This window comes from Marmota flaviventris, chromosome 2 (assembly GCF_047511675.1).
Source record: "Marmota flaviventris isolate mMarFla1 chromosome 2, mMarFla1.hap1, whole genome shotgun sequence".
NCBI lineage: Eukaryota > Metazoa > Chordata > Mammalia > Rodentia > Sciuridae > Marmota > Marmota flaviventris.
Genome location: NC_092499.1, coordinates 116,229,070 through 116,517,427, shown reverse-complemented (window position 1 = coordinate 116,517,427; position 288,358 = coordinate 116,229,070). Strand labels below are relative to the sequence as shown.

At 37.2% G+C, this 288,358-nt stretch overlaps 2 protein-coding genes and 1 pseudogene across 4 annotated transcripts; 1 reads left to right on the top strand and 2 right to left on the bottom strand.

The window, feature by feature from the left end:
- Positions 1-58,487: 58,487 nt before the first annotated feature.
- On the bottom strand, positions 58,488-230,056 carry Lrrc49 (leucine rich repeat containing 49). 2 transcript variants are annotated; one of them, XM_027926029.2, is made up of 17 exons: positions 229,942-230,056; positions 229,226-229,282; positions 226,897-226,984; positions 221,037-221,234; positions 220,611-220,713; positions 216,291-216,494; positions 209,402-209,468; positions 205,709-205,852; positions 177,294-177,355; positions 125,868-126,015; positions 113,006-113,089; positions 108,925-109,088; positions 90,067-90,304; positions 88,737-88,922; positions 85,414-85,523; positions 76,800-76,953; positions 58,488-59,061 (listed from the first exon to the last, which is right to left on the bottom strand). In XM_027926029.2, the coding sequence occupies exons 1-17, from the start codon at positions 229,987-229,989 to the stop codon at positions 58,858-58,860; spliced, it is 2,259 nt and encodes a 752-aa protein (XP_027781830.1). In that variant the 5' UTR covers positions 229,990-230,056; the 3' UTR covers positions 58,488-58,857. The 2 variants fall into 2 exon arrangements, with proteins under 2 accessions (XP_027781830.1, XP_027781833.1); XM_027926032.2 differs by lacking the exon at positions 221,037-221,234.
- Positions 129,640-132,035, bottom strand: LOC139704567 (52 kDa repressor of the inhibitor of the protein kinase-like; annotated as a pseudogene).
- A 37,427-nt stretch (positions 230,057-267,483) lies between the features above and the next one.
- On the top strand, positions 267,484-283,237 carry Larp6 (La ribonucleoprotein 6, translational regulator). Of its 2 annotated transcripts, none has more exons than XM_071607337.1 (3): positions 267,484-267,749; positions 278,217-278,424; positions 281,645-283,237. In XM_071607337.1, exons 1-3 carry the CDS (start codon positions 267,550-267,552, stop codon positions 282,710-282,712), a joined length of 1,476 nt encoding a protein of 491 aa, XP_071463438.1. In that variant the 5' UTR covers positions 267,484-267,549; the 3' UTR covers positions 282,713-283,237. The 2 variants fall into 2 exon arrangements, with proteins under 2 accessions (XP_071463438.1, XP_027781928.2); XM_027926127.3 differs by having other exon boundaries at positions 278,214-278,424.
- The last annotated feature ends 5,121 nt before the right edge of the window (positions 283,238-288,358 follow it).

Here is a 288,358-nt window from a genome sequence, read left to right as displayed (position 1 = left end):
ACACACTTTACAAAGCACCCGGCCTTCGCCTGAGGCACAGTAGGGGCTGGGAGAAAGAAGGAGGCCTAAGTGACAGGACCCACAGCCAGGCCCATACAGAGCCACTAATGCTGACTGGTGCAACTGCAGAAGCCAAGACCTTCTACTTCAAAGGACCTCTATGAACACGGACATGACTTCCTTCTATGGAACTCAGAAACCCCACCCCACGGCACCTCTTACATCTCTAGCTAAGAGGGAGGTGTTGAGTTCCTCCAACCTGAGCCTGAGGAGAGAACAGGAACTAAAAAGGAAAGGAGAGGGTTGGCTGACAGCAAACACCTGTTCTGTTTCTGATCTGCTCACACAGGCCTCCAGGTGCATGCTCTCTGTGAGCCCTTGAACATCTCTTACTTTTGACCTGGAGATCACATGGCCTTGAACTGAATTTCCAAAATGAAACATCATTTCAGAAATGGAAAAACAGCAGCAAATTGAACATTCGTGTTGATGGTACTAATTTTCAGGTTAGGGAAAAACTAGAAACCACCTAGATCCCTAACAGAGGGTGGGGAAGAGCTAAGGGAACCATGAAGGAGTGAATGATGGAGATCTTTATGCTTAAAAAATGAGTAGGTCAAAGGTGGGAAATGTTTACCCAAAAGCATATGAGGTTCAAAGATGAATGTGCACATGCTAAGTTAAAATATAAGCACATATCAAGGAGAAAACAACAATAGAGGCAGTTGGTGTATTATGCATATATGTAAGAGAGAGATTTTTTTGTTGTTGTTACTGAGGAACTCACTGATTTGTTAGGTGCTCCACAGTACCTGTTTTAGAGTCAGATGACAGAATTCAAACATTACTCTGATACCTACTTGCTATGTGAGCCTGTGCAAGCACCTTAATTCTCTGAGCCTAACTTTTCTGGGATATTGAATAGAAAATAATATCTTATTCACACAGACTGAAGAGAGGATTATATAAATTCCCACAGATAAATCCAAGCTCTTGGCATGGATCTCTGCAAATGGCAGCTCTTTCTCCCTTAGAAGACCCTTTGAAATTCAAGCAGAATAAAATATTGGTAAGTTAAGCAGGCTGAGGTGCTGGTTTGTTCCATGTAACGAGATTTCAAAGCAGGACACTGCTCTGCCCTCCCCCACCACCCCAGGCTCACGGATGACCAACAAGAAGCTCTCTACGTGATCTCAAAAGGGCTCATGTCCACTGTCAGGTTTGATCCTCCTACCAATCGCTAGTTGAGTGTTAACTCTTATCAGCTGTAATACAGGATGAAGAACCAGAATGCAGAGAATCCAGAAATGGGCAGAGCTGGGATCTGCTCCAGGCCAGACTCTCCATGGCTGCTAGTTTTGCAGTCTTTACCCTCAGCCACTTCACTTGGGGCTGCTGGGTCACAGCAAAGCTAGCATACTTAAGCTGGTGCAGAATCAGCATGTGCCACCAGAAGTCCAGGCAGATGTCACTACCCAGCCCACCCGCAGTCTGCCTATCTAGTGTGGAGGCCGGGCTGAGGGGCAGGGTGGTGTAATCAAAAGGGCAGCAGGAGGTCACCAAGCCTGCAGCTGGAGGAGGAGCCAGAATTCAAGGCATGTAGAGTCAGAGGTCAAACAAGTAAGATCAATCAGAGTTAAGCCTCAGAGCCCTGTAGGAGGAGCTGCTTTGCATCATTTGCAAAAGAAGATGATTCTGGGATTCAACCGGATAGGCAAGGAAAAGATAGCTAACATTCAAGTGGCCCTTGAACGTGCCTGAGACTGTTTTTAAGCATTTTTACATTCTCGTGAACCTCACCCAGGGTATGCATTATTTTTTACCCTCATTGAATGGATGGAAAAATTATAGCACATTAGTTAAGGAAATTGCTGGAACCTAGGCTTGAACTCAGGGAGCTGGCCAGGCAGGGCAGTCACATGAGCACTACTGAGCCCGGCCTGACCTGGGAGAGGAGGCAGACTCCACTGCAGGAGAGGATGTCCAGCCAGGGCCAGAGTCCTTCCTCCAGATGACAAGCAGTCTGAGGAGCTACACCTCAGGGGGAAAAGTACATTTGGCAACTACAAACTCGTAACTTGCTGATATGATCGGAAGTTTTCCAAGAAGGAAGCGAGGTAGGGCAGCCTCCCAGCAGGCCGTAGTTTATCCACTGTCACAGGAAATTAATCTTCTTCTCTCTCCTGACCATGCCTCTCAGAAAAATGGTTCACTCAAAGACATGGCTCGTGACCACACCCCCTCCGTAATCACATGGCTGCTTCCCCATCATATATCAAAGAAGATGCTCCCCTTTCATCAGATACCTGCAGATAATTCCCCCGCTGTTTCCCTGCTGGGGCTCAGAGGGCCATGGCCTAAAGGGTTAACATCTCATTTCCTCTCTTCTTTCAAGCCTTAATCCCCATCCTGAGCTGGGTACATTCCAAGCCCACCTGGAGCAGGTCAAGACGAGCTCCCAGCCCATGGCTGGCCCTTCATTTCCCCTGGCAGGAGATTAGATGAGGCGCCCATTAATCACTCACTACTTTGGTCCTCCCCGCTGGCCAGCCCTTGGGCAGCTGGCCAAGAAGCCCGGAGGGTGGGGCAGCCTACCCTCGGCCCACCCCATTGTAGGTTGCCTGATGCCACCCTTCCAGGACAAGACACAGAGGCACAAGTCTGTCTCACTGCCCCGCAGACCATGGAACCCGCCCAAGAAGACTGGGGCTCAGGATCAGAAAGGCCCACTGGAGAAGACCCCATGTGTGGGACCCTCGGCTGAAAGATGAAAAGAAGAGGCGATAAACAGAAAGAGACCCCTCTTCCAGGATGACTCCACATCAGCAAGGAAAACTGCTCTGCCTGTTTCTTAGTTCTTCCTTAGGGAATGTAAAGGGAAACTGGGGACAGGAGGGGGTGTTGGATGGATAGTCATTGATTCTGCACAGCTGGGAGTGTTTATTTGATGGGTTCAAATATAGGATTAAAAAATTCAGCCTTTCTGACACAATCCCCTGGACTGACAGTTGGCCAACTGCAAAGTACTGACCAATCATAGAGTAGACAAGAAGAATGGTATGAGAACTGACCCTGCACACCTACTAGGTGCCAGTGCAATGCTTCCCACCCAGCCCTCAAGGCTTTGGCTATCCCCTTGTTACATGTGGGGAGACTGAGGATGGGGTGGGAGGAGGACCTGTTGAATGAGAATCTATCAATGGCCAGACTCCACTCTGGGGAATGAGAGGGTAGCTAGCATGTCAAGTCCCATCCTATTTGGTAAATCCTGACCACCTTCTTATCCCCAGAAATTTGGGGCTCTCAAACCAAGGCAGCCTGATCTTTCTCCCTCAGCACTTGCTCAGGCCCCAAAAGAAATTCACAGTGAGTCCCATGGGGCTGAACTTAGATGCCTTCTAGTAGGATGAAGGGTGAAGGGGGTGTCTTTGCTTTCAGGACTGAACTGAATGCCCTTTGACCAAGCAAGAACAACCAAGTCTCCATTGCTCACTCCTTAGAGTCAAGGTCAAGGCCTCTGTAAAAAAGGAAGGTGCCATCTGCAATAAATAGCAGCACCTTAACTCCGTACCTATCACTAGAACCTCTCTTTTTAAAGACAGCCCAAGGCAACGGGTTTCAAACCCGAGTTCCCTGAAGAATTACCTGACGCAGCATTTAAAATCCCCATTCTCAGGCCCTGGCTCCAACCTAGAACCTGTTCATTTTTTTTCCACCAGATCCTAATTCTGATTCAGATATGGAAAAACGGGCTGGAAGATATTGCCTTGCAACATTTAGATTAGTAGAGGGCAATCTAAATTGCTCTCCAGGGTAACACTTTTATCCTGGTGAATTTCAGGGGTGCCTGGAGAGTAGACAGCAGATAAGATGGAGATAAAGAGAATGGGAAATGGAGTGAGGGGTTTCAGGCACAGAAGAGTTGGGCAGCTCTCATTTCAACAAAGTAGACTTGAGTTAGGAAACGTCTGAAAGGCCCAGATGAAGGCTGGCCTTGGTTCAACATTGTCCACACCAGCACGCACAGTTCTGGGTCTTTGTTTTGGCTCTTCCCACTGGTCAGCATACCCCACGCCTCCCAGTCTTCCCATCTCCTTGAACTCCTGCTTGGACTGCAAAACCCAATGGTAATTGACCTAGGTTCTCCCATGCAGAATCATTCTCTCCCTTATCTATCTCCTTGATGTTTTGCAAGACACACACACACACACACACACACACACACACACACACACATCCTTGATTGCTTTGTAGTTATTTCTTTGCTTCTCTTTCTCTCTCCAATGGTCATTTATCATCGAGGAGCCTGCCAACTCCTTGAGGGTAGTGGTGTGGTCTTGTTCATAATGGAAGCCCCAGCACATAGTGACAGTCCCTGGCACACAGTAGATGCTCTGAAATAGCTGCTGGAGAAAAATTCGACAGAAATGAATTCTGTGGAGCCATTGTGATGTCATGAGAGGAATGATGTGGTGAAATCAGAATTTTAGGAATATTAATCTGTCAACATAAAAGAAGATGGATTTAAATGAAGAAAGCAACTCGTGGTGAGGAGTCAAGAGGGGAGATTATTACTGTAATTTGGACAAAGCTTAAGGTGGGAGCAGGAAAATCATTCCTTGAGATATCACAAAAGAATGTAGAAGGGACTTTGTGGTGAATGAGTTAGCAACGTAGGGGACACTCCAACATCAAGACAATTTCTCTGCAACCAGAATAAAAGTGTTACCCTGGAGAGCAAAGTGGGGGATGGAGAGGGACAGGGCAATACCCAGCTTCTCTCTAGGACATTGACTGCATTATAACAAGCATTTTCAGGTAAAAACAAAAACTCCAAGTTAAAATCTTCAACCCTGATCTTATGTCCAAACTCTGGACTGAATTGTTCTTTCCCTGACAATCAGTTAAAAATACTTCTTCATAGCACAGGGTGCTAAAAAGAAGATAAGACCAAGTTGGTGCCCTGCCCAGGGCTGGGCACCAAGGGGATCTCCCATGCAGAATCATGGGCACATGAGTTCAACTGGCCAGCCCTCCCCACAGGAGGTCAGCATAATTGCTTATTCAGTAGTGGCTCCTCTGTTCTGATCACCCAAACTCATTTTCCAGGCCAGGACCTCTGGGAAACCCCTACTGCAGCACTGCAGAGGTTTATAGGAAAGTCCCAGGACTCCCATCTGCTTCCTTGCATTAATTTCAAGGGCTAGGATTTTGTTTTCTAAAGGAATTCAACTATGGTGCCAACAAAAATCTATAGGAATTGAGTAGGACTGTATTTAAATTACATTCATAAAATGTTTATTCTTTTGTATACTGAGACCAGTACACGAGACCCTATTTAGCCCAGCAGCAACTCCATCACTTCCAACTCAATCTAGTCCAAGTATATCAACGTAGCAGAAGACGCAGGTTTCAAAAACTGAGTGAGCTTTGAAAAACATCTTTAGACCCTGCCTGGGCGCCTTCAGCTGTGAGAGAGTTGGACAAACTGATTCCTTGGACCCCTCTCGGATAACTACTTATTCCAAATTCCAACAGGCATCCAATGATTGCTTCAGCTACCCAGGTCCAAGTCTTCAATTCACTTACTCCCAAAGAGGTCGAGCGCTGTGCCCTTGGGGGTGGCAAAGGCAGGAAAAGACAGATGCTCTTTTAGTAGACAGTAGTGGAGACTGGAGACAAGGTGCTGGGTGTGGACTGCTTAAAAACTCACTCGACCCATAAATTCCAGATGCTAAGTGGGCCTGAGAACGTCCTGAAATTCCCTTCCTAAGTCAGAGCTGATAGTATTTGAAAGAAAAATAAAAATTAACTTCCAGATCTCTAAAACTGCAAGGTGCAAATTGTGCAAAACTTCTGTACTGTGACAAGGGGCCACAGGTATTTGGGCTTCACTTGAGGAAAAGTCCAAAGCTGGTGTAAACAGCCCAAGCACTTAGGCTCCCAGAGGCGCAGGGTTGCAGCGGTTTAGTAGAGACTGAGACTGACATAGGGATCAGAGGCTTTCTAGAAAACAGCTTGGCCAAGGCCCCACGCTGAGGCTGGATGAGCCCCAGACGGGAGGAAAGGAGGTTGGTGTGGGGGACGCACCGGCAGCATGTGTATTTGCAGGTCCCCTTCCAACCCGACTTACGGAGCTTCATGCCCCACCCCGAGGACGCCAAGTTTGCCAGTCCCTAGACCTTCGGAGTCATGAGGGTGGAGGGGTGAGTGCTGGAGCCCAAGCCGAGCAAAACTCCCGGGAAAGGAAAAGAAGGATAGAAGCGGACGCAGCCGTCGGCACGGACCCGGCGCGCACTGGCTCCCCAACCCGGAGTGGGCGCAGTCCCAATGGACCCCAGACACACCCACTGCGCCCTGACGCCCACGCCAATCCCCCTGCAAGCCAGCGGGCACCGGGCTGGGGCAATTGCCCGGCCGAGCCGGGCCTCGCGGGCGGCGCGCAGGGAGCGCGGGGCGCGCGGCTCTGCTCACCTGGCGGTCCGTGTCCCGGAGCGGCCAGAGGCCGCCTAGCCTCACCTCGCCCCCGCGTGGTTCCCGGCGCCGGGCAGCCCCAAGCACCGGCGCATGGACGGCCACCCCCGCGCCGCCCCGCGCCCGCCCTCCACGGGCTCCCGCTATGCCCGGATTCCGTGTCCGGCTGCGCGGGCGGCCAGCGTCTGGGGCGCGCGCCGACAGCTCTGGCTCGGAGTTTGCGATCCGGAGAGCGGGATCCGCGCTCCCTCGATCCCTCCTCCCTCCCCCACTCGCGGCCTCCCGCTGTCATCTGGAGCCGCTCCTGCCGCCCCCTGGCGGCGGCCTCGGGAAGGACCGGCCCCCAATCCACCCCCGCGACCCCACTGGGGGGGTCCCCTTAGAACGTGATCCAGGTGGATCTGTGCGCAGCTGGAGAAGAGGCATCATCCGGTAGAGGGGAGGACCATAGACAGAAGTTATGAGGGCAGGACGGTGGCGATTGTGGGAAGGAGAGAGGTCCGAGCTGGCCAGGACAGTCTTAGGGAGGATAGGAAGAGGACAGTAGAGACCAGGAAGTAGGTTAGAGATTAAAGGTGGAAGGTTTGGATTCCCCCTTAATCTTATCCTGAGATTTGTGGGGAGCCATTGAAGAACGGAGGCACACAAGGGACAAGGGCATCCTTGAATTTTGGGACAGTCATTCCTTCTGCAAGAGGATGGGGTTAAAGCTGGACCAGAGCAGAGCAGAGGATAGTGAAGAATGACCCCGCTCCCCGACCCCCACCCCGCCCCGCCCCACACACACACACACACACACACACACACACACACACGATAAGACTGGGCTCCTTCTGAGGGCAAAAGGAAAGTTCAAGAACCTCTATATGAAACTAGGATTAACACATGAAAGATAAAAGCATACTCTTTCACATAAGGCAAAACAATTTGGCGTATAACTTCTTAGGGTATTCAAGGCAATAGCTTGCTGCAAAAAAAATTTAAAAATCTCAGTTCGATCTGTATTTCCAATCCCTTCTTTTTAATAATTGGGAAATACTGTTCCACAAAGGATATGACCAAAGTTACATAGCTAGTTAATGGCAAAAAAAGAAAAAGAAAAATTAGTAGGGCCCAGTTTCTTCTCTCCTAAGGCAGTGCTAAATTCTTCAAATTCAAATCAAGGTGTTTAGAGCTGGGAAAGTAGGAAATAGAGTGACTGTGAGAAAATGTCCCTCCTTTCCAAAAGGCGGACAGGAGTGACCCTAAACATTTGAAGAAGTATGGGCGTCTTCGTCCTCAAGATGACTCAGCCTGTTTGTTTATTACTACCATTAAAGCCTGCCCACAGGGGATGTTTGGAAAGTGCAGGTGTTACCTGTGCCATAATGAAGGTGGTGGCAAAATGCAGGCTCCTTGTCCCAGAGCCAGGCCACACCAAGCATGGGTGTGGTGGGCTTTGTAGGGGCAGAAGAGCAAGCAATGGGAAAGAGGGCCCCAGGAAGAAATTAACAAAAGGTAAAAGGGCAACCCGAGAGGTCAAGCCAAAGAAAGAGAACCAACTCCAAGGACCTGCAGCCTGGGCATGGCTCATGCTGAAAGATTCAGGCTGGCTCAAATGGGATGAAATCATTCCACACTTGATGGAACAGATTTTGATGTGAGGGACCTAGTGAGAGTGGGATTAAATGGATTCTGTAGGCCATGGGTCCCCCAGGTCCAGAGCCAGCGGATGGAATAGATCTTGTAAATTCTGACCAGTTTTTATCATTGAAAACCAGTAAAACACTCTACAATATTGGAATGGGTTTTCATCCCACTGAATTGTAGACTTAAAAATGGAAAATTTTATGGTATGTATATTTTTAAACCACCATTTAAAAAGAAGAAAGCAAAACTAATAAAAAAACTTGTTTACATTGAATTGATTTATTAATTCATTGAAGAGACATTAATTATAGAGCTTAGTGTGGCGTTGGTCCTAGGAGGAAATGTGAAATGGAGAAAGCAGTACAGTCTAAAAGGGGCTTAGGGAAAAGTGAGGTATAGCCAGAAAACCATATTAGTAATGGTAGGTATAAGTGGGGAATATGCAGGAACATCTGGGGACTCAGAGGAGCAATCCCTACATCAAGACAGAAAATCTGAGATGTTTGTGTGAGCTAAGCTGAATCTTAAAGGATGAGGGGAGGTCCTCAAATAGGTGTGACATGAACAGAGCTCAGGAGCATAAGATATGGATTTATTTATTTTTAATGAATTTTAGATTTTAAAGTTTCAAAAACATTTCAGAGAATTCCCTTATACCCTGACCATTTTCCCTTAATGTTAACATCTTGTATAACCAGAGTATAATTATTATTGATCAAACTTAATCCAACTGTCCTAGGCTGGCTGTTTAGAACTTATTCTGATCCACTTCAAGATTAGCCAAATTATTTTGACCATATTTTGCTTATATGTCACAGAACATTCTCTTTAATTAAAGTCAAGACTATACTTATTCTAAATAGAAATTTACATTACATAGGAGCATCAGTGAATATTTATGGTAAAATAATAAGTTTTTAATCTTTCAGTCCTGTGATGTATCTACTTTTACCCAAATGTATATGTATAGATGAATCAAATTTTGGGGAGGATTTGATCCTTGTGTATAAATGAAGCTACTATCCTCACCAAAAGGGAGGACAAAGAAGGGTCAGAGCTTCTGATCACAGAGGCCAGTCCAGGCCTGCCTGACATGTCAATGTCACTTCTATACAGAGTCTTGGGAGGAGAACCACCCTCACATATCTGCAGTGTCTACTCTCACCGGCCCTAAATGACAGACAAAACACAGAATCCCTCTGTTATTGGTCAGAACTGGATGTGTAGAAGAGTTGTGTTTACACCTGTTGTCCCAGAATCGAGGCATCCTCACTCCATCACCCCGGATGGGGTGGTAAATGATGTGCTTGCCCTGCAGAGGACTCCACCACCCCACCTCATGAAGCCTGCTCTCTGCAGACAGCCACATCCACAGAGTCTTCAGCCACTTCTCCTGTGGTTGCCAGGCCTAAAGCCTGGTGTCCAAATATGGTGAGAGCTCCCCAGAGTGTGAGGAAGCACTCACATACAGCCAGGTGCAACTGCCTGAGTTGTCAGAGCAAGCACAATTGAATGTGCACCCAGGCTGCAGGCAGGCAATGTGAAACCCATCCCCTCACTTCAGTAAGAAGCAGAGCTTGCCCATGAGAGGAGAGGCTATGCAGAGTTTCCCACATTTATTTGACTATGAATCCTTTTACCAGCAGAACATTTCTTGGGGCCAGAGTTTAAAAAATTGCTCTTGGAAAAACCCTGCTTTTGATAACCCTAGTATTTTCATCCAGATGGCACTTTAGGGGGTTCTGTCCTGGCAGGGAAGGAATCCACTATATCATTCCCTACTCTGCTAGCATTTGGAGGTAGAAAGAAAGTAGACATATGTTCAAACCCCCTAATTTCAGGCTCTAGTTGAGGTACTAGGATCCCTCCTAATGATTGTAAAATTGCTCCTTTCATTTTTTAGGTTGTAAACTTATGTACGCGGAAAAGCCAAGGCAAGCTTGTGCCCAATGAATGAGTAATAAGGAGACGAGAGGAGCATGATAAACAAAACCCAAAATGCTCTGAGAGCTGGGGAACTTGCTGCTGTTGTCAATTTAAACTGTTTCTAAGCATCTAGGGGCAAATTTCCTCCCTTGCTTCTTCCCTTAAGCCGGTTATTTTTCCCCCTCCTCCAGAGGACTGGGATGTTGTCCTACAGACTGAGTTCATGCTCCTGCCTACGCCTGGTCCCCTACTTGACCTATAACCCAAACTGAGGCCAGAGAATAAATAATGTGCAGCCACAAGCTCTAAGGACATCAGCAAACTGGTTTCTGGATGGAATGTCACAGATTCCCATGAGGCATCCCAGGGTCGTCAAACACATTTCAGGTTATCTACTTCTCTTTTCCTTTCTTGCTTCACTCTGATTCTCATCCTCTTCCTCTCCCCACATCCAGTCAGAGGAGATAGGAAAGTTCCTGTTACCTGGTACAACACAACTTTTGGAATTCCAAATATTTAGATTATTTTTCTCTTTCCCCTCTGCACTTACAGCCAAGAAGCATCCTCTGGATCTGAAGCCTCTCCTTTCCAAAAGTAGCAACATTGAGCAGAGAAGATAATAACACAGTGGCCACTGGACTCACAGTCCAGAACAATGGCCATCTAGGGAATAAATCCATCTGCAAGCATCTCCTCCTCTCAAATAGGACTCATCAGTCAGTCACCCATCCACCCATCCAACCTACATGTGCTGAAGGCAACTACACATGATTGAAGGAAGAATGAGAAATAACACCCAAAGTACAAAGGGGACATAATGGGAGTGAGACAGTTCTAGACAGAAGGAAGTGACTTGTACACATCCCGAGGGAAGCAGTAGCCCTGAGTGTCCAGGAGATGCCCAAGGGAGAAATAAGGGAGGTGAGGCAGAAGGGTCATGGGGGTCTATGTGCCCAGCCTTCTCACTTGACAACCACAGAGACATGGCTCTGACCCATCACAGCAGACACAGGCCACAGGCTAGAGCTCCCAAGCCCCTGTTGTCCTGGATGCTGAAGTTAAGGGAGCTCCACGGTTCCCAGAGCGGAAGAACGGGTGGTCCACTTGGGGTAGAGGCTGTCAGCCAGCAGATACAGAAGTGTACTGTTTTCTGACAATTGAGAAAGCTGCCCTGGGCAAATCCATTCCATGTCAGTGGTGCTGTGGCCATTTTTATGAGTTGTATCATTTTCAAATGAGCAAGAGGAAGCCTTGAAGGATTTTTAAACAGGGGTTGACATGATCAGATCTGTGTTTTCCCAAAAAGAGAGAGGGGAAAAAAATCGCCTTTGTTATTAAAAGGGAAGGGGGTAATGCAAAAACACCATTCCACTATTCTCTTGTAATGAAAAAAGTAAATGTAAAATAAAACAAATCCATCATTATAAAGGAATGCCCTCTGTTTGCCTTTCCCCTGCTTCCTGGGAGACTCTCCTAATAAGGTCTTGTCCTTCACCCACTGCACATGCTTCAGCCTGGTACCTCCTGTGACGGGTTTTGCAAATCTCCAAGACAGCCAGCAGGCTACAGGTCTCTGCCAGGAAGCAGTTTCTGTGTTTGAAGCTAATCAGCTTACAGTGTGTTTGAAATTGCTGTTACCTTGAACTCATTGGCAAGTTTTCCTCTTTAGCAAACTGGTTAACTTGTTCAATAAATTGATTTTTATAAAGTCTCAGAGATAAGGCATATCTAACCATCGTTGGCCAGACAGAACTTGCATATAAAATCAGGCTACTACGGAAGGGAGAGGCTCCAAGTTCTCTGGTTGACCTTGCTTTACTCACCTTCACGTTGCCTCTCCAGTAGGTGGAGTGCCTACTGAGTGTCGGTTGTGAAGTCTCACCAAGCTTGGTGGCCCAGGTTTCTGATTTTAACCCGTTAATGTTTCCTGTCTGTGGCTCTCTTCATAAAGGTGGAACTTTTGCTTGTGAGAAGCAGTTTGGTGTAGTAAAAAGAAGGCTGTCGGTCACCCAACCACTGTACCAGTATCACCCTCTGGCCATTCCATTATAGAAACCACCAACCCTGGAACTTTAGTCACCTCATCTATAAAATGGAAAGAACATAGTTTCACCTGTTGGCAGAAAGGGGACCAGCTCACACCATCTTTTGAAGCCCTTTCCAGCTCTCAGATCTATGAATCTCTCAGACACTCTGCAATAGGGAAATTAAATGACTCATTTTGGATCCATCTGGGAAAAGTTGACATACACAGAGAAGTATGTGATCCCTTAAAAAAATTTTTTTTTCAAAGTGATTTGAAATAGCTTCTTTCATTCCTGGTAATGTAGAGGATTACCATGCAACTATAGCACCATATCATGGCTTCTGAGAAAACTCCACATAGCCATTAAGACTGATTGATAGAGCTGTTGTGCTCACTGATTTGGGTAGGACCAAAGAGCACCGTGTAAATGACTCTGAATGGTTCCTGTATTTATCTCGAATGAGGTGCCATTCCAAAGCTAAAGGATCATGGTCTGTGGCCAGATTCTTCCTAAGCTCATCTTTCCCTACTGGAATGGAATTCTAGAGGTGAAGAGAACATTTTCTCCTATTCAGGTAAGGAAAAGAAGGCCCAGGAAAAAAAAAAATGAGCTGCTTACATTTGCACTATGTGGTTGATGGGAAACCAGAACCCAGCTGGTTGTCTTTGAGCTATTTCAGTGGGTCCCCTTCCCATGGTCCTGCCCCTCCTAAGTCCATGGGTGGAGAAAACCAGTTCTCATGCTGACAGAAGTAGGCATTAAAACCACTGAAAACATCTTAAATTTCAAATATGATGGACAGGAAAGCTGGGCATTTTAGCCTCACTTGAAACACATTTCATCTAATCGAGGTCTTAGGGTTGTTCCCCACCCCCACCCCACCCCTGCTTCTTTGCCCCATCTTCCTCGAAGCTTGTCCAGAGACTCAGCCCAGCAATATAGACTCAAGTTTCTACTGCTATCTTGTCTTCTCATAACTCATCCTTTCTCCAGGATTCTTCTTCTACAGACCATAGGTTTGCTCGGGAAGAGTTCTGAGGCCTGAGAAGTATTTCTTCTATGCATCGGAAGGGTCCCACGTCCAGCCCCCAGAAGCCTGAGCCCCCAGCCTGAGCCCCAGGGTTGCCTCCTCACCTCACCTCTCCATCACGATGAGCTGCGCCTGTTCCTGTCTCTGCCATCAAGCGAGCCACTGTGAAAGTGGAAGTCATCAGATGTCTTGATAGAGAGCTCTGGAGGAGACTTCCTTATCACCTGGTGTGTGTCAGGGCAGGCTTCCTAGCGCAGAAGGGTAGAAGGAAGACTGCAGAGTAGAATGGACAGAAAACGAAGCCACGATTCAGGAAAAAAAGAATAGCTGCTGGTTTTAATCTGGGTTCCAGCCAGGTGACCTTGAACAATCACCTACCTCGGTATCCTCTGTGGCAGAGCAGGCGCCCTCACTTACTACCCGCCTGGCTCAAGTGGAGAAAACGGTAGAGGTGCTCCTGTGCCCACCACCTTCCAGATCAGCATTCCAGTCTAGGAGAATTTGTCTGTAGGCTGGTTCATCCCTTCTGTCTGTCTAGCTACACTGCCACTTTTCTACCGTCTCGTGAATGTTCCAAAGGATGAATTAAGTGTATGGAACGAAGTAGAGAATAAACATGAACAAGAACAAGCATGTAGATTAAGATATAAGCTTCTCCTGACCTGGTCCCAGGAGTGGAAAATAACTCACTGGGGAAAACCCACATCAGTCTGATGCAATCAGATATTGTATGCAGGTCACAGGTGGCCAGAAGGACCTTTTCTTTTTATTTTCCTTTCTTTCCCTCCCTTTCCTCCCTGTCCTTACTTCCTGCCTCGCTCTCTCTCCCTCCCTCCCTCCTTTTCTCTCTCTCTCTCTCTCCCAACAGGTGTTGCCAAAGGAGAAAGGAAAGAAACACATTTTCACAAGATTAAGTTTAATTGGGAGGTCAAACTTTTTTCTTGTCAGCATCTGAAATTCCCTTGATGCTAATAAAAACTATCTTCTGGGTAATTGTTTCATGAAGAGGAGGCATTCAGGTCGTGGAAGGCACATGGGTTTTACAGTCAAGCGAGTGTGCACCTGGATCCTTCCTCTGCTAACTAACTGCATGACTCAGGAAGGGTGACTTTGAAGAATCTGAGCTTTTTTTTTTCTATTCTCAAATGGAGATAATGATCCTTGAGGTTTTGGCAGTTTCACCATTTCCTCCTCAGGGACAAGGGAGGATTTCACTTTTTTGTTCCCTTGAAGTTAAATGTGGCCATGTGCTTCACTTTGGCCAATGGAATGTGACTTATCTTTTTTAAAAAGATATCTTTTAAAAATTAAAAATTAACAAATAAAACTTAGCAAATTCTCTAAGATTCAGTGTGCAGATAATGATGTTCCCTTTTCACTGGAGCTGGGACTACTGGAAAAATTGGTTAGCCTGAGTCTCAGAGAACTCAGATGAGCAAGTCACCCTCATTCCTTGTTAAAACTTTTGTTGTATTAAACTGCTGAGACTTGAGTTTGTTTGTTACTGCAGCGAAACCTAGCACACTATGACTGATACAGTGGTTGTTACCATAAAATATGATGACATTTGTAAATGCGACTTGGCAATGCCAAAGTGCTTGGGAAACTTTGTTATTTCACTATGCAGAGGTTGCTGATTAGGACATCTGAGGTAAGGGGGTGAATTTTTGCATAGGTCAGGTCAGTCACAGAAAGCTGTGCTGAAAGAAGATTTCTGAGATGTCCTAAATTTCATTTTGAAGAGATAAGTTAATCAGTTAATAGTCATGATGAAAAACAACAAAAGACTGTTCCCCCTTCCTAAATGTATGAGGAAACCCTGACTTACAAACCCTGGTGGCCAACCCCGCAGGTGCCACTGCTTCCTGCTTACACATAAGTATTTTGAACTACTACCTCCAACCAATCCAGAAGCAACAAGTACTTTTTATGGATTGTCCAATTCTGAAACTGTCATTGTCCTGCATTATCCAACCTTTTACTGAAGCCAGTGCAAATTCAATGTAAACAATTTATGCTCTCCTTCTCCAAATTTGCCTTGTAAAACTACTTTCTGCTCTTACCAGACATTTTCTCAACTGCTATCTAGCTCTGATGATGGTGATTGCAGAATCTGCCCCAGGACTTGGTCCTTTTCTGGCTCACATCCATAACTGTTCAATAAACCCTTTATTTCAGAGGTCCCTTGGTCTCAAGAGCTTGGGTTTACTAGCTATAATTTTACTCCAGACTATTTGTCTCCACCAGGGGCCAGAATCAGGACAGTCCTGAAAAATCTCCAACAGTTCTGCCATGACACCTAAACACCACCTTTGCTTTTGAAGAAGTTCCAGGTAAAGGACCAACCTAGGGGAGGTTAGGGAGACTGGTCAGGCTCTGGGAAGTGGAGGAAACTCAGTAGGGGAGGCTAAAATAAACCCGATTACCACCTGGCTATAGGCCTGTGTATAATGTGAGTAGCTATCATTTGTCATTTTATGACCTCCAGTCTTCGGTTTAAAAAGAGACAAGAAAGTTGAGGATGTATGGTTCAAAGAGCAGAAGGAGCAAGACAGCCACCAAGGAACCCCAGAGAGTCAGAAACCAGGTAACATTCAGCAGAACCCTTGAACCATGTTCCAGACATCCTGGCAGGGATGGCTGGACTCCAGTCTTGGAGCCAGGTTGTCTTTTCTAAGAGCCTACAGGCTCCTTCTTCAGTTTCACTAAGAAGGATGTGTTGGATGTCCATCACTGTGTTTGATTTGTCTTAATAAAAACAGATTGTTACCTTAAAAAGAAGCCAGATGCTTAATCCCATAATAAGAACCATCATCAGAAACCATAGGGCATGGGATAGGAAGGAGACCAGCATGACAGGAAGTCAAAGGAAGATGCTGAAGACGGGGAGGGATTCCAACCCGCAGGACCAGGGAATGAGACCACCTCTGGTAGGCTGGCAAATTTGTAAGTGTGGCAGATGTTACGTGCAACTGTGCTTTGCGAGGAGGTAATCAAGAGTAAAAAGTCTTGGACACCTGTTGGTATGTTTGTGGTGGCCTCTGTGTGAACTTGTGGTCTGGCACAGTCTTCTCTGATAGTTATTATCAGGCAGTTACGCCTAAGGACCCTTCTTCCCTAACCTCCTGGCTCTATTTATTTTGTAGGGTTGGCACAAGTGACTCCATTTTGATTCTCACTAGGAGTCAGTGTCAAAACACTTTTGCCACATTTGATCAACAAAAAGGATTAGAATGAGTGGTTCTTAGGCTAAACTTACTTGGAGTCCATTGTTAAGTGTAATCCTATCTGACCTGAAAGTGATCTCTGGCATCTTAAACATTGGGCCAGAATATCTTGTTAGGAGTTATACTTCTGCAGAATGTTAAGAGGCAACAGTTACAAACTTATGTAATGAAAATAAAAGCAAAACTAACAAGAGTAAAACAAATTCAGTTTGTGTAACTCTATAGCTTCAGTCTTAAAAATTATTTTAATGTGTTTACAAGAAGATATTAAATTAGGCTGATCAAAACAAAATAACAACCTAAGCACATAAAACCCAATAGTGAATTTGCCAGAAAATATGCCATAAGATATTATCATAAGTTTGATTTAAAAAAAAAAGTGCAGGCTAAATATCTCTGCCAAAAAAAAAAAAAAAAAAGGAGCATCAGCAGGCACTCCTGCCAAAACTATGTATGTCTAGGCAGTTTATCTTGATGATTTTAAATTAAATTCTGCCTAATCTGTCTTTAGGACACATTCAGAGAGGGCTTTTCTGAAGGCTAGAACTAGAGTCAGTGCTCAAAAAATGTTTTGGGTCAGTAATGTGCTGTCAGTAATGGAGATTGCTTTCCAGAAAGTCAGCAATGGGTCAGATACCTGCCTTTTATGTGTCTGGGAAAATCCTAAATACCAATGGGTATAGGGCAAAGTATAGGTTGACCATTCCCACCCACGCAGATCCTGGATGAGCTATTAGAGTTCTTTCCAACCCGGAACAGGTTCTGTTCTTCTGATGTGGTTTCCTATGAGACTATTCATGTCAGGCCAGGCATGATGGTGCACACTTGTAATCCCACCCTTTGGGAGACTGGAGCAGGAAGATCATAAGTTTGAGGCTTGCCTGGGAAATTTTGCAAGACCCTGTCTCAAAATTTAAAAACTGAAAAGGGCTGAGGATGTAGCTTAATGATAAAGCACCCTAGATTCAATTCTCAGTAAATAAGACCTAGTCACCTAGAAGCTACCCAGAGTGAGCATTTGTCCCTTTTCTTCAGACTCTAGGGACCCTCATGTAAAATGATTTCTAATAGAACTGTTCTGCAGCCAGAAAATCAATCCCCTAGGTTCTATCAATCCAATTATCAAAAATATAGACTAACAACCAAATTAATACACAAAAGAGTGAATAAAATAATTACATTAAGTTTGGCGTGGTGATGCATGCCTATAATCTCAGTGTTCAGGAGGTTGAGGCAGGAGCATTGAAAGTTTGAGGCCAGAGTAAGTTACTGAGTGACTTAGCAAGAAAGAAAAGTTTATTTTGTGCTCAAAGTTTCAGAGGTTCCATCCCATGGTCAGCCAACTGCATTGCAATGAGTGGGCCTGAAGTGAAGCAGAACATTGGGGCAAAAGGTGTGGTGGAGGAAAGCTACCCAACTCATGGTCGTCAGGAAGCAGAAAAAGTGGGGGTGAAGAGCCAGGGACAATTTATAGTCCCTGAGGATATGCTCCAGTGACACCTCCTCCTGTAGCCGGACCCACCTGCCTATAGTTACCATACAACAGTCTACTCAAATTATTACTCTATCAAATAGACTAATTCATTGATGAGGTTACCATGAAGATCTTAGCTCACAAGGAAAAAGATAATCAAAAGATGCTAACACAGGAAAGATACAGATGTTAGAATTATCAATGATTTTTAAAGCAGCAATTATAATCATACTCCATGAAATAAAGGCAAACAGTCTTGAAACAAATGGGAATATAGAGTATTTCAGCAAAAACAACAATAAAAATGGAAGATACAAAAATAAACCAAATGTAAATTTTCAAAAATAAAACTAACTTGAATAAAATATTCATTAAGTATAAAGGAACTTAAAGATAGATCAGTAGAAATTATCTAATATGAACGACAGAAGAAAAAATGAGGGAAAAAAAACTATTGGAGCCTCTGAGACTCACAGGAAAATACCAAAAGTTTAATCTTTGTTTCACTAGACTTCCAGAAAGAAAAAAAAAAGTTTTTTTTTTAATATGAAGATTAGTTTTTTTAATTAATTAATTTATTTCTTACATAGATGACAATAGTGGAATGCATTACATTCATAATAGGAAAAAAGGTTTTGAGTGAGAAATTTTTTTAAAGCAATAATGGTGGGAAAACTGGACACATTTCCCAAAAAGAAAATGAACAAATAGATTAAAGAAAGTCAATGAATCCCCAAAAGAATAAAATCAAAGGAATTTATACATCATAATCAAACTTGTAAAAGCTAAAAACAAAGTAAAATTACTAAAAGCAACTAATGAGAAAGATTCATTTCATGTAGGCAAACATTGATTCAATGACATTTCCCATCAAAAGCCATGGAAACTGGAAGGAAGTAAAATAGCATTTTTTAATGTGCTGAAAGAAAGAATTGTCAATCCAGAATTCCATATCCAGTGAAAATGTCCCCCAGAAATGAAAAAGTAATAAAGATTTATTTATTTGTTATTTGTTTATTTATTTTGAGACAGAGTCTCGCTGGCCTCCAATTTGTGATCTATCTTTAAATTCATTTATACTCAATGAATATTTTATTCAAGTTAGTTTTATTTTTGAAAATTTACATTTGGTTTATTTTTGTATCTTCCACTTTTATTGTTGTTTTTGCTGAAATATCCTATATTCCTACTTGTTTCAAGACTGTTTGCCTTTATTTCATGGAGTATGATTATAATTGCTGCTTATTACCCTGGTCTCCCAAGTTACTGGAATTATAAGCTTGTGCTACTGTATCTGGCTAAGACATTTTCAAGTAGAGGGGAAATAGGAGAATTCATTGTCATCAGACCTTTTCTATAGGTAAATTCTTCATAGTAAAGGGAAATTATACCAGAGGAAAACTCATAACAGTATAATAAAGAAAGAGCAACTGATGTGGCAAATATCTGGGAAATGTAATAGAATTTAAATTCTTTAAGATACATGTGACCACTGAAAGCAAAAATTATAACAGTGATGATTGTCTAATGAAATTTTCAATGTATACAGATGCAATACGATGATGACTACACAAAGAAATGATGCCAAAGGTACCTACATGGTGGTAGGTTTCTACTCACTTGAAATTATAAAATAAAATTATTTATAGACCCTGAAAAATTAAGAATGTACACTATAATTCCTAAAGCGACTACTACAATGTTTGTTCAGAAATTTAGTAAATATATCAATTAAAAATTAATATGGAATACAAAAATCATTCCAGTCATTCAAAAGAAAATAAGCGGAAAATGAAAGCAGAAGGAAAAAAAACATAAAATAGATAATAAAATAGTGATCTAAGTGTAAGCATATCAATTCTTATGTTAAACTAAAATGGTAAAAACATATTAGTTATCTGTTGTAAATTACCACAAACTTAGCTTAAAACAACATACATTTCGTATCTCATGGTTTCTATGGGTCAGGAATCCCAGCAGGCCTTACTTCAATGCTCTGTCCCAGGGCCTCTCATGAAGTTACAACCAAGATGTTGGCTAAGGCTGAGGTCACGTTTAAGGATTTAGCTAAGGAAGGATCCAACTTTAAGCTTTGCTTATGTGGTGATTGAGATAATTCAGATTCTTTGGGAATGATGGACAGAGGGCCTGGGTTCTTAGGTGGTGTTGGCTGGAGGCCACCCTCAGTTCCTTGCCATCTGAGCTTCCCCAACATGGCAGCCAGCGGGGGAGTCTACTGAGAGAGTGTACTAGCAAGATGAAGTTACAACCTTAGGTAGCATAGCCAAGGAAATGACATCCCATCACTGTCACCATTTTCTATTGGTTAGAAGCAATTCACAGGATCTGTCCATACTTAAAGAGAAGTGATTAAACAAGGACAAAAATTCAAAAAATAAAGATCCATGGGGTCCATTTATCTGGCCACCCGACCTAAAAAGACAGAAATTAAAGAATGATTTTTTAAAAACCACTATTACCTAAAAGAAACTCACTTTAAATGCCATGATATATGTATGATCAAAATTAAAATATGACAAAGATAAACCATGTAAACATTAATCAAAAGAAAGCTTGATTGCTATACAATTATTAGACTTCAGGAAAAGGAAAATTACCAGTGATAAAAAGGAAGCATTGCATGATGATAAAACCAGTTAACTCACAAAGAAGACAGGGCAATCCTAAATGTTTGTGTACCAAACAACAAAATTCAATAATACAAAAACAAAAAGCTGACATAACCAAATGGAGAAATGACAAATCCACCAGTAATGTTGAAGACTTCAAAATTCCTCTTTTAATAATATAAACAGACAGAAAACCAGCAAAAATATAGATCACCCAACCAAATGAACCTAACTGACATTTATAGACCACCCCACCCAAAGCAGAATATACATTCCTTTCAAGTGTGTATGGAACATTTGGGTCTTCCAATGCACAAAATAACTTCCCCAGCCTGTTAGGAAGCAAGGCATGTGACCAGAGAAGTAGTGGGTAGTGAGGGTGGAGTTGGGGGCAGCATTTTCATACTTCATAATCCAGCCAAGGCCCACCCCTCCTAAAGGTCACTGTGGGACCATGAAAAGGCTGTTCTCATTTTAATCCAATTGCAACCAGTTTAAACAATTGGGAACAAATTTTATTTGCAGAGAATTGTTTGAGCACGTTTGATCTGATTAGACCTGGAGTGTAGGCTTGTAGGGTCTGGTTTTTAAACACAAAGTCCAATATTTTCTTTCTGTCTGGGAAATACACTTTTAAAAATGTGGTTCATATGAATCACCTTTCCACTTCAGTTTAACTACAAATTGCTTTGTAACTCATCTTTCCTTTAGCCTCTACTTTCTGCACTAGTTTTCTATTTATGTACTAGTGTGTCATTTGGTTAAGTAAATATGATTATGTATCAGACCAGGTGGTTCCTAGACAGTCAACATCATTCTGAATTCATTTCCATACTGTCCATCAACCAGAAAGTCTGCAACTACACAACTGATGAATTTCCCTATGCCAAATGATGATTTAGTTCAGAAAAATTTCAAGTTGAAAACAAAAGGTTTTTATTGAAAAGTTGTATTCACATCATATAAGGGCTGTTCAGCAGTTCATGTTGTCACATATTTACCATAAAGGCAGCACTGCCTTGGTGTTCCATGTCCTAGCAGATCAGGAGAAAGCCTTTCTCTTTGAAAATGGGTCTGGTTCCTTGTGAATTATTTTTGATGAAGTAATGCAAATGCATTGTCCCCAGGAAAAAAGAGGTTCCCCAAAAAATATCTTGGTGAGAAGTTCAATATGAAAACATGAAGTTCACTTCTACTCAGGGAAGCTCATCTCCAGATAACTGGGAGAAAAGTAGGTTTGGGCAAATAACCTGTCCTGAATTTGATTAAAACTTAGGACAGTATACAGTGTAAGGAATAATTTTAGTGCCAAAAGTAACCTATAGATCAATCAACATTATAAATTGTGTCCTGGATCAATAAAGAGCTTACTCTTGATCTTTTAAAAATATAGACAATAAGGGGCTGGGGTTATAGGTCAGTGGTAAGAACGCTCACCTGGCATGTGTGAGGCACTGGGTTCGATCCTTTGCACCACATATAACTAAAAATAAAGATATTGTGTCCACCTAAAACTAAAAAACATTTTTAAAAAAATATAGACAGTCAAAGCCAAGTGCAGTGATACACACCTATAATCCCAGCTACTTGGGAGGCTGAGGCAGGAGGATCACAAGTTCAAGGCCAGCCTAGGTAATTAGTTAGATCCTGCCTCAAGATAAAAAATAAAAAGGATTGGGGATGTAGCTCAGTGGTTGAGCATCCTTGGGATAAATCCCCATATTGAAAACACATACACAGAGTACCTTCATATCCACAGATTCTCATTTGTGGATTTAGCCAACTGTGGCTTGAAAAATTCTGGGAAAAAAATAATTGCATCTGTACTAAATATGTACAGACTTTTTCCCATGTTATTATTACATAAATGATACAGTATAACAACTATTTACATAGCATTTACATTGCATTAGGTATCATAAGTGATCAGGAGAGGATTTAAAGTACATGGGAGGATGTGCATAGGTTCTATGCAAACACTGCGTCATTTTGAGCATTCATGGATTTTGGTCTCCTTAGCACCAAAAAGAGATAAAATGTATAACAGCATCTATAATCCATCCATCTTTTTTTCTCATTATTAAATAGTTAATAATATATTTGTGAAGTCACCTGGCAATGCTACCAGATTGATCAAAACCGTTTGAGTTGGCTTTCTCCAATTCAGTTGGGAAAGGTTGGATTTGACTTGATTGGAAATCAATCAGTTGCTTCTTAGAGAACCAGTGGTTTCCTTTAGAAATCTGAGGTTCTGAGTGGCTGAGTACTTTTGGGCCTGCCCTGAACCACACTGACTCATATTGAACCACTTAGAACTCTTTCATCTGATCTGAAGCGCAAAAAAAAGTGGGTACTGCAGGAGCCCAGGTGACCTAGGATTACGAGTAAAGAGCATGACAAGATGGAGGTATTCTGCCTGTATGCCCTGGACACAGGCCAAAACAGAGACTCAGAGTCAAGATAGCATTTTTTGTCTATTTTGAAACATGGATGAAGATCCCAGAAGAGGTAGGAGGGTATAGAATGGAGGGACCAGGTGAGAAACAAAGGTATATTGCAATTAAGTTGGGAGATTACATGGATAGGGTCATGGTTAGTTTTAAAATCATATGAAAAAATATTTTATCATAGAACTATAACTTTAGTTAAATAATTTATGTAGTTGATTATATTTTTTTGACAATTCTATTGGATTTCCAATAGCTGGTCCCCCTCCCTGAAACATCTGGAGAACATGTGTACTTCTGTGTCTTGTCCTCCCCATCCCTCCCCTATCACCACAGAAGGATGACGATGGAGAAGGGAGGGACTCCTCTGCCAGCCAAGGGAAGGCAAGGGAGGCCCCAGGGAAAACACCGCCAAAGTGCCTCATGTTCAGGGCTGCATCCAGGGACTGCCCCTTTCCCATTTCCTGTTGTCATGTCATGTCAGTGTCAGGACTGTGGCTAAAGTCAGGCAGTCATCACCAGCCTCCTCAACAGACTGACCCTGCAGTTAGTGTGACCATGTGTCCCTGCGTGCCATGACAGTCCTGGTCTACAACTGATCCCAGTGTTATTATTAATAGTGGTTTCTGTTGCTCAGTTTGGCAGCAAATTATATGATCCACCCACTTAGTCCCTGGCTCCTTTGTCCTTCTACCCTCCTCTTTGTGCAACCACAGAGATTTTACCCATTTTTTATGATTGAAAAATTCCTTCCTTTGAAGATAACTTCAGGATTTTCATCTACTTTTCCTGAGCCCATAATTTCCATGTAGATATTAAAACAATGACCTCAGTGCTGGTAGACGTGACACAGACTGACCCTCCCCATCACCCGCTCTTGCACCTACAAAAGTGTCATCTGAGTATTTATTGAACCCAATCCCAAAACTAAAGAAAGATAGGAAATATTTGTTCTCTTGTTGGAAATTAAAAGTGTATTTGCACACGCTGCCAGGGTTCCTCTGGAAAGCATCCAGGGATCGTTCCCAAAATTCCATTTCCAGGTGTGTGCTTCTTTAAGGAAATATTGTGCGGCAGGGAAGGAACACGCTGTGCATGGTGTCATTGGTTGTAGGTGTTGCTATGGTAGATGGGCCTTATTAGCACATAGCAAAGGGAAGAGTCACAGGGGAAACACAACATGAGCGGGTGGCATGCACACTCCACCACCTGAAGAAGCCATAACAGGTAACAGACATTTCTAGAGTGTGGGCATTGAAGTCTGGCTCTCTAGGCTGCAGACCTGCAGCAAACCAGGCTGGTAGAGAAGAGGTGCTCTGTTCTGGGATTGGGGAACAAGTCCATATTTCTGCTGGGTCCTGGAGCTCCGCTACAGCCTGTTTTACTCCAATCTTAACCCTAGAGAGAACGGGGTTCCTGCTTCTTTTGGGAGCCTGAGAAGCTTGGCCATCTGGTAGTTGCAGTGTCAATGGGTACAAAGGAGACAAGCCAGAAGCTGTGGTTGACAGAGGCCGACAGGGCAGCCCCTGGAGATGGGCAGCTTGTTCAGAGTGAAAGCTTGGGCTGATTCATAAATTGCACCCGTGAGGAGAAGAGGGACCAAGTCCCGTGGGAATTTCTGTACCAGCGTGCACATATTCACCCAGCATGCACAATGCTAGATATTGTTCAGCTCAGATGGCAGAGCGGATTAGAAGAGGGAGTCTGTCTTGGGTCAGATGTCCCCAAACACAGACTCTGGGATGGAAATTCTGGAAGATATGATTTACTTAGGAGGCAATCTCAGAAAGCAAGCCCGGGAGCGGGCAGTTGAAATGGGGAAGGGAGATAGTTGTTAAAGGGTGTGCTAGGGAGTGGATTACTGCTGTGGGCAATGGAGGACCCTCTAGGAAATTCTGGAGCATGCCTCAACATTGCCTGTGAGGGGGTGGAGGAGGAGTTTTTATCCACCAACTCCTGCCCCTCCTGGCATAGGATGCCCCCTACATCCTAAATTTCTGGCATCCTGGCCTGAAAAACCCTTTCCAGGTGACCTCTGGGGTGGACCAGGAGTACAATTGGAGCAATAAGAGTGTCTCTGAAGAGAGTTCCAGTCTCCCTTCTGGAAGAGGAGAGAGAGAAGGCAGCAAGAGAAAAGTGAGGCTGGGAGTTTGGTCTAAATCAAAGTCCAGAAATATAGCCTGAGATGCATGTAGCTCAGCCATAGAGCCTAGCATGTGTGAGGCTCTGGGTTCACTCCTCAGTTCTGGGGGTGGGGGAGTCTAAACCTAGGTTTCCAGGGATGGGGTGCTTCCCCTTCCCTCCTCCTCCACTCATACACCTGCTCCCTCCTGCCCACCCACACTACACACCCAGTTATAGGGGTGGACAGGAAAACCAGAGGTAAAAAGCTTTTTTTCGATACTGATAGACACAGAAAAGACCATTTATGGTAGCCACATACAGAATTTTAGAAAGGGAATCCTAAAATAATTCCACTAGGGCTTCAACTTGTAGGCTGCTTTCATTGGGGGCAGTGTAATCCAGTGGCTAGAAGAAGGTCCAGTTCCTCCCTTGTGTTATAACTGTAAATTTAGACGAGTTGTTTCTTCTTCTTCTCCTTCTCCTTCTTGTTTTTTTTTTTTTTTTTTGTGTGTGGTACTGGGGATGGAACCCAGGTCTTGCATGCTAGGCAAGTGCTCTACCACTGAGGTATACCTCTGATCATCTTTTTATGTTGAAGTTTCCTTACCTAAAGGGTAAAACAATAGCAAACTTTCCTTTGGCTTGTGTGAGAATCAATGAGACAATGCGTTTACCATAGCATCTGGCACGCAATCAATACACAATACATTCTAGCTATTATTATTTCTCACTCGTTCAACAAATATTTATTCAGTCTCTTCCACATGCCAAGCCTTATTTCAGATACCAGTGTAAATCAGTGAACAATATAGATTTCATTATTGACATGTAATTTAGATTCTATTGTCTTAGAGATAGATAATGAAAAAACAAATTAGTAACTATTATAATTTCAAGTAACATATATGTAAAAAATATATGAAAAACTATATAATGAGAAAAAGTAAGAATGCAAAGATCCTGGGGAGAGCATTCTAGGCAGCAGGTACAGAAGACATAAAAGCCACCAGGCAAGAATAAAGCTAATGGGGTGAAAAACATAAGAAGGCCAGTGTAGTGAGAAAAAGGAAGGCACTGGAGAGAGGGTGACAGTGAGAGGCAGATGAAGTGGGGCCACCTGAGTCATTTAGATTTCATTCTAAGTTTTGAATAGTGTTGACAGGATTTGGTTGGCTTTTTAAAAATATCATTTGAGATTCAATGGCGAGAATAGACTCGGGGAGGGTTGGCAGAAGAAGCACAGGAAAATTAGTTGTGAGGCTATTGGATATACAGATAGGAAGTGACCAGTGGATGAGGCAAGATGGAGTTGCTGGCAACCTTGGAAATTTCTGCATTACTGTGGAGACTCAAGCCTGATTGATGTGGGTGAAGAGAGGAACAGGAGGAGAAGTAAAGAGGGCAGCAGTTGTTGAGAGGTGTTTCTCTATGAAGAGAGAAAAACAAAGTTCTAGGTGAAGGAGGGAGTAAGATGGTCAGGGAGAGAGTCATTCACTTCTTCATTAACTTTGTAATATAATAATGGATGCCACCCCATGTTGGTATGCCAATGGGGTGGAGCATTAGAAATGGGAAAATCGAAACAAGAAAGATGTCAAGTCCTTGAAAAGAGGGTCAAAACACCTGTGCATAGATGGCAGGTTGCCCTGCACTGAGGCAGCAACAGGTCATCTCTTACGACAGGAAGAGATACAGAGGATAGAAATACAGCTGCACAAAACACTTCTGGATGCTTAGGAAAATGGCTATTTCTCTCTAGAAAAATTCCAAACATTCAACTTAAGCATCTATTTAATGGTTCAGCTGGAGATTAAGGGTTTGTACTGCCTGTAAGTAATGATTTGGGGTTCACAGTCAACCCAGGAGGGTAAAAGTTGGGGTTGTGAGGTCAGAGGTGGTATTCTTTACAAACTATGTAGGTCTTCAGTAAAGGTTTGGTTGATATGGATCATAAGAAACTCAAATAGTTTGTTGACAATCTCCTTAAAAGACATATGCAGTTGATGCAGAAAACCATCATTCTAGGGGGTGCATACAGCATCACAGTCAGTATTTTAAGTTTTCTGAGAGGATCTGTCTGCAGATGGGAAACAGGTAAAGATGGAGCTGTCCACCACTGAGAGCTGGGATTGGTCACTAACGTGGCCTCTGTTCAGCAAGATGACCTCCTCTTAGCCCTGTACTCATCCCATTGGGTTAGACGACAGGTGACCTGAAGGAGGAGGTTGTGGCTTAGTCAGTACTCAGTGGCCTTACTCTACTGCTCCAGGCTCAGCCAATGTGCATCAGTGCCAACAGGGATGGGGCCTGCTCTCACAGTCCTCGGACATGGACAGCAGTTTCCCTAGATGATAAAGGAGCCCTTTGTACATCATGTTCTTGAATAGGCTTTTTACTGACACCTGAAGCCTGAACTCCTAAATACCTCTGATACAAAGACTTTTGGAGTTAACCATGAGGAAAAGCTTCCATATTAGATGTCTGAAGTTCCACTATATTCTACTAGTGATGTATATTCCCTTCCTGCAATAGTTAAGTGTAGGATTTTCAAGATTATGATGTTGGAAGGATGGGAAATAGCTTTTCTAAAAGTCCTAAATCAGTTTATCAATCATACAGAGGCAAAAGAACATGTTCAGTGTTTTTTGTTTTATTTTGTTTTGTTTTTACGTTGGACCTGAAGGCACTTATAACAACCTCTGATAATCCTCCATCCTAATACACAGTGGGGTAGAAAGATCTTGTTCACCTACCTTTCCCCTTCCCTGGTGCCTCCCTCACCATGGACATTCTCTCCTGTTTTCTCCTTGAGCTCTCTAGTCACCTGGATATTCCTGCTCCTCAAGTCAAAAGTCTATAAGATAATCAAATCTTCCAGACTTCCAAAAGTGTCTTTATGTGTGTGTGTGTGTGTGTGTGTGTGTTGCTGAGGATTGTATCCAGGACCTCACACGTACCAGGCAAGCACTCCACCACTGAGCCACATCCCCAGCCCAAGAATGTTCTCTTCTTAGCATGACTCCTGTGCTCATCTTCTTATGACTCCTGTCCTCCCTCTCATCTTCCCAGTGATGTCTGTAGAAGGGGTCAAGGGTGGAAAAATAGACCCTGTCTGTGGGGCAGCCTCCACATATGGGTAGCTGTCTGGGAACCCTGAACTTAGTACATGAAAAAATTTCTTATTACAATAAAACTTGTTTTTCTCTATGGGATGATTCAGAAAGGACATGCTTCAGAGCTACTCTGCATCCCAGGTGGTAAACACAGTTAGGGAAAGAGATCAGGAGTGAGGAGGATCCCCAAACTTTTATTAAGGTGCTCTTGGGGAGCAAAATCAACACATCAGGTTACAAACCTTACTTAGAAGCTCATAATAGGCCTCAGCAAGACTCTGTGTTAATTAATTAACTATTAATATATATAAAGAAGAAATGTGTGAAAACCAAGTTGAAGTAGGTGAACTTGGCATCTAGGAAGAGCACGGGCAACCTCGGCTTACTACTGTCACCTTTTGGCTGGCTCAGGAATTAAAGTGTATCTTTATCTGTTGAGTCCTGAGCATCAACCACTACTAGATCAAAACACTCCTCCTTTGCCTCTGCTTCCAAGACTGAGATTAGGGTGCACCCAGGAGTGAGGAGCCTGATACATGGAAGCAAACATTCATGAGATGGGGCGTGCATGAGACAGGAACACCAGACATGGGTCAACAGAGCTATCCACAATCAAAGAAACACCTTTCTTTAACCCCACATTTTACCAACTACAGTGAAGAGGGATCTGAACATTAAGGTTCGGGCCCTGTCCTATAGCTTGAGTGATTTAGTTGTGTCAGAGACCCCCAGGACCACCCCAGGTTCAGCCATTTGTCAAGCATATAGTCATAAGATTATTGTGAATGAGTACAAAGCAAAATCAGCAAAGGGAAAAGGCACATGGGGAGGGATCCAGAGGACAACAAGAGCAAGCTCCCATATGCTCTCCCAATGGAGTCACACATGGCAACATTATTCCTCCTACACATGTGAAAGCTTTCTACCAGGGGCACTCAACAGAGACTCAATGTTGGTGGTTGTACTGGGGATTAGTCACATAGGTACCCTTTGCCTAACAGATACCAAAATCTCAGACTCTCAGAAGGAAAGGTGCTCAGCACGAACCATACTGTTTATGCAAACAGCATAGGCACCATGAGCAACCCTTAGTATTGATGAAGGTTTTGTGACAGTTTTGAACTGTTTATTGACCAATTTCCCACAGACTAGCCAAAGGACAATTTTTCAAGTGGGTCTTTCTAGGCATGGCGTTTCAAGCAGCTGTGTGAACTCCCTTCTGCACAGATGCAAAAGGTTAACGTTATGTTATCATCTGTATAGTGACACTGTAAAGTTCTCATTCACAAGCACAGTTTCAATTATTAACAAATCCTTTGTTCTCTTCTTGATGTCTTAAGATAAAGCACTCCTCCAAATACTGATATGGATATGTTTTTTTTTTCTACCAAGAGGATCACATGTATGGCTACTATTTAAGATTCTAGGGCCCTGAGTTGGCAAAACAGATCATACCCCTACCCACCACCCACCTCCACCTTCTGCCACCACATTGCATCATTGCCTTTCCCTGAATTGGCCTTTGATTCAGCCTATTTGATATGGAGGGCTAAATATTACCCAATAAACAGTCCTTTTCTCACTTGCCCTTGCCTAAGCCAGAATGGACCAGCATAGACTCCCCAACCCCTAGTTCCCAAACCTGGAAGGGTTCACACCCATAAGCCTGGAGAATTATTTGAGGGGTCTTTTGGAGGCAGCACAGAGAGGAGCCCTCCCTTCTGAGTCATTGGGCACCTCCCCTTGCAACCTCCTCTCTCCTTGCCCCACTATCAACCTCCACCTCCTTCCACAGTTGGGACATGAGTGACTTACCTTTGCTTTTCAGAAGCAAACTCCCATCCTAGCTCAGGCTGGATCAAAGTGAAATGTTCTTCAGACATTTATTCAACCTTCCTGTGATACATGAACTTCACCACCCTGAAGTCAATTTTGAATCCATGCAAAGGTCATGACTCAGTTGCTCTTGAACCCAGGGAAATCCAAATCCTCAACTCTTTTTCACATAGTAATGACTTTGTCTAGTTTATTTGTCTTTTTTCAAAGGACAGAGTTTAGGGAAACTGTGAGGGGAAATTGTGTCTAAATAGTTCAATTGGTTCATTCACTGGAGCCAGATTTGGGTGTCCTTTTCACATCCAGAACATTACTCCAGTGGGAATTCCCCTTCTGGGATCTTTTCCCCTCCAAATTTAGAATCTGGGCTGTCTCTGTGTGGGGCTGGAGATATTTCAAGACAAATGACATCATGAAGACCCACAGAAACAGACGTTCAGACTTTCTGTGCCCCATGAATTCAGTTTCGTGCCATCTACTGGAATGGAAACTCTCCAGGCCAGCCATTTCTAAGATGAATGGGTGGGACTGCCTGCTTTCATTTCATTAAATGAGAAGGACCTGGGCTGTTACCAAAGCGATGTAGAAATGGGGATGGAGAGCTAGCTCTTGAACCCACAGCAGGTAAGGACTCCAGCTCCACTGAGATTTGTAAGTGAGATGCTGAAATTATTTTTCCACTCCATTCCCTCTCCTCTACCTCCAGAAAGGCATGAGATATTTTTAGCGGGAAAAATTAATGTCCCATAAAAAATGATCATAAAAATACCATGCTGGGGACAGGGCACCTTCCCATCAGTTTCCAAGAGATCCCTGGAGTGACCATTAAATAGAATCTGAAGTCAATATGGAGAACCCCATAGGCACAAGCCAACACTGGTCTGAAAAGAGCTGGGAAAAGGAATAGAAAGAAGAAACGGACCAAAAGAACGCCGTGTGTAATTAAGGGGAATGTGGGCTGGGTGCAGATTCACAAAGCACTTGCTCCACCTCTTCTGTAATCTCAGGACATGACCTCTCCAGGCACATCTTTCCTGACCTTTCTGTGGCATATGACACATTCTCCCTGCCCTTGGCCTCTGTGGAACTATCCTACCTTCATAGGACAGTTGTGCTACAAGCTGAGGCACTTTTATTCAGTGCCGCAGGCCCAAACCTGAGTCCCCTGTCCTCCGACTTCTCTCTCTTACACCCACATCCAGTCTGTCAGCAAAGCCTGTGGGCTCAGCTTCCCAAATTGCCTGGAACTCTGATGGCCTCCCCACCTGCACTGCCCCAGCCCCCCATGGCTCTCCTGGTTGTTGACTGAGCCTCCTGCCTCTTCCCTGGCTTTGCTCACACCATGGCTCTCCACACAGCACTTAAGACTGACTGATACTGTTAAAATGAAGGTGAAACGATGTCAGTCTCCGATTAAAGACTTCCAATGCTTTGTGGAAGGGAAACCAAAGTCCTCAGGAAGGTTTCCTCATTAACCACTGGTTTGTGGTTGAGACCTGCACAGGCTCCATGCTGGGTCTCACACTCACCAGCCCCACTCTTGTCTCCTGACCTTTGCCTTGCTGCTCCCTCCACCAGAAATGCACGTCCCTCAGATGCCCTCTCTTCGCCATTCACTCCTTCACTTTCTGCGGGTCTTTACCCGAATGCCATTTCCTTGGCCTCTCCAGCCAAAGCTGCACATTTTAAGTGACGGTGTTTTTCATTCCTCTCTTCATCTCTCTCCTAGCACCTGGCACCATCTAAACTACTACAGAGTAAACTCTCTTATCATTTATTTCCTACCTCCCCTCCAGAAGGTACGCTCGGTAAAGGTGTGGCTCTGTGGGGCGTGGCTCCCCATTCTTGCTTTTGCGCTGCACCTCCAGCAGAATCTGTTATTGAATAGAGACTGAATGAATGGCTAAAATCCACAAGGCTGCTGGCTTCCCTACTCTAAGCAGGGCGCCACTCAGTGTCACAGGTCCCAGCTCAGAGAGCTGTTTGACGCCTGCCTCACATCTAATCAAATATTCGGATGCTGTGCTTCTTCTTCCACCATGGATCTGACCTCTGGGAAACTCCATAGTAGGCCAATGTCACACAGTCTGCCCCGTCAGGAAAAACATGACAAACCTCTCAGACCCATTCAAGGCAAGTGGCTTTGACAAACTCTGAGACTCTGATTATGCTTTTGTAGAGTGGGCTCCATCAAACCGACTCCTCTTCAGTCCTTGTGAAAACCACGCAAGGTGATCTGTCAGCGACATTTTCCCAGGTGTTGATATTAGGGGTGCTCTGTGAACACACTTCCCTCCCCCACCGCATTTGTGCCTTCCCCCAGCCTCCAGTGGCTTCCTTCACTGAGCAGCCTACCTCCTCCACCGGTACATGATTTCTTCAGATTACACCCTGGTTCCAAATTCTTCACGCTCATTGTCAAAGTGGAACATTTCATCAAATGCAGCCACACAGAAACAATCACACTAAATGAAATCATAGCACTTGGTGGCCCAAGTCCCCAGGGAACATCTGGACTGAGCCTCTTGGAGACCTCCAGGCCCCACAGGCTCTTCCCTATCTCTGAGTCACGTGAAAGCTGACCCCAAGTCTTCACCTCTTCTCCCCTTCTCCCATCAAATAACAATGCATCCCTGAAGACCCTCACTGAAGGCAGGCCCTCCCCTGGAAAGCCCACTGTGACCCTCCCCAAGGTGGACTTAGCCACCACTGAGATCATACACACTATGGCACCAACTATGCTGACTTGTCCTTGGCTGCTTAGTCATCTGCCTCCCCACCTAGAATGTGAGCCGTGGTGGGCAGGAGCCATGACCTATTCATCTGGTGAACTCTATGCCTAACATGAATATTGGGCACACAGAGGTGCAGGATCAACTTTTGAATGAATGAGCAGGTAAAGTGGTGGAAGAGTGGATGAGTAGATACCTACATGAAGAAATGTAGCACTCCTCCAGCCCAAGTGGAGCTCTTAAGTGCCCGTGTGAGAGGTGAGGAAAGAAAGCATGCCTGTCAGGAACAGACCCACATGCCTCTGGCCTCTGTCTTGGGTCCTTTCCTCTTTTCCCTGCATACACTTGTTCTCTCTGAGCTGCCTCGCCCAGCCATTGGCTTCCATTCCCATCCAAGCGTCATTGATTCCCACAGCAATGATCCTGAATTCTGTGCCAAAATTTAAGACAAGCTTTTCCAAAAATATGTTTTTTGCCTGTGGCTTTTCCATTTGAATTTTTATAGCTACTGTTTCCTCCATGAGATGGCTTGTCTCTCTGGATTTTGGAAGTGTTTACCTTCCAGGAACAAGCAACTTTTCTCTATGCATAGAGTGTGTATGGGGTACCCTCCGAAACTCTTCCTCTGAGAGGCAACTCCTGCTGCATCCTGTTGTAAACAGACTGAGAGGCTGGGGATTGTAGCTCAGTGGTGTACAGAGCTTACCTAGCATGAACAAATTCAATCTCCAGTGCACCCTACACACACACCCACAAAGGAATTTGAAGGAAAATGTATCCCCTGTTGCCATAGAGACATGGTGTTTTACAGTGACAGAGGAAGAGAAGCAAAGTTATATTCACTTGCCTTGCAATATGGTAAAAAATGCAAATACTCAGCCTGGGCATGTAAGGCTGGTATGGGGAACTTCTGGCCTCTATCTCCTAGCTCAGTGTTCTCCCAACCTTTGGCAAATGTGACAAACTGTGATTGCATTAACGAAGAAAGATTTTTATCAGCCAGATATCACCCAGTCTGGAAATCACCCAGAGCCAGTTGGAAGGCACAAGGGTGGTGAGACATTTTACAAGCATGCTCTGGTTGTTCTACTCCATGAATCAGAATTCACTTGGGCTTCTTCCCTTTCAAATCAGCTCTTTCTGAAATGCCTGTCAATTCTCCAGAACCTGTGTTAAGTTTTCAAGGAAGTGTTTTGCTTTCCTCTCTTGTTTTATACTGTCAACTGAAGTCATAAAGTTATAAGACATGAGAGAGGGAAAGACCCTGAGAGATCATCTGGTCTAACCTCCTCGTTTTACAGGCAAGGAAACTGTCAGAGTGACTTTAATTTTGTATTTTATGAGGCCTATTTGTGTTGACATGATTGATTGCTCTGTTTGGAGACTGAAGATTTGCAAAGGGAAGCATAAAATTCTCAGTGCACTTCCTGATGAGAGGGCGAAGAGGTGGCAGCTCTCCTGTTCTAATTTCCTATGCCACACCCTCCACTGGATGTAAAGCAAGATCTTGCTACAAGTTTTAAGCCTTCCGGGTTGGAGTAGCTGCAGCTGTAGGACAATGCTACTCCTCTTAGGAGAGCATGGACTGATATGAGGTCACTTCCTGCCAACATTAAGTCCTGGAGACCACTGAAGCAATAACATTTTCAAGCAGTTAATAGCCTCCACTGTTTGCAGAGATAGTTTCTTGCAGGGGTTCTGGATGGTTGGGTTTCTTTAAATAGATCTCATCCTGCACACTGTAGCCTTGCAGTCTCCCTCCTATATTGAGTAGGTACTGAGTGTTAGCAAAAACTGTTCTTTGACCGCAAGACATGGTTTGGTATAGGAGTCGGGTACACCTTTGGCTCTTATGCAAGAAGCTGGTGGCCTGAAACTTGGAATCATTCTGGATAAGACACAAAATTCAGAGCTAAGAAAACAAAATTGAAAGCTGTTTGGAGAGCCAAAGGATAATATCAAGAATGGAAAATTGGTTTCACATCAGTCTGGGATTGCCTACCTAGAGTACTGTACTTAGAAGGGCCACAAGACTGTCAGTGGAAGGAATACTGTTATAGATTAGGGATGCCAGCATTAGGCCCAGGATGGGGAGGGGCGGGGCGGCAAGCATACTATTTCTTTTCTTTTTCTTTTCAATTTAACATCGTTTTACCCAAGAATGACATACACACAATTTTAAAAGTTGAATAGGGTTTCCAAGGTTTTTAATGCAAAACAGCAGGCCTGGTCCATAATCTTGCCAGCAGGCTCTCTCTCCTCATTGAAGAAACCATGTTAACAATAAACTTTGGTTAGAGAATGCTGTGGAAATATTAAAGTATGAAGATTATTCTGTGAAAAATTATGGGTGATTTGAGAGTAAAAGCAAGTAGCCATTGGCACCAGTTAGAATATATAGCAAATATAATATAAACCCCCTTTTGTAATCCATCCAGGATGGCATGGATTGAATAGATTGAAAAGGGTGAACTGAATGGTAAACACTATTCAACCACCAGAGCAAAGCCCTGTACTGAACCCCTATTATTGAGAGAATGGTGGGGGGGTGGGGGGTGGAGGTGTCAATCCCAGTAGCTGGGCAAGTAGGAATGAATAAAGTACCTGGCATCAGAAATCCTATTGTCACAGCTCAGGTAAAGAATCCAGTCGTTACAAAAAATGGTGATGTAAATGGATAATTATGATTGTAATGCCTTCCACTATTGTCCCATGTATGTAAGAAATTTGTTTTAAAGTTTAAAAAATAAAATTTACCTATTGATGCTCTCAAAAAAAAAAAAAATCCAGTGGCCTAAAATGGGGAATAAAACTTTGCTGAACCAGGTAGCAGGCAGGACCATCACAGAGAACAGATGTGAGATGTCCTGAAAAACACACTCTAATCTTATTCAAGAAAATAGAAAAAGAGCAAAAATTTCCTAGCTCATTTTAATATCCTAAGAGGACTTGGATGAAACTGATAAGAAAAATACATATAGACATGTATGTATATATTTATACTTACATATGTATTTATATTTATAGACGAAACTTGCCTTTATGTATGTTATGTTTAGTTATAAAAATGAAATAAAAAATACTCCATAAATAGTAGTTAGATAAATCCAACAGAATACTTTAAAAAAATACATCATGGATAGATGCTTGTTATCTCCTGCCATTTTGGTTTGTTTGCTACATTTAATTCAGTCTTGATGGTACAGCCAGCCCAGGTGCAGGAACCCAGAAGCAACCTGGGTGTTTGTGAGAGGGATGACTCTCACTGATTGTCACTTCCTTAACTATCCAGATTTCCCCACCCCCACTCCACCCGACCCCAATCCCTCTGTGGTATGTGTGGTGGCAGAGAGGACTGACCACAATATTCAGGATCATCTGGTTTTCCTTTTCTAGTCCTTAATATGGTGAATTATATCCTTTGATTTTTCAAATGTTATGCCAATCTTATATTCAGGGATGAAATCCCCATGGTCATGATGTATTATCTTTTTATATATCACTGGATTTGGTTCACTAAGATACTGTAAAGGATTTGTGTGTCTGTTCATGAGGGGTTTCAGAATGGGGTTTTCTTCCTTATATAGTTCCTGGTTTTGGTATCAGTCATGTTGAACTTAAGAATGAGTTGGGAAATAGTTCATCTTCAATTTTCTGGGAGAGTTTGTGAACAATTAATATTATTTATTTCTTAAATATTTGATAGTTAACTACTGATGCCATCCAAGCCTGGAGTTTTTCCTTGTGGGAAGGATTTTAAGTAAAAAGGTCAGTTCCTTTCATGGATATGGGAGTATTTGGCCAACCTATTTCTTCCTGAATGAGCTTTGGCACTTTGTGTGATTCAACGAACTCGTTCATTTCATCTAAGTTGCTTAATTTGTGTGAGTAGAGTTGTTCTTAATATTCCCTTGTTATCCTTTTAATGTATGTTGAAATTGTAATTATGTTACTTCCTGTTTATTGACACTGGAAAATTAAATATTCTATCGATTTTAACCAATCTGACTACAGATTAATCCATTTTATTAATTTTTTTAAAGCAACTGTTTGGGTTCTCATTGGTTTGAGGGGCCTATTGTACCACTGAGTCCTGAACTCCAAAACAAACCCCAAAGCTCTAAAAGAATGAAGCTTATTAACTAAATGAAAGTCAAGACTGAATTAAATGTAGCAAACAAACCAAAATGGCAGGAGAAAACAAGCATCTATCCATGATGTATTTTTTTTAAGTATTCTGTTGGATTTATCTAACTACTATTTATGGAGTATTTTTTAATTTCATTTTTATAACTAAACATAACATACATAAAGGCAAGTTTCGTCTATAAATATGAATACATATATACATATAAATATATACATACATATCTGTATGTATTTTTCTAATCAGTTTTATCCAAGTCCTCTTAGGATATTAAAATGAGCTAAGAGTTTTTGCTCTTTTTCTATTTTCTTGAGTAAGATTAGAGTGTATTTTTCAATCTTTTTAGTTTTTCATTATATCATCTTCCCCCTGGAGACTTTTAAAATATATTTTATTTCTAATTGCCTCAACATAAAATTTTAATATTATAGATATACTGTATATCTTGGAGGGTCACAGACTATTTTAATATCTGAGATTTTTTTGTTCCCTCCCACAAAGGGTAATTTAATCATTTAATCACTTAGTAATTTAATCATTTTGCATATTGCAACTCCTTTCAGTCTCATCAAGTTTGTACAGTGTTTATTATGTGCAGTATATATTTTGCTCTTTTGAGTGGAGCTCTCCGTTTCCTGATGTGACATCACCTGGAAAGCTTTCTGGGCTGCGATTTTTTGAAAAGGAAAGCTTTGATTGCCATTTCACCTTTTTAATACTTGCTGGTCTATTTGATATTTATACATACTTTTTTTTACCCACTGAACACTTAATTTTTATCCCAGCAATACAGAGCTCTCCTTCAGCCAGGACACATCAGTATGGCCTCCTGGCTCCTGGCAGTAGCCTTTCTGGTGTAGGTCAGATGTGCATCTTAATTAGTAACGCCTGAGCTCTACCTTTCCCTGAATCATTTAAATACTACCTTCTAGAATAAAATCGATCTATTCTAAGGTTGCAAATACATTAAAATACATTTATTAACAATATTCTTTTATTATTTTTAGATTTCTTATTCATCTGCCACTTACTTCCCTTTAATCATTTTGCATTTTATTTACATGTTCTCTCTTTTATCTAGACCAGTCTTTCCAGAAGACTATTTTGTTATCTTTTTCCAACTTTGAATTTTGCTGATCTACATTATCATTTGTTACTCTGATTATAAATTGTATTAAGAGATTTTTGTTGTTGTTGTTAAATTCTGTCCTTAATATGTTCTCCTTTCTAATTTGTTACTTTGTTCTAATTTCCCCCTTCATCTGGAATTAAACACTTAGTTCATTTGTTTTCAATCTTTTTTTTATTCCCGATAAATTTGATTACTGTTATAGTTTAGATATGAGGTGTCCCCCGGCCCCCCAACCAAAACTCCTATGTGGAAAATGCAAGAAAGTTTAGAGGCAAAATGATTAGGTTATGAGAACTTTAACCTAATCAATGTATTAATTCCCTGATGGGGATTACCTAGATAGCTGTGGGCCAGTTTGATGTGGCTGGAGGACATAGGTCCCTGGGGACATGCTCTTGGGGCATATATTTTGCCTGTGTTGAGTGGAGCTCTCTCTGTTTCCTGATGTGATGTCTTGAGCTGCTTCCCTCCACCACACTCTTGCAACATGATGATCAACCTCACCTTGAGCCCCAAGGAATGGAGTAGGCCATTTATGGACAGAGACCTCTAAAACCATGACCCCCAAATAAATTTTTCTTCCTCTAATTGTTCTTGTCAGGTCTTTTGGTCACAGCAATGAAAGAGCTGACTAAACCCCTTACATTTATAAACTTCCCTCTAAGTACTGTTTTGGTTGTGTCAATAAATTTTGGCTTAATATGCTTTCAGTTTATTCTGTTTTCTATAATATATTCATGAATTATTTTTTAATCTGAATATTATCTAATTGTATACTATTTCATATCCAGACTTTTGGGAGTTTAAAAAGTTATTATCAAGAGCTGTGAAGAGGAATGGATTTTGTCCTACTTGAAGGTTAACAAGTTAACCAGCCTCAATTTTGAAAAAAAAAAAATTGCAGAGAACTCCTTGAGACTCCTGGATCGGAGTCAAAGGAATTAGCCACTTCATTTTCTCGTTGGTTCCCTTCACCTCCCCAATCCCCGTGAGATGACATGAAAATAGAAGGGAGACTATTAGAGAAGAGGAAAGGGATAGGGGAAGGAAAGTGGGGAGAGGAGGGCAAGGGAGGGTAATGGGGTGTGGGTGTGATCTAATGCATCTATGGATACAGGAGAAGGCTGCAAGCAGGTGTCAGTCACAGCTGAGGGACCCTGAGCTTAGGCAACTCCAATTTATTCCAAGGAGGCTATGAGCCAACACACTCAACTCTTGCTCCAGAGGAAATGACATCTTCATTTTACTGGACAGCAAACAAACCTGATCTCTGCCACAGAGGGAGATACTATCTTTATTTTCTAAGGCTATTTCTGAAAAGAGTCCAGAACAAAACCCAACAGTGCCTCTACACATGACAATATACAAACACTGGAGACTCTTGGAGAATTGTCTCGTGACATTTATTCTTCTGTAATTTATTTCTACCACAAGTACACTGTAATCAGAGAATGTAATCTGTGTAATATCCATCTCTAGAACTATTTATGAAGCAGCTAAGGGAAGGTCTCCTGGAGTATAGGCACCACACCACAGAACCTCCAGACCCCCTCCATGCCCAGCCCCTTTGCCAGAATCTCTTTCATTCATACTCTTACCAAAATTCTTGGAAAGAAGCAGATTAGCTCCAAGAAGTAAGAAGTGATAACCTTCTTAGGTTGTAGTCTTCTTCACTAAAGGTGAAGAAAGAGAGGGACTGAGGAGCCACAGGCTTTAGGAAAGCTAGTCATACAGGTACTCGCAGCAGATTCTCATCTTCAGAGTGTTTACTCTCCTGATTCACTGATCCCCACCTTCCCAACCCTTCCATCCCCTGCCTGTCCCCAGAGCACACACATCTGGCATCTGCACTGCTGTTGCTAATTTCTGTTCTGCAGAAGTGATGGGGCAACAAAATATCCTGCCAAAGCAAATGTGGGACACAATTTACCCTTCATGGCTGCACCTAGTGCCCCACTGTGTCCCAATTCCAGACCCCAACTTACAACTCATAGCTCTCTCTTCTGGCCTTACCAAAGTTTTTTTTTTTTATATGTGAATTCCTCAGACTAAGGCTTCCCTCCCCATTTCATTTTCTCTATCCTAGCTGCACATTAGCAGGATTGGAGGAGAATTTTTAAAAAACAGTGCTTAGCTTTTCCATCTGAAAATACTTCTACAATGGGTCAAGGAGGACCTTTGATTATTAGTGAGTTTTAAAGCTCCCCCAGGTGATTCTAATGTGCCAGGAAAGGTTTCCATCACCGTCTCTAGCTTCATCTGGGTTGATTTGAGGGAATATCATAGCCTAGATATCTAAATTTTCTTATCAGGGACTGAAAATCTGTATATTGTTTAATTGCTCAAATTATTGAATTCATGTACTTAATAAATATATATGTTATACTGTAGAAATGTCTGCATACCTGTGTTTATTACAGCATAATTCACAATAGCCATGTTATGAAATCAGCCTAGGTGTCTATCATATATATATATATATGATAGACACCTATGTGTGTGTGTGTATATATATATATATATATATATATATATATATATATATATATATATACACACACACACACACACACATACAATAGAGTATTCTTCAGCTGTAAAGAAGAATGAAATCATGTCATGTGCAGGAACATGGATGGAACTGGGGATCATCATGTTAAGTGAAACAAGTCAGATTCAGAACAATGATACTGCATGTTTTCTTTCATATGCAGAATGGAGAGGGAGACAGCATGAAAGTAGAAGGGAGGCTATTAGAGAAGAGGAAGGGGATGGGGGAGGGAGAGATAATTTAGGAAAATGGGGGTGGAGGATATGATCAAAGTATGTTATATGCATATACAAATATGCCAAAACAAAACCCAATTTTCCAAATAATTAAAATGGACTAATAAAAAGTAAATATATATGTTAAAAATAATATATATGTTATCTTAATATTTAAGGTGATTTGATTAAATTTTTTTCAATCATTTAAAATGCAATTATAAATTCTCCATGGCTGATTTTTTGAACCCTTCAAAATCATAAAACTTGCAAAATGCAATGACTACAAAGCTTATTATTACACTTACACTTGAACCTCTTCTAAAGCCTTAGAACAATGGACTTATTCATTTCTTTGATAATTTATGTGCTTGTTTTATACCTTCCTGGGGGATATTAGTATACTTATTTTAATATCTTACTAGGGTTTCAGTAATATATTTTTATTTCTTCCCAGGGGTAGAATAATATTGCTAGACCCCAAAGTGCAAGTCCATGTGCTCAGCGCCTCAAGACTGCAGGGTCTGGATTTGTGGCAGATCCATTTTCAGTCTGGGCGCAGGACTCATCGTCAGGCGGAATTCACTTCCATTGTTACCACAATATGATTTTTAGGGTCACACCTTCACTTAGGTATTATTATTATTAATTTTTTTTACAACCTGGTGTCTTTCAGGAAATTATGTACTTTTAAAGTCTCACTTTGCCAAAGTTACAAAACCTGATGTTCTATCAATATGATGATTTGTGTGTGACCTTTTTAAAGAATTATGTATTCTGTATTGGTGTTTTATTAAAATGAATAGGATCATCTAATGTTTTCATTTCCTGTGAGATGAAGCATTGGGTCTGGGTAGTATACCCTTTCTGTCTGGCACTTTTGTCTAATTTATCTTTTTGGAAGAACCTTGCTATGGATTGAATGTTTATATTTCCCAAAATTCATACACTGATATCTGAATCCCCAAGGCAATGGTATTAGAAAGTAGAGCCTTTGGGATTGGGTCATGACCACTCTCATGAATGGGATCAGTGCCCATGTAAAAGAAACCCCAGAGAGCTCATTTGTCCCTTTCACCACAGAAGAACACAGCTAGGAGACAGGCATCTGTGAGGAATGGTCTCTCACTAGACTCCAAATCTGCTGGCATCTTGATCTTGGTCTTCCTAGTGTCCTAAACTATGAGAAATAAAGTGTTATTTCTATTATTCAGTTTATGGGACTTTGTTAAAACAGTCCAAATGCACAAAGAACTCTGTTGAAACTTTTTCTACTCTGTAATTTTGTGTGATCACTGATTCTGATTAAATATTGATATTTCTGTCCACTTAAATTATTACGTGTCATCTCACCACTAACCAAACTGGTCATCTCTTTTTGATGGAGTTCCTATTATTATCCTGGATTACTGGTTTATTTGGTTCCTTAATTTTATTTTTTCCTCAGAAACAAATATATACATATATATTTATATTTTCACAGAATAGTAATTTAATGGGAGAAACAAACTTGCCATATAGAAACAATGCCCACTTGTTAAAATCCATTAATAAGAAATATATCCATAATTGGTTACACATTTTTATCACAACCGTATTTTTCTACTAATGATGTTAATTTTTGTTTTTTGGGGTACAATTATGAATCCATGACCCTTCATATACTTACCCTGCTCCAAGTACCCATAAAAAAGATAATTTTTGCTCAAATGGCTACAGCTTAGTCAATGGAAACATTAAATTGAATTCTTTGTTTATTTTTTATATTGCCCTTTTTTTAAAAAAAATAAGGCTCTTACTTTCTGGTACCAACAGGATATTTCAAGCTCATTTTTCTTTTTTCTTTTCTTTCTTTCTTTCTTTTTACTTTTTTCATCTTTTCCCAGCACAAGGAGTCAACTGTCCTCTGAAAAGTCCTGTTTCTTTTATTTGACAATAGTATTCAACAACGGGCCTGACAGGATGCGACTAAAAGGAGATGGGCAAACCTTCTGCCAAGGCTGTTGAGACATTTGCATTGGAAAATGTAACTTTAAAAAAAAAATCATGGTTTCCAGTGATTTTTTTCAAATTTCAAGATGCTATATTGCTCTACCCTATTTTGTTAGTAACTTGTATCTCCTCGCACAGGCACTTTCTACCTAGTAACAACAGTCAGTTCAATAAACACTGAACTAATAAGGCCCAAGCCCGCCCCTGCCTTGAGAGCTTCAGGATGGTAGGAGATAAGCTGGACACAGCACACATCTCTATCTCCTGGCCTTATGGCATTGGCTGCTTTTTGTCTGAATACATAATAACACTGGGAATAATTTACAGAGATACAAATAAAACAGGGAATTTAAAAAATGTTCATGGAGGTCTTGGAAGACTGAGACATAAGATAAAAAGACTGAAAACTAGAGATGTTCAGACACAAAGGGATGAAAACAAATTCAATGATCAAAGTGAAGTCCAAGGCTAGCCCAGAGTTTAGCATGAAAAGCACTGGCAAAGGTCAAGAATAAACAGTGCAGAATAATACACATTTACAAACTCCATGCATTTGATATTTTCTTTGTTTCTTACAATAAATAACTTTTAGAGCCATGTTCTTCCTCTAAATCTAATACTTTCCTAGATCTCCATTTTGAGTGTTCTTTTCATGTGGGTTTTAGACTATTTGGCAGTTTTTTGAGAAAATAATGGGGGAAAAGGGAGATGTGGGGTTTTTTGTGATGAGAAGTGTGGGGGAGAGAAATCTCTGAGGGTATGGAGCAGGAAAGATAGCAAGAGGATTAGGGAAAGATTTGGGAACAAAAACAAGGAGAGAGAATACAGAGACAGAGACAATGATTGATGTTGAGAAAGGATTTGCAGCAAGATTTGAGAAGCAGTGAGCAATGTGAGGAGAGGAAAGGAGGACAGAAAAACAGAGGGAGATGTTCACAGTTTCTTTCCTAGATCATAAATGTAAGTCACAGATTTACAGACTGAAACAACCAGCAAATTTGGATAGTCTTAACTGAATTCAAATCCATTACATAGGATATAGATTAATTAGGATCACTGTCTATGGGATTAAGTACGTATTTCCAATCTCTGTTTTGTTGGATACTGTTGGTTATCAGTCATTGGGCTTCTCACGGTTGGCTGCAGCATCTTCATGGCCATTGTGGAGGGTTATACTTTGTTTACTACATCTAACTTCCTGTCAATCATGGTGCCAAGTATCTCTGCATTCTGACATATAGTGCTGGGATTAGCCGAAAGTCAAAGGTCTTTCTTGCTGGAGAAATGGTTGGTCAGTCGTCAGTCCTATCCTGTCACCATCTCTATCACCATCAGGGTGGAAGCCAGAAATATTATTCTTATAAATACTTAAAGCCTTCAATCTCTGCATTACAACTTTACAATATGCTCTGCTCTTGGCTATCTGTCCCTTCCTGTTGTCCAGTTTCATATTTAGCTGGATCACATGACCAGTGTTTCTTAGATCTCTATGGAAGAATGACTATACAAATCTGCTGCTCCACTTTCAGCTTGGGGAGAAAGGCATAGACTGTAGACATCTGAAAATGTGTAAAGTTAGCGTTGTCAAAGCCTATTGAAAAACCTTCCTTTTTGTTCTCTTGTTGCAAAACCATTTCTTCATGTTACAAGGGGCTTATAACATGTAGGGTGTGATTGGGTGATGAGGCTAACGTGGATTCTTCTTCAGATCACAGGGATAGGCCAAATGGCTCTTGGTTTCAATATTAGAATCATCCAAAGCACTGGCCCAAAACTCAATAGGGAGAAGAGCCATCTTGGAGCCTGTTAACATTGCTGGTACCCACCCACAGAGATTTGGTCTGAAGAAAGCCGAGGCTACATACCCTACTGTTACCATTATCAATGTAAGTTCTCAGGCTAGATACCTGATCTCTGTTAAACTTGACCTACCGAGATGACATAGATTTATTATGAGTTTCATACTTTACTTGGTGGTCCTATGTTCCTTATAAGCCTTCTAAGAAATCAAGAGTTCAACAGGAACAGTTATATATTATGGGGGTGGGAGAACTTTGATTCCCAGAGAGCTTAAAAAAAAGAAGACTAAACTCCATAGTAATGTCCTACCTTTCAGATTTCATCTTTGATGATATATTTCCACCATTTTGTACATGTTCTTTACATTTTTTATTTTCTTGTTCTTTATGACAATTTCATCATGTTTAATGGCTTCCATTTTTGACTCTATTATATACCTGTGAGGTATCACTTCTTATCACTAGTATCAGAATTTCATTACTCCTTTTCTATTTGCTTTGCTGTGCACACATGGTGATTCTTATAGGACTGAACAGTTGGCTGCCAGGGAAGGCCACTATGGGATAACTTAGAATGCTCTTGATAACTGACTAGCAAAGTCAGAACTTTGCATTTGGAAGGTGCATACGTGTGTCAATGCTGAGGGCTTAAAACTGGAGGATTTAGGTTGTTCAGAGACAGAGATGGAGTACTATCTCTGGAATGGGAATCAAATGTAAATAAAACTGGTTTGTATTACACAAAGCCCAAGGTAAAACTTTAGTACTCATCCAGATATTTTGCTAAATGCTGAAGATAGCAGTAAAGGGACAGACATTGCCAGGAAAGTTATAGGCTGAAGGAGGAGACAGACATGTAATTAGGAAATTACCAGGAAATCTTATGAAAGAAATCCAGGTTCTGTGTGCATGCTGATGAAGTCACCTCACAAAGACCAGGCTGAGTATGATTCAATGAGGTGACAAAGTAGAAAGAGATGTTACAAAACACCCAAGGCCATAGAAACAAGAGATAGCATAGTAGATATGACAAATGGTAGTTTTTAAGATGTCTACAATATTTACCATTTCACACACTCTTTTGACAATGAGACTTTGATACTCCATTTGGTTGAGAGCTGGGCTTATATGCTCTTGGATCTGAAGGGAATGTTATGTGACTTCTGAGGCTAGGTTGCAAAAGATATTAGAGTGTGGGATGCTTGCTCTTGGAACTCAGCCACCATGATATAATGAAGTCCCTGCAGGGGCATGTGTAGGTGTTCTGGGTGACAGCCCCAGCCTTGAAATTCCAGTCAGTAGCAAGCATCAACCACCAGAAATGTAAGTGATCAAATCTGATTATTCCGACCCTAGCTTTTGCATGTTCCTTGCTGAGGCTCCAGATCATGAAGCAGAGACTAAGTTTAGCAGTGAAGAGAACCTTGATCATGGTTTAGTTCCGGCTTCTCCTCCGTTTCTTTACAATTTCTTACCTCTCACCTTCTAGATGTGGCTGGTTTCTTTCATGGTATTAAAGGAGTTGCAGGGCCCCAGGATTCATATTTGTATACCTCACACTCACATTAAGAGAGGGAGAGAGTCATACAAACAAAACAAAACAAAAAACCCTAATGCTAGAGGAATTTCATATGCGGATTGGCTTAGGCCTGATTTGCTGTGCGATGATTGTAGCAATGGGGAGGCTAGGTCAATCAGCACGGGTCAATCAAGGCCTACCCCTAGAGCTAGGTAGTAAAGTTGACCCCGCCCAACCAAGTTTCTGCTACATTGGTAGAGGAGAGTATTAAAAACAAAAACATAGCTGGGTGCAGTGGTGTACACCTATAATCCCAGCAACTCAGAAGGCTGAAGCAAGAGGATCACAAGTTTGAGGCCAGTCTCAGCAAGAACCTGTCTCAAAATAAAAAAGTAAAAGGACTGGGGTGTGTATTCAGTGGTAAAACACCCTTGAGTTTGATCTCTAGTTACACCCACCCCCCCAAAAAAACCCCACCAAAAATAAAAAAACAAAAGCCCAAACAAAATCCAAAACATGAGCTTTTGTGTATGTTCCTGAAACCAATTTCTTCAGACCACTGGTGGACCCTAGCAGTCTAAATGAGTGGGCTGAAAGCAGTTTGGCCAAAACTACCTTTTACATTCCTTTTGCCTAGATCCCACAAATTTGGAATATAAATTAATTCTAATTTTCATTGAAGTATGGACATGCTCTTATTTTTACATTCTTTAAGTTTTTTGTTTTTTTTTTTACTCAGAAAGTCAAGAGTTGAAAGTTTTCTCTTATGTGAATGCTAGAGAGGAGTAAGGCATTAAAAAGTGGGGGATATCATGAAAATAAAAGGGTGAATAGTGAAGGAGAGGAAGGGAGGGAGGAGAAACGGGAAAGTCGAGGAACAGCAGAATGAAATTAATCAAACTGTCATTTGCAGGTATGAACATGTCACAATGAATTCCACTTTTATGCCTAACTATAATGCACCAATTAAAAAACTAAATCAATAAAATAATTTTTTCCATGTTCCAATTAGTTGTTTTCTGCTGAGAACAGTTAGTCTAGTTCCTCTGGGGGTAGTGTAGCTTCTCACCAGACACTCTACTGTCCACTTGACTATGACTTCTGTGAGGCTGCATCTAATTATGGCTCATTTTTATAACTCCAACCACAGCACAGAGCCTGGCAATGTATTAAGTACTTGATAAATATTTGTCAAATGAATGTTTCCCTAATTTACATGCTTCTTGTTCTGTTGTGTCATCATTCCCAATTCACAAAAATGGTTTGTTGAAGGTCAATTAATCCTAAAATGCAAATAATATAAACTTAAATAGTGAGCTTGTTCCAGTGCAAATACAGAATGAGAAAAGTAATGTGAAAATGTGAAAAGAATCTGCAAATATGATAATTTTGCACAAGAAGATGAAAACTGAAAGTGAAAATGGGACATGCAAGTATAGTTTATTTTCTGGAAAAATCTGAATTTCATTTAACTGGTTATCCTTTCACCCCCAAATCTCAGATTTTTATCTATTGTGGAACTATTAAATAGAGGTCCCAAAACACTGTAGGCTTTACGTAATTATCAAACAAAGCAACACTTTGGTAAATAAATTGAATTTTTACAGAACAAATGAAAAGTAGTGTTTTTCAATGTGAAATTGATAAGCTTTTCTACTAAAGGTGAAGCAGAGACTAAAACTGCTGAGCCATAGATGTTATATCTCAGAGTGAAACAGATAGGAGCCATATTGTTATCTAGAAATTATAAACTAGCCATAAAGTTAATGCCAAATATTTTGCTTGAACAGAAAGTTGGAATTCCTATATCGATTGTTATTGTTGGATGTTGCATAATATCACTGGCATACAATGTGGAGACCAATTACTCTCACGTGTACGTACAGGCAGATATTTATGGTTCTGTTAAAGCCAGGCAATGCAGTATGAATCAGAACTTGGCAATCCGTGTGGTATGTAAGAGGGAAGGATGCTCAGTGACACTTTTCTCAAGGGAAATTTCAAACTGAAGAACATTTTCTTTATTTGCCTAGTTACTATTTTGTGAACCATGCCATAAACCAAAAAGGAGGCATTCAGATTGTTGTGACTGATCGTCAGCTGTGTTTGCAGCAAGGAAAGTTGCCAGTATGTTCCAATAAGTTAATAAAGAGATCCACTGCTGCTCTATTCACAGAGAAAATATTGGTGGCTTATATTTTCTTTATGATAAAAATAAAAATAATTAAAATGAAGTCACTAGTTATATGACTTTCTATCATGCTAGGGGAAGGGACAGGTAACAACTTGGGAGGCATGAGGATGATTGGGTTGTGTCCCCTGGAAATAGGTGACACTCAATGGTTCTGACTGAGCACAAAGAAGGGAAAGTCCATCAATGAGGTTATCTCCTTAACTTAAGCTGATCTTGAGAACTAAGGTTCAGTATCAAATAAATAATATGAAGCCGGTGAGGTGGCACATGCCTATAACCCCAGAGGCTCAGGAGACTGAGACAGGAGGATTCAAAGTTTGAAGCCAGCCTCAGCAATTTAGTTAGGCTCTAAGCAACTTAGTGAGAAACTGTCTCAAAAAATAAAAGGGATGGGGATGTGGTTCAGTGCTGAAGTACTCCTAGGTTAAATCCCTAAGAGTGAAGTACTCCCAGGTTAAATCCCCTCTGTGATTAAAAACAATGGGCCAGACATGAGGAATACATCACCCAGTCCCCTAAGCACTAAAAGGGGATAAAAGGTCAAATCAACCAAAACAGATTGTAGCTTTCAGCATAGAAGGAAATGCTGAAGATGAGGATGATTGTTTTGTCAGGAAGAAAGCATGATTTTGAGGACCATTCATTAGCAGGCTCTTACTTTGCTCCAATTACCCCAGGTAGTTAATACTCAGTAATAATGCAAACTAGGGAGGACAGAGAAAAACTAGAGCTCTTATCAAACATTAGAAGCAGCTGGAATTTTTCTACATGCCATCATTACTTGATAAGCCAATTCAGCTAGTGAGGAAGGAAATGACATGTATAAACTTCACAGGGGACCACTGTTGCTTCCAACATCGTATATGCAACCCCATTACCAGACTTTGTTTCCATTCCAGAAAGTCAATAGTATAATACTTGGGCAACAGGATTGGAAAAGAGAGAAGGAATCTGAGATTCCCCAAGATGAACTATCAAGTGAAATTCCTCAAAGCAATCAACAGCTGTGGCAAAATGTGAAAGACAGAACTCATTTTGAACTTATGGTTGGGTCATGTCAGACTTTTTAGAATTTCCAAATCATGGAATCATCTTTACAGAGTCCAGATTCACATGATATTTGAGGAAAGTTTTAAAAGGCTAAGAAAATTTAAAAATAATACAAACCAAATAGCCTCTCTTTAAAACAGAGAGCTAAAAAAAAAAAAAAAAAAAAAAAAAATGCTGATTCATGACCCAACTGGAGGATACAATTTAAGAATTACATTCAGAAAACAAACAAAAACTCAGCTCTTGGAAGTAATATAATAGCAAAAATTTTAAATTCAATATGGAAACTTTCTGTTATTTGAATTAACTATCAACACTGGATAGAAATTTTGAACAGCTAGATAAAATACATCTGAATATTTTTAAAACATCAAAGACAAGATGAGACAATAAGGAATTTCAAGATCAAACAGAATGGAAAATCCAGAAAGGCGAAAGAGCACAAAAGCAACACAGACTGTGATAATACTTGCCAATCCTGAAAACTAGGACCTTTGTTATGATAAATCACAGAGGGGTGGGGATAGAAATGGAATTTCAAGCTCTGAACTTGGTGTAAGGTAATCCCAGACTAGCAGTGATCCCACTGGTCTACTTTGCTGTATGAATATTATATTTTAAGGAAACTTTCAAAAAAAATGAAGGTGAAATAAAGATATTTTCAGATTTTAAAAAATCTGAGGGAATTCTCTAGCAGAACAGCACTAAAAGTTCTTAAATGTTATAAACCAATATGCTTAAAAAATGTAGACATAAACACAAACAAATATTAGCAAATAAAATTCAGTAATATGTAAAAAGATAATATATGGTTATATTATCCTAGGAATACAAGGTTGATTTAACATTTGAAAATCAACCAATATAGTCAGTAACATTAACAGAATAAAGAAATGCTATATGATTATGTCAAAATATAAAGATTTTTCACATCAATTTCTTTCAAGATAAAACAAATTCTCTGTAAACTTGGAACAAAAAGCAACATCCTCAGTCTGATAAAACCTGTCTATAAAAAGTCTACAGATAAGTTTATAATGATGAGAAACCGAGCACTTTTAAGACTAGGAAAAGCGAAAAGAAGCACATTTACACTTCTTTTAGATAATAACATATAGTGTTAGTCTGTGAATAAAGCAAGAAGAAGAAACAAAAGGTATACAGACTGGAAAGGAAAATATAATACTGTCATTATTTGTAGAAAATGATTTCTAATGTGAAAAATCCCCCCCAAATCAATATATCATGATTATAGAATACAAAGTCAATATAGTAAATTATCATTTATGGTAGTTATCTTCTGTGAAGTTGCTGAAAACACTGTATTAGCAAATACTGAACATTTGCTTGCTCCTTCGGGAAATGCATAGTGATATTCTCTGAGGCAACATTTTTTTCCCCAACAATACACTATTCTGTTTTATAGGTGCTCCTGTTTGAAGATGTCTTTTAAAATGTATATTGTTAATGAACATCGAGTCCGTGAACAACAACACTGTAGCTCACATCTACACAAAGCTTACCTAATATGTGTATATTTTCTATAAGAAACATCATAACTTTCTTGCACTTCAAAATATTATATTTGAGCACCACTTCTATGGGAATTTTTAACAGCAAAGTCACAAAAAAAAAAAGAACAAAAATGCTATAAACATGACACTAAATAAAAATGAAAAGCACACTTGTTTACATTATGAGAACTGAAATAAGAAGGTAGAGTGTGTCTTACTTGGCCCCAGCTGGGAACACAACTCTGAAATTTCTTAAACTTTCCATAATTCTGGGCATGTCTACAAATAAAAGTGAAAGTTTCATGAGTATTGATTTTGGAGTTTCAAAAATTTTAGCTAGCAGGCAAATTCAAATACAGAATGGTAAATCAAAGGATCAACTGTACATAAAAATAAAGTATATTACTATATCATTGGAATTGAAATTTTAATATGCCTTCAATATATCCAAAATGTTGTGTTAGTCAACTTTCTATCTATGACAAAATACCTGAGAAATCAACTTAAAAGGAGGAAGCACAGATTTTGGCTCATGGTTTCAGAGGTTTTAGTCCATGGCCATTGGCCTTGTTGCTTTGAGCCCATGGTGACCCAGTACTTCATTTCAGGAGGGTGTGGGCAGAGAAACTGTTCGCCTCATGGCATCTGGGAAGCAAAGAGAGAGATCAAAGAGCCAGGGTCCCAATATTCCCATCAAGGACATGCCCCCAAATACTTAACTCCCTTCCACTTAGGCCCCATCTCCTAAAGATTCTACCACCTCCTAAGAGTGCTTCAGGCTGGCCCAAGTCTTTAGCATACCAGTCTCTGGAGGAAATTTAAGATTCAAACCATTAATAAATGGTAAGGAATAAATTTACTTCCAAATAAAATTGAAATTGAAACCTACAACCCTGAACAATCTCTTCTTTGCACAAAAGCCAACAAGTGTTCTCTCTCTCTCTCTCAGCAAATTGAAAAAAGGGAAAACTCTAGTCGTCAGAAAAAATAATTTTAAAAAATTTAGAGATATATCACATTTCATGACAATCAGAGTTTATTAAATATCTTCTCTATTCCTCTATAGATTCAACAGAATCAAAATAAAAATCCTAATAGTCTTTTTTTTAAAAGAGAGAGAGAAGGGAGGGAGGGAGGGAGGGAGAGAGAGAGAGAGAGAGAGAGAGAGAGAGAGAGAGAGAGAATTTTTAAAAAATATTTATTTTTCAGTTTTCAGTGGATACAACATCTTTATTTTATTTTTATGTGATGCTGAGGATGGAACCCAGTGCCCCGCGCATGCCAGGCAAGCGCATTACCGTTTGAGCCACATCCCCAGCCCTCTAATAGTCCTTTTAAAAAACATATTGGCAAGCTAATTTGTACAGAAATGCAAATATATAGATTACCTAAAACAATTTTTTAAAAGAACAACAAAGTTGAAGGAGTTATATTACTTGATTTCAAGACCTACATACAGCTACAGTAATCAAGACAGGGCAACATTTGTATAAAAATAGAAAAAGAAACAGAATAGAAAGTCTAGAGAAACCCACAAGTATATGGGTCAATTGACTTTTTTGAAAATATTGTCAAGGCCATTCAATGGGGGAGAAGAAACTCTTTGAACCAATTTATAATAGAAATTTGTACTAGAATAACTGGGTTTCCAAAGGTAAAAGAAGATGGAGTTTTACATCTACCTCACGCATTCACAAAAATGAACTCAAGAAGAACAGTTGTAACATGAAGCTTCTAGCAGAAAACAGAGAGTATCTTTGCAAATTTGGGGCAGAAAAACTATTTTGAGAAGATTATAACAAGCACTTGGCATAAAAAAATTAGATGAATTGGACTTTTGTAATTCAAAATGAAAGTATTGTGTTTAGAAAATAACCCATAAAGAAGTCATACAAATCAATAAAAAGACAAGTAAAAAAATAAAAAACAGACCTGAAAATTTATTTCAACAAAGAGGATGTAAAATGATCACACAAAAATGTGTTCATCATAATTAGAAATTAGGGAAAATAAGATTAAAGCAACAATGAGATGACTGAAAAAGCCATGAAGATAGCTACATTTTTTTCAATGCTTAGAACAACTAATGTTGGCAGATATTTACACTACCTCCAACAACTATACGTTGTGTAAAGTTGTCAAACCACTTCGAAAAGATGTATGGCCAAGTCTTATAAAGGTAAACTTACAACTATTCTCTGACCCAGCAGTTTCACTGCACAAAAGAACTTGCACAAAAATGTCTTTATTAATTAGAATCTCAAGTTGGAAACAATCCAGTGGAATGGATGAACAAACTGTGATATCTTTAAGCCAAGCAAGGAAAAAAAATGAATTATTTATACATACAACAATATGGTTGATTCTCAAAAACATTATGTCTGGTAAAAGAAGCCAGGCACAAATGAATGCATACTGTGTGGCTGCATTTGTAGGAAGTTCCAAAACAGACAAAGCAATGGAGACAGAAATTAGAACAATAATTGCTTGTAGGGGAGGGAAGGGGTGGACTAAAAGAGCTTTTCTGAAGTGATCAATATGTCTTATATCTTCACTGGGATGTTGATTATATTTTCAAAATTAATAAAATTGTACACTTGGTTGCATTTCATTGTATGTAAAATTCATCTTAAGGGGAAAAATAAAAACCCTGAAAAATCTCTTCTTTGCACAAAAGCCACCAAGTCCCCCCACCCACTTTCACATATCGAATTGCAAAAAAAGGGAAAACTAGCTTTTAGTGGGTATGTGAAACAACTGGAACTTGAATTCTCTGCTTGTCGGAGAATTTGCCACCAGTCATTTTAAAGAGCATTTGGACAACACTGAATACAGTTGAATGTGTGCACATGGCCCCAGCAATTGCACTGCCAATTGTGTACCCTGCAAACACACATGGGAACAGGAATAGTCAAAGCAGCAAATCTGTACTAGTTTTAAAGTAGAAAGCTTGTGATGCACACCAATAGGAAAACAATCAAATCAAGGACTGGCCATGCAACTGAATATCAAATAGCAGTGAAAATGAAAGATCTACTTTCATCAATGAGGACGATTCTCAAAATAAACACAGAGTTAAAGGAAGAAGGCATACTGCATCATGCCACTTATATAAATTTGGAAAATATAAAAGCTCAATTAAATAAACTCCCTATTCATTTATGCATAACAAGCATAGTATGAAAACATGAATGAATAATAAGTATGAAATTCAGTACCATGGTTACCTTTAGGGAGAAAAAGAGGGTGCACAGGGGCTCCATCTCTACTTGAAATGTGTTATTTTTAAAATCTGAAGCAAATGTGGAAAATATTAAGATCTGTTATGCTTGGTGGTAGATGCAGGGTATTTTATTTGAGATACTACTCTGCATACATTTCTGCATGTTGAAATATTTCAAGATAAACAAAGAGAAGTCAACTCTGTGACTACTGAGGCTTACAGGGACTGGTGAAGGAATTAATAGTTTCATTGTCTCTTGAAGAGAAATTGCAAACTATTTCACTCCCCAAGAAGTGGATTTCTTCTTTAGGAGTCATTTATTCTTTAGCTATTTGAATACACTTTAGCTCTTTCCATAAAAGATTTGAGGTAGCTAGAAAAAAAGAAGATACCTACAATGAGTAAGGAAAACATAAGGAGAAAATCAGGATCAAAGATAACAAATATTCCATCAATACCGGTGGACCACAGTTGCTGAGATCAAATTTCAAACTTGGCTCTGAAATTCTTGGCAATAGTAACCACATCATCTCTAGCTGACCCATAAAAGCAGGTTAGACAAACTAACCTTTGTTCTTTAAGGCTTAAACTTAATGTTTTCCTGAGCAGTCTCTATTCTATTTTGTATTTTGCCTTACTAACTAGCCAGGTCTCTCCTTCTCCTTCCACCCTTCCCTCTCTTGTTCCCTCCTTTCTTTTCTTTCCTTCCTTCTTTCCCTTTTCCCTTTCTTCTTTCTTCCCCACCCCTTCAAGAATATCTTATTAAACAATCTGGAACCTGAGAGAATCAAGCCCAGGTTTTGCCAAAGAAAAGATGACCCAGTCATGTTTTGATCTATCCACAGACTATTAATAGAAGCATGGCACCAAAATGTGGAAAGACATAGGTGAATTATTATTTATTCTATGGATAAGCTTAATCACAATGAAAGAAATCATAAAGAAAAACAATGAAAGATTTGACCACATGAAAAAACTTAGATAAAACTAAAAGGCACATAAACTATAAATATCATTTAACCAGTGACCATTTTGTTCTCTTAAAAATAATATAACAAGAACTCCAAATAATAATAATAATAATCACTGTTATTATTATCATCATTATTTGTGGTACTGGGAATGAAACCCAGGGCCTCACACATGCTAAGCAAGTGCTTTACCACCGAGCTATATCCTCAGTCTGATGACTCCAAATTTTATAATCTAGCCCAGCCCACACTTCTCAACTCTCAACTCCTATATCTACACCTGCTAAACACCTGTGCTTGGATATTTAATAACCATATTGAAATCAATAAGTACAAGACAGACTCCCTGATCTTCTTCCTCAAGGATACTCCATTCATGCTCCCATCTTACTTGATAATAACTCAATCTTTTTAGTTGTCTAAGCTCAAAACCAAAGCACTATTATTCACTCCTATCTCTTATATCCCACATCCAATCTATCAGGAAATCTTGTTGGTTCTGCCTCTAAAGTAAATCCCAGATCCCATCACCTCTTGACACTTCAGCTGCTACCACCTTGATCTGAGTCAACATATCTTTTGCCTATTATCAGTTTAATACCCTTCTCCCTGGCCTCCCTAATTTGATACTTGCTCTTACCCCTTCTTCATTTTGATATTTTCTCTCTCTCTCTCTCTCTCTATACACACACACACATATATAATACATATTTCCCTTCTCTGGAAATCCCAAGTAGAAAGGGCATGTTCCATGGATCACCCCTCACTCACAATTTAAGGCAGTCCTATAAGTCCTATAATATATATATATATATATATATATATATATATATATATATATATATATTTCCCAAATATATAGTGCTGTCCATCTATTTATATGCATTTTACAATTAACATTTATACTGTACTTTATGTTCTTCAATGTGCTGTACATGTAGGCACGTTTGTGAAATTCTCATCTTCCATTTGCTATCCTACAGTATAATAGCAAAACATGAAAACAGATTAGGAAAGACAATAGGTATCGTAATTTTCCCCCAATGTCAAATCCTGAAGACTAACAGAGAATGCAGTCTCTGTTCACTATTTATTGACTGAAATATCCTTGATGAGTTATTTAACACTCTGTCTCAGTTTTCTAATGCTCAAATAGGGGTAACTAGCATGCATATATTACAGTGTTAGGAGACTAAATGTGATGACGCACATAAGGAGCTTATAATAGTGTAAGACACTGCTCAACGAATCTTTGTTGTTATGGTTATTATTATTCAGCTTGGAGAATATGTATCCCAGTGTACTCTCTGCTCTGATCAGTAACAGATAAGGAGCATGGCAGGGCTGTACTGGCTCACATGCCAGGACTTCAGTGGAGTGAAGTGGGGAGCTGATACCATCCTCAGATTAAGTAGCACAGTTAACTAGCCATAGATCCAACAGTATTCTTGGTACCAGCCCAGATCCAGCACTTACTATCCAATTGCTGAACTAGAATGTGGGAATATTATATCCCTGACTGGGGGATACTAGATGCTTCTACTTTTGAGAAAGCCATAATACTCTGTTTCTGCTTGAGATCACTTTTGCAAACAAAGCAGAACTTCAGCACACCCTAGAACCTCTTCCCCTTCTCTGGAAATCCCAAGTAGAAAGGGCATGTTCCATGGATCATCACTCACTCACAATATAGTTCAGTCCCTTAATACCAGATCCAATAGACCCAGGTCCTCCTGCTCATTTCATCTGGGGATTTATCCTCACCTAGGAACTCCAACAAGCAAATTGAGTTTGGAGGATAGAACTGGATGGGAGGACACAGCCACTGGGAGTTTAGGACCAGACAAAATAAGGATTCAAGAGTAGAAATCAGTATGGAGAAGGGGGAGCAAAGAGTAAGAAACTTAGGTACAAACAAAGGAGAGACCAAAGTGAAGAATAGGGAGGCTTGGTTTCCCAAACAAGTCAGAAACCCTATTTCTAGGCCTGAAGCAGGTGTGCATGGAGCCAGCAGTGGTTGAGCAGGTTTACTACCAACTCAATCACTGCTGTGACCTTGGGTCCCTCAAGTTCTCAGAAGAACTGGTGAGGGCTGAGGAACAGATCAGGAATGGGAGGATTAGGCGAGGAGAGGAAAGAAGCTGGATAGGTTGTTTATTAAACAGCCAGGCTATCCACCTGCAAATCCCAGAGCTCCCCACATTCCTGAAGAGGCACAGGTTCTTTTTTCTTTCCTATGTAGTATAAGTACATGAAGAGGATATTCTTAGTTTTTTCTTTCCACATCACCTTCAAGCCGGTATCTCATTTCTATACCAAAGAAGATTTAAACCCTATGAGAGATCATGAGTCACCAGCCAGATGAGAAATGGTCCTTGTTCCAATTTGGAGAGGCTGAAGGATCACCAAGCAATGCTAACTAACAGCTCTTGCTGTTCTATGGCACAAAATTTATGGTTCAACTGGTGTCCAAACAGTTAAGAATAACAGCTCCATTTATTGGTTGTATGCTGAGTGCCAGGCATTGTGAGAAACGCTTTGCATGCACTATCTCCTGTGGTCCCCATGACAATCTTAAGAAGTAAGTACTATTATGATAAAACTGAGGATCAGATGGGTCATAAATTAGTAAGCTGATAGCTTAGTGCCAAAACGTTAACCCATGACAGTGTGACTTAAAGACAATGTTCAGAAAAATTGTTTCACCTACTAAACTTGAGCACTCCTTCGAGGAGAGGGGAACTTAGATATCTTAAGGATGTGGCTCCTTCTTGGGTCTGCAACAGCAATACACCCAGTGTTCTTCCAGGCATCTATGTATGATTTTGCTGTCTTGCATCTTCTAGTTTTCACACAGCCTTGTGGTCTGTTGACATGATGGCTGCTGGGCAAAATCTGAGCAAAGTGGAGAATTCCTATTTATTGACCTGTAAGATTATTTTTTTTTCTGAAATTGTATGTCCTATCTCCAGCTCTGGAAAAAGGCTGCAATCCCCTGTTCACTAGCATGAATGAGGCTCAAGCCCTGCTCACATCTTGATTATATATTTGATTTTCCAATGGAATTTTAAAAATTAGAAACTTTCACCCTTATATCCTTAATACCTCTAAGATACAGGTACACATACATGCCTATAAAAAGAGCCCCATGGCAGTCAATAAGAAGGAAACAACTCTCATCAAAGCAGACTACTGATTTGTGATTGCATTTTATATTCACTCAGGATCCTTTTAAGATCAAGCGTTTTTTTCTATCCCAGTATTAACTCATTTTAATATTCTCTGCCCATAGTGACTCCCAGGTCTCCCTGTTGTGCCCTGAAGATACATCCCTAGAAGAATGGGGCCTCCTCCCACGTAGGTGAACTGCAGGGATCCTACCCAACAAAAGCAGAACATAAAAATACATCAAATATGACAATACTGACTGGACTAAAGAGGCAAAATTTTTTTTTAACTAATGTATTAAGTTTATTCTTCACTCATAAAAAGAACATATTTTTGGCTTTGAAATCATGACATAAAATAAAAAGGCAAACAAATGAAAACCATCAGCTGAAAGTAGGTAGAAGCAACTCATGCTGACCCATCAGCAAATGCCATGTGCTTTGGGCTATAGCGGGGGCTCTGATCAGAGCAAGAACGGAAGATGCATTGCCAACCTAACATCCAAGCCATCTGGTCAACACATATATGAAATGAATCCTCCCTTCTTCCTGCTTTCCTTCTTAATCTTTAACTTTGAGAACAATAGTCAATAACATTTTGATGCTACTCTTCCTAGTCTGTAGGATAATGTTGTTTTAACATATTTAATCTGCATATTTTCAACCTTTAGAAAAAGTAAAACTGCCAAAATCAACGGTAACTAAAAGCCCTCTCTATTTTTGGTCAGTTATCTGCTGTAGGCAGAGCTTCATATAGGAATTTTTATTGCGGATTTCTATGACTGCATCCCTAACAAGCTCAATGAACATCTGCGGCCAAAGCTTCTGCAAAGCTTCATTTTTCATATTGATTTCTGTGGCTTCCTTCACAAGGTCTTCTATATACATCTTGCAGAATTTCTTTTTCTCCTTTATTTCCTGTTTTAAAAAGAAAAAATAATGTTTTAAATCATAACCAATCCAAAAGCCAAAGCAGTGATTAGCTGAACCAGAGAAACCTGAAATTAACTATTTTGATCCCTTAATCCCTTTTCCACACACAATCTCTCTCTCTCTCTCTCTCTCTCTCTCTCTCTCTCTCTCTCTCTCTCTCTCTCTCTCTCTCTCTCTCTCTCTCTCTCTCTCTCTCTCTCTCTCTCACACACACACACACACACACACACACATATATATATATATATATATTTAACTGTAATCACTAGATCATTACACTATTTCTCCTATCTCAGTTTGGAGGCTTAGCTCACACAAGTCAGCTGAATGCACACAGTCTCATGGCTTCCAGTGGCTAATGTGGCAGGGTACAGACACTGACAATTTTGTTGGTATTAATTTAGTTAATATCCATATATTTTAAATAGTCATACTCTTAATGTACTCTCTAGGTTAGGAAAGCATATAGTGGAATATTACACTGAAATAAGTGGCCTTGATCTTTGGATAAAGTTGGAGAAAAGTGTACAAAGAGAAAATATATATAAGCTCAGGACCTGAAGGTGGCCTTCTAAATAAATAGTGTTCCCTTCCCTTTCAACTTCTGAGTCTAGCAGTCTACAAATGAAAAACCTAGTTCAAACATGACAGGGGAATTTTTGGGCCAGAAGATATTTGGGAATTAGGCCCCAATTTCATTACAGAGTCTAAAAGAAAGCCATTTTATTAGGGCTAGAGGTATAACTTAGCAGTAGAGGGCTTGCTTAGCATACATGAGGCCCTGGGATCCACCCCCAGCAAAACCAAACACACACACACACACAGTTGAATTTAAGAATTCAACATTTATTATGACTATTAATACTGCTGGAGAGTGTCAAGGCTTGATCATGAAAAATGTCATAATATAGAAAAATCAATGTAATATCACATAATCAGAATTATAGAGAAGTAATTCATATCAATGAAGAAGGATGGAAATAACAGATGTTGATAATAGATTTAGGAAAAAGATACACTACTTAGAACCAACTTAAATCAGAATACCAAAATAATATCAAGGTTAATTAAAAAGCTAAATTTAGAATATTATAAATATTGTCATTAAAATCATGAAGATTTTTAATTTAAAAAATGCTTATATTATAATATTAAGTACAAAAAGAAAAACTGAAATTTTGATAGGGATTGGATTAAATGAGTATGTGCATTTGTCAAAATTCAACAATAGTACACCTAAGGTTTATATTTCAGTATATAAATTTCATTTCAAATTAAGAAACTATATCAAATATTGAACTCTAATCAATGATATGCAAGCTGAATTATTTAGAAAAAAGCATATGAATGTCTACAATTATTCTGAAATGATTTTTAGAAACAACATGAACAGATGGATGGATAGAGGGATGGGAGATTCATCAATGAAACAAGTAAACTAAACTGGATAGTACAATGTTAATGGTAAAACATAGGTTTGGGTGTATGAGTATTTACCATTAAATTCAACTTGGCTGTACATTTGAAATTTTTAGTAAAAAATTGGGAAATAATACATAGAAAAATATTGAAAAAAATGTACTGAAGTATCATGAGAGTCTTCAGGTATTTTTTCCTCTTTTTTTCTTATTTTTAAAAATTCTTACCATTTTTACAACAAAATGTTTTTTTAAAAAATTCTTCATTAATTAATATAAAATTAGTAGATCCAAATTGCACTTTCCTAGGAGAGGCAAATTGTGGAAATTTTCTTATGTTATGTAAGACATCTTAAAATAATTTCAGCATTGAGGGGTTAACATACTGATGTGATATTGTTCGTGGGCTAAAGCAACAGATCATGAACTGACCTATCCTAAAAACATGCACAAGATTTTGATAGATTATAAACAATAATGGGTCCAGCTGGCTGCTTCTTTGATGAGTCTAACTTAGCTCTGACTCTGAAACACAGTCTGGAACTCAGTCACCTGCACTAAGTTAGCTTGATGAAAACAGCATGAGCTGCTTCTTTTTAACACTCAGTGAACCTGAGCTACACAGAAACCAGCAGCATGAAGGCCAAGTGTGATTCACTAGAGATCAGTAACCAAAAGAGCGATATTTTATAACAAGCAATGCATTTACACAAGTAGAAGGTACAGAGCCTATTTAGTAAATGCTCTCATATACATTTCCAAATTTCTTATAATAGATTTTGAATTTAAAAAAATAAAGACAAAGTTCCATCATTAAGACTAGACAAAATTTTATAACAGTTTAGAGATAACAAAAATAAAAATTTTAAATGTTGCATTTTGTCACATCACTTACACATAATACAAATTAAAATTAACTTTTGGTAATTGACATAAGTACAATTTTTGGTGTTTTAAAATTTCCTGCTACAGTTGCTTCTATTGTTCCCCTACGACATGTTGAAACAGAATTATATTTGTTATAATAGCCCTTAATTTAGCAATTGTGTTTGAAAGAATTTTTATTTCTTCATTTCTTCTCTCCTCCAAGCCCGTTACTCTGTGTGACTGTGAAAGCTCATCAGGTATCTGCCAGGATAACTCACTCTGCCTGTCCAAATGATCCTGTGAAGAGCACATAATAGATAGCTCTCTTCCCTGACCCATCAAGGAGTTCTTACTCTTTGAATTAGTCTTTTCTTTCTCAAATGCACTGATATACTTATTTCTTTTTATGCCATAATATTCCTGGGGTTCATAAAGCAAGTATTTTGCAAGTTCAATCCTAATGAGATGAACTCTATACAATAAATATTATTTATACTATTTCATGGAAGTAGAAATGTGTTGTTACAAAGATGGTTGGGGAGGGCAGGGGATGTGGCTCAAGCAGTAGCGCCCTCACCTGGCATGCGCAGGATGCTGGGTTTGATCCTCAGCACCACATAAAAATAAAATAAAGATGTTGTGTCCACCACCGAAAACTAAAAAATAAATATTTTTTAAAAAAAGATGGTTGGGGAAAATGTCAATGGTAGGATTTGTTATACAGTAATTTTAACTATCATTTTAGTTGTATTATTTGTATTAGAATTTAATCTGTATCTCCATTTTACAAATGGGAAACAAGGTCAATGAAGGTCGAGACAATTTCTCAGGATTAGACATCATGTATTAAAACTTCCCTAGAGAAAGAATTGGCAGTCTAGTTGAGAGATGGCCTATATATATAAACAGCTAACTAAAATATAAAATAGTAATTTAAGTGCTGAATGAAATGATCATCCATTAAATATAATCAGTACTCTGAAAAAGAAAGCATTCTTTTTATTGGATGGTCAAGAAGTCACCACAATATATTGTAAAATAATCCATGATCAGAAAACAGAAGGTCTCAGTTCTAGAGGCAGATCAGTCAAATGTTCACCTGTGACCCTGAATAATTCACTTGTTTCCAGTTTTCCTTATCTAAGAACAGGGCCAGATTCTTTAAAGTCCTTTTCAGCATTCTAGGTCCATCTTGAATCTTTTGTAGGTGAGTCAAGAGAATGGATGGACAACTACCAAGTGACAGAACTTTGCCAGGAACAATGAAAGGGTCTACTTAACCTGTTTTGTGAGAAACTCACCTGAACTTATTTTCTCAACAAGTCAGTATGTACAGAGAAGAGAGACTGAGGACTTTGTGCTGTAGTGAGTTAAGTATTTTTCAAGATGTGGGGAGCGTGGTGTAAGTGAAGGAATGCTGGCCTGTGAGTTAAAAGAGAGTGATTAAGGGACTTGGGCAAGGTCTCTCAGGTAATAAGTGGTAATCAGGGGCTCAAGTCCAAGTCTCCTGACAGTAAGCCTAGTGTTCTTTTCAAAATACTATGTGGCTTCAGATTTCTTCTTTTCCCTTTGAATTTCCTCAAAATAGGAGTCAATATTCCCTGTCTTTACCTCTTCATTGCTTATTTATTGATCAAACCACTTTAATCAAGACTTTGCTTATATGACTCCACTGCAGTTATTTATATTTAAAAATAATCTCAATGACCTTGTCTGCTAAATTTATCAAACTTTTCCTTTACAGTTTGTGCACTTGGAGTATTAAAAAATCATAACCTATGCAACCAAGGTCATACAAATTGTCTCCTATTTTTAAAATAAGAACTTTAAAGTTTTGCTTTTTGTACTTGGGTTTTTATTTGATCTGGAGTTAATTTCTTGTAGTATAGTGTGAATGTGTTCAATATGTTTTTCTGATTGGAGATCCCATTTCTTCAGTAACACTTATAAACAGACTGTTGTCAGTAGTTTGTAATGCCTACTACCTGCATACATTTCCCTCACCAGCATGGCATACTCTGGCCCTCTGTTTTGTTCATGAGTCTATTTGTTTATCCCTATATTGTTTTAATTACCACCACTTTATAATAATGCTTGATGTCTGCTAAGGCAATTTATTCCTGCTTTCCTCTGGAGTATGATAGTTCCTTTGCTCTATCAGATAACTTTTAGGATCAGGTGGTAAAGTTCCACAAGAACCACATTCACACTTGAATTAGAACTGGCATATATTTATAAATGAATTTAGGAAGAATTAACATCTTTTTAATGTAGAACATTTCTGTACATTAACAAACTATTTAGTTTTTCCCTAGTGACTTTCAACTAGAAAGTCATAATTTCCCCAATAAAGGGCTTATATGTATTTTATTACCCACTCCTCAGTATTTGTTGTTATAGTTAATGGTATCTTATTTTAAATTTACTTTTGAATAGACAATACAACAATCATTAGGCTGTTGGCCCTTTATCTTTTTGATTTCTAAAAGCTCTTTATAATTTAGGGATATGAGTTGCAAACTATTTTTCCAGTTTGTCATTTGTCTTTACTTATTTGATCCTCATGAAGACCTTTCTCGTGGATTTTTCTAGAATTTTCATGCTTTCACTTTAAACTTTAAAATCTCTGACCAATTTGGAATTTCAATTGATATAAGATGGTATGTCTGAATCCAGTTTTTTTTTTCAGATAGTTCTTCAGTTATCCCCAAATCATTAGTAGATAGTCCCCTTGACTTATTTGAAATTGCTCCCTAATTGTATGGTGTAATCTTCTTTATTTGGAAATAAACCTGAATTTTTCTTTCTATTCCATTAGTCTATCTTTTCACAACCACTTTAGTTTAGTTGATAAGCCTTTAAAATATGCTTTAATATCTAATAGTGCTAGCCTTTTTCTCACTGTTCTTCTTTTTCAAAGTTTTGGCTATTAGTTATTATTTTTCCACATGCACCTTAGGATCAATGTATTTATAAAAAGCCTCAAAAAACATTTTTGATATTCTTATTTGGTTCATATTATACTTTTAAATTAACTTAAAGAAAATTGACATATTTTGCTTCAGAGCCTTTTTATTTAAAACATGGTAGGTTTTTCCATTTGTATAAATATTTTGTGTGCTTTGTTAATGCTTTAAAGTTTGCCTTATATTCATCTTGCATATTTACATTTGGTTTATTATATGTTTATTAGTGCATTTTACATTACTATAATGAAACATCCAAGGTAGGCTACTTTATAAAGCAATTGCTCACAGTTCAGGAAATTCAGCATTCAGGAGTACATCTGGTGATGGCATTCTTGGTGACAATGTCCTGAGGCAGTACAGGGAATTACATAGCAAGAGTCAGAGAATGCACATGTCTATCTTTTGGGGTCTTTCTCAACGTATAGTGCCACCAGTCAGTTAGTCATATGGATTCCACATGATGACTTTATCTAAACATTTCTCTAAATACCATGGTTGGATCAAGTTTTTACCATCTTAATATCTCACAATAGAGATTAAATTTCAACACATGAACCCTTGGTTGACAGTTCCATCATATCTAAACCACAGCATGAAGTATTTTACTTTTTTGCATTGCTACTATAAGAACTTTTCTTCCATTATATCTTCTTTCTGCTTATTATTTGTAATGTGGAAGCTGTTCATTTAAGTTCTGTTACTGAATTTTCTTACACCTTTTTATAGTTTCTCAATTAATTCTCTTGGAATTTTCAAATATTCAGTAATACCGTCTACTGTACTAGTAAGTTCCCATCTTTTGAAGTTACCATTGATTTCTTTCTTTTACCTAAATGTATTGTTTGTAGCAACAAATAATGATGATATTAGATGTTCTTGCTTGATATTGACTTCAATGGTGTATTAGGGTTCTATTTCTGTGTGACAAATTAACTCACACTTTGCAGTTTAAACAACATACATCTATCACCTCAGTTTCCATTTATCAAGAGTACAGGAATGGCTTTGCTGGGTGGTCGGCTAAAGCATTCACAAGGCTGTAGTGAAGGTGTTGAACAGTATGTGTTCCTTTCTGAAGCCCCTCTTCTAAGTTGAAGTAGTTGCTGGCAGAATTTAGCTTTATTTCCTTGCAGTGACAGGAATGAAGTACCCATTTTCTTGCTGGCTGTTGGCCCAAGGTTATGCACACCTCCTAAAAGTTCTTGTAGATCCTTGCCATGTGGCCTTCTCAAATCATGGCAGCTTTTCTCTTCAAGTCCAACAGGAGAATCTTTCAGGGAAAGCTTGAATACTCCTTTAAAGGACCTGCCAGATTAGGCTAGGCTCACTCAAGATAATACCTTTTTCCACTACTCAATTCCTTCTTATCTGTGGTTCTGCTTTCTGTGGTTTTAGTTAACTGTAGTCAACTGTGGTCTGAAAATATTAAATGGAAAATTCCAGAGAAACAATCCATAACTTTCAAATAACTTTCATTATAGTATATTATTGTAATTGTTCTATTTTTAATTATCATTGTCAATCTCTAGTTGCCTAATTTATAAATTACATAGTATATATATTTGCATAGGAAAAACATGACATATATAGGGTATAGTAGAATCCAATTTTTAGACACTCACTGGGGGTCTTGAAAATTATCCCTTGAGTATAAAGGCAGACCTACTGTATCTGCAAAGCCTGCATACTCTGCTACATTCCATTGGTTAATAGCAAGTCATAGAGTTTACACATCCTTAAGGGAGGGGATTATACAGGGATAATGTGGATACAAGGGGGCAAAAATCATGAGGCCAACTTAGAATTTTGCCTGCTAGTAATGCTAATGTTTCCAGAGTTTTCCCATTATTATGACAGTTACTATCCAATTTTTCTGGACTCTATTTAAATAGAGTTAAAGAAGTCAAGAATGAACGATAAATTGTATGAACTTTATTTTTGATGTACATAGAAATAATCATGATTTTCACTTTAGATTTATTAATTTTCTCATATTAAATCTTTCTTGCATTTCCAGAATGTACTATATGTGGCTATAAAGCTTGTTAGCCATTTAATGTTCTGCTGCAATCTACTTGATGACATTTTTAAAGGATTTTTGCAACTATATTCTTAAGTACCTGATCTGACTTTTCTTATGCAATCCTAGCAGGTTTTATAATAAATTTAATGATGTTTGTCTTGAAGAAATGGAAGTTTGCCTTCTTTTTAAATACTCTTTTTTAAAAATTTTTATTGTTGGTTGTTCAAAACATTACATAGTTCTTGATATATCATATTTCACACTTTGATTCAAGTGGGTTATGAACTCCCATTTTTACCCCATATACAGATTGCAGAATCACATCAGTTACACATCCATTGATTTACATATTGCCATACTAGTGTCTGTTGTATTCTGCTGCCTTTCCTATCCTCTACTATCCCCCCTCCCCTCCCCTCCCCTCCCCTCTTCTCTCTCTACCCCCTCTACTGTAATTCATTTCTCCCCCTTGTATTATTTTTCCCTTTCCCCTCACTTCCTCTTGTATGTACTTTTGTATAACCCTGAGGGTCTCCTTCCATTTCCATGCAATTTCCCTTCTCTCTCCCTTTCCCTCCCACCTCACATCCCTGTTTAATGTTAATCTTCTTCTCCTGCTCTTCGTCCCTACTCTGTTCTTAGTTACTCTCCTTATATCAAAGAAGACATTTGGCATTTGTTTTTTAGGGATTGGCTAGCTTCACTTAGCATAATCTGCTCTAATGCCATCCATTTCCCTGCAAATTCTATGATTTTGTCATTTTTTAATGCAGAGTAATACTCAATTGTGTATCAATGCCACATTTTTTTTTTATCCATTCGTCTATTGAAGGGCATCTAGGTTGGTTCCACAGTCTTGCTATTGTGAATTGTGCTGCTATGAACATCGATGTAGCAGTGTCCCTGTAGCATGCTCTTTTTAGGTCTTTAGGGAATAGACCGAGAAGGGGAATAGCTGGGTCAAATGGTGGTTCCATTCCCAGTTTTCCAAGAAATCTCCATACTGCTTTCCAAATTGGCTGCACCAATTTGCAGTCCCACCACCAATGTACAAGTGTACCCTTTTCCCCACATCCTCACCAGCACTTGTTGTTTGACTTCATAATGGCTGCCAATCTTACTGGAGTGAGATGGTATCTTAGGGTGGTTTTGATTTGCATTTCTCTGACTGCTAGAGATGGTGAGCATTTTTTCATGTACATGTTGATTGATTGTATGTCCTCCTCTGAGAAGTGTCTGTTCAGGTCCTTGGCCCATTTGTTGATTGGGTTATTTGTTATCTTATTGTCTAATTTTTTGAGTTCTTTGTATACTCTGGATATTAGGGCTCTATCTGAAGTGTGAGGAGTAAAGATTTGTTCCCAGGATGTAGGCTCCCTATTTACCTCTCTTATTGTTTCTTTTGCTGAGAAAAAACTTTTTAGTTTGAGTAAGTCCCATTTATTGATTCTAGTTATTAACTCTTGTGCTATGGGTGTCCTATTGAGGAATTTGGAGCCCGACCCCACAGTATGTAGATCGTAGCCAACTTTTTCTTCTATCAGATGCCGTATCTCTGATTTGATATCAAGCTCCTTGATCCATTTTGAGCTAACTTTTGTGCATGGCGAGAGAAAGGGATTCAGTTTCATTTTGTTGCATATGGATTTCCAGTTTTCCCAGCACCATTTGTTGAAGATGCTATCCTTCCTCCATTGCATGCTTTTAGCCCCTTTATCAAATATAAGATAGTTGTAGTTTTGTGGATTGGTTTCTGTGTCCTCTATTCTGTACCATTGGTCCACCCGCCTGTTTTGGTACCAGTACCATGCAGTTTTTGTTACTACTGCTCTGTAGTATAGTTTGAAGTCTGGTATCACTATACCACCTGATTCACACTTTCTGTTTAGCACTGTTTTTGCTATTCTGGGTCTTTTATTTTTCCATATGAATTTCATGATTGCTTTCTCTATTTCTACAAGAGATGTCGTTGGGATTTTGATTGGCATTGCATTAAACCTTTAGAGAACTTTTGGTAATATCGCCATTTTGATGATGTTAGTTCTGCCTATCCATGAACAGGGTATATTTTTCCATCTTCTAAGATCTTCTTCTATTTCTATCTTTAGGGTTCTGTAGTTTTCATTATATAAGTCTTTCACCTCTTGTGTTAGGTTGATTCCCAAGTATTTTATTTTTTTTGAGGATATTGTGAATGGAGTGGTTGTCCTCATTTCCATTTCAGAGGATTTGTCGCTGATATACAGGAATGCCTTTGATTTATGCGTGTTGATTTTATATCCTGCCACTTTGCTGAATTCATTTATTAGCTCTAATAGTTTCTTTGTAGACCCTTTTGGGTCTGCTAGGTATAGAATCATGTCAACTGCAAATAGTGATAATTTAAATTCTTCTTTTCCTATTTTTATGCCTTTAATTTCTTTCGTCTGTCTAATTGCTCTGGCCAGTGTTTCGAGAACTATGTTGAACAGAAGTGGTGAGAGAGGGCATCCCTGTCTTGTTCCAGATTTTAGAGGGAATGCCTTCAATTTTTCTCCATTCAGAATGATGCTAGCCTGAGGCTTAGCATAGATTGCTTTTACAATATTGAGGTATGTTCCTGTTATCCCTAGTTTTTCTAGAGTTCTGAACATAAAGGGATGCTGTACTTTGTCGAATGCTTTTTCCGCATCTATTGATATGGTTCTTATTTTTAAGTCTATTGATGTGGTGAATAACATTTATTGATTTCCTTATATTGAACCAGCCTTGCATCCCAGGGATGAATCCTACTTGATCATGGTGCACAATTTTTTTGATATGTTTTTGTATCCGATTCGCCAGAATTTTATTGAGGATTTTTGCATCTAGGTTCATTAGAGATATTGGTCTGTAGTTTTCTTTCTTTGAGGTGTCTTTGGTTTCAGAATCAGGGTGATGTTGGCCTCATAGAATGAATTTGGAAGAGCTCCCTCTTTTTCTATTTCCTGAAATAACTTGAAAAGTATTGGTATTAATTCTTCTTTAAAGTTTTTGTAAAAGTCTGCTGTATACCCATCCGATCCTGGGCTTTTCTTGGTTGGTAATCTTTTGATGGCTTCTTCTATTTCATCCGTTGATATTGGTCTGTTCAAATTGTGTGTATCCTCCTGAATCAGTCTGGGCAAATCATATGACTTAAGAAATTTATCGATGTCTTCACTATCTTCTATTTTATTGGAGTATAAGGATTCAAAATAATTTCTGATTATCTTCTGTATTTCTGAAGTGTCTGTTGTGATATTGCCTTTTTTCATCCCGTATGCTAGTAATTTGAGTTCTCTCTCTTCTTCTCTTCATTAGCATGGCTAAGGGTCTGTCGATTTTATTTATTTTTTCAAAGAACCAACTTTTAGTTTTGTCAATTTTTTTCAATTGTTTCTTTTGTTTCGATTTCATTAATTTCAGCTCTGATTTTAATTATTTCTTGCCTTCTACTTCTTTTGCTGTTGTTTTGCTCTTCTTTTTCTAGGATTTTGAGATGAAGTATGAGATCATTTATTTGTTGTTTTTTTCTTTTTTTAAGGAATGAACTCCAAGCAATGAATTTTCCTCTTAGAACTGCTTTCAATGTGTCCCATAGATTCCGATATGTTGTGTCTGTGTTTTCATTGATCTCTAAGAATTTTTTAATTTCCTCCTTGATGTCTTCTATAACGCATTGATCATTCAGTAACCTATTGTTCATTCTCCAAGTGATGCATGATTTTTCCTTTCTTCTTTTATCGTTGATTTTCAGTTTCATTCCATTATGATCAGATAAGATGCATAGTATTATCTCTACTCCTTTATATTGTCTAAGAGTTGCCCTGTGACATAATATATGATCTATTTTTGAGAAGGATCCATGTGCTGCTGAGAAAAAAGTGTAACTGCTTGATGTTGGGTGGTATATTCTATATATGTCAATTAAGTCTAGGTTATTAATTGTGTTATTGAGTTCTATAGTTTCCTTATTCAACTTTTGTTTAGAAGATCTGTCCAGTGGCGAGAGAGGTGTGTTGAAGTCTCCCATGATTATTGTATGGTGGTCTATTAGACTCTTGAACTTGAGAAGAGTTTGTTTGATGAACATAGCTGCACCATTGTTTGGGGCATATATATTTATGATTGTTATGTCTTGTTGGTAAATGGTTCCCTTGAGCAGTATGTAGTGTCCCTCTTTATCCCTTTTGATTAACTTTGGCTTGAAATCTATTTTATTTGATATGAGTATGGACACTCCTGCTTGTTTCCGAAGTCCATATGAGTGATATGATTTTTCCCAACCTTTCACCTTCAGTCTATGTATGTCTTCTCCTATCAAATGTGTCTCCTGTAGGCAGCATATTGTTGGGTCTTGTTTTGTGATCAATTCTACTAGCCTGTGTCTCTTTAATTGGTGAGTTTAAGCCATTAACATATAGGGTTATTATTGAGATATGGGTTGTTCTTCCAGCCATATTTGTTTATTTATGTTACTAAACATGGTTTGTTTTCCTCTTTGATTATTTTTCCCCCCTTTACTGTCCTACCTCCCACTGTTGGTTTTCATTGTTATTTTCCATTTCCTCTTCCTGTAATGTTTTGCCGAGGATGTTTTGAAGAAATGGTTTTCTAGCTGCAAATTCTTTTAACTTTTGTTTATCGTGGGAGGTTTTAATTTCATCTTCCATCCTGAAGCTTAATTTCGCTGGATACACAATTCTTGGTTGAAACCCATTTTCTTTCAGTGTTTGAAACATGTTATTCCAGGATCTTCTAGCTTTCAGAGTCTGTGTTGAAAGATCAGCTGTTATCCTGATTGGTTTACCCCTAAATGTAATCTGCTTCCTTTCTCTTGTAGCTTTTAAAATTCTCTCCTTATTCTGTATGTTGGGCATCTTCATTATAATGTGTCTAGGTGTGGATCTCTTATGATTTTGCACATTCGGCGTCCTGTAGGCTTCTAGGATTTGGGATTCTGTTTCATTCTTCAAGTCTGGGAAGTTTTCTCATATTATTTCATTGAATAGATTGCTCATTCCTTTGGTTTGGACCTCTATACCTTCCTGTATCCCAATGACTCTTACGTTTGGTCTCTTTATGTTATCCCATATTTCTTGGATGTTCTGCTCATGGTTTCTTAACAGTCTTGCTGAGCTGTCTATGTTATTTTCAAGTTGAAATACTTTGTCTTCATTGTCTGATGTTCTATCTCCTAAGTGTTCTACTCTGCTGGTAGTATTCTCAATTGAGTTTTTAAGTTGGTTTATTGCTTCCTGCATTTCTAGGATTTCTGTTTGTTTGTTTTTTATATCATCTATCTCCCTGTATAGTTGATCTTTTGCTTCTTGGATTTGTTTATGTAATTCATTGTTGAAGTGATCTTTCATTGTCTGATTTTGCTGTCTAATGTCTTCCTTGAGACTCCAGATCATCTGAAGCATGTATATCCTGAATTCTTTATCTGACATTCCATCTGCTGCAGCTATTACCTCTTCTAAAGTTGAGTTGACCTGCATTGCTTGTGGTCCTTTCTTTTTTTTTTTTTTTTTTTTTAGAATTTTAATATTTCATTTTTTTTTTAGTTATCGGCAGACACAACATCTTTGTTTGTATGTGGTGCTGAGGATCGAACCCGGGCCGCATGCATGTCAGGCGAGCACGCTACCGCTTGAGCCACACCCCAGCCCCGACTTGTGGTCCTTTCTTTCCTTGTCTTTTCATACTGCTCGTGTTTCTTTCTGCTTGATGAAACTGTTGTGTTTTCAAAATTTTCCCCCTATATATTTATATTGCTCTTGTATAGGTGAAAAGTCTCCCTTGCAGGGGCGGGCGGCGGCTTGCTCCTCCTCCAATTGGGCTGATCTGTCTACGACGCTGATGGGCCACTGGGCCTGTTCTGCCGGTCGGTTGCAGGTCTCCCTACCTTGCAGGCGCGGGCGGCGGCTCTGCTCTGTCCTTACTCCAATTAGGGTGACGTGTCTACCACACCGGCAGGTTGCTGGGCCTGTTCCGGGCATGGGCGGCGGCTCTGCTCTGCCCCTACTCCAATTGGGGTGACGTGTCTACCATGCTGGCAGGCCGCTGGGCCTGTCCCACCAGTCGGTCACAGGTCTGCTTATCTTGCGGGCACGGGCGGCGGCTCTGCTCTGCCCCTACTCCAAATGGGGTGACGTGTCTGCCGCGCCCGCAGGCTGCTGAGCCTGTTCTGCCGGTCGGTCGCAGGTCTGTGTACCTTGCGGGCGCGGGTGGTAGCTCTGCTCTGCCCCTACTCCAATTGGGGTGTCGTGACTACCACGCCGGCAGGTCGCTGGGCCTGTTCCAGGCGCGGGAAGCGGCTGTGCTCTGCCCCTACTCCAATTGGGGTGACGTGACTACCACGCCTGCGGGTCGCTGGGCCTGTTCCAGGCGCGGGCGAAGGCTCTGCTCTGCCCCTACTCCAATTGGGGTGACGTGTCTACCACGCCGGCAGGCCGCTGGGCCTGTTCCGGGCGCGGGCAGCGGCTCTGCTCTGCCCCTCTGGCTTGATGACAAAGTGAGAGAGACTCGGGTGTTTGTGACTCACTTTCTTTACCAGGAGACCAACTGTTTCTGTCGCCGCTGGTATCAATGAAGTTATCTCCTCCGCCGCTTTCTGATGACATCAGATCTCTGCCATGTTGGTATCCCATGCGAATGGCAGCATTTTGTTCCCTTTTCCAGGTGACCAAAGCAACGGGTGAGTCCTGACCAGCCCTCACAAGCCCCGTCTCAATCTTGTTGTCACTGCCTACGAAGGCTCGGTTGGTATTTACCTCCACAGTATTCAGGAGGACCCGGACCGAGAAGCAGTTTCCGCGGGTTCTTTAGCCCTGGGCCAGAGCAGTTCCAGGAGCCGGAATTCGGCCACTCTTGGCTCAGTGTATGTTCTGATAGGAGCAGGCTCCAAGAAGCAGTTTCCGTGGGTTCTTTAGCACTGAGCCTGAGTAATTTGTCTGCGAGCCGCAGGCGAATGGCAGCCTGAAATTACCTGTTCTATGGCTGAATGAGCTGCGATCAGTCGAAAACAGGGATGGTGACGTCAGCTCTCCAAGATGGTGGCCGCTGGCTTCCTCTGTGGTCTGACCAGTGTGGAGAACCAAGTTGGACCGCTTCCTTCCCCCATCTCAAACCCAGAATTCAGCACTGAGCACAGTGATTGCACAGCTGGCAGGAGCCCGCAGAATCCGCAGCGCTGTATCTTTGTGTTGCTATCTCGTCGTTTCCCAGCGCACGCCGCAGACTCTAGCCGCAGGGCGAGTTGCTGAATAAGCAGCGTGACCCTCCGTGCGGACAAATCGCTCGCGTTTGAGCCCCCGTAGCTGATTCTCGTGCGATGGAAATCCTTCCTCTAGGTTTTGGAGCACCCCAATTTTGCTGGAAATTCCTAACAAGATAGCTTTTAGCCGTTCTAACTCGTCATTCTCCCGCACAGTGACGCGGTACATGGGGGTGATGCTCTCACTTCGCCGCCATCTTCCAGAATCCTAAATACTCTTAAACTACTTAAAAATCACTGGAATTATCCGTTCCTTAAACACTGGGTAGGTTTCTCTATGAATTGTCCTTGTTTTATATGCAGCTCTTTGACATTTTAAAAAATCTCTATTATAAAAATTTGTACATTTAAATTATGTACACACATAACACACACACACACACTTATAATTTAATTCATAGAACCAACTGTATTTAGGAAGAAGGCTCATAATCCTGCCAGGTTGTCTTTTCCTCTTCTAGCAATATCAAGAAGCCTCTAATGGCCAACAAATTATGTTCATTCTCTTTGAGCATGATTCTCCCAGTACATTCCAGTTTCATCTTTTAACATGTCTTTCTCAACCTCTGTACTGCAACAATTAACTGCCTTGTAATTTCTGTCACTCTTTGTCTCTTTTTTATACTTTTGTGCCTTTTATTCACATCATTTTATTTGACAGAATTGCCTTGTATCTATATATCATCACATAGCTCTATTTTGTCCTTTTTAAATACTAGGGAACATCTTCTTTAGAATGGTTTCCTTGATTTGGGTTAGTTATCTCTCCTCTTCTCTTAGAATAATGATTTATAATAACCCCTATATAAATCTATCTCCTCCATTAGAATATGAGATCCCTGAGGGCAAAGACAGTATCTTTCTATAACCTAGTATATCACACAGTGTGTATGATAGTTGCTCAAAGATGATTTTTTGAATGAGTGAAAAGTACAAATGTCAAGAAGGCTGAAATGAGATAAGGTAGTTGACTTCAAGTATTTGAAGGGTTTCCACATGGAAGAGACTTGTTCTATTTACTACATAAGGTAGTATTAGGATCATTAATAGTTGGAGTTATTCAGTTTTAGTCAACTATCTCATTAAGCACTGACCTTCCCTTTTTTTCTTTTTGTAGTGTTAGAGATGGAACCTAGGACCTTGAGCATGCTAGGCAAGTGCTCTGTCATAGAGCTATACCCCCAGCTCCTTCTTGTACTATAATAATTTAAAGGAGAATATGAACATTTTCTAGGATGCTATAAAAATATTACAGAATTGAGTTTTCAAATGATTTTTAGGCTGTAATTCTTAAAGGATTCTGTTAAGGTTTGATCTTAAATGTCCCTTAGAAACCTCATCTATTGAAGGCCTGGTCCTAGCTGATAGCACTACTGTGAGGTAGTGGAAACTGTAGGAGGTGGGAAGGGAGCTGAAGGAAGTTAAGTCATGGTGGGGGGAGGGATGCCCTTAAAGGGCATACTGAGACCCCAGCCCCTTCGCTCTCTCTCTCTTTTTCCTGGCAGCCATGCAGTGAGCAGCTCTGTTCTACCATATACTCTTTGCCATGATGTTCTGTCTGGCCACAAGCTGGAAACAACAGAGCCAAGCCACCATGGACTGAAACCAAGCTGAAACAAATCTTTCCTCCTTTTAAGTTGATTTTCTTAGAAAATCTGACTAACATAGATTCCAAAGAGACACTTCAGAACTAGGAGAGGGGTGAAGGGAAATGAATAGAAAATCTAATCAAATGAAGTTCCGAGTCCCCTACTTTTCCTCTATAACAACAATTTCTACATACTGGGTTTTCAGTTACAATATGGCATCAATAAAGAGTTCATAATTGTTTAAAAGACATTTGAAAACCACTTTCAAATTTGATGAGGATACACAGCATGCATGCTTTCTCTCTCTCATGTGCTCTCTCTCTCTCTCTTTCCTTACACACACACACACACACACACACACACACACACACAAACCCTGTGTGAGGAGATATAGAAATACATCTATCTTTTTGGGGTTTTTTTGGGTAGTGGGGATTGGACCCAGGAGTGCTTAACCACTGAGCCACATCCGCAGTTTCTTTATTTTGAGACTAGATCCATTTTATTTTTGAGATAGTTGCTTAGCACCTTGCTAAGTTGTGGAGGCTGGCTTTGAACTTGTGATCCTCCTACCTCATCCTTACAAGCTGCAGAGATTATAGGCATGCACCACCTGTTCAGTGATACATCTATATCTTTAGATATTTTATTTTTTGTGGTATTGGGGATTAAACTCAGGGGCACTCTACCACTGAGCTGTTTTGACACAGAGTCATACTAAGTTTCTCTGGCTGGCCTTGAACTTGCAGTCCTTTTGTCTCAGTCCCCCAAATTTCTGGTATTTCAGGACTGTGCCACAACAACTTAGTGAGATTCCATCTCAAAATAAAATAAAAGAGGCAGGGTATATAGCTTAGTAGTAGAGCAGTTGTTTAACATATGCAAGGCCCTGAGTTCAATCTCCTACAGTACCACAAAAACAAACAAAAATTCGGTTGAAGAATGTTAAAACTCTATAGTGATTTAGATGACTGTTTCTTCTGCTTTCCTGTAAGCTTCATCAAGGCAGGAACTTTGTAGGCTTTTTTCTTCTTTGTAGCTCTTGTAGTGCCATAATATTGTATTACCCCAATAAACCTCTGAACACATAAAGAACTAAAAGACTGGTTCCAGTTTTCCTGGCTAAGTATCTCTACTGGGAACACAACAGGTTAAATTACATAATTAAGAACACAGAAGTTCAAGGTGTATAATGAAATATATAAATTAAAACATTAAGAGCCTAAGACAAGAGAATAGAGATGGAGATTATGCTGTGTCCTCTCCTGGTTTGGCACAGGCTGGTTAACTGCCCACACAAGCCTATGTTTCTTTTCTTAATTCAGATAGATGAGGATCCTTAGTCCAATTCTGATCTAAATTTTTGGGAATAAATTTCTTTTAAATATTCTTTTCTACTAAAAAAATGATGGAACCACGTACTCTTCTTCATCTCAGAGCTCTCTACTCTTTTCTATTTCCTTGGTGTCTACTGTCCTCAGCTTTGTATGTAAAGGAAGGTGAAACACGCAACATCCAAACCTCAAGCCACATAGAATATATCCAGGGACCAGATTTCAAAGATTAATGGTATTTTACCTCTAGCTTTTCATGATAAAATTCTCTTGTGGTATAATTGAGTGTAGCACGATTTGTGTTTTCTCCTACAAGTCTTTTGTTATCATTATTTTCTTCACTGACAATGCCAGGTTTTTTTCCTTTGGTTTCTAGTAGATACCGGAATTGCTTTTTCCTGTAGAAAAATAATAAAGAGATTTTACCATTTGCACTTTAGATAGAGCACAAATCTCCAGAATATACGAAGAACTCAAAAACTTAACACCCAAAAAAGCCAAATAACCCAATCAATAAATGGACTAAGGAACTGAACAGACACTTCACAGAAGAAGAAATACAGTCGATCAACAAACATATGAAAAAATGTTCATCATCTCTAGGAACAAGAGAAACGCAAATCAAAACTACTCTAAGATTTCATCTCACTCCAGTCAGAATGGCAATCATCAAGAATATAAGCAACAATAAATGTTGGCAAGGATGTGGGAAAAAAGGTATACTCATAAATTGCTGGTGGGATGGCAAATTGGTGCAACCACTATGAAAAGCAGTATGGAGATACCTCAGAAAACTTGGAATGGAACCACCATTTGACACAGTTATCCTACTCACTGGTTTATACCCAAAGGACTTAACATCATCATAGTGATTCAGCCACATCAATGAGAAGTTGTGCTACATTTGTGTACAATGTATCAAAATGCATTATACTGTCATGTATAACTAATTAGAACAAAAGTAAAAGACTAATTATTATGCTTTAAAATCAATAGAAATAAAGTGGCTATTTTATTGTTAAAAAAGAAAAATAATAAAGAGATTTTGAGAGCTGCTTATCAGACTTAAAAAATATCTATTTTTTGTTGACTTTAGAGGGGAGCCCTATGCTTTTCTGAACATCTGCTTTATGAATCTGTGTTTATTATTTATTTGTACTCAGTTTGGTATCCATTCTATAAATTAACGTATTCTACACATTTTTCTTTGTTCTATAATTAACAACCATTAAAAAATGCCTTAAGTATTTATAAAATGAAAAAAAATATTTCCCTTAATAAAAAACAACACACACACTCACACACACACAAAATAATCAGAGCACAAAACAATCCAAATAAGGAGGTAGTAGAACAAACTTTTAGTCTTTATATTCTATAAAACATGTTAGTTACCCTTTACAAATTACACAAATACTTCATAATGTCATTTATGTAGTTCAGTAATTTTACTCATAGCTAGAAAATGAAATGGAATACTGATTAAACTTTTGTTTTGAAAAAGCAAAACAAAAAACTAAAAATCTCCAACTGTCAGCATATCAGGCAAGGTCCTAAGTAGGTGGTTAAGTAATGAAATAGGAAGCTGAATTCCAGAGGGCTGCAATCCATCATAGGGTATATCTCTAAATGAAGTGATACTAACACTTTACTGTGAACTGAAAGATTGGGAACAGAAGAGGGATATATCTTTAAAAATCCCTTCTTTTTAATTTAAAAGTATAACAATTATTTTAGAAATTTTGGGGAAGTATAAATTTTAAAAAAATATAAAGAGATAAATGTCATCCATTAGCCTATACTGCATAAGTCCATATAAATCTATAACTGTTTACATTTGACATATTTCTGAGAAGCTTCTCCTATAAATTTTAGAAAAGGTAAGATCATACCATATATACCATTTTGTATGCTTTATTTCACTTATTGTTACATAATAATAAGCATTTTCTATGTAATTAAATATTATAATCAGTGAATTAATAAAAAATTAATTGTGATATAAATCACAATTTTTTATTAGAAATTTGGTTGTATAATTGTCTTACTTTTGTAAAAAACATAAGAGGGTGGCATATAGGTCTTTATTTGTATTTACATTTTATTTTGATTGTTAAATTATAAAAGCAATGTCCACACATTATATACTACCCTTTTTTAGTCTTTTCAAATAATTAACTGTTTTGAATATTATATCTTTAACTTTATTCATGATTATTTTGCTGTTCTTTTCCTAATTTTGTGAAATACAGGTTTAGTTCCATAATTTCAGCCTTTAATCTTTCCAATGCACCCAGTTCATGGCTAACCTGCTTCCATTTAGCACCAATTTAGTGACCTCACAAGTTTTGAAATGTGGCACTTTTATTATATTTCAACTCAAAGTAGTTTCAGTTTTCCATTATGAAATTGTCTTTAACCTATAGGTCATTTATAAATGTTTCTTAATTTGAAAATATGTAGGAATTTTCTGGTTATCTTTTTGTAACTGGGTTAAAGCTTAAACATGTTTTGAGCAAAGAATTAGTCCATGTGATTTCAATTCTTTCAATCTGTTGACATTTGCTTTATAGATAGTATTTGATCAACTTTAATAAATGTTTCATTTATACCTGAAAAGAATGTACATTGGAGATAATATTTTTTAAATGTTAGGTCAAATATGTTGTCATATTGTTCAAGTATTTTATGTCCCTTTTCTCTTACTTGGAGGTGATAAAAACATCTCACTCTAACTGTAGACTTGTAACTGTGTCAATTTGGGGTCATAAGTTTAGAAGGCTATGCTAAAAATGCATACAAATTTAAATTTAAACTGAACTTATTATTTTGAAATGATCTTATTTATTTCTAGAATTGCTTTAATCATGGAGTCTACTTGAATCTTTCATCTGATTGCTCTGGCTAGTGTTTCAAGAACTATGTTGAATAGAAGCAGTAAAAGAGGGCATCCTTGTCTTGTTCCAGTTTTTGGAGAGAATACTTTCAACTTTTCTACATTTAGAATGATATTGCCTTGGGTTTAACATATATATAGCTTTTACAAAGTTGAGGTATATTCCTACTATCCCTAGTCTTTCTAGTGTTTTGAACATGAATAGATGATGTATTTTGACAAATGCTAGTTCTGCATCTATTGAGATAATCACGTGATGCTTGTCTTTAAGTTTATTGATTAATGAAATATGTTTATTGATTTCCATATGGTGAACCAACCTTACATCCCTGGGATGAACCTCACTTGATCATGGTGTACTATCTTTTTAATATGTTTAATATGTTTCTGTATCAATTTGCCAGTATTTTATTAAGAAATTTTGCATCTATGTTCATCAGGAATATTGGTCTGAAATATCTTCATTATTTTCTAATTTATTAGAATATAAATTTGCAAAATACTTTCTGATTATCATCTGTTTTTCATTCGTGTCCACTGTGATACTTCCTTTTTTATCACATATTTTAGTAATTTGAGTTTTCTCTTTTCTTCTCTTTGTTAGCTTGACTAAGGGTTTATCAATTTTAATTATTTTTTCAAAGAACCAACTTTTTTTCATTGATTTTCTGGATATTTTGTTTCAATTTCATTGATTTCAGCTCTGCTTTTAATAATCTTCCATCTTCTACTGCTTTTGGTGTTGATCTGCTCTTTTTCTAGGGCTTGGAGATGGTTATTTATTTGGTGACTTTCCATCTTTTTAATGAATGAGCTCAATGCAATAAATTTTCCTCTTAAGAAGTGCCTTCATAGTGTTTTGGATATATTATACTACTATTCTCATTTACCTCTAAGTATTTTTTTATTTCATCCCTGATTTCTTCTGCTATCCATTAGTCATTCAGTAGCATATTATTTAGTCTCCAGGTATTAGAGTAGCATCTATTTTTTATTTTATTATTGATTTCTAATTTTATTCCATTATGATCTGATAGAATGCAAGGTATTATCACTATATTTTGTATTTGCTAAGAGTTGCTTCATGGCCTAAGATATGGTCTATTTTAGAGAAGGATCTTTGTGCTACTGAGAAGAAAGTATATTCAGTCATAGTGGATAAAATATTCTTTATATGTCTGTTAAGTCTAAATTATTAATTGCATTTTTTAGTTCTACAGCTTCTTTATTTACTTTTTGTTTGGTGTATCTATCCAGTGATAAGAAAGGTATGTAAAAGTCGCCCAGCATTATTATGTTGTGGTCTCTTTGATTCCTGAAGTTGAGAAGGGTTTGTTTGATGTACAGAGATGCTCCATTATTTGGGGCTTAAATATTTATTTTATGTCTTGTTGATGTATAATTTCCTTAAGCAGTATGATATGTCCTTTTTTGTCCCTTTTGATTAACTTTGACTTGAAGTCCACTTTATCTGATAGAGAATAGAGACCCCTGCTTGTTTATGAGATCCATGTGAATGATACATGATTTTTTCCCATCCTTACACTTTTAGTCTGTGGATGTCTTTGCCTATGAGGTGAGTCTCTTGGAGATGGCATATTATTGGGTCTGTTTTTTTTAATCCAATTGCCAGTCTGTGTCTTTTCATTCATGAGTTTAGGCCATTTACATTCAATGTTATTATTGAGAGATTATTTTCATTCCCTGTCATTTTGATTTATTCTAGTTTTTAATTTGAATTAGTTCCTCCTTTGATTTTCTTCTGTACTTCCTCCCTTTACCAATTTTCACGTTTATTTTTCATTTCTCCTTTATAAAATATTTTCTTGCATATGTTTTGTAGTGCAGGCATTCTAGTTGTAAATTCTTTTTTTAACTTTTGTTTATCATGAAAAATTTTTATTTCATCATCAATTCTGAGGCTTAATCTTGCTGGGCATAGTATTCTTGGTTGGTATGCATTTTCTTTCAGAGTTTGGTATAGAGTATTCCAAGACCTTTGAAATTTTAGTGTCTAGGTTGAAAAATCTTTTGAGATCTGGATTGGTTTCCTCTTAAATGTGACCTGTCATTTTTGTCTGGTAGCCTTTAAAATTCTATCCTTATTTATATAACAATGTGCCGTGGTGTGGGTTTGTCATAATTTTGAACCTTTGGGGTTCTGTAAGCATCCTGTATCGGATTTTCCATATTATTCTTTAGGTTTGAGATATTATTTCATTGAAAAAAATGATTCATTCCTTTCATTTGTATCTCTAAACCTTCATCTATCTCAATAAATCTTAAATTTGGTCATTTCAGATTACCCCATATTTTTTAGAAGTTCTGTTCATGATTTCTTAAACATATTTTCTCCATAGTCAACACTATTTTCAAGATCCTATTTATTTTTTTCATTGCCTGAAACTGTGTCTTCCAAGTGGTCTAGTCTGTTGGTGCTTTCCATTGAATTTTTATTTATTTATTTTTTAGTTGTACACAATACCTTTATTTTGTTTATTTATTTTTATGTGGTGCTGAGGATCGAACCCAGGGCCTCACACGTGCGAGGTGAGTGCTCTACCGCTGAGCCACAATTCCAGCCCTCCATTGAATTTTCAATTTGGTTTATTGATTCCTTCATTTTGAGGATTTCTGCTTGGTTTTTTTTTAAGAATCTGTATTTCTTTATTGAAGTGATCATTCACTTCCTGTATTTTCTATGTATATTCTAAACTCTTTATCTGATATTTCTTCCACTGTGGCATCAATGGATTCTGTTATTGAATTATCTTGGTTTGTTTGGGGTGATTTGTTCCCTTGCTTTTTTCACATATGTGTGCCTACCCATGTAACAGTATGGATTGGAGGCAGTAGAGTTTCTACCCTGTAGACTTATAGTGTCCTTGAAGGTTTCCATTTCCTCATCTTTTAGGGGGAGACAAATAAACCACCACAAATGCAAACAATATATAGCATTAAACTAAACAGTTCCTGCTATGACATCTACAGTGTTATAACAAACAAAAAGGATATGATCTGTTATTGACTACAAAAAAAAAAAGTCTGCAAAAGGGCTTACAATTTTGAATGGTGGATAGGGAAAGAAGAGAAGTGATAGATGTTATAATTGTCAGGGAAGAGGGCAGAAAATAGAAGTAAAAAATTAAAGAAAGAGTGAAGAGAGAAAAATAGAGATTGGTTGTTAGTAGAAGAAAAGAGAGAATCAAGGGAAACAGATACGAGAGAGCAAAAGTATAAAGTAAAAATTTTAAAAATAAAAGAAAACAAAACTGAAATAGACTAATCAAACATCTTAGTCCTCAAAAAACTGACCCATGAAAAATAACTGGCTTTAAAAATGCTAGAAATTAAAAAATATGAATATGTATAAATGTCCATGAACCATTAAGGTCACAATTAAATAAACAAATAAAGAAGAGAGAGAGAGAGAAAAGAAAAAGAAAGAATGAAAATGAAAAAGAATCTCTACAAAAAGTTAAAAAAGTGTTTCTTTTGGAGTTCAAAAGATTCCTGGCTTTCCTTTTTCAGCAGTGTTAGGTGGGGTCACCTGGGGTATGATGCTTGCTCCAACCTCAGGATGGGGTTGCTAAAATGAGAAAGTTAATCCTGTCGGTGGAACTCCTAGATGTGGGGTTTAGGCTTAAGCAGGCTCCAGGCTCTTTCTTCGATGAGTGTCAATTGGTCTGGACATTTAAAATCAGTGTACCTCCAGGGCCCAGCAGTTGCCAGTCCATGCTGGAAGACTGCACCCCAGGGATCTCCTCTGGGTTCCATTCATGTGATAGAGGAAACAATTCTTAGTCCACTCTGTCACCTGCGGACTCCACATTTCCTGGTCTAGGGTTTGGTCTCCAACCTCAATCTGTTCCCCTCCTACCTTTTTGAAACCCTGGCCAGGTGCATCTCTCCCAGCCAGTCCTGCAAGCAGCCGGTTTGGAGGGGAAGGGAGAGAGCTGGGTGGGTTTCCATGATTAGTTGTCCCCCGGGTAAATCTCTCTCCACCTTTTGATTTTCTCCTGGTCACTTAGGCTCAACTTAAGTCGAGAATTATGGGTTTGCAAGGAATTGGTTACCCCAGCTCATGGCACTACTCAGCTGCGAAATGGTTCCTTCTTCTGTCTTCCACACACAGCCGGGAGACATGCAGTTTCTTTCCCTTACAAGGACATTACGTAGAGTGCCCTTCAGTTTAGTTGGGCAGTGTCTTTGATCTCTAAACTCTTTGTACTCAGACATGCCTCAGTCTTCCTAAAATTTCAGGTTCCTTTAATTCCCTTATCCCTCCACTTTGCTTGTGGAGGGACTGCTTTGGCTGGTACCTCTGTCAGTAGCAGAGACTGAGGATTTCTTCCTTATTTTATTATATTCAACATCTTGAGTTTCTGATCTGCTTTGAGTGTCCAGTAATGAATTCCTCCCCCCGTCCCCCCCACCCCGCGCAATCCCACCCCAGCCTTTTTTGTTCATGAACTTTGCTGAGAAGCTGCCTGATTTCTTGGTTTCTTGCCATGGAGCAACCAGGAAAGGGACATTCTTTCTCTATTTCGCCCTCTTGAAAGCCTCCCCTCCATTAGTTTTTGTTGTTAATTAGTATTTATTATCTCTCCTGTAGGAAAGAAACTCAGGATTTGGGGGGATTTTTATTTTCAAGTTATTAAATTTTTAAAATACTATGCACTGTAGTATTTAGACAAGTATAATTTTTACTGATTTCTTTCTACATCATCATTTCTTAAATTCAATAAGTCCCTGAGTTCCCCCCCCACACACACACACATAATGGTTCTATGGGGTTCAAGATGGAATAAACAGATCAATCAGATACACTTAAGTTAGATTTAAATTCAGAACTGGGCTAAGTGGAGAAGTTGGGGTAACATACAAGGTATTCATTTTGTTGATGTGAATTATAGCGGGGCAACATAGCTCTGGAGCCAGGTTTTGGGGAAGGGGCAAGCAACTTTCCAATCTCCAATACAGTGAATGAAAATGGTATGATAGTGGGACTCAGCTGGAACAACAATCTCCTATTATCCATGATTACAGCAAGGTGGCAGCTTTCTTGGTGGGCTGCTTCTATGGTATCATTCTGGGAATAATCTGGAGACCCAATCTAGAGACTGCTTCCTCAACTTTTCTAAAGATTTTGTAGATATCTAATTCCTGTATATCAAGTTTCCTGCATATGCTAGCCAGAGTGACTTCTATTATCTGTAATTGAATTGTGGCTGATATATCATCCTTGACTATTCTTCTCCCTACCATATTATGTCCTATAGGTCAGTGTTCTGTCAGGCAAACCTAAATGTTTTTCACATAATCCTCTTCTCCATTCTCACTTCCTCAGTTTGGCTCTTCATAATCTCTCAGCTAAACTATAAGCCATCCTCCTGATTGTTTTCCATTCCTTCAACCTCTGTCTTTCTAGATATAAACTTAAAAACATGATTGTTGTGCTTAATTACAAAGAATAACTTTCCATTTTTGTTTTGTATGGATTGCAAGGTTCTCAGATCATAGTCAATTTTTCTAGCTTCATATCTTATGACTTATGCATAATCATTCCATGCTCCAATTACATTGAACTATTTACAATTCTTTGTACTTTTATAGATTTCTTTCCCCTATATGCCATACCTTGAAAACTCCTAGTTATTTTCTTATGAACTAGATAAAAGGTTACATGTTTTCCCAATGTTGTTCCAAAACATGGTTAGTCTCTTCTATACTGAAAGATTTTATGTTGTTGTGTATCTTTAACTTGTTAGACTATAAGCCACACAAGAACGAGGACTTTGTCTTATTTGTCTTTATATCCCCCATACTTTGAATGAGGCCAGCCACAAAATAAGTCAAGGATACATGTTTTTAGGATGCATAAATGGAACAGTTAAGAGGTATGTGGAATTTCTTTCTAGTACAACAGTAACCTATAAAAACTGTAAAAATAAAAGGTTACCTGGCATCACCCAGAATTGAAATCATACGGTATTGAGGTAACTCAGAAGATGCTACATGTGCTAGGATTCCAAAGAGCCTTTCAGCCATTATCATATCATTCTGTGTCACCTGAAGAGAAAAAATAGAGAGGTGTCCAAAATGACATCGTTTCTTATTTGGATACAATATAATTCCAAAGAAATATTTAGATTAAATATTTTCTTTTAGCCCAGGAAAGCACATTCCCCTGAACTATAGGGAGAGGAGTTTTCATTGATATTTTTCTTTTTTCGTTGAACCTAATTAAAGTGAAGATATTCAAATGTGGGCTTATGGAAGTTGATTGGAGGATGATAAGTTAGCTCTGAATTAGAAGGCGTGTTTCCTCAAAATTATGCCTGAGAAGTCTTAAATTCTTAATGAAAAATTTCCCCAGAAATCCTATAGCTTCCTAAATTAGAATGATTTAATGGGAAAATTCCCATGTGTCAATGGAAGAGATTTATTTTAATAATGTGTCAAGGGGAAGCTGTGCTGTTGTTTATAGCTTGCTCCTTCCTATAAGGATAATTTGGTTCCTTCTTTGAGAGATGGAATTCTCACAGGATTAGCAAAGATGCTGCTATTCATTCAAAATTTACATCAGCCTTTCTCCAGAAAAAGAATAGCATGTCACAAGTAGATCCTGTGAGGGTTCACTCCTGGGTCAACCAAGATAGTACTAAAAGCTGAAAGCAAGACTTGAGTTAATTTTTATTGTTTTATTTAATATAAAATAGGGTTGTTTACATTTTAAACAGTGTCAGTTTGTTTGCACTATATAATTCATGAGTCTCATTCAGTGGCCACTGTGCTCCCTAAGGAACATTTGGCATTACCTGGAGACATTTTTGGTTATCAGAACTGGTGGAGGGGTGCTACAGAGTGTAGTGACCAGGACTGGTTCTAAACATTTTATAATACATAGGATAGTCCATACAATAAAGAATTATCTAGCCTGAAATGTCAATGAAACTTAGTTTGAGAAACCCTGGTATAGTTAAATTTTGGATCTTTAAAGAATTTAGTCCTAACATTAGCTGTTAAATTAATACTACACAGGCATCTTCTGAAAAATAAACCCATAGTTCATATACACATAAATGAGTACAGAATGACTTTCTTATCCTGGCGCCTCAAGTTCTGCCTTTAGCTGACAACTAAGTTATTTGGTCCAATATAGTCACCTAGTGGCCAATGTAGGCCACTACTCCATCTTTTCTTCTTGATGCTCATAATTAATTCTACCTCAAGTAATATCATTCTCTCTTATACAAAGAGAAGTAGAAATGCTGTGTATATTATTATATAATATCAAGAATTATATTATTACATGTTTTAATAAAGTATCAAATATTCCTGGAACTGACATTTTCAAAAATTTAAATCAGAGTAAATTGTTTTGTTTTTTTTTTTACCTGGTCCAGGGATTGAACCCTGAGTAGCTTAACATCCCCAGCCCCCTTTTAAATTTTTTTTTTTTATTTTGAGACAGAGTCTTGCTAAGTTGCTTCGAGTCTCATTAAATTGCTGATACTGGCTTTGTAGTTGCAATCCTCCTGCCTCAGCCTCCCAAGCTACTGGAATTACAATATCCGTTCTAGAAATTCTTCTCTACTTTATATAATTATACTATCCCGTTTAATTTAAAAACTTCATAAGAATGATTATTCCTCTAGTAATGATCCATATCTGAGCAAATGCCTATGAAGGGTTAATTGGGGTAACAGTTTGGCCATTAGTGAGGGAGAATTGCCTACCAATAACTAAATAACCATTCTATTTTCAGTTCAGACTAATTTCTGAAACCTTTGGGAGTATTTACCAGGGCCCACCAGGGACTCATAATTTCTCTTTGGGGAAGTAATGAAAGGTCCAGAAGCATACACAAGACTGAACAAAATCTCTTGAGAACTGGCTGAAGAAAGGTCACGTGAAGATTCCAGATTTGCCTGACATCTTCTATAGATGTCTGATACTGTGGTCATGGACCTACCATGGTTGACGTAGATTTCATATGGTTGCTTTTACATCAACAGAGAGATCTCTATTCTCCTAATAGTATGCTAGATTTTTGGAGTCTAGGCTGGACATAGCTGTAGTCTATCAGTTGTAGGGAAATATAGTTATTGTGCCAGCAAAGTTGACTACAGTTCATTTTATAGTAAGGAAGTTTTCTGAATCATGAGAGGTATTCTAATAAGACCAACACATATGAAAGACTCTTAGTTCTTTTGAATAATTATTTAAACTCAGTAGACCAGAGGGATAGCTTCTTTTTTCTTCCAAATTAATAATTAAAGAGAACACGGTCATTGAGTAGCTAGGAGATTACCCGTGACAGCAGAATTAATCTAAAAATAATTTTTCATTAATAATTTTCCAGCTATTCAGATTCAGGTCTGAGTTATCCAATATAGTTATGATACAACTATCAACAAAGCAGTCCAGATGGTTGCTTACACTTTATTTTCTCCTCTCACATTCATACAGTTATTCTCTCCCCCTGTCCCCATTTTATTCTTCCCTTCCTCTACCTTATTATCTAACATTTAAGTTTCACTTCCTCATTCCTTCTTGCATACCAGGCAGTGTGAAAAGCACTTTGAAAAATACAAAGACCACATTACCTGTTGAAGATTTACAATTTTTTTTTGTTTAAAACTGTTAGTCCTTACAAGATCTCTAAGCAACTCAGTGAGACCCTGTCTCTAAATAACATACACATATATAATATATACATATATATACACATATATAAATATATAGAGAGAGGGCTAGGAATGTGGCTCAGTGGTTAAGTGCCCCTGGGTTCAATCTCTGCTACCAAAACAAAACAAAACATAAGAAACAAACAAACAAACCAAAAACAGTCACTCCTACCAACTTTTTATCTGAGTATTTACTAACAACAGTAAAAGTGCATAATATGGGGCTGGTGTTATAGTTCAGAGGTAGAGCACTCACCTGGCACATGTGAGGTGCTGGGTTTGATCCTCAGCACCACATAAAAATAAAATGAATAAAATAAAGGTATTGTGTCCAACTAAAACTAAAAAAAATATCAAGAAAGTGCATATTACTATTCACCATGAACTTATTACTATTTTATTTTAAAATTTTGTCTAGTGCTTTAGAATTTTAGGGTAGAGTTTTAGATTTCTGACATTTCAAATGTAAAAATTAAAACAATATATTTTTCAAAAGTTCTATCGTGATTACCTAGATTCTTAACCATTTTTAATCATTATTTTCCCCAAAGGGAACATTTTTATTCTGCAGTTTGCAAAGTCCTTTACTTACCTCTGTTCCATTTATTTTCTGCATACTAAAATGGCTTAGCCTAAATAGTACATAGTATTTCCATAGTGTAAAATTGACAACTGGATTTCCTTGAGGATCAATTGTCAACTGGTCAATACGGCGAAGTTGGGCTAGTGCATTAAATTGCTGCAGCATTATAAGATTTGTTTCCTTAAATTTAAGGTGCTGTAATAATAAAACACACACAAAAAATCTGAATATTGAGTTTAACCATCTTAAAATATTAACATTAAAGCTTCACTGAACATTAAAGCTTCACTGATCATTTCCTAACTAAATCCACAAGCTTCAGGCTTAGCAAATATGTCTTCAATTACATTAAATCAACTGGATTACATAACTTTAATCCCACTATTACATCATTGATGGAATTCATCCAGTATTTAATTCTGGTGATTCCTTCTGCAAAGGATATCCTCATTTATTAACAAACTAGAATTCTTAATAGTTATATAAACATGAAATAATTTGGACTCTTTCAGATGTTACATTATACATTTTATATTGAAATTAAACGAAAGAAAAAATTCAGAACTTTATATGGTTTACAAAACTTCTAAGAATTAGTTTTAATCACTATTACTTGTATCTTTCCAAATACTGTGTATGCTGGTTAAGTTGGTTATAGAAAAATCAAATCTCTACAACTGAAATATTAATGCAAGTGTTTTGTGAATTCGGAGGCTCTTTTCTAACATACTGTCTGCACCTCTACCTATCTTATTTAAGAAGGAGGAAGTAAGGTACAAAAGGGCAAGTGAGGAAAATCAATCAGCAAAGAGAGAAAAATAATAATCATAAAAACTCAAGAGAAAACTCATTATAAAAATTACAGGTTCTGAAAATGCTTAATAATAAATAATATAATAACACCATAATTGGGGAGTCTAATTTCTCAAAGCAACTTTAATATGCTACTAAATTTGTTTTCAATGTTTTTAGAGGACTATTGTAAATATAAATTACTGTATAATTTACATAATACATACCTAGTATTGTCTCATCAGTGCCAGATACAATACCTGGATACATAGTAGGGCTATGCAATTCTATTGAATGCTTTATAAAATAGAAATATAATTTGAATAAAATTGTTGATCTTTCATACTACATAAAGGCTCATTTTCAGAGATGAAATCTCTAATACAAGATCATTTATGACTACTAATTTAAATCCCAGCACCAGAAAATCAACACAAAAGCTTAGTCTCCCTTCCTGCATAAATAAAAGTTAAAACAGACCTTTGGCTTGAACATACAAGTCATGATTAAGAATAATTGAAAGATATTACCAAAGGGAAATGTTTACCAGAGAATTAGGAAACTTCATCTTCAATTTGGGGAGCACTTGGACAATTTCGTCAAACTCTATGAATGTGAAGGAGACTGTCGTGACCATTCCTGCTGTTTGGACACTCCAATTTCGATCCAGAGATTCTAGTGCTCCTGAACCATACAGGGAAAGTGTATCCCCATCTACTTCAACAAGGTATGTGTCTGTGACAGATAAACCTAATAAAGCATTGTTGAGTCCTGAATCTAGAGACCTGGAAAAACCAAAGCATAATTTTAAGTGAAAGTTGTATCGTGCAAACCAAATAAAAGAATACAAAGCCACATTGGAAAAGCTCCTTTGATATTATACTCATTTTTTTCAATTCAGTAATTAATTTTCAATAGACTATGTGGAAGATTTATATTATTCTAATATATTTTAATTAAAATAGAAATATTATGAACAAACCCAAATTAGTTATATTAATGAAAGAATCATTTATTATATTTTTGTGTATGTATACACGTGATTGTGAGGATTGAACTCAGAGTACTCTACCAATCAGCTATATCACCAGATTTTTTTTGTTTTTCTATTTTGAGAAAAGACCTTGCTAAATTGCCCAGGTTGGCCTTGAACTTGATGATTCTCCTGCCTTAGCCTCCCGCACAGCTGGGATTACAGGCCTGTACCACCACACCTGGTGCATTTAATATATCTTTAATATGTCATGAATCTTTTTTTTCATGTCAATACAAACAGGTTTTTCTAATCTATGAAACTATCAGGGTAGAAAAAAATGTCTTTTACAAAATAATATTTTTATAATAAAAATTACATAATACATAAACATGTTGGAAAACATAATAGCTATTAGTTTACTTCTTATATGCTAGATTAAGTAGTATCTTTGACTTTGTATTTTTGAATTCCTCATGTGTTTTGAAATTCCATAAGTGTATACAAAATATAATTGTTAAAGTTTTTGAAGATTTCCTCCCCAGTTTGAAATAAAAAATAATGAAAGCAATCCATTATTAATATTATATATTCACAAAATCTCTTCATATACTTTACTGAACATGGTAATTGTTAGTATTTCCAAATTAGAAGCTATATTATCTATAAAAGGCTACCTAAATGATAATAGCTAAGGAATAAGTAAAATATTATGATCCAACTCAAAATTTTGTGAATAGAGATGTAAACGATGATGGAATGTGATGGACATCATTATCCAAAGTACATGTATGAAGACACGAATTGGTGTGAACATACTTTATATACAGAGATATGAAAAACTGTGTCCTATATGTGTAATAAGAATTGTGATGCATTCTGCTGTCATGTATTTAAAAAATAAAAGTGATTAAAAAAAAAAAGAGATGTAAGTATTTACTCAACCTCAAAATTTAAACACTGCTTGGCTTTTTTTGTGGGGTGGTAGATACCAGGGATTGAACTCAGGGGCACTCAACCACTGAGCCACATCCCCAGCCCTATTTTGTATTTTATTTAAAGACAGGGTTGCTTAGTACCTCGCTTTTGCTAAGGCTGGCTTTGAACTCTCAATCCTCCTGCCTCAGCCTCCCCAGCCACTGGGATTACAGGCATGTGCCACTGCACCCAGCTTACTGCTTGGCTTTTGTTGTATGTGTTTTCACTCTGTCATTTTCGCTTTCAGGCACTATTTACTAGCCTGTGTGTTGTTTTCCTTTGTGCTGCTGTGCACATTTGCACACTCTTCCAATGTCAATTCTCACACTGTATATATATTTACAATTTTGCCTCTTCTTACAGAATGAATTCATTGAAGCTAAAGACCATATATAAATATTTTTAACTTTGGTGGCTCTGAAGCTTAGTAATGGGCTTTACATAATTTATAGTATATTAATGTATTATTAAAGATCCTCAACATTTTTATAATGCTCATGTTGGGAAATAAGACTGACAAACCATTATTACTCTATTGGTTTATCATACTTATTTTGACAGTACTACTTAACCTTTTTCATGTTGTTTATTCAGTAACAACCAAAGTAGTAATGTCAGTATATTCTAAGTGAATATGCAATCAAGAAAATATGAAAAGGCTTAATTTCTACCAGATTTAAGGCTGAAGAGAGACAATATCCAAATATTCAATGAGCACTAGTATATGAACAGTCTCAGATGATAGTCTTAGAAAGGTAAAGGCTGATAGCACAAAAATAAGACAAGGATCAGTTCCATTTTTTGTACTTTGGGCAATACTTGGAGCTAGGTAGAGCATATAAGCATTACTGGAATAGGACAAAAGATGGCAGTTTGAGCATTTCACTGCCACTAAAATAAAGAAGACTTGATGAAGAGTGCATACTCTTCTGTAGCACTTACTGCACTGCATTGCAATTATCTGTTGACTTGTCTATTTCTCTTACTAAACATTGTGATCCTTGAAGGCTTGAATTTTGCCACATTTGCTATGGTGGGGCCAACCACAGTTCCTAGCACATACTTTCTTGATACATATTTCTATAATGAATTAATAAAGTGAGAAAAACTTTATAAGAATCTATTGAATTTTAAGAAGGATGTTCCTACCATAGCTATGGTTTCACAAATGGGGTAAAATCAGTGATATAGGCACAGAAAAAGGGTATTATTAGCAAGAAAGTTGTCTCAGGTTTGGCAAAGATATATAATGAAGAAAGAAGGTGAAGGGGGAGAAAAAACTAATTGGCATAGGGGTGCCTTATGACCACAGAAAAAGAAGCTTAACCAGCAAAAGAAGTTTAGTTTTAATGGGAAAATGATGGGTCACTAGAGTTATATAAAAAATATGAATAAATCCTTTGGGAAATGATGTCTTATATATTTGAAAATGTCTTTATTTTCTTTGTGTGAGTAAAATTTTTAAAAAGAGACTCCAAAATAAAAAGTCTATCATTAGAAAGGGATTAGTTATTTTGTGTAAACAATGACCAAAGAAACTGCTGAGAAAGAAGTGAAATAAAAATTGTCTACAATCATCAAAACAGTAATATGGTAATAAAAGCAGAAGAAAGTTTTCTCCAACTTATATAGATCTCACATGGATATTTGGCAAAAACAAATACAAATTTGCTGGGCTACAGACTAAATCATCCTTTCAATAGGACATGTAGCATCTGTTAACCCATTTCAGTTATTTTCTGTGTGAAGTCTTTGACTTTAGCCTCAAACCCTGGCCAATATTAATAAATTTGCTCCTCTTGGGAGATATGTCCTGACTTCCCTAGAAAAGACTTAGATGACTGGGGATGTAGCTCAGAAGTAGAGGACACTGTGTGTCTATCATACGAGATGTCTAGCATGCTGGGTTCAATCCTCAGCATAGAAACAAAACTAAACAAACAAACAAATAAAACTTAGTAAGTTTTTAAACAATGTTTTTATGTTGGAGGTTGTCCATCCAGTTTTCCTTGTATGTACAGTAGATATCTTTTTAGTCATAGATATGTATATATTAATTCATTAATTCATTCACTCATTAATTTATTGAACATCTGAAGATGTTCACTATATACAAGACATTGTGCTAAGAATTCTGGCATAGGCCACTAAATTATGTCTATTGATAAGGGCAATCAGTATAGAGATCATGTGCAAATTTTTGGATATATTAAACTTACTGCTCACTTTTATTGGGCTGTGGTTCCAGAAATATAAATTCCCTAATCCTACCCTGCAATCAACCCAATAAGCACAGGAGACATAATTTCTCAATTGAAATGACCTCAACATTTCATTAAATCAATAGGTTTTTGTGGAGAGCTTATTATGTGTCAGATATTGTGCTAGGCCCTGGAGATTTAAAAATAAATCAAGATATATTTGCTCTCAAGGAGCTCCCATTCTGGATGGGGGATGAAAATGAAGAGAAATATATATATTATGTGTAATATAATGTGCTTATTGTCATATAATGAATATTTAAACCATATGCTATAGAAATACAGTAAGAAATGACTAATTCTTCTAGAGGGGAGAAATCAGGTTTCAAAAGGAAGTAGCATTTAAACTGATTCTTGAGTGATGAATAGTAGAATTTCATCAGAAGTAGGAGGAGAGGGGCATAATGAAGAAAGACATAGAAGTCTGATTATATGTAACATATTCATGTAAGCACAATTTAAGTATGGCTGGAACACTGAAACACGGGACTAGAATACTGAAATATACAGGCGAGTAGTAGCTGGAGATAAAGTTGAAAAGTCTGATTTTATCTTGTAGGGTTCAGGAACAGAAAATGTTTTAAAATAAAAATGTAATAAGACCTTTCAGTGCATGTTTTTAAGCAACTTCAAAGCACCATGCATGGATCTAAGTACTGGTGCTGGGAATACAAAGACGAAGGAAATAAGATGAAATGGACCTTCAAGGATCCACTTCAGATAGAGAAGTTGATCAACTGTGTGGCTGATAGAGCAGAGAGAAGCTAGTTGACACTACTGCACTGTAAGAATACAAGTGCAATAGTGTCAACTAGTCCTTATAAGAGTATACCAGAAAAAAAATGATACAGTGTAGTAGAAATGGCACTGGCAAAAAAATCAGGCCTTCATTCAAATTTTAGATGATTTGATGGTTAGGCTTTTCAATTTCATTGAGTTTCAGTTTCTTCATATGTAAAATATAGCGGACAGTGAGACATCAAATAGGAATAATCTTCAAGATTTTTAGTGGTTAATTTCAAGTCCAAATGTTCATCTATTTGACTTGATCTTTATATAAGAATGAATTAGAAAAATACTGTATTCCTTCTCAATTAGTGGGTGACCCTAAGAAAAGACAGGATGCTTAACTTAAAGCAATAAAGTAATGAGTTCCCAAAAGGCAGGCTAAATGTAAAACATACTACTAAATGTCTAGATGGAAAAAAAGACAGCATTTCAGAGGTTTAGTATTTTTTTTAACCTTTAGGCTTTTTATAACAGGCTAGAAAAGAAATACTTAAAATCTTTCGGAAGATTCTTTTCCTAGTGAATAAGTGGTGCTGATTCCTATAATAACTTATTTTATGAATTTCTATTACAACATTCATAGGTGTGGAAATTCATTTTATGCATTATATTTTATTATAGTAGTGTTGGCTAAAATACCAGTGTTCATAGACAGGAAATGACCAAAAATAAACCAGTTTCACTGCACACATCCAATGTAAGCAAAGAAAACATTACACCAGTATTTTCCAATTTCTGCCAGGCAAAAGAAACCTGCCATCTGTCATTTCACTGTAGAGCTATCCAAAGTATAGTGAACAGTAAAATCATTAATGGGATATAGCAAAGTTTTAAAGAATTTCTTCCCTTAATGTGTCTATAATGTTTTCATGGACATTTGTTGCCAGGCATTTAGTTACACACCCATAAGCCAAAGGTCACAGACACTGTAACACAAGAATTAGCCACTTCTTTGGCATTACAAAATACTAAAGACTAAAAATGATTACTTAAAATGGAAAATTTCATGCAGTATTAAAAAACAAATTGAAACACTAAGGAAGAGACTTCATGGCTCTCTAGAGTAGTCTTCCACCCCCCAAAAGAGTAAGACTCGCATCATCTTCAAAAAATATATTTTAATTAAATTTTTTAAAGACTTACAGAAAATGTATTACTATAACTTCTAACATTTAAAACTCTTTACTTTGCACTTCTATATAAAAGAGCAGATTGACACAGCAAATGTGTTTAAAAACCTATTAAAGAATGGGGAAGTAATTGAAAAGATATAAACTCACTACAAGAAGCACATCAGGGGAGGTAGCAGGAGATTTCAGCAAATTTATGAGAGCTGGAACATAAAGACTAGTAAATGATGAAGTGGGGGAAAAACTGATGGCCTTGAATATGCAATGGAGATAAGAACAAAGACAGCAGTCAAACTGCTTGAATGAACTGTGGAAAAGGAAGAAGAGTAAATATGATAGAGGATGGGAGGCACAGGGGCATTAATTGAAGATCTATAAAAGACCACTCCCAACTACCTCTCTCACTGACAAGAAAACACTCAGAGTGGCATTACAGAGCAGTGGAAAAAGAGAAGAATACTTGATAAATGCCATTAGGGTAACTGGCTATTCCCATGGTGGTGGTGGTAGGGAATCAGACCTTAATCTCAAAAATAAAAATAAATTCCAGGTGTAATAAAGACTTTGGAAAGGCCAAATTTTAAATCTTTAGGAAGACAAAACGAGAGAACATTTTTAGAACATTAATTTAGTCAAGAATTTTTTGTATGTACATAATCTAAAGGTAAAATATAAAGGAAAAATATATGTTATGGTATTTTCAGCATATAAACGTTATTTAAAGTCAAAGGAGTGTATAACTTTGGGGAAAATCAGAGAATAATAAGAAAGCCCAGGAAGGGCCCAAAATCTGAGGAACTCTACCATTTCTGTTCTACGAAAGAACAGAGGTACTCGAGAACATGAGAAAAAAAAAAAACATAATACCAGAAAAAATATCAACAGTTTCTAATAATATGTTATAAAATAATAAACTATAAAGAATGATCCAAAAGGAAACAACAGACTTCAAGAAGAGTAGATTCTATTCAACAGCCAAATAAGAAAACCCAAAGCTGAATGTTCTCTCTGATATGTGGATGCTAAAACACAATAAGGTGCGTGGAGAAAGAAGTTCATTGGATTGGATAAAGGGGAATGAAGGAAAGGGAGGGGGGATGGGAATAGGAAAGACAGAAGAATGAATCAGACATAACTTTTCTATGTTCATATATGACTACATAACCGGTAAAATTCCACATCATATGCAACTGCAAGAATGGGAACCTAATTAGAATAAATCATATGTATATTTATACATATATGTATAATATGTCAAAGTACACTCTACTGTCATGTATATCTAAAAAGAACAAATAAAAAAGAAACTAGGAGAGTACAAGTAGTAAATTTATTTTTCAATTTTTTTGAAAAAAGATAATCAGAAACTCCAGAATAAAGCAATCTTTGTAAGAAAGCCACAGCTCAAATATAAAGCAAACTAAAAAAGGACAAGTGTTGGGGCAACTTTTGAAGTGTAATATAGAGGTCATTTGAACTTTACACTTTTTTCCCTAAATGATTTAGGAAGTAGAAAAGGAGATATAATCATAGTATACTGCTTAACTCTGCAGTAAAAAATAGATAAAACACAGAAACTTAAACTCTATTAATGACTTTTCAGTTTTTAAATGCTACCAATTGACAAATTTTTATGATTATAGGATAGATATAAGTGAAATTAATCTTGAAATGTAAAAGTATAGCTCATGGAATATAGAAATATTAGAATCCTAAAAAGGATGCAGATATAGTATAGTAGGGAACTCCAAACTCCATCCCTCCACAATAACAACAAATATCCTAGCAAAAATTTCCAAATCAACTTTGTTTTTTTCAGAATTCTGAAGTATAGAAATTACAATAACCAGGGGCAATACTTAATGAAAAAAAAAACCTGCTCAATTTCAATAAGACAGTTCTGGGGCATTTTAACATACCTTGCTACCATACTGCCTTTCCTGCTTGGTGGTGTCCATGAAGATGACATCCTACATTCCTGGTGCAGGCATATGGTTAACAGAGGAAGCAATACAGAATGTTTTCACATTTCTGGTGGTTCCCTGAAGGATAGCTGAAGGGCTTGCCTTTGTTTTACTTGCATTGAGGCTTCCTTAGGGTTGAGGTGGCTTCTGGGTAGCATTTTTTCAGAAGTGTTTAAAGGTAAAAATGAATTAGCCGCTGCCACATGGAGCAAGGGATAAAAGTTGGAGCAAGCAGTAGGCAGAATGAAAGGAGATATTGGGGGAGGATTAGGGTTTTGCCCCTAAGTATCTCAGGATATCTAGAAGGCAACTTGCATGACTAGGGCTGGACACATGCCCAGAAAAGACCTGAGAAGACCCTGGCCCTGCAGAAGGCTACAGACTTGTAGGTGCTTATTGAAATAAAAAGCTTTCTAGAGAGATTCAACAGCAGATTTGAGCAGGTAAAAAAGAAAAATAAAAGAATCAGTGAACTTAAAGGTAGAACAATTGAAATTGAGAAGCTGGGAGGACAAAAGAACAACTATAAGTAAACAGAGACCTAAACAACTGTGGGATAACTCAACATACCAACACAAACATAAGGGAAGTTTAGGAAGGTCAGAAGTGAAAAAAAGGGCAGAAAGAATATTTGAAGAAGAAATACTGGCTAGAAAACTTCCCAAATTTGGTGAAAGACATATACCAACACATTCAAGAGGCTCAATGAGTCCCAACTAGGAAAAACTCAAAGAGATCCACACCGAGACACACTATAATAAAACTGTTAAAATATAAGATGAAGAGAAAATCTTGAAGCAGTGAGAGAGGTGACTTATCATACCCAAGGGATCCTCAATAAGTATTAAATGATTTCTCATTAGAGATCATGAAGGCTATAGGCAGTAGGAAGATATATTTAAAGTGCTGAATGAAAAAAAAAAAGTTAACCTAGAGTTTTATATCTGACAAAACTGAACTTTGAAAAAAAGAAATAAAGATACTTTCTGATAAACAAAAGCTGAGCAAGTTCATACCTGGAGACCTGTTCTATAAGAACTGTTAAAGGAGTCCTTCAGGCTAAATTTAAAGGACACTTGATAGTAAATGAAAGTCATATGAAGAAATTTTTTAAAAATCAGGAAATATAATTATTTATATAAATATTAAGGCCAGTATTACTGAATCTTTGGTTGATAATTCCTCTTTTTTTCTTTATGATTTAAAAGGCAAATGCATATAAAAATTTTAAATGCATGTCAACATACATACACTTAAAGATGTAATTATAAAGATAACAACATAAAGGGGAGGATATATCCAGAAGCAAAGTTTTTATATATGACTTCAACTAAATTGGTATTAATTGAAATTAGATTGTTACACATTAAGAGGCTAACTGTAATCTCCATGGTAACAAGTAAGAAAAAAATTTACAAAAATACAATAAGATAAATGAGAAGGGAATAAAAACAGTACACAAAAAATTAAATATAAATGAAGAAAGTTATACAGGAATTGAGGAACAGACAAAAAAACAACAGAGAACAAATAGGAAAATCGTATAAATAAGTCCTTGACTCTTAAGACTTGATAAGATTAAATTTTTCTAATTAAAAATCAGAGATTAGCAGAGTACAGTTTTTAAAAATATCTAAGTATATGTTGTCTACAAGATTAAATAAATAAATATGTTAAAATTGAAAGGATGGAAGTAAATATTTCATGCAAATAGCAGCTAAAAGAGAGCTGTGGTGGGCACTGACATCATACAAAATAGATTGTATATAAAAATTTTTCTAAAAACCAATTTTATATTGAAAAAAGGGTCAATCCATAAGGAAGGTATAGCAACTACAAACATACATACCTGATCCTTAAATTATATGAAACAAAACCAGACAGAAATGAAGGGAGAAATATTTCTATAACAAAAGTTAAAGACTTTACTACTCTACTTTCAATAACGGACAGAAGATCAACATAAATAGAGGACTTGAAGAACACCAGGAACTAAGTAAATCTAACAGACATACATTAACACTCTATCCAACAAGATAATGTACAATCTTCTTAGTACATGAAATTTTCTCCAGGACAGACCATATGTCAAGCCATAAAATAAGTCCCAGTAAATTTTAAAAGGATTAAACTAATAAAAATATCTTCCCTGACCACAATGGAATAAAACTAGGAAACAGTAATTGCAGAAATATGGAAAATTCACAAATAGCAGAAATATTTGGAAATTAAACTCCATACTGTTAAAAAGACAACAGGTTAAAGAGGAAAGCACGAGTGAAATTAGAAAAATAATAGCAATAGAAGTTGTAATGTACAAAGAGAGAGGAGAAGTAAAAGAAGAGTAGTGGACTTATATGGAACAAACATAGAGATTTAATTATATATTATGAAAGATACAAGTAAATGAACTATAGATATATAGTTTGGGGAGGAAAAAGAGCTGAGCTGAATCTTCATCTATTATAGCAAAAGTGTTACATCTAAATCTCATAAATTAAAAAATAGCATCAAATAATTTAAAGACTTGATAGAAAAGGAGTCAGTAAAATAAACCTTTAAAAAACGAGTAGTCAGGGTGGAGTGGTAGCTCAGTGATAGAGCACTTGCTGAGCATGTGTGAGGTACTGGGTTAGATTCTCAGCACCACATATGAATAAGTAAATTAATTAAATAAAGGTCCATCAAAAACTAAAAAAAAATTTAAAAAATGAGTAGCCACAAAGATAAAAGGAAAATCAGTTGAATATGGTATCAAGAAAGATGAAGAAAAGAGTCTCAACAATGAACAGTCACCTATATTAAATGCTATTGGGAGGTCAAGTAAAATGACTTAATATTTAAATACCAACATAGATATTTTGGTTAAAAGTCCCTGGCTGAGATAAATTCAAGCTCCAAACTTTTATATGTAAGAGATTTTACAGGACTCAGATAACCACAATTAAACTGAACAAAAGTCTACAACTACCACAAGTTATAAATAACTGATCTTACATTAAAGTCTGTATGAATTATTTAGTATCTATCCCTAAAGTTTTATTTTTCCACCTTCATATATAAATGTCTTGAATTTCTAGTTCTTAGGTCATTAAAAATGGGTCAGACCAAGAGTGCGTAATAGTGTTGCCATGGCACTTTGAACTTATATTTATTGAAAATAAATCTTTTGCCAGAAATTGTAGATCCCTTTCCTAAGGATTCTTTGCTACTTAAATAATAAAGATAAGTTCATTTCTTTTCCTCTCTTTGTCATTCTTGCTCAAACATTCTATGTGAGCTTTCTATTTCTTCTTCTAAGGGAGAGGGGAAAGACAAAAGTGTGGGACTTGGAAGAAGGTGAAGAATATGATGACATTGGTGGTTTTTCTTTTTTCTTTTTGCCAGGGAGATATTGCTTCTTCTCTGTGTCCCTGGTCAAGAAGGTACCAATCAGATGCCCTTCCAAGCTTGAGTTCCCCTATACTTTCTTTCTTCCTTTCTACTGAACCTATACATCACTTTTTCAAACTTTCTCAAATTCTTCCTCTGTGCTTCTTGAGTAAAAGCCTCTGACTTTGTAGAATTCCCAATAAAAATTCTGAAAAATTTGGCAATAACTAAAAAGCACAAGGATTTTTCACTAATAGATATTTCATCTTTCTCTTGATTGCTTATTTTTGAGACCATAAAAATGAACACTTTGTAATTTTAAGTCATTTTAGAGAGTCACATAAGTTTTGGCCAAAAGCTAAAAGTTCAAATGTCAAGAAAGAAACATTAGTAGTCTGAAATCCACCTATCAGAGATAGTTTTTTCAGATAGAAGAGCCATTTAATAAAAAAGACACTCCTGCACTTACTGTAGCTGTCAACACTGGTAAAACCTGAATAGTGAGCATCCCTGAACAAGAGCAAAGGATACATGGTAGACAACAGGAGATAGAGATGATTATTTGTTAAATATTTGGGGTCCTGTTTCTACACCCAGTTATACCATCAGTAACTTCAGTCTACAATAAAGGGTGTTTCAGTTGATCTCCTGTAGTGATCTTTACTTTTACTGTTCCAATAACCTACTTCCAAGGCCACCATGTTGTTCTTTGAGAGAGAGAGATAGAATTTTTAAATATTTATTCTTTAGTTTTTGGCGGACACAACATATTTGTTTGTATGTGGTGCTGAGGATCGAACCTGGGCTGCACGTATGCCAGGCGAGCGTGCTACCGCTTGAGCCACATCCCTAGCCCCCACCATGTTGTTCTTAATGTTATTGTTTAGCTATATTCTACCTTTAAAATTTTCAACGTCAAAAACCCAGGCTGGGTGCAGTGGTGCACGCCTGTAATCCCAGGAGCTCAGAGGCTGAGACAGGAAGATCATGAGTTCAAAGCCAGCCTCAGCAAGGCAAGGAGCTAAGTAACTCAGTGAGACCCTATCTCTAAAACAGGGCTGGGGATGTGGCTCAGCAGTTGAGTGCCCCTGAGTTCAATCCCTCAATCTCCAATAACCATCGCTCTCTAAGCCAAAAAAAAAAAAAAAATACATATATATATCCCCTAGGAAACTCAAGGGGCTGAGGAAGGAGGATCCCACGTTTGAGGTCATCCTGGGCAACTTAGACCCTGTCTCAAAATGAAAAATAAAAAACGGGTTTGGGATTGTAGCTCAATGCCCCCTAAGTTCAATCCCCAGAATTGAAACAAAACAAAACAAAAAAACCCCCACCAAAACCCCCCCCAAAAACCAACTCACTCTGACCATAAATTTCCACTATTCCCATTCATTATAAATCCTCTCATTTCATATTCTTCATGTTCAACGTCATTTAGATTTTTCAGTTGTAGGAATATAAAATTTTCTCTCAATCTGTTGACAAACCTGCACTTCAATTCCTTAAATCTAGCCTAGAACACATGACCATCATATTTTTATATTTTTTATTGGTTATTTTTAGTTATTCATGACAGTAGAATCCATTTTGATACAATTATACAAGCAGGGAATATATCGAATTCTAATTAGAACCCCAATATCTCTCCTTCCCCTTCTCTTTCACCACCCCCTGTTCCCTTCCCTCTAATGATCTCTCTGCCATTTACCCACAATTATTTTTTAATTTTTTTTTCAAAATTAATTTTTTGTGGATGTACATGATGGTGGGAGTCACTGTGCCATACTGATATATGTACTTAGGAAAGTTACATTAGATTCATTCCACTGTCTTTCTTTTTCCTGTATTCCTCCTTGCCCTTCATTCCCTTTTGTCCAACCTGCTGAACTTCTATTCTTCCTTCAAACCCCATTATTGCAGGTTAGCTTCCATTTTAGTAGTGTCTGTGGTAATATTTAATAATGTGAGTTTCTCCCTCTTTCTTTTGGTTAGTTTGGCTAAAGGTATATTAATTTTGTTTATGCTTTCAAAAAACTAACTTTTTGCATTGCGGATCTTTTGTATTATTTCTTTAATTTCAATTTCTATGATTTCTTCTCTGATTTTAATTATTTCCTGTCTTCTATTGATTTTGGTGTTGATTTGTTCTTCTTTTTCTAGGGTCTTGTGATATAATGTTAGATTTTTATTTGGTATCTTTATATTCCTTACTGTATGAGTTCAATGCCATGAATTTTCCTCTTAAAATCACCTTCATATTGTCTCATATTTCTTGAAAATTCTGTTCATTTTCTCTTAATATCTTTCTCCATGATCAACTTTATTTTCAGGATCATATACTTTGTCTTCATTGCCTCAAACTCCCTTCTGAGTGGTCTATTCTACTGGCAATCCGTTCCCTTGAATTTCTGTGTTTTTTTTTTAAATATTTTTTTAGTTATACATGGACACAATATCTTTGTTTTGTTTATTTATTTTTATATGTTGCTGAGGATGGAACCCAGGATCTCTCACGTGCGAGGCGAGCATTCTACCACTGAGCCACAATCCCAGCCCCTTTAATTTGTTTTTTGACTCTCATTTTGAGTACTTCTTGGTTCTTTTCAGAATCTCTATCTCCTTATTGAAATGATCTTTCATTCCTTCTATTTTCTCTCTGATTTCATTCCTTACATCATCTTTTACTTCATATAACAGTTTAATTATGAACTGTTCTAAATTCCTTCTCTGACATTTTCTCCATTGTGTGTCAATGGAGTCTATATTGAGGATACTTGCATTGTGATGGTTCTCCTTGCTTTTTCATGTTGTTTGTGTGTCTACCCATTTATCAGGACAAATCTGAAGCAGTAGAGTTTCTACCCTATGAACTTATAGTATCCCTGTAGGTTTCCAGTACCTCACAGATTAGGGGGAGACAAACAATAACAAACAATGCAAAGAATATATAGCATTAAACTAAATATGTAGTTCCTAATATGACATCTACAATGTCACAATAAACAAATGATATGGTCAGCAGTTCCCATCAGTAAAAACAGAAAGTTATCATGTATTATGCCTGGCATAAACTCAAACAACCTGTGTCATCTATGACTTCTATAGCATTAATAGTTCCTACAGCATTAGCAGGCATTATATAAGCTAGTTATTGCTTAGAGATGTTAATAACAGAGTTAATGAAAAGGGAAGAATAACAGAAAGGTGGGTAGAAAAGAGTTTGCAATTTCAAAAGATTAACAGGGAGAATGCAGAAGTGATATAGGATGTTATGGTCATGAGGGAGGAGGAGAGAAAATAGAAATAAAAAATTAATGAAAGAGTGAACAATAGAATTTGGCTGTTAGTAAAAGAAAAGAAACAAGGGAAATAGACAAAAATACTAATCAAAACTACTAACCCTCAAAGACAAAGAAAAATGACTACCTTCCAAAAATGCTATAAATGAGAAAAAAGAAACAAATATGTATATTATAAATGTTCATGAGCCACTGAGAGAGAGTGCACAGGCACACATACACACAGGAGAGAGGTGGGGAGAGAGGGAGAGAAAGACATCCTTGATGAAAAATTAAGGAATCATTTCCATTGAGGTTGTCAAAATAGTCGATGAAAATATATGTTTACTGTCTGCTCAACTATCTTTCTTTCTGTTTCTTCTTGAGATAGGTACTGAACACGAGAGCAGGGGCTGTGGTTTTTTTAATGTTGCTCATTAAGTTTCCAGGTGGAGTTAAAAAATTCTCAGCTTCCCTGGTTAGTAGCATGAGGCAGGGTGGGATGGGAAATACTTTCAGCTGGGTTTGGTCTGCAACAACCTGATGGATGCAGTCCCAGGGTGGGGCTGCTACAGAGTTCTGTGAGAGGAATCCCATAGGTGGAGCTCCTGAAGAAGTTGGGGCTTAGGTCTAGTCAGACCCCAGATGCTTTGTTGGGTGGTGACGGCTCCAGAGATATTAAATCAACATACCTCTAGAGCCTGGAAGTTGCCAGTCTCCACTGGGAGCTGTATCCTAGGAGATTCTCTGGGTTTCACTTGTGAAGCAGGGGAGCCAATCCTTTATGGCTTCTGTTGCCCACAGATACTGCCTTTCCAGGCTTCCCGGGCTTAATCCCTGAGTGTAGTCACAGCTCCCATTCAAATTTCCAACCTGCTTCAACTGCTTCTACAAGCTGCCAGACTCAAAGTGGGTACAGAGTCGGGCTCCCCTTGGCCTTTCTGACTTGTGTTACCCTGAGTAAAATACTCTCCAAGCCTGTTTAACTCTCATTTTCTTAGGTACAGCCTAGATCATGTGGCAGGTGCCCAGCAGGACCATGTAAAGGAAACAGTTCAGATCTCCCAGTTCCCAAAGCCTTGGTGAGGTCACCTCAGTATGGCTCCTGTCTCTCAGGGGACAATTGGGAAACATGAGTGTGAAGATGGCCTTAGGCCTGAGCCTAAGCAACTCCATTTTTAAAACTCCAGTTTGAAACCGGCAATCTAACCAGGCACACTTAACGGAGCCCTCCAGTACGGCCCTCAGGCACAAACAAATCACTTCCCCCCTACCCTGATAAACTCAAGAGTGAAGTCTCTGGCAGGCTGTCCTTGCCAGATAAGAGGGAAAGGCGAAAAGATCAGGGTGGGGACCACCAGACCAGATGTTTTAACCCCAAGGTAAATGACGCAACATTGGAGAGACCCAGTGGCAGCTGATAAGGACTGAAAGAGGGGTCAAAAGCCCCAAAATTTAGTATAAATAATGGAGCAAATGAACAGACATTTAGCTAACAATGATGCCCTCAGACTGAGAGCCTGATGAGGACCAGGACTGACATCTCAACATTTATCAGCATTTGCTAATCCTTTGCATTTTCCTACAGCCACATCTTGACCCTGGTAAGAGCCACAATTTCCCCCTACTACCCTCTCCTCAACCTGCATTAAGCTCCACCCCAAAGCCTGCCTTGGTTACTGACCGGATCACCGTGGTCTGAGTGAGCGTGCATCTAAGGCTTGAGACTTTTGAACTGATACTTGAACTTGCAGAGGGAACATCTGTCATTAGTCTGTCATGATTAAGTTTGCAGTGCTTAGAATTAATCTAGAATTGTTTGCTGTGAATTGATTGTCTATTGCAGTGCCTAGCATTAAGAATTGTCATTTTCTTGATTAAGAACCTATGGAGTGAAATTGTATTTGGTGATTTGAGTGAATAAAGCATTGACTAGGACAGAAGTGCGTGGACATTCTTTGTTTCTCCCCCTCAACTACATAAGTCGCACCTTTTGCCCATCTCAACAATGAGGCATCTTTCATGTACCAGTATAATGTGCAGTATAGTCTCTGGATCAGCCTAGGGCAGACTGCCCCTCAGATCTCAGGATTTTCCACACTAAGTCTATCCTTTGTATTTCTCAGCACTTTCCCTCCTCTGTGCTACTGCTACTGCTACTGCTAGTAGCTTGGCTCCAATGTTGTCTTTCTTCTTGGTTTAATGTACCCCAAATTTCTAGTCTCTAAGGCACTCAGACTGCTCAATATTGAGTTTTAGTGAAATCCCTTTTTTCACCCCCCTGGCAGAGAAGCAGTATTCCTGCTGCTTGAATCCTGGGTCATGGAGCAATAATAAATACAGCTTTCTTCTAGTCTGCCTTCTTGTGTCCCCAGACCCATCATTTTTATCCTTTTGTCATCCCCACTGAGGCTTTTTATTTCTCGTCCTCAGTCCCTTACCTCCTTGCTCTTTATCAGACATTGTCTTCTCTACTGTTATCCCAGGTTACTATGTGCTTCCCGATCAAACTCACTCAACAATTCAGACTGTAGTTGCTATGATTTCAGCATCTCTAACCTGATTTAGTTCTTCTGAATTTTCCTTTAACATTTCAATATTTTGTCACTTAGCTCCCTCTGAATATCAACTAGACCATGAAAAAATGGAGACATTCCATATTTCTTAAAGTATGCTATCATTGTAACAAGGTTAATTATTCTGAAATTAATAAATCAATATATTTAAAATAAGATTCTCAACATTTATATCTAGATTAAATGATTGTTAAAGTTTATATGGAAGAGCAGATGTGTGAGAATTGAAAATTAAAAAGAACTTCCCCTATTAGTTATTAAAATTTACTGCAAAACTACTATAAAAAGAATCTGATATTGGCATCAAAACAGATAAGTACATTAATAGAATGAAATAGGCAGTACACAAATATATTCATATATGTATTTAACATAAAGACGGTATTGTCATTAAAAACATTAAATTAAGAAAGACTACTAGAAAATTGACTAGCTAATTAAAATAAATCAGATTAGACCCCCATCTAACTACCAATACTATAAAAATAAATTCAGTGTATTAAAGAACTTTCAAAAATCTTATTAAAATTTTAGGATAACACATGGCAATATTACTTGAATAAATGCAGAACTGGAAAACCTTAAGTAGAAAAAACATTTAAAAAATCAGAAATAGTACTGATGTGTATTATTTTATAAATCTAAAATCTGATGCTACAACATTTAACATTATAAAATGTTACAGTTCTAATTCAGTAAAATTATATTTTGATATTTAAATGGTGTTAAAAATAGCTCGAGGCCTATTTAGAGTGGTATATTACATAAATCATCAATCAGAATTTCTTTTTTAATTTCAGCCTTATTTTTTTAGCTGACACAGCTCTTACATGTGGTTTCCCTACTGAGCTGGAGGAAATACATTGATTAATATGATAATCCTATAATTAAAATTTAGAAAGTTTGTCTAAAAATATGGTAGACTCTCACTCCAGAAAATTTGTAAAACATTTTTTAATGCCTCCAAAATTATTTCCTTTGGTACATTCTTTGTATGTGAATGGCTTTAAGAAGTCTCACTAAAACTCTGAAATGAAAACCATACTATATTTAGTTTGAAATGTGTTTCAACATTTGGTTAAGGTAATAAATTAAAACTTAAATGTATTCTATCTTTTATTTTTAGTTTTACTGTTAAATTGTGTATATATATTTAAGTTATATATACACCATAAAAATATGCGCGCGCGCACACACACACACACACGCACACGCACACACTTTATGTCCCCCTCATTTACTCGATTCTAATATGCTTTCTTGAGAGTAAATTAAATATATAGAGTCCAGACAATGTAGTTAGAACTGCTCATTCTATGATACAAGAAAGAGGTGTGGAGCCACTAGAAGAAACAGAACATACAGGCCACAGCTGGAGTAAATACTCAGATTTTATGCTAATTTGCTTACTAATACTTGTTAAGGAGTAAGATTTTGTGCTTTCTGCTAGGGATACAACAAGAAAATCAAGATTTCCTTTTCTTATGAAGTTTGTATTGACATCACTGATATGAACTAACTAATTACCAACTAGTTATTTAATTGTGGCTATAGTAAGTACTAAGGAAGAAATAACTGATCTAGTCTCTAAAGTTAGAGAAGGTATTTGGAGAATATAAGGATCAAACAAGACCTCTGTTGGAGTCAGGGCAGGATCAGTGAAATGGGGCAAGGAAGTAGTATCTGGACAGCAAAATACTGTTCCTATAAGAGAGGTTCTGAGGTAGGAAGTAAATGGACCAAGAGAAAGTCAGCAAGGCTGCAGCCCCAGAAGGTGGCTAATGGTGAGGGATGACACAGGTGAGGTGGGCAGAGTGCCTTATAGGATGTCCTAAATAATCTAGACATTTTTCCTATGGGAAACAACCATTTAGTTAGTTATTTATTCTGGTAAATCAGGAAAATGTTAGAGTCAGATTTATATTTTTAACTTTTCCATCGTACAAATTTAAACGTCCCCTTTCAGTAAGTTTTCTTATGAAAACTACTCTTTCAAAATAATTACACATGAAAAGTTTCCCCATTTCCACTCCAAATTCAATTCTCTAACGACACTAGTATCTTGAGAGAATACAATTTCATACCCTGTTTCTTCTGGAAACGCAGAAATGGTGCTTCCATCACTTTGACAAGGGTCCTGAGAAGGAGAGTCAGAATCTTTTCTATCTGGGTTTGTAGCGATATTGGCCACTCGTTGTTGCAAGTCCCACTTTCGAGCTACGTTGTTAATTGTTAACCTTTTCTTCTCCTATTAAAAAATTTAATTGTGACAAGAATTACACAATATAAATTTTTAAAAAGAGAATCCAAGAAGCATATTGTTGCACCTTCTTACAACACTTTTGAAAACAAACTATCCCTTAAACATAGTTACCCAATACACATTCTAGAACAAAGTTCAAGACACCTATATTTATCTTATATATTCAAATATATTAATAATAGTCTATCATCCTCAAGAAAAAAATTACATACAAAATATAATTAGTATGTAGGAACTGAATTTTATTAAAAATAAACATATAACCACTGGACAGTGAAAATTTACTATCTGAAATTTTGATTTGACAAAAATGTATATGCCTCAGTCTTTAAACACTGCAAGAAAGACTAATAAGCATTAAAGTTTTCCTACCCAATAATTAGGACAAATATGGTGGAATAATCTTTGTGTGTGGGGAGGGGAGGGGGTTGATCAGTGTTCCAAGTTTCACAGTATAAACTGTTGTGTCTGAAAATGAAAAAAAATATTGTTTGGACTACTAAAAGAAATTTGCTAGGCTGAAATTCTTCTAGACATCTACCATTCTAGAAGACAAGGAAAGAAATTAATTCATTATATGCAATGGATGCTTTACAGTAGTGGTTCTTAAACTTTAGAGTGCCTCAAATCACCTAAAGGGCTTTACAATCAGATTGCTGAATCTCACCCCATTCTGATTTAGTGTCTCTGGACTAGGACCTGTGAGTCTGTGTGTCTAACATGCTTCCACTTCATGCTAAGTTTCTAGTTCACAGACCCCATTTTGAGAACTACTGCCTTGAGACATTAGAGATCAATTTTCTCACAGAAACCCTGTTGAGAAAAGCAGTTCTAAGTTACTGAAGGAAATTATGATAGATTATAATGTTGTCTGTATTAACTGGAATAAAGAATTCTTATTCTAGTTATTTTTTTACTACCAAATGTTATCATTTTAAAATGGTTTATCAATTAGATCAGAATGCCAAAAATAGATATGTTCTCTTTCCTCTTTCCTAAGAATATAACCGTCCAATGAAAAGTCAGCTGAATGTGATACCGATTGTTCTTCTTCACCTCTTAGAAAGAATCTTTGCCCATTTCCTCAGTGCCTATATACATATAGAATAATTATTTTTAGTTGTGCCTCTTTATATTTCTTTAAGATTCTAGCGTGTGTGTGTGTGTGTGTGTGTGTGTGTGTGTCATTTTGTAGGAATGAAAAGTGATGTGGCTGGCTTAATTAAAAATTAAAAATTGAATGAGGGCTAGAACCTAGGTCTACTGATTCCTCATGCTTCTCCTATTATTAAAAGAGCTAACTATCTTTATAATTAATTAAACATTTAAAATTTCTGTTTGTCTATTTAAAAATGTTTTAGGCATGGGTTCTTTTCTCTATTATTTGATATTTCAAATTTGTATAGTTAATGGATAACACTTATTATGTATACAATTTTGAAATATCTTTTTTAAATGATATTTTTTAAATGTTCTCCTTATGTAAAGCAAGTAGGATTCTGCTATTCTACTGGAAAAACAATATCTTCCTAATCTGTAATAAAAAGGCATCTTACCTAAAGGAATACTATTTTAGTTATTTACTGATGACTGTGCCAACTCAATTCTTAATCTAAGAAATGCTGTTATTTTTACTCAGTACCAAGGTCACTGGACCCATGCATTTGGCTTTCTGTATGACAGGGGTTGGCAGAGAATAATATACTTACTGAGGTTTAGATAACAGAGCTTAGAAAAAAGGCACTGAAATAACTTTACACTATTGGATATGTTAACAAATTTGTAACACGATAGTCTCTGAAAATGCAAACATTTTCTTATACCCATAAAAGTTAAGCTTCCTTTACTTGGGCTATTAAAATCAAATCAATACCAGGTAGACTAAGAGAATGGATAATTTTATTGGGGCCAGGAAAAAGGAATGTAGGACAGGAGTATATCCTGAGGTCAGGCAGGGTTCACTGTCTGGCTAGGAGGCCACAAGAGGGCTCTAGATATATACGGAGCAAGAAAAAAAAGAAACCAAAAAAAAAAAAAGCTAGATAATGCTATAGATTCTCCAAGGCAAAAGGTGGCAACCAATGCATAGTTAATTTTCAAAGATCACTGAAGCATTTGGCATATTAACTATAATTATGTTTGTAATTGCTAGATTTTGGTAATTGCTAGATTGTTATCAATTGCTAAGTCTATGTTAAAGTGATAAATATTTTAGAAGGTGCCAAATTCAACTTTTTCCATTTGAGTCTATTTACAGTCCAGGTAAGACCACACTGGTATATGCCATAAATACCATTTATCTTCATTTCCAAGGATATAATAATAGAAAGAAAAGAAACAAGGCAGAAGATGTAGGTCTATATAATCTTTTCCTACTCAACCCATCCCATTTTCTTAATGATCAATATATAGTATTACATGAAAATAATCCTTAGAAAAGGCTAAATATCTGTTTTATCATGACTCCAATTCTGAATGAGGGCTAGAACCTAGGTCTACTGATTCCTCATGCTTCTCCTATTATTAAAAGAGCTAACTAATCTTCATAATTAAAAAGTTCTACTTAGTGACTTTTAAGAGAAACATCAGCTATTTTCCAAAGTTTTCATTAAAACTTTCCAAATATTCTTTTAAATGTTTGCTAAAAATTTAATGGCACATTTTCCCACATGCTGGTGGTATGATGCAGCTGAATTGGGTACATAACAAAATTTTTTTTCAGTTGAAAGGTGAAGTCAAGTATGATTTCTGAAACTGGAAACTCTACTGAAACTGGAAGCCTTATAGTTAAATAATCAATAGAATTTCTTTGTTCATTCTTCCTTTCCATACTCTAGAGCTCATACAAGAGTGTTCTGTATTTTATGTATGCATGTATTTTCTTCATTCATTCATCTATGTACTTTTTCACTTATGTATCTGGCGGAAGCAATTGCATGACAGGGAACACTACTTTTTCTAAATGAACATGGCAATGAGAAATCTTGCTCTTATAGATTTTTAAAAATACTGTCTATGGCTTTATTTCCTATAAACTATGGTATTTGGGGCAAACTCTTGGGAATATGCCAATATATGAAAGAATAAGTTTCATTGGCTGAATCAGTAAAAAGGCAGAAACATGTACCAAAACTCATTAGGCACTGGGTTCAATCTTCAGCACCATATAAAAATAAACAAACAAAATAAAGGTATACATACATGGAGTACAACTTATTAAAGAAAAAAATTATATATATATATATATATATATATATATATATATATATACACACACACACACACACACACACACACACACATATATACAGTAAGCCAGTCATGGCAGTACATGGCTGTAATCTCAGAGACTCAGGAAGCTGAGGCAGGAAGATTGCAAGTACAAGGCCAGCCTCAGCAACTTAGTGAGGTCCCAAGCAACTTAGAGAGACCCTGTCTCAAAAAATAAAAAGGGCTAGGATGTGTCTCAGTTGTAAAGTGCTTCTGGATTAAGTCCCCATTACTAAAAAATAAAATAAATAAATAAATGTGTGTGTGTGTGTGTGTGTGTGTGTGTGTATCAGTAACATTTATCAGTGAAGATGACAGTCTATTACAGTGCCATTCAAGGTGAATTGCACATGCCATGGGATGGATACACAAGGTAATGCACTGATATAAAAACAAATACTACAAATTCTATTATATTTATTTTCATCTCTCAAGTTCCAGCTTTTGCATTTGTTTTATAATGTTTATTATATTACATTTCCTAAGTACAAGTTTATTTATAGATAGTAACTTATAAAAGTTATAGGAGTATTTAGTAATGCAAAATTTAAAGTTTAGAAACCAATATTCCAATAGATTAGCTAGCTAGCTTCAGTGTACGCACTCATGGATTCAGGCAGCGGACAAAATACCTTAAGCAAAGATTGTTTATGACTTTCCCGCTTCTTCTCTTCCTCCTTCTTGGCTACTACAGATGCCATACGCCTTTCTTCTTCCTAAAAAAAGAAAAAAAAAGTTTTGCCAAAAATATTATGATGTATGTAACCATTTTTTAATGCTAAATATCTTTGGTCTTGAAAGTCTGAGTTTTCTTCTTAAGGAGTACATTACTTGCTAACAGGAAATATGCCCTCAAAGAAAAAGTCAGTATGTCTTTCTTTCTTTTCTTCTTTCCTCCTAAGTCTTAAAAAAAATTCTTCTTAAAAAAATTATTTATTTATTTATGCTAAAAACACAACATTCTTAACTCTATTTCAAACTCTGCAGTTGAGATGAACCTAGGTAATTAATATAAACAAACAAAAAAGTAAAGAAAGGGGGAGACCTTTTCTTTGTATAAATTTTCTTTGAAATTTTGTCAGTCATAACTCAATAAAGTTGGAAAAAATAAAGACTATGAAGTATATTACTTCAGTTCACAAAATTTTTTTAAAAAACCAGTCATAACTTCAATACTCTCACAATTTCTATGTATAGCTTTTAATTTTTTACAATGAGTACATTTTGTAAAGTTGTAACCTAGTTATACAGATTTACCTTTTCCCCCTGAAGAATGTCAAATTTTAATAAGTTACAACCACTTAACTTTTTACTTTTCATTACCATAAGATTTATAGGTAGTGAAAAAGATGTCACAATTTGAGGAAACAATTTCTTCCTTCAAGATAACCTTGAAAATACACTCAGAAATAGGAAACTATGGCCATATGACTTGCTTTGGCCAATGTTATATAAACAAAAGTGACATATATTTACTTCTAGGTGGAAGTTTTCAAAGGCAGTATAATGAGGCTGTTTTCTCTCTAACCTCTACTCTAGTAAATAAAGCAAAGCTCTAGATAGTGGGTACTTTGAAAATTGAGCCCTCCAAAGACAAAAACAAAAAGCACAGATCCCAGACTACATACCATGGCAGACTATTAAGAGCCTGAAATAAACTTATTGATTTAGCCCAATGAGGTTAGAGAAGTTGGTGCCAAAGCAAAATCTAGCTTGTCCTCACCAATATATATTAAGGAAGGTCAAAGAAGACATGAAAATATATTCTACAAGGTGGGCCATTATATTTGTCCCTGAAAACAAAGACTTAAGATAGATAAAGAAATACACTTAAAACATGCACAAACATTAATTATCACAGAGTTAAAAAAAGAAAACTAGAAAAGAATCCACTAAAAGATTCTAATTTTAGGAATGAGGATACTATGCTCTAAGAAGTTAGTAACTTATATGAGGTAACACAGCTAGTGACAACATCTGGATAAGAACCAGAAGCCATGTCTTGCTAGAAATGATAATTGTAGTGTATTTTTATAATAAATTTATATTTAAATTTTAAAAATTAATTTTAGAGATGAAAAAAGTGAGATTAGAATTCATTAGAAATCTACCATATGATTTAGTTATTTTATTTTTTTAAATATTTATTTTTTAGTTATTTTAGGTGGACACGGTATCTTTATTTTATTTTTATGTGTGTTGAGGATCAAACCCAGCGCCCCGCGCATGCCAGGGAGCACGCTACTGCTTGAGCCACATCCTAGCCTACTGATTTAGTTGTTTTAAAGGGAATGGAAATTTAATGTGATTTTTGACAAATTTCAAGTGCTTTTTCTCAAAATGGGAGATAATTCTTATTAACTTAAAAAACTAAATAGAGGTAATGAGGAGAAATAAACTAAATAAAAAATGCAGAACTCTGATCCCTAGCATCACAAAATAGCTGGTTTAATGATTATATTAAATTCTTTTATTAAATAAATACTAATTTGGTACCTATAGAGTATAACCTATTTTAGAACAAATTTCTTAAAAGATAAAAAAAATATATTGATGTTCAGTGTTGACTCATCTATAAAATGTGAACTAGAAACAGATTGGTTATTCAAAGAGCCAATTTCAAGCAGTACTGGAAACTGTATGGATCACGTACTACACATACTTAAGAGATGATTTCATCAGATTTTCAAAAAGAATTTCAGCTTCTATTAAAGGCAGTAGGGCTTTAAAAAGGAAATCTAAACCTTGGAAAACTGGATTTTTACCAATCAATTTAAATATTGAGTGTTTTAAGGAATTTTTACATTTGATGGCTGCATTTCAGCTCAAATAATTATAGAATAACTAAATTTAGAAACAAAAATAAACCTCTAATTATGAAGATAAGCTATAAATCTGTTGGTAAGAAGGAAAAAATCTGTAAAATTCTGGCACCTTCATGATAATAGTCTACTCCAGTATCTGGGACAAAAGCCATACTCTTTATGTAGCAAAAGAAAGGGAAAAGATTGGGACAAAAAAACCCCTACTTTTTTCCTTATTTTAGTTTGACCATGAAGACCCAATATAGAAATAATTTCAAGATAATTAAGCAGTACAATGATTTAATAGGTGTTTGATAACCTAGATTATACTTTGCTAGCAGATTATTGCAGCTCTCAAACAATGTATACGAGAAGTTTTGCTCCAAAATAAATAGTAGTCCTTTACTATGTGGAATTTTTAAAATAAAGAGGCAATGCATTTTTAACCACACACTCTAGAATAACTGCTGTTGTTTTCCTTGAATATATAAAACATTGAAATAGATTTAAAAATCACAGTGTTTTGGTCTCGAAGAGATAGCCTTATTTTTCTTTTAGCAGAGAAAACTGATTTTTCCAGGGTCATAGGTAGTGTTAAAGCAAGGATTAGGAACCACATCACCTGACTTCTACTGGGCCAGGAATTAGCCGTTAAATACTAGCAGGAGATTGAAAAGCCCAAACACAATAGGTTATGCTGCTGTAACAAGTTTAAAACTGACATTAGATTATAATAAGAAATGTTTATTTTTGAACATGCAAACACTACTGCAAATGTCTTCAATGTAGTGGCTAAATGTTCCTGGGTACTATTATTTTGATGATATCTTCAACCCAACATATATTTCCATAATGACCACAGGAAGAAAGCACAGAGAATCTTGCACAGGCTTTTAAATGCTTCTGCCTGAAAATGAGATACAGTACTTCTGCTCATGTTTCATTAGCCAAAGCAAGTTACACAGCAACACATAACTTCAAAAGGGTGTAGAAATACCACATTTCCACATGTCAAAAAGATAAGGAGAGCTCGGTGGCGCATGCCTATAATCCCAGCAGCTCGGGTGGCTGAGACAGGAGGATCACAAGTTCAAAGCCAGCCTCAGCAAAAGCGAGGTGTTAAGGAACTTAGGTGCTAAGTGAGACCCTATCTCTAAATAAAATACAAAATAGGGCCGGGATGTGGTTCAGTGGTTGAGTGCCCGAGTTCAATCCCCAGTACCAAAAAAAAAAAAAAAAAAAAAAAAGGAAGAGAATCAAATCATCAGTGAGTGTTAGTAATGTCTACCAAAAGAAGAAACTTACTTTTGCCTGAAATGAGTTATTCCATTTTTCTTGGGGGGGGGGTGAGTAAACTGTAAACATGTTCATATTAAGTCATTTAAATGTGCATTTGAGGTAAAAAGTTTGACATTGTTTCTCTTTCAGAATTGTGAGAATTGTGCCTGCATTCCCAAAATGCTGCCTTAGAAATTAAAGGACGAAAATTTGACTTCTCAGAATTTTCTGTATAATGACCCTTGTTCTACTCCTCAGACTGTCTGAATCAATCTCCCTTTCTCTCTCTCTCTCTCTCTCTCTCTCTCTCTCTCTCTCTCTCTCTCTCTCTCTCTCTCTCCTCTCTAAAACTAATAGTTCAGGTGTAATCTGACTATTGAAGAAAAAAATGGAATGACTGTCTTCATTTCCTAATTTCTTTATTTCTATAAATGAACATTATTTTAAGCAACATTAGCTTTTAACAATCACATCTTGTAATTAACTCAGGTTGAGCTTATCAATTCTAATGCATTATTTTCACACAACTGCTAAATCTCATTCTCCACAACCCTGCATTTGTGCTGAAAATTGTTCTGTCAGATTGTTAGTATGAGGTTAAAGCTCAATATTTTCAATTTATCTTTTTAAAAAAATTTTATTAAATTCTGTTTATTTTTCTAGATGAGGGGTCAGTAAACTTTTTCTGTAAAGGGTCTGATGGTAAATATTTTAGGTTTTCTGGGCTATCTAAGATTTCTATCTTATATTGTTCTCTGTTCTCCCTTAAAAAAACAAAAACAATGTTTTAAAAGTATAAAAACTACTTAACAGTTAAACAAAAGCAGGATGCAGAACAAATCTGGCCTGTAGGCTATAATTTGCCAAGCCCTATCCTAGACTATTGGGTTACTTTTGGATTCTGATTTGATCAAACAATATAAGAGGATCTCTAACATCTTCAGTTTCTGTCACTTACACACTTTAATAGAGTAACATTAAAATTTTCTTATATTGACCTTAACAAAAATGTTGAATAAAACAGGCAAGAGGAAAACCCCTCATCGCATGTCAGTACAGATTTTCTAAAGGCTGGCACCAATCCATTCCTTCATGTTTTGTAGATAAACTTGAAAAATTGTCAACTTAACCACGTTGTCATACAACTTATTCAAAATGATGTCAAAAAAGACTTTTCCAAATACTTTGCTTAAATATCAAAACACAATCAGCAACACTTCTCTGAAAGGGTATATTAATAATTACCCTGATTTGATCATCACATTGTATGTATGCCTTATAATGTACTCATAAATATGTCTAGATACTATATCAATTTTAAAAGTTTAAAATAGGAAACTAATTGTTTTGCATGGATTGCTTTTAGTAAACTAATGCTGCCTCCTAGTGATCAATTCCTTAAATACTTAAAACCAACTTTTAATAATTGAGTTTATATTTTTTATAATATTGATTGTCATAATTTGGAGAGTTTATATTTTTTCTTTCGTGATTAAAAACAGATTAGTTCACCTTAATCCTCGGCTACTCTATTATTACCAAAATTACCTCTCTAATGGTCTAGCAATTTATTCAGTGCTCTAGATCAAGGATTGAAAAATTCTAGTCCACAGGTCAAATCCATCCTGCTAATTGTTTTTGTAAATAACACTTTATTTGAATAAAGTCATGCTCATTAAATTATGTATTGTTCATGTCTCCTTTTACACTGCAATGGGAAAGTTAAGTACTTTCAACAGAGACTGTATTAGCTCACAAAGCCTGAAATATTTACCTTCAAATCCTTTGTATTAGTCAGGGTTCTCTAGAGGAACAGAGTCAACAAGAAGTATAATTATAAAAAGGGGACTTATTAGGTTGGCTTACGTGACCAGAAGCTGGATAGTCCATAATCACCGTCTGCAGGCTGGAGAGCTGGAAGAACCAGTAGCTGCAGCAGTGCAAGAGGCTAAAGCCCCAGAACAAGAGGGATCAATGGTGCTACCCTAGTCCAAGCCCTAAGGCTTTTGGAAATTCCTTGGAGAATCACTAGCAGAGTCCACTTTGAAAGAATGAAGAAGCAGGAGTCTGATATCCTCAGACCATCACAGCAACAATCAAGAACTCATTCAATAAGAACTGAGCTTGCATCTGCTGTTTCTTCCTACTTTTATTCAATCCAAGCCATCATCCTATGGGATGGTGCTGCCCATGCTTAGGGAGGGTCTCCACTTCAGTTGGTATCCCACATGCCAATCATTCCTAGACACATCCTCATTGACACACCCAGAAGCCTTTTAATTCAATCAAGTTGACAATTCAAATTAACCATTATATCTTTTATAGATGAAGTTTGTCAACCCCTGGTCTAGATGGGCCTGGATTCAAACTTATTTATTCAGCTCTCATAGGCTTTACTTTTATCTTATTAACCTTTATTCTATTATTAGTAGACAAAGCCCCCTTCTTCCTAGAAGAAATAACTAAAGGAAGATAGAATTTGAAGCCTTAATAGATAGCATCATCTTATTTCTTATTATTCCGCTGGATCAGATGCCTAGAATCTCTTACCCTGACTAATCTCTTGCTTCTCGTCACACATCCCATCCTCCCAAATTCATCCTTCAGGCTGCTACCCAGCTGGACAGTATTTTTAAAAGGTAAACTATTTTACCTACCTCAAACTCTTCGAGGGTTTCTTCCTATTATGATTAAGACAAAAAATATAAACTATATAATGATATAAAATGCCCTATCCCTTGCCTGTAGTGGGCATGCCTCCCACTATTCTCTGCATGTACACTCAACTCTTAGCCATATTCAACTTCCATCAGTTGCTATATTCTCTCAGCACCCCTTTGCATTTTGCATACCTTTGTTCTCCACAGATATATTCTCCTTTGGTAATTTTCCTGTTTCTTGGGCAGACTTAAGAGTTGCTTTGCTCTTCAATACCATTTAGGGTGTCCATGCATGTACACATGTAAGAATGTGTATATAAGCATATAAGTATGTATGTAAGCATATGTAAGCATGTGCATATATATGAATATGCACAAACATGCACACATATGATCTAGCTGTCTTATCCAACTTGGATTGTCATTTTGCATCATCATCTGGCTACAAGCCTGTCTCTGTAATAGATCAAGGAGTGGCAAATTATAGCTCAATGGCTTCTTTGGAGGACTGTAATTAATTCTAAGGCACAAACTGTGAATCTGATATTGTCATTTTTAGTGTCTACCAAAACCCTATTACAGAACCTCTCAGTTCATGGGGCCTAAAAGTTTCGTCAGGAATATCACAGTGCTTTTAGGCCAAATGAATATTAGCAGCTCCACTTACTAAGTAGAGAGATCCAAACAACTAACTAAACAACTTAGTAGCCATTTGGAAAAAAATAATATATGTGAGTCAAAAGAAAAAAATATTAAAACCATTATTAAATAATCACAATTATTTACCAATATAATGTGTGTAATCTGTAGGACATTTCATAACTTCTCAAACATCAGATCTAAGCATCAGATTGGACATTGCCACCCTTATTCTCTGTTTCCACACTGGTTTGGGCATAGTTTTTGTCATAATGACCACTGAAAACTCAGCTTTGTAAGGGTATGATGTGATAGAAAAGAGTATAACATGACCTAATGTTAAAATGTTAAACCATCTTGAGCTAGTACTTTGTTCTATCTGACAGATATCAAATCTCACTGTTTAATCTGAAAATTAAAAATATTCCACAATGCCTGAATGAGTTCACACAGTTAGGATCATTACATATTTGTGTAATTCACCTCAATAAAATGTTTATACAGTAAATTTATACCAAAATTGAATCAAGATTTTTTTCTTAAGAAAAAAAAATTGTTATAGAATGAATATCAGAAAATTTTTTTAGCCAGATGTTAAATATTTGGGGCTTGTAGGCATATAGTCTCTAGCAACTACTCAATATTACCACTGCAACATCAAAGCAGACATAGACAACAGATAAATGGACACCATCAAATGAATAGGAATTTGTTCCAATAAACATTATTTACAAAAACATGTAGCCAGCTCCAAACATCTGCTATCAGGAATCCTTTAAAAGGGCCATTGTTTCTACACTCAACTAAAAAGGTGAAACTAAATATCATCAGTTCACACTGATATGCATAAGTTAAAATTTCTTTGAGGAATGGGATTACAAAGTTATTAAAAATACCTTCACAAGGAAAAAACCTGGAATACATCATCAAAGTAAACGTCATCAGTAAAGGAATAAATATGAATAAAAAATCTCTTGATAGGATGCAATGCAAACATAAATTCACTTTTATGACATTTAAGCCAAATCTATAAGTAAAAATTTATCATGAGAAAACAGTAGAAAATCTGAATTGAGAATCATTCTACCAAATAACTAACTTGTAATCTTCATAACTATCAAAGTTATGAAAGTTTAAGAAAAAGCCAGGAGCTATTCCAGGAAAACAACAAATTATATGCACACACATGTGCACACACACACACACAGAGGCATGATTACAAAAGGCATCTATAACACTGGAGCATTTTGCTACGGAAAACATTATTAACTTAATTGGTGAGAGTTGAATGTGGTGCAAGAGTTAGATGCTAGTAATATTTCAATGTTTATTTCTCATTTTCATTAGTTGTAGTGAGGTTTTATAGGAGATATCTTTGCTTATACAGCTGTTGGAGAATCAAGTCAGAATTTTGCTCTGAGTTTAAGAAAAAACATTCTTTGTTCTGTACTTTTTTTCTGTAACTTTAAGAGTGTTTCCAAATTTTAATTGTTAAAATTAAGCCATGAAGGAACAGATATGCTCTATGTTTATATTTATATGTTCTATAAATATTACTGCTCTTTAATTATCAGTACAGATGCCCCCAATTCTATTCTATTCTCATGACCTTCTCCCATTTCCTTACCAGGCAAATACATCTTATAGAATGTAAAAGAAATATATATATATATATATATATATATATATATATATATATATATATATATATATAATGATTCTACTTTATTTAAGAAATGAAAGTAAATTTTACTCAATTAATAAGGCTTTATTAAACATTAGTAAATTCAATTACATTCTCAGAATTAGGCAAGAAAGAAAAGGAAAAGGAAAAAAATTATAGAGTATCTATATGTGTCAGGAAATGAAAGAGAAAGAATGGTTACTGTCCTAAAGATTATATTGGTCTTCTTCAATTTCTTTATTTAGTGTTCTGTCGTTTTTCTTATGGAGGTCTTTCACCTCTTTTGTTAAATTGATTCCCAAGTTTTTTTTTTTAAGCTATTATGAATGGGGTGATTTTCCTAATTTCTTTTTCAAAGGATTCATCAGTGAGGTATAGAAGTGCATTTGACTTATGGATATTGATTTTATATCTTGTTACTTTGCTGAATTCATTTATTAATCTAGAAGTTTTCTGGTGGAATTTTTTGTATCCTCTAAGTACAGAATCATGTCATGGGCAAATAGTGATAGTTTGAGTTCTTCTTTTCCTATTTGAATCCCTTTAATTTCTTTTGTCTAATTGCTCTGACTAGAGTTTCAAGGACTATGTTAAATAGAAGTGGTGAAAGAGGGCCTCCCTGTCTTGTTCCAGTTTTTAGAGAAAATGCTTCCAATTTTTCTACATTTAGAATAATATTGGCCTTTGGTTTACAAACAGATAGCTTTTTACAATGTTGAAGTATGCTTCTACTATCCCTAGTTTTTCTAGTGTTTTGAACATGAAAGGGTGCTATATTTTGCTGTTGGTATCTCTGTATCTATTGAAATAATCATATGATTCTTATCTTTGAATCAACTGATGTGGTGAATTACATTTATTAATTTCCATATGTTGAACCAATCTTGCATCCCTGGGATAAACCCCAGTTGATTATGGTACACTATCTTTTAAATATGTTTTGGTGTGTTATTTGCCAGAATTTTACTGAGAATTTTTGTGTCTATGTTCATCAGGGATATTGGTCTGAAGTTTTCTTTCCTTGATGAGTATTTGTCTGGCTTTGGCATTAGGGTGATACGAGTTTTGTAGAATGAGTTTGGGAGGGTTCCCTCCTTTTATATTTCATGGAATAATTTGAGAACACTAAAGAAAGAAATTGAAGAAGACCTTAAAAATGGAAAGATCTCCCATGCTCTTGGATAGGCAGAATCAATGTTGTCAAATATCCATACTACCAAAAGTGCTATACACATTCAATGCAATATCAATTAAAATTCCAATGTCATACCTCATATAAATAGAAAAAGCAATCATGAAATTCACTTGGAAAAATAAAAGGTCCAGGCCCCGCGAGGTGCACGCCTGTAATCCCAGCGGCTCAGGAGGTGGAAGTAGGAAGATTGTGAGTTCAAAGCCAGCCTCAGCAATTTAGCAAGGCGCTAAGCAACTCAGTGAGACCCTATCTCTAATAAAATACAAAATAAGTCTAGGAATGTGGCTCAGTGGTCAAGAGCCTGTGTGTTTAATCCTGGTACCCCCAAAACAAAAATTAAAATAAATAAATAAATTAAAAAGCTCAGAAGAGCCAAAGCAATCCTTAGCAAGAAGAGTGAAGCAGGAGGCATCACAATACCAGCCCTTATATTGTACTACAGAGCTACAGTAAAGAAAGTAGCAAGGTATTGACACAAAACCACAAATGAAGACCAATGGTACAGAGTAGAAGATGCAGAGACAAACCCATATAAATACAGTTATCTCATACTAGACAAAGGCTCACAAAACGCACATTGGAGAAAAGATAGCCTCCTCAATAAATGGTGCTGGGAAAACTGGAAATCTATATGCAGCAAAAATGAAATTAAACCCCTATCTCTCACCATGCACAAAACTCAACTCAAAGTAGATTAAGGACCTAGGAATTTGACCAGAGACCCTGCGCCTAATAGAAGAAAAAGTAGACCCAAATCTAAATCATGTCGGATTAGGCCTTGACTTCCTTAACAAGAGTCCTAAAGTGCAAGAAATAAAATCAAGAATCAATAAATGGGATGGATTCAAACTAAAAAGCTTCTTCTCAGCAAAGGAAACAGTGAGGTGAATAGAGAGCCTACAGAATGGGAGCCAATTTTTAACACATGCATATCAGATAGAGCACTAATCTCTAAGATATACAAAGAACACAAAAAACTTAATCCCAGAAAAATAAACAACCCAAACAATAAATGGGCTAAGGAACTGAACAGACATTTCTCAGAAGAAGAAATACAATCAATCAACAAATATATTAAAAAACGTTCAACATCTCTATCAATTAGAGAAATGCAAGTCAAAACTACTCTAAGATTTCATCTCACTCCAGTCAGAATGGCAGTTATCAAGATTATAAGCAACAATAAGTGTTGGCAAGGATGTGAGGGAAAAGGCACACTCATACATTGCTGGTGGCACTGAAAATGGGTACAACCACTCTGGAAAGCAGTATGGAGATCCCTTGGAAAAATGGGAATGGAACCGCTATTTGACCCAGCTATCCCACTCCTTGGTCTATACGCAAAGGACTTTAAAATAGCATACTACAGGGACACAGCCACATCAATGTTCACAGCAGCACAATTCACAATAGCCAAACTGTGGAACCAACCTAAATGCCCTTCAATAAATGAACAGATAAAGAAACTGTGGTATATAACTCAGCAATAAAAGAGAATAAAATTATGGCATTTGCAAGTTAATGGATGCAGTTAGAGAGTATCATGCTAAACAAAATAAGCCAATCCCCCAAAACCAAAAGCCAAATGTTTTCTTTGATAAGTGGATGCTAATCCATAATGGGGGGGTGGGACATGGGATGAGTGGAAGAACTCTGGATTGGCCAAAGGAGAGGGAGGCGAGGGGATGGGTCATTGTGATGGAAAAGATGGTGGAATGAGATGGACATCATTATCCTAGGGGTATGTATGATTGAATGAATGGTGTGACCCTACTTTATATACAACCAGAGAAGTGAAACATTGTGCTCCATTTGTGTACAATGAATCAAAGAGCATTCTGCTGTCATGTGTAACTGATTAGAACAAATAAATTTTAAAAATTTTTAAAAAGACTATATTGGCTCAGTAGACAAGTCTGCCAAACACATTCACTATGAAAAACACATAATTATGAACTAATTTGTGTAAATCTGCTCTACAGCTGTCTTTCCCCACACAACTCAGCCTCATGGGAAGAGCAATTAGAAGTATCAAGAATGCTTAATTAAGAAAGACATGGAGGTAAGGGTAAAGAATTTTGCCTAAAATACAAAACAATGTTGATAGTACAGATCTAAATAATCCGAGAGGACAAAGAATCATATGTCCATCCTGGAACAAAGAGAAAGAGGGAGAATCCTAGGAGGCTCTTGATATTGAGTCTTTCATCCACACTTCAATATTTGCTAACCTGCCTCAATGTCCATAATATTGCTGAGGTGTAAATGAAAAAAAAAATAAGTGCACACACTGCGAAGATGGTATACAAAGAACAAGTCGCTTGGCAATTGAGTAAACCTAGGTGACAACACAATTCACATCAAAATTAGCAGACGCTAGAAGAGAAAAAACAGAGGCTTGGGATTTTTTCTTAGGACACAGATAATCAAACTAAGGTTATTAATAGATATTTTCTGAGAAAAATAAATAAATTTGGAATGCAATGAAACAAAGTCAGGCAAGTCTCTTTCTTAGAGAACTTCTTAAAGCCGATAATATGCTAATGTGCACTGTGCAACTAAAAAGAAGAGGCCACATTTGCATGATTCACTTAGATCAGCAGCCATTTCAAAATATTGAAGTACATGAAAAAGGGAATTAATTTTAAAAAGAGCTACTTTGGAAGGTACAACATTAACATAAATAACTGCATACAAAACTTTCTAGGAGCCTCCTATCCCTCTAAAGTTTGATACTTTATCTTCACAACAACTCTATGACACAGGGCAATTATGATTCTTTTTTTTACTTGAAGGAAAATGAAATATAGAAATATTAATCAAATTGCCAAAGGTCACATGGTTGAAAATAGTCAAGCCAGTATTCAGACTCCGACAGTCTGGCTCCTGCAGCCAAGTTCTTAATCATTGCACAATGTCATTCACTTAATGAAGTCCTTACCATGCATTCCAAAATAAATTGTTAGTTGGATATTAAGCAAGAATGAAAAATAAGCATGATAATTAATTTAAATAGAAGGCAAAATTTATTAATTTACAAAACTCTTCAAGGAAATTGGAGATGGGAGAAGGTAGTAAAAATTGGAATTATAATTATGAAGTATACAGTTATGATAATGCACAGTTCCATAATTAACTAAAATTAAGAATCATTTCAAGCAAAAGGTAGGTATCTCAATTTCCTAATCCACATGTAGGAAAACAATATGGCAAACACTTTGAAAATGTTCTCACCGTGATTCTCTTCATATCTAGCTGGCGCAGCTGCATCATATTCTGAAGGACAGTGTGTTTGTACCATGACTCTTGAGCTATTGGGTTGCCATCAAAAGTGATGTCTGATAGGGAAGTAGAGTCAGCAAGACAGGAAACACTGTCAAAACTACAGGAGAGACAAACCGCTGGATTATTCTGAGGCCTTCAAATAATGCTTTTGTAATAGACTTTTAAAAGAACAACTTTAGAATTATAGAAAAATTGAGAACATAGTATAAAGAGTTCCCAAATACTTAACACTCAGTTTTCTCTTTATTAACATCTTGTATTAGTACAGTACACTTGTTACAATTAATGAGCCAATATCAATACAGTTGTACTAACTAAAGTCCAAATTTCATCCAGATTTCCTTAGTTTTTACTTAGTATTCTTTCTCTCTCCCAGGAGCCCATCCAGGATACATTATATTTAGTTGTCATGTTTCTTTAAGCTCCCCTTGATTATGACAGTTCTCAGACTTTTTAAAATATTTTCAATAGCCCTGACAATTTTAAGAATACTTGTCAGCTATTTTGTAGGATGCCTTCTATTAGGATTTGTTGGATATCTTTCTCATGACTACACTAGGGTTAAGGAACCTATGCTAACATGACTTACCACTGTTGATAATTTGCCTTGATCATCTGGCTCAGGCCGTGTTTTTCAGTTTTCCCCAATGTAAAGTTAGTATTCCTTTCCCTTTTTTCATACTGAACACTTTGAAAGGAAGTCACTATATGATGTGCAGTCCACACTTAGGAAAGAGTTAAGTATTTCCCCCTCCTTAATAATTTAGAATTTTTCTTTTTTGTATTTGGGGGTGCATTTATTTATTTCTATCAGTTTAGACTTATGCATATTTATTTTATGCTTTGGGTTACTTATCAATACCACTTTACTTATTTTCTTGTTCTAATTGTTTCAGCTTCGGCCATTTTGGAAATTCTTTCAATTGGCTCCTATATGTTCCTTGACCATCAATATGGATTATTATTACTAGTAGTAGTACTTCCTTAATTTCTAGTTCTACAATGTTTTTTAGATTGAAATATTTCCTGCCTTGTTCCTAGACTCTACCATTTCTCCAAGGAACTATGGCTCTTTTTATTGGAGAAGATATTAGAAACAAAGATCTAGGGGCTCCAGATATACTTTTTGCTAACCTAGTATCATTTCTTTTAGGCCCTCTCAGCTGAGAGAAAAAAATTACACACACACACACACACACATAATATATATTATATAATATATATATCATATGTATATTTATTTATATATATATATATAAATATCTTAACATTTCTCTTTATAACCATCTGTATCTATATTAGGCTAATTCATGACAATTCATAGTGATGTCTCCAAATCTAAATTATTACCGAATGAATCATTTTAGCCTACTGCCCTTGCTTGTCTGAAAATTCCTACTGCAACAAGGAGAAATCTGGTTTCTACTATCTGCTACCTATTTACTTAATTATTCAATTCCAGTATATCTGAATAGAGGTATCAGAATTTATAAGCTGTACTCACAATAGAAAATAATTTTATCAACTTAAATACAATGATTAAGTATAATTCCTTTTGCATTGAGTCTCAAAGATTCACTTCCAATGTTATATAAGCCAGTGCCTCTGTCCCCCACCCCTTCAGGGAGATTTATTCATATATTTAAAAATCTACAGTTAGATTTTCTTGCTACAATTTGCATTCCTTTCATGGATCTTCCAAGCTCCTAAATAATAAAAATTTTTAAAATTTGCACACATTGAGGATTTATCACTGTAATATTTATTCTACAGGTTTTGACAAATGCATAATGTCATATATCTACCATTAAAATATCATATAGGATAGTCTTCATGCCCCCCCCCCCCAAATGGTTTATCCATTCAATTCTCCTCCTATTCACTCCAATTCCTGGAAATCCCTGATCTTTTTTACTGTCTCTATAATTTTGAAATTTAAGAAATGTCAAATAATTGGAAGTAAATACTACTAGAATTTAGCCTTTTCATATTGACTTCTTTCATGTAGTTATATGCATTTAATGCGCACTCATCCATGTCTTTTCATGGCTTTATAGCTAATGTTTTTATTAATGAGAAATATTGCATTGTATGAATGTAGCCCAGTTTCTTATTCACTTATCAAGAGCATCTTGGTTGATTTCATTTTTTGGTGAAAATGAATAAAATTGCTATAAGTATTTGTCAGCAGCTTTTTAAATGGACATGTTTTAATTTAAATTGAGTAAACACCTATGAGTACAATTGCTGGATCATATAGTAAGATGGTTTATTTTAGCTGTGTAAGAAACTATCAAAACTATCAAATTGTCTTCCAAAATGGCTATAATATCCTGCATTCTTATAAGCGTCCTATTTTCACCAGCATATGATATTTGTCAGTGTGTTTGGATGTTCTTCCAATAGGTGTGTAGTAGTATCTCATTTTAATATGCAATTCCCTAACAATGAAGGATATTGAGCTATTTCATATGTATAATGTGCCATCTGTATGTGGTTTCAGCTCTTTTGCCCATTTTTAATTGGATTCTTTGTTTTATATTATTGGTTCTTTTAGTTTTATATAACAGTAGAATCTATTTTGACATAATTATAAAAGCATGGAATACACCTTGTTCTAATTCAGTCCCCAATACCTCTTCTTCCCCTTCCCTCTCACAACTCCTGTTACCTTGCCTCTAATGATCTTTCTGTCATTTACCCATAGTTTTTATTAATTAATTTCTTATGGGTGTACATGATGGTGAGACTCAATGTGTTATATTCATGTGTATATATATTTATGTCAGATTCATTTAACTGTCTTTCCTCTTCCCATTGCCCCTCCTTTATCTTCATTTCCCTTTGTCTAATCTACTGAACTTTTTTTTAATATGGCCCCCTCCTCTTAATAGTAGCTTCTACATATCAGTGAAAATATTCAACCATTGGATGGGGAGATTGGCTTATTTCACTTAGCATGACAGTTACCAGATCCATTCATTTATCAGCAAATGTCATAAAGTCATTCTTCTTTACGGCTGAATAATATTCCATTCTGTATATATACCACTTTTTTCTTATCCATTTATCTGTTGAAGGGCACCTACCTTGGCTCCATAGCCTGCCTAGCTATTATGGATTGTGCTGCTGTATGACTGTAGCATACTGATTTTAAATCTTTTGACTATATACTAAGGAGTGGGATAACTGAATCAAATGGTGATTCCATTCCTAGTGTTCCATACTGCTTTCCAGAGAGGTTGCACCAATTTGCAGTCCCACCAACAATGTAGGAATATACTCTTTTCCCACCATCCTCATTAACATTTATTGTTATTTGTACTCTTGATAATTGTCATTCTGGATGGAGTGAGAAGAAATCTTGGTGTAGTTTTTTTTTTTAACCTCCTCAAAAGTTATTTCTTCAAAATTGATAACAATACCTGATAACCAGATCCATGGTAATAATACATTTTATATATGAAAGACTTAACTAAAACAATTCCAGAGTGCTACTAGCAGAGGTCACACAGAGGTGAAATGTAGTACTTCCAATGCTGTCTTCTGTGAGATCAGTCAAGTTTTCAAAGCATGAGAACTCAAATAGGTGCCATGAATGTTGGCAGATTACCAGTGCCTAATGTATTCATGAGAGGCCTGTGAGAGAATACTCAGTGATTAAGTGACCTACATACACCTTATGGCTTTTCCGTAAGGAAAAATGCATTTTAAAAGTCTTTTAGGTATTTTCTACAGTATCTGCATTATCTGTAGGAAGCTCTGACTTAGTTGTATATAGTTTGATATATATGTCTACCATTACATCCAGATCATGTTTTATATCAAAATTTATGTTAAGCAAAGTCAAGTTACTTGACCTTTGATCTGTCAAAGTGTTCCTCAAGTATGTTTTGAGACGCTTTCGTCCATTTTCATAGTGTTCATTCTCAAACTTTGTCACAGGAGAATATACAGGACCTTCAGCAAGGCATATAATTTAGGAAAAAACTTGATATCAGGCAGATGGAGGGCTTCATAAATGATGGATGGAAGCTCTATATCCTTCCCTTGTGTTTCCATTTGATTCTCCAATAGTGAAGCTTGACTGAAAGCATGTCGCAATTAGGCAAGTCACTTCTGTTCATGTCAGCATGGTGCTCCTCTGATGTACTGACTTTGAGCTGTCCCATGGCTAAGGGTACCAGGGATAAGAATTTAAGAGCTTTGAGGAACTGTTCTGAAAGTATCTTTAAGTTTCTGAATGATGTGCTCCATTGTTGGAACACTTAGGGTTTCTTTACAGAAACTTTCAGAGATTAGTTGAGATTCCAGGTTACCCTGCTGAGCCCTATGCAATTTCCCAGGGAGTTTAATCTGAATATCAAGTTTGGTTGCCAAATTTGTTGCTTCCTCAAACCAAAACTCATTATAAACTTCAATATTTTCCATTAGTTCACTGAATGAATATAGCACTGTGGTCAAGATACAGTGGCAAAGAAGATATCAAAAATTTATCCCTAGAGATTTTTTTCTAAAGGCTCTTGTAAAACATAAGACATTTTTATGAACAACAGTGGTAGCAATGCAATCAAATCTGTTACTGCAGTACAGAGTACAAATGCTTGACAAGTTATACCATCTAATATTTGTGTCACTATTTATACAATCTAAAACAAGTGCTTGCAGGAGATCCACCAAAATTTTGAAAGCATCATGCCTGCCTGTCCATTGAAAACGTCAAATTTCCTTCAGTTCTTTACCCCTTTCTTCACTGTTCTGAAAAAGAACAGAAATTACATTGTCAAGTTCTAATAGCAATTGTGGTGATGGATGGAAAAAAGAACAAACTTCCTCAATAGTTTCTAATGTAATAGGCACCCCCATTGCAGGCACTGATTTTGTCAACCACATGATTAAAGCATAGGAAGAGCAGAGTGTGTGAATAGCTTGAGGATATTTTTATAAAAGTCTAGAAGCAACAACTTTCATTTTGGAAGAGAATCCACTAGGCACAATGTAAACCTGGCCATGATAATACTCCATATTTAGTCCCCACGTCTCAGTTATTGTATGAAACTTCACAGCCAAAATTTCTGCATTAGTTTCATAAGCAGGAAGCCCACAAATTCTTCTCTCAGGCTATGAGATTCATCTACAAACCTCACCAACACTGGAAGGTATTCTTCCCCTGCTATGTCCACCACATCATCAGTGATAATGGGAGAGAAGTGTGAGTCTCTCCCTTCCCTGTGAGTTTCTTCCTGAATGCAGCTCTCACAGATCTGTTTCTGCTGTGTTCTTGAACAGAACAACATGTTAGCATTTTCTAAGGACCTCTTCACCAAAATTTATCTAGCCCTCCAAAAGGGCCTGAAAGTTATCAGGAGTGAAGAGACCTTCTGAGATTTCATCAGCCTCATGCACATTCAGAGGTGTGTGTGTGTGTGTGTGTGTGTGTGTGTGTGTGTTTATTTTCCCCATAAGAATCAAAACTTCAAATGAAGACTTTAAGAGTATTCTTTGTTTTCCTTCTCTTTAAGCTTAAAGGTAAAATCTCTTCATCTGGCTCATCACCCTATTTTTCTGCACTAGGGTTCTGAGCATTGCTGTTGTTTCTTTTTTGTTGTTGTTGTTCCTGTTCATAAGTTTTATCAATTTTTTTTTCTATTTTAGTGTCCTGATTTCATCTTCACTCAATTCTTTTATTCATTTTCTGTGTCTACTATGTGGATTGTCAAATGACTGGTAAGATCAAATATTTTTGGTATTGCATTATCAATCAAAAGTTGATTTTGTATCCACTTTGCTGAGAGTCCTATAAGGACTCTCCCAATGACTTCACAAGTATCTGTTTCAATTAATTTTGGGAAATAAAATAACACAATCATTCTTTACTTTTCTGATGCCCCCTGTGAAATGTAGAATTCTACAGATCATAGATGTCTTGAAGTGTTTGCACACAATCGATAATGTTTATTTAGTTGATCAGGTTGTTTTCTTATCTTCCAAGTCAGCTCTTCTACAATTCTCTACCCACTTCTGGCATCTGACCAAATCCCCTAGGAAGCTGAAGAAAGCCAGGTCAGACTGCATGCTCTTACGCATGCAATTGGGGGCAGTGCTGAAGTTCGGCATCTAGTGCTTCCTTAAGACCTCCTTAGGGCAGCCACCAGCCCATGGGGCACCTATTTGAGTTCTCATGCTTTGAAAACTTGTCTGATCTCACAGAAGACAGCATTGGAGGTACCACATTTCACCTCTGTGTGACCTCTGCTAGTAGCACTCTGGAATTGTTTTAGTTAAGTCTTTCATATATAAAATGTATTATTACCATGGATCTGGTTATCAAGTATTGTTATCAATTTTGAAGAAATAACTTTTGAGGAGGTTAAAAAAAAACTACACCAAGATTTCTTCTCACTCCATCCAGAATGACAATTATCAAGAGTACAAATAACAATAAATGTTGTATGACTCCCTTAAATAGTATGAAATTTGACCTTCTTTGTATCTTCTGATTAACTTTAGCTTCAAGTACACTTTATCTGAAATGAGAATAGTAACCCCTGCCTGCTTATGAGATCCATAAGAATGATATATTTTCTCTTATCTTTTCACTTACAGTCTGTGGATGTCTTTGCCTATGAGGAGAGTCTATTGGAGACAGCAAATTGTTGGGCCTTATTTTGTGTGTAATGATGACCATTGCATTCCAACATCTTTCCTACCCCTATGCTCCCTTCCTTAACCTCCCTCCCCCTTTTGCCTTTGCCCTATCTAAAGTTCATTTAATCCTCCCAACCCCTAACCCTTGCAGCATATTATGAATCAGCATCCTTAAATCAGAGAAATTATTCAGCATTTGGTTTTTTGGGATTGGCTAATTTCACTTAGCATTATATTCTCCAGCTCCATCCATTTACCTGCAAATGCCATGATTTTATTCTCTTTGATTGCTGAATCCATTGTATATATGTACCACATTTTATATATCCATTCATCTACTGAAGGGCATCTAGATTGGTTCCACAGTTTAGGTATTGTGATTGTGCTGCTATAAACATTGATGTGGCTGTATCCCTGTAGTATGCTGTTTTAAAGTCCTTTGGGTATAGCATCAAGGAGTAGGATAGCTGGCTTAAATGGTGCTTCAATTCCCAGTTTTCCAGGGAATATCCATACTGCTTTCCAGAGTGGTTGTATCCATTTGCAATGCCACCAGCAATGAATGAGTGTGCTTTCCCCCCACATCCTCGCCAATACTTACTGTTGTTTGTATTCATAATAGCTGCCATTCTGACTGGAGTGAGATGAAATCTTAGAGTAGTTTTGTTTTGCATTTCTCTAATTGCTAGAGATGTTGAACATTTTTTCATATATTTTTTGATGGATTGTATATCTTCTTCTGAGAAGTGTCTGTTCAGTTCCTTAACCCATTTATCAATTGGTTATTTGTGTGTGTGGGGGGGTGGTGTTAAGTTTTTTGGGTTCTTTATATATCCTAGAGATTAGAGCTCTATTTGATGTGCCTGTGGTAAAAACTTACTCCCATACTATAGGCTCTCTATTCACCTCACTGATCGTTTCTTTTGCTAAGAAGAAGCTTTTCAGTTTGAATCTATCCCATTTATTGATTCTTGATTTTATTTCTTGCACTTTAGGACACTTGTTCAGGAATTCGGGGCCTAATCCAACATGATGAAGATTTGGGTCTACTTTTTCTTCTGTTAGGTGCAGAGTCTCTGATCTAATTCCTAGGTCCTTGATCCACTTTGAGTTGAATTTTGAACATGGTGAGACATAGTGCTTAATTTCATTTTGTTGCATATGGATTTCCAGTTTTCCTAGCACCATTTGTTGAAGAGGCTATCTTTTCTCCAATGTGTGTTTTGGGTGCCTTTGTCTAGTATGAGATAACTGTATTTATGTGGGTTTGTCTCTGTGACCTCTATTCTCTACCATTGTTCTATAAGTCTATTTTGGTGCCAATACCATGCCATTTTTTTTTTTACTATTGCTCTGTAATATAGTTTAAAGTCTGGTATAGTGATGCCATCTCCTTCATTCTTGTTGCTAAGGATTGCTTTAGCTATTCTGAGTCTCTTATTTTTCAGTTGAATTTCATGACTGCTTTTTCTATTTCTATGAGGAATGTCATTGGGATTTTGATTGAAATTGCATTAAATCTGTATAGTGCTTTGGGTAGTGGTCGTTTTGATAATATTAATTCTGCCTATCCAAGAACAAGGTAGATCTTTCCATCTTCTAAGGTCTTCTTTAATTTCTTTCTTTAGCATTCTGTGGTTTTCATTGTAGACGTCTTTTACCTCTTTTGTTGATTCCCAAGTATTTTTTTTAATGCTTTGTAAATGGGGTAGTTCTCCCCATTTCCTTTTCAGAGGATTTGTCACTGATATACAGAAATGCCTTTGGATCTGAGATATTACCAATTCCACCTTAAATTCTTATAGTATCCATGCAGATTTTCTGTACCTCCCCTTGATGTTGGGCTACAAGACCCTGCTGGTATCCCTCAATGTATGCTACTGCAACTAAAGGTAATGGCAGCAATATCTGAGGTAATTCAAGATAATAGTAGAGGTGCCCCGAGATGGATACAACATCTTACAGAAATGGGGCTGAAAAGGTGGACCTTACACTGTCTTTAGGATGCAGCTGCTTCTAGGCCCCGTCTGTTGTCAAAAGGTAGGGGAGCATGGGGAAGGCTATGGTAATATCTGCAGTATCCCAAGATGGAAGCAGGATAGGCTTGGGCTCCCAGGTGTGTGTGCATGCGGGGGTGGCAGACTTGGACCTACCCTGGGCCTGGGTCCTGCATATGTTTTTGTAGATGGATCTTGGCCAGGCCTGGGCTCCGGCAGTGGTCTGCTGGTCAGAAAAAGCAGTCCTGTCCTGGAGCCTGAGCTCCAGCGGGTGTCTGCCAGTGACAGGATGGACCCGGTCCTACTCTGAGCCTGAGTCCCACACAGGTCGATGTGGGAAGATCTGGGCCAAGCCTGAGCCCTGAACCTTATTTTTTAATCCATTCTGTCAGACTATATCTTTTGATTCATGAGTTTAGACCATTTACATTCAATGTTGTTAGAGATAATTTTTATTCCTTGTCATTTTATTTCTAGTTTTTACATTGATTTAAAGTCTCTGATTGACTATTGTTCTATTATAGTTTCTCTCTCTGCTTCATTGTTATTTTTCATTTCTTCTTCATGAAATGTTGTATTGTGTATGTTTGTAGTCCAGGCTTTCTAATTGTGAATTCTTTTAGCTTTTGTTTATTGAGGAAGGATTTTATTTCATCTTCAATTCTGTAGCTTAATTTTTTCTGGATATGGTATTCTTGGTTGGCACTCATTTTCTTTCAAAGCTTGTTATATATTATTCCAAGACCTTTTAGGTTTTAGGGTCTGGGTTGAGAAATCTTTTGAGATCTGCATTGGTTTACCTATAAATGTGACTAATTATTTTTCTTTAGCAGCTTTTAAAATGCCCATTAAGTTGTTTTGCATTTTCATTATAATGTGCCTTGGTGTGGATACATTGTAATTTTGCATATTTGGAGTCCTATATGCCTCTTGTATTTGATTTTCCATTTCAATCTTTAGGTTTGAAAATTTTTCTGACATTATTTCATTTCAAAAATTGTGCATTCCTTTAATTTATATTTTAGACCCTTCATTTATCCTAATGAATCTTAAATTTGGCCTTTTAATGCTCTCCCATATTTCTTGAAAATTCTGTTGATGATCTCTTAACATCATTTTCTCTATGATCAACTTTACTTTCAAGATTATATACTTTATCTTTGCTGCCTAAACTCTTATCTTCAAAGTGGTCTAATCTATTGGTTATGCTTTCCATTGAATTTTTATTTTAGCTTATTGATCCCTTCATTTTGAGGATTTCTGATTCATCTTTTTCAGAATCTCCATCTCCTTATTAAAGTGACCTTTCACTTTGTGTATACAATTGTTCCTTACATTATCTTTTACCTCATATAACAGTTTAACTATGAACTTTCTAAATTCCTTCTCTCACATTTCCTACACTGTGGTGTCAAAGAAGTCTATTGTTGCGGCATTTGGAATTGTTTGGAATGGTTTGTTGCCTTGCTTTTTTATATTATTTGTATGTGTCCCTGTCTATCGGTATGGTTCTGACTTCTTCTACATGAAGGACTAGTTTGTGAGCTTCTTCCTCTTAAGAGCCTGTGTTGGGTGATTATTCAGATGATGATATTTTAATTCACTGTGTGATCTCTGCTTATCCCAATATCAGCCCCACTTTAAGCAATACCACTGAGCCCTATACACCTATAGTTGCTTTTGGGCCAGGTCTCATTCTATTCAACCTCATAAGAACAAAAACTTTTTTAGTTGATCTCTGCTGTTCCTCAAGTTTTTATATACCTATAATAAATTTCTCTCAATTTTGGTTTTCCTTCGCTGCCTCCCAACTTGCTGCAAGGAGATCCAGGACTGCTGCCTTGCTCATTTCTGTCATCTTGAGCCTCCCCTCTTTGTTTTGTGATTGAGTTTTAAGAGTCTCTTAATATTATAGGTATGTGATTTATCAGATTTTTGTTTTGCAAAAATTTATCTCAGTCTGTGGCTGGTCTTTATACTCTCTTAGCAATGTCTTTCAAAGGGTAGAAGGTTTTAATTTTATGATATCCAACTTAATTGATTTTCTTTCCTTTTTTTTTCTTTCTTTCTTTCTTTTTCTTTTTTTTTTGGTACTAGGGATTGAACCCAGGAGCATTTAAACACTGAGCCACATCCCTAGCTCTTATTATATTTATAGACAGGGTCTTGCTGTGTTGCTTAGAGTCTTACTATGTTACTGAGGCTGGCTTTAAACTCACGATACTCATGCCTCAGCCTCCTGAGCAGCCGAGATTACAGAAATGCATTACCATGCCTGGCTGATTTTCTCTTTAATGGATCAAACCTTTGGTTTTTGAATCTAAAAGCTTATTGTCAAATCCAAGCTTGTCTAAAGTTTTTCCTACATTTTCTTCCAGGGGTGCTTAACCATTGAGCCACATCCCCAGTCCTTTTTTATATTTTATTTAGAGACAGGGTCTCACTGAGTTGCTAAGTGCCTCACTAAGTTGCTGAGGCTGGCTTTGAATTCACTATCCTCCTGCCTCAACCTCCCAAGTCACTGAGATTACAAGCATGCACCACTATGCTTGGCTCTTTCAGGATTTTAATATTTTGTGTTTTACATTTAGTCCTATGATCCATTTTGAGTTAAAAGATGTAAAACCAATGTCTATGTTCATTTTTTCCCCACATCAACATACAACTGTTCCAGAAAAGACTATCATTTCTCCATTGAATCAACTTTGCTTCTTTGTCAAAGATACCTAGCTGTATCTGTGTGAATCTATTTCTGGGTTTCTACTTGGTTTGGTTGATAAATATGTCTATTTTTTTTACTAACAGCCAATGCCTTGGTCATTATAATCTTTGTAACATAGCTTTGAAGTTATTCCAAATACACAGTTTACTATGTGAATAGCATGTTTTCCTGTGCTAAGAACATGGAATGTGGGGCTGAGGTTGTGGCTCAGCGGTAGAGCCCTCGCCTAGCACATGCAAGGTACTGGGTTCGATCCTCAGCACCATATAAAAATAAAAACAAATAAAAATAAAGAACATGGAATGTAACCACCATCCCCATGAAAACATTATATCACATCTTATCAGATCATATATGTGAGTTATCAGCTTCAACTAGAAGACTCCAAAACATATATAAATCCACAATTTTGACAGACATTGAAAGGTTAGCTTATGGCAGGGCTACCCTTTGTTGGCCTTTGAACAATTCTACAAAGCCTCACCCACCAACAGCAGCACTGCTTGCTACTGTTGAGCATCCTTGAGTGTGGTCATGGATTTCTGATATGTTGATCAAATATCCCTCCCCAAGAACCTCTCATAGGAAGGTACTGCTCAAATTTCAATTTGACTTAACATTTACAAAGGTGTGCTTGCATCCTACTGGAGCAATTAGGTTGTAACACTTTGGACTTTAAGTTAAATTATATCTCACTCACTTTGCAATATCTGTACCTCATCTATCAATGTATTCTCTTGAGATTTATTTTTGAGCATTGTAAATAAAAAAAATTTAATCCCTTTGGCAATTTTTTGAGTATTGTAAATAAAAAAAAATTTAATCCCTTTGAATGGCAATAAACTGTGATTAGAGAAATTGTAGTTTTATCGCCTTCTTATTTTAACCATATAAAACATACTTGAAATGGGCTATGTGAGTCCTCCATCTGTGTTCTTCTTCAGTATTATGTCAATATTCTAGGTCTTGGTCTTCCCATTTGAACTGTAAATTTCATTTCTTAATATCTATAATCACTTTTATGAGATTCTTATTGGGATTTTCATTTTTAAAGAAAGGAATAATCACTTTTCTAAATATTATAGCAGCTCAGTAAAGCTTATTTATATTGGAGGTCATTGACTCAAAATACCTAATATGTGCACTTAAGCTTACAAATCTTTCATTTATCCAGGCTTTATATTGAAAATTCCTTATTATGTATTAAGAAAAACTAGAAGACATGGAATATTTACGGTACATAAAATAACCTAGGCAATGACAATTAAAGTGGAGGCAAGTTTTATAGCAAGAATGAAGTTCAGGAGCTGGGGATGTGGTTCAAGTGGTAGCGCGCTCGCCTGGCATGCGCGGGGCGCTGGGTTCGATCTTCAGCACCACATAAAAATAAAATAAAGATGTTGTGTCCACCGAAAAGTAAAAACTAAATATTAAAAAAATTCTCTCTCTCTCTTAAAAAAAAAAGAATGAAGTTCACTGTTTTTTACTGTCACATTTAAATATCTACATTTTCATCACAATCAATGTAAAAATATACTCTGATATTAATTCTATTACCTCACACTTTATTTTTACTGATCTAAAAGATAAAGTCACAATTTGTATGCATTACATTGTCATTTTTAACTTACTTTTTAATTGCACTACATTGCCTTTGAGAAACGTTTTGATAATTACAAGAAGACATTTTAAAACCAGGTTAATGTACGTAGGTGAAAATGAGAGATTGCCACTCTACACCAGTCCCTCTCTCAGAAACTAAGGTTTCAGACAGAAACTATAAAGAGATTTTAAGCCAGGGGCACTAATATGATCAGATCCGCACTTAAGAAAATCACAGTTCAGTAACACTATAGAGGGTATAAAACAAAGGAAAGAGGTCAGAGTCAAAACTAGTTCTAAATTAGATTGTAGTAATATAGGTGAAAAATAGGGCCAAAAATATAAAAAAAACTATAATAATTTTTGTAAGCGTAAAAAGGAGTTAGTTTATTTGGAAGTTTAGAATGTAGAATGGATAGAAATTAGAAATCATTTGAAGGTGATAAAAGGAATCTAGAGTATCACCAAAGTTTCTTCCTCAGGAATACACTTGCAGTTGTGGTTATAAGAGTCATTCTTTGTCAAAATTAATTGAACTCTACACTTAGAATTAAGTGAAGAGCAGAAGCAACAGAGCCAGAAGATGATCTACGTTGGAAGATTGTCTTCCCTCAATGGCCCAACATAACTGAATAGAATTAAACTATAAGCTTCTTGCAGTCCAGAAATATACCACGACTACCACTAGAACACCTAACCCATCATTCAATAAGTGTGTATAAGGTTTTGGTGAGTACGTGAAAGCAAATAATGACTTGGAATTATTCCAAAGGGCTTATCCTTGATAACAATTAATATATGCTTTCTTATGTTGTTCTTGGAATTATCACTTAAAGAGATGATATTAAAGATTATTACTAGCTATATACATAACTAATCAGGTAGATGCACTAAAAAATGGAAACCATAGGTCCAGAAGCACAGTAGGCTGGATAATTTCATTTTATTGTAGAAAGATTGTAATTTTATTGTTATTTACTATTTATACAGATTAGACTACAGAGAGTCTAGATTTGAGTCTATGATTTAATTCTTATCACTCAATATAATTTTAAACCAAAGTTATTATAACTATTCCACCCCATCTCTCAAATATTACTTTAGGGAATAAAATTGATCTAATAATCACAATTCTAATTGTCTAATAATGGGTGGTTTTATACCTAAAACTAAAGAGTGTCTTCAGTGAATTCAAATCATATTTGTATGTATAGGAGAAAAAAGTGTGCTCAATGAATATAATCAATATGAAGCACTTTAGAGATTTAAAAGACCTGCAGGTGCCCACCTGATCTATATCTACAATTCAAGCACAACAGAGAGGGCATCAGGAATCACTGAAATCCTCAGCAGGTATTATCGTCACAGCAAGCTGCCAGGTTAGTTGCTAGTGCCGATGATGATTTAAGTCTTTATGCTTTGAACAGTTTTATTAAAGTAACAGTAAATTTGCATTGGTCCAGAAGATTCCTCACCAAATGTCATTTCCATTTGCCAGGCATTTGACCAATAAGCATGCCAGACATTCCTAGAAGCACACTGACAAAATGCATGTAATTTTAAAGATATTATCTAACCAAATAGAACAATATTCTTAAGTATGGATACAGGGTAATGAAGGGTTATATTCCAACTAACTAAAGCAAATAAAAATCAGACTATTTTTTAAAAATCTGGAAATAGAACAGTAAGTATAGTGGAGTACTGGCAACAGTCTCCCTCTACCCCTCTCTCTTTGTTAAGAACACTGAGTTGCTCATCTCTTCAGACAAGAATGGAAAAGTTTTGGTTCAGAAGCTGGGCTGACATTTAATTCATGATTTGACTTTAATCTTTTTCCAGCTTACTCATGTATTTGTTCTTACCCTGGTAGTCTCCTCCCAATGCCACATCTGCTTCCTATCTGCTAAAGAACCTATAGAAGAACAATCTGTCTCTCCTGACTAAAATTTGCATCTCAAAGGGAAAAGAAAATATTTTATAGCATTTTGTGCTTACTTAATAAAATACAAAGAAAGAAATAAAATTTCCATAAATGTATATATGCTACATAGGTATTTAACTAACAGTTCCCAAATATCAGTCAAATATCTCAAATTGGAAAGTTACCTCTAAAAATAAGCTATTTATTTTAGAAAAGGAGTTTTTATTCTTTTGTATCAATAATGTATCATGAATTCTGATAATGAAAAGTTTACTTCTTTAATATTGATCAGTGAAAATTTTACTAAATAGTTTCTATGTACCTAGCAGGCTGAAAGGAAACGGAATTATTAGAACAAATCATCAAGTGTGCTTTTAAAGCCTGAAATATATACAACTGATAAGCATAAAATAACTAGAATCACCTATAACAATATGTAAGTAACTTTTGAAGAGTGAAGCACAGTTAAAGCAAAGAGTATACAATGCAGGTGTTTGCATTGCTGACAGAATGACTTAAAATGCAAGATAAAATGTATTTGAAAAAAAAATCTTTTCAAATGCGTTCATGACCTACTAAAACAAATCAGGACTACATGAAGAAAAAAAGATAAAAGAGAGTAAAGATGGAAGCCCAGAGAAGCGAACAGAAGGTTGGCCTTTATGGTCTGAGGGCATCTGCTGAAACCTAAGCTTTGGTTTCTATGATCTTCAAGGCTGGAGGACAGAACCAAAAGAAAGTCACACAAGTCTAACTACGCTCCTGTCCATAAATTTGGGACCTCAAGAGCTAGATTCTCAAAACGGAATGAAATAGTTATAAACTTTCCTACTTGCTACTCCAGAAATATTACCTACTTCAACACTTGGGGCTAAGTAGAAGGGAAGGAACATTCTTCCCTGATTACTTTGAACCACAAACCACAACTTGAAGCTGGAATCCACACTAAATGTGTGGTCTGAAATATTTCAAAAGGAGAAACAATTTTTTGAAGAAGTCCAAATATGCATATGCCTATGAGAATACAATAAAAGCAGATTAAATTTCTCTATGGAGGAAACTATCCCAAAGGATTCTCAATGATAAAGTATCAAACAACAACAGCAAAACCAATTTACAGTTCAAAAGGAAATGAAAACACACTCTGGTTGACAGCCAGTAGAAACAAGTGGCGTAGTCAGATTGACTAAGACTTCAAATAATGGGATTATCAAACAAAATATTTTTAGAAACTACATTGCAAAAAATAAAAACAGGCTTGAAAATAGGAGCAAAATACAAGCAGATAGGAAAAGATACTAAAACTCTGGAAATAAAAATGTATAATTAAAGTTAAAATTCAAAGATAGTGAATAGAGATTAAGGGAATAACTTTATCCTGACTTTCCTGTACCTACTAATCTTTGGAGTGAGTAATCAAATGGATAAGAAAAGTTTACTCTACAGAAGAATTATAGGTAGAAAACTAGGCAGCTGAGAAGAAGGAAGAGAAGAGAAGGAAGAGGAAGAGGAGACTAGAATATTACAACTTTGTAATCCCTAAATACAGCCCAACAATAATTACCAATGACTGCTAAATACTCAGGTGAAAGGTGATGGGAAACTTTATTAATGTTACTAAGGGAACCAGTTAGCAACAGCTTAGCCTAGAAATCAGTTTTAACATTACGGTAAGAAAAAATAACATAACTTTTCTCTCTTCCTTTTTTTAATGTTTTATTTAATTTTCATTATCCTTGGTGTTGAATAACAAACAATCATCCATGTGATGCATGTCCATCGCAATTAATCACTAGAGTTCTTTTTAGTGCCTCTTGGTAGTAGGGGTTCTTAGACACTAACAGGTTCTTCTAAGGAATTTTAAAATGTCATCTAATAAGAAGTCATTCTTTTAGGTTACAAACTAAAATTATGATTGAGATTATTTTTTTTTCACATTCATGAAAACGATACCCAAATTTCCCTTGTGGAAAATATGAAAATAGTTTGTAGTTATACATAATAGGTGAAGTTCATTGTGACATAATCATATATGCATAGAATATAATTTGCTCCATTTCAGTCTCCAGTATGTCCTCTTTCCCTCTGCTTTTCCCTCTCCCTGTTACCCTTCCTTTACTCTACTGGTATTCCTTCTATTTATTTAGTATTTTTCATATTAGAGCTTTATAATAGATATACATAAAGGTGATATTCACTGTGGCACATTCAAATATATACATAGTGTGATTGGCCAATTACATTCTGTAGTTCCTCCCTTTTCCTGTCCCTCCTCCCTCCCCCCTCTATAACGTTCAAAAAGTTACAGGCACTTGAATATTTGAGAAGCTAAAGTCATATCAGAAAGAAACAAACAGAAAGTTTAGATATAGATTGTAACATAAACAACATGTTAAGGGAGGAGATAGAGACATATAAAGTTAGCCAGAAGTAATAATGTTAAACTGAGTCTTTAGATGTCTTTTGTTATAACAGTGACATTGACAACAGTTCAATAAAGAAAATAACTATTATTTCTGTTATGCAAAATTTAATAAGGATAATTCTAAAAGGCATTATTTAGTAATTATACTGGCCATAATGCCAGTTGAATAATCCAAGTGTGCAAAGAAACTAGGTAAAGTAGTTATTGTTATATCTATTATCTGAGTGAGGAAGACTAAGCTCTGGAGAGGCATAGTGACTTACCCAAGAACACCGGCTTTTGAGAATTCCACTCATTCCACACCACAGTTTTATGATGTGTGCCTGTACACCTTTACAGGGAGCATGCCCTGTCCAGTGCTTATATTTTTTTTATTATCCCCTTGCCTACCTCTACTAATAAAAACATCTATATATGGTATATTTCTAAGTGAAAGAACAGGCTCTCCAAAATACAGTCACATTCTGGGGTCTTGAGGCTTAGGATTCTAATATGTGAATTGTGAAGGGATGCACAATTCAGCCCATAACACTTACACATAAATCATATGTATATTTTAGGTTTGTTCTCCCATATCCATATCCATCATTTTCTTCTTTTTCCAAAGCATAAACTCTCAAAGGTATTGATCTCTAATTTATTATTTTTAAATGGCAGTTATCATGAGAAAGTTATATCAAATTTAACTTGCTGCATGACCCAAACAGAATGGTTGTCAGCAAGATTTCAATGTGAAACTGGTTTTGGTAAACACAGAATAATTTCCTCTAAGATTTCATTATAAATCTTAGACATTACTAATCTTAAACATTATATATTTATTTAGTACTTTTGACCTTCACAGTCAACTTTTAATATAGTATTATAATGTAGCATTGCTGTTTATCTCTTCATACCATGAATAAATATTTGACATTTATTTCATATAATAGTGAAGTGACAAGAATAACAAGAAGAATGATATATTAATTTGTAAGCCAGGGACCTTCCCACTATATTTAATAACATCATTTTATAATACATATAAACACACATATGTTTACATATGTACATGCATATATATCATATTCTTTCACTCATGGGCAAGATGGCAATTTCTATATATTCAGCTTCTCAAGTAATAAATGATTCCAAGTACTGGCTACTTAAGCCTACACAGGCACAGTAACAAAGTTAGGTAAGTTTTAACTTCATGTTATAATCTTTTAGGTAGCAGTAACCTTGGGGAAGGGATAGATAAGATAGTCTATAAACAGTCTAACATTTATACTAAAACCTTGTTTTAAAACTCAATAAGAAAACTTAATAATGTCAGGACATTATTGTAAAGGCAAAAAAGATGAGTAAAACTAATTTCTCCCTTTAAGGAAATCACATTCTAGTAGGATAAAAATAGAAATATACACATAATATGTAAATACATAAATATATGCATATGAACATACATGAGGAACAAGCAGAGGCATAAACTGAATGCTCCAATTCACCTCCCCTCAAAAAAACCCCACAGAACAAGAACACAAAATTAATGACTATAACATAAACTAAAAGACAAGAATACCCAAATATCAAGTCACTCAGAAGCACAAAAATAAACACTAAATCCCAACAAACTCTCTTAGATACATCTACTGATAATTTGATGGACAGAAAAGGAAATATGGGAGAAAAACTGTGTAAAAAGGAGAAGAAAGGAACCAGTAGTGACCTAAAACCAATCTGAAATCATCATCAGAAAGAGTCTAAAAATACTGGAAAAGTAGAAGTAGATCAGAGTATGTACTTTCAAGGGCATGTACTATTCAAGGTAGTAGTCTTCAAAAGTCATTGCTTTTGACAAGGTCGAAAGGGAGGTAGAGGAGCCCTTTAGAGATTGGATGGTGAGGGAGGAAAGGTGAAAGAGCAAAGAGGGGAAACAGTCCTGCAGGACAAAAGAGAACCAAAAAATAAAGTTGGACTAATACACAACCTCCTCTTCTCCCTACCACAAAAAGAAAATGAAACTTGAAGAAACTGTACATTGTTACACTGTCAGAAGCATCATCCTTGAGCCTCTGAGATTCTTACAAACCATGCACATCTATAAAATAAATAGGCAAAACAGACTAAACTAAATCTATAAAAAAATATTTAAGAATAGAAAATGAAATTCACTCAGTTTCTCTCAAAAGTAACTTAAAGGAGGAAACTGTAACATGCAACACAATATTCCAAACTGAATTAAACACCCTCAAATATGCATCTGAAGTAAATAAAAACTATCTTGAAAAAGACATTCAAAAATTAATAATATGAAGGAAGAAATGAAGAGTTGATTGAACCACAGGAAAGAAATGACAAAAAAAGCCAAAATCATCTCAAAATCAAAGACTGAAATACAAGGTTCCAAAAGAGAGTAAAACCAAATAATATTTTACCAAGCAGCACTGAAGAAAGGCAGAGACATAATCAAGAGAATGAAAATGAGGTAAAGAAGGGAAGTAGCTGAAGTAAAAGAAAGTCAAGGAAGAAAACAAATATGTGTAACTAGAAATCCTAAAGAACAACAAAACAACTGAACATAACAAATACCTAAAACTATAATCCAAGAAACTTTCTGGAAATATGAAAAGACCTAAATAAACGTACCAAAAATGCCCAACAAATGCCTGGGGAAACCAATGAATGCCAATAAAACTATTAGACTTTAAAAATAAAGGGGGAAAAAAAGCACTAAGGTCTTCTAAGCACAAGGATCAAACTCTAATCAAACTGGTATCAGATAACTCTAAACACAACTCTATGATACAGAACAACAGTGAAACAGTATTTTTTTTAAAAAGCCCCAAAGGAAAGAATGAGTGAACCAAGAATATTTAGACAAGCTGTCCTTCAAGTGTCAAGGTATAGAAAACCAGTTTTAAACAGGCAAGATATCAGAATATTCTATACTCAAGAGTCTCTGAAGACTATACCGGATGAGCTACATCTATTGAGATGACTGGGAAAACTTGAGCAATGGACTGACAATGCGCCTTTAACAAGTAATGTATTCCTAAAACTAGAATAAAGACAAGAACGTGGAAGGAAGGACAACATGCTATGTATTGTATAAAATGTATTGTACTTTCCAGAAAGTAAAAATGCAACTAAATATGAAAGATGGAAGAAGGAAAGAGGAAATTAAAATAAGTTCTTGATTATTGTACATGCAGGGCAAGAGTTAAAGGACAGCATTAAAAATGACATGGAAGTAAAGGAGGGAACTAAGGGCATTTAAATGATATTAGGTATAAAGAAAAATTCTTTAAATACTCTGGATATTAATCTCCTGTCAGAAGAGTAGCTGGCAAAGATTCTCTACAGTTCTGAAGGGTCTCTCTTCACATTCTTTGTTCCTTTGCTATGCAGAAGATTTTTAATTTGAAGTCATTCCACTTATTAACTTTTGTTTTTATCTCTTGAGCTTTAGGAGTCTTAATAAGGAAGTTGGTGCCTGTGCCTATATATTGTAGTGTTGACCCTATGTTTCCTTCCTTCTAGCAGCTGAAGAAAGTATTTCTGGTCTAATCTCTAGGTCTTTGATCTACTTGGAGTTGACTTTTGTGCAGAGTGAGAGACAGGAATTTAGTTTTATTCTTCTACATATGGATATTCAGTTTTCACAGTTTTTTTTCCAATATATGTTTTGGCACCTTTGTCAAGGAGCAGATGACTGTCTATGTGGATTTGTCTCTGTGTTTTCTATTCTACTAGTTGTCATTCAACATCCATCTTTTGAAGAAAACAGAAGTTGATGAATACTTTCTATTTTTTTTCAATGAACACAATACCTTTTTAATTATTTTTTAATTCATATATGACAGCGGAATGCATTGCAATTCTTATTACACTATAGAGCACAATTTTTCAAATCTCTGGTTGTATACAAAGTATATTCACACCAATTCGTGTCTTCATACATGTATTTTGGGGGGAAAAAGCACTAAGGTCTTCTAAGCAAAAGGATAATAATAATAATAATAATAATAATAATAATAATAATAATATCCATCACATTCCACCATCATTTCTAACTCAATGCCCCTTCCCTTCCCCTCCCACTCCTCTGCCCTATCTAGAGTTCATCTATTCCTACCATGCTCCCTCTCCCTACCCCACTATGAATCAGCCTCCTTATATCAGAAAAAACATTCAGCATTTGGTTTTTTTGGATTGGCTAATTTTACTTAGCATTATCTTCTATAACTCCATCCATTTACCTGCAAATGCCATGATTTTATTCTCTTTGATTGCTAAGTAATATTGCATTGTGTATATATGCCACGTTCTTTTTTATCCATTCATCTAATGAAGGGCATCTAGATTGGTTCCATAGTTTAGCTATTGTGAATTGTGCTGCAATAAACATTGATGTGGCTGTGTCCCTGTAGTATGCTGTTTTTGAGTCCTTTGAGTATACAGACTGAGGGGAGGGATAGCTGGGTCAAATGGTGGTTCCAATCCCAATTTTCTAAATAAAAAAAAAATCTCCATACTGCTTTCCGTATTGCCTGCACCAATTTGCAGTCCCACCAGTAGTGTATAAGTGTACCTTTTTCCCCACATCCTCACCAACACTTATTGTTGTTTGTATTCATAATAGCTGCCATTCTGAATGGAGTGAGATGAAATCTTAGAGTAGTTTTGATTTGCATTTCTCTAATTGCTAGCGACGATGAACATGATGAATACTTTCTTAACATGATCAAAGATAACTGCAGATAGCCCTAAAGCCAGCCCACTATTTTATTTAATGTGGAAACATGTGAGGCATTTTCACTGTGATCAAGATAAGGCCAGTGTGTTCACTATTCCATTACTATACACTATTTTACTGAAGGTAATAGACAATGTAATTAAATGTGAGAAATAAATTAGAAGTATAAGACTTGGAAAGCAAAACTACCTTTGATTGTAGATGACATATAGTATACATGGAAAACCACAGAGTTGTTCTATCCAAAATATTATTTCCCAGTCACATGTGGCTACATCTGAAACATGCCTACTATGACTGAGGAAATAACTAGTTCATTTTATTTAATTTTTGATTTATATTCAGTTAGTAACATGTGGCTTGTGGTAACATACTGGTCAGAGCAGGTATAAAATATTTCCACTAGTAAAGAAGGTTCTATTGGACAGTGTTGGCATAGGAATAAAACTAACCCAAACAATATAAGAATTGTTTATAAAATTAACATAGAGAAGTAACAACACAAAAAAACCCTTTTGAATACAGTCTTGACTGTGTATCTTTAGACTAAAGACAAATATAATATGTATATAACATTGAACTCTACCTAGTTAGGCATCTTTCTTAGAAGTATGGGTTAGTAACTGCTATGTATGATAGTATGTCTACTATTATCAAAGACATAATAATAGAGAAAAATCATAATTTAAAAAGATTAAATACTTAGGAATAAACTTAGAAATGAGTAAAAATCTATATGAGGAAAACTTTAAAACATACCTGAAAGATACAAAAGTAGATGTTAGTGAATAGAAATATGTTGCTTATTCTTGCACAGAATTAATGTAAGACAGATCAGTTCCCTAATTTATAAATTTAATGTAATCCTAAGAAAAGTACCAACAAGCTTCTTAATGGAGTTAGACAAGTTGGATTAAAGGTAGCAATTCAAATCACTGGGATAAAGATAGATTTTTTCAATAAATAGCTGAGGGACAACTGGATAGCTCATAATTCTCACAATCCAAAAGTTTCAGAGAGTCACTTTTCTCAAATACATATAAACATGTTAAGGATAGCATAAAGGCAATGCATATAGCTAGTGGTAGAACACTTGTATAGCATGCACAAGTAGAGCAGATATCTGAGTAATATTGAAACTACATAGGAAACAGAAGAAAACGTGTGGATTTTAGTATATATGTACTTGCTTATTTGTGCAAAATAAACATAGGTAAGGATAAACCAGAAACTTATGAGATTAGTAATATAGAGAGGTGGGTAGAAACAGAATGGAAAAGAGAAGGTTGTGGAATGGGTACAAGGAATGGAGGAGTGACAGATCTCTGAATGATACCTTTTAGTATAGTTCTGAGTCTTAGAACCATGCTACTATTACATAGAACAAAAATAAAAATATTAAATTAACCAGGTTGAGAGGAAAAATCAACAAAAAATAGAATGCAAAAGATAAGCAAATAAACCTAGCTTTTCGAATAACAACCATATTAAAAATGGCTGAGAAGATCTAACAACAACAAAAAACCCTTTTGAACACACTCTTGACTGTGTATCTTTAGACTAAAGACAAATATAATATGTATATAACATTGAACTCTAGCTAGTTAGGCATCTTTCTTAGAAGTATGAGTTAGTAACTGCTTTTTACATATTCAAGAACTTTTTACATATTCAATAATTACATATTATCCAAGAAATGGGATTTAATTAATAGTTGTTTTTTGTTTGGTAGGAGGAAAAATTTTTCCTATTTACTTTTTGATACATTTATTTCAATGTTAATATATTTGATATATCAAAACATTGTCATTATCACAATTAATACATTTATCACCTTAATATTGTGTGTGCGTGTGTGTTGGGAACATTTAGGATCTACTTTCTTAGCAATTTCAAGTATATAATGTGTTATTGTTGACCACAGTTACCAAGTTGTACATGCATTAAATCTCTAGAATTTGTGCAGCCCATAGATGAAATTTTGTGCCCTCTCACACAGTTTTATCATATATACAGATGAAGATGTGTCACACACACATATACACACATAATTTTCTAATACAATCTACAAAGACTAGAAGCAACTATATCCCAGTAACAATGAGCATACCTAACACTCAAATTTGGTTTCTAAATACCATCTTCCATTAAAGGGAATTAGAACTTGCTGAAATGGCTGATTCAAAAATACAAGATGAGCCTGAAACATCTTGGTACCCTGGAAAGTAAAGAAGTGCTCAAACATCAGGACATATCAAAAGATGAAAGAAACTAGCTTGACAAATCACAGAAAATTTTGGTATTGAAATAAACAAAAATAGCAAAGTATTATAACTATCTTTATTTCCATGTAAATAATTTTTACTGAAAGAATTACAATTCCAGAGTGCTAAAAGTATGACTCACTCTAGTAAATACAAATGCATTTTTAACAGATACTTCACAACTTTAAAAGGCAGAACTCCAAAAATTAATGCTTCAGTGACAGAATGAAAGACAGTGGTTCAAACAAACATACATTACACAGAGTGTAACGAAGTGAAGTCAGACTTAAGAGTTGTGTCTAATCCTTTTTTTAAAATTTCTGTTGGGGTTGGGGGGTGAAATCAGGGCCTTGTGCATGCTATACAGTGTTCTCCCACTAGCTATATGCATTGCCTTTATGCTTATCCTTAACACGTTTATATGTATTTAAAAAAAGTGACTCTCTGAAAAAGGACAGGAGGACCATGCTGTGGAAGAAGGGAAAAGCTTTGATATCTAGGTCAGGCAGACAGATGGCTTTACGAGGTGAGGGAGAATGGAAGGAGAACACACGTGAACACACACGTGCCTGTGCATGAGCATGCACACACACACAGAGGAAACTGGATAAAATATGACCCTAAAAATGAAGGGCTAGTTAGCTTTAATATTAATATGAGCAAAGAATGAAGAAAGAAATAATTTATTGAATATATGTTGTTGTTAACTTCCTACCCAGTTTCCTTTTCCTTGGTAATAGAACACTTCTGTCCTGTAACAAACTCAATCCACAAACTGATCTCCTTGCCTCATCCTAGGGGTAGGGAACATATGTCCCAGGATTGAGCATTCAGTATGCCCTGTATGTCCTTGGCCAGGGTGATTAGTTCCAACTGGGCACCTGACCTAATTAAGTACAATCAGAATCTTCTGCAGCAGTGCCTCCCAAATGGTAATGTATATTCAAATCACCTGGGGATCTTTTGATCCAGTAGGTTGTGCTTGAGATTCTGGACTTCTATTACACTCCACTGTGATGCTAATACTACTGATCTAGGGACACAATTTTGAACATTAAGCCTCTTTAGAAACTTTCTACCAGAACTATCAGGGATAAAGTACTGATATCAGAAATGCCAAGTGACAGACTATGATTCTCAGGCTGTTGAGTTTCCCACAAGCCACAGAGTTTGTTTTATGTTTCTGTCACTTGTAGCTTATGTGTTCTTAATCATTAGAATACACAATCATAGAAAACAAAAGCCATATGTTTAACCTTTGTCACTCTCCACAATATTTTATTTAGTGTTTTACATGAAGAGATACATAATCAAGGTCCTTCAACAATCAACTGGGAAAAAAAGATTTCTTTAGATGAAACAGATGGAGAAGATATTTTAATGAAATGATAGAAATTATGAAGGAGGAGAATCAACTGGCTACCACTACTGAGGTAAAAGTAACACATTACCTGGATATTCCTAAGATAGTCTTATATCTATTTAAAATATAACTACTATATAACCCAGAAAACCCATTTCTGGGTTTCTATCTAAATGAAATGATAACATCAAAGAAACATCTGCCCTCCCATGTTCACCACAGTGCTATACACAACAGACGGACAGATGAATGGATAATGAAAATGTGGTATATGTATACAACATAAGATGATTCAGCCTTAAAATAGAAAGAAACCTTGTTCTTTGTGACAACATGGATAAAATTGAAGGACATTATGCTAAATGAAATAAACCAAACATAGAAAGACAAATATCATATGATCTTATTTATATGTGAAATTTAAAATAGTTGAACTCATACAAGAAGAGAATAGTGGTGACCAGGGGTTTGGGGGATGGTGAATGGGAGGTGAATTGAAAGCAAATTTTCAGTTAGAAAAGTGAGTTCAGGATATCTACTGTATAATATGGTATTATCACAAAAGTGGTATGTACATTAATGTACATTAATGAAAGAGATGGAGAAGATATTTTAATGAAATGGTAAAAATTGTAAAAACATACATAAGTTAGCTTGAAATAGTCATTCTGCAATGTATACATATACCAAAACATCAACTTGTATACCATATGTATGCGTTTGTGTGTGTGTGTGTGTGTGTGTGTGTGTGTATGAATGACAGTTTTGAACAATTCCCTAGGGTTTACAATTAAGTCACTATGATATCTTTTTATGCATGTAGGGTGAACAAACCTGTTTCACTTCCTTTCAAAGCAAGAATACAGAAGTATTCTACTTATTGTAGAGAATCCCAACTCCTTTACTTACATGCAAGTAAGGTTTTTTTAAAAGGAGAAAATAACTCATGTTTTTAACCTATAGTTTTCATCAAGATCAGGCATTTATTTTCCTTTCTGATCAAGTTAAGTTTCAGCACTCCAGAAGTGTTTTAGTATTAAAACAATATTTAATACTAAAGACAATATGGAGAAAGAAAATAATTTAACCCATCTAATAATCTCCCCACATACTCCTCTTAAAAAATAAACACCCTCCTAAAATTTATTCAGAAGAACAAAAGACCCCAAATACCTAAAGCCAATTCTAAGCCAAAGTAGCAATGTTGGAAGAATCACAATACCTGACTTCAAATTATACTACAGAGCTATAGTACCAAAAACTACATGGTACTGGCATAAAAACAGATACATAGACCAATGTTATAGAAGACACAGAGACAAACATACATAGATAAAGTCATCTGATCCCTGACAAAGGTGCTAAAAACATATATTGGAGAAAATACAGCCTTTTAAAAAAATGTGCTGGGAAAAGTGATTATCCATATGTAGAAGAATGAGGCTAGACCCTTATCTTTCACCCTGCAAAAAGTCAACTCAAATGGATCAAAGATCTAGGAATTAGACCAGAAAATATGCAACTCTCATTAGAAAACATAGAGTCAACACTTCAACACATAGTCACAGGTAACAACTTTCTCAATAGGACCCCTAAAGTTCAGGAAATAATGCCAAGGGTTAATAAATGGTATGGTATCAATTTAAAAAGCTTCTGAATAGCAAAGGAAACAATTAAGAATGTGAAAAGAAAACCTACAGAATGGGGAAAAAATTTTATATATACATACACACACACACACACCAAAAATCCCCAAATAATCCAATTAATAAATGGGCAAATGAACTAAACAGAAACTTCTCAAAAGAAGAAACACAAATGGTCAACAAATACATGAAAAAATGTTCAATATCATTAGCAATTAGGGAAATGAATATCAAAATTACACTGAGATTTCATCTCACTCTAGTCAGAATGGCAGCCATCCAAAGTACAAACAAGTCGGGTATGGTGGTGCATACCTGTAATCCCAGCAACTCAGCAGGCTGAGACAGAAGGACCTCAAGTTCAAAGCCAGCCTCAACAACTTAGAAAGTCCCTAAAAAACTTAGCAAGACCCTGTCTTGAAATAAAAAATAAAAAGGACTGGGGATGTGGCTCAATGGTTAAGTATCCCTGGGTTAAATTTCCAGTATCAAAAAAATGCAAATAATAATAAATGCTAGAGAGTATGTAGATAAAAGGGAACAGTTTTACACCATTGGTGGGACTGTAAATTAGTACAACCACTATACAAATCAGTATGGAAGTTCCTCAAAAGACTAGAAATGGAACCACCCGGACTCAGCTATACCACTTCATGGTATTTATCCTAAAGAATTAAAGTCATCATACTATAGTGAAATACTATAGCAGCACAATTCACAATAGCCAAACCATGGAACCAGCTTAGGTGCCTACCAGAGAATGAATGGATAAAGAAAATGTGATATACATATAAAATATAAATAGTTTTATTCAACCATAAAGAAGAATGAAATTTTGTCACTTGCAGAAAAAGGGATGGAACTTGAGAACATTATATTAAGTGAAACAAGCCAAACCCAGAAGGTTAAAAGCCATGTTTTTTTCTCATATGTGGATGCTAGAGAGGAAAAAGAAAAAGAAAGGTGGTGGGTGGGGATCTCATGAAAATAGAAGGGAGATCAGCAGAGTAGGGGAAGAGACCCATGGGTGTAGGTGGGAGGAGGAACACTGGAGAATGATAATGGCCAAATTATATTGTTGTATTATGTGCATGTATGAATATGTGACAAAAAAGTCCACAGTTATGTACAACTATAATGCATCAATAAAAATAAAGAAAGTAAATTCCCAAAAGAAGTAATTATCTGACTGGAAAGCCTAGGAGAATGCAGAGTCATTGTGCATGTGTAATAATCTCAGGTTCTCTTATTTTTGTTTCAAGTCATCCAGTCTCCAGAATGGGGGTGTTTGTTCATCTCCATTCCACCCAGAGAAGTAGTTGTTTCCCAATTCCTCTGCCAATTCGTGACAGAATGAGCAATAAATCCAATTCAGGAAAGATGTATTGTGAAGACTATTTATATGTAAATATCTAAATGCACTGAACTCCAATTGTCTGATTCCTGAATCTTTCCATTGATTCTAAACTTAGAGCAGAAGAAAAAGGGTATGATAAATTAATCACCCTTTCAAACATCAGGTCAGCAGTTTCTACAGAAATATCAATCTTTATAAATTTATTCCCAAACAATTTAACATGGCTCTTACATTACATGTATTTCTGCATCACAAATAAGAAAAAGGATTCATTTGAGAATAACATAATTTTGCAGTCTTAAAAATAATTTCTGATTTAATTAGTTATTTCCTTAATCTCTTCAATAAAGAATAGAATATACTATTTGTAGTTTTTAAAGACATTTCTACAGGCAGATAAAGTAATAAAGACATAAGTATGAGGCCTTCTGGACAAATAATATAATATTTGAGAGGAGTTTAAAGAATCTAAATAGATTTTTAATTTTTAATTTTTAAGATTTTTAATTCATTTCTAAAATGTTCATTTTCTGAAGGAAAAGCCAATCTGGCAATAAAGGATGGAATTAAATCATTAATTCTTAAACAAAATATATATATATAAGCATTAAAATTTAAAAATCTGGCAGACAAAACTTGCAATTTTGGCCCTAAAAATACCAGATTAACTCTTCCAATATCGACAACTATGAAATGAACAAAGTATGATACAAGTGTCGAAAAAAACAGCATAAGCCTATAATCCTTGAAAGAAAAGAAATACAAGAAAGTCACATTCATCTTGGCCTTCTGCCCGGTAGCACTTTACAGATCACAGAACATGGAAATGTTGCCAAAGAGAGAAGACAGGTCTCACTGGGTAGATCAAACAGAGGTTGGATTTAGGGTCTTAAGACTACTGTAATTTGGGTGGTTGGGAGTAGAGACAAGGGAGCTATGCAGAGATAGAATTCCATAAGCCTACAAAGGGGACTCCTGAATATCTGGCTGAACATTAGGATGTACATGCACAAGGTGAGACTTCACAAAACCTAGCACAATGTAACTATTGAGGAGCTATAACATGAAAAGAGTATCTATAGTCCAAATGAGGCTGAGAGATGATGGAATTCCAATAAACAGAGAGAAAAGGCCTCCCTGAAAACCCAGAATATACACTGGCAGTCCCAGAAAAGCCATGCTTCATGTGTAGGGATACTCTATGTTGATAAACATGTGAATACTTTCATATTTCTGCATGGTGAGGGCTTTCTGAGCAAAGAAAATTAGCACCTAGATTAAAGGGTGGTTCAATAGATAAGAGACTTTGAGAGTGATAAAAGAAACTTATCTTCCAGAGCTGTGTATTCACATTCCAAAGTATAATAAAATCTGAAACTAATTTTTTTTTATATTCCAGTTGATAATTGGCCAGGAGACCTTTCCTTTTTCACGTCCTTTTCAAAGAAAGTTTGTTTACATTAGGAAGAGAAGGTACCTTCCCACTTCCACCCCTGTCTCTCTCTACTCTGGAGGAAAGAAGGCACAGATGTGTAAGCAGCTCCTATATAAACACTCTGAGATGAATAATTGGGGATTCCTCTTATGTGTTAGAGATTCCCTACCATCGCTACCAATACATGTAGATGACATCTGCCTTCATCAATAACCCTTGAGGGACAAAACAGCATGGCAAATGCTATTAATCAGCAAAGAATTCATGCTAGAATTGGCCAAGGTGTTCCTGTAGTGGCTCTGATATTTGAGGGTGGGCCAAATGTTATACTCACAGTTCTAGAATACCTTCAAGAAAGTCCCCCTGTTCCTGTAGTTGTTTGTGAAGGAACAGGCAGAGCTGCAGATTTGCTAGCTTATATTCACAAACAAACAGAAGAAGGAGGAAGTCTTCCTGATGCAGCAGAGGTTGATATCATTTCAACCATCAAGAAAACATTTAACTTTGGCCAAAGTGAAGCAGTTCATTTATTTCAAACACTGATGGAGTGCATGAAGAAAAAAGAGCTTATCACTGTGTTCCACATTGGATCAGAGGAACATCAGGATATAGATGTAGCAATACTTACTGCACTACTAAAAGATACTAATGCATCTGCATTTGACCAGCTTATCCTATCCTTACATTGGCATGGGATAGAGTTGACATTGCCAAAAATCATGTATTTGTTTATGGACAGCAGTGGCTCAGTAGTCCTCTGATCCAGAAATCTTGTATTTACTGTCAGGATAAAATAAATGTAGATATAAAAATATATTACTCTAGTTCTAGAATAAGTGTAGTACATCTGGCCTACTCAGTTAAAAAAAAAATAAACTAAAAATATGCCTCAGCAGGATTGATTTGATTCTCCAAAATAAAACTTTATACTTCTAAATTAACACAACAAAACCTATACTTTCAACAATATAATATCCACAATGCCAAGAACACAATAAAAAATTGCCAGATGAGTAAGAAGCAATAAACTTAAATATGTATTAGTGAAAGTAAAAAAGATTCTAGAAATACTACCAGATGACAGATTTAAGAATTAGTAGATAAATTTTTTAAAATATTTTTTAGTTGTAGATGGACACGATATCTTTATTTATTTTTATGTGGTGCTGAGGACTGAACCTAGCGCCTCACACATGGGAGGCGGGTGCTCCACCACTGAGCCACAACCCAGCCCAGATAAATGTTTTAAAATACTTATTTATCTATATAAATACAAATTAGACATTAAAAAATTTTTAATTGTAGATGGACACAATATCTTTATTTTATTTATTTATTTTTATGTGGTGCTAAGGATAGAACCCAGTGTCTCATGCATGCGAGGCAAGTGCTCTACCACTGAGCTACAACCTCAGCCCCAAATTAGACATCTTTGCATTAATAGAAAGTTATCTTATCTTCTTTGGTCTATGCCCAATAGACTTAAAAATAGCATACTACAGGAACACAGCTACATCAATGTTTATTGCAGCACAATTCACAATAGCTAAACTGTGGGACCAACCTAGATGTCCTTCAATAGATGAATGGATAAAAAAATGTGGCATATATACACAATGGAATATTACTCAGCAATAAAAGAGAATAAAATCATGGCATTTGCAGGTAAATGGATGGAATTTGAGAAGATAATGCTAAGTGAAGTAAGCCAATTCCAAAAAACCAAATGCCAAATGTTTTCTCTGACATAAAAAGACTGATTCATAGTGGGGTAGGGAGGTGGAATGTGGGAAGAATAGATGAACTCTAGATAGGACAGAGGGATGGGAGGGGAAGGAAGAGGGTATGGGGCTAGAAATGTTCAAATATTCAAATGTTCAAAAATATACCATTAAAATCTTAAAACCACTCACTGAAGATAGCCTTTGGTCTGGAAGATCTTAAGACAGTTGTTAACCATAATCCAAGAGGAATATGAAACAATCTTAATTTGGCTTCTTTGTCTTATTTACTTTCTAGCAGATTTATGTCCAAGGGATAGTCATGATGAATTAGCTGCAAACTGAAGCCTCAAACAACTAAATAAGATAACCTGTTGAATAGACTGTTAATGGTTATCTATAAATACTTAAAAGCATTGAATTAAAATTTCACTTTATTTGTTCATTAATTAAAACCAATAATTCTGTGCCTTCTCTGTGCCAACTGAGATACTACGGTACGTTGAACATGGCCTACTTGGACACATATAAAACAGACATTATTGGACTGTAAGAGGTAAAGATAGTAGAAAAAGGAGACAGTTCTCTTTGGGATTTGGATTGAAAAGAAAATAATGTTTGGGGTTTCTGTTTTGATCATAAAAGATAAAGGTTCTTCCAACAGATCAAACTTTAAAGTTCTGCAGACAAGAATATATTTGGGGTGTTTTGCCATGATTGATTTTGAACTTATTTATGTCTTTAGATTAACTGACCAATTTGTTTGTCATTTCAATATTTTGCTCTTGCTAATGTACTTCTGCTTTAAATAGTTACATTCATTATATTTGAAGTTTTTATTATATAGTACTTCAAATTCATTTTGGAAGTAATTGTACAACGTTAAGTGTAAGCAACGCACTAGAGAAGACTTCTTATATACTTTAAATTTATTTCTAAATACAATTTATATTTTATCTATACCTTACATTTGTTTCTGAATATACTCTGAATTTCCTTGCATTTGTAGAACAAAATAAACAGACAATCATAAAATACATATTGGTCTCAATTTATTGTACTTGTTTGTTTCTGAACCTAGGAAAAAAAACATCCAATATTTAATCAGGTCTAATGTTAAAGTTCAATCTAGTCCCTTCCTTTTAGTAATGTGCCACAAAAATTTTCCTGCAACTTCTAGAATCTTCACATTAACAAAACCCCAGAGGGCCTTTGGTATATCACTACTTTTAAAAATGTGAATTCATTGCCATGAATAGTTACCAGCCTCTCAACTATGTATGTGTGAACCCAGAATGAGACAAGGTGTGCAAACAGCCCAGGGCCTTAGTTTAATTTTAGTTCAAGAATCCTTCTTTTTAGAAAAGCTTAGGTATATACACAAACTATCTTTGTACTCATGGAAGTAAAACTTAATAATAAAAGTATTAAGAAAATTTCCTGTAGTGAAGAAAAAAATATGCACACATAAATATATACATGTAAATATATGTATGCATATATATCACATATACCATATACATGATAGTCAGGTTTTTGCTATTGTGATAAAAAATGCATGACAAGAACAACTCAAGGAGGAAAAGTTTATTTTGGCTCATTGTTTCAGAAGTTTGGTCCATGGTTGGCTGATGCCATTGCTCTGGGCCTGGTGGAGGACTGATGTGCCAATCATGGCAGCCAAGAAACAGAAAGCAAAATGGGGAGAGGAGCCGCAAGGAAGATGAATTCTTTCAAGGCACACTCCCAGTGATCCACCTCCTCCAGCCACACACTTCACTGGCCTACAGTTATCACCCAAACTAGAATGGACTAATTAGGTTACAGCTCTCATAATCTAATCATCTCACCTCTGAATATTTCTGAGTAAACACAAGAGCTTTTGGGGAATACCTCATATCCAAATCATAATGTCTGTGTGTGTGTATGTGTGGGTTGACAGATAGTACAGATAGAGAAATCCTTTAATTTGGGGAAGATTAGTTTCAATGACATTTTATAAAGGGGAGTTGTACATCTCATAGGGTATCACTCCCCACATTTCATAATGTTATAAATAAAATCCATGACAGCATTTGTGTGTCTTTTTTATTACATAATTAATTCTCTAAATGACTATAAATGCTGATATAAAAATAATATAAAATAAGGCATATAAAGAGTTTAAAAAATAACTGCTACCCATTAGATTTTCCTGCCTTTATTTTACTTAAAAATAATACCAAGGAATAAAACAAACAAGATAGAGTTACCTTGAATGTTCGTTCCCTTTTCTCTTTTTTTTCCTACTACCCTGCTGTATGAAATCTGATTCATCAATAAACTGCAAACTTTTTGCCAAATCTGTCCTCAGAAAACATCATTCTGAAGCTTAAGAAAATAAGCAAAAGGCATGGAAATGGAAAATAAAAAAAAAAAACAATGGAGTAAAAAATTGCTGTGAAAACTGCTTCTTAAGGTAAAACCCAAGGTCATTTACCCTACTTTGCAATATCCTAGAAAAACTCTGGCCCTGCTTTGAATGGAGAGTTACCTAGTTTCCAAGTGCTCTCCAATAACATATCTGAATGAAGCCTTTAATCTATTCATACCACTTAAATGATTTCCTCTTGGCAATCAACTCTACAAGTCATTTAGTAAATTAGAACACATAAGGCAAATATTCATTTTAAAATGCTAGTTCAAAGCAAAAAAAATTTATATATTTATAGAGCTTATAAATCTATAAAATAGTAGAAAGATTTAAAAAAGGTATGTGAAGAAGTTGTATTCTAATGTTCATTTATCTATAGAAATACTCATAGAATAATCTTTAAATTTCAAAGTTCTATGTGAATGGCAGTAATCTTAGTTACCTTAAATCAGAAGGAAATCTCCAATATCTTCAATAACACTGCCACCTGATAAAAGTACATGGTGTAAATATCCATCTATATAGTCAATATTATCTGTTTACTATGAGATCAACAAATATACTCAAAACTGCTGAGCATGGTGGCACATGTCTGTAATCCCAGCAGCTTGGGAGGCTGAGGCAGGAGGATCCTGAGTTCAAAGACAGCCTCAGCAACTTAGTGAGGCCCTAAGCAACTCAGTGAGACCCTGTCTCTAAATAAAATTTTAAAAAAATAAAAAAAGGATTGGGGATGTGGGTCAGTGGTTAAGTGCCCCTGAGTTCAATTCAGAATACCAAAAATAAATAAATAAATAAATACAATAAACCACTTGAAACTAACAAAAATTAAAGCTCTTTTTGACTGCAATACAAACATAAAACAGTAATCAGAAGAAATTAGTCAATTAAACTGTAATTCTCAAATTAATGGACAAAAATTAAAATAAGACCATATATTAAAGTGCAAAATATCAACCAGAACACAATCATCTAACAAACTGAACATCCTAAAACCAATGAAGGAATGAAGTTTGATTCATTTAAAGCATTTTTTCTATTTTCTATTCCACAGTAATTTCTACTTTTGATCCCTATTTTCTACTTGTAGTAGCACATTGACAAAGTAATACAGAAATAAGATGTACAATGAAAGATTACATAAAAATAATTTAGAAAAAGTTCTGTTTTAAATAAAATAAATTTTTATCCAATAATTTCATCAACCCTGAGCATGATAAAACAAATTTATCTTACCTTAAAGTCTATTTTCTGAAATGGCAGAACAAAATTAGTTGTGGATATATATCTTCACCTATTTTCTGTCTAAAAGAATTCAAAAGCTGAAGTAAGGCTCTACAGCCAAGGAGTTTTGTTCACAGCAAAAAAGTAAAACCACAATGAATGAAGAAAAATGTTCCTGTTTTTAAAACTTGTTTGTGGGTCCTCTTTAGATTATATCCATCACATTTAGAAAAACTCAATTAAATGTCTGAAAGTCAGTCACATTAGGAAATACCTCAAGAGGATTTAAACAGATAAGTGTGTACCATTTTATATATATATATATATATATATATATATATATATATATATATATAAACCCTTTTTAATTTATTTATATTCGGTGCTAAGAATGGAACCCAAGACCTCACACATGCTAGGCAAGCACTCTACCATTGAGCCACAACCCCAACCCAAGTGAGTACTACTTATAATGAAATATCTACAAGTGTGTAGTCGTTTATCATATTTAAAACTTTTCTTAGCAGGTAATCAAAAAACAGCTGCCAAAAATTGATTTTCTCTGTTTCACTCAGTAAAAAGATTCACATACTTTTTCTGTTAACTTGAGACACCAAGTAAAAGTGAAGGTATTCTAACAGAATGCTGTACACTAGAATTGCGGACAATGAATTTTCTTCAAGCCAAAACAGCATAAGTGACAATTCAAGTTGTTCAAGAGTAAAAGGTCTACATCTTAACTATAGGAATGCTTGAGATATCAACCTGAGCTCATAAAAAATATCAACACATTCTGAAGGTCAGTGGAATAATTTCCTCTTTCAAATACCAATTGATAATAAATGAGATAACTGCAGGGCCATCTGTGGTTCTCTGATTTTTCTCAAGAAGAAATTGTGTTTTGTTTTGGTTTGGGGATTTTTTTAAAAAAATTATACAATTCACATAGACCACAAAAGTTGAAAATAGCTTGGGGAAAATTACTTCCTTATAAAGGTAACATTATGAAATAATTTTCTTATAATTTTGAAAATGACCTGGAAGATAATCTTTCCCTGGAGAATGATGATGAAGGAAAAGTTAAACCCAAAGCTTGTGGTACAGTGACCTTTAGCCATACTATAATTACTAACAGAAGACACTAGAGACTTTACAACAGCATTGCTTTCTCAAAAAACAAATGGAAATTAACTTAAAAGTTTCAATGAAGAGAACTGTGACCATGCACAGAGCAGGCCCAGCGGCCTGCTGAGGGGCAGAGCCGCCCCCCATCCCCCGCGCCAGCCAGGTAGGTGGAAAGGTGACCACCGACAGAAAAGGCCCAGTGGCCCGCGGCGGGACAGAGCTTCCAATCACTCCTGCAAGGTAGGCGGGCCTGCGACCCACCGACAGAAGAGGAGCAGCGGCCTGCTGAGAGGCAGAGCCGCCCCCTCCCCCTGCACCGGCAAGGTAGAGGGAACTGTGACCACGCCCAGAGCAGGCCCAGCGGCCTGCTGAGGGGCAGAGCCGCCCCCCACCCCCCGCGCCTGCCAGGTAGGTGGAACGGTGACCACCAACAGAAAAGGCCCAGTGGCCCAAGGCGGGACAGAGCTTCCAATCACTCCTACAAGGTAGGCGGGCCTGCGACCCACCGGCAGAAGAGGAGCAGCGGCCTGCTGAGAGGCTGAGCCGCCCCCTCCCCCTGCGCCGGCAAAGTAGAGGGAACTGTGACCACGCACAGAGCAGGCCCAGCGGCCTGCTGAGGGGCAGAGCCGCCCCCCACCCCCTGCGCCTGCCAGGTAGGGGAACTGTGACCACCGACAGAAAAGGCCCAGTGGCCCGCGGCGGGACAGAGCTTCCAATCACTCCTGCAAGGTAGGCGGGCCTGCGACCCACCGGCAGAAGAGGAGCAGTGGCCTGCTGAGAGGCAGAGCTGCCCCCTCCCCCTGCACCGGCAAGGTAGAGGGAACTGTGACCACGCACAGAGCAGGCCCAGCGGCCTGCTGAGGGGCAGAGCCGCCCCACACCCCCCGCGCCTGCCAGGTAGGTGGAACTGTGACCACCATCAGAACAGGCCAGACATGCAACCGAGAGACAGAACAGGCCCAGTGGCCTGAGGAAGGGTAGAGCCGCCCCCCCCCCCCCCGCGCCTGCAAGGTAGGCAGACCTGCGACCCACTGGCAGTAGAGACCCAGAGGCCTGCAGAGGGGCAGTGCCGCTGCCTGCGCCTGCAAAGTAGGCAGAACTGCGACCACCGACAGAACAAGCCTAGCGGCCCGCAGAGGGACAGAGCCGCCGCCTGCGCCTGCAAGGTCGGCGGACCTGCTACCTACCGGCAGAGCAGGCCCAGCGGCCTCCCGGCGTGGTAGGCACATTACCCCAATTGGAGGAGGGGCAGAGCCGCCGCCCGCGCCTGCGAGGGAGACTTTGCAACTATACAAGACCAATATAAATATATAGGGGGAAAATTCAATAGCACAACAGTTTCACCAAGCAGAAAGGAACGCGAACAGTATGAAGAGACAAGGAAAGAAAGGACCACAAGCAATGCAGGTCAACTCAACTTTAGAAGAGGTAATAGCTGCAGCAGATGGAATGTCAGATAAAGAATTCAGGATATACATGCTTCAGATGATCTGGAGTCTCAAGGAAGACATCAGACAGCAAAATCAGACAATGAAAGATCACTTCAACAATGAATTACATAAACAAATCCAAGAAGCAAAAGATCAACTATACAGGGAAATAGAGGTTATAAAAAACAAACAAACAGAAATCCTAGAAATGCAGGAAGCAATAAGCCAACTTAAAAACTCAATTGAGAATACTACCAGCAGAGTAGAACACTTAGAAGACAGAACATCAGACAATGAAGATAAAGTATTTCAACTTGAAAAGAACATAGACAGCTCAGCAAGACTGTTAAGAAACCATGAGCAGAACATCCAAGAAATATGGGATAACATCAAGAGACCAAATTTAAGAGTCATTGGGATACAGGAAGGGACAGAGTTTCAAACCAAAGGAATGAGCAATCTATTCAATGAAATAATACGAGAAAACTTCCCAGACTTGAAGAATGAGACAGAACCCCAAATCCTAGAAGCCTACAGGACGCCGAATGTGCAAAATCATAAGAGACCCACACCTAGACACATTATAATGAAGATGCCCAACATACAGAATAAGGAGAGAATTTTAAAAGCTACAAGAGAAAGGAAGCAGATCACATTTAGGGGTAAGCCAATCAGGATAACAGCTGATCTTTCAACACAGACTCTGAAAGCTAGAAGATCCTGGAATAACATATTTCAAACACTGAAAGAAAATGGGTTCCAACCAAGAATTGTGTATCCAGCGAAATTAAGCTTCAGGATGGAAGATGAAATTAAAACCTTCCACGATAAACAAAAGTTAAAAGAATTTGCAGCTAGACAACCATCTCTTCAAAACATCCTTGGCAAAATATTACAGGAAGAGGAAATGGAAAATAACAATGAAAACCAACAGTGGGAGGTAGGACACTAAAGGGGGGAAAATAATCAAAGAGGAAAACAAACCATGTTTAGTAACATAAATAAAAAAATATGGCTGGAACAACAACCCATATCTCAATAATAACCCTAAATGTTAATGGCTTAAACTCACCAATCAAGAGACACAGGCTAGTAGAATGGATCACAAAACAAGACCCAACAATATGCTGCCTACAGGAGACGCATTTGATAGGAAAAGACATACATAGGCTGAAGGTGAAAGGTTGGGAAAAATCATATCACTCATATGGACTTCGGAAACAAGCAGGAGTGTCCATACTCATATCAAATAAAATAGATTTCAAGCCAAAGTTAATCAAAAGGGATAAAGAGGGACACTACATACTGCTCAAGGGAACCATACACCAACAAGACATAACAATCATAAATATATATGCCCCAAACAATGGTGCAGCTATGTTCATCAAACAAACTCTTCTCAAGTTCAAGAGTCTAATAGACCACCATACAATAATCATGGGAGACTTCAACACACCTCTCTCACCACTGGACAGATCTTCCAAACAAAAGTTGAATAAGGAAACTATAGAACTCAATAACACAATTAATAACCTAGACTTAATTGACATATATAGAATATACCACCCAACATCAAGCAGTTACACTTTTTTTCTCAGCAGCACATGGATCCTTCTCAAAAATAGATCATATATTATGTCACAGGGAAACTCTTAGACAATATAAAGGAGTAGAGATAATACCATGCATCCTATCTGATCATAATGGAATGGAACTGAAAATCAACGATAAAAGAAGGAAGGAAAAAGAATACATCACTTGGAGAATGAACAATAGGTTACTGAATGATCAATGGGTTATAGAAGACATCAAGGAGGAAATTAAAAAATTCTTAGAGATTAATGAAAACACAGACACAACATATCGGAATCTATGGGACACATTGAAAGCAGTTCTAAGAGGAAAATTCATTGCTTGGAGTTCATTCCTTAAAAAAAGAAAAAACCAACAAATAAATGATCTCATACTTCATCTCAAAATCCTAGAAAAAGAAGAGCAAAACAACAGCAAAAGAAGTAGAAGGCAAGAAATAATTAAAATCAGAGCTGAAATTAATGAAATCGAAACAAAAGAAACAATTGAAAAAATTGACAAAACTAAAAGTTGGTTCTTTGAAAAAATAAACAAAATCGACAGACCCTTAGCCATGCTAACGAAGAGAAGAAGAGAGAGAACTCAAATTACTAACATACGGGATGAAAGAGGCAATATCACAACAGACACTTCAGAAATACAGAAGATAATCAAAAATTATTTTGAATCCTTATACTCCAATAAATTAGAAGATACTGAAGGCATAGATAAATTTCTTAAGTCATATGATCTGCCCAGATTGAGTCAGGAGGATATAGACAACCTAAACAGACCAATATCAATTGAGGAAATAGAAGAAACCATCAAAAGACTACCAACTAAGAAAAGCCCAGGACCGGATGGGTATACAGCAGAGTTTTACAAAACCTTTAAAGAGGAACTAATACCAATACTTTTCAAGCTACTTCGGGAAATAGAAAAAGAGGGAGAACTTCCAAATTCATTCTACGAGGCCAACATCACCCTGATACCTAAAGCAGACAAAGACACTTCAAAGAAAGAAAACTACAGACCAATATCTCTAATGAACCTAGATGCAAAAATCCTCAATAAAATTCTGGCCACTCGGATACAAAAACATATCAAAAAAATTGTGCACCATGATCAAGTAGGATTCATCCCTGGGATGCAAGGCTGGTTCAATATATGGAAATCAATAAATGTTATTCACCACATCAATAGACTTAAAAATAAGAACCATATGATCATCTCGATAGATGCGGAAAAAGCATTCGACAAAGTACAGCATCCCTTTATGTTCAAAACTCTAGAAAAACTAGGGATAACAGGAACATACCTCAATATTGTAAAAGCAATCTATGCTAAGCCTCAGGCTAGCATCATTCTGAATGGAGAAAAATTGAAGGCATTCCCTCTAAAATCTGGAACAAGACAGGGATGCCCTCTCTCACCACTTCTGTTCAACATAGTTCTCGAAACACTGGCCAGAGCAATTACACAGACGAAAGAAATTAAAGGCATCAAAATAGGAAAAGAAGAACTTAAATTATCACTATTTGCAGATGACATGATTCTATACCTAGCAGACCCAAAAGGGTCTACAAAGAAACTATTAGAGCTAATAAATGAATTCAGCAAAGTGGCAGGATATAAAATCAACACGCATAAATCAAAGGCATTCCTGTATATCAGCGACAAATCCTCTGAAATGGAAATGAGGACAACCACTCCATTCACAATATCTTCAAAAAAAATAAAATACTTGGGAATCAACCTAACAAAAGAGGTGAAAGACTTATACAATGAAAACTACAGAACCCTAAAGAGAGAAATAGAAGAAGATCTTAGAAGATGGAAAAATATACCCTGTTCATGGATAGGCAGAACTAACATCATCAAAATGGCGATATTACCAAAAGTTCTCTATAGGTTTAATGCAATGCCAATCAAAATCCCAACGGCATTTCTTGTAGAAATAGAGAAAGCAATCATGAAATTCATATGGAAAAATAAAAGACCCAGAATAGCAAAAACAATGCTAAGCAGGAAGTGTGAATCAGGCGGTATAGCGATACCAGACTTCAAACTATACTACAGAGCAATAGTAACAAAAACAGCATGGTACTGGTACCAAAACAGGCGGGTGGACCAATGGTACAGAATAGAGGACACAGAAACCAATCCACAAAACTACAACTACCTTATATTTGATAAAGGGGCTAAAAGCATGCAATGGAGGAAGGATAGCATCTTCAACAAATGGTGCTGGGAAAACTGGAAATCCATATGCAACAAAATGAAACTGAATCCCTTTCTCTCGCCATGCACAAAAGTTAATTCAAAATGGATCAAGGAGCTTGATATCAAATCAGAGACACGCCGTCTGATAGAAGAAAAAGTTGGCTACGATCTACATACTGTGGGGTCAGGCTCCAAATTCCTCAATAGGACACCCATAGCACAAAAGTTAATAACTAGAATCAACAGATGGGACTTACTCAAACTAAAAAGTTTTTTCTCAGCAAAAGAAACAATAAGAGAGGTAAATAGAGAGCCTACATCCTGGGAACAAATCTTTACTCCTCACACTTCAGATAGAGCCCTAATATCCAGAGTATACAAAGAACTCAAAAAATTAAACAATAAGAGAACAAACAACCCAATCAACAAATGGGCCAAGGACCTGAACAGACACTTCTCAGAGGAGGACATACAATCAATCAACAAGTACATGAAAAAATGCTCACCATCTCTAGCAGTCAGAGAAATGCAAATCAAAACCACCCTAAGATACCATCTCACTCCAGTTAGATTGGCAGCCAGTATGAAGTCAAACAACAACAAGTGCTGGCGAGGATGTGGGGAAAAGGGTACACTTGTACATTGGTGGTGGGACTGCAAATTGGTGCAGCCAATTTGGAAAGCAGTATGGAGATTTCTTGGAAAGCTGGGAATGGAGCCACCATTTGACCCAGCTATTCCCCTTCTCGGTCTATTCCCTAAAGACCTAAAAAGAGCATGCTACAGGGACACTGCTACATCGATGTTCATAGCAGCACAATTCACAATAGCTAGACTGTGGAACCAACCTAGATGCCCTTCAATGGATGAATGGATAAAAAAAATGTGGCATTTATACACAATGGAGTATTACTCTGCATTAAAAAATGACAAAAGCATAGAATTTACAGGGAAATGGATGGCATTAGAGCAGATTATGCTAAGTGAAGCTAGCCAATCCCTAAAAAACAAATGCCAAATGTCTTCTTTGATATAAGGAGAGTAACTAAGAACAGAGTAGGGTTGAAGAGCATGAGAAGAAGATTAACATTAAACAGGGATGAGAGGTGGGAGGGAAAGGGAGAGAGAAGGGAAAATGCATGGAAATGGAAGGAGACCCTCAGAGTTATACAAAAGTACATACAAGAGGAAGTGAGGGGAAGGGGAAAAATAATACAAGGGGGACAAACGAATGTCAGTAGAGGGGGCAGAGAGAGAAGAGGGGAGGGGAGGGGAGGGGAGGGGGGATAGTAGAGGATAGGAAAGGCAGCAGAATACAACAGACACTAGTATGGCAATATGTAAATCAATGGATGTGCAACTGATGTGATTCTGCAATCTGTATATGGGGTAAAAATGGGAGCTCATAACCCACTTGAATCAAATTGTGAAATATGATATATCAAGAACTATGTAATGTTTTGAACAGCCAACAATAAAAAATTAAAAAAAAAAGTTTCAATGAAGAGGGATATTGGCCAAATTATAGTTATATTATGTGTATATTTGAATATGTAATGAAAAAAATTCTCATCATTATGTGCAAATGTAGTGCACCAATAAGAAAATAGGGGAAAAATTTCAATGACATCATAAAGAGAAAGCTGGGCCCAAACAGCAATATCTTACTAAGGGAAGGAAGGAGGTATGAGATTTCCCACCCTGGCATAAAGGAGTACTTCATCACTGACATGGTTTTAAAATTCCAGGGCATGGTGATAATAAAAAGCAACATTGTTTTGTCTGTCTTATCATTGTTTATAAATATCTTTCTTTAATACCTTTATTTGTTTATTTATTTATTTTTATGTGGTGCTGAGGATCGAACCCAATGCCTCACACATGTGAGGCAAGTGCTCTACTGCTGAGCCACAGCCACAGCCCGTTTATAAATGTCTTATAGATGCCACAGTTCCAAATTGCCCACACCTGGAGCAAACCATGGCCACTACCCTTAATATATCCCACTGCATAACTAAAAGGTTTTGTCTCTTGTATATTTTTTTCTTATATTTTTCAAGATCTAGAAGTTCTTGGCAAGATCATTACTGAAAAATCAATAGATTAAATGGAAGCATGAAAAAAAGTCAAGAGGGACTGAGATTGTGGCTCAGCGGTAGAGCACTTGCCTAGCATGCCCAAGGCCCTGGGTTCGATCGTCAGCACCACATAAAAATAGATAGACAGATAGATAGATAAATAAATAAATAAATGTATTGTGTCCAACTACAACTAAAAAATAAATATTTTTTTAAAAAGCCAAGAGAGTTTTGATTTCGTATAGCTTTAAACCTCACAGGTCCAGCATAAAACACAATCCAAATGATCTAGCAATGACATGAAAGAGGACCCACCAAAACAAGTTCTTCAGCTGCACAGGAATATCTACCTATTTGCAGGATTAAATTCTTCCTGAAAAATTTTAAATATGTTAGTAATATTTTTACTAAAAGGATATGTCTACCAGATGCCAGAGAGGATGTGGTAAGCAGTGTACATCTATTCCTCTGCCCTTGCCATGTTTACAGTCTTGGGGTGGGTGGTTAAAAATTAAAGTACAATGAACAATGAACACTGCAATAGTAGTAGAAACACAGTAAGCTATAAAATTATGTTGCAAGATTTCACCCTACTTTTCAAACTTTTTAAACCTAATCTATAGTATAACACATATTTAAATTGTAACACAATTCACATATCTCCATAGTAAAATAATAATACAGACACAAATGCATTCATAGACACACCTATAAACAATCAAAAGTAGAAAATCTTCATAAAACAGTATTTGTCCTTACAATGTATGACAAACTCTGATAATTTCTATTCTACTTTAATTTTTCTGGTCTTGAACCCATGACAAGAGAGTCCAACTCTCCCCAAAAAGAGATTCTTTATTTTCCTTTAATAACCAAAGCTGCCAGGGGCCTGTAGAAGCAGGTGTCATCATGCTCAGCTGCATGGATGACAGCCCTGTACCCCTCCTCCAAGCCTGGCTACTCAGCTGCAGCAGCTGCTGCCCTGAGGTGCAGCCAGGGGGCTGTGCTGGGCCTACAGAATGGGGTAGAGGTGAGGCAGGGATCTGAGCTGGGGCTGTGCCACCTGTAATACAGGGAGGGATCAGAGAGGAAAAGAGGGGGTGCCTGCAGTGGCAACCACTGCTCCAATCTCCTGCTGAGAGCTCTAGCCCTGAGCTGGGTGGGCTATGATCAACAAACATTGCTTCTTCTTCTAAAGTCCCATCAGAAGTGGGAGCAGCCAGGATTTAAGCACCACTGCTTCACAGAAACCCTGGGAGCTGTCAATCTAGTGGCCACTTCTTCAATGATCAGGCACAGCTGTCATCATGACAGCTATAGACATCTACAGATGCCTACACAGCTCAGAGAAATTTCACTCAGACTGGGACAGCTTTGGACAACCTGTGGCCACCTTTGATGACTCCACCTTTCTGCCACTCAGAATATGTCCATCCACCTTCAGCTTCCCCCATCCTGGTGGATGAGGAGCACCTCCTCCATTCATTACCCCAGGACAGGCAGGCCAAGTATGCTTGCCCAGGCTGACATGACAAAACAGAAAATCTGCAGTTAGTAGGCAGGAGAGAATGTACAATGTACATGTGTGGTCCCACCTTTGCATGTATAAGCAATCCTTCCCTCACTTTCATGAGGCCAGTCTGGAAATTATGTATACTGTACCTTATGTTACAGAATAAGCCCCAATAAAGCCTTGTTCAGATAGTTTTATTTTGCCTATTTTAATTTATTTTTTAAAATATTTATTTTTAGTTGGACACAATACCTTTTATCTTATTTATTTATTTATTTTCATGTGGTGCTGGGGATTGAACCCAGGGCCTCACACATGCTAGGCAAGTGCTCTACCGCTAAGCCACAACCCCAGCCCACCTATTTTTATTGTTATCTCAAAAATAGCAGGCTAAGTTGGTTGCACCAAGAGATGGCAACACCAAGGGCTGCTAGCCCTCAGAACACCTAGCAGTCAGAATTGCTAAAGAGCTACAGAGAATGTCTAGGAAAAGATAGGTAAGCGGCAAAAGCGCTGCTGAGAACTGTGAGCTTCAAATACAGAAAAACTGCTGGGAGTTGTTAGCTCAAATAGCAGAAGAGCTGCTGGGGGCAGTTAGCTCTTTCTGTGGAGAGTTGTGAGTAGCTTCTATATCCAGATGCTAAGAGCATCTGGGATAACTGCCAACACCTAAGGATCAAGAGCAGCTGACACTCAGGGCTCAGAGCTGCTAAAACTAAAGGATATTCATTTTGGTTTTTCATTTTTTCTAAGTTGAGCATAAGGACCCTTAGCCATCTGGTAACAGGACTACTAAGTTGAATTTAGGATTCCTGTATGTGTTTTGACCTAAAGCTTGGAAAACATGGAGAACAGATATTTTTAAGTCACTGTATTACTAGCTAAAGATACAAATTCCTGAACCAGACCTAAAATTACTGAATTAGAATCCATTGAAGCTAGAGTCCACCTGCATTTTAGCAGATGATGATTATGTATATTAAGGTTTAAGAACATTTGATACCATTTAATCTGAGACCTAAAGTATGATCAGGAACTATTTAGATAGTGAAAGGGCAGGAAAAAAAAGTTATTTGCCAATGGCCTAGGTAGGTACAATGACAAAGACTAAGCAAGGAGGCATTTGATATGTTTAAAGAAGTTCAGTAGAAAAAGAGTCTAGGGCAGTATGAGAAGGCAGTGAAGAGGGAAAGGCAGGGCTGGCTCATTCTGTAACCTCCCTCTTCCATATTACCTCAAGAATAATATAAGAGGACTCAGCTTTAAACAGGAAGGAAATCCTGACACATCCTACAGCACAGATTTACACTGCAGAAAACACGCTAAATGAAATATGCCAGACACAAAAAGACAAATGCCGTAGGATTCCACTCATATGAGGTATCCAAAGTACTCAAATTCATAGAGACAGAAAGAATGGCAGTCTCCAAGGGCTATAAGAAGGGGGCAATGGAGACATATGTTTAATAGGTATACAGTTTCAGTTTTGCAAGAAAAAAAGAGTTGCAGAACAATGTGAATATACTGAACTACATTACTGAACTACAAACTTTAAAAACAGTTAATGTGGTAAATTTAATGTTATGTGTATTTCAGTTCAATTAAAAATAATAATAAGTCAAGTGCAGTGGCACATACGTGTAATCCCAGTGGCTTGGGAGGCTGAGGCAGGAGGATAGTAAGTTCAAAGCCAGCCTCAGCAAAAGTGAGACCCGAAACAACTCAGTGAGACCCTGTCTCTAAATACAATACAAAATAGGACTGGGGATGTGGAATAATAATAATAATAATAATAATAATAATAGATGAGATCAAGAGTCCTAAGTTGATATTTGACCTTGATTAGTGCTTTACTCTTTTTCACTGACACTGAATTCCCCGAGTTCTAGAAACAAAAGCAACCATTCCCTTCTGGACAATCAATGCACTATAATTATGAGCTCATTCTTCCTTTTGTTTAAAAAAAACACCAAAGTTGTAAAAGTTTTCCACACTGGAGAAAAAAGAAAGAGAAGAGAGAAAATAGAATAAATTAGCACTTAACTATATAAGAAATAGCAAACTGTCTCATGAAAAAAATTAATGAAACACCTCAGTTTTGGCTACAGATCATAAAATATCTGAAGAGAACAGTTAGCCCTGAAAAGTTTTTGCTTCAAAATCTTTTTCTTATAAAGGGCTTGATTAACTTTTTCACAAAATAGTAATCTTGAAGTTAATAAATAGTCTCATTTTGGAGCAATGTAACTCAGTAGTTCCCAAATCAAACACTTAGAATCCTCTAAAATTAGAGTGGTCCCACTATAAGTCTATCAGAGCAAATGATCCAGCAGCAAAACAGGAACTATATGTTTTCTTTTATTTTTTAAATATTTATTTTTTAATTATAGATAGAGACAATATCTTCATTTTTATTTTTTTGTGGTGCTGAGGATCAAACGCAGTGCCTCATGCATGGTAGGCAAGCACTCTACCTCTGAGCCACAACCCCAGCCCAATTATATGTTTTCAAAGCCTCCAAGAATATTTTTGTGCATAGCCTATTTGGGGAAATCACTCAAAGTAAAGTCAGTGATGAGCACGGCTTCCTGAGTGCATGTTCTTATCTCTCTCTACCCTTTAATCTCTTTGAAATGATCGAACACAAAAGTATGAAAATGTCCACAGCAGTACTGGAAAATCAAGATGAGTTCTGTTGGTAAACTATACTAAATAATTTCTGGAGAATGTAAAAGCAGATGGAATCAGTAAAACCCCAAATTGCTAAAGAGCCTGTAATGGACATGATTATTACATTATAATTAAGGGTCACTGGCAGAGCCTCAGAACATTCCCTTGATCAGAGATAGCAAGCATTGGGAGCAGATGTGGGTCCACTGTCCAGATAATTATTGAAGGTAACAATTTGCTACCTTTCCTCAGAGTGGCTGACTCCCAAACTGTCTCCAGGTTGAAAATAATAAGAGAAAATGACAGTGTGGTAGGTAAGTTCTGTTGGCCAAGATGAATAAAGGAATCAACTCCCAGAAGGCAAGTCTCTGGGGTACACATATTCTAAAGAGAAGTCTCACTACTGAGTAGACATCCTCCTCCCACCTTTCTCCCTACATCCTCTGCAGGCAGAGATTCTGCATTCAGAATTATTTGCATTCTCAAAGATTTTAGAACTTAAGTTGAAAAACAAATCTATCTATTAGTCCCTCATTTATAAATATGAATTGCCAGTCAAAACATTATAGAAATAAAGAACAAACTTTTTTTGTTTGTTTTTAAAATAATATATCACTACAACTAAGTTTAACACTTCATTAATTGTATATATGTAAATATATATCATGTATAAACATACAAATGTATATATTAACTGTATTATAATTCTTTATTTGTGTCTCTGTCTTCCTCATTAGATTATGAATGTTCTGAGGATATTTAATCAGAAGCACTGGTTCTATTGAGATACACAGATAGACATGGGCATGTCATTCAGTCTCTAAATGTATCTTGCATGCCTACTGATAGAACTAAGCACATTGTTATAATATCTGTAGACAAGCATACAAAAGAGGTCTGTCTACCATGCTCACAATGAACTCTCCATTCAGTATAGGTACCTATTCATCCTATGTTGGAGCACTATAAACTCTATTGGGTGTCATTATATTTCGTGATTTTCTGTATTTTCACAGGGTACCTAATAGTCGATGTGAATGGACCACTGAAAATCCAACAAATTAGTGAAAACCTAGGAAGTTCTAGAATAATTCAGTCAATTTATTTTTGTCCCCCCAAATGGTTACACATTTGGATATTTTTATTTGTTGGATGCTATCTGAGGGTTCTCTAGTGAAAAAATCTTAAAATGTGTTAAGTTTGGGCTTTACTCTGCTGTTTCTACTCTTCTTGACTTATGTTATTTCTGGGCAACTGAACTATAAAACCTGGCAACTCTATTATGCTAGAACCTAATAAGGCAATGGGTCCCTGAAAATACATTACAATTGTCACTCCAGGTTATCTGCTCACTCAGCTATCTGAAATATTTGTGTCTTTAGTAAAGTTATAGAAATATTATCAAGGCTTGCGCTCTCTGATTTTTTCCCCTTCAGGCCTAATTTATTCACTATACCATCTCCTGGACCACATGTGTCAGCAGGAAAGAAAAGAAACATACTTTGTCTCAAAAGCAGATCAGCTAGAAACACTAGAAGAAGGTATGAGACTATGCCAAAACATAATTAGTAAGAGAAAGAGAGCCTTTAAATTGTTGACTCATTTATGTCTCAATTTCTTAAGAAATCATGCTTTATTTTAAAACTTACAAATATCTAACCCATTAATATTTTTATTTTTTATAGATAGTGTCTTGCTGTGTTGCCTAGGCTATGCTCAGAATTGTGACCTTCCTGCCTCAATCTCCAAAGCACCTGGGATTATGGGTGTGTACCATCCTGCCTGACAAAAGAAAAAAATATTTATTTATGGTTCTGGGCTTCTACTGCTGGGTAGATAAAACTCCCCTCCGGATTTTGAGAGCTAGAAGTTTAAAAGTGTAGAAGTTCTCTCCTAGAGACTTGGAGCATCATGAACCTATAAACTCAAATTTATATCTCTGTTTAAATTGCTTCCTATATACAAGGCAAAAAGTAAGGTAAGTGATTATTTCTCTCACATCACAGTTGAAGAAATTTAACGGTTTGAAGTACCTTAAAAATATTTTCTCTTCTCTAAAGAGTTGTCAGTGCTTCAGGTAGAAATTCCATAAATGAAAATTGAGTGTTTCTTTCATTCTTTTTATTGAAAAGAAACCCTATCTCGGCAAGAAAATCAAAAGGCAGACAGAATACTGCATTCAATAGAGGCTGAAAACAATATGAAAAGTCTATCAGAAAACTTTTACCATAGAAGAGAAAAAAAAAAGATTAAAGGTATTTTTTGGAAATAATACCTCTACAAAGATCACCAACTTGAGATAATACCTGTCTTTCAGAGATAAAGTGCAGGGAAATGGTTTGTTTTAACACACGGATGATGGATGAGGAAAAAGGTGAACAGAAAAACAAAAATGAAACTACATTAATTTTTAATAACCAGATGCAAAGAATCAGAAAAAGATATACTCTAAACTTTTGTATATTCTAATTTTCCCTCTTATAAAAGCAGGTTTAAAGAACAGCCTTAAAGTGAAACTAAAGAACTGGGGACAGTCATATTAGCCTAGTTCAAACAAAGTAGTTACAGGGAAGAAAAAGATGGAAAGAATTAGGGAAGAAGTAGTGGTCTTTCTGCATTGGAAAATCTTTATGCCTCAGTTTGAGTTTTGAAATTTGCCACATTGACACTGAATAAGATATCATCACAATATAAAGAATGATAATACTTTAAATATCTGAAACACAAAATTTATGCATATATGTATATTATATATATATATATATATATATATATATATATATATATGCTATCTTTTAACAGAATAAATTCTAAGTGGAGACACTAAGTTGGAAGGCAGTTATGGCCTAATTAACATGCAGCTCAGTGACAAATATAGCCTGCTTTATCAAAATTGCTTAGTAGCTATAGAAATTATAGATTATAATTTATGAAAGAAATTCTAATTCAACTGACTAATGCAGTGAATGTCAAACAAAGGACAATAAAGTATATATTGAAATTTCCATATACAAATGTTTTACTCAAGAATAACTAACTCTAAGATATAATTAAATAAAAAGCATATGCTATATCAATTTCATCTTTGTAGCAATAGAGGCAATAATATATAAAAGAGCTTCATTTTTCTGCAAAGAACTTTGTCATAAGATTGTCCTATCATTTTCAAATTTAAAATCTTCCTTGTCAATAAAATTCTCCAAGGCATTTACAATTTCAAATTAAAGTGCTCAAACCCACACAATCAAGTTATTAATAAATGACAAGTTGGGAGTTTTCACTTACCTAGATATATTATTGAAGCTGAGAAACAGACGTTGGAGGCAGGGCAAAGTATCCACATCTCTCTAGAAGGAAAGAGAAAGCAAAAATATATAAATTGAAAGAAAAAAACCTATTATAAATGCCTTCTTGCCCAGCTGTTGAAATATATAGTCATTTCTATTTCTTGCAACCTTACTACACAATTGATTTCTACTGGACATTGAGCTCCATTCTTCTCCACTGCAGATTAAATGGGAGGGTTTCAGTACATCCGCAGAACAAGCTGCACCACTCGCAAGGTAAAAAGCACTGAAGAGAACAGAGAGAGAGAGATGCTGCAGCTAGCCTCTTTAAGCATGCTTTTGGGAAAGATGCCAAAATGCTACTTCAGCATTTACTGTAGCACAAACACAGAACGATCAGACATTTGTTAAAAGTCACTTTTAAAGGAAATCATTCAAAGCTTTATATTTTATATTTGTACAATTAGCCTTTCAAACAATAGTAAGAATTTCAGAGCTATTCACCTCATTATCCTTAAACCTTTGGAAATACACCACTCGGTTATAAATGAAACAATACACTGACAATTCCCCCCATAAAACTAAAAGCAGGTCATAGTGTTATTGAAGGGCACTATAAGGTCAATTTCCAATCTAAGCACACATCAAAGGCTCTTGTGGTATGATCAAAAATTTGTTAAAAGCCCATCACTGCCATTTAAATAGTTTCCCTCAGCAAATACTGAAATGCTTGGGCCCAAATAATTTTTAAAAATAAATACAAAATGAATACAAGCAAAACTACCTAATTTCATTAAGCAAAAATACACAAACCTTTGGAAATGAAATGGATACAGTAACAGAATTGTAAAGAGAAAGCTTAGTAATTACCTAATCTAAACCTCATAAATATGAGAAAAAGTGAACAGTTGAGGTTGTTTATAGGAGCAGGAAAAGGCTGAATGTGAAGGTGAAAGCCTCTACTGTCCTAGAGGCTGAGATAGGACAAGATTCCAGTTAACCTCAATTCCAGAGCTCTGATCTTTAGAACACTATAGTGCTACTTATCATATAAAATACATTTCATTTTTAAGGATAGCATCATTTATAATGATTCCTAGTTATATGAGCTATTTAAACTTTTCAGTAGTGGTACTATGTATACTCTTGTCATCCCAGCCACTCAGGAGGCTAAGGCATGAAGATCATAAATTTGAAACTAGCATTGGAAATTTAGCAGGACCCTATTTCAAAATAAAATAAAAAGGACTGGGGATGTAGCTCAGTAATAAAGTGCTTGCCTATCATGGGCAAGGCCCTGGGTTCAATCCCGAATACTAGGGGGGGAGGAAATTGTTTTATAGTTTCCAGAAGTGAATATCTTTCTTCCTCCCTATCATTTCCAAGACCTTAGTAAGAGATTTGGTAAGTGCATTGAAATTATATGAGCTTAATTACCTTTACCCCAAATGCTGCATTTGTTTATTTTTTAAAACTTGTTATACAAAGAAAATATGAAGTGATAGAATTGTGACACGTTATTTCTTAATGATCACAGAATTTCCCCTAGTGGATAATGGGTTTTACATGTCGGCAAACTTCTTAAATCATTACTTCCAGCAACCTCTCTCTGACATTCCCCAAATGGAGGAGTGAATAGTGGTAGGACTCATTTTTATCCACGGCTCTCTTTCCCACAGAAAATGGCAGCTTCCTTTTTAACTGGTCTCTAGAAATGTGCAAGCCAAACTATAAGCCCTCCCTGTACTCTTGGGAACCTCTTTTCCCAAATTCTTTCTGAAATCTATTCCTGAGCATAAGCACCATTGCTGATACCTAACTGGGAGAAACTGAGAAACTGTAGCCTAGATGTCCTTTGAATCAAGTAATCTTTTTTAAAAATTATATTTGTTTCTTTGATCTCTGATATACCTCCTTCAGAGACTACAGACATAATTTTTGCAATTGAATTTTAATCCAAATTATATCTATGATTTGTGAGAAAAGGTTTTTTAAAAAGTTTATTTGATAAAATTATAATGCTTTGAATTTATCTTCATTTACAAAACAAAATGTTATCAGAAGTCCTTATCAAATCTTCAAAATCAATAACTGTCATTACCTGATAGCTATATAAATATTCACAACAAATTGAAAACTAAAAATCAGAATTCAACTATATGTTCCTATAATCACATTTAGTTAGCCTTTCCAGAAATTTAAAAAGCAAACTAATTGCCCATAATTATTTTTCTTGTTAAAAATTTCACTTCTGTGAAGAAAGAGCTTTATTTTTTTCTAGCAATTCTGAAACAATCTTTTGTTAATGAAATTCTAGAACCATAATAGATAAAAAGAATGCCATATTTATTGCATCAATTATCTATGTATAAGTTCTTTTTAGAAAAAAAAAAGACTTGCTAAAAACTACTAAAAGATGGGTCCTCTAATATGAGAGAGTAAATCATAGAAGGGGAAAAAAAATGTAAAGTTCAGTCAGTAGGCTTCACCATCCTGGACAGGCAAAGAAAAATCCAAGAATGATGTGTATTTGGCAGGCCTGAGAGCCCCCAGTCCACATCAGAGGTAGAGGACATAGGGCTCCAGAGGGAGAACTTCAAATGGGAAAATTTAGACTACCTGATGTCTTTTTCTATACAGAGGGGGATTTTATTATACTGTTGGAAGGGTGGATATTAATCAATGATAGCTAAACAGAATCCTCCATTAATGAGGAACATGAGATATTATTAATCTCAGGGAAAATGAAAGTTTAATACCATGATCTCCACTTTAAAGCTTCACCTTGCTGTATTCTCCAATCCTAATCTATATCATAAATTTACCAATTTTAATTAGGCTCTTACATTGAAAGACCCACCCTAAACTAGAATCTCAAGAAATCTCAAAATAAATGTGCTGCCTTTGTCCTCAAAGATATGACTAGATTACACCAAGGATTCTGCTTGAAGCTTGGCTTTATCAATGTTATTCTGGTGGTGAAACTATCATTCTTCAATCTGCTTATCACCAGAATGAAACATAATTATTTTAGGAAGATAGAGAAAGGAGAAATGGGGATTAAGGATTATGTAAGGAAGCTACATCTTTTTATCAACATATTTATTTCACCGTCAAGCATTAAACACTCCCAACATCACTTCTTCTCCTTCTTCTTTTTGTAGTTGTAGATAGACAGAATGCCTTTATTTTGTTTATTTTTATGTGGTGCTAAGGATCGAATCCAGTGCTTCACACATGCTAGGCAAGCACTTTGCCACTGTGCCACAATCCCAGCCTGCAACATTTCTCTTGTGGAGGTAAATATTTCACAGGCAGAGAAACTACTACAAAACAGTCAAACTGTTAACATCCCTAAGATGAGAAAAAAGAAGATGAAATAAAATGTTTACATATAAGGGAGCATTTATAGGGGAATATTTATAGCTCCTATTATTAATCTTATTAAAATTGTCAATTTTTTTGCATTTAGCAAAAGGATACTGAAAAATCACATTGAAAATATTTTTTGAAGTAAGACTTAGAGCCATTTTATTTATTTTCAAAACATAATCCTTTTAAAAATAGACTTAAATAAAAATTATTTGCTATAAGGTTGTTAAGAAGATTTTAATTCTTTAATTTTCAGGAGAATAATGACTTGCCATCTGAGGAACACGTTTGTCTAGTCTGCTTAGACACTGTTTTCCATATTCCTAAACTTTGTAAATGAACTAAATGACTCAGCAATTTGACCATGTGTGGAACATCTATTACTAGAGCTATTTTTGGAATAGCTCCTGCAGAGTAATAAGGAAGAAGCAAGGTGAAAACACATGGGCATACAACAAACAGGATAAAAATGGCTATAAGAAAATCATAAGTAAAAAAATAAAAAAGAAAATCATAAGTACTCTAATTTTTTATACAAAAAAAGACAAGAGTAAAAATACATAGAGATAATTATTTTAATTTTAAGAACCATAAACAGATTCTTAATCTGAAAACAGAAAAAAGTATTCCTTTTCATAAAAAGATTTATTAAATTAATTCCAAGATAACTGCTTGCTCTAGTCATTACTTTGCAACACAAGCACATATGAGATGAAGAATAAAAACTGTAAGCCATCTTATCAACTATTCTATTCATACATTTAAATGCCAATGAAAAAAAATCCACTGTCTGGCCCTGTTACCCAAAGGTATAAATGGGCTTCTCTGCTTTTTGTACTATTACATGGCAGTGCATATCAGTCAACCCAGCTGTATCCTATTCTTCTAATCTGATTTTCTTCTATACATGGTTGTAATCCCTGAAGAAAAATTAAAGGGGAACTAAAAAGAAGACTAGTAAGCAGGCACTGATACACTGAATAGGAAGATTTTCAGTCTTTATAATCTAGGACAGCTAATTTGAACAGTTATGAGAAAAGAGATTTTTTTTAAAAGCCTCAATTTAATAATAATAAGCCTTCTTCACTTGAATTTGTAGTTTGAATTTATATTATGGGAATGATCTAAGAAAATCCCTTACAAAATGATGGAACCCTAGCATTTATGTCTCTAAGACTTCTAGCAAAACTGTTTGGAAAGACACAAACTCAGGTTTTGCAGTCTTCTGACTATCCCAAACTACTGACCTATAAAAAAAATTACCATGAGCAATATTCAGCAGAGATTTTAGGCATCAAATGCAGAACTGCCAAAAAATTAAAAGAATATAATTATCCAATAAGGACTATGGGATATCTATATTTAAAATTATTAAATACATGAAAGAAACCAAAACATGAGAAAAAATAAGGTCACCAGAACTAAATAAATCAGGGCATTTACAAAAAAATCAATGCAAAACTTTTAGAAACAAAAAATTGGTCATTATTAAATACTCAATATACTGTAAAGGCTGAAAAAGCAGATTAAACAAGCTAAGGAGAAAGTGAATTTGAGGGTAGAAACAAAAAATTAATGAGAATGCAAAAATGCAACATACAGAAATTAGAATAGTGGAAATTTTATAAAAGAGAGATTAAGAAACAAAGGATAGGGGATCCAAGATGGCAGGCTAAAGGGAGGCCACATTCCTTGTTGTTCCATGACCTGGGATTCAAGAAGGAGAATAATAATATTTCTTTGTGAGTTATTAGAGGACCCCTGACAGCTGCTCCCACCAGGTCCCCCAGCCTCAGCATCTGCACAGGACTCCCAACTGCTTTCCCACGCAAGACCCCTGGCCACCACTCCCATGTGGACCTACATCTACCAACGTGGTGCTCCCCCCACCATCACCTCCATCTTCGAACACTGAAACCACTACCACATAGTAGTCTCCACCTGGGGATGCTGGACAGGGTCAGGAGACAGCTGCCTGCCATGGCACTGCATGCCACTGAGCTGCATCTCTGAACACACTGCTGGGCCTGCCCCGATGCCTCATCTCTGAAAGCTTCCACCTCCATCTTGGGTCACCTCTGTTGCCGTATTGGGTTATGCTCACTACCACCATCACCATCTTTAGTTGGGGCAACTACCAGCTTGGGTCACCGGCTGGGATCTAAAAGCAACATTAAGATACCTACAGTCCCCCGACTTCCCCCTCTCCCTCACAGCCACTAAGCCAGCACAGTGCTTGCAGCTACGTGGATGGTTTGTAGCTCGCAAAGCCTGGCCCTGATCTGCCTGATACAAAACAGCTCTCTGCAACAGGTGTGCAGACCTCAGAGCACAGACCTCAGAGTGCAGCCCACAAGACTTTCAGAGAGAGAGGTTCCTGACTGGGAAGTAGAAAGGAAGTGAGGTGAGTGAGATACAATTTAGTGACTAAATAGAGATGAGGAATTGCAAAGTCTACAGATGATATAAGGAGATATGGCCAGGCACCTACAACACATGAGTGAGCCCCAAAGGAGATCCTTGGGGTGCAGTCTCCCATCGGGCACTAGCAAGTGCTATGCCCCACCTCTAGGAGTTCCGCATCCAAGGCCAACCCTCCCACCCTAATAATCTTCACCATCCTGAGGGTGGAGATACTAGCAAACAACAGACAAGCCACCTACTGGATGAGAAGGAAAACAGGAAAGATACTGAACTCCAACAGAAACAATCCTTTAATTTTCCTTGGAGATTTTTTTTCCTTTTCTCTCTCTCTCTTCTCCTGCCCTCTTATTCCCAACATTTGTAAAACCAAGTACTTTTCATGCATTAGGCTACCGAGGACTAGGATGTCTGAATAGTATATTACAGTTGTATTGTATATTCTTTTTTATTTTTACATTTTTTTCTTAATTTTGTTTGTTTTTTATACACTCTCTATTGTCTTCCCCCTTACTTGTCTCCCCCAAATCCCTTTCTCTCTTTTCTCCTGCTACTAGCCAACTTCTTTTGATTCCTCTTTCATGCTTCCTAACATCTAATAACTCTATATCCTCATTTCCTGCCTCCTTAATATCTCACCCTTCACCACCACCCCATTCTCTCTTTGTCCACCATTAGAAACTGCAGACCCTTTTGCAAACCTACTGTTTATATTGTAGATAATAAATGAACTCACCATTATGACAAAACCACAAACATTTAATAGGAGCTATTTAGTTTAAGGCCATACATTGTTTGTACTGGGAACTATTAATATTGATCTCCTCCTTAAAGGAGAGGTATTTGAACCCTGCAGGGACACTATAAGTCTATAGGGTAAAAACTGTAACACCTTGGGGGATAGGGGTGGAGGGCCTGCCTCACATGTGTGAGGCACTGGGTTCCATTCCTCAGCACCACATAAAAATAAATAAAGATATTGTTTAAAAAAAAAAAAAACACCTTGGATTCACACTGCTAGAAGGAAAGACACACGAACAACATGAAAAAACAAGGGAAGAAAGTACCCCAAACAAACCAATATACTACATTATTAGAATCCATGGTCAGCATAGAAGAAGAAATGTCAGAGAAGGAGTTCAGGATGCACATAATTAAAATGTTCTGTGAATTAAAGGATGATATAAGAGCAAAACACAGGCAGCAAAAGATCATTTTGATAAAGAGCTACATAAGCAAAAACATGAAGCAAAAGATTAGTTCAATATGGAGATAGAGATTGTGAAAAAAAAACAGAAATCCTTGAAATGAAGGAAATAAACCAAATTAAAAACTGAATAGAAAGCATCACCAACATATTAGATCACTTAGAAGACAGAACCTCAGACAATGAAGACAAAATATATAATCTTGAAAATAAAGTTGACCACACAGTGAAGATGATAAGAAACCAAGAGCAGAACATCCAAGAATTATAGGATAACATGAAAAGACCAAATTTAAGAATTATTGGGATAGAAGAAGGCATAAAGCTACAAACCAAAGGAATGAACAATATATTCAATGAAAATAATATCAGAATATTTTCCAAACCTGAAGAATGAATTGGAAAATCAAATACAAGAGGCTTACAGAAGACCAAACGTACAAAATTACACCAAGGCACATTATAATGAAAATGCCTAGCATATAGAATAAGGAGAGAATCTTAAAAGCCATAAGAGAAACAGATCAGATTGCATATGGGGGAAACCCATTAAAATATCTTCAGATTTCTCAACCCCAACCATCAAAGCTAGAAGATCTTTGAATACATATACCAAGCTCTGAAAGAAAATGGATGGCAACCAAGAATCTTAAATCCAGCAAAATTAAGCTTCAGATTTGATGACAAAATAAAAACCTTCCATGATAAACTAAAGTTAAAAGAACTTACAACTAAATAGTCTACACTACAGAACATTCTTGGCAAAATATTCCATGAGAAGGAAATGAAAAACAACAATGAAAATCAGCAAAGGCAGGTATTACACTAAAGGAAAAGCCAATCAAAGGAGAAACCAAATCAAGTTAAAAACTAAAAATAAACAAAAATGACTGGGAATACAAATCATGTCTCAATAATAAGCCTGAATGTTAATGGCCTAAACTCATCAACCAAAAGTCATAGACTGGCAAAGAGATTTAAAAAAAAATCAAAGACCCAAAAATATTCTGCCTACAAGAAACTCATCTTGTAGGAAAAGATAGCCACAAACTGAAGGTGAAAGATTAGGAAAAAACACACCACTCACATGGACTGAATAACAAGCAAGGGTTTCAATCCTCATATCAAATAAAGTAGACTTCAAGCCAAAGTTAGTCAAAAGGGATAAAGAAGGTCATTTCATACTGCTTAAGGAACCACCCAATAAGACATAACAATTATAAATATATATACCTCAAACAATGGATCATCTACATTCATCAAACAAATTCTTCTCAATTTCAAGAGTCAAATAGACCACAACACAATAATACTGGGTGACATTAACACACCTCTTTCACCATTGGATAGATCTTTCAAACAAAAACTAATCAAAGAAACTATAGAATTCAATAATATAATCAATAACTTAGACTTAACAGACATATAAAGAATATCACATCCATCAAAAAGTGAATACACTTTCTTCTCAGCATCACATGGATCCTTCTCTAAAATAGAACATATATTATGCCACAAAGCAACTCTTAGCAATTACGATAGATAGATAGATAGATAGATAGATAGATAGATAGATAGATACTACCCTGCATTCTATCAGATCATAATGGAATGAAATTAGAAATCAATAAAATAAAAAAATAATAATAAAATAAAAAATAGAACCTATCCCAACACCTGGAGACTAAATAACATGCTATAAGATGAACAATGGATTGAAGAAGACATCAAAGAGAAGATTAAAACATTCTTAGAGAACACTGATAAAACATATCAAAATCTCTGGGACACTCTGAAGGCAGTATTAAGAAGAAAGTTCATTGCATAGAGTTTATTCCTTAAAAGAAGAAAAAGTCAACAAATAATGACCTAACATTACATCTCAAAGCCCTAGAAAAAGAACAAAATAACACCAAAAATAGTAGAAGAAATAACTAAAACCAGGGCTGAAATCAATGAAATTGAAACAAAAGAAGCAATTTCTTATCTGGCTGCTCCCCTATCAGACCTCATCTTTTTTAATTTTATTTTTTGTTTACCTCCCTCCATTCATTCATATGCTCATCTGAGAAGACTTAAGTTCTTCCAGCTTTGAACAATAACTGCTTTTAGAAACTGTAAAGTAGTTACAAGAGAACAGTTGCCCAAGATTCAGAATTTTTTTAAAAAATGGAGCATGTGTATTATGTGGCCAATGTCTTCACTCTAACGTGGTTATGAGACTAAACCATTCCTCACTGCTCTAATATGCTGAAGAAATCATCTGAGGGGGACGGAGATGGATGCTCAGTTGTCACATCAAATGAAGCAGCATTATTCTAGCAGCATCCATTTTGTTTAAACCTTCCACTGTTAGAGACTTGAGGTTACATGTTATACTTTATGCTCATAACTGATGTGGCTGGAGAATTGGTATTGAATTTATAGCATCAGCAGAACCGAAAATGTGATGTATTTTATGCATGTCAATAAAGGAATGACATGTTCTTGTTCTACAGAGAATGGAAATTGGAAGTCAAACACCCTTTGTATTCCAAAATAGGGTCTCAAAACATTTTGTAATTTTCATTTAAAATGTTAGGAGGTTTGAAGCTATTAGTTAATCTATCTTCCAATACATTGTTTAATATAGCACTGAATAAATGATGCAAGTTGTCAATGGATGAGTGATCAACTAATAGCTCTGCTAGTAATTGATTTATTTTTCTTCAATAAAGTTGAATAAACCAATGGAAAAAAAGAAGCAATTGAAAAATTGACAAAATGAAAGTTGTTTCTTTGAAAAAACAAATAAAAATGATAAACCCCTAGGCTATGAAGAGAAGGATAGAGAAAACTCAAATTACTAAAATTTGTGATGAAAAAGGAAATAGCATGACAAACACTACAGAAATATAGAAGATAATTAGAAACTATTATGAAAATTTGTACCCCAATATAATAGAAAATGTCAAAGACATAGAAAATTTCTAGAGTCATATTATTTACGCAAACTGAATCAGGATAATATATACAAGTTAAACAGATCAACTTCAAGCAATGAAATAGAAGACACCATCAAAAGCCTCCTAACCAAGAAAAGCTCAGGACCAGACAGATTCACAGCTGAGTTCTAACAAGACCTTCAAGAAGAACTAAAACCAATACTCCTCAAATTATTCAATGAAATAGAAAAAGAGGGAACACTTCCAAACACATTCTCTGAGGCCAATATCACCCTGATTCCAAAACTAGACAAAGACACATCAAGGAAAGAAAACTTCAGACCAATATCTCTAATGAACATAGGTGTAAAATTCTCAATAAAATTCTGGCAAATTGAATACAAAAACATATTTAAAAGATAGTGCACCATGATCAAGTGGGGTTTATCCTAGGGATGCAAGGTTGAACCAACCACAAACCAACCACAAATCAATAAATGCAATTTATTACACCAATAGACTTAAAGATAAGAATTATATGATCATATCAATCAATGCAGAAAAAGCATTCAACAAAATACAGAACCCCTTTATGTTCAAAACACTAGAAAAACTAGGGATAATAAGAACATATCTCAACGTTGCCCAAGGCCAACATCATTCTAAATGGAGAAAAATTGAAAGCATTCCCTCTAAAAACAGGAATATCCTCTTTCACCACTTCTATTAAACACAATCCTTGAAACACTAGCCAGAGCAATTAACAGATGAAAGAAATTAAAAGGATACAAATAGGAAAAGAACTATAACTATTTGCCAACAACATGATTCTATACTTAGAGGGTCCAAAAAATTCTACCAGAAAACTTCTAGAACTAGTAAATGAATTCAGCAAAGTAGCAGGATATAAAATTAACACTCATAAGTCAAATGCATTTCTGTACATCAGCGATGAATCCTCTGAAAGAGAAATTAGGAAATTACCCCATTCGCAATAGCCTCAAAAACAAACAAACAAACAAAACACGTCGGAATCAACTTAACGAGAGAGGTAAAAGACCTCTACAATGAAAACTATAGAACACTAAAGAAAGAAATTAAATAAGACTTAGAAGATGGAAAGACCTCCCCTGTTCCTTAACAGGCAGAATTAATATGGTCATTTTAAATGCTATACAGATTTAATGCAATCCCAATCAAAATCCCAATGACATTCCTCATAGAAATAGAAAAATCAGGCATGAAATTCATTTGGAAAAATAAGAGACCCAGAATAACTAAAGCAATCTTTAGCAAGAGGAGTGAAGCAGGTGGCATCACTATACAGACCTTAAATTACACTACAGAGCAATAGTAACAAAAATGACATGGTACTGGCACCAAAATAGAATTATAGAACAATGGTAGAGAATAGAGGACACAGAGACAAACCCACATAAATACAGTTATCTCAGACTAGACAAAGGCACTCAAAACACACATTGGAGAAAAGACAGCCTCTTCAACAAATGGTGCTATGAAAATTGGAAATTCATATGTAGCAAAATGAAATTAAGCACTATCTCTCACCATGCACAAAACTCAACTCAAAGTGAATCAAAGACCTAGGAATTAGATCAGAAACCCTGCACCTAATAGAAGAAAAGTAGACACAAATTTTCATCATGTCAGATTAGCCCCGACTTCCTGAAGTGAAAGAAATAAAATCAACTAAAATAAAATCAAATAAAGTCCTAAAGTGAAAGAAATAAAATCAAGAATCAATAAATGGGATGGACTCAAACTGGAAAGCTTCTTATCAGCAGAAGAAACAATCAGTAAGGTGAATAGAGAGCTTATAGAATGGGAGCAAATTTTTACCATATGCACATCAGACAGAGCACTAATCTCTAGGATATATAAAGAACCCAAAAAACTTAACACCAAAAAAAAACAAACAAACAAATAACCCAATCAATAAATGGGCTAAGGAACTGAACAGACACTTCTCAGAAGAAGATATACAATCCATCAAAAAATATATGAAAAAATGTTCAACATCTCTAGCAATTAGAGAAATGCAAATCAAAACTACTCTAAAATTTCATCTCACTCCAGTCAGAATGGCAGCTATTAAGAATACAAACAACAGTAAGTATTGGCAAGCATGTGGGGAGTAAAGACATACTCTTACATTGCTGATGGGACTGCAAATTGGGTATAGCCAATCTGGAAAGCAATATGGAGATTCCTTAGAAAACTTGGAATGGAACCACCACTTGACCCAGCTATACCACTCCTCGGTTTACACCCAAAGGACTTAAAAACAGCATTCTTCAGTGATGCAGCCACATAAATGTTATAGCATCACAATTCACAATAGCTAAATTGTGGTACTAACCTAGATGCCCTTTAATAGATGAATGGATAAAGTAATTGTGGTATATATACACAATGGAATATTACTGAGCATTAAAAGAGAATAAAACCATGGCATTTGAAGGTAAATGGATGGAGTTGGAGAATATCATGCTAAGTGAAGTAAGCCAATCCCCAAAAAACCAAAGGCCAAATGTTTTCTCTGATAAATGGATGCTGATCCATAATGGGGGTGGGAGGGGAGTATAGGAGGAATGGAGGAACTTTGGATAGGGTAAAGGGGAAGAAGGGGAAGGGAGGGGGCACAGGGGTAGGAAAGATGGTGGAATGAGATAGACATCATTACCCTAGGTACATGTATGAAGACACAAATGGTGTGACTCTACTTTGTGTATAACCAGAGAAATGAAAAATTGTGCTCCATTTGTGCGCTATGAATTGAAATGTATTATGCTATCATGTATAATAAATTAGAAGGAATAAATAAATAAAACAAAAGATAGAATGAGAATGCCCACACTATATCTACTAGGTATTTAATTAGCAGAGAGAATGTGGAAGGTGCAATATTTGAAAATATAGATGCAGATCACATGAAAGTACTCCTATAAAAATCACTGAACTATTCAGTTTTTAAGATTGTACAATTTAAAGCACCTAAATTATACCTCAATAAAGTATGAAACAAAAGTTCCACATTTATAGTTAAACTTCCATGTCACTTTTCAAATAATGATGTCTATGCCTTTCACACATTATTGTCTTCTGTTAAGAACACTGATGATGATAACCTAAGTGTCCTACATTATTGCCTACAAGATTTTCTTCCAAGCTACTGACATTCATTCTGTATATGTTGCTATTACAAGATAAAGCAAGTGTCAACATGAACTGTTCACACAGCTTCTTACTTTAAAATTTCATTCATGTATTTTGAAGAGTTTTCTCAATTTCTCCTGCCTTTAATCGTATTGATTAGCATGTAATAGACAACCTCTCAAAACATAGCTCTGTAATAAAATGTAACCAGAGTTCCATCAATACATGATTCTCTTCTTTTTAAATATTTGATTTTAAGTTAACTAGCCAGACAGGGTGGAATTGCAGTCATTCTTTCAATGAAAAAAAATATTAGTTTCACTAATAATAGATTACTTTCCTGCTGTATTCCCATGCCTTTTGGAAAATAGAGTAATGCTTCATCCCAGGGTCATACTATGATATGTTCTTTTAAAATACATTCCAAAATGTGATTAAATTCAAAACCATTGAAATGACAATAGCATAAACAAATATAACCAAGTTCTGTCAAACAGTGATTTTAAGATGCCACTGAGTCTAAGACAAATCCAGATTTCAGACTTATTGAAATATGGAAAAACATATGCCTCAAATTGGTGAAATATGATAGTTTCACATCTAAACAGATCATTGTGAACTGAAAGACTTTAAAAAGAAATTTTATAATCTCAAAAGCAATCAGGAAAAGAAAAAGACCCCCTTCTGGGGGAGAATGGGAAGATAGTAGACATTTTAATGACAATAACAGAAGCTCAAAGACAATGGAATATGATCTTCAAACATCTGGGAGAATAATAACTGTCAACCAAGCCAAATCACCAATCATGAATAAAAACCAAATAAGTTATTTTTATAAGCAAAAAACTGAGAGAGCTTATTATCACAAGAGTAGTGTTAAAGGAATTTTTTATAAATGAAATCTTTTGGGAAGAAAAAATGACTGCAATAGTGAAAAGAGTAATAGGCCCAAATAGGCATGTGGATTAACCCAAACAAGCACTGATTGAAAATAACAATTAAAATGTTTGATTTGAGGGTTAAGAGGTAAAAAGAAAATATTAGGCAACACTAACATGAAAGAGGGGAGCGGTTACTGAATTAAATGTTTCTAAGGTACTGATCTGAGAAAGGATAGAGTTGTGTTAATTCTATGGTTTAATCAAGTGTGTATTTTAAAATATTTTTAAAACAAAGTGAATAAGAAAGAACAGAAAAATACCATCAACCCAAAATAAGGCACAAGGGGAAAAAGGCATAAGAAAAGCGGAACAAGTATGAAACATAAATACTGAGCTAATAAACCTAAATATAACAGTAATCACAAGCATGCCCTCTCATTTAAAGACAGGTTCTCAGATCATGTGTTTTTTTTAAAAAGGAGGTGTGCATCCTGTATAATAAAAAGGTTGAAATTTAAAGAATATTTCATGTCAGGGCTGGGGTTATGGCTCAGTGGTAGAACGCTTGCCTAGGATATGCAAGGTACTGGGTTCAATCCTCAACACCACATACAAATATAAATAAATAAATGAATAAAATAAAGGTTTCATGTCCAACTATAACTAAAAAATTTCTTTTATAAGAATATTTCATGGGATACACTAAGAATAAACTGGCATCACTTTTGTGATATTCCTGCCAAGAGGATATGAGCTAAATCTAATCATGAGGAAACATCATTAGACAAGCTCAAATTGTCTACAAATTGTCTACTTTTAAAATGTCTCAAGCTAGTACTCTTCATAAATGTCAATATCATGAAATACAAAGACTCAGCTACTCTTTCACATGAATAAGAGGACATGTTTAACTGAGTGTTATGCAAAATCCTGCATTATTCTTCTGCTATAAAAAGCACTAGCAGGACAAATGGATAAATCTGAACGGGACCTACAGATTAGATAAATAGCATAACAATGTTAATTTCCTTATTTTGATAATGGAACTGTGATATATAAAAGAAGTCCTTATTTTTAGGAAATATATATTGAAGTATATAGCAATATAGGGGCATCCTGTCTGGAACTTACTTTTAAATGGTTGAAGAGAGAAGATATACATAAACTGACATAAAGAGAAAAAGACAATAAAAGCAAATATAGCAAAATGTTAACAGAATCTGGGTTAAGGGTACTTTATAACATTGTAATATTTTCTGAAATTATGTCAAATTAAAATCTTTAAAAAGATTATTAAAACATAAAAGATATACCAGGAAAAAAACACCAAAAGAATGCTGGTGCTAACATTAAATTAAATAAATACTAAAGCAATAAGTATATATCCCAAGTGCCTAGGACACAATGAGTGGCACAGAGCCCATTCTCATAAAGTTCTTGCTCAGTAAGAAGTGAGTAATGTTAGCATTATTACATAATAATAAAAGGAATTTATCAGGAAGACATATCAATTTCAAACTTGTAGGCACCTACAACATAGCTTCAAATATACTGACAGTAAGAAAAAATATATTGATACTAGACAAATATCTTAAGAGTAAGCACTTACTATAAATATTGATCACATATTAGGCAATAAGCAAACCTCAGTACACTTCAAAGAACTAATTACATATAATCCACATCACTGGCCATGATACAATTAAATCAGAAAATAATACCTATAAAAAGAATAAGAAATCCATACCTTTCAAAATTTTCAAATACACTTCCAAAAAACACATAGATGAAGAAGATATCATAATGGATGTTAGAAAATATTTAGAACTGAATGCAATAAAAATTCAAGACCTGTGAGCAGAAAGTAAAGTGGTTCTCAGAGGAAAAAGTAGAGTCTTAAATGCTTATGTTAGAAAATCGAAGACTGATAACTAAAATGTCAATTATCCATTACAAGAAAGTAGAGAACAGAAGGGAGAATAAAAATCAAAACAATCATATTTTACAAGGTTATTAAAAAGTTCAACTACTAGTAGGTTGGTTCTTGGAAACTACTAGTAAAATAAACACTATTAATTAAGAAAAATGCAAATAAACATTATCAGAACTGACAGGGGACACAACTACAGATAGAGACAAAATGAAAAAAAAAGTGTAAATTTGGACAAAAGAAAACTAAAAGAGCATCAAAATAGACAATTATTATAATCATTGAGTCAATATCCAGTCTATTACAGATAAGTTTTACCAAACATCCAAGGAATAAATCATCCTTATTTCATTTAAATTGAGACTTATATCAAATAGAAAACCAAAATGGTAAATCAGATAATATACAAACAGGAAGCAAGTATCAATTTAATCTATGAGGGCAGAAGCATCAATACCAGGACAATAAAAGGAAAAGAAATTATAGACCAATTTTGTTTATTATCATAGATATAGCTATTATAAATAGAATATGAGCAAAAAAGCTTCCAGGAAAAAAAATGTGTGTATGTGAAATATGTTCCATAATATAAGACCAACAATGATAGAATGACTTAAAAATCTTGAAAAATAATTTACAAAGTTAGTAATTAAATAAGAAAAACCTATATGATTAATCTTAATGTGTAAAAAAAATGTAAACTCCAAGCAAACCTAAAATAGAAGATAATTTCTGGCATCTAGTGAACATAGATAGTGATGTGTTTCCTTTAAAATCAGGAATAGGGAAGAACATCCATTTTTACTTCTCTGTTCCACTTTGTATTAGAGGTTTTCCTAGCTCAAACAAGTAGAAACAATAAAACTGTCTTAATTCTTTCAAGCTGCTATAACAAAATACCTTAGACTGCATAATTTATAAACAACAGAAATTCAGTGCTCAACAGTTCTGTAGACTGTAAAATCCAAAGGTGCCATCACATTCAGTGTACTGTGAGGGGCCATCCCCCATAGAGGGCATCTTCTATGTGTCCTCATATGAGTGAAGAGGTGAACAAGCTCTCTCAAACCACTTTTACAGGCACCAGTCTGTGTAATATAAGAGAAGTCCTTATTTTTAGGAAATATAAACTGAAGTATATAGCAATATAGCTGATTACCTAATCACCTCTTAAGGTACTACCTCTTAATATGACCACATTGGTGACTAGGTTTCAACATAATTAATTTGGGAGGGAAACATTCAAATACATAGCAAAAATGTATAATGATTAAGGGGAAACTCATTATTATTTGCAAAAAGTTACAATAGTTTAGACAGAAAATCAAAGATAATCTGCTGGTGTACTATTAGAACTAAGTGTTCACAGCAAGGTTGTTGACATAAGATCAATGAGCCAAAATCAACTGTGATTCCTTACAGTAGCAATAGTAAGAGATCTATTTCTTACCAAAAAATTTACAATAATACCAAAAAGCATAAGCTATCTGGAAAGAAATCTAACAGGAAGAATATAAGCTAACTATGGAGAAAAGTATAAAAATCAATAAAGAAGTTGGAAGACTCAGTATCCTAAACTGATTCATGTCATCAAATTCAAAGAAATTCAAACAGAACAGTAGAGTTTTTCATGAAAATTGATAGTCTATTTCTAGGCTATATATAGAAAAACATAAAAACAAAGTTATTTTTTTAAAGGGTAGGAAAGAAGGGAGACAGGGAAGGAAGGAAGGAGGCAGAGAGGGAAGAAGAAATGGCAAAAAGAAGGGGAAGGACAAAGGGTAAGGCAAAGGAGAAAGGGTAAAGGGAAGTAAAGGGAAGAGAAGGCTGGGAATCTTACTAGCTTTGAAGACATAATAGAGCAGGGAAGAAGATGGCAGATTAGAGGAAGGATGCACTTCCCAGCAGGTCCCCAGCACAAGACTTACAAAGTGAAAAGACTGCTCTCCTCAGTGAGGTGGGTAACAAAAGGAACTCACTGAAACTTAGTACTAGACTGTAAGAAAAACTATAGACACAAACTCAGAAATAAAAGAAATAAAATATTACAGATATACAAGCTTAGCCGGCAGCCATGGCAGTGGCCACTGAGGGGAGATGGAGAATAGGCAGAGGACTTTAAAAAAAAATTTTTTTTTTGGCTTGGAGGAACCTATATAAGAGAAACTGACTTTTTTTTTTTTTTGTATCAGGACTTGAATTCAGGGGGCGTTTAACCACTGAACCACATCCCCATTTTAATCTTAAGACAGGGCCTCACTAAGTTGCTGAGGCTGATTTTGAACTTGCAATCCTCATGCCTCGGCCTTCACACTCAGCAGGAGACTGACCTTAATGAACAAAGTCTGCCAAACAACAGTGAATCTCACCCCACACATGATCTAGCCCCATCTAAGCTTTAACATTACTTCAACTCAAAGAACTGGAGAGACAAATACCCCAAACTAACAACCACACCCAAGGAGGAACTCAGGTTCCACCCCTTGACTTGTACTCATACATCAAGAACAGAGAGAAATCCGAGAACAAAAGAAATAACTACACACAAGGACGTGTGTATAAGAGAGAAAAGGAAAACCATCTCAATTGCTGCCCAAATCCACCACTTATGAAAACATGAGGGAACAGGCAAACAAGTATCCCTCCAAAATTCACAATTCCTTAACAAAGGATCCCATAGATATGGAAGGAGATGAAATTTCAGAGACAGATTATAAAAAAATTATCATTAAAATATTCAATGAACAAAGAAGACCTAATGAATGAATCAAGAGAGCAAATATAGGAGATGAAAGACCATTTCAATAAGGAAATAGAAATATAGAAAAAAAATAATAATCAGAACTCCTAGAAATAAAAGACACAATTAATCAAATTAAAAATTCACTTGGAAGCATTTCTAACAGATTAGATTACATAGAAAATATAACTTCAGCCCTTGAAGACAGAACATTAGCCCTTGAAGCTACAAAAACTTGAGTATACAGAATGCAATAAAGGGGAAAGTAATAAAACATGATCAGAATATAAGATAACTGTGGGGTAACATCAAGGAACCAAACCTTAGAATCACTGGAATAAAAGAAAACAAGTTAAAGTCATTAAGAACATTTTCAATGATATAGTAACAGAAAACTTTCCTCATATCAGAAATGAGAGACATCCACATACAGGAAGCATACAGAACCACAAATAGATCAAATCAACAAGAAGCTGCTTAAGATACATAATAATCAAAATGCCTAACATAGAAAATAAAGAAAGAATATTAAAGCTATCAGAGAAACATCAGGTCACATTTAGAAACAAACCAATAAGTCTACTTCTGGCTTCTCAATTCAGACCCTAAAATCAAAGAGGGCCTGGAATGAGATATTCTAAACTCTGAAAGAAAACAACTGCCAACCTAGATTGCTATACCTAGCAAACCTCTCTTTCAAATTCGAAAGGGAAGTAAAAAACTTTCCATGACAAGGATAAGCTAAAAGAATCTATGACCACCAAGTCAACACTACAAAGAATACTCCAAGATAAGCTGCACACAGAGGAACCCAAAAACAAAACCCAAAGCTCCCAAATAGAGGTAGATCAATAGAAGAATAATCTACTAAATGAACATCAAGACAGAATTAAATATTAAATATAAATATATAATTAAATATAGCAAAAAATTAAAACAGCAAAAAACTACACAAAGTCATACTAACACTGAAAGTAAATTGTCTCAGCTCCCTAATTAGAAGACACAGATTAGCAGAATGCATAAAAAACAAGACCCAACTATATGCTGTTTGCAAGAGACTCATCTCATAGACAAAGACACTCACAGGGTGAAGGTAAAAATACAGAAAAAATATTCCACATAAATAGAGTCCGAAAATAAGCAGGAGCTATTCTCATATCTGACAAAGTAGGTATCAAGCAAAAATTAATCAGAGAAGACAAAAAAGGCCACAACATCCTGATAAATGGAACAATCTAATGAAAAAATATAACAATAGTAAAAATATATGCCCCAAATGACAGCACACCCAACTATATATATAAAAAGTTCTCCTTGACATTAAATCTCAAATAGATCACAACTCAATAATACTGGGTGATTTCAACACATCCTTATCACCAATAGAGAGCCTATCAAAACATAAAATCAATAGACATTTACAACCTAAATAATACTATAAATCAAATAGCCCTTATAGATATTTACACAGAATATTTCACTCCAGAACAGCTGACTTTACCTTTTTCTCAGCAATTCATGGAACATTTTCCAAAACAGACCATATTCTAGGTTACAATTTAAGTCTTAGCAAACAAAAAATTGACAAAATCCTGTGTATCCTATCAGATCACAATGGAATGAAACTGGACATCACAGCAAAAAAATAACAGAAACCACATAAACAAATGGAGATTTAAAAATACTCTTTGAAAGTTGTGATAAAATCCCACCCCACCTCTTTTTTTTCCCACCCCTCCTCTTGATTGGGACATGGGTGCTTGAATTGGTCAACACTCATTAGACTGTACACCTACCATAAGTGCATTTAGCTATATTTAAATTTATAGCCCAACTTACAAAATATTAAATATGGGGGAGTATTTCAAAGGAAGAGTTTCTGTCTCTACTTGTTATGATTCAAGATATATGATTTAACTACAGGTTTTTAAGGCATTAAATTTATGGATGTGAAACAGCACTGTAGGGTCAAGTAGCTGAGTGCTTTAGGTGTAAGTAGGAGAAAACTGCCTAAGAAGCTTGGCAATGATGCAGTAGGGGTAGTCATTCCAGGGCCGATTGAGTGTTAAACCTACCTCTATCCTCATTTTCAAAATACTACTGTTGCCCTTCTGGGCGGCCACAGCAAGGAGGACCAGAAGGCAAAAACTCTCCTGAAGAAGTCTAGAACCTACAACACTAGAACCTAGAGCACTAGGTTCATTTTGTACGGATGAATTTGGAAGGGAGAATTGTTGTTGAGCAAGGATTGCTGTCCTTCCATGCTTTCTGTTAAACAGGATAATTACCTCCCCAATAAATAAATAAATAAATAAATTTTTTAAAAAAAGACTCTTTGAAATGAAGAATGATCAAAGAAAAAATGAGAGAAGAAATCAGAAATTCTCAGAAGCAAATGAGAACAGAGATATAACACATTAAAATTTCTGGGATAGTATGAAAGTAGTTCTAAAAGAAAAAATTTAACCAATTAAAAAATAAAAGAGGAAAATTTATAGCATTGAGTACCTGCATTAAAAAGTAGAGTAATTCCAAATAAATAATCTTATGCTTTACTGCAAGTCCTTAAAAAAGTTAGAATAAACTATTTCCAAAATTAGTAGAAGACAATTAGCCATAATCAAAAGAAATAGAAGACCCAAATAAACAAAATTAGAGATAAAAAGACGATATCACCACAGACACTTGTGAAATCCAGAGGATCTTTGAAAACTTATACTCCAATAAACTGGAAAATTCTAGAAAGCACTGACAAATTTCTAGACACATATTATCCACCCAAATTGTACCAGGAAGATATAGAAAACCTAAACAGATCATTATCAAGTAATGAAATCAAAATAGAAATTAAAAACCTTCCAACAAAGAAAAGCCCAGGACCAGGTGGATTTTCAGATGAGTTCTACCAGAACATCAAAGAAAACTAACAGGAGTCTTTCTCAAATAATTCCATGAACTCGAAAGGGAAGAAACACTCCCAAATATATTCTATGAAGCCAGTTTAACCCTGATACAAAAAACAGTCAAAGATATATCAAGGAAAGAAAACTATAGACCAATACACCTAATGTGTAGAGATGAAAAAATTCTTAAATAAAATAATTTTATTTTTAAATAAAATAAAACCACGTTCATAAACACATGATCAAGTGGGGTTCATTCCAGGGATGCAAGGATGATTCAACATATTCTATTTATTCAACTTAAATAGAATTAAGAACAAGAATTACATGGTCAACTCATAGAAACAGAATAGGCCTTTGATAAAATCCAGCACCCATTCATTAAAAATAATGAAGAAGATGGCTGTAAATATATGGATTTGTTAAAATATACTGGAGAAGCTAGACATAGAAGAAATTTACCTCAACATTATAAAAACTACCTATGAAAAATCCAAAGCCAACATTATACTGAATGGAGAAAAACTGAAAGTATTTCCTCTAAAATCAGGAACATGACAAGTACCACACATCACTTCTATTCAATATAGTTCTCAAAACACTAACCAGAGCAATTGGGTAAGAGAAGAAAATTAAGGAGATAGAAATAGGAAAAGAAGTCAAGCTATCTCTCTTTGAAAATGACATGATCTTACACATAAAGAACCAAAAAACTTCACCAGAAGACTTGAGCTGATAAATGAATTCAGCAAAGTAGCAGGATACAAGACTAACACCCATAAATCAATGTACTTCCTATACTTCAACAGTGATTCTGCTGAGGAAAAAATAAGGAAAACCATTCCAGTCACAATAATTTCAAAAATATACTTGAGAATTAATCTAATTAAGGAGGTAAAAGATCACTGTAGATCATTGTAGAAAAAAAGAAATTGAAGAAGACCTTAGAAAATTAAAAGCCTCACATTCTTAGATAGGAAGAATTAATATTGTCAAAATGGCCATACTGCCAAAAGCAATATATACACTTAAAGCAATTCTCATCAAAATATCAGTGACATTATTCATCAAATTTGAAAAAAAGAAAGCCAATCCTTAAATTCATCTGGAAGAATTACACACCCAGAATATCCAAAGCAATACTGAGCAAGAGGCATCACAATACTTGGCCTAAAGTTATAGTACAGAGCTATAGTAACAAAAATAGCATGGTATTGGCATCAAAATAAGCATGAAGACCAACAGAACGGAATAGAAGACAGAGACAGATCCATATATTTACAGCCATCTAATACTTGACAAAGGTGCCAAAAATATTTGGTGAAGAAAAGACAACCTTCTAAACAAATGGTGCTAGGAAAACCAGATAGCCATATGTAAAGAATGAAAATAGACTAGACCCTATCTCTCAACCTGCATGAAAGTCAAATCAAAATAGATCAAAAACTTAGGAATTAGACCAGAAACTTTGCAACTGCTAGAAGAAAACATAGGGTTAATACTCCATCATATTGGTACTAGCACCAACTTCCTTAACAAGACCCCTAAAGTTCAAGAAATAAAATGAAGAATTAATAATTGGGATGCCATCAAATTAAAAAGCTTCTGCACAGCAAAGGAAACAATTAAGAGCATGAAGAAAAAGCCTACACAATGGGAGAAATCTTTGCAGGTTGCCGCAGTCTGGCTGGGCACAAAATAACCGAGCCACCACAAAAGCCTTGTAGATTCAAACAGCAACTCTTTATTCCCGAACTCTCACCGGCACTCTACACGCACGTTCTGGGAAAATACACTCCCTCCACCAGGCTCTGTGTACCAATACTCCCAGAACCCCATGAGAACTCAATGGGAACTCCAAGAGCTGGCGCCTGAGGCAGCAGGATACGCCCTAATCCTGGATCCGCCCTATTCCCAGCAGGATCCACCCTAAACCTGGAGCCGCCCTATTCCCAGCAGGATCCACCCTAAACCCGGAGCCACCCTAATCCCTGAGCAGGGTCACCTTTCAACCCAAAATGCCATGCGTCATTCCTATTTAGCTATGGCTCTCAGCATCTCCCCCTTCTGATTAATAAAACAATAAGCAATGTGGCTTAGGGACCGTGCCTGTTAGGTTGTCCAATTCAACATATGGTTCTTACCCGTCATTGGATGAGCTGACCTCTAGGCGTCAGCCTTTTTTTTTTTTCCACGTGATTTTAATGGTTTAATTTAAATTGGGTAAACAGCTGTTGAGGATTGTTTTAATATGTGTACAAATAAGGAGGTTAACAGATCTGTTTGTTTACTTTCACCTTTCCTTTTCATTATATTTAATAATTCTGTTCAGGATAATGTAAATTGTTCAGAAAATTGTTTTCTTAGTACCTGTTGGAATGTTACATAATTTCTTTTTAGCATCATTGCCAGAATTCCTATCTTCATCCCAGTGCCAGTGAAGACAAAGATAAAACCAAACTACAGCTTCTATGATAGCTATCACAGTAAACTGTATAAACTGATGCATCAATGAATAACAACTCAACAAGTAATACTCAATCAAGGAGTTGATTTACTTTGGGAGGAAATGGACATATTGATAGATTCCTCCATTTTGAACTGCTTGCAGAACTTGCCTGGACTATGTATCACTTGTATGCATTGTGAACTATTGTGGTAGTGCTGGCATATCTTTGCTGATGGTGTCACCAGTGATGCAATTTTTCCAAAGGAGCCGTCAATTGGCTTGGTGTCGTGGCATTTCTGTATCCTCCTCCCTTCTACTAGTGATGGTCTAAATTTGGGGGCCAACAGAGGTGAGGCAAAGAACCTTACCCCCTCACTGGTGCATAGGCCTATCCACAAGTATGGCTGTATGCTGAACCAGTAGTCAGTGACGGGTATGATCCAATTGCAGTGGTACCAACCTAAGACAGGAGGCTGACGCCTTGAGGTCAGCTCATCCAATGACGGGTAAGAACCATATATTGAATTGGACAACCTAACAGGCACGGTCCCTAAGCCACATTGCTTGTTGTTTTATTAATCAGAAGGGGGGAGATGCTGAGAGCCATAGCCAAGTAGGAATGACGCATGGCATTTTGGGTTGAAAGGTGACCCTGCTCAGGGATTAGGGTGGCTCTGGGTTTAGGGTGGATCCTGCTGGGAATAGGGCGGATCCAGGATTAGGGCGTATCCTGCTGCCTCAGGCGCCCTCTCTTGAAGTTCCCGTTGAGTTCTCGCAGGGTTCTGGGAGTATTGGTACGCAGAGCCTGGTGGAGGGAGTGTATTTTCCCAGAACGTGTGTGTAGAGTGCCGGTGAGAGTTCGGGAATAAAGAGTTGCTGTTTGAATCTACAAGGCTTTTGTGGTGGCTCAGTTATTTTGTGCCCAGCCAGACTGCGGCAGCAGGTTGGTTCTTTGACAGGGTATTAATATTAATATTCAGAATATATAAAGAACTCAAAAACCAACCCAACCAATAAAATGACAAAAGACTAAACAAAGACTTTTTCAAAAGAAGAAACACAAATGGCCAACAAATATACTAAAGATGTTCAATATCTCCAGCAATCAGGGAAATACAAATCAAAACTACACAAAGATTTCATCTCACTCTAGTTGGAATGGCAATTATCAAGAATACAAACAATAATAAATTCTGGCAAGGATATGGGGGGAAAGGTATACTTGTATATTACTGGTGGGACTGCAGATTAGCAAAACCACTCTGGAAAGCAATATGGAGACTCCTCAAAAAACTAGGAATGGGGAACCACCATATGGCTCACCTATTCCACTCGTTGGTATTTATCCAAACAAACTAAAATTAGCCAACTATAGTGATATAGCTATCTCAACGTTTAAGGAAGCACAATTCACATCAGCCAAATTATGGAATCAACCAGATGCCTGACAATACAGATGAATGCATTAAGAAATTGTAGCATATAAACATACACCAGGGCATATTACTTAGCCATAAGAAGAATAAAATTATGACATTTACTGGTCAATGGATGAAAATGAAGAACATCATGCTAAGTGAAATAAGTCAGGCTCAGAAAATCAAAGGTTGAATTTTTCTCTCATATGTGGAAGGAACCATACAAGCTTAAAAGATAGTTTGACATGTATAAAATTTTCAAGAGAAAGATTGGCAAATGAACAAACAAACAATAACTATTCTATATCAAAAACATCAGGCCAGGCACAGTGGTACATGTCTGTAATCCTAGTAGCTTGAGAGGCTGAGGCAGGAGGATTGCAAGTTCTAAAGCAGCCTCAGCAACTCAGAAAGGCCCTAAGCAATTTAGGGAAACCCAGTCTCAAACGAAAATTTTTTTAAAAGGCTAGGGCAAGAGGTGCTGGGGATGTGGCTCAATGGTTGAGTGTCCTTGGGTTCAATTCCCAGTATTAAAAAAAAATCAGAAGTTTCTCCTCATGATGGTGAAGTAGGCAATGGGTAAAGAAATATAAAACATACTAAAATCAGTAAATTCACAAAAATCATGAAAATGAAAGATGCCTTCACAGGCCAACATTTTTTTATGAAATTTCAGTTAGCTGGAAAGCTGATGGGATCTTAGAGACTCTGAGTGGAGAGAACTGTGGTTTAAAACTGCAGGGAGATATTGCACTTGATGCAGACATTCTTTCTTGACAGAAGGCCATCTTAATCTATGATGAGAGTGAGGACAGACAAAGAGCAGGCAGAGATTGTAGTTAACTATGACAAATCAAGTAGGTGTGTAATTGAAGGTCTGTCTACTCAACAGCTATTCCTGGAACACAAACAAATCTACCCGGCTCCCACTCATATCATCTATATAAAGCACATACAGAGAAGCTCCCTGAAGAACTCCTTAGCTGAAGCCTCAGAACTGTCTCTAAACAAAATGAATTATTAGTAAAGATAGGTTGGGAGAGTGTGGGTATTTTACCTATGGAGATAGTTAATGACTTTACAACACATTCAGAGGGAAAAGAAGAAGAAATGGCAGTTTTTCCTGGCACAAGAGAAACTAAAGTCTACCTATCCCCCAAAGCCAAATCTTTCTTATTTGGGCAATTACACAGTGAACCTGCTTTTCCTCTTTCACTCACCCTAAATGAAAGGCCAATGTGTGGGATTCAAAAGTCACACAATCCACTGATTATTTTAGAGAGTATTCTCATGGTAAAAAAAAGAATTGTTCAGCTGCACAGAATATTCAGCCACTACTTAATGTGGTCCTTCATTTAAGCATTAACAGTCATTGAAAAAAAATCAAAATCATGAAAGAAAAAAACATTAAGTGTGATAACTGCCCCAAGGAAAGGAAAAAATATTGTATCCTCAGATTATATTTATATTCACAATTTCATATAATGAACATGTATCATACCCATCATTCTGACAGCTACGTAATATATACAATACTTACTACTGTCTATTTTTAAAATATTTTTTAGTTGCCAATGATTTTTTTACTTTATTTTTTTATTCATATGTGGTGCTGAGGATCAAACCCAGGGCCTCACACATGCTAGACAAGCGCTCTACCACTGAGCCACAACCCCAGTCCCGTTTTTTTTTTTTTTTTAAATTTTTAGAAATTAATACAATTTCCTTTCCATAAGACATTATTGCTGCCTAAGCTATAACAGTAATGATTAAAGATAATACTCAACGGGAAATCTAGTAAGCAATTTCCAGGATGTGTATTATGTACTTTCCAAAAGAAAGCCAAAATATAGACAGGAAAGTGCTAGGGCTGATAGATTTCTGTTTTGGATTCTTACCAGACCCAGTGTTCTGAGCACAGATTAAGTCCTGACTGAGCAGTTTCTGGAGATGTAGCAATGCAAAAGATTAACCTATATACATGTCTTTTAAGATAAGTAGTCCAATTCCAATATTCATACCCTATCTAGGGAGGGATAAATAGCATTTATAAGTTCTAGAATAAATCCATGTCTTAAAGAAGGGTCTGAAATGATTCTAACCTTCTAGAAGATATGAGCATTACATGGCCTGGATTTTCTGAGAAAACTTCAAAATGAAACTAGAGATAAGGCATCTTCTGTCTCAACTTTTTCCAGTATACTACTTATAGCACACTTAAGTCTTGACTAAGGAACTCAACATCTTGAAAGAGCTATGTTAGATTGTGCCTTTACAAGGTGCTTCAACTCTACCAGAGAGTAGTTTTTTGGTTTTTTTTTTTTTTTTTTTTTACAGTGTTTAAATAAAGAAAACGTGTTAAGTGTTTTTTCAGAATCAATAAGCCAGTAAGACCCTAAAGACAATCTAGCCCAATGTCCTTGTTTTAGAAAAAACTAAACTGAGGCCCAGAGAATATGTTATCTACCCAACATCACATAATTAGAAATGAAGCTGAGACCAGAACTAGGCCTTTTATACCCTCTGCAATGTTCTTTCCACTCTATCAAGCAGCCTCTTAAAAAAACCACAACGCATGTTAATGTGAATCTCCACAACCCCACTTCTCCTCTCTGTGCCTTTTCTTCCTTGTTGCAAAAATTTCTTAATTCATCAATCCTATCATTCACCAATAACCTTCCTTCTTTCTCATTCTTACCCATGACAAAACAAGAAAGGATTCAGTATTCATTTAGTGATAGCTGATTCATTTAGTGATAATACTTCTGTTTCTATTATACACACACACACACACACACACACACATGTCCTTTAAAATAGGAAAACTTACTATTTTCCAAATCAACATATTTTAAAACTTAATAATTATACCCACAATTTAAATTCAGAAAAATAAATAACTTTAGATTCTAACTTTGTGTAAAGCAATGCTGTAACGTTTGTATAATTTCCTTAAAGGGCACATATTGATTCCATTTTAACACTCACCACAGAAGTGATTTGATTGTGTCGCAGGTTAAGTTCAGTTAGTGAATCCAGTCCATTAAGATTATCAACTTGACCCAAAAGGTTCCTGGCAAGATTCAAAACTCTCAAATCACACAAATGGTTGACATTTTCAATTCTGGTAATCTGTTAAAAAAAATAAGGGAGAAATGATTAGCATATCTCATAAATATATACATTATAAAAAACAAATAAAACATTCAAAGTCATTGTATTTAGTGACATTTAGTAACAAGTTCATATGAAGACATTTTAAACTCTATTTTCAATTTCCTATGATGTAGATGATATTCACTAATAGATAAAAGAAATCATTCAACTAAAGGATCACATATTACAATTTGACCACAGTAAATATTTCAAGTAAATTTCATCAAAAAAATCAATCAGTCTACAATTGGGAGGAGTTCTAAGTGCCCAACACTACCAGGTCCTGTAAAGGCTATGTACTATCTGCCAAATAGAAACTTACTATGAGCCCAAGGCATAAGCTCACATTGTTTTTACAAAGAAGTCTTTCCTCTTAGAGAAAAGGCAAGGAAAAGAATGATACCAAATTCCCCTTGTTAACTCTATTATACTATTATTATACTATACTATTATTATATTATACTATACTAATGTTAACTCTATTATACTGCAAGATCCTGAGAGCAGTCAAGAGTCTGAATGGAAAAATTCAAGGAACCATGATCCCCGGTGGAAGGTAAGAATGGACACTGTTTTATTAGAAGTGTTTAAGAGAGGAGATAGATAGTGCTTAGTCAGGGTGCAATATGCTAGACACTAAATATTTAGAACAAGAGGACTTGAATCATGAAATATGCATATGTACATCAGCACGGAACTGCAGCAGAGGAGTCTGAGTTCATCACCATGAAGTAATAAGAGATCACCAAGATTTTAAACCCCATTATTTACAGATAGCAAGTGTAGCACAACAGGATATGTTTTTGCATGACACAAAAAAAGGAATCTTCATCAATCTCTTGATATAATGTATTTAAGTAACAATGAGTCATCATGATATTTTTATTATGTACATTAAAAAGAATTCAGTCACTAGAGATTATTCTGTCCATTTGTACTGCCATCATAATATTATCTGAAATTTTTATCTAACACTTCAAAAACATGTTAGCTATGAGAACTTTTTTTAGATTTATAATCCAGTTTCCATGTTGTTATTTGGATGTTTTTACATTCAAGAAACACCATCTCAGTTCCTCTAGTTTCAAGAGAAACATGACGTGTTTATTAAAAATTCACTAATAGATAAAGTAACCTGAGATTATGTTTAAAATTTGTTTTGATTTTTTTTCTAATTGATATAAAATGAATGGAAAAGAACAAACAAGGTTATAAATATTTGCAGATGGCACAACTATATAATAAGATGTAGAGTAAAATATATCAAAACTAAATAGGTGATACAATTTGAAATGTATGGAATTAGTAAAATTGCAAAATAGACATTGTAGAAAAAGATATCAGTAATCTTAACACAAGTTTGAGAAATTCTCCCAAAATATAAAGAAAAAACAGAGACAGGAAGAAAAAAGATAAGATGGGAATATAGAAAACAAGCAGTGTGACTATAATAAACATAAATGGAAAAGAAGCAATGTTTAAATATGTAAAATAAAATTCTATGAATTCAAGAAAGATATAAATATATAATGTGAAGGTACTAATTGTTTGATCTGTGGCTATGGTTTAGGAGTCCATATGTAAAGGCTTGGTCCCCAGGGAGGTAATATTAAGAGGTACAGTGGACCTTTAAGAAGTGGGGCCTAGAGGGAGATCTTTAGGTCACTGAGATGTTCCCTGAAGGATATTTTGGGTCTTCACCTCATCCTTTCTTTGGGTCTTCACCTCATCCCTGAGAAAGATATCCCTGAAAAAATGGAGTCTTATTGAAGCATTTGTGCTTTCTTAAAGCATCCCTAAGAGAACAAAATCAGAAAGACCAACACCATTATAGTTTAGAACTGGAATGTCCCCCAAAGGCTCACGTGTTCAAGGCTTTGTCCCCAGTGGCTGGTGTATTGAGAGGTGGTAGGAAACTTTAGGAGGTGGGCCTAATTGGAGAAAATAGGTCACTGTGGAAGTGTCCTTGAAGGATATATTGTCCCCACCCTCTTCTTTTCCTCTCCTTCCCTTCTCTTGATGGCCACCATGAGGTGAGCAGCTTGGCTTTACCACCCCTTCCCTGCCACGATGCCCTTCTTATCACAGTCCATGAAGCAATGGAGCCAGCTTACTATGGACTAGAACCTCTGAAACCATGAGCCAAGATAAATCTTTCCTTCTTTAGAAAGTTAACACAAACACAGAATACAGATCAGAATTGAGAATCAACCTACTCAGATTCCTCAAGTCATACCAAATGCTATCTCTTAATTTTTCTACTTTTAAAATACTTATTCAATTATGTCCTTATTAAATCCCCACTGAGACTACTTTTATGCCACCATCACTTCTCACCAAGATTACTATGATTATCCTCTTAACTGTTCTCTGTCCGAAGACAGATCCCCCTCTCCAACTTTTCCATTCTCCAATCCATTTCCTGAATACCATCATCATTCCTCAGAACATCTTTATATCCACATATCAAATTTGTTTTATTTTATAATGTGCACTAAATGATTTTTATTTCCAATGGAAGTAAATTCAAAAGAAAAAAATTCACTTAATTTCTGTTCATTTTTTACTATGTGATGCTAAATTTTTAGAACCAGACATTAATTGTGTCAACTTGAATAGTTTATCTTCTAACTTTTTAGAAACCTAAGGTCACTAAGACTATTCATCTTTGCATTGAAATATTCCAAACTTTTGCTTTTTGGATTCAGCTATTTTGAAACAAGACTCAGATTTTTCATTTGAACCTTGAGAAATAATTCATATAGTACAAAATTTATTCTTAATACACAGAATATCACAAACATGCTGAAATATAAGATATATAATACAGGTGAGCTAACAAGAAATAGAGCATTTTTCATCAACATAATGGTTGGTAATGTTTAGACTGAATGGTGGCATTTATTTACCAGGTGCATTTTTAAGATCCTGGATAGTTCCTATGAATTCTGAAAGATACACCGTAATTTGAAAAACAGAAATATGTCTTATATTTCTCACATATATAATTTAAAATAAACCTAAGAAAAAATTGCTACTATAAAATGTTTCATTTATGTTATAGTTTTTTAAACAGTGTGCTATAAGATAAAACACCAATTCCTTCAATTCCTTACCAAGAAGAAATCAATTAAAAACCCACAAAGGAACGGTAGTGTGAAATACAAAGTAGTGGTTACCTCTGATGAAGAAATAAGGTTATAAAATGAAAGAAAAACACTTAAGTAGCATAAAGTCAGTAATATTCTAGTTCTTGAGTTAGGGTTGTGTAATGTGAATATTAAAATTAAGTTACTAAAAAAATAAATAGAAAATTAAGTTGTAACCATAAGGATTCCAAATGTTTTTGTAATCAATTAACTGCTAATGAATTATCATATCTTGCAAAAAATAAGCTTAATATCCTATTAATTTCAATGACCCAGTAAAGTAACTCTTGAAAAATTCAGTGTATGATTCTTAAAACTTTTACAATACCAAATTTCTCGGGCATTGTTTCAAAAGAAGAAACGGGCTGAACAATACCTGATTTCCATGAAGGTCCAAAACATCTAGGCTTTTTAGATTCTCTAAATTTGAGATTTTCTTGATTCTGAAAATCAAAATAAGTACAATTAGTTGAAGAGAAATACGTGTATGTCACATCTATCAGTAAAGCAAAGTGTGCTAAGTTGCACATATTTTATATTTGCATTTACATTTTAATATTTTAATTTACTCTCTTCTCTCTCTAAATACATATAATAGTTATAAATGTATGTATTAAACAACATATTTCTCTTTGGTTTAATTATATTTTAAAGATGCAGTGCATTAGGAGGAAAGATATAAAAATGTACATTTAGAGAAAAGCAACCCTACTTCTAAGAACCTTAGGTCAAAGCTCTGACTCAAGGTAGTTCCCTTCACCTAAGAATACAATCTGAACTCCTCACTTCTGCCTATAAGGCATTGAACCATCTGGCCGCTGACTCTTCTGCCAGCTTCTTCTACCACAGGCTCACTGTCTCACTCTGTTCCAGTCACAGGGCCATTTTCTCCTGTGCCTCTAACTTGACAGGTTTATTTCTGCCTTAGATTATTTACCCTTACTGTTTTTTCTGTTTTAATGTTCTTCTCCCAGAATTTCACATGGTTCATGACCTCATATTATTCAGGTTTTAGCTCAAACATCTCAGAAATGATTCTATCTAAAAATAGCTACCCTTCCTATCCCCATTATGCTCTCCTTCCCCAGTTTTAATGGACTTTATAAATTATTTTATTTACATGTATACTATTTTATCATCGCTGTGACCATATCAAAATGCGAACTTCAAGAGGAAAGAAAGCTGGATGCAATGCTACACGTCTGTAATCCCAGCAGCTTGGGAGGCTAAGACAGGAGAATGTCGAGTTCAAAGCCAGCCGCAGCAATGGCGAGGGCCTAAGCAACTCAGACCCTGTCTCTAAATAAATAGAGCTGGGTGTTAGAGTCTGTAAACAAGTCAAAGTAACACCTGGCATTTTGCCAGGGGAATGTTAGAGTTCATCTGGATGGTGCCTGGCAAAATGCCAGAGGGAGTGGTTTGAGAAGTAACAAAAGCGAGCCATTAAGTGTGGAGATTCCTAATTGGTTGACTGCTGTATCTAGTTTATATTAATTAGATAAGCTGTGTGGAATGTATAAATACTGCTCCTGTCCTGCAATAAACGGCTCCCTCTCCTGCTGTATCAACGTACACAAGTTGTTCGTCACCCCCCGGTTATTTTGCTGCAGCCGGACTGCGGCAGCTGGGGATGTGCTCAGTGATTAGTGTCCCTGAGTTCAATCCCCAGTACTCAAAAAGAAAGAAGAAAGAAATTTTGACATGTTCTCTACTCTAGCCTCAGCACTCACACAGTAAAGTACCAAGTAAGTGCCCATAAATATTAGTTTAATAAATGAATGACCACAATAATTAAATGGATAAGTTTAATGTTCTAAGGTTTTCCATTATAGAATTATTACACAATTATGCACCATCTAAATGCTATTAGACCTGCTTTGTAAAAACACTTAAATTTAATTAGAACTTTTTATTTCAGAGCCAGTCTTGGCAATATAGCAAGGTCCTATTTTAAAAAAAGAAAAACACATTTTTACCTTTAAAATGCTTCCTCTAGCCCCTCTTATAAGCTTACCCATTATCCCTCTCATTCCTGTCTTATATCTACTTTACCTGTCTAACTATCCCCAACTGGACTCTTCTTACAATAAGAGCAAGGAATACGAGCAACTTTTTCTTATTCCTAGAGACTCTACCTTATCCTACCACCATTGTTCAGTACAGAGATGGAGAATTGGCAAAGAAAGGACAAAATCTCACACAATCTATCCTTCTTATCATGTGTCTATCACTACTCATTGCTGTTGTCATTATTTACTTCCTCAAAACACATTTCTACCTTACTAAATGTTTCCAGAATCTGGTGGGAACCAGATAAAAAATTCTACAAAAGTTTTCCTCTTCCTGCTTTACTCTTAAAATACCTAGAACATTTGGAGAAAAATTACAATATCCTACTAAAATATTTGGCTTACAACAGAGTTGAGCTTTCTTAAGGCAATCTGACCTCAGCTATTAACAAAGATTTTTATTGGGTTATGTAATGCTCCCAAGCTGACATTCCCTAAAACAATGGTTCTCAAGGTTCTTTGTATATCATATTTACCTGGAGGGCTTGCTAAAACATTGATAATCAGTTCCTTCTACCCTTTTTTGAGCTAGTTTTGTCATCTTTTTTTTTTTAAAGAGGGACATCAAATCCTGCAAATCTTCACAATTCTCTGAAATAGACATTAGCTTTCATTTTCCTAATGCGAAAACAGAGGCTGAGAGAAGCAACTTTTTTTTTTTAAGAGAGAGAGAGAGAGAGAATTTTTTTTTAATATTTATTTTTTAGTTTTCAGCGGACACAACATCTTTGTTTGTATGTGGTGCTGAGGATCGAACCCGGGCCGCACGCATGCCAGGCGAGCGCGCTACCGCTTGAGCCACATCCCCAGCCCCTAGTTTTGTCATCTTGCTGGTTTTGCATTATAGAACTAATTAAAATATTGGTCCGTGATTACTATCTATTTTTCTGAGAATTATATTTTATCATTTTGAAAACAATACACCAGGGATAATAGAGATTATTTTAGCTCAAAGTTCTCACATCTAGAGAATCAATGTAGTCTGTTACTCAATAAATAAAACTAAAGACCCGGGAGACGTCGTGCAATCTTCTCATTAGTTGCCTTTGTCGTGGATTCTCTCCTCACCCCCAGTACCTAAAATATCCTAAAAATGGATCCAATTTTAAAGACTTCAGAAGCAAATGAAGGTATCATTTGACCTAAGAGGCTACTGGTCAGATTGGGTATTAATGTGAAGAATTTTCAGAATCCTAGTCAGTTGCCAAATTGCTAAATATTTTCACATTAACAGCAATGTAACCTGAAATGGTTTTGGGGTTTTTTTTGATTCTCTAGGACAGAAATTGAACCTAGAAATAGACTAGGTTCACCCCTCACCTTGGTAGCTACAGATCTCCAGGAATATATCACAGCTTCGCAGGCCACATTATGTTACTGATGCCAGGATGAAGGCCCTACTACAGGACTATATGAAGGCTCAGCTGTTTAGGTGTCAGAGACAAGTCCTCACATGAGAAATTTCAAGGAGTCAAAAGGAAAGGAACACAGGATCCCAGAGTCTGACAGAGTTTTATATCTACAGTCCTATGATCCTAGAAGAAGACAGAGTTCTATTCATGAGTCCTTGATCATGAGGACACCAGAAAATTTGGAGAGGATAAGCAGAGAGTAGTCAAGGCAGAAAAATTAGAAGGCAAGAACTTTAACAGCAAAGTAGGGTTGGGAGTTCTTTGGTAATAACATCAATTTCACACACAAAATCTGAGCAGGGGTCTTTCTAGTTTTAGAGAGTTTTGTTGGGGCTGTGTGAGCCTAGAGGCATGTAATTGCTTAAGATTTTTGTATATAGTTTTACTGCTTTGGACTAAAATATGGTACAGTGGCTTGCAAGGTGGGAGGGAGACACCTTCATGGACTTGACCAGGAGGGGCAAGAAGTCACCTGAGACAAACAGGAAGAGACAGAGTGGCTGATGTGCTTCCCTTTTCACCACAATTCTCTGCCAGGTTTCCTAATATCCTCTTCAGACCTGCATCCTAACTGTTCTCACGTCCCTTACTATGACAGTCAGCTGGCTAGAGGGCACCTGACATACGTCTTAGGGATCAGAAATAAGCAATTTAGGAGGATGTGGAAAGTTATCTTGACTCATTTTTTTTCTGAGTCAAGAACACAAACAGTTCTAGAACTGTTTACTACTATTTAGAAGTACTATTTAGCTACCTTACATGAAAAATAAAGTAAAAGATGACCAAAAGCAAACAAATAAACAAACAATAACAACAAAAGAAGATGGAAAATTAGAAGGAATAAGAGTTGGTATTGAGTTGCTTTTACTTCACTGAGATAAGAATACAGTAAAAGGTCATTAAGTCCCTTATAATTAGAAGATCAAAGGGACCCTAAATAAGGGCAGACAGATTTTATCTTCTAGGCACAAGTTATCAAAACAAACAAGTTATTTTTTTTTTAAAGAGAGTGTGTGAGAGAGAGAGAGAATTTTATTTAACATTTATTTTATTTTTAGATTTTGGCGGATACAACATTGTTAGAGTCTGCAAAATGCCAGGCGCTTCGTCACCTTCCCCCCCACCACACAGCCGGACTGTGGCACAACATCTTTGTTATGTGGTGCTGAGGATTGAACCCGGGCCGCACGCATGCCAGGCAAGCGCGCTACCGCTTGAGCCACATCCCCGGCCCACAAGTTATTTCTTAGAAGCCAGAGAAGCAGAAAAGTATAAGTAGGAAAAAAACAAAAGATGCAGAGACCATTTCAAATTGTTGGAAGAGATACTTAGATACTGCTTAAAACCAGAAAAGAGGATTAAAAATATCTTTAGAAAATAACTTGACCCCAGGTCTGGGGTTGTGGCTCAGTGGTAGAGCGCTTGCCTAGCATATGTGAGGCACTGGGTTCGATTCTCAGCACCACATAAAAAAATAAATAAAGGGCCACCAACAACTAATAAAATATTAAAAAGAAAATGACCCAAAGACTAAATCAAGGATATAAAGACAGTGGTACTAAAGAATCAATATAAGCTAGATAAAGAACTCAGAAAGTAGTAAAGAAATGTTGGTGAGAGATAACAGCAGCGCCTGACAGGGAAAACCATATAAACGCATGATAAGCTAACTTTCTCACATTTCCCAGTGAAGTGCTATGGTGGCACACTCCTACTGCATACATTTTGTACACATCTGAATTTGTCAAATTCACTTGACCTCTCCATTTCTACATCTGCAAAATGAGAGAGCTAATCTCTGAGGGTCATTTCAAGCTCTAATATTCTATGATTCTATAATTCCTCCAGATTCCCTCAAACTACATAATGCTTAAAATTTAACACTTGAACTAATTGTGGGTAATAAATCACAGAGGACAAAGGAGATTTTAAAACTATGAAACATGATCTTGGAAAAAGTATTTTATATTATCATTGGGCAGTGAAAATAAAGAGTGCCAGGCTAAGAACACAAACATGGCACTTTGGTATACTGAGTATTTTAAAACAAAGGAAACAGAAATATAGAAGCAGGAAGATAACTCTCTGACATTCTCTCACTTTTCTACCATAAAGCCACAAAAAAATACCTGACCTACCTCCCCTGAAAGGATATAATAAGACTCTCAATACAGATGGGTCTGCCCTATAACCAGAAGAAAGGAATAAAAACACAGACACCAAGAAGAATCTGAACAAAAAGGTCTCACTAAGCTCTCCCCAGTTTATCACCATTGTATCATACCCCATCACACTTCTACATGAGTGTCCACTTGCGATTAAACCTAAGCATAAAAATAAATACTTTTCCCTGTTTTTTGGATCTTAATTTCTGAGGACTATTATGTCACACAAAACTTATATTAAGTAAATGTGCTATGCTTTTCTCTTGATAATCATCTTTGTTATCAGGATGTCAGTTGTAAACCTTGCAATGGGTGAAGAAAAGATATTACTCATTTTTGGACTTTATTAAACAGCCCTTCTTTGTAGGTATTTATCATGTTAAGTGAAATAAGCCAGACTCAGAAAGTCAATGGTTGAATATTTTCTCTGATAGGTATAAGCTAATCAAAAATAAAGGGAAGGGGATGGGGTTGTGGCTCAGCAGTAGCGCGCTCGCCTAGCATATGTGAGGAGCTGGGTTCAATCCTCAGCACCACATACAAATGATTAATTAAAATAAAGGGGAAAAGAGAAGGGGGGATTCCATCAAAATAGAAGAAAGATCAGTGAACTAGATGAAAGGGATTGAGGGGGAGGAATAGGGGATGGGATAAGGGAAGAACAGTGGAATAAATCTAACCTAACTCTCATATATATATGAAAACACCACAGTGAATCTCACCATTATGTATATCCACAAGATACTAACTAAAAACAAAAACAAAACAAAACAAAAACTAAAAGTAAATAGCAGAAAGATCAGTAAAGTAGAAGGTAAGGAATGGGGTCAGGGAAGAGGGGAAGAAAAGGAGGAATAATAGGGTCTGAATTAGAGCAAATATTCCACGCCCCTACAATTATATAAAAATGAATCCCAATGTTATATATAATTTTTAAAAAACAATAAAAGGGGGAAAGCTATTTAGTAAAGAAGAATAAAGAGAAAAGTCATGAACAAATCTCAAGGAAATGTGTTAGGAATTGTATAGCTATACTATATAATAGAGCTGTATAAAAGGAATAGGAAGTATACAAAATATAATATTAAATAACTCATACTGAAATAACCATCTGAAAAAAATCAGTCACTGATTTGACAATCACAAAGTAGTGAGTATCCAACTTTAGTCAAATACTAAGAGGTATGGCAAGTGAAACACAGAAGGCTAAAGTGAACAAACATGCTTAAAACATGTCCTAAGAAAGCACAAATTCAAGGCCAAAGTCTTTTTTATAAGATAGGACACTGGAAAGCAATGAAAATAAAATACTCAATGAATGTTTGTTATATGACACATTTTCAGAATGAATCTCATAAAATAAATTAAAATTTAATCTTTTTTTTTTTTTTTCTTCCTAGTGATGCTAGGGACTGACTGAACCCAGCCAGGCCTCACGCATGGTAAACAAACACTCTACCACCAAAACACAATCCATTCAAAAACTCTTTCAAAAGTTTAGTCTAATAATTTCTAAGATCTTATTCAATTCTGAACTGTCTATCTAAACACCACAGGACTCAACATTAGTCCTATACATAACATTATATTACAAATAAAGACATTTCTATTAAGAATACCTGTTTTTCCCCAAGAGAAGGACACGGAGGGATCTTAGAGTAGAAAGCCCACTAATTTCTTCAATCTGGTTATCATATAAATCCAAGAATATTAACCTCTGTAGATTTGAAATATTTTGGATCCGAGTTATAAAATTGTGCTGAAAGTTCAACAAACGAAGGTGTTCTTCTCCGTCAATGATAGGGCAAACCGTTAGCTTTTGCCTAGGGAAAAAAAAAAAAAATTTAAGTCAGTAAGATTTTGATTTAGTAGCCAGTCTCCTGTCAAGTATTAGTATCTTTGCACTCCCATATTATGAGGAAAAAAAGGTAAGCTGGACAACTACCAGCTCCCACATACTATATGTTTTATATTTAAGAAACACCAATAAACATTGACAAGGTAATTATTAAAATTAAGTCTAAGCTCTCATCATATTAAAAAACCTCCAATGTCAGTTATTTCACATGAAATTGACTTAACATCAGAAAACTTTCAACTGTCTTCTGTGATAGATGTTTAGATGGTAGAAAGAACCATGGCAAATTACTATAGAAATAAATGCCTTTGGCATCAATCCACTAAGTCATCAGAATAAAAACCACATGAAAGAGTTTCTTAGATTCATAGGCTTATAAGCTACAGGAAATTTTCATAAAAGCAAGAAATTCAGCCAACTACTGTTCACTTCAATGAAAAAAAAATTAAGCTGAAATTTCTTACTAGTAAGGTAGTCCTTAGTGAACATTTCCTCAAAAACTTAAATGTTAAATTTAATTAACTCTAAATTTTGCCACAAACAATTAGAGTGCTATAAGGGTAGGAAAACTTTCAATAATATTCGTCTTTAGTTGTATTTAAAACAGTAAGCCTCTTGTATGCACAAAGTTATAACGTATCACATGTGAAGTAAATAAGTACAAGGTTATCACATGTGAAGTAAATAAGTATAAGGTGTCACAGTCCAGCTGAAGCAAAATAACCCGGGGTTGGGGGGGGTGGTGATGAGCAATTTGTGGAGACTGACACAGCAGGAGTGGGACCCGTTTATTGTAGCACAGGAGGAGTATATATACATTACACCAGCTTATCTTAATTAACATAAACTAGATACAGCAGTCAACCAATAAGGAATCTCCACACTTAATGGCTCGCTGGTGTTACTTCACAAACCACTCCCTCTGGCAAAATGCCAGGCGCCATCTTGACTTGTTTACAGACCCTAACAACAAGGCCCTTCAAGAATTTTACCAATAAAATAATATGGGCAGATAGGAGGTACTGATGATTCTACTCTTAGAAGTCCAAAGAAGACTTCAAGGAAAATGCAGCTTTGTATGTAGACAATTCTAGTGGGGAGGCTCATTAGAAATATTTCCACTTAATAAAAATCAAGTTAACATAAGCTTTAAATAAAAATGTATCAGACTGCCACAAGCACAAGTGAAAAATGGAAGTGAACAGAATCATTCTAATATGAAAAAAAATTGATACACAGAAAAAATCAGTGAATGTTAATGATTGACAAAGAAAATATTTTTTAAAAAAATAAGCTTAAGGAAATTAGTTCAAAATAGAAGAAAAGTGAAAATACTAAGTGATAGTTGAATCCCTTGAATGTGCAGATAATAGTTAAATTTTATATAATACATTAAATTATACTTCCACAGTTGGTCTTTCTGGCATATAAATTATAAATCAATAAATCATAAGTATTCTAATTTAAAATTTATCTTTGTGCACCAACTTAGCAAAAACTTAAATTATTTCCTTTTTCCTTTTTCTATCTTTCTCCATTTCTCAAACTTACTGATACCCCACAACTTCTATTTCATCCAATTCTTGAATCAGATATTGCTGAGATAGGAAAAGTAAAAACCTCCTACCCTTATAAAATTGCTTGGTTCCAAACACAATGTCAGAGTCCCAACTCCAAAGCTCACCCCCTGTAACCTTGTCACACTCCACCAAAAGAAGCAAGCAAACAGACACAATAAGCAATGTCCCAGTGCCCTTCAAGGGAGCTTGTTATGCCCATAAAACCCATGGGTTGCTACATCTCCTACCCATTACTGCACATATCATGCCCTGGTACATTACACATGCTGGTAATGCACAAGTACTAAATTATGCTTTTCCTCCTGTTTTCTTCCTGGTATTCCAGACCTGCCCTAACAGCCAGAACAGCCAGGGCCTCGCTCTTTCTTAGGGCTAGATTCTATTCTTGACCCCTTAGTCTCCTGGCTAAGAAGAAGCCAGGATATAAGGTGTTTTCAAGGAACAAGGAGGTGGGTGTGACTGCAGCAGAGTGAGAGAAGGAGATTGGGCCTAATAAATTCACATGAGGACCATAAGTCTTTTTTTTTTCCTATTTAAAAACCCATTTTCATCAATGTCATTGCTATGGTTTGGACAAGTGTCAAAGGCCTGACAGAGATCACTGCTGTTACCCACTGGTTCTCAAATAATCAATCCTGAGTTAGTTCCTTGCTGCTGGCCCAACTTTCTTGACTGCCCATTCTGGACTTGGCCAAACTATGCCTAAATTTATGACATCTTTATGATGCCAACATTTCACAACCAGTCTCTGAAGCAATGACTTTCCCAGATCCTAACTTTCTTGATAAGCAAGTCTCCACCTGATCAAAGTTTTCTTCTCCACCCCAGAAGATATGCTGCCAAGGATCCATCTTCACAATTGCCAAGTCACCCCAGCTACAATAGAAGCACTTAACTTGTTATGTCACAGTCTTACTGGCACCTATTAATATGAAGTAACATGAAGCTGAGATACTATTCTTGGGAAGGTTTTTAAAGACTAAGAGCAAAATTACCACAAAATACCTTAAAACATTAAAATGATATTCTGAAAGTTACAAACATTAGGTAGTATTAGTATCTCAAAATCCATTAATCTTCCAAAAATGCCTTAAGAGACCTGCTTAAAGAACAACAGACCCTCTTTGACCCTCCAGAGAGCTTTTTTCCCTGACAACAAACAGGTGGTCCATTACAATTTGTGTCAGGTGTGGACTTGCTAAATGAACAGAAACAGAGCTGGTTACTGTGCTGGTTATAGCACTTGGATGGGAATTGGGATCTCATCCACCATTCTAATATGGATACCTTCTTAGCTATAAAGATGGATATCAAGACCTAAATATATTTATTCATTTATTAACTTTTTTATCAAAAGCCTATTTTGTACCAGGCTCTGTTCTAGGTGCCAGGGATACAGAACTGAATAAAAATCCCTGTGCTTGTAGAATTTACATTCTAGTAAGAGGAGACAGACAATAAATATAAGTAAATATTTAATGTGTTATTTAATGTGTTGTAGAATGCTAAGTGAAAAATAAAGCAGAGAAGAGGGCTGAACAATGTCAGGGTGGAAGGGGTTGTACTTTTGGAGAAGGTGGCCAGAGAAGTCATCCCTAAAATGAGACATCTGAGTAAAGACCTGAAGGAGGTAAGGGAGTAAGCCTATAGATATAAAGAGAAAGACCCTTCCAGAAAAAGGGAACAGCAAGCACAAAAGCCCTCAGATATGAGGTGTTTTCAAGGAACAAGGAGGTGGGTGTGACTGCAGCAGAGTGAGAGAAGGAGATTGGGCCCAATAAGTCCACATGAGGACCACAAGTCTTTTTTTTTTTTCCTATTTAAAAACCCATTTTCATCAATGTCATTGCTATGGTTTGGATAAGTGTCAAAGGCCTGTGTGTTAGTGGCTTGGTCCTGGTCCCCATCTTATGGCATTATTGGGAGGTGGTAGATCCTGTAGGAGATGAACCCTAGTGGGAGTTCTTAGGTCATCAAGGGCATGCCCTGAAGGGGATAATTGAGACCCTGATCCCTTCCTGTTTCTTTTTCTTCTCACACTCCATGAGGTGAGTGGCTTGCTTTACCATGCACACACTCCATGATATACTGTGTCATCACAGGCCTAAAACCAATGGGACCAACTCACCATGGAATGAAACTTTCAAAACTATGAGCCAAAATAAACCTTTCTTCCTTTTAGGTTGACTATCTCAGGAATTTTGATACAGTAATGCAAAACTGACTAACATAACTATATTTTGGAATCACTATAGTACTCTTTTGGAGTATAGTCAAGTCCTTTTATATATAGATATAAAATTCTTCACCATACATCTGGCAGGATAAAAAAGTGGTTTTAAAAAAAGGACTATATTTAGCAGGATAATGGGACAGCTGAGAAATATAAAGGAAGATTTTCACATCTTTCAAATCTTCTACCATGTCTATGTATTATCTAGAAAAAATAAATGGTAAATTAATAAATAAATAAATAGATAGATAGATAAAATTGTCCTCACCTTTCTAGAGTCAATCTGTCTGAGTAAAGAATTTTCTCTTCAGAAGAACGGTGAAGAATAGGAAATGATGGCATTGATGAGCTCACCAAATTAATATGATCACCTATTGAAAATGATATACAAATTACTTGATTATGACAAACCTTTAAATTTTGGAAATAAAGTTACCTTATATTTGGAGAACTTTGACACCTACAAACATCTTTTCTAGGAAGTTTCCATGGTTTTCCATATTTGAAATTAATTACTAAATTTGAGCTTGTTTCTTTCCTCCTCAAACCTAAACTACATGTTAGGTTTTTCCCTTGCCTTACAGATTGGTTGAAAATACAGAACTACTCTAGTGCTATCTTTATCCCTTTATAATTCTGAATCCTAGTAATAAATTTTAACTCACTAATAACTGAGATGATAGTCCCTCATTACCAGATACATTTGGGCCAGCACTATGACATCCCTGACGAATTCTGGACTTTGAAGGTGTCTGAATGGAAGAATCTCCAAATGCTGATAAGGAGGTTGTGGCAGTTTTCATTTCCAGCCCACATAGTTCTGTCACGTTTGTTGTGGATGAGATGCATGATGATTTATAACGAAGCGAAGGACTTATTACTCTTCCATCTCCTTCAAAATATCAAAAAGTTTATCACAATGCTTCATAATGCAAGACTTTGCTATATAAAATACACAGAAAGTAGTTTTGGATCACAGATGTAACTTCACATCATCACTTTTTCTTTGTGTGTTCAACTAATATTCATAGATATTATTTCAAAGATACCAAAATAGATGTCAGTAAATCTAGTGCACTTGTAATTCAGGTCCATAGCAGATATGACACCCCTGTGAGGTTTATGGGTTCTTGGCCAATTATGTCCCTAACATTAAGCATCTTTTAATCTAGTAGATATATACATATAAAATTAATAAATAAACACACAAAATGAAGAATAAAAATAATATATTTGCACATAAGTGTTTCTCACTTAATGAAGAGGGTTACAGACAGATTTTAAGGGAGGTAGATATTAAGAGATACTCAAAGAAGTAGAAGAATGTAGGAGGGTTAAGAAGAACTGATGAAAAGTTACAAAAATGAAGCAAGACTTAAGTGATGGGTCAAAGGTGACACTGTGACTACTAGAGGAAATTGACCATATTTTCCTCTATAAAGAAAAAAATCTGAAAGCAGCAATTGATGTGGAAGTGCTTGAAGGAAGCAATGAGCAATAAATAATAAAACTTGAGGTGACCACAGAATTCTACTTCTCAAGCTAATCAAAAGAGGAAAACCAAATCTAGGAACCTAAAGTTATCTTTTGGAGGCCGCCCGACAATATAATAACAACTTAAAATCAAGTTCCAACCAGATCATACTAAAAAGCTGTAAAGGAGCTGGGGCTGGGGCTCAGTGGTGGAGCGCCTGCCTAGCACATATGAGGCACTGGGTTTGATCCTCAGCACCACATAAAAATAAATAAAATAAAGATATTATGTCCATCTACAACTAAAAAAAAAAGCTGTAAAGCTTTTAACAAATACCATTGTATTTGCTAACTTCTTCAGATCTATAAGACATAAACTAAAATATTCCTCACCTAGCTTCTTGAACAAGATAATCAGTGCTCACATCTTGCTTTTTTTGGATAGCATAAAATATCAAGATGATTAATAATGGTGTTCCAGAATATAAGCATTCAGAAAAATTGATATCATATTTACCAACAGACTGATCTTCTGACATGATGACCTTCTGGTACAATACGTAAGCAAACATGATTCAGTAAAGTGGTTTGGAATAAAAAAAAATCGGATGGCTAAAAATGAACAAAAAACTGTCTAAGAGTCAACTGCAGTACAAGATTGATTAAAGATAACCAGTCAGCTAAAGATGATAAAGGAAAAACTCAAGACAATAAACAACCTCAATTTCTCTTGTTAACATTAGAGTTGAGGTTTTTGAATTATTTTTTAAGCCTTCAAGCCAACCATGAACTTAAGAAGTAGATTAAAACTTTATAAGACTTGGAATACAGAGGCAAAAAAAATCAAATAATAAATTCGTTTACACTCAGTGAATAAGATAATTTTATCCTCATTCCTTTCAGCTACTATCATACACAAAATTCATAATCACTATTGGTGTGATAAGCTTACTATCACCAAGGGACAAAAACTGAGTCAGTAGAAAGGCCTGAAAATCCACACACAAAATCTTCTAGGGTTAGGCTGCCTTCTCAAGTATGAAATGATTTGCTGTGTGATGTTGTGGCGCATAGAGTATCCCCCCAAAAAACCTATAAAATCTCACTAAATAAAGGACCAGGACTTATTCCTCGGGACCTCTGCATCTGAAATGGTTGTGAGTCCAGGCTCGAGCTTGCAATAAAGACTCCTGTGTGATTGCATTGGATTCGGCTCCTGGAGGTCTACTGGGGTCCCACGAATCTGGCATAACAGTACATGATGTGGAGTTTCACTGATTGTGTATTCATATATGAACATAGGAAAGTTATGTCCAACTCATTCTACTGTGTTTCCTGTTCCCATTCTTTTTCCCTTCCCTTCATTCTCCTTTGCTCCACTGAACTTATATTCTTCCCTCCCTCCCTATTGTGTTTTCCAAGAAAACAATCAAGCCTTTGGTTTTTTGGAATTGGTTTACTTCACTTAGCATGATGTTCTCCAGCTCCATCTATTTACCTGCAAATGCCATAATTTAATTCTTTTTATGGCTGTATAATAGTTCATTGTGTATATATATCATATTTTCTTTATCCATTCATCTGTTGAAGGACATCTAGGTTGGTTCCACAGCTTAGCTATTGCAAATTGAGCTGCCATAAATATTGATGTGGCTGCATCTCCGTAGTATGCTGATATTAAGTCCTTTGTATATACTGAGGAGTGGAATAACTGGGTCCAATGGTGGTTCCATTCCAAGTTTTCTGAGGAATCTCCATACTGCTTTCCAGAGTGGTTGCACCAATTTGCAGTATCACCAGCAATTATAAGTGTACTTTTTCCCCCATATCCTTGCCAACATTTATTGTTGCTTGTATTCTTAATAATTGCCATTCTGACTGGAGTGAGATGAAATCTCAGTATATGTTTAATATGCATTTCTCTAATGGCTAAAGAAATTGAACATTTTTTCATATATTTGTTGACTATTCATATTTCACCTTCTGTGAAGTGCCTGTTCAATTCCTTTGCCCATTTATTGATCAGGGTTTTTTTTATGTTAAGTTTTTTGAGTTTTTTATATATCCTGGAGTTTAATGCTCTATCTAAGGCACAAGTGGCAGAGATTTTCTTCCATCTGTTGGCCCTCTTCACATTCTTGATTGTTTTCTTTGCTGTGAAGAAGGTTTTAGGTTTGATTCCATCCCATTTGTTGATTCTTGATTTTACTTTTTGGGCTTTAGGAGTCTGGTTGAGGATCCTTTTCGTTTTCTTTGTCTTAAAAAAAATTTAATTGCTTTACAAATGATCTTGTGCTTAGTCTTAGCTTTTCTAATCTCATCCATCTTCTTATCCTCCCTGTTTTTCCAAAACTATTTCCACCATTGCCATTCTGACTGGTATAAGATGGAATCTCTGTGTAGTTTTAAATCGCATTTCTCTAATTGCTGCTTATCAGGTGAACACCTATAGTCCCATCTCTGTTCTCATCCCTCTAGGGTTTGGTCACAATGCAAAGCCTACCAGGTTTGCCCCAGATCTTAGATGAAATGCCGATCTTACAAATGTGTTTTGTCCCTAAGTTAGTTTCTAATTCAGCTTGGAATTTCAGTTCCATTTCCTAATGGAAGGGACATTGTAAATGGTGGTTCTGTTTCTAGGCCAAAAACCCAGGAAAAAAGTATATGCAATTCTTGAATTAATTGTAACACTTTGTACTTGTATAACAAGGACTTGGATTCTTCACTTTTCTAGCAAATATCCAATGGATTAAAGACATCTCTGTCTCAAAAAAAAAAAAAAAATCTTCTAAATGACTGAGGACCAGAGAAATCTTCAGTTAAAACTTTTTCATTCATATACATACGTGTGTGTGTGTGTGTGTGTGTGTGTGTGTAACCACATCACTATGCCACATCACTTGGTAAAATTTTACATTGAAATGTTTCCTCTGTTATTGTTTAATCATATATTACTATTTAACTTACCAAATACAGAGCCTTTGTTTTCCCAATTAAATTTTTAAGTACCTTAAGAAATGAACCTCATTTTACTTTACTTCTTCTTGGTAGCATCTAAATTCAGTAGGCAATCAGTAGCTAAATTGTTTTTCCAGTTTACTAAAACTTAATTGGAAATCTAGTGTGTGTTATTTCTTTTAAAAAGAAAATCAGAAATTCTTGCATTTTAATACAAAGATGATGAATTAATTTATTCATAAGTAGTATCTCAAAGTGTTAAGAGGCATAATGGTCCACAATTGGTAAAAATGTTCACTCTGTTGTATGTACTCTACATTCATGGGTGGATAGACACACAAGTGGGTGGTAGTCAGATGGGTGACTAAATGGATAGTATAGTATATTGCCATAAATGTGTACCACTTAGCCTTATCTTTCAGATTGTTTTAGTAGCCAAAGTCCTGACTCTATTTCCCAGTGACTTATTAGGATCTTAGCAATCAAGCAGTGTCTCTTTCCCTCCACACACATAGTTTTAAATTCTTAATTTATTGATTTTGAATAAAATATTTCAAAGAAAAGCTAAATTGGTTTATATTTCTCTATATAAATTTTTAATTTGTACTGTATGGGTCATTACTTACATATAAAACTGTTCACTTCTCAGGTTCACAAAAATCAATACATCCATATTATTTCCTCCTTAGCAGACCCATGGTAATTCGTTATCACTAAATAAATTTATGGAGCCAGTCATCCACAAATCAGTATATCAACTCCCTACTATAACTCAAGAAAACTTGGGAAAGTATTTAAGTATGGTTCATGATTTATAGAAAAAATAATTAAAATACATTTATTAAAAATGTGAAGGAAATTCACAATGAAAGCATAAAAAAACCCTAACTGAGAATTTCTAGATGACATACATATCTTTAGGCCTAAAACAGTGCCAGACACATACTACAGACTCTATAAATACACACTGAACTGAATCAAAGATGGCAAGAAAGATGCTTCCTGTATTACAGAACTATAATTAGGTTAGTACCAGGTTCAGTAATTGGCCAAGAAAAGAGCCTAGGACATATGTAAGAGAAAAGACAGTCCAGATTAGACAGATCCAAAAGGAAGGCCCAGGAGTTCCAAAGCAAAAAGAGAAAACTAATTCAAAATCGCCTTATGTTCATTCAGTAATGAGATAGAAAATCTAGGTGCCTCTACTGATCAACCCTCTCATACAAACTCCTAAGAGATAGAGGTAGTACTGTATGTAAGAATTTTGAATTGTCTAATAATGGCACATCATAGTAGCTACCAACCAATCATGACTCAAATATGCTAAAAAGATTTTTTCCTTAATTTAAAAATACATTTCAGAAATATAACCAGATCATATTAGGCAGTACTTATTGAAGGGTGGTTCACAAATCATCTCTATTATAATCACTTAAGGCATCATTAAAATGCACATTTCAAAATCCTGTCCAAGACCTACTAAAATCAGAATGGGGAAGATGAAGGGGGAGCACTAAGAATCTGCATTTTTAACAAGATCCCAAATGGTATACACCGAAGTTGAAGGCCTTTGATAGAAAATATTCATGATTGTAAATAATAGTATAGAGATTGTTTCTTTTTCACTCTTCTCTTTCCATTTTGCATTATTTCCTTATTTCCCAAATATTTGTGTTCTGACATTCTTAGTCTCCCTAATTACCCAGTTTTTCTGTTCTACTATAGTATTTGGGACATTCTCCATTCTCTAGTGTAGCCTACTCTCAAACTAAAATAACATTTTTTTCTGTATTGAAAATAATGTATTGTGCTACATATACCAAACCAATTCTGATTTAAACAAATACCAATTTGATAACTAATGAAACTTTCTTCTTTCCTTCCTTCCTTCCTTCAAAACTTTCCTTCCTTCCTTCCTCCCTTCCTCCCTTCCTTCCTTCCTTCTGATTGAACTCAAGGGCTCACTCATGCTAGGCAAGTGCTCTACCACTGATCTATATCCCCATCCCAACCATTTCATTTTTAACTGAAGTTTATTTCTATCTAGAAATTCAACATTATTAAACAATTAATATTATCCCAAAAAGATGAACTATATCTGATCTCTACTCAACTGACAATACCTTGCCTACTTGAGTAGTTTCTTTCAAGGTCATGTTGTAAGAGTCTTCCAGGAAATGATGATGTTTCTCTATTAATCTTGAATTCAACCTGAAAAACATTATTTAAGGAAAAATGTCTGGAGGATAACTCAATAGTAATTAATAAGCATAATTATAAAAAAATAATAACATGCTACAACACAGATGAACCTTGAAAACATCATGCTGAGTGAAAGAAAGCCAAACACAAAGCCACATATGATTGTATGATTCCATTTATATGAAATACCTACAAAAGGTAAATCCATAGGAATAGAAAGCATATTTGTTGCTTCTATGGATTTGAAATAGCTGGGGAATAAAGAACAACTGCTTAATGTACATCAGATTCCATCTGGAGTGATGAAAAAGTTCTGGAACTAGATAGAAATGATGGTTCAACGACACTGTGAATATACTTACTGCCACTCAGTTGTACACTTCAGAATGTTTTAAATTGGAAACTTAATGTTATATGTATTCTACCACACATAAAATTAGAGTCATTTCATGAGATCAGAGGAAAGCAAATTCCAGTTTGAGGCACTTCCAATGTCTTTACATTATCACCAGAAATACAATGATTAAAAGAATCATTTGTTCAATTAAAAAAAAGAAAAAAACACACACTAAAAATAAAAATTAAATGATGTTGAAAAATCACTTTGCTTATATCATAATATAATAAAATTGTATATTTAAACCTCAGAATGGTTTTCACTAAATTAATTTTAAATAATTATCTGGTAGAAGAACTGAGAAAAACAAAACCAAAACAACCTCGTTGATTAGACACCAAAACTCCTTAAATATGTATAAAAGAATTGTGATGTTTCTCATTCATACATAATATAAACATTATATTAGCATTTGCATTATGTCCTAAAGAATTATATGAGCTAATGGTATTTTCCCATAACACGTATCCACACGAGAGTAAGGGAATGGTTTGGAAAGGACCTGGATGAAACACAAAATTCCTAGAAACACTACAGTGGTAGAATTAAGAAAGCTTTGAAGGGAATTCATTATGTCCCATTATAATAATGAAAAGAAGTTAAGGGGTGTTTATTAGAGAAAATCAAATGGTTTATCTTCCAAGTGTTCAAACATTTTCATATATATACATAATGTGTTCAACTGCTGCCTTCTTGAATAATGGTCCTTCCACCCACCCTTCTCAAACTCACCCCCATTCATTACCCTCTTCATCTTGTTATTTGTAAACTCTGCCCTTTAAAATTTTTCCAATGACATCAATTTATCAACCTTTCAGGAAATAACTGAATTGTGATGGTCAAAGGTCTCCAATTTGGTTAAAGGAAACATGATGCAGCATCTTGAAAACAGTGGTGTGGGAGGTAGGTAAGTATTTTTGAGTGCTGAGGTAAGACAGGAGGGGTAGACAAACATAATTACCTCAAAAATCTTAGAAATCAAATAAAAAGCCAGAAATTCTGGAAAGGACACAGGTATCATGGGCAAATAGTAAGGCAAAAAAAAAAGAATCTCATTTTCACAACAGTCTGAAAACATTCTAAGTTAACCTAGTTTTTCTTTCCTGTTTTAAAAAGGAATGCGTAGTTATATGCTCCCAAATTACCACATTTTAACCAGTATAAGATGTCATCAGTAATAAAACATATCCTTATTTCATCCACTGTTAAAAAAAATTCTCAATTAAACTGACCTGGTACCAATTTTTTAATTGCTTTTATTTTTTAAATACATGATTGCGGAATGCATCACAATTCTTATTACACATATAGAACACAATTTTTCATATCTCTGTATATAAAGCATGTTCACACCAATTCATGTCTTCATACATGTACTTTGGATAATGATGTCCATCACATTCTACCATCATTGCTAACCCTCTGCCCCCTCCCTTCCCCTCTGACCTGATACCAATTTTAAGAAGGATCTTCATTTCAGAAATGTTTAAGTGTCAAAAAACTTACCTCATGTAATCAATGAAATGACATTAAGTTTTTAAAATAGGACAAATTTTGGTTTTATTCAGGCAGAAAAAAAAACTTTACATTAGAGACTAAAGCAAATATACTTAAAGTTTCCAGTTAAGAATATACTCTTGGGGCTGGGGTTACGGCTTAGTGGTAGAGCACTTGCCTGGCATGTGTGAGGCACTGGGTTCGATCCTCAGCACCACATAAAAATAATAAAATAAAGGTATTGTGTCCATCTACAACTAAAAAAAAAAGAATATACTCTTTAAATCACAGTACTATTGGTATAGAACATAAAATGATTTATCTTCAATTGAAATATTAATATGCTCAAATCTTACTTTGTTTTTTTCAGGAAGCGATGATGTTTGAATAACCAGATGAAGCCCACAGTTCACCTGAAATATAAAAATTAAACCATAAAATTTGCTCTTAAATTATGTACATACACACACACTCTCCCCAAAATGGGATAAAGACTCTACCAAAAAAAAAAAAAAAAAAAAGAATAGAATAGAATGCTCCATTTTTGTTTGTTTCGGGTAAATGATAATTTTCTGAGAATTTGCTGAAATCAATAAAATCACATATAAGAATTAAAAGGTCTCGCTGATTTGTTCAAAATGTCGGCACCAATTTAACCCTCCACTGAGGTATCCTGGGCTTTAGACAGTTACCATTTCAGGTCTAAATAAATAATAAATGGGGCAGGTGAAGGAAGTAGACGTACCTAATAATAGATTCTTTTATCAATTTAAAAAGAAAAGAAATTGACTAGTAAAAGGAATTTAAATGAACCTGCGTCTTACACAGCAGACCAGCTCCACCTTCTGGGGAGCCCAGATCCAGGACCAGACTTTGAACATTCATCATACAACATTATACACTCTCCAAGCGCCTTGGTCCAGCCCAGGAACCTCAACCTCAGTCAGACAATAGCTTGAGTAGACCTAGCGGTCCTGGTCCCAATAACACAGCCCATCACCTAGGACAAAGACGCCAGTCAGAAAGGACAATACCAATGAGAAGAAAGACCAAATAGGAAGGCCCAACCTACGTTGTTTGCAGTCCGGCCAGAAGCAGAGCGGTATTTCCCGGGAATCATGGCAGGAGACAGATCAGGATGTTAGATCTGCCTTCTAGGTGACGCTACAGCAGAGATTCAGAGAGACCACAAGAGGTCATCTCCCAGGCAACCCGCTCAGGGGTTACCATAGAAACTACCATTTCCGGTCTGGTCCCCTCCCAAATCGCCTGGCCCAAACCGTCGTTATAACATCTGGTTGTATTTGTAAGGGTCCGGTGCGTCAGCACTTCCTGGTTCTGTTTTCCTTGGCTTCGTAAAAACGGAGAGAGAGAGTACTGGGAAGAGGATTAGATGGGGAAAGGCTGGACACTTCGGTGGCTATGACAACCACCACTTCCGGTCCGTTGCTCTTTAGGGCCCACCTCAACACCGCCCGCGCGAAATTTGTATCCCTCTGCCTGTCTACCTGCTGGCGGGGAAGCATTGCGGGAAGGAGAAAGAAAAGGAGGAGGAGGGAGATATCAAAGACCTTCGCATTTGGAGCCCAGTTCGGCACTTCGGTTGACCCGAGGCAGCGAAGAAAACTGCCGGACCCAGAGTCTACAAGTGACAGGGAGCCCGCCGCGCTGAGGCCGCAGCGAAAAGCGTATTCAAGTCGGGAGGGCCGCCGACCCCGGCTACCCTGCACCTGAGGCGACCAACAAGCCGGCCCACTTTGGGGCCGCCCACTGTAGCAACACCACCAAGTCTGGGAAGTCCTTGTTCAGCTTCCCCAGAGACATGGCCGTGCGGCTAGGTGGGATCCCTTCGTGCGCGGCTGCCAATGACGGCTGGGGCCAATGACTGCTCGATCAACTGCCCCCGCCTGTTTTGATGTCTCCGATTATCCAGAAGAAACTGCGCTTCTCCTAGCGCAAAAGACTCTTGGCAGGCGCCATGCCCACCTTGCACCAGGTGCCCTTGCCACTTCCCCAGGGGGAGAAAGCGGGAGGAGAGCTGCAGGCAGCCAGGCGTCCTGAGGCTGCTCGGAACCAGCCTCCTGAACGCGCCAGGGAGAAGTAAAGGGAATCCTCAGAGTCCAGCCAGGATCCTGGAAGGATCCCCGGACTGTGGCTAGGCCTCTCCACTTAGTATCACTTTGGGAAGGGCACCTCACCTCACAGGTTTCTGTGCTGTCATCTGTAAAATAAGGAGCATGCCTTAGAGGTGATTCCCAAAGTCCCATTTAGCTTTCACACTTTAATTTCTACCTGCCTCTCCTCCAAAACACACACACACAAGCCCTGTCCTTCAGAGTGTAGGATGGCCTTCACGCATTGCTCCCGAGTTTTAAAATAGAAAGGGTTTAATTTGAGCAAATCTCTCAAGTATTGAGATGCTTAAAACTGTAATAAATTACATAAATATGAAGAACTTCAATTACATATGTTAAAAATGATGGAGGAAGGATGCTGAAGAGCTACTGTTTGAAGATAAGGATTGCTGATAGACAGTCCCTTCCCACCCTGTTTTTTTTACTGAGACTAGCTGCCTTAATTGTAAGTGTACCTGATGAGCTGAATTTCCCCATCTTGCCCCCTTTCTGCCTGCTTTTCTAATCCTTACAAACATTGATTACACTTACTTAGATTAAATTATGGCTCATAATTAGATATAAAAGGTATTCATTTCTAGATATGGACAAATTTTCCCAAGAAATCAAGTAACCTGTAACATATTTTGGCTTGAGACATTTGTGAAATTTTAGAGCCAAAGGAAACTTTAGTGTTATCTAGTCCAAATGTACAATTTTATGCATGAGGAAGTTCATCCAGAAGGTCATGGGCCTATAATCCTTACTCTAGGTCCAATTTGCCAGACAAACTCTTTGTACAAAAACAAGCTGTTTCCAACATTGGAACAGGTGCTTACAACCCTTTAGTGATATTCTGCAATTTTTTAGATGATGAATAAAATTATTAACACAATTTGATGTCCCTGCATCCTTTTTGCCCTGGATGTGGTACACCAGTCCTATTCAAATCCACTATCTTTGAATATCCTTGTTGTTCATTTATAAATGTAGTGCTGACCTCTTCAGTTTGGGGACATACTGTATTCCTTCCTACCAAGAAAACTTTTTTGCTTAAATGTTCCTGTAATGCCCTGGAATTATGCCTCTCCCCATCATCTCCCATTAAGTTCTTCTTTAGAAATAAGCTCAAACATCTTTCCCATTAATTATATGATTGCTTAGTTATTTGTTATCACTCACATATTCTATATACTTCAGTAGCACAGATCACAATTGTTATGAAATACATGTGTAATTTATTTATTTGTCTCACATTAGAATGTATGCTCCATGAGAGCAGCGTTCATATCTAATTTATTTACCATTGTATTGCCTATGCCTTGAACACTATGCAATTTCAAGGAATTCAAAAAATATCTGTGGTGTGATTACTTGACTATAAAAGCACTTTTTTCACTGTATAATAGAAATTTCAATTCTCTACCAGTTTCCCTTTTACCAGGCTGTATACATATCAAGACACCTGCCCTTTCCTTGAACCAGCTATGTACCATCACTACTTTTCCAAATATTTCCAAACATGTACATGTACATCCATATATAAATGAATACAAGGAAGGGCAGCAGAATAGAATAGACATTATGATTGATGTATGTACATTCCATGTATGTATTATATGTCAAAATACATTCTGCTGTCATGTATGACTAAAAAAATAAAAATAAATCTTATGGCAAAAAAAGAACCCCTAAAAAATAAATGAATACAGATTATAGTAAGAGATAGATATTAAACATACACCACACTTCCCATACCATTTTTATGCCCTGTAATTGTGCCACCAAATAAAAATTTGGGAGAAGCCAGGCTAGTTTGAAACAACAGAAAGTGTTATAATACAACAAAGAATACCCACTGAGAAACAGATCCAGACTACCAAATCTGTTTTCCAATTAGTAAGACTAGCCAGCCAAAATTTCTAACAACCTATATTACATTGATATACAAGCTGAGTCAATAGGATACTATATAAAGTTCTAATAATAGTCACTTTAAAAATATATGAGGAAAAAAATAACTCAAACTGATAGCAATAAAATCTATCCTAGTCTGGATGAAAAAAGTAAGAACATCACAAAGAAAGTTTGCTTATGTTGACTCTTTTTCTTCACAGTCTGAAGATCAAATGTCTGATACTCTACAACATTATTATTTTTAGTGTGACTTAAAATCCTATTTTAATACATTCTATGCTTGACAGAACCTAACATGATGCCAATTGACAAATAGTTTTCAGAGTCCCAGCCCCAACTAATAGAGCAGAGTATAAAAGGACAGATATGCAATCGAGGGATACTAGGTAAATAATGACCCAACCATGGCTTTTTCTATTCTCCTAGTAGAGTATATATGACTTAGAGCTGTACAACATTATTATGGCACTATTGCAAACAATCTCCTGGGTGCTATGTGTTTCAGATAGAAATACAAATGTTCCCTTTATAGAGACTTGAGAAAAATAAGAGGCCACCTCAGAGGAAAGAAAGGGGCTCTCAGGGGCACTATACATTGGCTGACATTTTTTTTCCTCATAAAGCAATGATTAGTTTTCTTTGATATAATTTTGTGTCCTTAAAAAAAACTGCATTTTTAAAACTGTTTAGGTGAAGTGTAGTAAAAATATAGAAAAGTAAACAAATCTTAAGTCAGCCAGTCACTAAATTATCTCAAATTGAACATGTGTAACAACAACCCAGGACAAAGAAATAGAACACTTCTGGTACCACAAGAGTTCCTTTATCACTTCAGTCCCAGTGCTTCCCCCCGCATAAAGGCAGCCAAGTTATATTTTTTGGATTTCATATAAATGTAATACTGTAGGCATTTTTCTTGTGTGTGTGCATCTGACTTCTTTTAGTCAACATGTTTGTGAAATTTATCCATATGGTTGCAAATAGCTATAATTTGTTTTCATCTTTATATAGAATATTCCATTATATGAAAATACAAAAATTTGTTTACCTGTCTCCTGTTTTAGGACATCAGGTTGTTACCAGTTTGGGGCTATTATAAATACCACTGCAATAAACATTCTTGTACATGTCTTTTGATTCACTTGTATATACATTTCTGATGTATATCACCCATAGTATTATATTAAACTTTAGTGGATTATACCAAAAATTGTTGTAACAGTTTGTATTTCTACTAGCAGTATTAGAGAGCTCACACTGTTCCACATTCTTACTTAAATTTAGGATTGCTAGTTTTTCACATGAGTCCATGTACAATATGTGTAGTAGTTATTTTACTTTGCATTTCCTAATTACTAATGAAATTAGTAAGGAAACAAAACACACTTTCTAATGTTAATCGAACATTTGAATAGCTTTTTTGGTGACAGGCCTGTTTAAATCTAGCCCTCCTTTAGATATTTTCTAAGTTCCATTAGATTAATACATCCTGGAAATTCTGCTAGAATTCAGGAGAATAGTGTTGCTAGAGAGAAAATCTTGCTCTGCAATGAATAGATTTCAGAGAAATTTTGTGGAATAGTTCTCTGCATAATGTTAATAATGACAATATATCAAGTCTACCTAATTTTTCCAAACTAATATGTGCATTAAAGATTATAAATTCCCAGGCTGGTGTTGTGGCTCAGCAATAGAGCACTCGCCTAGCACATGCGAGATTTGAGAAAAATAAGATCTTCAGCATCACACAAAAATAAATAAATAAAATAAAGGTATTGTGGCCAATGGGGGGAAAAATATTGTGTGCGACAGCTGAAAAAAAAAATTTTTAAGATTATAAATTCTTATTTAAGCATGCTTGACTGAATCCTACAAGTTTTAGATGTGGAGGATTTTTATTATTATTTAGTATAAACATTCTAGTTTCCATTGTGATTTTCTTTTTAATTGAAAGGCCACTTAGAAGTACATTTTAAATTTGAAACATTCACATTTTGTAGTCATTATTTTATAATGGATGTCTAGGTTGATTATACCATAGCCAGAGAAAATAAAATATATGGATTTAATCTGTTAAAATTTGTATTGGGCCAAACAGAGGCTTTATGTGTTCGATATGCATTTGAAGTGCGTGTGTGTTATGCAGTTGGTTACAGTGTTCCATATTTGTCTTTTAATCATAAATTTCCTATATCCTTTTGGTATTTCTGTCTAGTTATTTAATTAGTAAGAGATGTATGTTACAATTCCCCACTGTGATTCTAAATTAATACATTTAATATAATATGAACAATTTTGTGTTATATATTTTGAGGCCTTGTTATTAGGTACACAGTGCACATAGTGGCACTAGCTTTCTTTTGGTTAACATGTACATATTATGTCTTTCACCATCATATTACTTCCAGTCTTTTCTGTATTCCCAAGATTTGAAACATTGTCTTACGATTGCTCCTTTGAAGGGAATATATCTTTGCCCCCTCTGGCTACTTTTTATTTTCCAATTTAACCATAATACATAGATTTAGTTTTGTTTTCGTTTTGATAAGTGCAAAGGGTTCATAATACTTTTGCAACCGTGTTAATACCTTCTATTCATTTGGATCAATTCTTCGCTGTTATTTGTTCAGATACTTCCTCTACCTCATTTTCTCTATTTCCTGCTCTTGGACTATGCAAATATTATGTTATACCTTTTGATCTTATGCCCTATATCTTTTACAAGAATTTATTTTCCATTTTCCTTTTGTTTCTCTCTGCCTCACTTTAGATATTTTCTTTAAATCATGCTCCATTAGTTTAATACATCCTGGAAATGCTGCTCCTAAACTTTTAATATGAAGAAGCAAACAAATATGCACCCAGGAAATTTATATTCAAACATTCCTAGTAATAAGGAATGTTTTAGTAAATTATACCACATCTCTACAATAGATTACTGTACAGCCATAAAGATTATTATACATTTACTTCTAAGTATTTTTTATTTCTTTTACTATCCATTCATCATTCAATAGTGAACTATTTAGTCTCTAGGTGTTAGAGTAGTTTCTACTTTTTGTCTTATCATTGATTTATAATTTCATCCCATTGTGATCTGATAATATGCAGGGTATTATCTCTATTTTTTTATATTTGCTAAGAGTTGCTTTGTGGCCTAAAAATATGCTTTGATGTGCTATAAATTTTCAGATCTTGCCTGTTTTCTGTTGTAAATATTTCACTTCAAGATAATTTGAGAATTGTTCTTTTGCTTTTTATCCTTTTGGTGGAAATCAGGCTATAAAACATAATCATATCAGCAACATTTCCAGATCAAGATTAAACCTTGATCTAGCCCGACATGGTAATGGGCACCTGTAATCCCAGAGGCTTAGGAGGCTGAGACAGGAGGATCACAAGTTCAAAGCCAGCCTCAGCAACTTAGTGAGGCTCTAAGCAACTTAGTGAGACCCCGTCTCAAAATAAAAAGTGCTAGGGACATGGCACAGTGGTTAAACACCCACTGGGTTCAATCCACAGTATCAAACAAAAAAAAAAAAAAAAGAAAAAAGAAAGATTAAGCCTTAAGTGTGGGAGCATTAAGTGTGGGACATTAGTAAATGATTTGGGAGTGAAACCAGGACATTTTCCCTTGGTGATTTGTTTTCTATTTATTCATTAGTTTTTTTTTCTTTTGTAATGCTGTTTGATTTATAGATCGTTCCTTCTGAGCATTTCAGGTGTAGATATGACTCTTACAGAAAATTTTTGAAGGGAATCAATTTTGAGATATAGTTTCACATACTTAGATTCTAAGAAAAGTATTTCATTTTTTTGCTGCTGTAACAAATTAGTTAGCTCAATTAATTTAGATTTGACTTATCAGCATCATGTACAAAAACAGCATTACATTTCTAATGTATTTCCATTACAAGAGCCGGATTTTCCTCCATCAGTTCCCCTCTTTTGAATCCCACATTTGAGAGACAAGCATGTGAAACTCAGTTATTCCATCTACCATTTACCAGAAAAAAATTCTATGGCAATTTTGCACCACTAACTAAATTGTTGTAATGGTTTCTGAGAAACTTTCCATAATTCTGATCTTCTTTTGAAAATAACAAAAAATAAATTCACTTTACAAATAACATATCTCGTTAGTCCTACATGATTGAAAAAAATTGTATGTTTTTTTTACTTCAAGGTTTAAATATTATACCAAAATGTTTTTCTTCCAAAGCTAATTTCAAGACTAATTAGAACAGTATTATTTTAATTTTAAGAAAAAGAATAATGAAGTATTAGTAAGAGTTGTGATATTAAACCTTGATTTTGTGAACTCAGCATTATTATTTTTATTGATAACATATTGTTGTTATTGCTACTTTGGCTTGAATTTCAAATGGCTGCTTTATGTTTTATTATTAAACATATAATTCTTCTAAAGTTAATTACCATCAATAAGTATCTATTGTCCCTTGAGTTTTTTTTAATTTGTTCTAATTAGTTATATATGTAAGTAGAATGCATTTTGATACATTGTTCACAAGTGGAGCAAAACTTCTTCTTCCTCTGGCTATATACTGTGTAGAGTCACACCAATCTTGTAATTATACCTGTATATTGATAATAATGTCCTCATTCCACTGTCCTTCCCATCCCTATTCCCTTCCCCACACTCTCCTCCGCATAATCCAAAATTCCTTCATTCTTTCCTACTCACCCCCCATACACACACTATGGATCAGCATCCACTTATCAGATAAAACATTCAGCCTTTGTTTTTTGGGGTTTGGCTTATTTCTCTTAGCATGATATTCTCCAGCTCCATCCATTTACCTGCAAATGTTACACCACAAAACAACCCTTGGAAAATAAAAAAAAAAAAAAAAAGAAAGAAAAGAAAAGGAGAGAGAGAGAGAGAGAGAGAGAGAGAAGAAATACTACCCTAAATCTATCAGACCATAATGGAATGAAAGTAGAAATAAACAATAAAATTAAAAATAGAAGCCACTCCAACACCTGGAGACTAAATAACACGCTATTGAATGATGAATGGATAGTAGAAGAAATCAGGGAAGAAATAAAAAAATACTTAGAAGTAAATGAGAACACTGATACAACATGCCAAAATCTCTGAGACACCATGAAGGCAATGCTAAGAGGAAAGTTCATTGCATTGAGCTCATTCATTAAAGGAATAAAAAGTCAACAAATAAATGACCTAACATTACATCTCAAAGCTCTAGAAAAAAGAAGAACAAATCAACAAAAGCAGTAAAAGACAGGAAATAATTAAAATTAGAGTGAAATCAGTGAAATTGAAACAAAAGAAACAATTCAAAAAATTGATAAAACAAAAAAGCTGGTTCTTTAAAAAAATTTTTTTAAATGATAAACCCTTAGCTACACTAACAAAGAGAAAGAGAGAACACTCAAATTACTAAAATTTGTGATGAAAAAGAAAATATCATGACAGACATGACTGAAATGCAGAAGACAATTAGAAACTATTTTGAAAATTAATACTCAAATAAAATAGAAAATCTTGAAGTCATCAAAATCTCTAAAGACATATGAACGACCCAAACTGAATCAGGAGGACATGCATAATTTAAATGGATCAATTTCAAGCAAGGAAATAGAAGATGCCATCAAAAACCCACCAACCAAGAAAAGCCCAGGACCAGACAGAATCTCCACCAAGTTCTACAAGACCTTCAAAGAAAAATTAACAGCAATACTCCTCAAATTATTCAATGAAATAGAAAAAAGAAAAACCTTCCAAATTCATTCTATGAGGCTAGTATCACTCTGATACCAAAACCAGACAAAGACACATCAAGGAAAGAAAACTTTAGATCAATATCCCTGATGAACATAGATGCAAAAATTCTCAATAAAATTCTGGCAAATCACATACTAAAACATATTTAAAAGATAGTGTCCACAATCAAGTGGGGTTCATCTCAGGGATGCAAGGTTGGCTCAACATATGGAAATCAATAAAGGTAATTTATCACATCAATAGCCCTAAAGACAAGAATCCTATGATCATCTCAATAGATGCAGAAAAAGCACCTCTTTGTGTTCAAAACACTAGAAAAACTAGGGGTAGTAGGAACATACCTCAACATTGTAAAAGCTATCTATACAAACTTCAAGGCCGACATCATTCTAAATGGAGAAAAATTGAAAGCATTCCCCCTAAAAACTGGAACAAGACAGGGATGTTCCTTGAGTTTTGAAAGAACCTATTGCCTTGATTCAAACCTTAATTGATATTATAGACCCATTCATCTCCAATTTTATGGTTATGAGTCTACTTCATTTCTACATGTTAAACAGCTTTGGCAGCCATATCAGCACTTTAAAAAAAACTATTCCCTTGAATTTTTTTTTCTTCCATCAGTTAGAAATTTATAGTTGGTTTGTTGATTCACATGATTTTATAATGTATTGTGTAATGTTCTACTTCCCTAAAGTAAAATAAAATATTGACATGATTTTAAATGACATGTTCATGTTTTGCATAGATGTGTTTTAACTATTTTGTTTCCAGATGAGTTTAATAGGGAGAAAAAGTTAGGTTTGCCTAAATTCTCTCATATTATTCTTCATTTATTTATTTACTTAACAAGTACGTATTAAACATATATTCAATGCTAGATGACTGTTCTAGACACTTATAATACATTGGTGAACAAGACAGAAAAAGATTCTGCCCTCTCGGAACTTTCCTTATAGTGGGAGAGCCAGATAGTGAATAAAACAAAACAACAACAATAACAACAACAAAACAGATGAATAATTTCACATAGTGTTTAGTGCTTTGAAGACAATAAAGAAGATTATGATGCTAGGGTATAATTGCACGGGGAGAGAGGGTTTGCTGAGAAGCTCTTTTAGGTAAGATAATATATGGTAAGAGACCATATATGATTAGAGGCCTGTATGACCAGAAGGAGCAACTACACAATGATCTAAGGGAAGAGCATTCCAGGTGATAGGAACATCAGGTGCTCTGCTGTGTTTGAGGAACAGCAAGAATGCTAGGGTGGCTGGAGATGATGAACTAGGCAGAGAACAGTAAGAGATGAGATTGCAGTGGTATGTGAGAGCAGTCCACATTACGTATTAAAAATCCAAGTTGGTCAGCTTTTCAAAATCACGATGACAAATACCTGAGTAAATCAACTTGGAAGAAGAAAAATTCATTTTGGCTTTCGGTTTTCAGAGGTTTCAGTCTTGGTGGGCTGGGTCCAAGATGGAAACTCATAGCAGAAAGACAAGGCTGAGGAAAGTTGCTCAGCTCATGGAAGCCAGGAAACATATGGGCGGCAGGCAGGGCACACCCCTAGGGACCTACTTGCTTCAACTATGCTCCACTGCCTGCATTTCCCACCATCTCTCAATAGTCCATTCCATTATCAATAGATTAGGACATTGATGAGGTCAGAGCCCTCATGATTCAGACACTTCCTGAAAGTCCCACCTCTGAATATTGCTGCATTAGGGACAAGGGCTTCAACCCACAAGCCTTTGGAGGACACTTCAGGTCCAAATCATAACAAGGCTACAATAAGAAATTTTTATTTTATTACAGTGCTTATGACTGATTTAATTATCTTCCAGTGTTTTTTCTTATGCTTAAGAAACCTAATTGGATGCATATGAAAAACATTGGGTTTTAAGTATGAGAAGAGACATGTCAAGAATATGTGGATGAGAGGTTCATTCATCCAAAAATATTCTTCCATGGGGCTAGGGTTTATATATATATATATATATATATATATATATATATATATATATATATATATATATGTGGTATAGTGCTTGCCTAGCATGTGTGAGACACTGGGTTCAATTCTCAGCAAGACACATAAGCAAATTAAAAAATAAAGGTCCATCACAACTAAAAAAATATTTAAACAAAAAAAAATATTCTTCCATGAGAATTCTGGAAAACGGAAATGTTACTGGCCTAAGGCATCAGAGGTAAGAATTCAGGTCTACCTGAATGAAAAGTGGTGGGACAAGTCATGGAAGAGGAAGCCAGAAGGGAAGAGTCCCAACATCTGCTTGTAAATTCCACTTAAATCTCTGACTAATCACTGAACTACACATGTGTTGTGACCTTGGGGACTCAACATAAAGCAACAGGTGGAAGACTCAGGTTAACTGTTACCCATCACAGTGAAAACAGAGCTTGGAGTTTGTGTCCAGCAAAGGTAATTGGCTATTAGAAAAAAAAAAAAAACTCAACAGCTCTGGAAGAAAATAATGACATAATACCAATCAAAATGTCCAATTGAAAATTACAAATTATTAATTAGGTGGAGAAATTGGAAAGTATGATGTATTAATCAAGTCAAAATAAAATCAATAGAAATCAAACACATCCAAAACTCCAAGATGATCAAAACTGGCCTATAAGAATTTTAAAGCAGCTATTATAAAGTGTTCAAGAAAAAAAAAATACAGTACTATTGAGTGAAGAGATGAGGGAATCTCAATAGAGAAATGGAAACTATAAAGAAATTCTAGAAAGAAAAAACCAACAAGCTGTTGAAACTAGCACAGGAAGAAACAAAGTCTGAATAGCCCTATATCCATCAAAGAAATTGAATTTGTACTTATGATCTTTTCCACAAAGAAAAATATCTAGGCCCAGGTGACTTCACTTATAAATTCTTTCATATAAGAAATAATACCAATAATATCCAGCTTTTCCAAGAGAAAAGGACTAGGGAATACTTTCTACCTCAACAGCTCAGCATTGTCCTATTAGTGAAACTAAGCAAAGATGTTGCAAGAAAGACAATTAGAAACCAATATTTCTTGTGTACTTAGATGTGAGAGTTCTTAACAAACTGTTAGCAAGCATATCCTCAATATATTATAAGTATAATACATGATGTCTGAGTTTAGCTTAGCAATACAGGTTGGTTTCACATCCAAAAATCAATCAATATAATTCACCACATTGAAAGAATAACAGAAAAATCATCTCATCTCATTAGATTTAGAAAGATTTTTTTAAAAGAAGGTTTATTGCTTTGCTAGCAAAGGAGAAACACAGGGGACTCCTGTCCCAGAGGCTGTGATTATGCCCATCAGCAGAAATAGAGTGCTTTTAAAGAGGCAATTCAAAGGCTACATTCCACATGTTCTCTGTTGGAGTTGTAATTCAATCATTAATTTAGGAGATAGTCATTTCTGAGATCCTCTGGTACCATCCCCAAAGTCTGGATTACTTCATTCCTATGGTGGGTGTGTACTCAAGGACAGATAACTCTGTTTAGGATGGGGAAGAAAGGTAATATTATTTCCCCTGAGATTAAGGAGGAAGATTAGGGAGGAGCAAGAAAGAGGAAGAGAAAGAAACATGTCTGTTTTAAAAATCAGTTGCAGTGGCAGAGCAGCAAGCAAGGGCTATATAGGAAGTATAAGGTGAACCACTGTTACATTTCCCCAATGTCAATTTCTACATTCCATTTCTATGGAAAAATGGGTGATAATATCTCCAAGATGTTTCCTGATGAAAGAGTGTGAAGTTGGGGGAAGTAACCCAAAGTCCTTGTTCTTTTTTTTAATATTTATTTTTTAGTTGTAGTTGGAAACAATATCTTTAATTTATTTATTTTTATGTGGTGCTAAGGATCGAACCCAGGGCCTTGCACATGCTAGGCGAGTGCTCTACCACTGAGCCACAACCCCAGCCCAAGTCCTTGTTCTTTATCAGGTGGGGCGTGGACAGTTAAGGGAAGTCAGCATCAGAGCAGTCCAGAGGTCCACAGTAGCAGATGGCAGGTGTCTGGAAATGGCATATACCTAGGGCAGGGGTCATGCTAAGACAACAATTAACAAGACAGCAAAGCATTTTTTTAAAGCAATTAGTATTTCAGCCAGTCTCTAAAAACCATGAAGACAGTAACTCATAATCAAATCAGTGAAAAAAGATTGAGTTTATAATTGTAGGAGGTTAGGAAAATATGTAGGACTATGAGATCAGGCTCAAATTAACTCAGGACAAGCTTGCAACTCTAGAATCCTTTGTAATCATTATTATTAGGTACTCCCACACAAGAACCCTTCCTGTAAAGTCTCCAGCTTTACTTACTTTTGGTAGGGCTGACACAAAAGTACATCTTAAATTACATTAAAAAAACATTGTTGAGAGTGATGGAATATTTCTTATCCTGATGTGATGAAGGCTATGTCATTATATGCCGCAGTCTGGCTGGGCACAAATCACTAGCCACTGAAGCAGGAACAAACTTTATTTTTAAACTGCAGGAAAACACTTCACACAGCTCCCTGGGAATCGTCCCGAACGCCACGAGGCTTGTCCAGGAACCCCCAGCCGGAAATATCTCTCCCGGAAATCCCTCCTCCTGCACTTCCCCAACCAATGGGAACTCTCGGGGAATCCCCGGAAATCCCCACGAGAACTCCAAAATAGTGCAAGAACTCAAAAGTAGCGGCAGAGGCAGATAGTAATGCCTCGCCTGTCAATCAATACTGTTGGCAAAATGACAGGGGCCATACAGACTCAGCCGTGGCTCTCAGCATCTCCCCCTTTTTGTTTAATTAAACAACAAGCAATGTGGCTTAGGGACCGTGCCTGTTAGGCAGTCCAATTCAACATATGGTCCTTACCCGTCATCGGATGAACTGACCTCTAGGCGTCAGCCTCCTGTCTTAGGTTGGTACCACTGCAATTGGATCATACCCGTCACTGACTACCGGTCCAGCATACAGCCATACTTGTGGATAGGCCTTTGCACCAGTGGGGGGGTGAGGTTCTTCGCCTCACCTCTGTTGGCCCCCAAATTTTAGACCATCACTAGTAGAAGGGAGGAGGATGCAAAATGCCATGACACTAAGCCAATTGAGGGCTCCTTTGAAAAATTGTACCACCGGTGACACCATCAGCAAAAATACTCCAGCACTACCACAATTCGCTGTACCAACAGATAGTTCACAATGCATACAAGTGATACATAGTCCAGGCAAGGTCTGCAAGCAATTCAAAGCAGAGGAATCTGTCAATATGTCCATTTCCTCCCAAAGTAAATCGACTCCTTAATTGAGCATTACTTGTGGAGTTATTATTCATTGATGCATCAGTTTTTACAGTTTGTTGTGATAACTATCGAAGAAGCTGTAGTTTGGTTTTATCTTTGTCTTCACCGGCACTGGGATGAAGATAGGAATTCTGGCAATGATGCTAAGAAAAAAATTATGTAACATTCCAACAGGCACTAAGAAAACAATTTTTTGAACAATTTACATTATCCTGAACAGAATTATTAAATACAATGAGAAGGAAAGGTGAAAGTAAACAAACAGATCTGTTAACCTCCTATTTGTTCACATATTTAAACAATTTTCAACAGCTGTTTACCCAATCTAAATTAAACCATTAAAATCACGTGAATAAAAAAATTCGGATCCATTTATTCATGAGCGCTCCTCATATATGATATATGGACATACGCACATACAGACATACAACACAAAACAGAAGTGTGCACACATAACATACAACACTTAAAACAATAGTAAAGGCCTTGAAGCTTTACCTAGGTGAAATCTCCATTGCAAATGCTTAAAAACTCCACAGTCAAAAAATAAAACTGATCAGAAAAACATTAACCTAGGTCTGTATGAGCTCAAAAATAAAATAGAACTTCATGATGTGGGAAAAGGCAAATAATAAAATAAATATTGAAAAAAGCATCCTGGTTAATCACTGTCGTAGATGTAAGAATAGCCAAACTGGAGTTCTGGATATCAGCTGTTATGGATTTGAGTCAAATCATCTTCCTTTTGGCCTGTAGAAATTGTTTTAGTTAATCTCTCTGGAATCCAAATCGGCTGCTGTTCTCCCTGTGGAAAAACACAAACAGAACCCCGACTCCAGACAATCACTGGGTCAGGACCTTTCCATTGTCCTGTTAGAATATCCTTCCAAAGTACCTTAGGCTTATGTACATTTTTTGGACACATATGCCTTTCCGCAGCACTAAGCTCTGAGGAATCCAAATTTAAAAAGTTTAGAGTAAAAAGGGTTATTTTAAGTTTATCTTTGGGTGACATATACCCCTTTCCAATTCCCCCTTTTTGGTTTAGTAAGTACATTTTAATGGTTTGATGAGCTCTTTCAACTATGCCTTGTCCCTGTGGATTGTATGGAATTCCTGTTATATGAGTAATGCCAAATGATGAGCAAAATTGTTTAAAAGAGGTAGAAGTATAACCAGGACCATTATCTGTTTTTAACTGTTTTGGAACGCCCACAGTGGCAAAATTTTGTAAGCAATGAGCTATAACATCTTTAGTTTTTTATCCGGAATGAAGGGAGCCCATCAAAAATCCGGAAGAAGTATCAACTGTAACATGCAAATATTTTAATTTTCCAAATTGTGGCAAGTGTGTGACGTCCATCTGCCAAATATGGTTAGGTATCAGTCCTCTAGGATTGACTCCAAGATTAACTTGTGGTAAAAAGGTCACACAATTTTGACATTGTTTTATTATTTGTCTAGCTTGTTCCTTAGTTATTTTAAAGCGCTTTTGTAAAGTATTAGCATTGACATGGAACCTATTATGAAAATGTGTAGCTTCTTCTAGTGTAGAGAAAATATGTATGTCATGTGTAGTTTTATCTGCTAAATCGTTGCCCAAACTAAGGGCTCCAGGCAATCCTGTATGTGCTCTGATATGTCCTATAAAGAATGGATCTTTTCTGTCCCAGATTAGACTTTGTATAGCAGAAAACAAAGAGAAAACAGCAGAGGAAGGGGAAATCCTGCCAGCATCTTCAAGGGATACTATAGCATTAACTACATACTGACTATCAGAAAATAAATTAAATACAGAATCTTTAAACATCACAAAAGCTTGTAAAACTGCATTAAGCTCTACCTTTTGAGCTGATTGTTTGGGTACTAAAAATGTAAAAGTTTGATCAGGGGTAACTACTGCTGCTGTATTATTTGACCCATCAGTGAATACATTTGGAGCATTCATGATAGGGGTTTTTCTTGTCATTTTTGGAAAAACTACAGGATGCGAAGACCAAAAAGACAACAAAGGATTAGATGGCAAGTGATTATCAAATGAAACATTAGATTTACACATGATTATTGCCCAAGTATTTAACTCATTAGCTAACTCATCAATTTGATCCATAGTATATGGAGTAATAATTTTATTGGGAGAAATTCCAAACACTCCCTTTGCTGCTTTTATTCCTTTGAGTATTAATTGTCCTACAGCCTCAGGATACCTAGTAAGAATAGTGTTAGGAGAATAAGATAAATGTATCCACAATAATGGACCTTCTTGCCAAAATACTCCTGTAGGAATATTTTTTGTTGGTATTACAATAAATAATAAAGGCAAAGTTATATCAATTCTATCCAAATGCGTATTTTCCATATATGTTTCAATAATTTTTAATGCCTTTCTTGCTTCAGGCGTTGACATGCGGGGTGAATTTGGATCTGATGGACCTTTTAGGATATCAAATAAAGGTCCCAACTCTCCTGTTGGTATGCCTAGATAAGGCCTTATCCAATTTATGTCTCCTAATAACTTTTGAAAGTCGTTAAGTGATTTGAGTTGATCTACTCGTATTTGAATTTTTGGTGGACGGACCATGGTTGAGGATAATAGAACTCCTAAATAATTAATTGGAAAATTTAATTGTACTTTATCTATTGCTATCCCTAGATTATAATTTTTTAATAAATTTGTAAGTGTGGCATAACATTCTAGCAATGTGTTTTTATCTTTGTGTGCTAACAATACATCATCCATATAGTGAAATATTTGTAGTTTAGGATTTTGATTTCTAAGTGGCTGGATTGCTTTGTTAACATAAATTTGACACATAGTTGGGCTGTTAGCCATCCCTTGAGGGAGTACTTTCCATTCATATCTCTGATCAGGACCTTCATGATTCAGTGCAGGGATAGTAAATGCAAAATGTGGACTATCCTCAGGATGAATTGGAATTGAAAAAAAACAATCTTTAATATCTATAGCTAAAACGTACCAGGTTTTTGGCAAAGCAGACAATTGAGGAATCCCCGATTGAGCAGGTCCCATAATAACCATCTCATTATTAATGGCTCTTAAATCTTGCAATAATCTCCATTTACCAGATTTCTTTTTAATGACAAAAATGGGAGTATTGTAAGGAGATACGGAAGGTTGTATATGTCCCTCCGCTAATTGTTGTTTGACCAGGTCATGGGCTGCTTGTATCTTTTCTTTAGTCAGGGGCCACCGAGGAACCCATACTGGTCTATCTGATTTCCAAGTAATTTTTATTGCCTCAGTGACCCCTTCTGAAAACCCAGTCCATGTCTATTTATTCCCTGATCTATTTGAATTGGTGCTGCTATGCCTTGTTCTCCTAATCTTTTTTCTTTCCTGAAACCTTGTCTAGTCCTAATAGTGGGCGCATTTGGATTGATGTTATTTGTTAATGTCAAACCTAATTGATCTAGGACATCTCGTCCCCATAAATTTATAGGAAGATGATCCAATACATATGGCTGTATAGTTCCTTCACATCCTTCAGGATCCTTCCAATCTAATACCATTGCACTTCTATGGGGATTAGTTGCCACTCCTAGGCCTCGAAGCGTTTGAGTGGCTTGTTGTAACGGCCAATGTTTTGGCCATTCTTGACGAGATATGATGCTAAGGTCTGCACCTGTATCCAGTAGCCCATTAAATTCATGTCCTTGAATATTTAGTTTTAGCATGGGGCGAGAATCTAAATTTAAAGACAGCATAGCCCAATCTACACCTGTGGAGCCTAATCCCCTGGAACCTCTTTCTATAGTACTACTGGAAAATTTATCATGTAGGCTGGGTATTATTAATAACTGTGCTATTCTATCTCCTGGTGAAATTACTGATATACCCTTTGGAGAACTAGCTATAATTTTTATTTCACCTTCATAATCGGGATCAATTACCCCGGGACTTATCATAAGTCCTTTTAGCGTAGAAGAACTGCGTCCTAACAATAAGCCTACTGTTCCTTGGGGAAGAGGTCCTTTTACTCCTGTGGGAATGATTTGAACTCCCATCTCTGGAGTTAGTACTGCTCTGGCGGAGGCGCAGATGTCCAACCCTGCGCTCCCTCTGGTTCGTCTGATGAGAGATCTGATGGATAATGTGTCCTGGGCACTACCCTGATGGTGTTTCTGGGTTCCTCCAGTGCCCCGTACATTTGTGGTCGTGGGCCCCAGAGCATTGGGCCCCCCTGTCCGTTTTTTGGCAATGGAGCTCGATGCCTTTCTCCACGATATCGTGGGTAAACACTTGGTCCTTGTCTGTTTTTTGATAACGGAATACCCTCTATGGTGGTTTGAGAACGGCATTCATTAGCCCAATGTTTCCCTCTACGGCATCGTGGGCAAATATTCATTTGATACCTAGCTTTGTTAAACCCTCCTCCTATGGGGCAACTCCTTTTAAAATGTCCTGTTTGATCACAATTATAGCATGTTTTTGGCCTGGCATCTAAAGCCTGTTGTACTGCTGCTAAGACTTGCCCTTGTTCATTAATGTCTCTACATAATTTAATATATGTGTTTAAATCTTCATGTCTCCATGGTCTAATGACCTCTCTGCAACAACGATTTGCTTGGTCATAAGCCAGTTGTTTTATAAATGGCATTGCCTGTTCTGTATCCCCAAAAATTCTAGAAGCTGCTTGAATAAGCCTATCTACAAATTCAGCGTAAGGTTCATTAGTTCCTTGTATTACCTTAGATAATTGACCTTGTAAACCTCCATGCCCCTGTAAAGTTTTCCATGCCCTAACCGCATCTACAGCAATTTGTGCGTATACGCCAGGATCATATTCAATTTGTTGCCGTTGACCCTCATAAGGTCCTTTTCCTAACAACATATCTAGATTTCTTTGAGGGTAACCGGCTGCTGCATTTCGCCTAGCTGTCTCCCTGCAAAATTCCTCATTGGCAACCTTCCATAACAAATATTGTCCTCCATTTAGCACAGATTTACACATACTAGCCCAATCTGCTGGCGTCATGTCCAAGTTGGTAATGGATTCGACCATGCTTACAGTGAACGGTGCTTGAGGACCATAGGTTGTTACAGCCTCCTTTAACTGCTTCACTGTTTTGAAATCTAAAGCACGGTGAATTCGCTGCCCTCCTGCCTGCTCAAGTACAGGGCATGCTAATCTTTGAGGTCCTGTATCAGGATCCCATCTATCAACTACGGGGTTTGAGGGCCACTCAGCTATCTCCATAGGGGGTGCTGTTGGTTGAATTACGCCCTCTGGTGATAGAACGGTGTTAGTAGCAGCCTCCGGTTGTAGCTTTTTCCCTAATAGCTGTTTCTCCTCTAAGCTTTCTTCCTTTAAATTTTCTTCCTCTGTCTGACTAGCTTGAGAGACCTTCTCTTTTGCTTGATCTAAAATGTCTTTCTCCATGGTCTGAACCTCTAACAATTTACTTAACACTCTTTCAGTTTGTTTTTTACTAATTTCTAATCTGTTATAAAGATAACGCAACCCAATAAGATAACACAAAACAAAACCGAAACAGAATGAAACAAAAACGGAACAAAAAATCGTTGTATCAATTTTCCTATTTTCTTGATATGTGCATTTGTGGTCTATTTCTATCTCTTCCTCAGGGGCGAACAACTTCAAACCTTGAGCCAACCATTTTTCCCAATCTGCCTGAGAAAATTCTAGGGATAGGCAGCTTGAAACAAACACAAAACAAATCAAAACAAGAACACATTGTTTTTTAAAATGGTCACCCATTCTCTCGCCTTCCCTTAGGGGCAAGCAATTTCACTAACCCCGAAGCTTCAGACGTTCCCCGCACGGGCCACCAAATGCCGCAGTCTGGCTGGGCACAAATCACTAGCCACTGAAGCAGGAACAAACTTTATTTTTAAACTGCAGGAAAACACTTCACACAGCTCCCTGGGAATCGTCCTGAACGCCACGAGGCTTGTCCAGGAACCCCCAGCCGGAAATATCTCTCCCGGAAATCCCTCCTCCTGCACTTCCCCAACCAATGGGAACTCTCGGGGAATCCCCGGAAATCCCCACAAGAACTCCAAAATAGTGCGAGAACTCAAAAGTAGCGGCAGAGGCGGATAGTAATGCCTCGCCTGTCAATCAATACTGTTGGCAAAATGACAGGGGCCATACAGACTCAGCCGTGGCTCTCAGCAATTATATCCATTGCAGTTGTATATAGATTATACTGTATAAATTTGACTGAAAGAAAAGGCAATTCATTCCGATTACCAAATGGCTAGTTTAAGCAAAAAATTTTGCAGCTTTTCAGGGAAGGTTTTATAAAATAGGTAAAATGGTAGTGGCCTTTTAAGAAGAGACAAGATTAGATATGTTTTGTAAACAAACAAACAAACAAGAACAAAAGAGGGATTGGGAGAAAAAGAAAAGTCCACCCAAGCATGAATTCATAAAAGTCTGAGGATGAGTGACTTAGAAGGATAATCATGTCATTAGATTTCTAGGGGAGCTCTGGGAGATTGAGATGTTGGGACAGAATACTACCAGAATAAGCAGATTGGTCTTAAACATCTGGGTACTGAATGAGCTACTGAGATTTATTAGTAGAAAATATGTTGGGAAAATGAATCTGGAGCATGCATAGGAAGATTGGAAAGAGGGGATTTGTTAAGGTTAAGATGACATATTTTTACAACAGTCTTGATTTGGAAAGATAAAGATTAACTTAGAATAAGGAAAGGCAAGAAATGGAAGAAATATTGAGAAGGGAGAATTTGCTGGGCATAAGGATTAATTTAGACACGAGATTTGTGAATGAGAGTTTTCAAGCCTAGATAGCAAAAAAAAAAAAAAAAAAAAAGGCACTACCATAACAGATATAAGAAGGAGCCGGTTTGGAGAGAAAGGTGCTGATTTCAATTTTAGAAATAAGTTTTCTGAGAAACCTACCCTGATCCTACCTTTACCTTCTCCTCAGACTGGATAAAATGTTGTTGCATACTACCAAAGCATATAATGCTTAATCTAGCATGGCATCTATTATAAATAACTGATGTATTATAAATAACTGATGTACAGGCATTCTGATTTACTGATCACCCACTAAACTCTATACAACTTGGAGGTCAGACCTCTTTCACTAGTATTCCCATGTACCAAGCACCATTCAAAGGGCCTATGTTCTTGGTACAGAGTAAGTGCTTAGAAATATTTGCTAAATGAGTATTGAAAATTGAGTCTGAGAGGATAATGGAACAGGAAAGCATACATGTTTTTCAGGCAACGAGAAAGGTGGAGATGTGATCTGAGGAAGCGCTTATATAAGAATGATAGTTGAAGTCATATTATAAGATCCCTAAAAGAAAACCTCCTGTGGCACACAATGTCTTCATTACAACCTGGAAAAAATGTTCCACAATGAGAAACAGTAGAGGCCAATGAAATGCATATAAGCCTGTATTACCCATTAACCAGATTTACAACTTATAAATATTTAGGAGTTAGCTCTGCAGATAATAGGACAAAAACAAATAAACTCTGACTAACATTTGACATTAACAACTGTCTTTCCTGTACCAAGAACAAAGAATCCGTGAAATTTAGCATATGGGAAGAAAAAATATCTGGGGAAATTGCAAAACAGTTTGGATGCATCTTTTCATCTGCTCCCTTTACCCTGGTTGTATGAAAGTTTGAATCTTCATCACTTATCAGCTTTCTGTGCTTTGAAAGTTGTTTCCTCTCTCTGGGCCCAGGTCTACTCATTTGAAAAATTGATTTTAGTACTTAGATCATATTTTTGTTGAAAGGATTAAATGAGTTACAATATGCAAACCTCTTGAAACATGGTAAATATTCTATAACTTTTAGCTATAAATAGGATAAAATGTAATGGTTAGAGTGTCACCACGTCATAGAAAAGGAGTTCAAGATGTGTCAGGTAGAGCTCATGCCTTTCATCTGCAGATGAAGAAACTGAAGATCAGAGGGGTGATTTGATGTAATCCCTGCCTGTAACTGTCTCCACAATCCTATCTTCCCATTTCTGACAAGCCCAAGCAGAGATTTATTAGGGAAGCAAGCAATACACATTCAAGGGAGAATGTGAGTTATCTTGGAGAGTAAGGCATGCTTTCTGGGGTCTCTTAAAAGAAACTTTGTGAGGGGAGGGCACGAGAAGGTGTGGGGATGACATCAGTCTGATGATGACAGGATGGGTTATGATTGTCTGACTGGGCTCAGGATCTTTGATGTTGTCTCCATTATCTGATCAATACATAACATTTGGAATGTACTCCATATTATAGGTTTCTCAAAGTATCATATCATATTCTAAAAGTATATTGCACAGAGCAATTTTCAGAAGTGAATAAATTTCCAGTAACTTTAAAATTATGAGTGAATATTTGTAGATTTCCCAGAAATTTGGGAGTGATAGACCTGGAAGAAACATTGGCTTGGGAACAAAAGATATGAGGAACTTTAGCACAAGCTTTTTAGATTAAATGTATGCTCTCACTTTCCTTTCTTTTACATCCTTTTTACCGTTTTTGTTGTTGTTGTTGTTGTTGTTGTTCTGACTCAAGAGGACAGACTTTGTAGCCGGCTACCTGGGCGTCACTTCTGCTCTGCCACTTACTGGAAAGCTTCCTTTATCTTCCTGTGCCTTGTTTTCTCATCTGTAAAGTAAGGGTGTTTGTTTGTACTTAACATGAGTTTGTTGTGAGAATCAAATGTGTGTGGACCACTTGGGATACTGTCTGACATATAGCATACTAACACACGCAAAGCATTAGTTATAATCACCATCAACCCCTTATCTGTTCGTTGGGGTTCTGAAGCCTGTCTTCAGTGACGACTATTCTCTTTGGTCATCTCTCCATTTAGCCAAACATTGCTATGCTGCTAAATTCACAGAGACACTAGATGGGGTTGCTGAGCAAAAGTGCCTAAGAACTGCTAGGCAGCCTACTCAGAATTTTAGAACTTTAGGGATGAGCTAGCCCATGCCTTTCATCTGCAGATGAAGAAACTGAAGATCAGAGGGGTTATTTGATGTGATCCCTGCCTGTAACTGTGTCCGCAGTCCTGTCTTCCCATTTCTGACAAACTTATCCTGCTTTCTTCAGAAAAGATTGAATAATGAAGCTGGGAGTGCCTGTGCAGTCTACTTAGTGAATTTCTCTAGAATTATGTGATTAAACCCAGTCTTGTAAACACCCCAAGGTCAGGAGCAAAATACAGTTATTCACTGTCTGCTCTGTCTTCCATTGCTTGGCATTCAGTAGATGTTCAGTGAAGACTTGTTGAATGAAGAATGCTAGGGATCCATCAGGCTTTTAAAGTTCTAGAGATTATAAATCTTTTCAGTGCTCTCAGAAGGGGATTCTTCCTGACATAGACTCATTCCCTTCATATATAAGTAATCCTTTTCTTTTTTTTTTTTCTTGCTTTCCTGAAGATGCTAGAATTGAAAGGAACTTTGGGGAAACATCCAGTCAAAAATACCTTGGTTTGTCTATACTCGCGATATTTAGTGGCAAAGATGAAAATAGAATCTTCCCTAGCTCATCACCTTTAACAAAACTTTTTTTTTAACTGCTTCAAGAAATTGTCAGGTTCTTTCCACCTTCCCTTTAAATGAGCCTTAACCTTACCTCCTGGGCATATTCTACAGCTTCCTGTAAATTTTATGGATGCCCTCAGGGAGCTGCTGACCTTTCACATCCTCTTTTTCCCTTATCCTAGGTCAAATGACACACCTACCCTGTCACATCCTACCCACACACCTGCCCTTCCACTTCCTGGGTCTTAATTCCTGGCCTTGAGAAGAAAAAAAATGATCTTCTACTATTCCAATGAAATTGTCTGTCCCCGTTCCTTTTAGAACAGAGGATCCCAGATATCTAGGACACTTCCAGTATCATTCTTTGATGGTGTTGCAGTTCTGTTCAAAGCTTCAAAAGTTGTACTGAGCTCTGAGACAGCAAAACCCAGAGAAATCCTTTAACAAGTTACCCTAGTTGAACCAAATGATATTCCAGTAGTGTTTTGCTAAAACTGCCCAGGAAATGGAAAGTTTCTATAATCAAGGAGCATATTTGATATTTCACCCTTTCTGTATAATTTCTTGAACCTGTTATTTCTTTACTAAATCTACTAACCAGTTGTGATAGATTGTAAAACAGGCCAAAAAGTCTTTCACTCTCATCAAGAGGTAAACTCTATTTCTCTACTTCTTGACTTTCAATTGGTCATGTGATTTGCTCTGGCCAATGGGACATTAGCCAGGATGACCCAAGCTGAGATTTTAAGTATCTGAGCATTGGGCTTGTCTTTTCTCTGTGTCTGGAACTTTAGGACTATGAGCCCAAGCTAGCTTGCTCAGACAAGAGGCCATGCAGAGAAGCAGCCAGCCCCTTGCAAAGAACCCTCCAACTGACAGGCATGTGAGGGAAGCCATCCTACGTCATCTCATCACCTCTGACATGTCAATGGACTGACATGTAAGTCCAGCAGGTCAGCCAAGTCTCCCAAGGACTTCCCAGAGAACCCTGAAATTATGACATGAGTTGACAATTGTGTTTTAGGCCATTAAAGAGTGAAGTAGTTTGTTAAGCAGCAAATGCTGTCTAATATTTTGATGGTAGAGACTCCTTAAAGAAAAAGCAATCTTGGTTTTCCTGTTCTCTTCTTATCAGTAAAATAATTCCCCACGCAAAGACACTTCGCCGGGAGAATTCCAATTTTATTACAAAAAGCAGTGTGCTTATATAGAACTAAGGGGGAGATGGTAGGGCTTAGATAAATGGCAGGCAACCCGTTTATTGGCAAGTTCTTTCAGATATCAGCTCCGGAGCCCAGGAATTAGTTCTCATTGGGGCTAAGGTTCCCCGCCAGCGAGATTTGAAACTGGCGTCGGCAGGAGAGTTCACAGGAGCAGGAACTTTTCGCGCCACTGCAGAAAAGAAGAAGGTAGGAAGAAGAGGTGCTTAGGCACCATGTTGGGGTTTTTTCTCTGGGGTATGGCTGCCGTTTATACTTTTCCCAACAATCAGGACCCTCATCTTCCTGTTCTACCATGACAACTTTAGTTAGTAATGTTAACTGTCTATGATATTTTACTTCAGTGAGGGAAGATCAAAATGTTATTGTTATATAAACTTGGATCAATTGCAGGTATAGGCTTCGATTATCTCTACTTGGTAATCCATCTTGAAAAAGGAGGTCAAATTGGTTATGACATTTTAGGCGGAAGTCTTCTCTTTCAAAAATCTTGAAATTTCTTGGGGGAAACAGTCCTCTTGGAAGTCTACAGTTTCAAATCCACATTGCATTCCTCGGTATAGACAAGAGCTTTCTTAAATTCTACTCATGGAACTTTTGTGGCTTACATTTCCTCTTTTTTTTTTCTTTTATTTTGGTAAGTGCCAATTATTTTCTCCTTGTTGACAATGTTCTCATCCTTTTAGATCACACACAAACTTTGTGAAACCTTAAACTGCATCACAACTTTATCTCCAACATCATTCCAGGCTTCTAAACAACAATTCTGGGTCCACAAATGGGACCCCTTGGGAAATTACTTCCAAGTACTTGTCCCCTAGGTTCATCTCTTTGTACCAATATGAACTTGTTTTTTTTACTCATTCATTAAACTGAGGTTAAAAGTGAGCATAACAGAATCAGTCCCTGCCCTCAAAGATCTTAACAGCACATCTAAAAATTCTTAAAACAATTCCAATAATTTTTTTTTGCTTTAGAATTTGACTCCCAGTGGGGAAGAGATTGAGATGATGGCTTTGAGAGGGATAAGAATGACCTAATAGGCTTATTTCAAATAGCTCTGTCATGAATTTTATCACCCCTTAAGTTGGAAACAACATCATATGAACCGGCGAAGGGTCACAAAAAGTGGTAACCAACTATAGTGCATCCACTCATATTTCAAAATTGGCAAACCACAGCTGAGCCAGTGTGACACTGCAGCAGAATTTTTATGACAAAGTGTGGGCTGCTCTGCAGCAGTCCCTCCCAATTCAATTTGCTGATGACTCATCCATCCCAACCTTTGTGTCTATAAATCAATGGGGAAAACCATACTCTACATGTTTTATTCTGCATCAGTCTTTGCTGTTGGAATCATCTTAGCTCCAGACAGGAAAATAATTTTGCAGGGATGCTTTCCAAACTAAAACTGTCCCCTGGATTTTGTACCAAATTGAAACAACCAAATAAAACCTCTCAGTTTCTGAAATCCAAGTGTCAGAAATAGGAGAGACTGAGGTTGGGGGATAGGAGTTTATTTTCAGTAAATAATAATTTTTTTTCAGCTGCAGCTTACGACTGTGAATTTTAAAAGTACGTATTTTACTTATTTATTGTTATGTGGTGCTGAGGATCAAACCCAGTGCCTCACCTGTGCAAGGCAAGGACTCTACCACTGAGCTATGACCCCAGCTCTCACTGCTGTGATTTTAATAATTTTTTTCTGCTGATAAGAGCAGTTTAACACTCAGATTGGAAGAGTAAGAAAAAACAAACATGTATAAATAAATAAATCACCTATTAATTCAGGAAATAATTGCAAGAAAGAGAAGAAACCCACAGTAATTAGCTCAAGTCAAAAAGGGAGATTATTTGAAGCATAACAGGGTATATATATATATATATATATATATATATATATATATATATTATAGTTTAGTGTTTACAGCTTTTACCCACTCCTGCTTTCTAAGGAGAGTTTGAGTCAGCCTGTGTGGGTGTCTGTGTGCCTGCTGCTTAGTTACTGGCCTGTGTTGTATTGATGGTAATAACTGATAAAGCTGCAGATCTACACTAGTCTTGTGTTTGTACTTAGCCTAGGATGGACAACAACTCTCTATACATATGTAGAGCTCTCGGCTATGTAAATGTAGTTTTGGGGTTTAATAGTTCAATTTTTGATAGACTCTAACAGATTCATCCTGGGTTAGGTGTCCAGACAGCATCCAATCATCTACCACTGGAAGGGTGGGATCCCTTGGTGTAAATATGACAGCTAAGAATTCCCTTTTGGTGAGGGCATTATGGAGAGAAGGAAGAGACTAGTTTAGAAGATTAGATAGGAAAGAAATGATTGGCATCTATAATACCAATACGATACTACCCAGAAATCATCATATTAACATTTCAATATGTTTTCTGAAGTCAACATGATATATATTATTTATATACATATATATACATATATATTCATATACATCTGTCCTTTTCATTTAGTAATCTATCATAAGCAGTATCTCTTATTAAAAATTTTCCCTAAGTGCTTTGATGGTGGCATCATACTCCATTATATAGATATTACTATAGTTTATAAACTATGGAGTATTTGTATGATTTCCAAATATCTATTATTTTATATAAAGCTGCAATAGACATCTTTGTATCCTAATTTTGTACATATTTCTGATTAGTTCCTTGGAGATACCCATATGTGAGATTTACTAGATGATTACCTGTAGATATTTATTTAGTTCCTATTTTTTTCTAGGAAGTTTGTACTAGGTGTATGCCCATCAGCAATTATTAAGTATGGGCTTCTCATTTTAGTGGCATTTAGAAAAACAAAGTCAAACATGAAACTGAACTTTGCAATTAAGCAGTTATGCTAACTCTATTCTTCACTTAGATTGATTAAAGTTTAAAGCTGAAATTTTCAACATATGATCCCTAGACCCAGCAGCATCAGTATCACCTAGAAACTTGTTAGAAATGAAAATGTTGAGGTTCTACCTCAGATTTACTGAATCAGAAACTTTGGGAATGAGAATCGGTGATCTGGGTTTTAACATGGTGATTACAATGCATACACAGGTTTGAGAACCGCCAGTTGAAAGCATCAAAGAGTCCTTTCTATGTCCTGAAAAGTGTTTTCCTGCTTTTAAATGTCCAAAGCCATTTTCTGGGCCCTCACCATTTATAAGGACTGTGTAATGTGACACAAAGGCAATGGGTTTTCATTTCAAGGATCTGAGTTGTAAGTCCGCCCTACTGGGTATGCAACAGAACACAGGCAATAATGAGTTGTTACACTGCTACACCTTACATTTCATGTTGAAAAATATTCTATATCATTTAGCCCAAATGTGATATTGGAAGGATGTTTTCAGCTAAGTGACCCCAGATGTTTCATGGTTACGCAAGAATGCAGAACAAAACATGTTATCCTGCAGAATGAAAACACAATATAAGTTTTCTTTAGCAGCTGTGGCTGGAGGTTGCAAAAGGGAATAATCTGGCCACCCTCCAGGCCATTAGCATCCCCTCCCCCAAGGAGCAAAGAACAATCCAGCCAAAGAAGGAAAAACACAATGATCTCAAGTTCATAGCTAATATTGAGAAGTGGGAGGGATGGGACATCTGGGGTGTATCAAAACAGAGGTGACGGAGTGGAGTAGAGAGCACCTCCACCCTCCACCTCTAGATCAGACTAGTTCATTTAGAATGACTGAGAGGCACGACCCCAGTGCTCTTCTCAAAGCAATGCCTGCCAAGACTTCAGGCACTCTGGTGGGTATGGTAGGGAAAACTAGGAATCAATAACTTCTTTCCAGTGCCCTTCAAATAGCATGGCAGAAATGGTTGTTTTCTTCACCTGGACTTAATAATGTCCCTGCTTGTGAGTTCATTCAAGACTTTGTTTCATTGCCTTTCCAAAAGAATGCAGTGTGATATAGTGGGAGAGTTATAGATATGCTGTTGAGCAGCACAGATGTAAAACTCCATGATTTGCCACAACCCAGCCATATGACCTTTAGTGAGTCACTTAAACTTTGCTGAGTCCCAGTTTCCCAAAAATACCTTCTTGGCACTACAGGGATTAAATGAGGTCCTGTGCTAGCACATAGTAATTGCTCCATAAATGATCATTCCTGTCATTCCTTCACAGTGCTTTGGTGTCTTTTCAATACCTCAGTCCCCTACCCCAGTGTGAGAGACACAAAAATATTCCACTGATGCTCCATAAAGAAAGAGTAAATTTCATCATGTACTTCAATCTTGCACATTTAGGAAGTTCCTTTCTTTTCTAAATTCTTTATCTATCCATCTTTCTGGGACACTTCAGAGTGCTCCTGCTACCTCTCTCTATAGTGAGCATCTGAAATAAGGATTCCTGTCACAAAGCCAGGCCTATATGACTCACCCTGAGTCCCAGATAGACCTTCCTCTGGGAAGGGAGAAAGGAATTACAGAGAAGATACTGAGATGTATTATCTTCTTTTTGAACCTTGCTGGTCCTGAGTTCTAGGCCTTCAAGAGTCTAGCCTAGATCAGTCAGCAGCCAAATACTTACCATCAGATACCTAACATTATTTCAGGTTCATCACTAAATCCCCAGTCCAAAAGATTTCTGAAAGGCTGGACTTGAACTTGAGTTGACCTGGAATTCAGACTAGGTTAAGAATTACTCCATATTTCAACTGTCTTCCCAGCCCCAACCTCTTATTGTCTTCTCAGAGACCAAACATTTAATTCAAATCTGACAAATGGGTCAAGGACTAAATGAAATACTACTACTACTACTAATAATAATAACAATGATAATTATAACAGTTAATGATAATAGTTGTTGTTATTACTATTATTATTATGGAGATTGAATCCTGGTGAATTCAACCACTGAGATACACTCTCAGCTTTTTAAAAAAATGTTTTATTTTGAGAAAGGGTCTTGCTAAGTTGCTGAAGCTGGTCTTGAACTTGTGATCCTCCTGCTTCAGCCTCCCAGGTTGCTGAGTCTACAGGAAGCACCACTTTACCAGACTAGAATCATTATTTTAATTCTATCTGATTTAATGGAATCTTCTTAAGATGTGGTTGATTTCCTTAGCATCCTGGTATATGGTGGCTAGTGCTGTTCAGCCAATGGTTTAAATGTCTCTGGGTTTCCACATGGCCCCCTACTCTTATTTGCCCCTATCCTAACTCTGTGACTACTTAGAGGACTTAGTTAAAGTCAAAATTTGATCCTGAGGTTCATTTAAACTTCCAGATTCTCACTGGAAAGGCAAGGACAGTTGCACAGTTTAAGATTTAGAAACATGGTGCTTATCCTAATAATGCTCAGTGATTATTGGCATGGAGATTATCCATTGACAGAGACTTATTATTTAAAAATTTCTTAGCTGGTCATTCAAAAAATAGATGCTGAATTTCTTTTTATTCATTCAATTCTGAAACATTCCTTCATTCAATGTAGATTTAATAAACACTTAATATTTATCAGGATTATGGGGATACAGTAGGATTAAAGTAATGTCCCTATCTCCCTGAGGTTTACTGTCTGTTGAGAAATTTAGACATTAAACAGAGAGTCAAAAATCTACGGATTGTTGCAAAAGAATAACCACAGGATATGGGGCAAAGTAAATGACCCATATTCCTTCCCCTCAGGAAATAAGGTCTTGCTCCTTCCTCCTCAATACTCTGACCCATCCTAGTGCCCCTGCCTTAGGACCCCTCAGTGTATTTCATGCGTTTGGTTTGGGCTATAAGTTAGAAGTCATTCTGATTAGGCACTAGGTTCTTGATGTAAAAGGAGTGACAAATGAGGAAGAACCGAGTCTTCTGAGTCTATGACCCATGTTTTTCGAGTTCTTTCCACCTACCCCTCTCACCTGTTAATGCCATGACTACACCATCCTAGCCTCACTTCCTTCCCCCTCTCACCACCAAAAAAATACTGTGCCAGTGTCTGTAGGCATTCACTGGTTGAGTCTTCCATGGATTCAAGCCACCACCTAGTGACTTCCTCTACTGCCTCAGCCTCTCTGCTAAACAACGCCCTGTCCATGGGCACTAATGATACTTCCCTGAGCACAGCTGTGTCCACCAGGCACCACAGGCTCCTCCTGCAGCTGATGAGGAGCACAGGAGGTACCCAAGCTTCTGTGACACTGTTCTGTGCAGGGACAAAGAACGTCTCCCCCCTTTATGTGTATGCTCAATTACTCAGACTCTTTCTGCTTAGTTAATAAGGGCCATAGGGAAACAACAACTTTTAATTCTAATATACAGTTCCTGGCTTTCTATGGGACAGAGATATATAACCACAGGGTATAAATAAGGGGTGGGTGGTGGCAGAGTCTGGGCCCACAGGCAAACAAACCCATGTCAGACACTGATCTGTCCCTGAGATCACTCACCCTTCCTGACAGTGGAGGCTTTGTTAAGGGTCAGGCTTGTGGTGCCTGGCTCCCGCTGTCCTGGGATGACTATTCTCCCAGGAGGAGCTTCAGTCCTTCCTGAGGAGATTTTTGAATCTACTTACTGATTCCCTGAACATGTCAGACCCATCTGGATCCCAGCAGAAGTCACAGTTTGGGCTCTTGTTGGGACCCACAGCTTTTGTCTATCTTACATTATTGATCACTCTCCTAGACCTAGCCCTCCTCCCATTTCCCCCCAAAACAATCCATCTATTTTTTTTGCATTTTTATTTGTTCTGATTAGTTATACATAACAGAAGAATGCATTCTATTCATTGTACACAAATGGAGCACAACTTTTCATTTCTCTGGTTGTACACAATGTAGAGTCGCACCATATGTGCAGTCATACATGTACCTAGGGTAATGATGTTCAATCCATCTATTTTTTAACATGTCACTTTCCCTGTCACTTTGATTAACTAGTCCTCCACAAAGCAAAAATGAAAAGTAAAGATTGAATACACTCCCTAAGTAAATGCCAAAACGATGCAATAATATGTCAAAAAGAAATTAATGTTATAACAGTTGGGTGTTCTTGAGCAATGACTAGATTCCATTGATAATGCTAGTAATTCTCTTCTTGAGAAGGGGTTATAAAAAGGAATAAAGAATCTAAACAAAAACAGCATGGTATTGGTACCAATAAATAGTCATGTAGACCAACAGTACAGAATAGAAGACACAGAGACCAACCCACATGAATACAGTTATCTCATACTAAACAAAGGTGCTAAAAACATATATTGGAGAAAGGATAGCCTCTTCAACAAATGGTGCTGGGAAAACTAGAAATCCATATGTAGCAAAATGAAATTAAACCTCTATCTCTCACCGTGCACAAAACTCAACTCAAAGTGAATAAAAGACCTAGAAGAAAAAGTAGGCCCAAATCTTCATCATGTCAGATTAGGCCCCGACTTCTTTAACAAGGGTCCTAAAATGCAAGAAATAAAATCAAGAATCAATAAGTAGGATGGATTCAAAATAAAAAGCTTCCTCTCAGCAAAAGAGACAATTGTTGAGGTGAAGAGAGAGCAAATTTATATATACATACATCAGATAGAGCACTAATCTCTAGGATATATAAAGAACTCAAAAAACTTAACACCAAAAAAGCAAAGAACCCAATCAATAAATGAACAGGCACTTCTCGGAAGAAGATACACAAATGATCAACAAATATATGAAAAAATATTCAACATCTTTAGTAATTAGAGAAATGCAAATCAAAACTACTCTAAGATTTCATCTCACCCCAGTCAGAATGCAGTTATCAAGAATACAAACAATAATAAGGGTTGAAGAGAATATGGGGGAAAATACACACTCATACATTGTTGGTGGGACTGCAAATTCGTGCAACCACTCTGGAAAGCAGTGTGGAGATTCATCAGAAAACTTGGAATGGAACCACTATTTGAACCAGCTATCCCACTCCTCAGGTTATACCCAAAAGGCTTAAAATCAGCATACCATAGTGACATACCACACCAATGTTTATAGCAGCTGAATTCAAAATAGATAAACTTTTGTACTGGTTGTACACCTACCTAGATGCCCATCAATAGATGAATAGATAAAGAAACTGTGGTATGTATACACAATGGAATATTACTCAGCAATAAAAGAGAATAAAATTATGGCATTTGTAGGTAAATGGATGGAGCTGGAGAATATTATGCTAAGCAAATTAAGCCAATCCCCCCAAACTAAAGGTCGAATGTTTTCTCTCATTAGTGGATGCTGATGTATGATGAGGGGCAGGGGAAGAATGGAGGAACTTTGGATTTGGCAAAGGGGAGGGTGGGTAGGGATTATGAGGATAGGAAAAATAGTGGAATGAGGCACATGTATGATTCCATGAATGGTGTGTCTCCATACCGTGTACAACCAGAGAATTGAAATGCTGCACTCCATTTGTATATGAGAAATTGAGATGCATTCTGCTGCCATGTACAACTAAGTAGAACAAATAAAAAAATATTTTTAAAAAATCTCGCATTTACACTAGAATGTGAGCTAGTTTTGACAGTGATCACCCTGTTCTATGCCTTTTGGAATCCCGCATCATTCTAACTGCATAACTTTCATACTTCATGCAATAAGTGTTTAAGTTGTCAAATTTCTAAAATAAAAACTGAACATCAGTTTATTGAGTGATTATTATACCCTGACCCTGAACTAGGCATTTCCATGTTATATCATTCCATCTCAGCATTAATATTAGGTATTAGTAGAGGTGTAGACTCAACTGCTATAACAAAGGTATCTCAAAATACCAGGTAGATTAAATAAGGTGTGAGTTTTCTTTCTTTCTTTTTCAAATAATGTTCTAGCTTATGATCCACCAAACAAGTCCAGGACATGTTTTGGCTCAAGCATCCTTAACATGTAATTTCCATTGGATCCAACACAGCTGCTCTACCAGGGGGTAGAGGAAAAGTGTCAGGAAGCACATCTGCATTTCCAGAAATACAACTCAAAAGTGGCAGAAAACATTTTTGTTCACATCCTATTTGCCAGATTTTAATCACATAGTTAAACCAATATGCAAGGAAGAGTGGGAAATGTAATTGCTAATTAGGTGGCCTTGTATCTATTTAATATTATCTATTTAAGGTTGTCAAACAAAGGAGAATAGATATTGATAGACAAGTCTCATAAGTAAATTCATATGCATGAATAAATATCTTAATTCTTATTAAAGCTAGGAATAAGTTACAGGAAGATGCTGGTTTCAAGCTCAGAAAAGTTCTTCCTTCTGTCAGTGTATTCAAAATTAAATGGCTTCTGAAAAGCTACCTCAACTTATAAGAGCTTGGTGTGCAGGTCAAAAAACAAAACCATAATTTCTTAATTTACAGTGGAAGAACATTCATATCAAGAGATCAGAATGTTTTTGTTCCCCATCGAGGCTCAGATTTTCCTGGTATTGGGAATCCACTAGTGTATACTGAACCTCTATCTGGGTCAGGTGCTGGGCTAGACATTTTCCACAAACAATCTCATTTGGTCTATGTGCCAAACTCAATTAAGTCAGGATCATTCAGACCACTCAGACCATCTTACAAGTAAGTAACTCAACAGGAGAGGGATTTTGAAGCTGAGAAGCAGCCAGGTTGGTGTCTAAATCCAGGTCTATATAATACCAAAGTGAGTGCTTTTCCCATCACACCCTGCTGCTTATGTGAGAGGTTTTTGTGGTGAGCTTCAGGACATCCTTGGTGATATTTTTTACTGGTTGTGCCTCTTGACCACATATCTGTTACAGCACTTACTGCGGTAGACACATTCTTATTATTGAAGGCTGTCTTTTCCAGTCTCCTTCCATCTCCTGGTATTCTTGGATCCTGTCTTAGTCATTTGACAAAGTTGAGTGCAACACAGGGTCTGGTATTTGGTACATACTTAAACGAATGATGAAATGAGTTAATAAAAAATGTCCTCTTAACTTACAGTTAAAATCAGACCTGAAAATGAGTACCCCCAACTCTTCTCTTCAACACTTAGCCCCATCCCATTTCACCACATTAACATTTATTCCAAATCCTTGGTTTCCAACTTTTGTGCCAGACACAATAAAAAAAAAAAATATTTCCAACTGATTCCAAAACAACATGTTTCATGTACTGGAAAGGTCTTCCAGGGTTGAGTTTTTGCTTCCACCTAACCACAGTCCATCCTGTTGCTTCGTCCACATATTCCCTGTTTTGTTTCACCCTCAGGAGCTCAGGAGAAAGTGATTTCCCATTTCCAGTTTACTATAAAAATAAGCCCTCAAGATTCAGGGAGAGGGAAAGATGCCAGCTCCAGGCTGAGGTCATGGTTTTGTTTAAAGAGACTTTACTGATCATCTTGAAGGTGTACAACACCCCTGCAGTGATGCTGGTGGGGATTGGCCTCTTCCCCTGCTGTGGCTCTGGGGAGAAAGGAGTCTTTAAAATCACTCATTTTTTCACTAGTGACACACATGATGGGATGTGTGGGTAGAACCAACCCAATTAAGTCAACATATATTCTAGATGCATGCTCTCTGCAAGATGGAATAGGAGGTGCAATGAAGTGGAAGAAGAGATCCTTTCCTGCAAGCCTTTCCTCATTTGAAAAATGATTGACACCCATCAAGTGCAGATGAGGGTTTCTGTCTTTCCCCCCTCCAGGCATGATGCTGAGCCAATGTGAAGTTGCCATAAAAATTCCATGCAAGTTTTGTATTCATTTCACAGATATTCCAAGTTGTTTTAATATACACATACATCTCTTCTCTCAAATATTTGAGTAAAATTGATACCTGGGAAAGAGGCCCTATATCAACCCTATAGCTTAGTAGGGCCCTGGCTGAAATGTTCATACCCTTGAGTACACCCATTCCCTACTGGGAGGAGCTCAGGGCTGAACAAAGTCTGAAATCTTTTCTAGATCCAAAATTCTTTTATGAGGAGTCAAAAATAAATTATATCAGAAACAATATGGCAGATATATTTGAATTGAAGACCATATAAATTCAATTTATTTACTTCAAAACTCTAAATAAAATATTTCTGTGGACCAAATTCACCCACCAACTATCAGTTCTCAAACTATATTTCCAGTATTTATATTTTTAGAAAAGTCCCCAATGGCCTCTCATGATAAGACATTTGGAAACCCTGATGTAAAGTATGTACAGATTCTTTAAAAACTGTAAACCTGGTATTAATATAAGACATTACAGAGGGTATCATGATGTCTTTGCCATGTCGGATGATTCAAATGAGATAATGGATATTGCTTGGTGCAACTCAGGAACTGAAGTTATCAGACTGGAAGGCATGGAACCTGCTCAAATCTCTCTCCTTCAGAGCCTCATCACGGGTGTGTTCTGGAACACCTGTCCACCTGGAGGCCAGTACAACTAACATGTCAAAGATATTCTTGACCTCTTGCCTCTTCCTAGTAGCTCAGATCCCTGGCTATGAGCTATTCTGGTGCAGAAACAACTGTGGCACCCAGAGGTTCTCTCTCTTTCTTCACCTACTCATTCTAGGACTTCTGTGTCCAAAGAAAGGGACAGATTTTAGTCAAATCTTAAAAAGAGGGCCTATCAGGCTGGAGTTGTAGCTCAGCTGTAGAATGCTTGCCTAGCATGAATGAGACCCTGGGTTCAATTCCCAACACTGTAAAAAAGAGGAGCAGGGCTGTCCTTTTGGGCTCCTGGGTCTCTCCTGACCCAGCCCAGACACTAGGGTCCTATGCATGGTGTTCTTTTTTCAAACTGGCATTCAAAAGACCCTATTTCCTGAGCTTCTCCCGCCTTGCTTCCCTATCTCAGAACAAATGTATCTGTCAAGGGGGTCTGTTCTTTTGGAGTAGTTTTGTGTATCAAATTGATATGATAAATAATGTTTAAGGTCCTAAATTAAGAGCTTCATGAAAACAGATTCAAGTCATTCATGTCTATGCCCCTGTCCCTAGTTTGTAAGGCCGAGGTGGGACTCAAAGCTACAAGTGAAAAAGTGTCAGGGTTTTAGAATGTTCTGGCATTCCCTTTTATTCACTCAACAAACATTTGTGTACTTATAGTGTTTAAGGCATACTCTATAGGTCCGTGGGTTGTTAAACTTAGGGAACTTCAGCATCATCTTAGAGGACTTCAGATGCACAAAGTTTTGAACTGAAGATCCTGGTTCAGGAGGTCTGGATGGGCCTGAGCATGTGAATTTCTAACAAGTTCCCAGGGATGGCTGATGCTGCTCTTAGGATCCCATACTTTGAGAACCACTGTACACAGCCAAGTATCTGACCTCATAAGATGCTGCAGTATAGGGTGGTTACGCCAAAGAGATTAAAGGTGGAGACTCGATCTCATCTTTGCAGGTCATGGTGAAAGACACGCAGGGAACACAGAATCCCCCTTAAGCTGGTGTCTGTGCCTGCCGCCCCCAGAGTCAAGTCCGAACTACAAAGTCAGATGCGCTGCGCCCCTCCCGACGCAGGCAACGGTGAAGGGTGAAGGCGAGGCGAGAAGAGGGGAGTCCTGGCACCTTCTCTGGGCTGGGGCCCTGCCTACCGCGGGAGGACGGAGGGAAGGGTCCAGGGGCCAAAGGAGCACTCCCCAACAGGCCGCTGCGGGAGAACGGAGGAAGTGCCCCCCTCCGGGCCCCGCCTGCGCCGGCGCTCCGCTAGCGGTCGGGGCGGTGCCGGCGGCAGCGGCGTGGGGCGGGCCGCGGCGACCCCCGGTCCCTCCCCTGGGCCGAACCGCGGCCGCACTCGCGCCGCCCGGGCCGGGTAGTCGCAGTCGCCGCCGCCCGGCTGGCCGGGCCTCGCGGTGCGGAGACCCCGGCGGTGTCGCAGTACCCGCGCGCCCGCCAGCCATGGCCCAGCCCGGCGAGGAGGCTCTGCCCGGACCCGAGACGACGGTGCAGATCCGCGTCGCCATCCAGGAGGCCGAGGACGTGGAGGAGCTAGAAGACGAGGAGGAGGGGGCGGAGACGCGGAGCGCAGGGGACCTGGCCCGGTACCTCAGCCCCGGCTGGGGCAGTGCTAGCGAGGAGGAGCCGAGCCGCGGGCACAGGTAGGCGCGGGCCTGCGGAGGGGGACCCGGAGGGGAAAACGCGACTCGGGGTAGCTGACAGCGCGCTGCTGCTCCACTGGTAGAGGGGTTGAGTCAACCCCGCCAACGGGGAAGCGGCTCTGGGTTGTCCCACTGAGTCAGAACTGGATTTTGGCGGCCGTCTGTTCCCCACTCGGCAGCTTCTTAACCCGATAAGGCTCCCGGAGCTGGCGGCGGGGATCGGAGGGGCCTGGACGTGGGGATGCTCTGGGATCCAGGAGGCAGACCTACATGGGCCAGCCTAGCCATCCCCTGTTCTGGAGGAGACGTCCCTTCCGTGTGGTCTCCCCAAAGCTCATCCCAACAGCCTAGCCTTCACCCCTGAGGCTGGACCACCTCCCCTTGAGAGTGGTCCTTTGGGATCCTTCATTGCCATCATCGCCTCAGGGTGGGAGCAGGCCAGGCGCAGCTAACACTTGCTCATGGGACTTCAAGCAGCCGTGATTTCATGGTTGGAGAGAGCTCTTGTCCTGATTTGAGGTTTCCCTGTTGTATCTATGCAACCCCTGCCCCCGCCGCCCCCCACCCCCGGGAATCCCCAGTTTCACATAGACGTCCCCCCTGACTTCTCTGCCTGCAACATCATCTTGCTGCCTGGGACGGTGGGGATGGGGTTCCTGGTTGATAGATGGCTTGGAGCTGGTATGGCATGGCACCTGTCTAACCTTGCCCCTGAGTCCTGAGCTTTGTCCTCAGCCAGATACCTTAGGCTGTGTCCACTAATGCCCAGGTCCTTCAGAACTGTGATTGTTTGGTCCTGCTGTTGAAAGGATTTACAGTATGGAGTATCCACAGGAATGACGAGGATAATAACAGAACTTGCAAATTCTAGGAAATGCCAAGAGGCATTTGTAAGAACCCTCTTTCCTCTGAGACTCTGAACAGGTTTTCAGCTGTTAAGGCTCTGCAGGATCATCCTTGGCAGGCATATTTACTTCACTGGGAGAATACTGAAGACTGGGTGTAAGGATACTGGGACCAGATCCATTCCCCAGTTAAAAGGGTCTGGACTTAGGAACCCAGAGATTCAGGGCAGACCAGAGGAGACAGCTAACAGAGGAGAAAAGTCCAGCCCCACCATTTAGGACAGGAAAACTATCCCACAGCATATGACACAGGAGATCTATCAGCACTTTATATACTAAAAAGCCTGATTCATGCAACTCTGTGCTTAGTACTGAGGGCATAAAAATGATGAAACTGCAGTAACTGACAACTCAGAGTCTTGAGAAGCAGCCACCTCGTCACAGAACTTCAGAGGTCATGTAAAATAGCTCTGAGTGGTTTATCCTTCTGTTGTTATTTTTCTCCTGCCTGTGGACAAATAAAGCTGCGCCTATCTTGGAGATTAAATTAGCCAGGATTAAATCCCCGCTTATTTTCTGAGCTTTGAAAGATCCTCTATGGAGGTCTAGGAGAAATTGGTCCTCAAACATGGGTGGGCCTCTTGCCTCACCCCTCACACTCTACCTCCAGAGCTGTCCTTTTTCTTTCCCAGCTCCATTGGCTTGAGGCTCATGAAATGTTCAGTGTGAAGCAGTTCCTGCTGCCCACCGGCATAGAGTTGACCCCAGAAAAATCTCTGGGGTTCCTGAGGGTAGTGGAGCTGACAGAACCCAGCAGGCAGGCATCCAGGGCTTGAGGAGATGCAGCCAAGAATTGGATAAACGCTGTCCCCAGTTTGGACCCAGTCTGGTGTGTCAGCAGCCACCGCCCTGTGTGAATGTTCTCTGCTCCCGGTGCCTACAGGAGAAAGCCCAGATTCCAAAATCTGCTTGTTCAAAATGTTGCACCCACCTACATGATCCCCTCAACCCGTGGCTTTCTTCCCGGCCTGTCTTGTTTCATGCTCTTGCAGTACCTCATTTGCTTCTAGTTCCCTGAACATGGGAGCCTGTTTCCTGTCTGTGTGCCTCTGCTCTCCCACCTCTAGATCCTCTGATTGATTGATTTGTCAGTCAAACTTCCCTGCCTTCCCCCCAAAATCCCTCCTGAGCTGGGTTTGTTTCTTCTCCTCAGTGTTGCTATAGTGTTCTATACATTTTAGACCTAACACTTGTAATTCCATAGTTCTGTCTCCTCCACAGGATGTGAGCTCTGTGAATCCAGGGATCATGCTTGCCTTTTTCTTACTATACCTTCAGTACTTAGCACAGCACCTGGCATGTAGTAGACACACAGTGAACTTTTGCTGAATGAATGTGTGTCTCTGTCATTAAACTCACTTCATCCTGATTGAAAACCATGTGTCATCCTTCCCTTAGATAAGAAACTCCTTGAAGGCAGTTGCCTGTCCCACACCTCTTCATATCTAGTCCCTAGCCTAACACCTGGCTTACCCCAGGGAAACAAGGGATAAATTCACAAAAAAAAAAAATCTTCATAACTTCTAAATGTTCATTAGTCTTCTCCCCTTGTCTCATTTATTTAAAAATATCTTTTATTTTAACTTTATTAACATAAAACTTTCAAATAAGGAAAATATGAAAGAATAGTACTTGAGCATTCATTTACCCACCATTTAAGTTTAACAGTTGTTATTATTTTGCCATATTTTGTGGGGAGGTGGTACTGGGGATTGAACTCAGGGGCACTCAACCACTGAGCCACATCCCCAGCCCTATTTTGTATTTTATTTAGAGACAGGGTCTCCCTGAGTTGCTTAACACCTTGCTTTGGCTGAGGCTGGCTTTGAACTCACGATCCTCTTGCCTCAGCCTCCCAAGCCATTGGGATTACAGGCATGTGCCACCGTGCCCTGCTATTTTGCCATATTTTTGATGCATATATAATGTGTGTGGTTTCCTCTGAACCATTTGAAAGTACGTTGTACACAAGATTTATACCCTGAATATTTTGTTTTGTAACACTTCATAATGATATTCCCTATAAAATCAATACACGATTATTCTAGCTAAGAAAACTAACAATAATTCCCTTATATGATCACTGAGATCATCTAATAGCCAAATTCCACATTTCAAGGATTCCCCCAGTTATCCCACAATTGTCTTTTACAGATGTTACTTTTTATCCTCAAATTAGAACCCAGTCAATCCAGGTTGAGGCATTTGGCCATTATGTTGCTCTAAGATCTTTCACTCTAGAACATTCCAACCTCTTTTTCCCCTCTAATGCTTTATTATTTTGGACAGAAGAGGCCAGACGTCTTACTGAGTGTCTCGCTTTTTGGATTGGTCTGAATACAACTCATGGTTTCATTGAACTTGCTCCTTTGTAACATGTATGTGCTTCTTATAAACTGAAAGTTAGGGCTAAGCATTGGAGTCAATCCAGATGAAACATTCTGGCAACAATACTTCATAGACTTTGCGTGAAACTTCCCCCTCAGGAGGTATCCCACCATTAATGATGCTCAATTTGACTATTTCGGTAAGGCAGTTTCTCCATTATACAGGTATGTTTTTTTCCCTTTGTAATTACGAATAATTTGTTAATTTGTCCATTTTGTTAGTTCCACGTATCAAACTTATTGATTTGCGTATGTTGAACCATCCCTCTATCCCAGAGATAAATCCCTCTTGATCATTGTAAACAATCCTTTTATTTATCTATTCATAAAAAGACATAGTGGTCTTGCTATGTTACTCAGGTTGTTCTCAAACTCCTGAGCTCAATCGATCCTCCTGCCTCAGCCTCTTGAGTAGCTTAGACTATGGGCATTTGCCACCAAGACTGACAACTGATCCTTTTGATATGCTGTTAAGTTCAGTTTGCTGTTCTTTTGCCAAAGTTTTTTGCATCTGTGTTCATCACAGGTAACTGTAAACTTCTTTTCTTGTAGTGCTCTTGTCTAGCTTTAATACAAGGGTAATACTGGCTTGGTAAAATGAGTTTGGAAGGATTCCCTCCTCTTCAATTCTTTGGAACAGCTTAAAAAGGACTGGTATTTGTTCTTGTTTGGTAGAATTTAGCAGTGAAGTCATCACATCCTGCTCTTTTCTTTGATGGGAGATTTTTGATTACTGATTCAGTCTCCCTACTTGTTATTGATCTGTTTAAATTTTCAGTTTCTTTATAACTTGGTCGTGGTAGGTTGCATGCTTCTAGCAACTTACCTGCACTTCTAAGTTACCTAGTTTTCTTGTGACTATTCTTTTACCGGTCACCTTCACCTGATGATGTTAGCTTCCATTCATGATCCTCACCTGGGTCTATTGCTACACTGGCAATTACTAATTGGTAATTTTCTAATTTTGCCATCCTTTGTAACTTGATTGGTTAACATTCTTATGTAAAAAAGAGATTTGCCTCATAATCTGGATTGATCAAGGTTTAAGGAAAAAATAATTCTCCCTTAATTACCAATTTTTAAAGAGAGCAGTTGGTGTAACAATCACAACAAATACTTAAAATGAGTGGTCTCCCTCAAGTTTGAACTCACTTTCTTTCTCATACATGGATTTTTATTTGCTTACTTTTCAATAATGAGCTATGATCATTATTCTTGATGTTCAAAATGTCTATAATGTAGCTCTGGGAGCCCCCTCACACATTTTTAGTGCATCCCTTAGCAACATGTTCATTAGTCTTTGAGCACTTCCTTGCTTTGGGATACAAGATATTTCAGCCTTGATTTTTTTTTTTTAAAAAAGAGAGAGGTGAGAGAGAGAGAATTTTTAATATTTATTTTTTAGTTTTTGGCAGACACAACATCTTTGTTTGTACATGGTGCTGAGGATCGAACCCGGGCTGCACGCATGCCAGGCAAGTGCGCTTCCGCTTGAGCCACATCCCCAGCCCTCAGCCTTGATTTTTATTTTCCTACTCCAGGCATGGAATCCAGCCATTTCTACAAAAAATACATAGTTTTTCAAATACTAGTGAGAAAGTGTTTAGGAACCAAGATCTGGAATAAAAGTGCTAATTTCTACTAGGATATAATTGCTTTTATGGTTTTTCAATGCAACAAGGATAAAAAAATATTTGCTTTTGAAAGATAAATTTATATTGGTAATTCCTATTCAAATTAAACACTGCAGGGTTTTTGCTATTTTCTTATTTTATTGTTTACACTGATAATCTTGATTCCTAATGACATTAATGCATTTTCTTACTTGCTTTGTCTTTATAATATGTCAAAATGATTCAAATTTATACTACTAAGCATTACTATGAATTATAAAACCCATTGAATACAACAGCTTTTCATTTAGCAAACACAATCATCTAGGTTTCCTCCTCTCTGAAATGTTTCAGGGACATTGCATGGGCTACATTTTACCTGCTCTGGGTCATGACAATAAAAGTCTCCATTTATTAATGCCAATTTATGCCAAATGTGAAACTAAGAGCTTTATAGACATCATCTCTACTCCTACGACAAACCATTATTTAGTTTTGCAGATGCATTCACCAGTTATACTCCTTTTCAGGACCTAGGGACTAGGTTGGAGCAGCATGGCTGAAGACATGGTTAGAAAGGAAGGTCATGATCTCCATAATCTCCATCACTTCCTGCTCTTTTCTTTGATGGGAGAACTTTCGGGCCACCCAAACAGAATGTGGACTCTGTTAGTGGCATCTAATGTGATTGTTCCTGTGATGCCTTTTCCGAAGTTGAGAACATACCTAAATGTTTTCAGCCTGTCTCACTGAAGAGCCTTATTTTTTTGGTTTTGGTTTTTGTGGTGCTGAGGATGAACCCAGAGCCTTGTACATGCTAGGCAAGTGCTCCATCACTGAAGTACACCTCCATTCCAGAACCTTTACCTTTTGAATCTGCCCTCTTGTTTTTATATTGCATTATCAACTTGATTGCTCTTTTGGACCATTTCTGATTCGTTATCTTATTCTAGAAGTGAGTCAAAAGAAACTTCACACTGAACCCTAGTGTTTTTCATAAATGATATTTCTCCTTTGGGTTCAATATCCTTGTTGCTAACCATCATTTTCCTGTTCTTAGGGGCCAAATACTGTATTAGACCATGTGATAGGATAGACATAAGTTCAAGAAATCTTTCCTAGGTCAAAAGTCAGTGAGAATCTCATTATCCCAACATTTTCATTTGAATCAATCAACATACCCAGTTTAACATGAGATCTTTAGAGGTGTTATGCTACAAATCATTTTTGTTTTTCCAAATCATTTACAAATATCATGAATATTTTAGCACTGATCCATGGAACCCAGTTACCTGTTTTGAAATGTGTCCTCTTCTATTCTTTGTGTCCTTTTCTAGCAGACATATAGTAATAACAGCAAGATTTCATAATCACTCCCATTTATGTATTTTTTTAAAAAAAGAAAAACCAATACTTAGGTGTAAAGCTTTTTGAAGTCTTTTTGAAAACCTGTAAAGTACGTATTTACCAGTAACCGTACTTCCTTCCTCCAAGAATCCTGGTAGGTATGATTTACTCCTATTTGTTTTATTTTGTTCATTCTTTTAAAATTCCTACTATGTACAAGGCTCTGGAATGGTTGTAGAATGTTTTTCATAAATGAAAAGAATGGAAGGAGGCAATATGAATCCTACCCTCAGCTTAGGGTTCACGGTGCTAATAAGATATGCATACAAGTAGCCACAATACAACTATTCACAGAGGACAAGGCATTCACAGAGATGGGAACAACACACCAAGGCAGAGAGTCTGGGTAATTTGTGACACAGGGAACTGTGATCTTTCTATTTGCTTGGAGCAGAGGATCTGAAAGCAGATAGATGGAAAGTGTAGAAGCTAGGTACAGCCAGATTCTAAAAGGATCTGAATATGAAGTTAAGGACTTTAGATTTCATCTAGTAGGTAATAGAAAAACCTTTCATTATTAGTACTACTACTACTATTATTATTGTTAAAGTAAAGCAGTAAAGTAAAGTAAATAGCTGTCCTTTAAAATATGTAACATGGCACATAATGGAGGCGGCTGTAGCCCAAAAATACAACACGAGAGGAGGTGGGAGGTGGGAAGTCAGAACTCTAGAAAGGCTCTGGTTGGGAAATATATGAAAGATGCAAGAATAAAAAGAGATGCAAATATCTGAGAGGTAATTTAAATTCTTCCTTTAGAACCATTTCCCAGCCTCTCTGCCTGCCAATGAAAAGTAGCAGGCAACATATCATTTACTTTCAAGGAGGAGAAAAGAAAGAAGACTCTTTTCTAAAGGAATTGAATGTACTGGTGTTAAAGTAAAACTGGTAGCTGGTAGCTGCAGAGTAAAGCCTTCTTTTAGGTGGAAGACCCCAACTGAATGAGTTCTTGCCTATTCACCCTAAAGAGAAGCCTGCCACTTGGCATGCCCCACCCATGAAATACAGAGGGCCACCTAGAAAAACAAAATCAATAGGAGCATAAAACCATCCACCCTGCCAAGAAAAGGCAACCTGGACGTTAATTCTTCAAAAATAATAGCTGTGGAGCTTAACTCCCTTTCCTTACGTGGAGGCTGTATGTTGTGATTTTTCTGCCAAAGAATATAGTATAGAAAGAAAAGGAGTAATTTTGCTGTAGATAAAGCACATCAGACCGGTGACCAAGGTTACTATCCACTGTTACTAAGTTTGATTGATACTTTGTACTCTAATATGATGTAGCTGAGCATGGAACTTTACCTCTATGGTCCTTCTCCCCAAATCCTGTGACCCTAATCTAATCCTAACAAAAACATCATAGAAATCCCAATTGAGGGACATTCTATAATTAGCTAATCAGTACTTTGCAATGCCTGCATGATCATCAAAAACAAGAAAAGTCAGAGAACTCACAGCCCGGGGAGCCCACGGAGACCTGACAACTAAATGTAATATATTATCCTGGATAGAATCTCATAAGTAAAAACTTAAAAATCTGAACAAAGTATAGACCTTGGCTAATAATAATGTAGAATTATTAGTTCATTAATGGTAATAAACGTACCATACTAATGTAAGATGTTAGTGATAGGCAAGCCTAATGTGGGGTATATGGGAACCTATCTATACTATTTTTATAGCTCTTTTGTAAATCTAAAAGTGTTCTAAAATATTTTTTTGAAAATAGTTTATTGAAGATTTTAAATGCAGAAAAAAAATGAATTGCTTACTAATCACATGATGGCTATCAGTGGCATGAAAGTTAAATGGAAGAACTGACTCCAGAGGACACAGAGTTGATGGTGTTAGAAACAAACAAGTTTAAAAGATCCATGCTTCAATTAGTATCCTGAGAGAATTTAAGCCACTGCATGAACAAAAAAAAGAACAAGGTGCTCTTAAAAGGGAACAATCTGAAGGCCAAAAAGAGTTCTTAGAGACTAAATAAATATTGAAATTTTAAAATTCATTAGGAAAAGTCAGAAGATAATACCATGAAATCTCTTAGCATGTAAATCAAAGACAAAGGCAAAGATGGATAACATGAGAGAAAAGGTACATGTAAGAGATCAGTTCAGGTGCAGTTAACTAATAGGACTTTAAGAAGAGAAATATAATTTTAGTAAATGATTTTCCCTGAATGGTACATGTTGGTATATTCATAATAATAAAATAAAATGGATGAACTTTTAATTTTTAGTATCTATCTGTAGACAAAACATGGAATATTAGAGAATAGAATGAAATATTATGAACCACAGCAAAATGAAATAAAGGTACATCTGATTTAATTTGGAGAGTTAGACATGGAAGGAGTGGTAGAGGAAAAGGTAGGCCAATAGTATGCACATGTGTATGGTGAAGAATAATTAAAAAAACAAAGATTGATGGAATAATAAGCCATGCTAAATGTATCATTTAAAACAAATAGAAGGCTAATGGAAAATTGAAAAATAAAAATTTAAAAATTAAAGAAGGGATTTGGGGACATAAGTGACCCCAAATTTTCATTTTGGACATCAGTGGAGAGTAAGCCAGATAAAATAACTACAAACACACAGAGAATTCTGAGGCCAGCTGATAAGGATATGAGTAGATTAGCAGAGGACAGGCTAGGGTGGTGATGATGGGGAGTGGAGAGTTTGAGGTGGACTGGGGATATTGGTATAATGATTTAGCTTATTACAAATGCCTCATTTATCAGAGGTAACTGGGCAGCAAAAGTGACCCTCACACCAGTACATCCTACTCCCAAATAACAGCAGTCAGTGCTGTGTAAAAGCTGAACTCCCACAAGTAAGACGTGCCAGGAAGAAGGCAGTGTGCTCTCTCGGTCCCACTGGCGCCTATGCTGGGGCCTCCCGGCTCTCCTCAGGTCTCCCATGCCTGCTTTCCTCACCAAAGGTGAACCTGTCTCAGACTGGATTGAGAAGAGGAGGTCTGTCCGGCCAGGCTTGTGCAGATCTCCCCGGGGCACACCTCCTCTGCCCACCTGTTCTGTGCCTCAGACATCACCAAAGAGCTTGTTTATCACATTCAGATGCCTCTTCTCCATCGTGGTCTTCTTGCCCTGCTGCGGAATCTGGCACTGTTGACCACCTTCTTGATGCTCTCTGCCCTCCTGGGCTTAGGTGACTTTACTTTGATGATTCTTCTGCCCATGTGTCTTTTGGCCGCCTCTTTCTCCTCACATTTCTAAGGTACATATTCCCCAAAGCATCTGTCCTTGACTCTACTTTGGGTCACATCCAAACTGGATTCCTCAGAGACAGTGAGCAGATGGCTACAAAGGAATAAATTATGTCCCCAGTGAGCTAAGAAACCAAGTTTCTCTTTGTAACCAGTGGGGAGGATCTTGTTACAGGACCAAGTTACTCTGCCCCACTGTCTCCCAGCTACTGGATTCGAGGGTGGGCACAGTGAAGAGGGAAGAACAAGAAGTCTGTGTGAAAAGCATTTGGCTGATGGCAGAACACACATGAATGTCAAGAGTGGGAGTTGTTATTATAATGATCCTCCACACTCGGTAAAAGCTTGATTTTTTAGGTGTTTGGAGACAAAACCCAACCTTTTATGGCTACTTGAGGAGTCTAGTTCACTCAGTGCCTCTGAGGAACCCAGGTAGGGCATAACCTAGTCCCGGTACCTAGGGCCGCCATGACAAAGAGCCCCCAACTGGGTGGCCTAGAACAGCAGGCACGCGATGTCTCGTGGTTCTGGACGCCCAGAGTCTGAAGCCAAGGTGTCTGTAGAGCTGTGCTTCCTCTTCAAAGTGCTGGGGAAGGGTCTGTTCCAGGCTTTCCCCCAGCTTCCAAGAGCAGCTTGTGCTGATGTTGGTTTCTGCTGCATTACCCCCACCTCTGCTCCACCTGCACATGACATTCTCTGTGTGCGTCAGTGTCCATATCTGCCCTTTTAATAAGGACCCCAGTCATATTGAATCAGGGGTCCATGCTACTCCAGTATGACCTCATCTCTACTGATTCCTTCTGCCATGACCCCATCTCCAAATAAGACCAACTTCTGAGCTTGTAGGCTAGGACTTCACCTAGGAATGGTGGTTAGAGGGCCCAGTTCCACCCCTAATTCAGTGTCTCTTTCTGGCCTCAGCAGCACCACTACGAGTGGGGGCGAGAACGAACACGAGGACCTGGAGCAGGAGTGGAAGCCCCCGGATGAGGAGCTCATCAGGAAACTGGTGGCTCAGATCGAATTCTACTTTTCTGATGAAAACCTGGAGAAGGACGCCTTCCTGTTGAAGCATGTGAGGAGGAACAAGTTGGGCTACGTGAGCGTCAAGCTGCTTACCTCCTTTAAGAAGGTGGGGTGGATCCTCAGAAGCCACTTCTGGGATCTCAAGGGTGCTGGGGGTTGTGGCAGTCACCTTTTTTTTTTTTTTTTAAGCCTCCCTAGAACCCTGTTGACCGGCCATTTTTTATTGACTCTGAGGCATTAGAAAAATGATGAACAGAATGGATTTAGGGTCATTATTAACAATATACTTGCACACTCTGAAAAGGGTCCTGGGTGTTGGGCCAAGTCTCAGCTGTCCAGTTATGAAACACTGTGACTTGTTCATAGTTGAGTGCCCAGGAGGTGGCTGCACCAGGGCAGGGGCACTCGAAGGCCTTAACAGATATCCAGAGCCTAGAATTACACACAATCTAGGCTTTTCATTTGTCAAGTTGAATATGAAAAGGGAGAGAGTGAGCACCCAGAACCAGGGAGCTGAGCCTCTCCAAGACTCCAGGTCCTCACCTATACCACAGAGAGATGGGATGTCTAAGAACTGCTGAAACTGAGCAGCAGACTGCTTGTCCCTGTTGTGCCTACCCCAGCATTTGGACTCTGAACTCCCTGCTTCTCAGGGAGTTGACAGCCCAGTTGGAATAAGAACTCTATGTCTCCCTTGGGGCAAGTGTATTTACTAGAATGGAAAAGAACCACACGGCCTGTTGCATAATGGGCTGTGTAACGAGCGGGTCCTAGCCAAGTTGCCTGTGCACTTTGTCAGAGAGCACTGGGGAGGAGCTTCGCTCCTTAGAGCCCTTCTCTGCCTCACCCACGAGTGTGCTCTTATCTATCTATCTATCTATCTATCTCTATCTCTATCTCTTCTTTATTCATTTATCATTCTATTTGCTGAGTGCCATATTATGTACAGGAGGTACAAGATGAATTTGGGGTTGGGGCTGAGTGGTAGAGCACTTGCCTAGCATGCGTGAGGCACTGGGTTTGATCCTCAGCACCACATAAAAATAAATGAATAAAATAAAGGCATCTGTTTATCAACAACTACAAAAATTTTTTTTTTTTAAAAAGATGAATATGGTATTCTTTCTGCCCTTGAGAAGCTCACCATTCAATAAAGAAGAGAGACCTGTGGCATTTTACCACAGAACCCGTTCTACAAAAGACTGAAGAAAGTATTGCTAGGAGTTAGTTGATCAGAGCAAGTAACCCTGCTTGGAGAATCGAGAACTCTCCCCAGGGGTGTGAGATTGGGATAGGATCTTGGAGGATGAGCAGGAGTTTTCAGGGGACAGGAGAAGGGGAAAGGAATTGCATGTCCAGAGAACAGTGAGAAAGCTCTCCCATGAAAAATGTTTGCCAGGGATCCCAAAATGAAGCCTCCAGTAGAACTGCCCTGCACATTCCTTTAGTGCTCCCCAGGGACCTCAAGAGCCAGCCTGTTTTTCTTTCCTTTTTAAGCTTCCATTTGTGGATCTATTCAGGAATGTTCTTCTCTGTTGAAAATCAGCTACAGAATACAGACAGATGCCCTAACACCCCTTAAATAAAAACTAACACCGTATTCATTCAAAGGGTTTCCTGCTAATCATAATGGGAAGCATGTGACAAAGGTTGTAAACATAAGAAAATTATAAAGTTTCTGAAAATCTTGTAGATTTCTTCTAGAAATTGCACAAGGGTAGAAGCTGCCTGGTTCCTTTTCTAAGGTGGTACCTGGACACTCTTAGTAACAGGTCAGTACACAGGCCTAGGATGCTCCGACTCTAACAGAGCTTTCCTAGAGGACCGTGCTGCTGGCTCTGAGGCCCGTGGTTCTGCCAGAGCCTGCTTCTCCCTCCTTAGGATGTGGTCTTCCACAAACTTCTCAGCCCTCTGAGTAAGGCAGCATTTGCCTTCCCCCAAGTACTCCTTACTCAGACTTCAGGCTTAGGAGGCAGTTGCTTCTTCTCTCTGAAGTGTACCCTCCCTACAGTTTTTTGAAAAGGTTCCACCATGTCTCACCCCAATAGAGCCATTGCCTGGCTTTCCCACAACGTCACCATGACCAGCAATCATCTTTTTCACACCTAAGCCTGCTTCTCCTTGGCCCGTGTCACAGTGATCACCCCACTGATTCTGTGTGTAGATGATTTGTGATTCCTGCAACATAAGCCTAAGTCTGGCCATTTCCTCCAAAGGGACATTGTAGAGTGGACAGTGCTCTCAGTCCAGAGCCTGTCCATTTTCAGGTTCTCCCGTGGTTTCTCTGTCCCACCCAGTTAAGTGAGCCTTCCTTTCTTGATTTCCATGAAGTTTCTGCTGTAGGCTTAGGGGCACCTGGAGTTCCCAATTCCTTTGCAGAGCAGCTTCACTGGCCTGGCCTCAGAGGACTCTATTTCGCCACTCTTGGCTCAGGTCACCTACCCCACCCACCTTCACTGTTTCTTTGGGATGATTCATTCTCCCTGGCTTTCCCTTCACCGGAAGTGGGCCTCTAGAAAATTACTGTTTTACAATATAAATATAGCTTTCATATACTGCAACATCAACATGCACAATTTCCATCAAGGGAGGGGGAGGGAGGGATTATTTCATCATTCTTTAAGAGGCTTAAGCTGGATTTAAGTCCCAGTTGAAGCAGTCCATGTCATTTTCCAGAGATATTGCAGAGAAATAGAGAAGATCTTTTGGGACCTTCTCTGTATCAAATGCAGAAATACGACTTCAGAGAAGTGTTTGAATGTCACAATCTCCAAGTCCTATCAAAACAATAGCACCTAAAATTTGAAATAAAACCAGCACATGATTACTGAATATTCTCTGGGAGCAAGGCACTAGTCTAAATTTTACATGTAATGGTGTGCGTCTTTATGTGTAAATGTGTATTTTTATTCATTCAATCTTCATGATACCTGTTTGGGGTAGACACTACTAACATTTCCAATTTACAAATGAGGAAGCTGAGGCACTAAGAGGCTGACTGTTGAGGTCTTGTTGCCAGTTGGAGGTGAGCCTTAGATCTATATATACAACAGCCTTGATCCAACCTACAGGTTTAACTTGTACACTTGCGCAGAATTAAATATTTCCACTGTCATGGAATGTCCTGTTGGACAGCTCTAAACTGTGCTGCCTGATGTAGATGTAGAAAGTGTTTCCATTCATCAGATATTTGAGTGTCCACGCAGTCAGGTATGAGTCTAGATATTAGTATTACAGGCATGAGGGAGAGAAGGAAGGAAATTCAGTATGCTTAAATGTAGACAAGGACATTAGGTACCATTTCAGGTTTGCTGTATGTTTTTTAGGTGAAGCATCTCACACGGGACTGGAGAACCACAGCACATGCCTTGAAGTATTCAGTGACCCTTGAGTTGAATGAGGACCATCGGAAGGTGAGGAGGACCACTCCCGTCCCACTGTTTCCAAACGAGAACCTTCCCAGCAAGATGCTCCTGGTCTATGATCTACACTTATCCTCCAAGCTGTGGGCTCTGGCCACCCCCCAGAAGAATGGAAGAGTGCAGGAGAAGGTGATGGAAAATCTTCTCAAGCTCTTTGGGACTTTTGGAGTTATCTCGTCAGTGAGGATCCTCAAACCTGGAAGAGAGCTGCCCCCTGATATTCGGAGGATCAGCAGCCGGTACAGCCAGGTGGGGACCCAAGAGTGCGCTATTGTGGAGTTTGAGGAGGTAGAAGCAGCTATCAAAGCCCACGAATTTATGATCACAGAATCTCAGGGGAAAGAAAACATGAAAGCTGTCCTGATTGGTATGAAACCACCCAAAAAGAAACCTTCCAAAGATAAGAACCATGATGAGGAGCCCTCTGCCAGCATCCACCTGAACAGGTCCCTGAACAAGAGGGTGGAGGAGCTTCAATACATGGGGGACGAGTCTTCTGCCAACAGCTCCTCTGACCCTGAGAGCAATCCTACATCTCCTATGGCTGGCCGACGGCATGTGGTCACCAACAAGCTCAGCCCTTCTGGCCACCAGAATCTCTTTCTGAGCCCAAATGCCTCCCCGTGCTCAAGTCCTTGGAGCAGCCCCTTGGCCCAACGCAAAGGTGTTTCCAGAAAGTCCCCACTGGCTGAGGAAGGTAGACTGCACTCTAGCACCAGTCCGGAGATCTTCCGCAAGTGCATGGATTACTCCTCTGACAGTAGCGTCACACCCTCTGGCAGCCCCTGGGTTCGGAGGCGCCGCCAAGCTGAGATGGGGACACAGGAAAAAAGTCCTGGGGCAAGTCCCCTGTTGTCTCGGAAGATGCAGACTGCAGATGGGTTACCTGTAGGGGTGCTAAGGCTGCCCAGGGGCCCTGACAACACCAGAGGATTTCATGGTGGACATGAGAGGAGCAGGGCCTGTGTATGAATGCCTTCTATTTTTAATACCAGCTCCATTGAAAACCACCTGTGTTTTCAAGGTTCTGACAAATACCTGGCATGACATAGAATGGAATTCAGTCCTCTTTGCAAGATTTTGTATACATGTAGACCTCTTAATTTATATATTTGTAAGGCATATAAATTGTCTGGTACCCTATGGTTTTGAGATCATCTTCTAGTTCCTATCACCCATTTGTCCCAGCATGGCCATTATTTGGATAGTGCCTGATGTGTGTGTGTGTATGTGTGTGTGTGTGTGTGTGTGTGTGTGTGTGTGTAGTGGCTCTGAAAGGCTGTGGGACAGAGGGGTGCCTGGAGAATGTCTAACAGGTCCCATTTTGGAGACTGTTTCCCCACCACCACCCTTCAGTGATTGAGTTGTCCTTGGTAGGCCATACTAGGGCTTCCTAAGAGCCAAGATGAGTTTTGTTGTTTAATGACAAATAGATAAACTTATAGCATGGTGTCTTGTAGGACCAAATGTATGTTCCCTGTCAAGTGAATAAATAATTAAACACCCACTGGAGTGTTGACTCTGAAGTCATAGATTGTGCCTGACAAAAATTGTTCCCATCTGAAAAGGCTGTGGGTGTTGTGCCATGAGGCCCTGAAAAGCTCAGCAGGGATACATTTTTTCAGTGTACCCCAGGGCAGCCCTGAGCTCTCCTTGGAGCTTCCGCAGGTGAGAGTTCTCTCATCACAGTGAATCTCACTGAGCAGGCAGCTTAGCACATCATGATGTTTCTCTAGGTAGGGTCCTAAACCAGCAACAATGACATCACCTGGAACTTGTTAAAATGCAGATTCTCTGTCCTGCCCAAGCCTACTGAACAAGACACTCTGGGACAAGAACCTGGAATGTGAGTTTTGACAAGACTCCAGGTGATTCTGTTATATGCTAGAGTGAGGACCATTGGTGTAGACCAAGGTTGTGGGTCTGGAGGTGTCAGTTTGACTCTATTTGTGACCTTGGGAATGTACTAACCCCTTGAGCCTCCTCATTTCCCTGGGAAGTGCTTCATCAGGATGCCCATCTCTGGAATGCAGTTGGCCCTCTGTAACTGCAGCCTTTCCCTTCTCACATGGGTTAATGTCCATTATCATCTGGGAGTAGCAGAAAGAGCACTAGCCTCAATTCCAGTGTTGACTTCCCATCTACTATTTTAGGGTTTTAATAGAACTTGTGGATAAGTATTGGACAGTGATTATTTGCCTGGAACTATACTAAGAACTTTCCATGCATGATCTAATTTAGTCCTCCCAACAGCCACATGACAAAGGTCCAGGTATTCTCTCTCTCTTTTATATGCAAAGAAACAGACTTCATGTGGGTAACCAACTCAGTGGAGTTAGCTGGACTCTGGAGCTCACACTGTTAGCCACCAGATGGTTCTCTACATTGGGAGTCTCACCATCCAAATTCATAAGATGCAAACCAAAGGTGCTAGGATTTGCTGAGCGCCCCCCCATGTTGTGCTAGGCATTTGTTAGACCTCATATAGGATTTATATCAGTTTTACACAGGAAGCTGCTGAGAAAGGATAATAACGCTCACTTCAAACAATTGTGAAAATGGAAGAAGCTATTTAATATAAAGAAGTACATTTTAAATTATACAGTTCTGTATCAAGAGCAGGCAATTATTATTTGGTTAGTAGGATGATATGTCCCTTAAGGGTCAGAAGAATTCCTGCCAACTGGTAAATGCCTCCATTTTAAGATTTGCCCTTTCCACTACTACCTGCTGTAGGTAGCCCAAGGGCTTGAGTCTGGACCCCAGGCCTGCAGTGAGTGGCAGCCCCCTCCAGCCTCCTCCCTGTGTCTCACCCCCTACCTCTGTTCCCAGTGTCCCTGCCTGATCCACTAGCTGCTCCAGGGCCACCAGGCCATCTGGGCTTCCCAGTGCTTCCCAGAGTGGTCTCATCCATGCTGTTCCACCCTTTTCTGTTCTAACACACACACTGCAGCTCTATTTTAGATAAGTTCCCATGGAGCATGATTACTTTTTAAAATACCTACTCCTTCACCTTTATATATGAAGACAGATGAACTTGGCCTTTCCTCTGTGGTATTGTCCTGTATGGTGTTATCAGAGAGCCCTGAATTTTGAGTCAGCAGCACTGAACTATAGTTGTGGCTTTTCTAGTGAATAATTGTTTGACCTTGAGCAAGTAATCTCTCTCTTTGATTCATGTTTTCCCCATCCAATCAGTGGCTAACAATCAGATGTTCCTTAAATAACACCCACCTATGGGCAAAGTGCTTTATGAACTAGGAGAGAAAGTACCTAAAAAGCACTTTGCAGATGTTGGTCATTACTCATTCTGCTCTCTGATGATCTCCTCCAAAGACAAACCTTCCTCCTTCTTTCCATGTGGTTTTTCACCCTAGCTTCATGCTAGAATCACCTGGAGAGCCCACCCCATGATGTTCTGATTTAACAGGTTCTGGGTTGAGGCTCCCTCTGGGATTGTAATAGGCAGTCAGCAATAGAAGCTCTGGCCCATTGCAATGAGGACGGGAGCCTTAGGGACATTTGTTCCTTTGTCCTCTTTCTAGGGCTTGGTCCTGGTCTCTTCTGTAGACTTCTCCATGTGGTGCTTATAGTAGTCCAGGGGCACCTTGTTGATGAACCTGCTCTTTCTAAGTCTCTGGCCAAAGCTTCAACTGCAGCATGGTCCTCCTGTTTGCTAGCATGAAGCCTTTCTTGAACAGCTTGACTGGGAAATCTAGCCAACAGTATTTTTACAGATGTTTCATTCTTTTTAATGAAAACCAGCTCCCTCTCTGCACTGGGACATGAAGCCTGCTGGACATCTCCCCTTGAAGTGCTGGCAGAACGTCCTCACTCAGAACACGTCCAAAATACCACCTTGTCTGCCACCCCCTGCCTCCACATATGTGCCCACCTGCTTCCTTTCTTGACTTCCCATGTCAGTCATTGATGTCACCATCTCCTGAGCCACCCAGACTGGAAAAGAGACTGTGTAAAAAATGTGGAGAACACAGGCTCTGGGGTTCGCCTGCCTGGGTTTAAATCCTATTGACTGTTAACAAATGGCTTAGCCTCTTTGTGCCTTGTTTTCTTTCCCAGAAAAGGTGAATAATAATTTCTACCTTCTATGTTTTGTTAGGATTAGGTGAGTTGATATCTGAAAAGCTTGCACATGGTAAATGCTCAAAGACTGTGAAGCTGCCATGTTTATACCTTCTGTTTCCCACTCTCTCACATTCACACAAGAAGCCAGAGTTATTGATTCTTGCTCTGAAACATTTTATACCTGCTTCCTCCTCCCTGAGTGCTTGACTTGTCCCACTCACACTTCTCCTAAGGTCTGCCTGTCCAGCCCTCCTTAATTCTTCCCATCATACCACCTTATTCATCTTACTAAAGATGAATTCTGGTCACATAACTTCTTTTTTTTTTTATCACATAACTTCTCTACTTAAAAAAACAAAACAAAACAAAATACTGGCCACCTCTTTCTATACATAAGGGGAAAAAAGAGACAAACTGCCCCGTATCCCCTGACATGCTGTGCATCTTGTGGAGAAGACCCTCTGAATTATCATTCAGTGGGTCCACATCCGGTTGGAGTGTAGGGCAATATCCTGAACTGTCAGGCCAGAGTCATAACCGAAACATGTCCGTGTCTGTGTCTCATTTACTCTTGCATCACTCCAGGGTGTGGCTGGGTTGAAAACAGCTCTGTTTGGTTTCTGCCACACAAGACTGAAACATGTGAACAAGTATTTTTTGAAGACACATTATTTATTGATTATTTTTAAATGCTTTTCCCTAAAACATGAAGTAGCTTTTTCCAGTAATTTTCATTTACATACGCAGCTCCTTGTAAGTTGTAAACATGTTGAAAAAAACTCAGAAACTAGCAGCAAAGATTCGAGGAGGAAAGGATTGAAGCAGCAAGAAATGTCAACTTATTCTCAATACCAACACAGATCTTGGTGTGTGCTCACTTCTTCATGGAAAAATAATCCCGAAGACTACAGACTTAGTACTTCATCCTTATAAAGCATCCTTATAAAGCCTCAGGATTAGCTCTCTGTGACTTGGTCAGTGGGGATGAGGTTTGCCAGCCACTCAGTGGTCTGGGAGCTAGAATAAATGGGATATGGGGTGGGAGGGTGCTCATCTGGTGTGTGTATAACGGCCATGGGCAAAGCAGCTACCTTCATTTAGACCAATTTCTATGTATGCAGCTGTTTGCACATTACCTCTGATTTGGAATCAGCTGTAAGATGAGCAGAAGCAAGGTACCCATGTGCCTTGTGACTATACACAGACATTCAATTAAACTCCGCAAATATTGTGGAGCAATACTAAGGGTGAAAGAAGCAGGGGGCTAAAGTGTTTTGGAGGAAAGATGAATCCTATGATCCTTGCCTTTATCTGTAACTGGAAATTGAAGTAGGTTCACACCCGCCTTCTCAACACTGCACTAGTAGTTAACCCACCTTCAAAGATGCACTTAGGAAGATCAATTTGTTGTGGTTGTCTAGTGGTAGCCCAAGGCAAATGACTCCCACCATTCTGCTATCTTTGCGCCCTCTAGTGTCCAAACTGAAATATATCCTCCAAGAGGATCACAGCCAGGACACACCATTGAGAGCACACGCCTGTGGTTGAGAATAACAAAAACCCTAGTTTAAATTGCAGCCTTGTCATTTGGCAGATGACAAGACATGCCCCTCTTCTTTAAGCCTCAGTTCCCTTGCCTGCAATATGAGCATAAGCATGCTCACAACACCAATGTTCTTGTAAGGATTAAAGGAGTAATTTGTGGAAAGCAAACCATCCTAGCATAAGGAAATTGCCCTAAAAGATATAGTGTCACTAAAACTGTCAGATATAAACTCCTTCTAAGTCAAAAGGATGGGAAAGACTTATCTAGAGCACTCGTCACTTTGTGTTATACTCAATTGCTTATGCTCCATTTCCTTGCTTCAATTTGAGCCACGTGGAAGGGACAATGTATGTCAACACATAGTATCTGGCCCTCGGCAAGAGCTCAGGATTTATTTATTGGGTGGATACTGAATAACAACTTTTTTTCTATCTTTAATAATATTGTAAAGTGTCATAAAAATTTAGTGTTTTCAAATATCTAAGAAGACCCTCTTGTGAGCATCTAGATTCTAAGGGCTCCGTGATTCAGCATTGGTTGACAGCTTCCCCTTGTCCTGAAAAGCTTTGGCCCTGAACTACACCATGGAACCTCTGCAGGTCTCATCATAAGGAGAAGAAAAGCATATAATGCATAACAAAGTCTGGGATGGTGACTCCTGAGCTCAGAACCCCTGAAAAATCTGAAGAGTGAGCTCCGGGGTTGGATGGGGAACTTGATTAATAGGGTGGAAGCCAAGGACCTTAGGGATCTTCAGAAGCCAGGACCCAGGAAACTCCCTTGCTGCCTTTCTCCTGTGTGAAATGAGTGACAGTTCCACCTTGAAATGTCTGGAATACATTCTGGTGGGCCATCCTGACAGGTGAATTCAATTACCACAGTGTTCTTAAGTCTCTAATAAGTCATCTTAAGTTTGCCATTAGCAGAGTACAGTGAAGAACAGATAGACACAAACAAATGTTTTCTTTATACAAAAATTATCTTTA

Excerpts from the sequence above, each read along its gene's own strand:
- Lrrc49 (XM_027926029.2), bottom strand. The coding sequence starts at position 229,989 with ATGATTCCCGGGAAATACCGCTCTGCTTCTGGCCGGACTGCAAACAAC. Across the intron at positions 126,016-177,293 it reads AGCTTCAATAATATATCTAG|TTTTGACAGTGTTTCCTGTC; the intron begins GTAAGTGAAAAC and ends TCTCTCCTGTAG. Across the intron at positions 113,090-125,867 it reads TAGATATGAAGAGAATCACG|GAAGAAGAAAGGCGTATGGC; the intron begins GTGAGAACATTT and ends TTCTTTTTTTAG.
- Larp6 (XM_027926127.3), top strand. The coding sequence starts at position 267,550 with ATGGCCCAGCCCGGCGAGGAGGCTCTGCCCGGACCCGAGACGACGGTG. Across the intron at positions 267,750-278,213 it reads GAGCCGAGCCGCGGGCACAG|CAGCACCACTACGAGTGGGG; the intron begins GTAGGCGCGGGC and ends TTCTGGCCTCAG. Across the intron at positions 278,425-281,644 it reads TGCTTACCTCCTTTAAGAAG|GTGAAGCATCTCACACGGGA; the intron begins GTGGGGTGGATC and ends TATGTTTTTTAG.